General features: G+C 35.9%; 6 protein-coding genes across 12 annotated transcripts; 2 read left to right on the top strand and 4 right to left on the bottom strand.

The window, feature by feature from the left end:
- The first annotated feature begins 7531 nt into the window (after window positions 1-7531).
- On the top strand, window positions 7532-9608 carry LOC123688946. Of its 2 annotated transcripts, XM_045627701.1 has the most exons (3): window positions 7532-7846; window positions 7907-8220; window positions 9244-9608. In XM_045627701.1, exons 1-3 carry the CDS (start codon window positions 7633-7635, stop codon window positions 9343-9345), a joined length of 630 nt encoding a protein of 209 aa, XP_045483657.1. In that variant the 5' UTR covers window positions 7532-7632; the 3' UTR covers window positions 9346-9608. The 2 variants fall into 2 exon arrangements, with proteins under 2 accessions (XP_045483657.1, XP_045483656.1); XM_045627700.1 differs by having other exon boundaries at window positions 7532-8220.
- Window positions 9609-10041: 433 nt separating this feature from the next.
- Window positions 10042-11528, bottom strand: LOC123688945. Of its 2 annotated transcripts, none has more exons than XM_045627698.1 (2): window positions 11370-11528; window positions 10042-11080 (listed from the first exon to the last, which is right to left on the bottom strand). In XM_045627698.1, exons 1-2 carry the CDS (start codon window positions 11406-11408, stop codon window positions 10085-10087), a joined length of 1035 nt encoding a protein of 344 aa, XP_045483654.1. In that variant the 5' UTR covers window positions 11409-11528; the 3' UTR covers window positions 10042-10084. The 2 variants fall into 2 exon arrangements, with proteins under 2 accessions (XP_045483654.1, XP_045483655.1); XM_045627699.1 differs by having other exon boundaries at window positions 10042-11066; window positions 11368-11512.
- A 30747-nt stretch (window positions 11529-42275) lies between these two features.
- LOC123670736 lies at window positions 42276-49632 on the bottom strand. The gene is made up of 2 exons (XM_045604269.1): window positions 48842-49632; window positions 42276-42604 (listed from the first exon to the last, which is right to left on the bottom strand). The coding sequence occupies exons 1-2, from the start codon at window positions 49596-49598 to the stop codon at window positions 42555-42557; spliced, it is 807 nt and encodes a 268-aa protein (XP_045460225.1). The 5' UTR covers window positions 49599-49632; the 3' UTR covers window positions 42276-42554.
- A 104587-nt stretch (window positions 49633-154219) lies between these two features.
- On the top strand, window positions 154220-284160 carry LOC123688003 (transcription factor collier). Of its 5 annotated transcripts, none has more exons than XM_045627080.1 (15): window positions 154220-154500; window positions 156981-157324; window positions 171006-171159; window positions 181490-181553; window positions 196719-196774; window positions 216049-216122; window positions 219802-219870; window positions 265019-265100; window positions 272691-272808; window positions 279195-279349; window positions 279407-279533; window positions 279595-279683; window positions 280076-280268; window positions 281902-282102; window positions 283875-284160. In XM_045627080.1, exons 2-15 carry the CDS (start codon window positions 157185-157187, stop codon window positions 284120-284122), a joined length of 1770 nt encoding a protein of 589 aa, XP_045483036.1. In that variant the 5' UTR covers window positions 154220-154500; window positions 156981-157184; the 3' UTR covers window positions 284123-284160. The 5 variants fall into 5 exon arrangements, with proteins under 5 accessions (XP_045483036.1, XP_045483039.1, XP_045483038.1 ...); XM_045627081.1 differs by having other exon boundaries at window positions 154221-154500; window positions 279183-279349; window positions 280076-280253; XM_045627079.1 differs by having other exon boundaries at window positions 154221-154500; window positions 279183-279349.
- LOC123688075 (CUB domain-containing protein) lies at window positions 212128-213222 on the bottom strand. The gene is made up of 2 exons (XM_045627085.1): window positions 213108-213222; window positions 212128-212743 (listed from the first exon to the last, which is right to left on the bottom strand). The coding sequence occupies exons 1-2, from the start codon at window positions 213171-213173 to the stop codon at window positions 212405-212407; spliced, it is 405 nt and encodes a 134-aa protein (XP_045483041.1). The 5' UTR covers window positions 213174-213222; the 3' UTR covers window positions 212128-212404.
- Window positions 224457-226351, bottom strand: LOC123688059. The gene is made up of 4 exons (XM_045627084.1): window positions 226129-226351; window positions 225517-225692; window positions 224812-224984; window positions 224457-224750 (listed from the first exon to the last, which is right to left on the bottom strand). The coding sequence occupies exons 1-4, from the start codon at window positions 226283-226285 to the stop codon at window positions 224543-224545; spliced, it is 714 nt and encodes a 237-aa protein (XP_045483040.1). The 5' UTR covers window positions 226286-226351; the 3' UTR covers window positions 224457-224542.
- Window positions 284161-288358: the final 4198 nt, after the last annotated feature.

The raw sequence follows: 288358 nt of genomic DNA, 5'->3' as shown, positions 1-288358 counted from the left end.
TGATATATAATGATATGCAGATTGAGACAATAGTGCTCGATTGGTCGATAACTCTTGTATTACTTTTTGATGGTTTGAAAGAGACATTATAGCATGAAAACCGTTCGAAATAAATGTTTTTTTATATAACTCTGAAGCGTTTTTTCGAGTCTTCTGCAGTTTTGTTGATCACTCTGACTCTAAACTTGGTTCAGAACCCCCTGCTATTCGATCGAGATGAAAATTAACATTTAGATGTAAAGTAAGAATACCAAGCCGTGTGCCAAATTTCGTATTGATCATTTAACCAGATCCATATTATAATATTCAAGAAAAAAGTTGACATTTTGCGTATTACTGTGAGATTTGCTTAGTGCAAAATTTCAAGCTGATCATACCATAGAAAAGAGATACTCAGAATTTTGTCCCTACAAATCCGATTGGTTTGGGATTTTCCATGTATATGAAAAATAAGCATATCAATTTTGAGAAAACTTCATGTCAAAAGCTTCATCAAAACCATAGAAACTTCAAGCAGAACAAATCGAAAAACCTGTTATTTCAGTGACAATAGATCCAGGCAAATTGAAATTAACAATAAGAGATTTATTCAAAATTTCGTGTTGATAACCCCAACAGAATAATAATCAATTCAAAAAGGAAATTGAAAAAAAAAATGAGGAGATCACTGAAGTGAATTCAAAAGCTATTGAGTCTTTTGGGAAATTTGGGCAGAATATCGAAACAACTATTGTTTCAGTGACAACTGATCCAACCGAGTAAAAATTAATAATAAGAGCCTTTTCCAGAATTTCGTGTTGAGAGTATCTTCGAAATAATGATAAATTCAAGAAGAAAATCGAAAAAATGAGGAGACTCTGACGGAATCAGAAGCTATTGAGTCTTTTTGGTGCTCAAAATATCCACACTTTTCCTTATTTTGATTCGGCAGTATGTAGCTGAAATTTTTCAATGGAATTATTCAACGAAAAAAATTTTCCTCCACCAAAACTGAAACCGATTAAAATTTCACAACAATCAATTTCAAACCACCGATTTTCACCTCGAGCACAGAAAGAACTCACAACGCCAAAGGGGTGCCACGTCAGCACATAAGCTCACCCCTTCTGACCAGGGTGCAATATGCGATCTTGGACAAATAATTCGAATGATGATTGTCGACGCAGTGTAAGGCCATTATCGGGGACAAGTGTTTGTTTAGGTCCGGAATGGAAAGATTAAAATGAAACGAAGCAGAAGACTTTATAAATAAATATTGGGTAAACATTAATCACTGCGATGCTGCCATCGGTACAAGAATGGGACCAACGATCCAAAGAATAAGGTCGATTTCAAATTTAATGAGTTACGTAGGGTGGTCGATGTGGAGGAACGATTGTTTGAGTTTTAGATCGGGCAAACATTACACCCGGTATTGGGAGTTAGAGGGTGGGAACATCGTGGATTAAGGTTGTAGTAGAAGAGTAATTTTGGTTGACCCTTGGTGTTTTGTGAGGAATGTGTAATAGCATTAACATTGTTTAAGATTGTGGAAGGGTAGTTGGAGTTAATTTACTGGTGTCAGGGTCAATCAACTATACTATTTTTAATCCACTGTGAGCAATTGGCGCCAAATTTGAAACTTGTTCACCTCGTACTTTGAAGATTTAGTGGTGGTCTATACACTATGTCCGTAAAGTATGGAACAAATTCATTTTTAGCTAAGCAGACTATTTTAAGAAATAATCCTGAAACACGTCGATTTTTTATTTTAATTTATCGTATTTTAAAATAATAATCTGATATACAGGGCGAATTACTTTCGAGTAATGACGGCACCGTCATTTTTTTTAAATGGAACACCCCATTTTGTCTCAATTTTATGATTACTCTAGCTCAGCTCATTCCAAAAATGTATCACATGTTGATTCCATTTGGTACAGGGTGGACAAAAATAAAATAGTTTTGTGTGTGCTCATAAAGTAAAGTGTAACATTCTTTATTAGTTAAATAAACAATATTATCAAAAATACTTATTGTCTAGCGGCAATTGGTTTGAATGTTACACCCTGTAGTTTGTTACATTTTTAGATTAATAAAAATGAGCTCTTCTCAAACATGTTTGGTACTAGTGGTCTAGCAGACACAATATGAAAGAAATTATTTCTTTTCAATTTAAAAAAACATAGTCGTCTAGTTAGTGTCATTATTATTATTTGTTTATTGCCGCTTAACAATAAGTATTTTTGATAATATCATTAATTTAACTAATAAAGAATGTTACGCGTTTCTTAACGAGCACACACAAAACTATTGTATTTTTGTCCACCCTGTACCAATTGGAATCAACATGTGATACATTTTTGGAATCAGCTCAGCGAGTGCAATGGGAAAATTGGGACAAAATGGGGGTATTCCATTTGAAAAAAATTATGGTGACGTCATTACTCGAAAGTAATTCACTGTGTATATTAGATTATTATTCCAAAATACGGTAAATCAAAATAAAAAATCGACGTGTTTCAGGATAATTTCTTAAAATGGTCTGTTTAGCTAAAAATGAATTTGTTCCATACTTAACGGACGCAGGGTATAATAATCTTTATGAAAGGTATTTAATGAAACATGAATCTGAACTTATGGTCAGTTTGACGTACAAAATGTTTAGATATCATTTATTAGGACATATTTCATAATGAAAAACTGCGTTTTGGGTTGATATGAAAAAGAACCTTCACTTGAAATCTCACAAGAATAATTCCTTCCAATATTCTGGTGAATGTTTGATTTTCACTCATTACTTTTGAGGTTATAAAAAAATTTTTGGAGAATAAAACGAAAATTTTAATTTCACAGAAATTAATTCTTTCACAGATAACGATTTTATAATTTTTTTGTTGTGAGGTATATTATTTTCATAAACGGATCTTCAAATTCCCTCTTATCTCTGAGAAGAGCATTCAAGGTAGACAAAACTGGAACTAGCATTTTATTATCACATTCAACACTTCAAAGGTTGTCACATTATAGGTGTCAATTTTTACGTCCTCATTTTCAGCCAGCAAATGATCTTTATTATTATCATTGCACTGGTATAACAAAGAAACTTGATCTGAAACCTATTCACCGGTTTCAGCTACAATTTTTGTGTTATTTCTAAAAAATTCTCTCACCTGGATGGAATATTTTTATTGGACGTAAATTATGACGACAACTGAAGGATTTTTTACATATATCTCAACTATTTGAACTATTTATTAGAATAGCTCTGGCTTGTCTATAGACTAAAACAAACTCAGAACAAATGGTTTGTTTCTCAATTAATTTGACAGGCTTACGAAATTATCCAGTCAATGAAACTCAAAATTTCTGCCAACTGCATAGAGCATTTCATTGACCAAAACGGTGGATTCAAAATAAAGAGGTTTTCAATATCAATTTATGACAGAAACAAAAACATGAATTATTCATTGAGACACAATTTTTCATTTGAAAAATTACATTATTGATGGAAATAAGATCATTCATATAACCACTTCGACTTCTCCGTAAGTAGTGAATTTTGTCAACTCAATATTTCATTACTTTTTCTCATAAATAAACTGTATTTTATCAATAGTAAGTACAACATTGATTTTTTTTTATTTGATTTTCAATAAATGGATTGTTGAGATGTGTGGAATAACCTATTGTATAAAATTACATGAGAAATCTCAAAACATATCAAAAAGTGTTTCCTTTATAAGGATTTCAAATTGTCATTCTTACTGAAAATCTCTTTAAGAGTTGCTTGACCCAGACACCAAAAATGTATATAATAATAAAATTTACGTAAAAAAGCTGATATTTCACTGACATATTTGAGTGAGTTGACATATTTCGTGTAGATGTTCTGAATTAACAATTCCAAGCGTTATACATGATCTTGTGTTAATCCTTTCAATAGAACCAAGAAAAAGTCAAAGAGAATAGAAATAGATATCCAATGAATCCGAGGGGGTTGAAATTGAGTCCATAAAAAATATATAAAATAACCATTCGTCTGTCAATACCAAATTTCAAGTGGCTCGTATCATCAGAACTCCTTTTTAAAATAACCCGCAACAATAACTTTCTAAAAAATCTCATCTCATATGTATATACAGTTCTACGGTACCCAAAAGGCTGTAATAGACGTATGAATATGAACGAGCACACGAAAAGTCATTCTATCGCCAAGTCATTGCACTCTGGAATTTTTGTACTCACCTCATCTAAAATGAATAATATCACCGTACGTTATCCCAAAATTCACTTAAATCCACTTTACAGCACGAAACTCCGATGTCACATCATTTATCGTTATTGTCACCGTATAGGAGTTCCTGATATATCTTTCAATTAAGGTCCCATTTAAGTACATTCCCCTGTTTATGGAAATGTGACGGCCAACCCCTTCGGTATCTAGGGCTGGTAGGTAGAAGGGGGGGAAGTGTTAATAGGCCAAACGTCGCTTGGAATTGAAGATAAAGGTTTTTCGCATCGGAATATCAGACAGTTTGAAAATTTAATGGCATTCGACGCCTTTCCTGCCGTATATTCGCAGGATATATATTCAGATTAACTCCATAATTGATTGGGTCTGCACCTACGTGAAAATGGTGAAAAACCCGCTCGCTTTCCTCCATTAATTAGAATGAATTATGCCTTGGCCACAGGACCTCGAGGGTAGGAACCCTAATTTTAATTGGTGTGATTTTCAGGGAAATGAGTTTGGTCTTATATAGGCTTATGGAGTATGGGTTTAATTTCTTCAATGATGAACTTTGGTTTGTTCTTCGAGAAAATTTTATATTTGGAAATGATTCATTTTGAAATTGTGAAATTGAGGAGGAGGAGGATTATTTTCTACCTATTTTTTGCTAGTTTCGGATTATACATAAATAGGCCTTAACTTATATTAAATCAACTTTTTATGCTTGCCCGACCTAGAATGTTGCACAGGTTACAATTTTAGACATTTTTTATAACGTTTCTAGCATATTCAAGTGAAGAGTTGAGGTACTTTTAACATACAAATAATTGAAAGCTGAAAGTCAACTGGTATTGTTGAAGAAGAATATAAGATTAACATTTTCGATCTTCCATACATTGAGCTGACCTAAGCAGACGTAGATTGCGAATATTTTTCAGAAATACAGGATTCTAATTTCATCGGAATTACTCTCAACTTTTTCAAATTGGGTGAAACAACTTGTATTTTATTGATTATTTAGAGGTATTTCTTGATGCATACGTTTATTTGGTGTGCACTTCCTGAATCTTGAGCAGTTCTCAAATTATTTGCTATTTCTCGGATTAACTAACTGACGAAGGTCTATAAGAAGTTGTATATTTCTTGAGGATGATGTATGAAATCAGATCTGTTATATGGAATCGCTTATTTACGTGGTTGAATACTCTATTATACTGACTGACGAAGAAACTGCAACACCCAGAAGGAGCTGTTTGAATTTTAATTTTTTTTCGTTTTTTGTAAAACAGAGATAGTATCACAATGGGTAAATGATTGAAATTTGGAGAGAAAAAAGAAGGGTTTAAAATTTTTTTCAATGAGTTTGTCCACGGTGATTATCTTTAAACACTCCAACACTTCTCGGCATTGATGCAATAGATGGTCTATTTCTTCTTGAGGGATACTATCCCAAGCTACCTGTACTTCATATCTCAGAGCCGCCAAAGTCCGTTGGGGCTGGGGAAAATTTCCAAGCCTTCTACCCATGATGTCCCAAACATGCTCTATGGGCGAAAGATCAGGGGATCTGGGCGGCCATGGCAAAAGATTCACATGGGTCGCTTTGAAAAAGTTTAATCTAACTCTGGCAATATGAGGTCATTATCTTATCGAGTCGGTTAAAGTAAGGGGGAACATATGGCTCCACAATTTCTTGAAGGTGACGCAGTACTGTAATGTTACCTCGAATAAAGACTTAGGGTGACCTACTTGCATGAACAATAGCACCCCATACCATAACGCCAACTGTCCGATGTACATGACACTCAACATCAAACTGAGATTCACGTCTTTCTCCCCGACGTGTCAAACCCTTTTTCGGCCATCATATGCACCCAAGGAGAATCGAGATTCATCAGAAAAGACGACCTGATGCCATTCCACATTCCAATGTTGACGTTCTCTGCACCACTGTAATCGTCGCCGGCGATGCTCAACTGTCAGAGGTAACAAAAGATGGGGTCGATAATGCTGTAGTCCAGAAGACCTTATCCGGCGGTAAACCGCTCAGATAATTACATCCTCGAATAGCTGGTTTGTTGTAAAATTTAAAAAACTTGTAAAATCGATTACAATATTTAAGTAACAAAAATTGTTCATATGAAAAAACTTTCACGTTTTTTTTTTCCAAATTCAATATTTAGGTACTCCTTGCTATACTATGAATTACCAAAAAAAAATTCGATATTTAAACAGCTCCTTCTGGGTGTTGTAGTATGTATGTCAGTGAGTATAATATATCCCATTCCTATATTCGTCTTAAAGCAATTTGCCTCAATTGGAACTTGATGTGGGGTCGAGGTGATCGATATTCGTAATTAAAACTTTTATCTATGTTTTCTACGGCTCTATGCAACATGCTGTGCATTACACCCCAATAATGTAATCAGAAATTGTTTCTGAAAATACTGGCAAACAGTGGCAACTCCACCAGTTACAACATGTACTCTGGAGAGATCCTCTAAACGCCTCGAAACCTTTGAGAAACTCCACAGGTCAGGAATTGATTGGTGCTGATGTCGATTCACAGAGAAATAAATATTGAAAATCAAAATAATTATCAAAATTGCAACTTAGTTCATAGCGATTATTCAGTAAGATAGGATTGATAGGTATGTTGTTTATATTAACAAAGTCAATCATTTGTTTTTTCCTGATTGAATATTTCTGATATACTATAAATTATATTATTGTACAATTATTCGTCGCAAACTCCTCAATATTTTTGGATTATGTAACTCGAAGCAGCAACGGACATATGTAGGAAATTATATTCGATAAATTAATACCATGTAATTATCTTCAAGATTAAAATTATAAAAAATTTATTCCAAGAATATTTCTACCTTTTACTATCATTTGATGTTCTCAAGCTCTTAACAAAACAACCATTACAAATAATATATCCTAATAAATTTGTTCCATGATGACGTTCCCGTTTGTATTCGGTAAATGTTTATAAAACAGCCCACTCGTATTTCACACTTTGTCATTGTTCATTTGGAAATGAGTATTCTAGAACGATTCTTGAAATGATGACAAACTAGGTTTTGAGCATTTACTTGATAGGGAGTGAAGAAACGTTATGCAAATGTTGAATTCAAAGCACGCTTACCCTTCAAAATTTCTAAAATGTGAAGATTAATGACGTCATTCTCAAACACAATTCGAAGAATTCGAAAATTTTTTTTTGGATTTGAACAACAATCATGGAATTCAGCATGAATAAATTATATCAAAGATATAAAAATATGCATTTCATTCTAATTATCTGGTGTCGCATTTGACATAATCAACATCAAAATAAATTTTTTGTCAAATTCATAAGTGTTTTTCTCTACCATTTCGAAAATAGCCAAAATTCCCCGTGTTTTTCAAGAATGTTCGAGAAAGGTTTAGAGTACGAAGTGCGTCCCAAATCAGAGCACAAAATCGAAGATTTCGAACGTGGAATAACAACAAGACTAATGGCTAAGAGACTCAGTGGAAGTAGTGACGAATACAGAAGAAACAGTCTTAATTTTCCACCCGGATCTTTCATACCCAACTCGAACAAACTCCTAAACCGATCCAAACTGAATATCGAAGAAGAAGGTCATCAGAGGCAGAGAACAAGATGCAATTTCAATGTCTTAACGAGTGTCTCATTTTCAGATACTAAGAGTACTTCTGGTTCAGGAATTACAGTCTCCAATCTAGTCGCATATAGGGAAGAACACCCAGAAAAAAGCTCCGTATCAGAGACTCCCCTTCCTAGTGAATCGCCACTACAAAAGATGCGAGAATCTGTGAGAAGACGCTCGCGTAGTAGCAGTAGAAGCTCAGCCATGTCTCAAAAGTTGTCTCAGAACGATTTTGAGAGGTCTTCCAGGAGGAAATCTATGAGGACAGATGAGTTTCCAGTAGCTGAAGTGCGTAAGCCGTCGCCACAATCGCTGAAGCGGTCCATCGACAATTCTGACCAAGAGGTATGCATCAATACTTGAAACATTTTCGAAAAAAATATTTTGATCTGCATCAATCATTACACTTACTAGAGTTGTTGACACTGTTTTTGAACGCTCGTTTTTTTGAAGAGATCCTCTGAAATTTCAAATGGCCTCAAACAATAAGGTTCAACTCGGTAAAGTCTAATCTGTCCTCAAATTCAATTTTATCTAGTTGGCCGTTTTCAAACAACATAACTACATGACAAAAAGAACTGAAATACGACTATAGGTTCCGTGAATATGACTCTTATTTTCCACACGCATATATCTGTACACAGTTCAGTGGTCTCCAAAGGCGCAACTGGTGCATGAATTTCAGCGTTTTGAGAAGAAAGTGATTCTTCAAATCGTCTGATGTTCTAATATTCTGTTTTGAATTAATGAATTATTCTAAAATTGTCAATTCCATTTCTATGTATGAACAAACAAATCAAAAGTATTTGAAACTAAAAGAATAACAAAAAGTATGCATTGTTAATTCAAATTTATTGTACCAATTTTAAGTTGGGAAGGAAAAATATCAGCCAGATCCTTATGACAAAAATAAGGTGTTATAAAATTTATTGAGTTCTTAATCTGAAACTCGTTCATAATGTTGGGTGGTGTGTTTTTGAGATTCCGAGTTCATGGGATTTATTTCTACTACTTTAGTAGAATTACGTTCGTATAGGTGACATTATACCTCTATACAGTTCTGTAGTCTTAAAGGGTGCAATTGATGCACCTATCAACGAGAGCTCAATAGCTCCTGAGTACTCGTTATTATAATGGAGTTTATTTCGGTAAATAAACAAATTACATCACTGAGTTATAAATTATTACCTGTATGTGATATGAAAAACAATATAAATTCTCAAATTAGTTCCATGCAGAAAATATTGGATACTTATACTATCGTTCGAGTATATTCAACAATTCAATTAGAAGTCCAATTAAAACCATAACTTTATTCAATCTGTTTGACCATATTCAATACTTCTGAGAAATGATGATGAATTTCAGGTTGAACTGCTTGACGTTGACGAATTGACAAATATGGAACGTAGAACCCAAAAAAGTAAAAATTCCATTGGAAGAGTTTCTTTCGAGAAGAATAGAGGTTGATAATTTATCAAAAAAAAAACATTGGAGATGAAAAAATATGCACTGACTGAAACTTCAACACTGCATCGACACAACTTCACAATTTCATATTATGCGAAATTGTGTAGTGATTTTTGTCATGGAACATAACTTCAAGAATCGAAAGCTAAATGAAAGGACGAAGGAAAGTCATCTAATGAAGTTAATAAAAAAATGCTTCACCTAATGAATGATATGAATATTCATTTCAGTAAGATCAAATATATTTGAAAATTAAGCTGAAACACTTCTTGCTTTGTTATTTTTTAATTTGAATATTCCAAACGTAGGAAAGATAAGGGCTATTTTCAAGGAAATTGGTTCAAAAATTGGTCATTATACCGCGTTGATTTCAAAGCTCGAGAACATAATCCATACATTTTTAAAAAATCGAGCAATCGATTGAAAAAATAATTTCTCAGAAAGTTTCGAACACATAATGTGCTACCACGATTACATTGATATTTTTCACCAAAAAGTTCTAGCGCACATATATTGTTTCAGACTTATGAATTTTTCAATATTACCTTTTGAATATTAACAGTATGCTACTGTGTGTGACTATCCTCTACAGCCTCATTGGCCCAGCGGTCAACAGTTTGGTTAGATCCTACTGCAATGGCCCACTTGGAGGTTCAAGTAGTTCTGAATGCTTAGAAGGAAATAATAAACCATGGATCAAAATTTGAAGTGCTTTCTATTCAAACTCTGCACAATATAACTAGCATCTAACACAAGGTATCAAATTGATTATACTCATGATTATATTCTCTATAGGACTCAGAATGATTTTTCCTACAATAGGTCTCAAAGTAACAAGTATATAATTCATAAGTCCCTTCATCGCACGGTGCAAAGGTGTGAGAATGAGAGCCAATAAATTCCTAATTGGCTCGATAATAAAACCAAAAATTTTAGTCTGTTTTCCATTTTTTTCATTCTCAGAAACATCCACTGACCTCTTTGAGATTCGATTAGGTGGTAACAATAATCCGTTGACAGATTCTCTGATGACCTCTATCACTTCTATCAGCTTCAGTATTGTCTGATTGATACCACAGGAGAAGATAGATTGAAAGTAATCTTTAGGTAGTACTGGTTTGTAGAGCGAGATGAGTTCGTTGGTAACGTTGAGCAGGGTTTGGTTTATTTTAACCTGAGACGGTTTAAGAAGAATGACAACTAAATCGAGAACTAAATTACTTATTCCATTTTGTGACACTCCTTTCAAACCTTTTGAAGCAGATGGTACTGTGATGTTAACTTGCTCCAAAACTGGTCGGAGTTTGCGAGTGAAGTCAGTCACTATTTTTGGTACAAATCCTTCTGCAAACTTGAGTAGTATTCCATTCAATTTAAAATCATGTTCCAGAAAATAAGAAATCTGACGTTTGAAGATTTCTGTGACATTGATGTAGCTTATCGTTAACCTATTCTTATTGAGTATCAGGACATCTCTACCAAGGAAATTATTGATTTCAAATACGAATTTGGGAGTATCCAAAAATGCATCTGTGATTAATTTGCCAACTGTTGTATTCAGTAGTTTTGAAATTATATTATCTATCGATGAAGTGATATGAGTTTCAACAGAACTTTGTAGTTCATATTTTCCTGTGACTGATGTTAGGGATCTGATGTTTCTGATTGGCTTTGGATTTACATTGAAAGTAAGTTCTTCATCTATGCATGCCACTGTAGATACTTGAATAGCTAGCTGAAAAGAGAATATGAATTATTGTTCGAGTGTTTGGTGACAATTGAAACGAAGCTTCGGAAAACAAAGCCCCATTACATACATAGAACATTGATTTCTAATCTTTTTTTTAATGGAAGATGGTGTTTCTATTTTAGGGTCCAGATAAATAATTACATACTCAATAATAATTATATTTCTCCATTTCAAATAAGGTTCACCAAGATGACTATCTAAAATGAAATACTTACTCAAATGTTAGTGGGGATAAATTACATTAATTTGATTGAAAAAAAACAAAATCACTCACCAAGCCTAGAAGACAAACTATTATTATACGTGTTGTCATATTTCGCGTTTATGAAATGAAGCAGCAAATGAGAATAATTGAAATTTTAATCGAAGTTCATGAAAAGTTAATCTGTATACAAAAGATATGTCTCATACGCATTCAAACTTCTACGTTTCTTTAGAAAACACTATTCGTTCAAATATTTATAAGTGATTACGTGAGATTTCAATGTACGAAAAATAATACTTGGAACTATGCAATTATAAATAGGTATTCAAGCATTAGATATTTGACTCATGTTCATTTAAATTATTGCAAATGGATTCAATTTCTGTGGTAAAGATTTATGTGAAAAATTTAGTTTCAGTATATTTCCTCTCAATTAGATAACTGATATTTAATACAAAAAAAATAACATGCTTGTTCGAGTCATTTAGTCATATTATATGACTAAATCAATTGCATTTGACTTATTTGAGCTGAAAATGTTCCCGACTAATAAAAAATTTTTTATAGCGTGACAAATTTCGTGGGAAATATTTCAGTGTTTTTTTTTTTTCAGTTGTTTGAATGATTTTTTTTTTGACGTTTCGTCTACAACTGTGGTAGGCAGCTCCAGAAATTTCTAGGTCGAATGTCAAAACTAGCCTTCGGATTGGAATCAGAATCCTCAAAAATGTTAAAACAGTTGTATTCATTAGCGAATATAACTGGATTAACTGAAAATATATCTTATTATGAAAAATATAAAACTATCCATAGAAATATACTGCTGGAAGCTGAAAATCTGAATTCAACTGAATATAAAAACGCTACCAACAAGTTTTAGTTTGAGTGTGTGGAATATAATCAAAAACAATACTCTTCTTTACTTTTGGTGAAAACTATTTTATTTTTAGTTACGTATAACTTACTCACAAATTGTGAACATGGTTTCAGAAAAACGAAATCAAATCAATCAGCTATCATGTGTTTTATCTCTGATCTTTATGAGAAAATAGAAGACCGTGAGAGTAAGGCTTTTGTTCATGACTCACATGATCTACTTTTGAATATAATGAATTCATTGGGCTAGAGCGGTCAAATCCATGAACTGATAAGATCATATTTGACAAATCGAATGCAGCTAGTAGAAGTTGATTGTGTGCGTTCAGCTTCACTCAGGATTAAGTGTGGTGTACCACAAGGATCAATATTGGGTCCATTGCTCTTTCTAAAATTCTTCAATGACATCCCTGATGTCATTGGATTCACTAATATTTTCGGATGGTAACACACCTCTATGTTCTGGTAAATCAGTTAATGATGCTTTGACTATAGCACGTGATAGTACGGTGAGAATTTCTGGTTTGCTAATGATGATTTTTATATGAATAGTGATGAGACAGTCTTCATTAAATTTTCGTTGAAAATTACTATCCACCATTGCGATAAGAGTATTTTATTGAGAATTGATTCACAATCCATAAAATACGTTTGACGAAATTTCTTGGTCTTGCAGTTGACTGTAATTTAAATTGTCAACATCATATCAACAACTGATGTAAAAACTTGTCATCAGCCTTCTCCAGACTTAGAGCAACAACTAATGATGAAATATGTATGTCCTATCATTTCAGTCATTTTAGATCTAGAATCACATATTGGGATCCTCTCCACACGTGGATAGAGTTTTTAAACTGCAGAAAAAAGCAGTTAGTAGTAGTGGACGTAGTTTGAAGCCACTCTTTCAGATGATTTGAACCGATCTTTACACTGAAATTTTTGAGAATAACGATCCACGATACAAAATATCTCCGAGACCCTCATCAGACTAATTTCGTCTTAAATTTCATAACTCCACTCCCAACAGTTGCAAGGGAATAAACCTCTAGATCCTTGGAATTCATCCCGCATAATAGTCTTAGTTCTGGTCTAAGAAATTTCACCCCTTGTCGATGGCAAACAGGCAGATTATGTCATGTAGAAATCGCTGTTACCCCTCAATCCATAATTTAGTTACACCCACTCAGCCAGCTAATCGCGATATGATTAATTCAAACTTAATCAGATCACCCGAGCATTCACGGAGCAGTTGGCATGACTGACTGGAGAGACGTCGGAACGGGGCTTAATCAACCGGATTACTAGATTACCTAGGCAACCTGATTGCGAGGAGCGAATCTTAGCATGACGTCAGGTGGGAATGCTAATTAATACGGCCCTAGACCAAGCCAGGTTCCTTAATTCGGTTATGAAATATTTAAGGGCCCGTTCAGACCGACGGGACTTCCTGTCAGCAAGGCGACGTTAAGAGCGTCAACGCTTGCTGCGGTCGAATGAGTTATTGTTGCACTATTAGGTGGAAATATGCAAATAAGATGGATAGCGCTGTGAATTATGGATGGGATGTTAGGGGGAGTTATGGGGGGAACTTCATATGAGTATGACGTGGAATGGAATCCGGATTGTCATCCCAGTACTTTTTTGGTCTGAAAGCTAATTAGACCTTGCAAAAAAAAAGTTTACTTTGAGAATAGCCAGTTCAAAATTTGAGGAATCTGAAGAAGCTGCTGTGTATCGAAACAGTTGTTGAATAATCTAGTTGAAATTAGAATGACTCGTTTTTGATATTCATTGAATGGATTTTAACAAAGTTAATAAAAAATCAGCTTTTACTTCTAATCTTCTTCATCGAGTGCATCTTCCACTCTTCTAGTGAATACAGGCAACAACAATGGCAACTTTGTTGCTCTTCTGGGTTGTGAACTTAGAAAAATTGCTAGTTTAACAAAAGAAGTTTTAAAAAAATAATGACCGACCAGGTTCACCACAGAAAAAATAATTTTAATCGCAACCGCTCACCTCATCAATATTTTCTGAAATCTTGGTCCTTGGTCCTGTAGATGTTGGGTCACAGCACTGGATCGAATTTGATAATTTTGCAGTGATTATTATGGACACTTTTTGATAGCACTAGCGACTAGCGAGTCGACTCAGATGTTCGGCAGTAAGAATAATAACATAACATGTGTCCAAAAAAACAGCAGCTGCCGATATTTCAGACGTGTAGCCTGCAATGCCGTGAAATTTGAATATCAATTTAAGGGAAATAATTTAATTTGGCCAATAAAAACTCAGAGATAATTAAACAAATATTCGAAAATTGAATTATGAATATTGGAAAATTTAGATCTCCAAACAAGGGTGATAGACGTTTGGACATTCATCTCTGTCCTGTCTCTTATGTTAATTCATTCAGAAGTTCTTGTTCTTAACCCTACCTATTCTTACAAATCCCAGGGAGGCCGAATATACGGTTAACGAAACCGACGACATACTTAGGAGAGTTCTACCTCCTTTCCACAGAGCCTGCAGATCTCATTTGCTGACTTATCCATGTGATACAAAAGGTATTTGCCCCGACAGTATTTTATCAGCAGTCCCACCATTACCCGAAACTCAGCTCGTGGTAGCTTCAGGAGCTTTCTGGTATAGGTCGGTGAAAGTACCAAAAATTTATTCGCCTGAGCAAGACCCGGAGTGTTTCTTCAGAGAGTTTTTCTATTGTTCCACTCTCATTTTTGGACCGTTGGACATATTGGTCTTTTCTAAGCTCACAGAAGGGCTCAGGACCAACAGGTGGTAACCTTGCTGCTCCTTCTACTAGTTCATCGACTTTTTCGTTTCCTTCAATATCACAATGCTCTGGTATCCATAGTTGAGTTACTTAATTCCTTCTGGCCAGTTGCTCCATAACAACTGATGGGTGCAATTATAGACAGCTACACAAACGATCTTCTAAAAAGCGAAGTTCTATATTGTGGCGATGGCGGTGTGATCAATCCACGATGACGCAGATTCGAATAGTGGACATCTGTTCTGTAACGTATTTTATTTGTGAGGTACGGAGGACGTTTAGTTTCAATTCACGCCGAAGAATTCCGTAGATGAATCTCAAACAGGACTTCTGGACACGCTGAATTCTACTTTTTTCTATGGAATCCAGGCATTGTCCGTACACAACATCTACATAATTAAAATGAGACAGTACCAAGGAATCAGTTAGTGCCTTCTTTTGTGGTAAAGATAACAACTGTCTGTGCGTATATAAACTTTTCAAATTACCGTGAGCCAATTGAATATACTTGCTGATGTGCTGTTTGAAGCGTAAATCAATCAAAAGTCCCAAATTGCGCGAACACTCCGATATGTTATTTGATTTAGGTGATTTTCCGGCTCCTGAGTCGGACATCCTCTATAGCTGATCTAAAGTATAGGAAGAGCAATATTTTTGATCTGCTGGAGATCAGCAGGACATCAAAGAATTATCATTTTATGTGGATTCAATAAAATAACCAACTTACAGATAATATTCCGAAACTATCCTCATTACTTATTATTATCAAATTCGACCGACCCCCAACCGCCGTTGACATAGGTTCAAAACCCTCAAAACCGACGCTAATCTGGACCAAATAAGACAACTGACCGGCGTCCGACTCACCCCAAGATGACCCCAACTCAGCCATCAAACTATCCTACCCCCCTACGCATCGACGACGCGATTTGACACACAAACGACCCCGCGTACATAAATGATTCACGTTTTGTTTAGCATGTTTGTATATACTCCCAAAATCGGAAAATGAATAAAGGATGAGGTTTGCGTAATGGGGAATACGCAGCTGGCCATCTGGGGACTCTTAAGTTATATGTTATTGGAGTTGAATTATAAGGATTGACCACTATCGCATTTGAAATTGGAATTGAAGCAGTAAAGCCTGTGTGAATTGACTCTGCTTTTTTTTTTAATACAGACATCTCACGTATGTGAAGGTTACCACATCATTTATTAACAAAAAATGACTGAATTTCATATCATTGTTGTATGCATAATAATAATACGATTTTGTTTTTGTTTGTTCATTTGTTTGTAACCATTTGACTCTCAAATCTCTCATCCAATAGCCGTAAAATTTCGTAGACAAATAGTGGTCAACTCAATGAAGAGGATGTTTTTCATTTAACCCCAGAAAATTTTATCAAGAAATGTTTGAGTTGTAATTATACAAAGAATTAGGATAGTTGAAATCGGGTGACTAATTTGGACTGAGCCAACGTTTCATTTACATATTTGGACTAGGGGCTACAAGGCTACAGAGAGAATGAACAAAATAGAAGGGAGCACAAAAATGTATAATTGAAAGGTACAAATTCAAAGTTTGAAATATCTGCTTACCAAATTCATTCAGTCGAATAAAAATTCTTTGTTTAAGTATAGAGAATATTGGAAAGTTATGTTATAGATCGTCTATATTACTAATTTATTGGCACCCAACGTGGGGCGCCAATTGTTATTGGATCGTTATATCAAATTTCAAACTAAATATTCTATTCTGAAATAAAAAAGTTATATAGGCGAAACATAAGAGTAACTAAAAATTTGTTAAATGAATGAAATTTAAAAAGAACGATGTACACATTGAAAGTGCAATTACTGAATTATTGAAAGAACTGTTGAATGAGATATATTTTGATCTTTATACAGATTTCATGTGTCAACATATTTATGGGTTGTGGAATTCCCAATATCTGCCTAGTGAATTATAATAACTAAAATTCGATTGTGTGTAATGGTCCTGTTATTAACAGTCTCATTCAGGTCTATGGAGATAATTCCCTAATTTTTGTGTTGTCGAAGTCGAATATATGATCTTTCGTGTAAATGATCATCCAAGGTGAGGTATTTTATATATCACATTAGATTGCTTGTTCCTAGGTTTTAAGATTAAAAAAATGCCAATTTTGTTGTTACTGATTTCTCTTAGAAGTTCGAGATATATTATGATTCAATCATTACGAAAATTTACATTCAGATGAACAAAGACAATTTGAAACCTTGAACGATATTTTACATAGGCGTACAATGTTGCTTCCGCCGTTTTTTTCCGAAATTCGAGGCGTTGCTTTGAAAAACTTGTTAAACGTTTATGATTTAAAGTATTATCCATCGCTGGCCACCATTTTCTCCCATCTTTCGGGCAGCGTACCAATCTTGCTTTGAAAAAACTAGTCATCTTTTGAAGAGATCCAAGAACCGATACATTTTTTTACTTCTTCATAAGTGCTAGAACCGTGAATATACGGTCTGACTGTCAACGTGGAAGCATGACTGGGATATTGCCATGATTCTCTGCGCTTGGGATCACAATGCGATGCAGAAATCCCTTCCGTCTTTGCAATACAAGCAGCTCTTCACAAGCAAACAAACACCGGTCAACATCTCTCGTCTTCAAACAATTTCCTTATTTCCTAATCATTCCCATGACTTTCAGGCATTTTGAAATGGCTTGTTGCGTCAGTTCCAATGATCCTGCCAATTCTTGTTGCAATTGACACGAATTTGATCATGTTATGCCTCCAATTCTGCATCTTCGAAAACCTTTTCTCTTCCATGTATAGATGGTCTTCGATGTCAAAATCACCGTTTTTGAAGCGTTGAAACTACTCTCGGCATGTTCTTTCACTAAAAAAGGCCTCACCATAGGTATTTGAGAGCATTCGATATGCCTCAGCCGCAGATATTTTCATATTGAGGCAGAAAATTAAAACCTCCAGCAAATAACAAAAATTTGTCTAGTGAGGTGACATGTTTGATCGAGAATAAGTTTCTCGATGGCATAATGTTTACAAATACTAAAGCTTATTGTATGACTTCTACGATCTATTTATTTCTACTATCACCTATCGCTACAGGCATCTATTGAAAAACGGCGGAGGCAAAGTTGTACACCAATATATAATGCCAAAAATAAAGGACATCAGAAATCAATGTTTCTTAATTTCCAAACAACTTGACAAGTCTTTTCAGAGATCGCTAAACGATCGGAGCAACATTGTATAGGGTGTTAGGTCGAACATAAGCAAACAAAATATACTTTTAGCTTGTAAAACGAACTTCCAAATACAGAGTGTTCAGAACATTCTTTGCCCTACCATTAATCTTTATGAGACTTTCATTATCTTTTAAGAATATTACATTACGTTGAAATTTTTTCTACATAATTTCCCTATTTCAAACTATCCGTAGTTTCATGGAAAGTGTTTCCTCTTTGATTTGTTCGATTTCGGTAGTAGATTTGAATACTAGATTCACGTTAACTTTTTTGAAAATGTTCGAATTTCTTCAAGAATCCAGGAAAAGTGGTAGCTCCAAACAGTTTTCCGGGTACGCGATTTTCTCTAAAATGATTTTCCTTATAGTTGATAATAAAACATTCTGTTTAGAGAACGATCGTTCAAAAATGAAAAGGTGAATCGACTTCATAAAACATGTGCCAATGTGCACGACAGTGCAGCATTCGAAAGAGTTCAAGATTTGACACACTGAGCAGTTATTGAGCAGGCTTCTGAATCGAAAGATCCAACTTGTCGCAGCTCCGAAATTTTGAATTCTTGCCAAATGACCCCAAGAAATCAAATCAAATGAAACATCATTCTGGCTAGCTGCTAGCTATAAATCGCCTAATCCACATACAATTCGATTAAACATTCAAAAGTCCACACCCAAACTCTCCACATCTCGTCGATAATGCAGTCCAACCTTGCGACATATCTAACATCGAAAATACAGAACAAGATTAGCAATTAAAGCTGCACCACCTCCAGCTCCTTACCGATTCAGGCGGCAAGTGAAATATGTAACAAATTGACGTGCCCCTCTCACTCGGGGGTGGGTGTACGTATACGTGCCGAACCCCCAGGGGGTTTAGTTTCGACAGGTCCTCGAGCTCATAGGCATATGGTGCTGCAACATACATTAGCAAGTTGCATATAACATGCGCCAGCTTATGTGCCGCTGGTTTTAGGGGAGAAGGGAGACGCAACATGAAACATGAATACCGTAGGAGGGTTGACTCCCCCTTCGCACTGACGTATCGGAAATATAATATATTATACACCAGCTAATCTAAAACTATTTTATCTGGGGATGGCATACACAGAGAGAGATCTGGATTGATTCTGGGTTTTCTTCGAGATGAAGAATATTTGTGGATTTTACATTGGGAGAGTTCGACCTCTTTCAGACTGGACTGTGAAATAAATATAGTCGGTTATTTCAAATACAAAATAACGATAATCAACTGACAAAAACCCAAGACCAGCCAAAAGAAAAATAAAGCATACAAAACAGTACAATTGAAAAAATGGCTGATATATTTATTGAATAACAGAATTAACATAAAGACAGACCTATGTTTCGATATGTTATAATTTTTTTATACATTTTTTTCTCATCAGTTCGAAATACTTACTGAATTCACAAACTTACAACTTGTTCATTCATTTCACTAACTTGTTTCTCAGAACACCTTAGGCTATCTAAAAAAAAATTTTTTTCAAATAAGATTCACAGCAATACCAATCACTCATACATTTTCTATTGAAATAACAATTTTCGAGAACTCAATTTTATCTTTTGGTTAATGTCATTTTTAATCAATATAATGATAATAATAATAATATTCCTTTATTTCCAATAAATTACAGGTATAAAAAAACTTGAAATTTAAATGAAATGACGTCAAAACAAAATTTGAGCTTCAACTAGCCCCAAAATATTCCCTGAGATTATATGGTTCTACCATGATAAGCATATGCTTTATTCTGTTTCTGAAAGCTTTATAGTTTGAAATCTGTTATATCCCTTTGGCAGCTATAAAAGTTGAAGTTAATCTATGAGCTGGATATATTATATCAAATGTTCTTGTACTATGTGTATCTGATATTTCATTGTATAATCTGTGCCTAATTTTATGTATGAATAGCAAACACTCAAACAAGTACAAACCATATACTGTAAAATATTCTTAATTCTAAATTTTCCTCTACAAGATTCCCTGAAACCTAATTTGAAAGCAATACGATTATTCACATTATATTTACATAAATACGAGTACTTCGAATTATAATGGTCAAATGAGTCTACCTGATGAAGGCAATCTAACATAAATATCAAAATTAAGATATCATCAAGCCGAAATCTTCAATATCTGATATATCTTTCTGATATATACTTTTTCCTCTAGAAATAAATTTTCTAAATAACAATATAGCAGAATCAACCGAAATGAATAAATTATCCAAATGTTTCTGACAATTTCGTTTTGGTTAAAATTTTTATATGTGGATTAAATTTTGTACACTGCTGAACGAAATTATAGGTATAGGATCTCATTGAACATGATTTTTGAAGTTCATTATTTGTTCTGTTTCTGATCTACATAAAATTTGCATTCGTCCAAAAATATGAAGGATCGAATGGAAAATGGAATGCTCGAGACATCAACCCATATTTCAAATCTTTTCGACTAGCAACTCACTAATACAGTTTTAAAAAAAAAATTAATTATAGAAAATTATTCATGGAATGATTTCTTTGATTGTGGGGAACGAAGAGCAATTTTTAAGGTACTTTCGATTGGAAAATTTTTTATGGTTTTTTATGGCTTTCAAAATAAAAAGATTTCCGCGTGAGTTCTACGTTTGAATGGAATTTGATCCAAATTTTGCAATATTTCAATTAAGATTTGGAACATATAATTGACAATCTCTACGTTGAAACTGTTCAGGATAGTACCTAATCTTTTCATTTCTTTTTGAATACAGAATACACTACACAGAGAGGGGAACTTTTGTAATATCAAAGTTATCTAAAACTGAAGACCATAATTAGTCAAAGCGAAGCATAACGATCCAATTGTCACCCAATTGTTGAAGTGATACTAAATTTCTTGTTTGGAAAAAATGCAAGCTTTGAATTTTGCATGCTCCAGGAAAAGAAATTAGGCTCTATTGAAGAAGTGATTGCCAAGGTTGCAGCGTTTTTCAAAAAGAAGGTGAATATTTCTAGAGAAAAAAAATATGTTGATACTGGTTAGGCCATGGTGTTTTTGAGCGAACTGTTTTTCATATTCTTTCTCTTCTTTGTTTTAATTGAATTTGTGAACTATGAATCCATGAAGAATACTTCCGTTCATTCATTCAGAATGACTTCGACAAGCCATATCTAATTTTGCACATTACGTTCCACCACACCCTGAAGAATCTAATCCGAAAGATGGGTAAGTGCAAATCCACAATGAGAAATCGAATAATTCAGAGAGCGGCATCATAAACCATCTGTCTTTAACAATTCTTCCGGCTTATATTTATTCAAAACAACCGCTCCCTCCTTTTATTCCCTTTCGATTATCGTTAAGAGTCTGAATGGACCGTAACTAAAAAGAAATGCGAGCAAATTAATATTTAAGTAGATTTAACTCCGAATTTCTCCGTATCGAATATCAAGGAGGGTGGTGGTGTTCATATTTTTTCGTGCGTAGGGAGGGGGAATGTTCACCAAGAGAAAGATATTGAAAAGAAACTTTTAAGGTGTAACAGGGTCTCTATTGCCCATAAAATATTTACTTGAAATTTCTTTTTTATACACATATAAAGGGTAATTCATTTCATGCTACGAGAATAAACTTAAATTGAACACACCAAATAAAAAAAAAATTGAAGGGAATAAATCATTAACTTTTGGTGGCTAATTCACATTGTTTGAACGAAAAATTACACGTCCTGGGAATTTTTTTTGTGCAAGGAATTCAAAACGGGTCGAGTGACTGAACCTTATGAGAATGGAGATGCAAATTCAGATGCTCGAAACTTCCCGCCTAATAATTATTTTCATATTTTTCTGATAATAATACGCGCGTTGCAGATCAGAAGTGGCAATGGGTAGGACATTTGGCTCTTCATTATCCGAATATTCTCATTTAATCTTCTTTTTATCTTCCCTTATCTGTGCCTTCATTTAATCTTTATGATTTGAAGTATTATTTACGGATCAGCGTCAACATCAATCAGAAAATGAAATAATATTATCAAATTATCATTTCAATAGGGAATGTTGAATTGTATACCTATTTCACAGAAGAGTAAGGGAGAAGATTTATGATTAATTTTTTCAGTAAGCCTGAAGTTTCTGAAATGCAAGTTTGTGGAATGAATTAACAAGTTAAAAGTTCATAAATTCAGTGAGTTTTTCGAACCTTGGGAAAATATTATTTGAAAAAAAAAATTCCGAAACTAAGTTGAGTCTTTATGTTAAATAATTTATTCAATTCATAAACCGTTCACCCAATTTGTACAATTTTGGATATTATTTTCCTTTGGTTGGTTCGAATATTTTGTCAATTGAAAAGATTTTCTGGACAAAAAATTATATATGAAACAGGTATATCGAATAGTGAAGGTTTTGGCAAAATGATGTAATTTTTATCTTTATCCTTAATGATGAAAAAATGAGTTGACACACTGGTGGCTTAGACAGATACAAGGATATAAAGGCTCAGGGTTGAAATTGGTGGCATTGGGTGGCATAGATCAGAATGGTGAAATATGAAAGAGGCCATGTCTAGGAGTGGATCAACAATAGCTGAAGAAGAAGAAATGAAAAAAAGAACCAAAATGTATGTTGGCATGTATTACAGGTCGGGTGATTATCTGAATGCTCAGTTCATGGAGCTTCTTGCACTGATAAAATAATTCAGTGATTTGAAAATTTTAGGAGGTGCTCAGTTATCTCCTAGCTTAGAATTTTGAGTATGAGTCATTCTGGTGCAAATTTTCATTTATTGTTAAAATTTGATTTGCTTGATTCAATTATTATTATCGCGATGTAACACAATTGATCGGGGAAAGTAGTTAAAATTAATCAAAAATAGGAAATCCTACAGACATCACATATGGCGATAGTCAATAAATTTTTGTGAGGTTATTTCCTGTACAAATATACAAACAGACTGTCAGAAAGGTCGGGAATATAAGGACTTCACAATGAAGACAATTATTACAGGAGGTATGGTATTACTTTCAATCCGTATACACCGATATTGAATTCAAAAGCCAAGCTTTTTCTTGTTTTTGCTGAGGGGAAACGAATGGGAATGAGGTCAGATCGATTCTTTATTACTGTAAACCATTCTTGTTCATGAATATTTCTGTGTAGTAGAACGAATAGATTGAGCTCCTGGACATACCAACAAGCAGCATAAACTGTCCTGAATATATAAAACGTAGAGATACCTGAATAAATTTTAGGATATGCTCTTGATCTTACCACACGTTGAGCTTCGGGTAATGGTGAAACTGTTGACAGGACACTATCGGAGCAAATACTTTTTGTACCTCATGGGTAAGTCAGCAGATGAAATTTGCAGGCTCTGTGGAAAAGAGGTAGAAACAGCCGAACACATAGTGTGCAAATATCTTGGGTTGACTAGCCTTAGAACCACTCATATGAGAAAGTCAGTCCTAGATCTTCACGAAGTAACAGCCAAGGTTTTTTGAGGATGTGGTAGGCTTCGTTATTATCATCGACGGCCTATTGGGTTTGTTTATAATTATTTTTATTATGAGGTGAAGAGTTGAGACAAAGCCTATAAACATAAACACAAAATTAAACATAGTAGCACTCACTTCCAACGAAACCAGGCGTTACAGTAACCCTTGAAAGCGTTCACAGAAATTGAGTCTACCACCGATGAAGGTAAAGAGTTCCAAACGGAAAACACGCGGTTTGTGATGAAGTACTGCCTTTGCGGTGTTTTAAAACTTTCCTTCTTCAGCTTGTAAGCGTTACCCGGCAGACGATAGTCCAGGTTCAACTTGACGAGACCACTGAGGTCAACTCCAAAAACTTTGTGGAGAGCAAGGAAGGTTATGATGCTATCACCATAACTGGGAGTAAAATGGCGTAGGGTAGACGAGTTGCCCGTCTCTGGACGCTCTCCAACAATACTGAATCTCTGCTCAATAATAGACCCCACATAGGGCCAGTAAACTCCAATATGGGTCTAAAGTGAAGCTTATAAATAGTAGCACACGTGGGGGGATCCCATGAACCAAATGCTTTCTCAACCACGAATAAGGTTATTTGGCCTTTTTGACCGTTTGAAGAGTGTGGTCAGATCAACTTAGGCACTCTGTCCCGATATAAATCGCTAGGATTCAGAACAAAAGATGAATTTAGTCGTAGTTTCCGAAAAGCTAACACAGCTGTAATGACCTCGATTCGGTGACAATAATAAGAGGATATGCTCAGTTTGAATGATATCAATAGAATATATCAAATCATAAAGGTAGAAACTCTTCGAAGGACTTCTGTGGAGCATAATGAAATAAAACTCAATTCATAACAAAGTTATTTCAAACAGATACACCCTCCCGGTCCATCAATATCTCCCCGAACAAGCAGCAATAAACAGCAATAAAAAAACTGAACGGTTTCCCCCCCGCATCCCCCTGCATCCATACAAAACCTCCCGCATATTCACGAGCCGTCAAGTATTTTCCATAAAGCAATCACACTAACGAACCCATGAAATATGCGGATCGGGAAATATTTGTCCCGATTTTCCAAACAATGACCAGTTTTTCAACACGAATCGATGCGAATAATGGAGATAGCTGAACGTCCGTACGCCTCGTCATTTGTGACGGTAGATTTTTCCATGGTTCATGAATATTAAACAGGAAATTTCACATTCGTGAAAAGCTTTTAGTATAAAACATCCTCGTCGTCCAAATGGAAAAATGGAAAAAATCGGGGGAGGACAAGCGGGGGTTTTTCATGGAGCAGTGCTGGACTTGTTGTCGATACAACTAATACAATAAGAATGGAAAAATTGACGTCAAGAAAATGCTCAAAAAAAAAATTGAAAAGCACTGGTACTTTTGAGCGCTCGGCCATTCATGCGCCAATTGCGTCTTCGGCGACCTCATAAACCTGTATACAATTCTGTATTCTTTAAGAGCGCAATTGTCGCAAGGATAAAAAGTTCCCGAATTCACGTCAGTGCCTTAGTATTTTTTGTTTTTTTATTATTTCCTTTATTAAATCAAATCAAATAAAAACGCCGAAAATACAGAAAACAATTTCTCAAAAACATGCCTCACACGTAGGTATACGATTATACAACGCCTTACCTCAGGAGATAAAGCGTGTAAGCGACCTCAGACATTTTGTCAGAAAAATAAAAAACACAATTCTTAATTCTTGAGTTGTACTGTGCTGCATTCATCTCTGTCGATAGGGGGAGGAACAAAAATAGGGGGGAATCAATAAAATGGGGAGAAAATAAAAAAAAAAAAAAAAGGAAATAATAAATAGGAGAATATGTGTGTATAATTATAAGCTAGTGAAATGAAAGTATATATGTATATGTATATTCATGTATATTTATTGATTTTGAAACTGTTTAGATGTAATGATTGTTACTGTCAGGCACAAACCATTGGTTTAATTGACAGTATTTCTTGAAAATTATTGTACTGAATTTGGTAAAATAAATAACATTGATTGATTGATTGATTGATTGATTATACCATATTTATTGTATATATTCAAATTCATATTAATATTATATTTACAAGAAATAATGTTCACTTTCAAAGAATAACTAAGAAGAAATGTATGTGTTTACACAAAAAAGGGTATTTCAATGTGTTAACAGATACAGTGTTTCTGAGAGGTCCTTTATTACATCCATTAGTGGTTTAGTTGGGTACTTTTGTCTGTATTGTCTGCTATCATTTTCGTGTATCGTGTTGCATTGTAGGATTTGTAGGTTGTGGGGGTTGTTTACAAATTTTTTCCCTAATGTTCTGAATCTACTCAATATTGGTTCTATCTTAGTTTTTTCATACAGTTGGGTGGGTTATTGAGTGGGTTTTCTGGATGACGTATCTTGCTAAAAGTTCTCATACTACTGCGTTCTGTCACTTCGATGTTGTTCAGGGTGGGTCTTCTAGCGTTGCTATACAAAAGATGTATATATTCAAGCATTGGTCTACATATAGTCTTATATATTTTAGAGGCTGTTTCGGTGTTTATGCCACGATTTTTGTATGTGAGAGACCTAAAGTGCTTTGGTCTAGCAATTATTTCTTTCTTTTTCTTGTAGGAATGTGTTTTTAAGTTTATTTTATTATCAAGAGTAATTCCTAGGTATTTAGCATGTTGTGTTGGTTTTATATTCTGTTGGGGCATATTCATCCCTGGTTACATGTTTGATAGTTTGTGACCAAATAGTATAAGTTTCGATTTCTCCGGGCTTTCAAAAAGATATTTCAGTTTTCTAATATTGTTGATTTTTGCTTCAATATATTCTGAGCCCACAAATACCTTTATCTTCACATAATATATTGAAATAGTGTGCTATACCTACTTCCTGAAATTATATAGGAAGAATAATTCACATAAATAGGTATGAGGAATCGCAACGCGTTCCTTTCTTGTGGAACTAGTGTTGTCTCACTTGCCTCCAATGTTCAGATGCGATTTTATAGTACTTTAATATTATAGTTCTATTGATCATGTAGTAGAAAGATGATCGTTTTACATAATAATTTCAAATTGTATTATCTAGCCTTGAGAACAGGGCCGTCGCTAGGGGGAGGCAGGGTCGGCGGTCGCCTAGGGCGCCAAAATCTCAAGCTTGTTCAACAAAAATCACATCACACATGCACTCATCAGGCTTGTCGACGTTCGCCTTGCTAAACGTTGCCGAATTTTATTGCCACTTGGGCAGCTTCTGGATTATTTTTCTTTCCAATTCTCCGATCAGAATGTTGGTTCCTCAGAATGGAATGAAAAAAATACGAGAAACTATTCCATTTCACCATTTTCATTTCATCCCACTTAAGGAATATAGGAAGTTTTTTATTTTATACCACATTTCATTATATTACAATATTTTTCATTTTTTATATCGAATCAACTAGTTTTGGGCGTGGGCGCATTCGAATTATAAAAATGGTTCATCCGCATAATCCGATTGTTTCACTAGATAATCCACTTTAGAGGGGCTGCAAATAATGAAGGGCGGCATTATATACTTCTTTCGAAAAACCTGGATTCCTAGAAAAATGTAGATATTGAATAATTTCTTTTTTAATTTCAACTAATTTCACAATTGATTTTTCAAATCGAATTAACTAGTGTTGGGCGTGGGCGCATTCGAATTTAAAATAATGGTTCATTCGCATCATCCGATTGTATTAATCGATAATCTCAAATCTCAAAGATCTCTTTGGCCAATTGTTATCACCTCTTTGAGAAATAACACGGCTAAAAACTTGTGATTGTGGCTCATAGTGCCTACTTTTGGTTAAATCAAACAAATTTTCGACATCAGAATTTTTCGATTCCGGTAATATTTCGGTCAATCAATTATGATTAAACTAATTCCATCAGTTATGATTGAACTAATTCCAAAGATCGATGAGCAATCGATAAACCTGGGTTTTCGTCAACTCACGAGCTACATCAGCAATATTCTCAGTTATTCACATCACTAACTTGTCCCTAAGCTCAAATTTTTCCACCAGTTTCACTATTGCTGGCTGAAAAGGTTGCTTAACGACAACCTAAAATTATTTAAGTTTTGGGAACAAATTTTCGTACTATATTTTAAGAATTTCAATACAATGTTGAAGTGTGCGTCGTTTCATTTTTAGTAGTTATCAGTAATGATCTAGTATTTACTTGTCAAATGTCAAAATATGACATCTTCAGAAGTGAAAGGTTCCCAGATATCGAGTTAGAAAAAATTGAACCGCTTATTGAAAAACCCCTCTGAAACAGAAATGACACGAAATGAATGGAAAACATTTATATTATTCATCCTTCCGTCTGAATCTGCTAGGAACTGTGCCGAGGATCACCGACCTGAAGTTCTGGTTACCGAGGTGGGCATAAATAGTAGTATCGTATTTTTTCTTTTAGTGAGAAAAAATTGGTGATGAAGCCCGCAGATTTGAATTGCTTATTGAAAGGATACTTAAAAAGAATTCCTCACATTCTGCTTAATTTTTTGTCAATGTATGAAGCATCGAAAATGTTTTTAAAATTTTCGTTCGAGTCTTAAGTAATGAATATCTCGCTTTTTCGATTAATGGGTGATATATCTATTGATTGCAAGTATAATAATTCCATTTCCACAAAATCTATTCATCACAACAATTTTTTTGCCACTGCTTATTGAATTCTTCAGGTGAGTATGCTTAGAAATATTCCAATCTCTATCGGCTTACATGTTTTAGAAAAAGGCGAAAAAGATGAAAATTGAGTAACGGCCATCCATTCCCAAACTTTCAAGATGAAACTACTTTTTAGGGCACTAACAACTAAAGCAGGGTTATTTATCATACATTAAAAAAAATTTTTTTCTACATTCATGTAAAAAGCAAAACTTTATTGAACTATATTTAGTGAAAAAAGAAGTTCTTTATTGCACTAGTGCAATAAAGTTTTTATTGCACTCATCTGTCATTCTAGTTCAACGTGCTGTCACCAATTGTTCATTCACTTTCAACATTGAGGGTAAAAATAAAGTTTGAGTTAAATTGTTTGTAACGTATTAGTTTCTGTTTCAATGCAAATCGATATTAATAATAAAGTATTCAAGTTGCGCTTCTCATTTTCCTACACCTAGTGCCGCACCTGAATAAATAATTTTTTGCTTTTTGCATGAACGTAGAAAAAATGTTGTATGCAACTCGTGCAATAAACATTCACTTTTTGCACTTGTTACATAAATAACTATTAACGGTTGGATTTGGCTACTCTCTCCAACTCATCCTTCTTCTTGATAGCATAAGAATTTGATGATCCCTTTGCTGTGTGGATGATTTCGACACGATGTCAGTAATTTTCGAATTTTGTACCGTTAGAATCTCAAACTATAGCTATAAATAAATGAAGACGATTTACAAATTCAGATGTTTGATATACCTACTGAATGTGGTATTTTACATACAGATCTGAATACTTTCTTGATTATTGATGACCTTGAATTCATCAGTGAGTTCAAGCCAATCGTTGTGATCACAACGGCTCAAAATTCGAAACTTACAAACATTTGGACGAAAGCATATTATTCTATTGTTTCCCTGGAACCAGCATGCAAAAATATAAAATTTCTGATTTTAACTTCTTGAAAAAGGTCCTCAGAATTTATCAATAGAAATGATGGAGGTATACCATCAAATATTTGCTTAAAAAACTGTCCTAATCGAAATCTGGAAAAAGCATCGCTTAGTTCTCATTTCAATCAGAAATGCAAGTGAAATATAAAAGTCGGCGTCACGTTATTTCAAAATTCATGATATGACCTAAAAGTCTCATATTTACCGATAATTGGACAATTCCCCTCGAATTCCCTCATCAATTACCTTCAATCCGGTCCTGTCCACAGTGCGACTGAGTCAATGCTCTCGCTATATTGTCAGAAACAAGCCGCATTTCCCTTGAGCTTAGAATTGAATCAATTTATAAAAACCCTAGAGGACCACGTCGTCAGAGGTGTTGGAACTCCAGTTTTCAGTAGTGTGACTCCAGAATTTACATGCCTGTATCTGAGGCGGAAGTGGAACATGCATATATGGACCAGCCTGAGTGACGAAAATTCAATATTCAGCTAGGTAGAAAGGAATTCTTTCAGGAGAATCCATACGCCAGTAACGGATTCTAATGGTAGTTGAGTGTTTGTGAAAGGATAGAGATGTATCTTTACTCTAGTTGTCATTTCAATAGATCTGATGTTTTATTCATAGGTTTGCTTTTGTGTATCATTGAACGGATTTACTATTGTTGGCTCGTGTATAGAGCATCTGGTGAAGGTGTAGGAACGAACCTTTGCTTGAAAGTCACTCTTTCATTGGATCCCAATCTTTCATACATTTTGGACTGCAGGATTTTGTTTTTTGATATATATGTCCCTCCTCATACCAGAAGATATTCACATGGCAAAAATCTAGGAATTTAACTATCTTCATTCTGAGGTGCTGATACAAAATTTTAAAAATATCGTCGTATAATTTATCGAAATGAAAAATGTTTGGATTTTTGATTTGTTACTAAAATTTCGAACCATAAATTTTAAAAATAAATGTGAACGAAAAATCCCAACAGCAGATTGAAACTTTCAGTTGGTTAATGAAGAGTATGTCACCCCTCCAAAGTTCATGACAGCCTAGGAATACTTGAAATTAAGTTCAAGAATTGTTGCTGTAGTAGATTCTGCCATAAGACCTCAAAAGTTCAGCTCTACTATGAAATTGGTTTTGACCATGGGTAATTCTTTATATCCATGTATGTTCAATCGGAGTTATATCAGGTGACTAGTTGGCCATGGCAAAGTCTGTGTCCTTGGTCGTCTGAAAAATTAATTGTTCGGAGTGCATTGTGAAGGCGGGCATTGTCATAAAGAGAAAATCTTCCCCAATTTCCTCAGCATATGGGATAACAACAAATTGAAGAATATGTTGCTCATAAGCTCCTACATTCAGAAATCCTTCCAGCAAAATGATACCTGTTCTTCCAGGACATGTTTCCGGCTCAAACCATACAGTTTTACTGAAATATCTACTCATAAACTTCTCCTACATGATACAACTTTTCAAAATTTCCTAACATTCTCCAAACACGAAGTCTTTTTGACTCTGGAATTAGTTCAAATCTTGTCTCATTATAAAATAAGATATTCGTCCAATTTCCCATAATCCAATCTGAGACTTGTTGAACCCACTATAACCTAGTTTTTCGAATTACTCTTATTAAAGATTGAGCTCTCCAAGGCTTGATAGAGTTTGGATGGACTTCCTGTAATAGATTACCAATGGTTCTAACGTGAAACACTCAAATCATGAACTTGATATAATAGCCTTCTTAGCTCTTCACACGTCACATCGTGCTGTTTGTTGGACAAATGTGTCTTTTGCTGCTGCTGAGATACGTGGACGACCAGGATGATGCTTTCTCATTTCTCATGTTTCCTTATAACTGGCTACTAAAGCTAAGATAACAAACTGACTGGTGTTGAGAGCTTCGGTTACATCTGAGGGTCTCATAGCTTCTTGAATAAAACCTGTAGCTTCATTCATTTAAGCAGAAGTCGAATGGTTTTGAGTCATCATTATAAAAATTATGACGAGACATCCGGGGTAATCAATACATGTAGGACTCCTAAGAATAACTAATGATAAGAAAAAACCATGTGCCTGTCTATGATAATCTGTGATCTCCAGATATAACACCGTTACATTTTTTCAACATTTTCAAATTGCTGATGTGACCGAAGGAAAAACATAAATTCGGAGACCTTGGTGGCCACCGAATATCATAATTATCTGAAATTCACAGATTATCATAGATAGGCACGTGGTTCATTTGCAGTGTGAAAATTAAACTTGTGATATAAAATAATAAATAATTATATTTATTGATCCTGTGAGACATTATATGTATAGAACAAGTCAATAATATATTTTTGAAGAAGGCAACAAGTGATTTTATTTGTTATAGAAATTTTTATGGTTAACATTAAAAAAAACACTAGTTTGTATTATTCCTTCAAAAGTATTTAGAATAAAAAACAAATAATTACACCAATAATTTATTGGTGTAATACACAAAAAAGTGCCAGTAGCATGTTTTGTTTTATGTTTATAGCACAAGTAATAAAGAAGTTTTCTCTTTTAGCTTGAAAACAATTGAATTTATGAGTGCGTTTTTCACCAAATCAATTCTCTCAAAGGTCGAGCCAGAAAATGTGTCATTCATTTTTTTTCTAGTCCAAAGGAATTCTGAGATCCCCTCACTAGACAACGGATACTAGTATCCTTCTTGAAGGTGACTATATCGACAAATAAATTTGAATTTTTAAGAAAAAGGTGATTTTACTTTTTCGGCTCGGAACTTATTGAGTATAACAACTCAAGGAACACCAGTTACGATAAATACAAGAGAAGTTGAAGATGTATGTCAACAGTTGAAAAATGGTAGATCTCCCGGACCTGGTAACATCCCTGCTGAATTGATAAAGTATGGATCGGACAAACTGTATGAGAGGCTGAGAAATCTCTTTCAAAGGTGTATAAACGAGTCAGCGGTGCCCAGTGAATGGAACACATCTTACATCACAACTATTCATAAAAAAGGCGACAAGAGTAGATGTGACAATTACCGTGGTATATCCGTCTCGAATACCTTGAGCAGGACCTACGGAAGAATCCTCAAAAAGCGGATAGAGGAAGAATACGGTCAAATGGAGGCAGAAGAACAGGCCGGTTTTAGAGCGGGCAGATCAACGATTGATCATCTTTTTACAGTCACTCAGTTCATTGAGAAGAAACTGTCCTTCAATCAAGAAGTACATTTGCTCTTTGTCGACCTTAAAAAAGCATACGATAGTGTACCGTTGGCGAAACTTTGGGAGATCTTGCAAGAAAGCAACATCAATGTGGAAGTACTCAAAGCTGTCAAATCGCTGTACGAGAATTATGGAGCGAAAGTTAAATTAGGAAATAAGCTTACTTCGAGATTCAGCGTGTCAAAAGGATTGAAGCAAGGATGCTGTTTGTCACCTTCATTATTCAAAATATACCTGGAACGAGCACTTAAGGTTTGGAAAAGCAAATGCCACAATATGGGTACTCCATTGGATGAGGAAACAACACTCTACACGCTTTCGTTTGCGGACGATCAAATTGTGATAGCCCAGGATGTAGATGACCTGAACTACATGACGCGCAAATTAGTAGAGGAGTATGCCAAATGGGGCCTGGAGGTGAACATCCAAAAGACACAATACTTGTGCATTGGTGGTGGTCGGCAGAGCTCTGATCCGGACCTGACTTTGTCTAGCTCTCAATCAATAAAACAGTGCAAGGCCTACAAATACCTGGGATTAAGAATATCGGAGGATGGAGTTCTCGATGAATCGATACGAGAAAGGAATACCCTCGGCAGGAGGGCGATATCGATGCTCAATGGTGTTTTATGGGATAAAAATATATCCAAAGAAAATAAAAAAAGGATTTACAACACAATTGTTAAGAGCATTGTAACATACAGCTCGGAAGTATGGCCAATAAAGGCTAAAACTGAAAAAATGCTCATGGCTACCGAGATGGACTTCTGGAGAAGATCGGCGGGCAGATCAAGAATAGAAAGAATTCGTAATGAAAGAATAAGAGAGATAATGGGTGTCGAAAGTAACATCGTGAATGACATCCGAACTAAACAGCTCATATGGTTCGGCCATGTACAGAGGATGCCGGACAATAGAATTCCGAAGAAAATCTTTAAATGGACCCCACAAGGACGTAGAAGAAGAGGAAGACCTAGAAAAAGTTGGAGGGAAGGCGTCGACAAAGAGATGAGAGACACCGACCTAGGCGAAGAACTATGGAGAGACCGGGCCGAATGGCGATTAGAAATCGGAAGACGTCGGAGAACGTTTTGACCCGATTCTTATATATATACTTATTGAGTAAATTGTTATATTTGAGTATTGCTTACATGATGCTCCTAATTAAAACATGATTTTAAGTAGTTTATATAAATCTAGTAGAATATGATATTGGAAATAACGAAATATTGAACAAATGATAAAAACCTACCTCATAATTTCAACGCAAACACCTTCTTTACGAAGTGCGATCCCTTATCTATTTCCAATAATCCCCCAGGAGAGGAAATGAGTCCCGTTCCCTTGGCACCCGAGGAAATTCTTAATCCATATTCATTTAACAATTAAACCTTCTTCGCCACGATTAAGACTCCGGATGATCCTAAATTCGATTATGATAAAAACTGCTGCAGACAAATTTAATTGGCACCGGAGGAGAACTTGAAGAAGTTGCGAGAGGGTATTTAAAGTAGTTAAACCGAATTGGTATTTGAGATCCTAATTAGCTAACACCTTCGGTATCCGTTGGGAATACGCCGAATATTTTAATCCTTTCTTCAGGGGATATCATTTTTCGTTTGTTCCTTCCCTGTTGTTCACTTTCCATAAACCTATAGTCTTAGAATTTTGGGGAATGTTGCATTTATGTCGCTATTTTTATTTCGATAATCTTTTCAATTTGATGAAATTGTTTTTAATTTTGTGTTCTTCTCTAGTTTTGTTCAAGTTTCTGTTTCAGTGAGGATCAGTTATCACCAAAAATTATTCTCAGAAAAATTCTTTCGGTTTGTAACATTTCTTTAATTATTTTGAATTGTGCCCTTCTTCAGTTGCTCCCAACATTCTTCGGTGGTACATTTGATCATTCTATCACTTGTGGTCTCTGAGTTCGTACACCACAAGGGTTGGGGTAATGTAAGAACCAGAGTGCTATCGTTTTGTCCATATATATGTAGTCTGTAGTATATCCTAGAATTCTCTTCTACTATACGCGATGATTTCAAATAACAACCTTGCAACGATTTTGCACGATTCAATTCATGTTACACTACTGGAATTTTCAAAGACGAGGTAATTTGTCAATTCATCGTTTGCAGTTGGTCGGGATGTGGATGCGCGTATCTAGAGAAAGAAACAGAGAGAAATTTCTGAAAGATTTTCAATAATTATCGAGATTTCAGTGAAGATACGTACCTTGTTTTAGATTTCAGCCATTACTAGTTTGTATTGAGACTTAGATTTAATTTATCGGTGAGTATTATGTCGGGATTCTCGCACCTTCCGTGTGATTGGAACATCCCATAATATTTTATTTAGGTATAGAATTATGTTATATTTTCTGAAAGTAAATTTCATTTCCTTTCGATAAATCTTATAATATGATATGCAGGTCATTCTATTTTAAAAAACGTATTTTCTTCATTTCACTATGTCTTGTTGAAGCCTGCGATTTCAAACAACCCTGTATAATTAGATTAGGGACGTATTTCATTGAATAAGTGGGTTTTGAGGATTTCAGTTCAGCAATTCAGTTGAGTTTTCAGCTTTACTTGGACATTTTAGAAGAGAAAGCAATTAACTAATTGTAAGTTAATCTGGTCTATTCAGACGCAAACAGATAAGATAAAAATAGAACTATTAGAAAAAAACAAATATTGCTGAGTAAGTCTAGATGAATATGAATATTATAACATAGTTAGAGCTACGGAGGGCAGGACTAAAACCTGAACAAATACTGTTCTGTAAAAAATGTGTAGTTTTCTTCAAGAATATACCATGTGCATTGCGAATAGATAATGTCAGATGAATGAAAAAGCCAGAACTTGAGTTTCAACGTCATTGATTTGCTTAATACAAATTAGATAATATGAATAATTCCTGGAATAAAACTGAAATGTAACTGACCAACTGATACTCTTGTAGGAGCAGCCAACCAGCTAACATTTTCCGTACAAAATCACAAGAACAAACCCAATTTTCCACAGTTTATTCAATGAAAAACCTCTGTCAATACTGCAACCAGGATTCATCCAGGGATTTTTATATTTCAACACTTCCGAGCTTCAAATCCTCTCTTGAGGTTACGTAGGGGAATAAGATCGGTAATTATAATGGATCAGACAAGGCAGATCAAGTCCCTGATCACTTAATTACGCAATTTTCACGTCCAGCAGAACGGGTCTCTATGCGGAAAATGAAGAATCGTCTAACGAATTGTAAATAAAACGATTTTACGCCAAATAAAATGAAGCCTCAACGGCGATATAAGCCGCTGATACGATTTGGCGACTGATTATTCATTATAGTAGGGTGAGTCGGGGGTTTGTTATGGGAGATAGAGCTCAAGTGGACTCTTTTTATTCAGATTTCACGAATGCCTTCGATACGGTAGTTCATTACTGACTTCCAAAAAAAAAAAGTGAACTGGGAATTGCTGCAACATTTTGGGTTTCGGTATCTAATCAAATTCAGGTAGTCAGGTTGAGAAAGTGAAACTTTGATGTAGTCTCCCAAGATTTTTGGCTCGCTCTAGTAGCACAGCTCCAACCAAAAAATTCGAATTTTAATGCCAACAGGTAGTTCTGAACTTTATCAACACATGCCTCATTTTTTGAATTCAACAACTTTTTGTATTGCCTTTTTTCAAAAGAATATATTAAGTAGTTCAGAAGTTAAATTATCAGGTGCGGACGTGAATGTAGGAGAGCCTGGAATTATCATGTCGATAGGATATGACTAGAGGATGTCTGGTAAAAAATGCTAGAGATGGTATACCACGGACACGGCAGCCGTTAGGAAGACCTCCAAAGAAATGGAAAGATTCGTCTTCAATATCTCAGGAGAACTGAGAGTTGGAAAATACAGGCTCAAGGCCTACAATACGTGGAAGAAAAAGGAGCAGAAGATGAACTTGAATTTAATTATCATGGTTAAACACGTCCTATAAAAATAATTCGACCACGAAGTTGCCAACAGATACTGGGATAGCTCGGTCATGAAAAAATATGCAATTATACTACTCGCAAAAGGTGCCGAAGTAATAGGAACATCTCTCTTCAAAAGTACGCAGTACTTAGTCGTTCTTGGCACCACTTTCAAATTTGTCTACAATACGTGGAATAGTGAATATATTTGGTATACAACTTTGATCCCGCCGTTAAGATACCATGTAGCATTAAGTGGTAGTCGAAATAAACAAATCGTAGATGTCATACAATAAGCTTAGGTATTTGTAAACATAACGCCATAGAAATATTAGTCGATTTCTGTCTGCGTCATAAAGTTATTCTCGATTAAACATGTCAGCTTACGAGCCAAATTCTCGTTATTTCCGGGAGTTTTTAATTTTCTGCTTTAATATGAAGAAATCTCTGAGCTGAGGCTCTAGAATGCTCTCACATTCCTATGGTAAGGTTGCTTTTAGTGAAGGAACGTACCGAGAACGGTGATTTTGACGTCAAAGACCAGCAGGGCGGTGAAAGAGAGAAGATTTTCGAAGATGTTGAATTGAAAGCATTACTTGAGAAGGACTCGTGTCGAAAGCAAACTATTCAAAATGGCTTAAAAGTAATGGGAATAATTCAAAAACATGGATTGGGTGCCGTACGAGTTGAAGCGGAAATATGTTGAACGACGTTTTTTGGTTGTGAACAGCTGCTTGCAAGGCAAGGACGAAAGGGATTTCTGCATCGTATTGTGACTAGAGACGAAAAATGGGTTCATTAAAATAATACCAAGCAAAGAGAATCACGGGGATGTGCCGGCTATGCTTCACGTCGACATCGAATATTCACGGTTCCAAGGTCATGCTCAGTATTTGGTGGGACCAGCTCGACGTAGTGTATTATGAGTTGTTAAAATCGACTGAAACAGTCAGAGGTGATCGTTTTCGAACATAATTAATGCGTTAGAGCCGAGCATTGGAAGCCAAACGGCCGCAATACAGCGAGAGTCATGATTAAGTGATTTTACCGCATGACAATGCTCAACCCCATGTCGGAAGTGGTCAAGACATACTTAGAAACGTTGAAATTGGAAGTCCTACCCCACCCGCTGAATTCTCCAGACGTTGTTCCCTCGAATTATCACTTGTTTCGATCAATGGCACACGGCCTGGATGACCAGCACTTCCGGTCTTATGAAGAAGTGAAACAACAAATGACCAGTTTTTTCATCGCGGGATTTGTACGCTGTCAGAAAGATGGGAGGAAGTAGTGGCCTGCTAAGGATAATACTTTGAATCATAAATGTGTAACCAATTTTTCACAAGAAAGCTTCGAATTTCGGAAAAAACGGCGGAAGCAAAGTTTTACACCTATGTATTAACGAGATAAGTAATATCTTTCATGAATTCTTCTAGAAGAGATCAGTATTCAAAAATGGTCATTTATTTTGATTAATGAATTCAACAATATCTTAACGTCTTTGAGGCGTGTAGCTTTTCATGATAAAATTTCATAACTAACTGATCACTGACATGAAAAATATCAAAAAAATAATATACAGTGTTGCTACTTAAACCATTTTTAATTCCATTTTTCCTAAAGAAAATTTGGAAAATATATACCTAGTTATCGCACTCCACGATGTGGAAAAATTTCGTTTGCAAGAACTGAGGTATTTTGGTCTCCTGAACAAAAATTCAAATGAAATGTTTGGCGGTCTCCACTTGTTTCAGAGATATGGCCCCATAAATTCAAAAAAACTGGGGTTTTCACGTATGTATGTTTTTCTCCATTAAATCAATCTCCTTCTCTTCTCTTCCTTCTCTTTATCAGCACAATATACATATCGTAATTCAACAATTTTCAAAAGTTTCAACACATTTTCACAAAAGAATCACCTGTAAATCAACAAAAACTCATCCTTTTTACTAAGTTTATAACTGTTCACAGAGTCCTCTGCCAAAAGGTAAATTTTTATGATATTAGTAAAAACTGAGAAAGGATGATATTTTTCTGCCAATCGGAATATACTCCAAAAATGTCGAGTTTCTGAGTTACCCCGATCCAGAGTTATCGTGTTTACGGCCAGCTGGTTGGATCTCATCTCTGAATCTACCAACCTAATCGTCATCAGTGAGTTGAACCTCCTTGTTTCAAACTATATCCGACTAGAAATCATGACGACACTATATATCGCTCCGTTTGGGAAACGAGCGATCAAAAAAATATAGATATTATCGTGGAGTTCGTCATGGGCGCGTCCGTCATCCGACACCGCCCGCTGAGCAGGACGTCGTGATGCCGCGCCCAAGCGCTAATTAGATAAGGTGCTAGACACGTCGTTTTCGATTCGATATTGGGTGTGGTTAATTTCCTTTCGCGCTCTTCTGAATTTCTCTTTGCCATTGGGAATTGGATCAGATATCGAATCCAGTCAGTTGATTGAACAGGACAACATTCCTATTTTTTTGATCAAGTATCCAATCTTCTTTTTTCGATATTTCTCATTGATTTCACATATACGTCTTATTGGTGTACTACTTTGCTTCCGCCGTTTTGCATTAGATGGCTGGTGCGGTAAGTGGTAGTCGAAATAAATAGATCGTAGACAATAATAATAATAATAAATGAGTCGTACAATAAGCTCAAGTATTTGCAGATATAACGCCATCATGCATCAAAATATTAGTCGATTTGTGTCTGCGTCATAAAGTTATTCTTGATTAAACATGTCAGCTTACGATCCAAATTCTCGTCATTTGCGGGAGGTTTTAATTTTCTGCTTACATATGAAGAAATCTGCGACTGGACTCATCGAATGCTCCCAAATACCTATGTTGAGGCCGCTATTAGTGAAAGAACGTACAGAGAGTGGTTTAACGCTTCAAGAACCGTGATTTTTACCATCATGGCGATGGAAGAGAGAATTGTAAGCATAGAATAGAATAGAATAGAAATTTATTAATTGTAAAAATGCTACAAATATAACAAGTTGATATATACTACAGCAAAGTACAACAAGTCAAGAAGAAAGCATGAGTCTCACAGCTCCGGTTGATAATTTCTACACCATGTATAAAATTCAGCCAAATTATAGGGTTCGCTGTTTATAATGAATCTTTTCAATATTCTCTTGAAACGTTCAAGTTTTCTAGATTTCAGCATATCTGAAGGAAGTGAGTTCAATAGCTTGATACACATGAAATGCACACCCTTTTGTGATAATGTAAGGGAGTGAAGCGGATAATGATAAGGGTAGAGTCGTCGGGTGTTATTTCGATTTTTAAACTCCTCAAAGAATTTGGGATGATCCAGAATGAAACATATGGACTTGTACATATACATTCCAGGCAATGTCATTAGCCCTGCCTCCTTAAAGTGCCCTCTGCAGGATTCTCGAAAACCAAGCCCCAGCAGTACCCGTAGTGCTTGCTTTTGAGCAATGAATATTCTATCGATCAGTGATGAGCCTCCCCAGAAAATTATTCCATACGTGAGAAGCGATTCGATTTGGGAGCAGTATTAATATACTGCTCCCAAATCGAATCGCTCCTCACGTATGGAAATTTCAAATTGATGCCAACATCCTGAGAATAATTCCTCAGGATGTTGGCATCAATTTGAAATTTCAGAACCCTCAAGCTGTAAATAGAGGAGTTCAACTTCTTAATTAAAATGCGACTGTGTTCTTTCCATTTGAGGTTCTCATCAAGATGTATACCCAGAAATCTTGTGGTATTCTCCAACATTACAGTCTGCCCTCTGCACTCAAAGCTGTTTGGGAAAAGTAAATTATTTCTATCTGTACGGAAGGCTACACACTCCGTCTTAGTCATGTTCAGCTGCAAACTATTCTGTTCACACCACTTCTTCGTCTGAGTTAAAGCGTTCTGTGCTCCATAAATGAGGTTAATGATTTTATGTTTCTAATCATTATGTTTGTGTCGTCAGCATACAATACTGATTCCCAAGAGTGCTCCCTGAGGACCTCTGGCAAGTCATTTATGTAAAGGACGAAAAGAAGCGGTCCAAGAATACTTCCCTGAGGTACGCCTCTCGCTATCTTCTTCACAGTGGAGTTGTATTCCCTACCATCCATACATATAGCAACCTGTTGCGTTCTATTCTGCAAATAGTTTAGGATGAGATGAAGTTGTTTGTCTCTGATGCCATATCTTTCGAGTTTGTGTATAAGTATGGAATGATCAACATTATCAAAGGCTTTAGATAAGTCGAGAAACAAACAAAGAGGTACTTCACCAGCTTCTATTGAATTTATGATGGAGGTAATAAATTGAAAAATTGCAGTTTCAGTGCTTCTACCAGAAAGGAAACCATGTTGTGACTTGTCGAACGCATGGAACTTTCCGAAAAACTTGATCAAACGTTGCGCCAATATTTTTTCAAAGATCTTGGAGAAAGAATTCAGAATACTGATCGGGCGGTAGTTACCAAGGTGCTCAGCGTCCCCCTTTTTTGATAGTGGTTTGATAATTGCCATCTTCAATCTATCAGGGAAAACCCCCTCTATGAAAGATTTGTTGATAATTCGGCTAAGAGGTTCAGCTATTATGTGAGCAGAGTCCTTTATAATTCACATAGGAATTCCATCATAGCCAGTTGAATTCTTATTTTTTAGGCTTTTTATGCATGAGAGTACCTCTCCTTCAGTTACAGGAAATACATAGAAAGAATTGTCAATCTTCTTAATTCCAGAAAAAGAATTCTCTTGAACTAAATCGATGTACCCAGCTTCATTGCTTTGGAAAAGGATATTGACTTTTTCAGCAATTTCCTGCAGATTACCATCGGGTAAGATACTTGTTTTGGGCCTTTTTTTACTTGGTTTCAAGTCATTTATGATTTGCCAGGTGGTCTTAGGTCTATTTGCAGAATTTTCTTTCAAGTTACCATAATAGTTCCGCTTATCCCTGCAAATGGCTATGTCGTAGTCTCGCTTTGCTCTTTTATACATTTCAACGAAGTCTGTGTTGATGCAAGATATCACAAAAAGGCTGTCCAGATGTTGCTTTAGTTTGAATAACTCTGGGGATTCTTTGTATCGTTTAGAATTGATTGGAACTTTTTTTGTTAGCAATGGAAAATGGTCATTGAAAGTAGTTATGAAGAAATCGGAAAACTCATTCCATGTTTCATTTACACCCTGGGCTGCAGCATTTCCAATGGGGCCGCAAGTCTTGCCCTTCAAAGATTCCAGAAAAGCATTTAAAGCCTCTGCATTATAGTTTCTATAGCTCACTGTCTTATGTGACTGTTTTTTGATAACTTCAATGTTGCTCCTAAAAAGCTGTGCAGAATGATCAGATAAGTGCGCTTCAATGACAGTGGTCTTACCTTGATCAATATTTGTGAATACGTTATCCAGGCATCTACCACTACTAATCCTTGTTGGCTCCCAAACAGTAATCTCCACATCGAAGGTCTCCAGGAGAGAAACAAGGTCATGTGCAACCTCCAATTCCCTGTCCAACAAATTTATGTTGAAATCGCCTGTGATAACATATGTTGCATTCTCACTATTTAGTATTTCTAGAATTAAAGGTAATTTTTCAAAAAACGTTTCAAAATCATGAGATGAAGAAGGCCTATAAATGCACACTACAACAATTTTTTTACTACCATAAACAGAAACATTACATGCTGAACATTCGATTATAGTGAACACAGGTTTTTGAGATCTAGCCTCTCTTTGATTTCCATATGATTCAGACAGTACACAGCACAGCCACCATGCTTTCCCTTACTTCTGCAGAAGGCACTAACAAGCTTGTAATCAGCAAAGGTATGCTGCTCGAGTTCATCAGGATCTTTCCAGTGTTCTGTCAATGCAAAACAATCAGGTTTCTCTTGTTGTAACAAATTTTCAAATTTCCCTTGCTTCGCCCCACCAACAGATTTGACATTTTGATGGAGGACTGAAAATCCTGAGAAACTTTGACATGTTTTGAACGTTATTTTACTGTTGCTTCTCCTCTCATCACGGAAAAATTTTGTTCTCTATGTATTGATTCCTATCGATTGCGATTGACTTAAGTTATGCCATGCGCATTATCAGCATCCCTCGAACCTGATGCACCACCCAAAAAGCTCACTTCTGAGTCAGTTCCAATCGTAAAACAAGCATTATACACATTTTAACAGCATCACTAATAATTATTCATTTTAAATCTTAAATTATCTATTTACATGTAATATACAATCATATTACTTAAACAGTGTATTATTAGTGTCAACCTAAATCATTACCCCACGAAAGTTAGTTATACAAACCAACCCACCAGTAAATCGAGTGAAAAATCTCACGAGATCGAACATGGCCGCTTCGAGCCCGATGTGAACCAAGCGTAACCAAGCCAAAGTCAATCGACACATCTCAGGTCCTTCGAATCAAGCAAATCAAGCATCATCAACAATTTCCAGTGTTAACTTTCGTTGGAGTTTCAAATCAGCAGCAAAACTATTCAGCATTAGCAGGTACTGTAGCCAACAGGTACGACATTCAACAGGTACGGCATTCAACACGTCAGCAGATGCGGTAGTCAGTGGCGTAGCAACAGTGTGGACAAGCCGATCGACGCAGCTCAAAATCTCAGTTATCAAGTAAGCCTTTCCTTTATTCTTGCTTCATTTTTAATTTTTATTGTATAGATTCTCATTAGTCAAAATGACCGAAGAACAAATCAAAACTTTCCATTACAAACGCGGCAGTATAAAAGCACATATAACACGATTTTCAAAATTCTTACAAACCATAACAGACGATAGCATTTTAGAAGAATTAAAAACACGTTTGGAAAAATTGGAACCGTTATGGAATGAATTAGACAATATTCAATCTGAATTGGAATTAATCGATACAAACACCACAGTTGAAGATCACCTCTCCGAGAGAGAAGATCTTGAAAACTTTTATTTTAAAACTGTTGGCCAAGCAAAACGATTAATAAAACAATTCACATCACCTGTCGATAAAAACTTCCCTTCTGACAGACAAAATATTCTCAATAATTCAACAATAGAAAATTCAAATTCAAAATTGCCAAAATTAAATTTACCGGAGTTTCATGGAGCTTACGAAAAGTGGCTTCAATTTTCTCATACATATAAAGCGATGATACATAACTGCCAATCTATCAATAATATTCAAAAATTTTGGTACCTGAAATCATGTATTAAAGGCGAAGCTGCAAATGTTTTAACAGCTTTGGAAGTATCTGAAGCAAATTACGATAAAGCGTGGGATCTCCTTTGCGAACGTTATGAAAATAAAAGGGTTATAATTCAAACATATTTAAATGCCATAACTGATCTACAGAATGTGCAAAAAGAGTCGCACATTCTACTCAGAAATATAATTGATACTGTCAATCAGCATCTCAGAAGTCTCGAATCATTAGGACTACCTGTAGACAAATGGGACACTATCATTATTCATTTAGTCTCATCGAAATTAGATGTAACCACTAAACGTGAGTGGGAGGAGCACGCATTGAATATCCAATCAGAGCTACCTACATTAAAAGAATTCACTTCATTTTTGAATCAAAGGTGTCAACTCCTAGAAGGATTACATTCCAATAAAAAGGTTTATAATTCTGCAACTCAACATTTCATGAAAAGGAACATTCATAATTCAAGTGTTGCAAATGTTGCCACCACAGACCCAGTGTGCATTTTTTGCAAAAAAGATCATTTTCTTTTCACATGTGTAAATTTTTTGAAGCTCAGTGTACCACAACGTATAATTGAGGTAAGAAAAATTAATGCATGCAATAACTGCCTACGAAAAGGACATACGTCGAGAGATTGTAAAAATCCACATTCTTGCAAAAAATGTTCTCTTCGACATAACACCTTATTACATTTAGACAAGAAACAATATTCAAATGCAACTACCTCCGTAACTTCACAAAAAAATGAGAATGATAATTCAAATGCTATTTCTAATTTTTCAACTCTCACTGCCTGCTCATCGCATACTGACTCATATGTTATGCTTTCTACAGCAAACGTCCTCATTTTCGATAAATATGGCAACACGCACAAATGTCGAGCTATCCTCGATAACTGTTCTCAGTCAAATTTCATCACTGAGAAGTTATTCAAAATCTTAGAACTCCCTACCTCAAAGGTTACCCATTCAGTTGAAGGTTTCGGTTCAAATATAACATCTGTACTCCAAAAAACTTCGGCGACTTTCAAATCAAAAACAAATTCATACATATTGAAAGATGTACCCTTTTTGATATCCAACAAAATAACAAAGGATTTACCAGCTGTTTCTTTCGATATCAATAATCTCAAAATTCCACCGAATGTCATTTTGGCAGATGAAAAATTCAATGAAACCGGTCCTATCGACATGCTTATTGGAGCTTCTATTTTCTGGGACTTAATTTGTGTCGGACGTATAAATCTACTCAGTAATCATACGGTTCTACAAAAAACAAAACTTGGTTGGATATTTTCTGGGCCCTTACCGATGTCCCAAGCAAACTCTTCAAGTTCAATTTGCAACATAACTCTACAAAACAATAACAATATTCACGATTTACTAGAGCGGTTTTGGAAAATAGAAGAATGTCCAGCACAAGTTCAATACTCACCCGAAGAAGTAGAATGCGAGAAACATTTCATAGAAACTACAATTCGTGATGGATCTGGTAGATTTATTGTTAGTTTGCCTTTCAAAGAAAACATGAACCAACTTGGTGATTCGTTCGATGTCGCACTCAAGAGGTTTTATTCTGTTGAGAAAAAACTTTCTAAAAATTCTCAATTTAAAAAACAATATGTCTCCTTCATGAACGAATATGAAGAACTCGGACACATGACACAGATAAACCCTTCGAACGATTCAACTAAAAATTCAATATATTATTTACCTCATCATGGCGTTATTAAAATGTCCAGCACTACAACAAAGCTCCGAGTTGTTTTTGACGGTTCAGCAAAAACCTCGAGTGGAATTTCACTAAACGATGTTTTGAAAGTTGGTCCTACCATTCAGGATGATTTGTTTACAATCGTCACAAGATTTCGAACCTATCAATATGTTGTAACAGCCGATATTGAGAAAATGTATAGAATGGTAAAAATACGAGATGATCACCGTGATTTTCAACGGATATTATGGCGTTTTGACCCATCTGAGGAACTTCGTCATTATCAGCTAAACACAGTCACTTATGGAACTGCCAGTGCATCATTTCTTTCTATTAGATCTTTGTTCCAAGTGGCTAAAGACAATCAATCAAAATTCCCTAGAGCTAGCCAAGTTATCACCACCAGTTTTTATGTGGATGATTTGTTAACAGGTTTCAATTCCATTGAAGATGGCAAGCAAGTTCTATCAGAACTCTTACATATTCTCAATTCAGCTGGTTTCAATCTCAGAAAATTTGTATCAAATAACTGTAAGATTTTAGAAAACATCACTGAAATAAAATCTCAATCATCCCAAACTGTTATCACCGATGACAAAACAACAAAAACATTAGGTTTGACATGGAACTCGGAAGATGATATTTTCAAGTTTATCGTGTCTTATAATCAGACATCGAATGTCACAAAACGAACAATACTCTCTGCAATAGCTCAAATTTTCGACCCCTTGGGTTTAATTGGACCTTGTACTATCAAGGCCAAAATAATCATTCAAAAACTATGGGAACTAGAGCTTCATTGGGACGAAAGCCTTCCAGTAAATCTACATTCTTCATGGTTAGAATTTTCCAGTCAAATACTCCATTTGAACTCTGTTAACATTCCCAGGCATATTATCTGTCCAAATCCTAGATCCATCGAATTGCATTGTTTCGGAGACGCTTCTGAAAGGGCTTACGGAACTTGTTGTTATCTTCGATCCATTGATAAATTCAACAAAATTCATGTGCATTTAGTATGTGCAAAATCCCGTGTCGCGCCTCTTAAAACGATATCATTACCCAAGCTCGAACTTTGCGCGGCTCTATTGAGTATTCAGCTATCGCAAAAGGTTCTTCAAGCCATGACAAATGAAATCGATTGCACTTATTATTGGAGCGATTCCAGTATTGCATTAGCATGGATAAATACAGAACCACATCAACTCAAAACCTTCGTTGCAAATCGGGTAACTGAAATACAGCAGTATTCGAATAAAAATCAGTGGAATCACGTTCCCTCAGAATCAAATCCAGCAGATATAATATCACGAGGTCTTAATCCGAAGGAATTGAAGGAATGCAAAATATGGTGGAACGGTCCTCCTTGGATATCCCAAGAAAAATCATTCTGGCCAGAAACCAACATATTACCCTTATCGGAAATTCCTGAATTCAAGAAAGTTGATATAACCCTGATCACAACTGAAGAAACTCAAGATATTAGCATCATAGATCGTTTTTCTTCCCTTACAAGACTCCATAGAGTTATAGCCTACTGCCTGCGATTTGCAAACAATTCAAAAATCTCAATTCCTGAAGCTCGTTTTTCCGGTCGATTAACAAAATCCGAACTCGACAATTCCCTCATTACCGTTTGCAAATTCATTCAAAAACACGCATTTTCTTCAGAGCTTATATTACTACAAAAATCTAAACAATTATCTCCAAATAGCAAAATCATATCATTGAATCCATTTTTGGATAAAAATGGTTTGATCAGAGTAGGAGGTAGACTCAAACATTCCAACCTCTCTTACAGTCAAAAGCACCCAATTCTGTTATCTCTCCACAGTAATTACACTAAATTAATAATAAAACATGAACATCTAAGGCATCTTCACGCGGGCGCTCAAGCCACTCTTTCAGCCGTCAGAGCTAAATTTTGGCCAATCAACGGACGTAGTGCTGTTCGAGGAGTTCTACGCACATGTGTAATTTGTTTCAGAACAAAACCAATAGAAAGTAAATATCAAATGGGAGATATTCCCTATTCACGTCTCAGACCACAACGCCCATTTGCATCAACAGGCGTTAATTTTGCAGGTCCTTTTCATATCAAAGATGGCAAAACGAAAAATAGAAAAATTATCAAATGCTATTTATGCATTTTTGTTTGCTTTGTCACAAAGGCCGCACATATCGAACTATCTGAAGATCTCTCCACGGAGTCATTTCTCAAATGCTTAACAAGATTTGTGTCAAGAAGAGGTGTCTGCACCGACATTTATAGCGACAACGGTACTAATTTTGTAGGTACCGAACGTGAATTAAAGACTATTTTATCAAACCTCAAGAAAAACAGTCAGTTTAATCAATTTCTCAACTTAAATCAAATAAATTGGCACTTTTCTCCGCCACATGCTCCCAATTTCGGAGGTTTGTGGGAAGCATGTGTAAAGTCAACTAAATTTCACCTTAAGAGAATCGTAGGTAATTCACATTTGACATTTGAGGGTCTATACACAGTAGTGACTCAGGTTGAGGCAGTCCTTAACTCCCGTCCTTTATCCCCAATGTCCAATGATCCTAACGATCTCTCACCTCTAACACCTGGACACTTCCTTATTGGCGAGCCATTGACCACTCTACCTCAGGATGATGTCAGACATGTTGCAAGCAATCGTTTGTCCCACTCCAAGAATATCCAAAAACAAATGCAACATTTTTGGCAAAGATGGTCGCATGAATACTTAAACCATCTCCAAGAAAGGATGAAATGGAGACAATCTACCCCAAATCTGGAAACAGGCACTCTGGTTCTACTCAAGGAAGACAACACAGCCCCTTTATGCTGGAAAATGGGCCGAATCATCAAGGTATTTCCAGGCAAAGACGGAATAGTGCGGGTAGTTAATGTGAAAACCGCTAATGGTGTTTTAAAACGACCAGTGACCAAGGTCTGTGTTCTTCCGATAAACTCTTAGATTAAGAAAGACAATAGACATTTATATCATATCATTTTGAAAGCCGATCCTTTCAAGGGGGGCGGCATGTATTGATTCCTATCGATTGCGATTGACTTAAGTTATGCCATGCGCATTATCAGCATCCCTCGAACCTGATGCACCACCCAAAAAGCTCACTTCTGAGTCAGTTCCAATCGTGAAACAAGCATTATACACATTTTAACAGCATCACTAATAATTATTCATTTTAAATCTTAAATTATCTATTTATATGTAATATACAATCATATTACTTAAACAGTGTATTATTAGTGTCAACCTAAATCATTACCCCACGAAAGTTAGTTATACAAACCAACCCACCAGTAAATCGAGTGAAAAATCTCACGAGATCGAACACTCTATACTTATTGAAGTTGAATCTCTTAATACCGACTCCATTTGGCCAGAACTCTGACTTATACATCTCTTCTTTATGGACTAACGGTGCTGTCACTACAAATCTTTTTAAACCCTCTGGATTCCCAGGTATCTCCCTCACTTCTATTTGGTTGCCCTCAAAACCAGGTTTACTTGCAATGTACTTATGTATATCCTGTATTGTGACATGTTTCATTATGCGATTTATAAAAATCCAAACTTTCTTCTCCATTCCTTGAAAACCAGATCCACTAGGTTCAGCGGTTGGTGCTGTACCAATCTGCGTAGTTCTTCGTTTCTTTTGAGGATTTGTGCTATTGCTTGACTTATTATGATTATTCTCACTGACAAGATGTGTCCTAGCCTTATAAGAAACATTCTTCCATTCGGAATATTTATCAAGGTTTATAATTTCTTGCATTTTTTCTCGTTGTGCCGTTTCTAACGGATGAACGTTTGAATTTGAGTTTGTTTCATCCTTCAGAAGGTCAGCCATAGTGCTTTGTTTTTGTTTCGCTGTTTTTTTCTTGACTACCTGAGTCCAGGATAATTTTTCTGGTTCTTCAATTCGATCAATTGGTTTTTCAGTATGCAAATTCTTAGTTTGATCCAATTTCATACCCTGATCATTTTTATGCAATAACACTGGGTTTGATAAATTGGATATCTTCCTTTTACTGTTTCTGCTTGGAGGATTTCCTGTTGCGGAGCTGCTTGAAGGAATATTCTCAGTTAGCATCATATTTCTGAGATCATCAGTTACAGATGCCGGTGAACAATCTGTCAATTTGTCAATTTTAATGACTGGTATAACAACCTTATGATGGGAATTGTTATCAACAGATTCATGATGTTTATTCGCGTTTTTCTGCGGTACATTTGTTTTCCGTTCGATATCCTGTATTCGTTGAAGGAGTAAGGCATTATTCAATTTTAAAATTTCATTTTTTTCATTCGCCGATTCTAACAGTTGAGTGAGAAATTGATTTTTAGTCTCCAATAATTTAATCTCGAGTAATCCCAGAGTACTCACTGTTTCTTCCTCTGATTTTCGAAGCAATATCCCGGTAGTTTCTTCGGAGTTGCAGCAGTTTATATGAAACCCATCAATAAATTTTATGTGTTCCATCTTTTTAGCACAGGATTTATGCATAATTTTTTCACAGAATGCACAAATGACTACACCGCACTTTCTTGAGCAGCATGAAAAGCCTTTTTCATTTTTATATTCGATATTAACATCGATATTACTTTGTTTTTGAGAGCTCGTCTCAGATACGTCATCACTTTCGTCGCCCATATTGAATATTGAGCATTATTTGATCAAGACTTATGTCATATGCAACAAGAATTGGCATAATCATTGGGAACGACGCAACAAGCCTTTCAAAACATCTGAAAGTGATAGGAATGATTCAGAAACAAGAAAATTGAGTTCCGTACAAGTTGAAGCCGAAATATGAAGAACGACGTTTGTTTTCTTGTGAACAGCAGTTTGCAAGGTAAAGACGGAAGGGATTTCTGCATCGCATTGTGACTGGAGACGAAAAAAATGGGTTCAAAACGATAATTTCAAGCGTAAAAAATCATAGGGATATGCCGGTCATGCTTCCACGTCGACTGCCAAACCGAATATTCACGGTTTCAAGGTCATGCTCAGTATTTGGTAGGACCAGCTCGTTGTAGTGTAATATGAGTTGTTAAAACCGACTGAAACAATCACAGGTGACGGTTATCGAATGAAATAAATGCGTTTGAGCCGAGTATTGAAGGATAAACGGACGCAATACAATGACAGACATAATGAAGTGATTTTGTCTATTTCAGAATCGTAATAAATTCATTACAGTACTAAAAACAGTGATGTAATGAACTCATTACAGCATTGTTTTCAGTTATATTTTCGTTTCGAACTTGTCTACATAGACTTCCAATTATGTCAAAATTCTTCTCTTCAATTGTCAATATGAAATAATTTGGATTAAGTTTGCGACGTTATTCGCAATTTCTTTCAATTCTGTTGGTGTTAAATCGATTTCAGCAGAAATAATAAACGAATTAAATGCGTAATTATAAATTATTTCAAAATTCGAAACGTACGATTCAAATTCATATTCCGTTATCTGTCAATTTTCGTAACAGTCACACCAACTGCCAAGATACAATACAAATGTCACTAGGATGTATAATCTGAATTTTTCATTGAATTTCGACAATATTTTACAAAACTTGACTGAAATATAGAAAATATCGTCTAATACTCGTCGTAGAAAGCACTACCAACACTCATGCGTTCGAATTTCACATTCGAGTTGGAATAGGAGCCCATTCTGCTTGTTTTAAAATACACTATTTCAACATGCTCGACCCCATGTTTCGAAAGTGGTGAACACATTCTTGGAAACGTTGAAATTGGAAGTCCTACCCCACACGTCGTATTCCCCAGACGTTACTCACTCGGACTATCATTTGTTTAGATCAATAGCACACAGCCTGGCTGACCAGCACTTCCAGTGTTATTAAAAAGAAGAGAAATTGATCACGGCCTGGCTGACCAGCACTGGTCTTATTGAGAAGAAAAAAAATTGATCGATTTGTAGATCGCTTCAAGTTTTTTCAACGCGGGATTCGTACGCTGTCCGAAAGATAGGAGAAAGTAGTGGAGAACACTTTGATTCATAAATGTAATACCAGTTTCTTACAATAAAGCCTCGCATTTCGAAAAAAAATGGCGGAAACAAAATTGTAAGCCTGATGATTTGTAATACTAAAGGTAATCTAATATAGGTAATCAAAAGTATTCACAGTATCTATACAGGATGTCTCCTTTTGAAAAGGCCAAAATTTAAGTTCTTCCTTTGAAGTTTGGCCCTTCCAAAAGATACCATGTGGCTATACAGTGCGATTCACAATGAATTACCGTATTTCCGAGACTATCCTAACTTTCGGTAGGAGAGCCATAAAGTGCTCAAACTTATTCCTTATTTCCTCAAGTTTTTTCAGAAATAAGAGATAAGCTCCATATCATGGAAAAAATTCAAATTTTCCATAAGAAGTAATTATTGAGATAGTGTTGTTAATGTTCTTTTCGAGTATACTAAATATTTTAGATGTGAAATACACCTGTAGCCCGTAGTATTCCAGAAATTGAAAGAATGTGTCTCCTACGAATTCTTTGTCGAATGAAATAAATTTCAATAGGTGAAAATCTTCCATTCTGTACAGTATCTCCAAAAACACTTCCAACAATACCACCCAAAACCATCGATAAACATCGAAAACACGACAGACCTCATTATCGCCAAAGCATTGAAAATCACCGAAACGACTAACGCGCACACAAAAGAGCAAAATCCGCGTAACTCATTATGACATAGAGGGGACCACCGCGTCATAAAGACATATCCTAGAATTCAATAAAACAACCCAGTTTTTCATAGACTAACTGTCCCCACCACGCCCCCATCCATAACAACCCCGAGGGGGGTGTGCGAACTGTTAAAAACGCGGAAAAATAATCACTACAATAGCAGCAAATTTGTATACGTAACAGAATCGCAACGAGGCATTCAAACGGTTATTGTGTTATTATGCGCGGCAAGTGTAAGGGGTATCTCTGACAGATGTGCTGAATCGTAATTTTTCGGATTGTTACCGGGCCAAACGCGATTTATGGCACCCTACGCCCTTCGATTGGCGACCACCCTCGTATGTCTGTGTCGAATGGACAGGTTCAAGAGTCCATTCGGTGTAATGGGACTTTGTTTGGCGAACAAGCGCGTCATTTGAATTCGAATTAGTATTAGGAGGTGGGTTCTTCGTTTCTGGGGGGATATTTTGGGCTAAATGATGTTAAATAATTAGTTTGATTTCGGTAAGGAGAAGTTCGTAGCCAAATGTGATACTGTCCATTCGGTAATAAACAAAATAAATCTTAGAAGACATTTTAGTGGGTTTTACGATAATAGGTTTCATTTTGATATTAAAAAACAGATGAGTTTATTTTGAAAGAAATCATAGTAAAGACGAAGGTATCAGCCCAATGGCCACCATAGATACGGTTGCAACACCATATCCTTTTCATAAAATTCTCCATTTCCAATTTGCAATAAGCAAATCGATTGAAGAGCATTAAAATAGACCTAATCTTTAACGTAGCCCCAAAGACAAAAAGGTAGAGGTGTTGCATCACAAGATCTCGGTGGCTACTTGTGGTCACCTCTTCGAGAAATAACACGGACAGCAAATTCTTCTAGCAAAATGGTGAATGTTTCGTCGCTTAATTATTATTAATAAATTCAAGAAAGAAATAAAAAAATGGTTGCTAGAACTGGATCGAAACTCAATAATTAATATAATAAATTCAACTTAAAATATCATTAATCAGTATTAAAATTGAGAAAACTATTACACCTTCCAATTACCGACTTAGACCTATGAATCCCGGCTAAGAGAAATTTCAATAACGAAGATGACACCCTGGCTGGAGAGCTGGGTATCCACCTCGGTATAGACACCGTGAAGAAGAACAGGTTACGACCTAAATAAAAGAGGAAGAAGAAGAAGAAGATGACACCCACCGAAATAAGAAAAACCAAATTGCTACCTGATGTTGACGTTCACTGATGAAGACGAAAATTTCCGAATGTGACCGAATAGAGAATTTTTTAGTTAGTTCATGATTAACTGTAATCGAAATTGTAAAAATATTTTTTGAATTAGTGCCTTACCGTTTAGAATATGATTTTTTATTTTCAAACAGCTGTATACAGTTAGCACCTCTCAGTGTAAATAACTCACAGTTTTTTTTAAGAGTTGTTACATAGTTGTAAAAAACTGACAATAAACTCTCTTTATTATCATTATTATTATGTGGCAGGTAGCACTTCCTTGTTGAAAATAAAAACGTCGACCACAATTCCTGCCATAAAGAAATTATGAGTCAATGTTTTATTTCCAAGATCGACGAGGATTGGACAAACCTGGGATTCTTCACATAACTAATTTATCCCAACAGATCAAATTTTTCAGTTTCACTATTGCCGTCCGAGAAGGTACTTCGCGATAATACAAAAGCTCTTTAGTTTCATGAACTGATGTAACTGCTAAATTACCACCATTTTTGTAGTGAATTTCAACAATTGCAATGCGTTGTTGAAGCGTGTATCGTTCTATTTTCAGTAATTCGTTTCAGAATTCGTTTATTCATTTCCAAGTTGAATTCGTTTATCACTTATGTGGTTGTGGTTGAGTATGGTATAATTGAATTATAATTTGGAAAATGAGTCCATTTGAAATTTTATATCCTTGATATTTTCAGTTACTTGGTGTAAGTATTTTTTGAACATTCGTTGATGTCCTCGATTCCACAGAAATAAATGAGATGTGAATTATTATGATGCCATTGTTGTCAGTTATTTTATCTAGACGAGGAGTTCAGATGAAACTATACTCTTAAAATTGTCTTAAAATTCAAATTGAATTCCAACCCAGTTCTTGTGTGGAGATCAACATAAAATTTTGCATCATATAATGCTCTGTTCGAGGAACGCCCGCTCAAAGATTTTTAAAATGATCGGATTCGTCTATCAAGAAAATAATCATAACATCGTAGTGAAGAAAGAAACAAACCTATTCTGATTGGAATATAAGTCCCTTAAAATACCCATATTAGATTTCACAAAACTTTTGAAGTATGTACTTGAAGGTACTAACTGTCTCAATCGCTCGAATATGATCATTTTCGGCTCCACCCTGGATTCTTAACTTCAATTGAAGAATTAAACAGATAGTCAAATTTTCATGGAACTTAACACGAAATAGACCTACAATAAGACGTCATTCAATAGTACCAGGCCAGGCGCACAGATGACACTGTCAGTGCCATACCACTTTTTATTTGGTTAGCATCAAGCTTCAAAAGATGCGTGTCAATATTCCGTAATAGTCTGGATCGAGGTATGGGAGGTTTGATTAGGTATGATAAGGTATAGAAGGATTAGAAGGTTAATCTTCCGAGGTCAGCACCTTGCCGTGATGCTGTAAATTAGACAATGAAACTAAGACTGACTAGAAAATGTGGCGTGACTAATCCCAGCCTGGTACATTCCTCATACTTCAACAATCCCATGTTCCCCTCCACAATCCTATGTTTCCCTAAACCTCGCCCACCCCTATAAACATCCTCAAATCTCTTCATCTACCTCCAACAAGGTGAATGTAGAAGCTCAGAACCGACCAAACAGAGGAGATAAAGATAGGTGCAAATCATTAACATGTCTAGCAGAACAAGTCACAAGAGGCAAGCAAGAAGATGTCAACATTTAGCTTTGGGGTAGTTTAGGGGCTACTTATGTTTCCGCGGGAGCTAGTTTGAGACCTAGAGTGTAATTCTTGGTATACTATTCGAGGAGGTACTATGACTTCAATGCCCTCGAATCTAGGAGATGACGATAACAAAAAAGTATGTCAGCTCTATGTTCAACGCCACTGCTCAATGTAAAAATCACTAATTTTCTTCAAAAAACTCTCCTCTTATAACTTCCCGGCACAAACTAAGGTGAATCTTGAGCTGTGAGGATTTGCTTAGCAGTTGCTAGTCCGCAAAGGTCGCAAGACCCTTGGGTCGACACCAGGGTCAAGAGGGAACTCCTCGTGGAAGATTAAGTTCGAAGGGAGGAGGCTTGCCGTCCAAGTCCCTTATAAGGGAACTACCTAAGGCATAAGTTCTGTAATCAGAGCTATAGGGGAGACCACGGATTGAGGGAGCTCATAGATGGGTATTGCCTCACGCTTTTTAGGCTACCTATTGAATGGCTCTACAACTGAAAACGAATTGCGGAGATGTAATGGAGGTTTTTAATGAGTGTGCCCCTAAAGTGAGCTTCACACTACCCAATAGGTGCCAACAGGTGTTTCACTCTTGTCGAGATTTGTTGGTAGTCCATAAGGTGGATTTCTCTCCATCAAAAATGAGTTTTGTATTAATGTAATACTGTATTGTGTAAGGAAAGCAACGACTTGAAATATTTTATTGAGATTCTGCTTCATCGACAACTGCGATTAAAAGTTACTCCTGGAAAATAAATTTTGCATAATAAAGAAGAAGCTTATTTCGAAAGCAAAGACGAATCTTTCAATACAAAAGATATTGAAAACTTATACAAGCGATAGACTACAAGTAGCTGAAAGTGACTTCGTTGATCAATAGAGTTGAATTTTTATGAAAAATTTGGTAAGCCCGAGTGGTGAAGTTTAACGAATCGGTCACTAACCCCCAAAATCTCCATTTCGACCCATCAACCAAACTTGTAATTCAACCACGACAGCGTCGTTAATCGACGCCCTCCGCAGGACCCTGACGTCGGCGTCGCGTCACATCCGGTTCCGTCCGAGCGGCAATCTTAATAAGCTTTCCAGATGGCTGAATATCGATGCCGACCGCAACCGGCCACTTGGCCGAGCTTAGACCGGATTAGGTTCCCGCGGGACTCCGGGGACTGCGCGAAATCGAATTTTCGTCCGGATTGCAGCGACCTGGACGGGGATGTATCGTCCCGGCCGTCGTCATCGTCGTCGTCGACGTCCCGGCGTTGGGTAGGTAATAAGTAACTTAATAATATTCCTTCGCCGTACTTTCGGCCTTCGGGTTCAAAGCTCCAGAGGGGTGGTGAGGGGGTTGCCGTGGGTTTTAATCGAGTCTTTGAGGGCTGAGAGGATTCGTGATATTAGAATATTGGGGTTACTAGAGGGATGAAAGGTTGAGTCGGATTTAGGTTATATCAACATTTTTTCTGTGTAAACGTGGAACAGAAGTCTACTACGATGCTGAGTAGTAAGAGAAAGGCACCACCTAAACATTTCTACGATAGTCTAGTCAGACCTTTTTTTTTAATGGAGGGAAAAAATCTCGACAAGTGTGGAACTCATGTCGAGATCTGTTGGGTAGTGTGAGCTTCTCCTCAAGAGCATACTCACTAAAAGCCTACATTACAACCCTGCCGAACCCGTAGAGAAAGGTTCCAAGGACGCCTACCTTCCTCTTACGGGTTCAATCTAAGTGCGTCCGTTTCACCAAGAGTTTGGTACTCTACGGCAAAATGTCCGTCTTTGTGGGACGCTGTTCTGCTTTAGGAGTTTGAGATAGGACAGAAGCAATTCGTTTTTGGTTGTAGAGCCATTCAATAGGAAGCCCAAAAAGCGTGAGGCAACTACCAACCTATGAGCTCCCTCGTTCCGTGGTTTCCTCCATAGCTCTGGAAGTGAAACTTAAGCTTGAGCTAGTTCAACGCAGGGACTTGGTCGGCAAGCCTCCTCCCTTCTAACTTATTTCTCCACAAAGAGACGCCTCTTGACCCTGATTTCGACCCAAGGGTCTTGCGACCTATGCGAACTAGCACGACTAGAGCAAATCCTAAGTCCTCATATCATAATATTCACCCTAATTCATACCGGGACGTTGAAAAAAGGGAGAAATTAGTGATTTTGACCTTGAGCAGAGAGCTTACATACTTTTTTTATCCTAGTTTCCTAAGTTTCCAGAGCATTAAAGTCATAGTTACTCCTCGAATGGTGTACCGAAAATTACACTCTTGGTCCTAAGCGTTCTAAGCACAAGTCATTGGTCATTGCTGGGAATTCATTCTTTCAATGGTTTTCTCTCGATGATTACACTACGATAAATATTGGTTCGGAAAATTGCATAATTCAAAGATAATGTAATTGTTTTATTTGAAATTAATATTGTAGGATATAATAGTGTACTATTCATCGAATAAAGTTGACTTGTTATGTTAAAACAGTCACTTATCGTTTTATACTTATGTAGAAGAAAATTAAGGTAACGTGAGATTTCCATGTATATCAATGTCATTCAATGTATTCGAAGTTTATATAATTATATCATTTGAAATCCACATTTTGGAATGTAATAGTATACTATTCATTAAAGATAGTTGACTTGTTACGTTAAAACGGTCACTTCGTTTTATACGGATTTAGGAGAAAACTAAGGTGTAATGAGATTTCCATGTATGTATCACGGTCAATGCAATATGGCTTTGAAATGTTTCAGTTTGTTTGAAGACATATGTTCTCTGCTTAGCTCAGATTCAGATTTCCCATTTCCACTGAAACTTCTGGTTACCAGGCCACGGAAGGCCATGCTAAAACGTGATAATTGGCGCCCAACGTGGGACGCGGTCATGTGACAGCGTTTTTAGCGCAAGCCATTGATCATTGCTGGTGCTGGGGAATGCATTCTTCCACTGGTTTTTCTCGATGATAACACTACGATTGAAGTTGTTTTGGAAAATTGCAGTATTGAAAGATAATATAATCATTTGAAATCCACATCTTGGAATATAATAGTGTGCTATTCATCGAAGATCCAATTTGTTCTATACCTACACCAGAACTGTAGTTTATCCAAAATTAATCCAATTAATCTCTCTTCTATGAATATGATTTCCTTTTGCAAAGAGACTGTAATTATAACTTGAACTTCTGGCATTCAATATTTTATTTTACTGGTAGTTTTCATTACATTTTATGCATCTTCTTTGTGTAAATGAACCACCCTGACCAGTTTAAAGAGAGATGAAAAGTTACCTGAGGAAACTGACGAGTTAATGATCTATCAACGCGCAATTTTTTTGGACTTAAGGGGCATTTTTTCTACGTTGACTAGCCTACCATTACAAATTCATCATATATAACGACATTTGAGAAATGTCAAAGATTGGCAAATGAAGTTCCCTCTTCAGATTTTTTATATCGAAAAGATACCCCAATTTCAAATACCTACCTCTCATAATAATCACATTTATCTCCTCCACAACTGGTGAAGCTTCTAATGAACGCAACGATCCCCAGAGCATAATCGAGCGATGCTTCAATAACGAAAAAGTCTAAAAACCTCCAGCACAGTTTTCGAACCCCAATACTGGAAAACGTGCCGAGTAAAACTCCAAACCGGAGGGGGTTGAAATATTTACGTCGACGGTTCCGAAAAGAGTTATCAATTATGTTTTCCCGAATTCGACCGCTGATATCTTATTTCCGGAGATATCGGAAGTGTCAGAGAGTGCGCTTCCCCAGAGAATCACACCGGTCGATTCTCGTTTCCGGTTCTAACAATTCCGCAGTTTTACCTTCGACTGTCGTACTGAAGTGTAATAAAATTCAGTTTCGCCTCCATTTCCTACTCATCTCTTCCGGAAGAAATATCGGCAGCAGTGGCGTAGTCAGAAATGGATAAAACATTGTAAGATCTGTGGGGCACAGAAACCGCAAATTTTGTTTGGAATCGAGGTCAATTCTTCTGAATCTGAAGGAAAGTCAACTAATAACCTGAAATCGGTTGAAATAATTATTTCAGCTACTGACACTCTGGATAATTTTGACAAAGGATAGGAAATAGTGGGAATTTTTCTTGACAAAAAATACAATCTCACATAGCGGGTTGTTGGAAAACTTGAGAGCATTGAAATTAGAAGCACTTAGTTGGAACTGTTCAGGGACCATAGATGAAAGATATCAACCAGTTCGGCTGGTGAAGTACTCAGCTCGTTGAAGATCTTTGAAGACATCAGAAGTACCACAAGGTTCTTCCTTGGGCTCCACATTGTTTTTGATTTTCATTAATCCTGTCCCATGCAGATGATACTGTCTTGTTATCTGGAAATCGAACTTGGACTGGAGCTAGGGAGGATTCGCTAGACGTCCCGAATTTCATCAGATACTGGTTTACTGGTTAGATTACAATAACATGTCACTCATGCACAAATTGCAGCCGTAGTGCCATACTCTTTTGTTCTGTTAGTAACAAGCTTCAAAAGATGCGTGTCAAAATTTTGAGACATAACGTAGGTCACTCAATTTGTTGTTAGATAGTTATTTGGGCTGTTTCCATCATCTATGCGGTTGGTTGTTGCCGACGTTTCGGCAACCATTCGCGCCTGCCGTCTTCAGAGTGGTGGTCCTAAGAAGGACCGATTGGTTGATTCTGAGAAGAACCGTTTGCCAAACTGAGTCGGTCTGGACTTGTACGCACCATACCACCGCATAGATGATGGAAACATCCCAAATCACTTTCTAACATATAGTGCATCATCAATATCAAGACAACAATTACTTAATTTGCTGTTGGACCAAAAAGAGATTCGTGTGTTGATAGAATACTGTACAAGCAAAGAAATAGTTTGATATTTGTTATTCGGACTCTAATTCATCGAACACAACAGTTAGAAGGTGCTGCAGAAAAGAAATTTGGCACTTATGAAGAAGTGTTCGTCGATCCAAGAATTACCTAGATCTTAGCAAGAATGAATATACCTCCTCACCGGATTCCTCACAAAGGGCATTGTCGCCTTAGGAAACACCTCATGAGAATGAGTTAAGCTGACTGCAGATTTTGTGGGGGGGAGGAGAAAACTCCGAATCACCTGGTACCTCACCATCACTAGCCAACGCAAAATCTACTTTGGATAAGAATCTTGTAGAAGTGAAGAAGTGGCCTCTTTCAAGCCATCCCAGATACTGGAGTTCATTGAAACTGGAAGGCGAGCTATAGATCACGGTATGACGAGAATAGTTCTGATGGGGCACAAAAGGCCATATAAGGTTACAGTGAAACGGAACCCCCTCAATTGAATCTTAAATCGTGATCTTCAATGATTGTCGGAACCGCCTCAATTGAATATTAAATCGTAATCTTAAATGATTGTCGAGGTAAGAGCCCTTGTTAGAGACTATTCGGAAAGCGAAAACGTATTTTTCCACAGAAAAAGTATTGAAAATTTAGAGGAGCGCTCTTGAAGAGGATTATAATGACGAAAAAGATAGAATTCTAGAGAAAAAGTATATTTTTACTGGAAAAGCCCTTATTGAGTGGAGTGTTAAGACGACCTTATTGAATTCTTTATGTTCAGTATTGGTTGCAAGTTTGGTATTACATTTTTATAGTTTTATATTTTTTCTTATTCTTAGAACGTCTTTCAATCTCACTCCATCGTAAGCTTACTTGAGGTCCACAAAACACATTAAAGCAGGTTTGTTATATTCGATTCTTATTGAAAGATTCAGGAAAGTATATAGTTCGAATATTTATTATGGTTCATTATTCCAAATTATGATCTTTAAAAAAAGTAATATGAAAAGTAATAGTTAAAAGTTGGAATTTTCTGTGAAAACAGTCACATGAGTGTTTCACAAGGTTTCCTAAGGATGTTCATTTAATTATTTTTGAGTCTTTTTTTCTGATTATATCATTCAGTTAGATTTCAATTAACAAACGAATGTTTATTATCTAGATTCTTCCAGGACCCTCAGAATCTCAAAGCTTATGCTATGGCGAAACCTTCATGAAGGTACTGATCTTTCTTGAATTGACTTTAAACAACACTCACAATATCAAAATAATGGAATCTCCTGCACGAATCAACGAATTCAGAGAAAAACACACACAAAAGTGTAACCCTACGCCGCTGTGGAAAAGAACCCTGTCAATACGTACGCACACGCCATTTTAATCTGGATAACCGACGAAAACCAGCGGAGAAATGTTCCATCCGGCTGTTAGGTTATGTTTACAGGAAGAGCAGGAGTAAAATGGGATTGGATGTGTTATCTACGCCGTTGTCAATTAACCTATCTGCGCTTTTTCCGCTTTTCGGCTCCCATTCAGGTGTATTAAATCCACTTTCCACGGATATCTGATCAAGTTGAAGGCAACACCGTGTTTTGGGGCCCCCCTTGGATGGGGTGCTTTTCAGTTTTTGTGTTTCGGGTGGAGGAGATTGGAGAAGGAATTTCTGCATTGTATTACGTTTGTAAAATTGCGTTGTTTGTTTCACTAAGATTATTAGAAAACTTATTGTAACGCAATTTTGAAAATTAATTTTTTTATTTTCTCGTTTTCTCGTTTTTTGATAGATAATGTTGTAGGTCCTTTTGTAACTGATGGCAATTTGAGTGGGGTAAAATATAAATGATAAAAGATGTTACTCCATCAGCTGTACGTAACTAGAATGACGATTTGGAGACAATTAGTTTCAACAAGATGTATGCCCTGCTCATCAAACTCTTGAAGTTTTGAACAGAACTTCTCCTAGAAAGCTCATTTGCACTAGAGTTACTTCATCCTAGCCGACAAGGTTACCAGTTTTAACTCCATTAGACTTTTTTTGGTGTAGTATAGGTATCTAAAAAATTTTAAAAAGTTAACAAATTCAAAAGAGCTGACCATAAAATTATTCGATATAATGAGCTAGGTAACAATAGCGGTGTTGTCAAATGTAAGGGCGAAAGTTTTATTATCGTCTAAGTTTTAGCTAGTCTCAAGCTGAAAATATTTTTGAGCACAGACTTTGGTATGTTGGGTTCAATTCATTAGAAATGTTTTTTCACAAAAAAACTTGTTTGAATCACTGCGGTATTCAACAAAAATATATATAACCTAACCTGTATGTGACGTTAAATTAACATAATTAAGAATTCTGAAAAATCAGGGAAAAAAACAAAAATTGCACACATGAATATTATTCTCGCATCGTTTCGAATTCAGTTATATCAGGGAAAAATCAAGCCACCATTTTAGTTCATATAGGTATAATCCATCTAAAGTGGTGGAGCGAGAAACAATCAGTCTTGTATAATAGTTGGGGTCTCAAATAAAGTATTGTTCATTAATTCACTGATCATCACCTTGTTCTTCAATTTATACAATTTCAATTTTCAGAATATTTTTCATGGTGTGCTTGATTTTTAAAATAACACTATTAATTTGTTTATAAAATATAAGGTGTCTGAAAAGAATATTTATTGTAGTTTGATCGATTGATAACTTACTGAATTAATGCAACGGTTCAGAAAAACGCGGAGGATATGTCAATAGGTAGCCTGGCTCTCGAGAATTTGGTAGCTGTGAAATGTTTCTCGGGAGCGGATCGCACGTTTTGCGTACGCAAATTTTACAAAAATGTTAATTCTGCGACTAAAAATTGAATATTCGAGGTTTTCGTCACTTAGATAGTGCGCCAAGAAATCCTCTCATTCGGAAATAGGTGAAAATATTTGTGGAGACCAGTTCAATACAAGATAAACCAAATCCTTAAGTTGAAAACCTAAGGGAACGTTGAACGGGTTGATTGGTATGTTCGATGTTCGATGGTCCCGACCTCTCCTTTCGGAAGTTCTTGGAATGTGCATGGATCAGAGTTAAAACGCATTTTGCATAAATATGTAAAGTTGCACTCATTTAATAGTATATTCTAAAATAAGTTGCAGAATGGGCTCCTATTCCAAAACGAAATTCGAACGCATGAGTGTTGGAATTACCTTCTGCAATTAGTATATGACAATATTTTCTCTATTGAAGTTATGTTTTGTGAAATATTGTCCTCACCGAGAACATATAGCAAAATAAAAATATCATCATTCTCGTTTCGTAAAAAATGATTATCTTAGAATTCAGATAATCTATATCGTATTATTGTGAACATGCCCAATTGTAACCTTCTTACCTCAAAGCGATGTTGGAAAGGAAATTGTTCAAATCATACTATCTTCATTTAACTAGGTAATAGAATTTCATTTATGTTCCTCCCATCAGATATCTAATCTTTCGAGACGTATCTTTCCTGATATAGTGTATACAGTTATTTTGTGTTTAACGGCGAGATGAATGACGAGCGCCCAAAAGCTCCTGAAGCTTTTGCGAACTTGTATTTTTCTGGTTATTTCGTATTTATTGTATCGCCCTAGAGTTACGTAACCAGGCAACAAACAGTATTTGCGTAATCCTCATATCTTAAAGGCCATTTCAAACCAAGAACACACCCAATAAAGATATGAGAACGGAACACCCTCCATTCGGATGATATCGATTCCATCCAAACGATCTTCCACTCCAGCAGCAAAACGAAGTGTAAAACATCCTCTAACCCTCTCGCAGTCGTTCCAAGAACAAGCTGTTAATTGCCTATTCGGTCGGTATTTTCCCATTACTGGAAAATAGTCAATGTCAGAACCGACCTCGGTATTTCTCCTGAAAAAGGTTGATACCCGATCTCGTGAGGAATACCTTCGTTCTCTTCCGCTTCTCTGGGGTCTCATGATTCTTCCAGAAGGCTTTTCTCCCTCGCTTAGGCATTTGAGGATGCCGATCTTCACGCTTAACTAGCTGTTCCTTTTTTTCCGTCTCTTTGACGGAGGTAAAGTATACGAACGTTAATTTATGTCTTTTTGTACAGTTTTGTAATTGAGTTCAGCTTTGCTGAGTGGGAACGATGGTTCTTTCCACCTTCTTCTGGAAGATATACGGCTTGTTTTTCGCTGATCCCGATTGCGCACACTGAACACTCATCTAGTGCACTAGATGGGTGTAATTTTGAGTTGAAATTGTCGACGAATTATTTTTGTATCAATGAAGTAAAATGATTTAGTAGGCTAGGATGGCTTTATTTATAATAAATTACGAAAGATACTGAATGTGCTTTGTAGGTTGGAGCTTTGAGAATAAGCAAAATTGATCGAATTTATTGAATATAGAAGTTGTTTGACGAATGAACAGATAAATAAAAACTGTGTGTAGAGATCATCGAGCTGAATCCAAAATACCTCCATTTCTAGATAATTTTTTCAATTATTTATGCATTTCACTGAATTTTTCATATCATTACAAGAAATTTAAATGCGGCCATTAATTTAGAATTTGAAATGTGCGCAAAATCTGTGAAGACGAACACTAAAGAGAAAAATAGTATACAGGCGATTTTTTTAGGTTGAACTTCAATGGGACCTGATTTTTTTCCAATTTCATGTTTATATTGAGGCTATAGAATTTAATATTAAAAAAAATTACAGTCGAATCTATCCGAAATTATAGGAGTTATGCTGAAACGAATATTTCAAAAATTTCAGAAAATGATATCGAAAACTCGATTTTTGAAAATCAGGTCAACATACTCTAACCACAGTTTTCAATATGTAGTCCTTTTACTCGTAAACCGCCCTGGATACCAGTGATTTCAAATATTGGAATATGAATAACAATAACGTTCAGAAATATCTGTCTCATACTTTTATTCTTTTATAATTTCTCTTGAAAAGGGTGATTTGGTTCATAAGGATATGATATTCAGTATATCTTGATTGTTGAATCAAGACAGTAAATGCTGTTCGTTTTCTCTTATTTTTAGAAATTTAACCTAGCAAAAAACTATCAGAAATGTGATATGACGATACATTCTGATAGTCAGGCTGCAATCAAAGCACTGACGTCACATATCATCTATTCTGAGATGGTATTGGAGTGCCAAAGAAAACTCAATGAAATACTCAAGAATAACAATTTTTTTTTAGTCTGGATTCCCGGCCACTTCGAGAGGGAATGAAGAAGCCAACACACTTACCAGAAAAGGAGCAAAAACTCCTATCATCGGCCCGAAACTTCTCTGTGGTATAGGCAAATGTTCCTACAAAAAGGAGTTCCAGGAGAAGGTAAAAACCGAAAGAGAAGCATTCTGGCGGAATCTTTCTGGTTTGGATCATTCCAAAAAGTTTCTTCGAAACTTTGGCACTGCGAGATCCGAGTAGTAACTGGATCTTAGCAAGAATTTACTACATCTCCTCACTGGATTCCTCACAGGGCATTGTCGCCTTAGGAAACACCTCATGAGAATGGGTCTATCAGAAAATGACAAGTGCAGGTTCTTGGGGGAGGAGGACGAAACTCCGGATCACCTGGTGACGGAATGCCTCACTATCTCTAGCCAACGCAAAATCTACTTTCAACAAGAAACTTGCAGGAGTGAGGAATTAGCGTCTTTGGTAGTGGAGTTCATTAGAACTCTGGATCTGGAAGGTGAACTGTAGATCACGTTATGGAGAGAGAAAAGCTTTGATGGGGGCACAATAGACCATTAGGTCGCAGTGAAACGGAACCTCCTAAATTGGATCTAAATCTAATCTAGTTTCATTTTCCATTGTGACTACAACTGAAAGATGAAAGTTGTTGATGAAGTGAAGAAATTCATTAAAATCGACGAATCTGAACCAATATAAAATATTAAGATATTTGGTTTGAATTTCTATATTGTTTATAAAAATCTCTGCTATCTAACTATCTATAGAATTTCCATGATAAAATCCTTCTCAGATTCATAGATCTATTTATTGAATTGAAAATAATTCTTTTAGATACAAATTTTGAGATTTTCTGAAAAATCTTCATTAGTATTTCTATAGCTCGAAATTGTTATTCTCTATATTAATTCTAAATTTAATCACTATCTAGTGAGTAGTTTTTATATAATGAAGGAAATAACATTTCGAACGGCCGTATGTCCAAAACCCTAGTCAGATGTTAGATCGCTTTTGTTTCTCTACAGGACTAATTGTAGACCGAATGATCATGATAGGATCATTGTAGTTATCTCTTGTTTACAGTCCCAGCCGAAAAGTATCCCTAAGGGTGAAGTTTAATGTGTTTATCAAAAAAACAAAATTTGGGGGTAACCCAAGCTTTAACCACCATTTTCATCCAAAACCCCACTTATCATAAAATTCCATCTCATATTTACTCATGTCCGAAAAATGGGCCCAATTTTTCGTCCTCCGCTCAACAAAGTACTTCCAGTCACGCCACAGGTGACGTTGAGTTGGCGCAATAAAGCGAGATAAACATGTTTATCACCCCGTCAGTGAAACATTCGGAACCGAAGGCAAACATATGGTCATGTTGGGACATTCCTCAGCGTGTTTCTTGGCTATATTAAATGTCGACAATTACACGACAAAGAACATGGTTTTTACGGAGTGAATTAATTAGTTTTTGGGGTGAAATTTCAGGGGTGGCTGCCGTAGGCACGAGTTGCATTCGCGCTGTTGCAGGTTTTTTCAAGTGAAAATTCATATTACACCGTAAATTCTGAATATATTGAAGTTCTGAAGTGATAACATTTTGATTGATGGAAAAACAATTTTTATGGTTACTTATTCAATTTTTCTTTCAATCAAGGAACAAGGTTTGTCGTTGATAATGAGAATCATTCAATTAGAGGAAGGTTTCAGTGACGTACCCAGACATAAGTCTTTGGGGGGATAAAGAGTTATAAACAGAAAAGGCTTAAAAAATCGAATAAAAATTATAGATGAAGGATGTTTCAAGGATGTGCAGACATACAGACCGACAGACATAGTCACAAAACCGGAATGCATTGAAACGCATTTGGCGAGGGGAAATTTTGAAATCGGATATAGTATATCCAAAGTCACTTGGAGGAACCAGATATTCAGATTGTATAAGGGTTGTCCAAGTTTCCAGAAATTCATTTGGGGACAGTGAATTTATTGCCTAACAATACTTTCAAATCAACCCTGGTATTTAGCGGATCGCGGTATCCACTTCAATGGGACATCTATGGCCAAGCGTTTTTATGGACTAGTTCAAGTGACTTTGGAAATACTATACCAAAAATTGTTTTCATCCCAAAAGTGATCAATGCTTCCACTAGCTTCGGTAGACCCAGAATCAAATTTCTTAAGGTGTTGAATTCCAAGAATATGCTAGCTAATATAAATCTTGCGAGAAATAAATTTTTACGATAATAAATGATGGCCTGTTTGGCACATGTCTCAATTCAACATAAATATATCATTATCTAAGTCAATGTTTATGGATTCTTCAACATTATGTTATGTCATCTAGCTATCTAGAATCCTTATAGACGAACTACCTTATGAGAGATTAAACAGTGTGAGACTTCGCGTTTGAAGAATACGACCTACCACCTACCTCACTAAACCTTTTTTTTCAAGGTTGAGGGCATCTATTTGCCTATTATTAACCTTTTGTTTCTTTTTCGTTTGTACTCCTTTTACAATTTCTGTCGTGTGGTTTTTGAGAATACTTATGTCATTCATAGGAAAATGTCAAAGTTATAAGTCCCATCCTTTTTCACTCTTGTAGCATTTCAGGTTCCGATTCACCAAAACCCATCACCAGACGTAGTCGCTGATCTTATTGAAACAGTGGCGCCCTTTTAGATCTCTCTCTAGATCAAGAGAGATCTAGCGGCTTCTGAGAGTCAGTGGAAAAGGACGATAATAAAGGTTTCTTCTTTTTATTTGATATTGAGTTTTTCTCGATTTCTGTTCCTTCGTAGTTTGGCTCTGGGTCTTTTTTTCGCAAAAGGCTGGTATCCCAATCAAATATTCGATAGGGTTGAAAACAACTAGTCCTCTTAAGCTGTCCTTTGGATGTTAACTTGTATTTTCAAAAATCTTCTGTGCCTTTCTCTTCAGCTGTAGCAACACTAGAGGGGCACCACCCCTGAAATATCGCACGAGCAGAAAACTAAACAAAAATGTAACGTGAACTAGAAGGATCTGGTAATCATTAGTTTCCCTGGAAAATCCTGGTCCCTATTCTGGTCCCACTGCTGGTCTTCAGGAAATCATTGACTGTTTTGCACTCCTTGTAGATTAGTTGTTTTCTTACGAACCACGACATATCCATTGCAGCTCTCAACATTTTATTCTCAGTGACTAGCCCCATTCTGCCGATCCATATCTTAGTTGAAGTCTTGTAATTGACTTGATTATTCTCAGTTTCGCATTTTGTTTAATTTGGCTTTTTCTTTATATAATCTATCAGAACCTGTTATATTGCGTGACTATTTCCAGCAAAGTGTGTTACCAAATGGACATCATTAGAATGGAATTTCCGAAAAATGCAATAATCTTGTATACTTTGAACAATAGCAATATAACAAACTATCAACTTCAAACAACAAAGCATGTGTTAATGTTATATCAGTTATAGCAGAGGAAATGTAAACGGGGCATCATATATTTCAACGTATATTACAAGAGCACAGCCAAAAAACCTCAGCAAAAACTCTGGCTCCCCGTACAGGTGTAGTGACTGGTTTATGTATTTGTTTACAGAATAAGCTGATATAAGTTATATTGAAGGACCTTTTTCTCCAACCAAACAAAATCTTTCCCATCCTTTCTCTTCACTCACATTTCAGGATTTTATGATTAAATCTGAAAACAAAAAAGAAAAGAACGAAAGAGTAATAAATTTCAGTTTCCATTATATTGATTTGGAGTTAACGACCCATTCTAAAAAATAATCTAAAACTGAATGGATAGCTTGGAAACCACCTTGAAATTTGTAAATCGGAAAACTATTCACCAAGTGGTCAATGGTTTCTTCTTCACCACACTCACATAGTAGGCTTTCAATAGAATGCGATTCGAAGGGCATGCTATAACAACGACCATGGCCAGTCGATTTAAAATACTCCAAATTTTCCTAGGATGATCGAAACCTAGAACTTTCTCTGAAGAATCAAAGATTAGACTTTTGTTGAAGACATTACAGGGACTCCATTCCGAACGCTAAACTTCCTTGCCACTTTCATTAGATTGAAGGAAGGTATCAATCCATAAAGGTTTGAGTGACTTCAATCTGGCAGTTCTATCATCTGGAAGGTAAGATGCAATTGAAAATAAGTTGAATAAACTTATAAAGGCGTTGTTGCCGCATCTTTTATTATTTCCCAGCCTGAATTTCACTAAAAGTTTCAAACCAAATCTGCATTCCTGAATAAACAACGACTTCAACAGTATCCCCCCTCAACCCCATCGCACTTTATTAACACGTGGCCACTTCCGGCCCGAAGCCCTAAGCCCATTCCCCACTTCCTATCACCTCTCGAAGTAATAACTTGAAAACAGTTCGGGCTCGTAAAAAGAGTTAGGGGTCCCCGTCGATTTCGACTTCTCATCGATATTTCACGAGATCGCAATCCGACCGTAATTTTTTCGCGTTCCGACGGCCATCCGGCAGTCCTCAGATGCCGTGTTTACGGCCTTTGGACGGCAATATCAATAACACGCCGAATGAATGTATTCTCGGATTTGATTTCGCAGCGCGAGCGAGCTTTACGATGCCCGCAACGGCAACTTTCCCGGGAAATCAATTTGAATACTTTGCCGGTGTCCGGTTTGAGGTTATGTGGATGGGGTGATTGGTGATTTATAGAGAGGGGGGTGTGGTCGTAATTTTTCATATTGGTACTTTGTTTGGGTTGTTGATTTTATTCAACGGAATTTGGAGATATTGATGATGCTAACAATTTTTGTGTGCGAAATTAGAGAATATTGTGAAGGATCCCGCAAAATACGTTGTTTTCTTCAAAAATTAGGGGTTTATTGTAAATATCTAGTTATACATTTATGATTCAAAGGTTGTCCCTCTCTGGCCCCTACTTTCTCCCATCTTTCGAGCAGAGTACGAATCCTGCGTTGAAAAAAGTAGTCATTTCTTGAATCGATCCAATTTTTTACTTCTTCATAAGACTGGAAGTGCTGGTCAGCCAGGCCGTGTGGGGTAGGACTTCTCATTTTAACGTCCAACATCTCTGGGCTTCAACTCGTATGGCACCCAATTTCTTCGTTTCTGAATCATTCTCATGACTTTCAGGCGTTTTGAAATGAGTTGTTCGTCACTCGCAATGATCCTGCCAATTCTTTTTGCGTTTGACACGAGTTTTGATCAAGTGATGCTTCCAATTCTGCATCTTCGAAAACCTTCTCGCTTCAACCGCCCTGATGGTCTTCGACGTCAAAATCACCGTTCTTGAAGCGTTGAAACCACTCTCAGCAAGTTATTTCACTAAAAGCTGACTCATCATATGTATTTGAAGCAGAAAAAAAAATGGCGAGAATTTAGCTAGTAAGCTGACATGTTCGATCAAGAATAACTTTATGATGCAGACACAAATCGACTAAAATTTCGACGGCGTAATGTTTACAAATACCTAAAATCTTATAGTATGACAATAACGATCTATTTATTTCGATTATAACTCACCACTACAGCCATCTGTTGAAAAAGCAATAGCAGCAGTTCTTGTACACCTAATAATTGAAAGAAAGCTCTTGGCTAAATGAGCTGAAAATTTGCAAACAGATAGTTTTTGGTATGAAGATCAGATGTCATAATCAGCCCAATCCTTCATTTTCAACCCCAGATCACCAACAGCCCCCAAAGCCAAAAGAACACTTTTTGGTGTGTTATGGGCAACACTTCCTATTCATCTTCAAAAACGTTTCTTTTCACTGCCCACACCTTTGTCCAATCAAATACTACATTCTATCATCAACACTCCTCATCTCCTTCGCTGAAGAGAAAAGATAAAGACGATTTCTATCATTTTTTTTCTTGACACCTGTTGTCATAAGAAAACTCATAAAAAATATAATCGAAATATGGATCACGACGTAATACTTATACAAAAGGATCTCAAGAAATGTATTCATTGAAATCGAATTATTACATATTTTATTCTAATTCAACAAAAATTTCAATTTTTTCAGTTTTTATAGGAAATTTATCTTATAAAATATAATAAATTACTTCTTCATTGATTTAGGTATTTTTAAATTTTAAATTTTTCGTTCACGGTTGATCTGAATCTTTAGGAGGTCGCGTTTTACTAAAATTGTTAAAGTATTTTTCTGTAACATTTCAGTAAATTTTTAAAATAATTTCAAGATTCATACAATATGTTTAGTTTGGAATAATGTGGTATTATTGTATTTTTCCTGCTTGAATAGCTCAATAGAGCGCAATATTGAAGATATTGAGTTGAAATATAAATATTTTTCAGTATTTATATAAATATTTTTTTCTTCATAATAAAAAATGTTTTCAATGAACTTTATGAATAAAATTTTGATAAAATTCCTATATTTTAAATTACAAGCTTAAAACCTTATATTTCTTAAATTTGAGTGATGGTTGAATGTAGGATTTGATTCCAGAAAGGGGTGGGCAGCTCGGTGGGCGGTGTATGGAAACAATGAAAAGTGTACTTTTGGTTTTGGAGGACTGTAGAGGGTTTGGGGTTGAGAATGAAGAATTGATTAAATTCAATGTACAACTTCAAAAATCACTCTGTAAGACCGATCTTCAGTGTGTTGCCCAATAAAGCGAAAGTTTTCAAAATTAAAGAGCGTCTTTCTTCTAAACTAAATGGAAATAGTGGTCAACCACTATTCCATTTTTCCATATTCCATATTATAGATAGCCTTCAGGGTGAAATATGTTCATTAAATGCCATTCCTTCAACTCTTCAGCAATTCCAAGAAAGAAATAAAAATTGTTTCTTTCTCATTTTTCGAAGTCTGTAGATCTTCGAAAAGAAGTACCTATATATTTGATAATCCTCAGTTTTGACTACCTTCTTAGACTGCTACATATGTAATCCTTTCAATATACAATTCTTATTCATAATCTATTTTTAATTGAATTTTTGATTATTTAAATAACTTAAAATAAATAATTAGAGCCATCACAAAAATATCCTCAATATTTTCAATTGCTTTCACGTAGATAGAGTTCATTAAATTTTTGTAATGAATTCATGAATTTATTTTCACCATATATTTTTCAACTAAGAAATTCTGTTTCGTTGAAAAATGGAATAGCGGTCGAACGTCCACATCTTTCAAAAATCACAACAAAATCAAAAAAGATAATTATAGAAAGCCTTATAGGTGAAATCTGCCCATAAAATGCCATTCCTTCAACACTTGGCAACTTCGTTGGCATGAAGTCATTGAGGAAAAACAACTCTTATCAATCGATCTTCAAATTAATTTAAATGAGATATGATTGCTTCAAACTGCAGCAATTCCAAGAAAGAAATGAAAATTATCACTTTCTCATTTTTCGAAGCATGCAAAGGTTCTTATTTGATAACCCCCTAGACTGCTAAATAAGCGATCCTTTCAATATTCAATTGCCACTCATAATTTTTTCAAATCTATTCTTTCATCATTTAAATTAATTTAAATTAATGATTAGTGCCATTACAAACTAATATCCCCAACATTTCCAGACACCATCATCTACCAACACCCCTAAACCCATCTCTAACCCCCCCGTCTCAATAACCAGTCCATGTACACCGACCTTCCAGCTCATTGTCTTCCGTTATTTCGAACGCGGCCGCAAAAGCTCCGTCTCCGCCCGCGTAGGCAGCGGCAGATAAGCAATTTTCTCGACTCCTGATTGAGGATTTTCCTGTGGGAATAAAAACTCCATCTACAAATGAACGGCCGTGACAAGAGCCATAATTCGTCCCCGGTCCGGGACCAGAGGGGTGGTGGAAGGGGGAGTGGGGAGAAGACGCCGGGCGACGCGACGGACGCGGAGCAACGGTCCAGCGTCCGTTGCAGCGGAATGACCCCACACGGTTGCTCTTCGACGGAGGGGTGGAAGGATCATTATATCTGGGCAGGTCGATATGGAAAGTAATCGAGTCGTCGTGTGTTGGTTTAGAGAGGGGGGAGATTTGAGGTACGTGGGTGAGATGGTTGAAGTAATATGTGGCATTAGATGCATGAAATCTTGAAGATTTAATCTGATAGACTTGAAGAGACAAAATTCTAAAATGTGGGGATTTAAGGATATTGTTTCTTCTTCCTCTTTTAGAAGACACATTTCTTGTTTTTTTTTTTCAGTTGAAGTAAGACGCCACAAAACATATAAATGTTAGCAATTAATAATTTAGTACTAAGCTCATGTAATACTGAGAATCCTAAGCACATCAGGCTGAGGCTATAATTGTCAGAATCAATCACGCGCATGAATCTCTATGATCGAACCCAATCTACAGGGCAAGTACCAAGGGACTGTCGTTCTAACACACACTTTCGATATGGCCCTCACTGGTATCACTTCGACTAAAATCCTGTATAGTGAGTTAGTTCAGCTGTGGTTTGTTATAATAAACTCTGCATCCTGGGTGGTAGGATTATTTCTTGCATTAAAAAATTTAGATAAGTTACCATAATTTTTTTTTAGGATATAGATTACCACCTGACTCGCCATCGTTCTGTTAGGAGATCCAAGGGCCCTTACAATATTAGCCATCCTGTTTGAGACCATTCTGTCAACATGCTAGTCGCAGTACCTCGCCATCGTTTTGTTAGGCGATCTAAAGGCCTTCTTCTGTGAGGTGTGTTGCCTCTTGCAAGCTTAGCCATTCTGTAAGGAACCATTCTGTCAATGTGCTGTTCCCAATACCTTTTTATATTCTTCTTATACATATTACGGTATCTTCTGCTAGACACTTTTCTCTAACTGTTTTCTGTTACTCTGTCTATCGTTCAGTGTATATCCTAATACGAGTATTGTTCTTAGAGTCTTCTTCTCGGTTGTTCTTATACAATATTGTATAAGATTTTCTTTGTCACAGAAGTTTCAACTTTTGCTACTCCGACACCAATGTTGCAGTAGCACATGTGTATGACCAATCATACACATGTCTTATCCTCGCCTTACATTCTGTACTTTGATATTTGTTTGGAGCAGATTGGATATTTGAGATGATCTGATAATGCCGCGGCTTTGTTGGTTTTCATATTGTTTATATTCTTTTTTTCATAATATGTTTATGTCGCGAAATATTGTAGGCTACGCTTCCTTTAGTCGGCTAAATTGTTGATAAAATTTTGCTACCATATAATTATCACTCTGTTGTGTATCCACCAGATATCTCTCGATATTTCCACAATGAATCCTGTAAACTATTTTAATACTCCTCAAATTAAAAGAGATAGGTATTAGGCATGATCCAAGCTGAAGCTCTCAAATCCAGTCAGAACGTTATCTCACGTTTAATAGCCTGATATCTATATGGAAACGATATCACAACTACAGCACAAGATATATTGTCCAACAAACAGCACCACTAAAACCACTGTGAAGGGTAACGAGCTAATAAGACAATGACATCAAGTGCATGATTTCAGTTTTTCAGATAGAACCATCGGTAACAGAGAACAGCAATTCCACCTGTTCTCCAGAAGACCTTGGAGAGCTCAATCGCGCTGTTTGTTCAGAGTGAACTCAACAACACGCATATTGAAATATGTGTAATCGGTCAAATGTCTTATTTTCTGATGAGTCCAAGTTTAGATTGAATCCAACAGTTCTTATGAATTCCATTTCAATAGATCTCATTCAGGTGGAAGGATTTTTGCAGTCAGTAGTCCGAACAACGAATTTTCAAGATGCACACCTGACCATATCCAAATCCGAAAGATAATACATGAAAAATGCTACAGAGAAAAATTTCCAATGGTGAAATTCAATTTCATAGTAGATACCAACTCTTTGCGGCTCAAAAAGTCTGTCAAAATATACCACAGCAATAATTCCATATCTAATTTCTATTCTCCATTAACTTGGTTAAGTCTTTCATCTGCTATTGGGATATTTGAGACTTAACTTGATACTTTTAGCAGTATCAGTACAAATTCTTATTTCGCTGAATACTCGTTCATACTCGTATCCTTTCATATCTTGATATAATTCCAATTGATATGAAGAATGAGTGATTTTATGATGAGTCTTCTCTCTACATTGATTCAAAATATTCTCGCCTCTCCCATCTTCTTGATTTCATATCTTGATTGAAGTGATGAATGTGCCATTACTCAGATTGGGAAGAATAGATGAAAAATTTTAATCAGCCTGAAGTGAATTCCGCTTCTCTCAGCGATGAAAGATTCGAAATGAAGACAAAGAATTGATGGTTTCCATTACAGCTGTATGAATTCCGTCGTATTTCAATAGAAATGAGCGCTTCCAAAGGAACAGAAATGCAGATATACCTCACAAATTTGCATTATCATTCTTTCATTTACAAAACACCCTTATGTTGTTTTTGTGTAGTTAATACTTCAGGAATTGATAGCCCAAGTTTATTTTTCTGAAAGAGTAACTAGAGGATTTCATTTCAGAATGTCATGAATATTTTACGCTGTTAATAAGCAAGGAGGGTTTGCTTCAGAAGTTATCTTTGAGCGTTGCCTTAACATAATTTCGAGCTGTGAATAGTCTCAAATGTTAAGGCTCGACTAACTGCTGATGAATCCGTGGTCAAATCAATTCTGTCCTTTGTCTGTCTTACCGTAAAGATGAACGGGAAAGGATCTAGAAACTTGAAATATTCGGGATAGAGGTATATAAAATAACAATTCGAGTTGATCACATAACCAGAACCATTGAAATATCAAGAAGAATAACGGGAAATAGATACCTACGCAATATTTTCCTAATAACAACAGATACGATCCAGTTGAGAATTTGCGTGTCACTTTTTTTGCGCGTCACATTATTTTATGTCATTCATTTATATTATTTAATCATAGAAAAATGCAGGCTTCAACTACGATTAGAAATTATTGAATTGATTTCCCAAAATCAGAGCCAATGGTGAGAAGGTACTGTGAGAAATTTAAGAAGAATCAATGGACATTATTGAGTTTATTGACTCGGTGTTCTACAATTAGACGAGTTGTGAGCCGATTAACCGAATAAACGTTCCTAAACATTTTTTAGGTATGTTTCCATGATTAATTGGAATAACCTAAGCAACATAAATGTCTAAGGATGTCAAAAAATAATAGATACACACTATTGCCACCATAACCATTTTAAATTGTATCATTGCTTTTTGGAAAACCCCCTATTTTAGTGACAAGACATCCGGCTGGGTAGATATTTTTTGAGTATATGTGATGATGATCTTAATGCAAAATTTAAACTTGTTCGAATCTGTTTTCATAAAATCAAGACTTTTGTTTCAACTTTAGCATTGATTTTTTTAAGTTTTGTCGGATTTAACTTGAAATTATGTGTAATATTGAGATTGCTATTTTATAAATGAATTTAATTTTTATCCCCTCTTCCGAGCATACTGAAAGTTTTAAGTTTATAGATTTTTCCAATAATGAGTTATCATGTTGAAGTACAGACGAAAATAATTGAATTAAACTCCGAAATTCCTCATCACTGAGTCAGACTTTATCGTTAGACAATATTTTCTGCGGAAAAACATAAAAATGAAATAAAACAGAGATTTGATTGAAGAACGAACGATCAAAAACGATAATACCTTAAATATTATAACCTCTACAGTGAATAATGTTCGAACATCCACCAAAATGTCAACATATGCCAGAAAGATTAATCATACGTAGATTTCAGTTTTCCTCCAATTCATCGCACCTAAAATTTTCCCCGCACTATTTCGATAATTATTTATCCCCCCATGGCGGCGTAGCATTGTTGCTTCCGCAGCAGCAGATGATCCCAGAGGATTTCCTCAGGATCTCTCTCATAAATCCCGGTGTTGGAATCATAAAGCTGCCTACTCGTTTTGTTCTACGGCCCGGTCTGTTTCCCTTCCTCCTTTCCGTATATTTTTATAAATGGTCCTTGCTACGTACATAATCTACGACCGTTTCTCACGAATTTCTCATGATTCTTTACGGTCGCTGCTATTACTTCGCTATTTTTCATCTCGGGATTTCCCGATTTTCGGCTGGGTGGATGGGAAAAACGATACAATCACGTCGGGAGAGAAGGATGGTTTTAGGTTGAGTGAAACAGTTTGGGTAGTTCAAAATGAGTATTTACTCGTAGCATTATCCGATTCTATATGGAGGGTTTTTCAGTTCAAACGTTCATGGTGGTGTTCTCAAAAATTTTATTGAGGTGATTGGCATAATCTAAGACCCCTTCGATACCAGACTTTAAAGATACATATCTACAAAAAGACATTGCGAGCTTTTTTCGAATTCAGATTGCTCATTTCAATACGAAGGATTTTTCAATATACGAAATACTTTGCTAGTAAGTCGACGTATACACTATTGAGAACAATAAAAGACTTCATTCACACTAGACTTTTTTAGTCTAAGAATATTAAAAGAAACCTACAAAAAATTTTCTTGAATTCCTATTGCTAATTTTTATATCAAAGGTTTTCCAATAAATGAAATATATTGCTAATAATTCGACGTTGACACTATTAAGATCAGGAGTATACTTCATTTATATTAGAATATTTCGCTCTATATCTTTAGTTGAAAACTTTTTTTGATAAACCTCCTAATTTTTGAGAAAAACTGCATGAAATGGCCCTAATGGCAGTACTTTGTATTGTTCAATATTGTTTCATTCAATATTGGCTTCAACAACTTTTATGAATTGTTTCATCAAAATATCATTTCTGAATACGAAAAATTTAAAAGAGAATTCATGAATTCGGTTAATAATTGGATTTTATATGAATTTGAAAGTTAATTCGATACGATACGAGAACACACAGTTGTGTTTTTTCAAAATCAAAATTAAAATAGTAAAAAATAACCGGGAAAAAGCAAATCAATAAATTTAAAATTCAAAAGTACAACGACATTTTCTACTAGTTTTCAAATTTATCCAAGGCCAAGAATTTTTGTTTACAAACACTTATGATGTACTGCGTTGCCATTCTGAGGAAGAAATAATCTTTTCTCCGTTCTGTGGCATAGATGTTTTGCGAATATTCTGAGGATTTGGCAACACGGTTCTGTTGTTGTTATTGCACGTGTCAACTAGAGGTGCGTTAAGGGTTAACTGTTCATTTTAATTTCACGCTTGTAATCGGCGTTATTTCATACAAGTTTGTGAATTTTAAGTTACATATTATTAATTTTAATCATGGTAAATACTCGAAAAACATGTATAGTGTGTAAACATCGGAAATGAAAACCTAACCTATCATAGGTAAGTTCACGTTTTGAGTCCATAGGCGTAGGATATATCTCGTCTATGGCGTAGTATTTGTGAGATATCGAAAACTTAATTCAATGCTAACATTTGTAGATTTCCTTCAAATAGAAAATTTAGCAAAATATGGTGCCACGTATTAATATTGCAAATGAACAATTTGCCGAAATATGCATATGTTTGTTCCAAACATTTCAGCACCGAAAACTTAATAAGAGGCAGTAAGAGAACCATTGACTACGCCACTGAAATGTTTACCACCCCTCTAGTTGTCAATTTTGCAGGTTTGTTGTTGTCCTATCTCACTTTATCATCATACTGTTGCAATTGATTACAATACAACCCTATTTACTTCTAAGGGCACCTCTATCTTTTCTTTCCTCTGAGGTTGGTTATTAGTTTTGACATTTTAGAATTGTTTTCCATGACAAAAATGAACCAAATATATCCTAAAAATATATTATTGTGAAGGGAATGGACACAAAGTTGTCAATTTTTTGTTATTTTATATTGAATAACCTTCATCAAGTAGACTCAATGAACTTTTATAAGCTGAAAATCAAATTTCGTCAACCACAAAAATAAGTCTGACATAATTGAATTCAAGACGGATGAATCATCAGGGAATTGAACCTTATATATCAAGACCAATGCCAACAAATTTCTCCCAAAATTCAACATATTATCAAGAAATGACGAAATGACATCGCTACCTGTTCGAAAAGAACTGTCATGAAATCATTGGCGTTTATTCAAATTCGCCTTCTTCACAAAAATCTTATGGCAAAACTCTCTGCTTCCAAGTCTGTGACAATAAATACCATCAAATTCTTCTTTGTGCGATACAGCACGCCCTGCCTTTGGATAGACAAGCAGCAACCCTTCGACTTCATCAGTGTTCATCTTCCTCCAATATTACTACGATGCGTTTCAACGTTATTCACTACCAACTCCCAAAGGAGTTGAGTCAGATTCGTCCCCCCTGACTCATGCTGTCATTCCTGACCTAGTGCAACTATCCCTCAACCTGCTGCTGCAAAAACCGATAGGGCCAGATTGCCATTACAGGGGTTACATAATGCATCATCTTGTCTATCTGTGTATGAGATCGTTGATGAACTAGCCAGAAAAATGAGGGGGTGTTACAGACTGATTTTCGGGATTAGCAGTTGTAATGAAATCATATGTCATGGGAATAATAAGGTTTGACTTATTTGTGTGATTTTGGCACTACAACTATGGTATTATGTTGATTTGCGATATAAAACTTAAAAAAGTCTCAATACATTCAAATGAGATAGGTATAGAAAATATTCTGAACAATTTGAAAAGTATTGGTCACCAATACCGAAGAGTTAACATTTTTAATAATAATAAATGTATTACATTCCGAAAATATTGAAAAAGTCTCGCTCAGAGGTGACAACAACGAAACATTTTTCTTATATGTTTCAGTCACTTCTGTGTTACCTCTTTTGAGGATCTCAGCATGATAAACTTAGATTCCCTTCTGTACACGTGCTGTCGAATCATCTCATTCTGCTGTGTTAGGTGTAGGTACCCCATACCCATTCCCCGGTACCTATTATGTTAGTTTCACCAACCATTTTTTCAGATGGAGCTGAACCAAATGAATACGTTTTATTTATGACTTCCATTTTCAACAGCACTAAAGTTGATAGAACCTCCAAATAAAATCTCATGAACTATGTTCGTTCGCTTAAAACTAAATAACCGGCTATCACCTATAAGAGAAGAATTAAAATTAGAATTCATTTATTACTTGAAAAATACCAATTAAAAAAATACATTTCATTACGTTACATCAGTACATATACTTTACTCATGCACCTATAGGAGGACACCTGTGCGTGCAATTTCGACTGGAATTCACTCTATATATAAACAATAAGAAATAATAACCGTTGTCACGGTGTTACATAACAAAATCAAAGACAGAATCCATCACAGTGGAAAACAACCCCCATCAATCAACCGCTTTAACAATTTATGAATTTGAACACTATTTACATGTATGAAACATCTGCATTCATTGACAATACGTTGGTAATTAGTTATTATCTTTATTTCATTTGGTAGGATATTTAAAATCTTTGGTGGAAGAACTGTAACGAATCTTTGATATACATCACACCTTCTAAAGGACACCATCAAAAAGATTTTCGAAGATGCAGAATTGGAGGCATTACTTGATCAAGACTCCTGTCAAACGCAACAAGAATTTGTAGGATCATTGGGAGTGACCCAACAAGTCATTTCAGAATGCCTGGGAATCATGGGAACGATTCAGAAACAAGGAAATTGTGTGCCGTACGAGTTGAAGTCGAAAATTGTTGAACGACGTTTGTTTGCTTGTGAACAGCTGCTTGCTACGCAAAGACGGAAGGGATTTCCGCATTGCATTGTGACTGGAGACAAAAAATGGGTTCATCACGATAATCCCAAGCGCAGAAAATTAATGCGATATCCCGGCCATGCTTCCATGTTGACGGACGAACCGAATATTCACGGTTCCAAGGTCATACTCAGTATTTGGTGGGACCAGCTCGGTGTAGTGTATTATGAATTGTTAAAATCGACTGTAACAATCACCGGCGCTCTTTATGAAACACCATTAATGCATTTGAGCCGAGCATTGAAAAACAAACGACTGCAATACAACAAGAGACATGATAAAGTGATTTTACAGCATGACAATGATCGACCCCATGTTGCGAAAATGGTCAAGACATATGTACTTAGAAACGTTGGGTCCCACTCCACTTGCCGTATTCTTCAGACGTTGCTTCCTCGGACTATCTTTTGTTTCGATCAATGGCATACGGCCTGGCTGAGCAGCACTTCTAGTCTTATGAGGATGAAAAAAATTGGATCGATTCGTGGATCGCTTCAAAAGATGACTAGTTTTTTCAACGCGGGATTCATTCGCTGCCCGAAAGATGGGAGAAAGTAGGATTGACAATACTTCTAATCATTAATGTATAACCGGTTTTTTACAATGAAACCTCGAATTTCGGCGGAAACAAAGTTGTCTACCTATGTAATTGGAAATTGAATCGACAAACAGTGATCGATAACATCAATCATGTGCTGACACTCTATTCTTTTGCCTTAAAATGAAAAATAGTCGCAACAAAGTCCAATTGAAAAAAAAAATAATAAACGTTATCACCTCCACATAACCATAAACAACCAATTTTTACACCCTCACCTCCTTACTAGCACCTCCATCCACTCTACATTTACTTTAAACAAGTGAAAAATGCGAAAGAGCACCCCATCTAACTGAATTTTCAAACCAGAATTGAAGACACCCAACGGACCTATGAAAACCCATCAAATCGACTCCTCGCAGCAGACTTAGACCAAGGCTAGGCGGGCGTGTATATGTCGCGAGACAATAAATATCAGAGTAGGCGACGTACCGCCACCTTGTATCTCATCTGCAGCGACTTCTTCGCGACGTAACAATGAATAGATAATGCCTCCTTACTCGTATGTAAATTGAATCGGAATGGAAATGAGACATTTCCCGAAAGAATACAAGAAGGAAGGATCATTTGATGAGTATCGGAGTGTGTGTGTGTCACTGTAAAAAAAAAAATGTTGGGAAGTTTGAATGAGGTCTGGTTTATCTCTGATTGCGAGCTGAACTCGTGTTTAGGTTTTCCCGAAGGGAGGTGTGCATTAAGGGGATGAAAATGTGGAGTGGATGAGGAGTATTCATACTTTTTCGTGTGAAGAGAATTGTTGGTAGACATGCATCATGAAATTATTATGTTTCCACTGGTTGATTCTAGAACACATAATAAAATTCAACGTATTATGTTGTTTATAATATGAACTACTGGCTACTAAATGCATACTCTACAATACACAAATCCAAACAATCATAAATTATTTTGGGAAATAAAAGATTCTTCATCACTCATGCATGCCAAAACCATGATGATCTAAATTTATTAGTGGCCATTATTTCTACTTGACCTTCTGAAGACAATTCGTACATAAACCTTCAGTTTTTGTATTAAAACAAACATAAGTATGACGTCTACGGATTCCTACTTGGTAATACTGCACAATACATGAGTATTATACAATATATTTCTATGAAACTAAATTCAACAGTGGTGAATGATTTGAATCTAGTTTGTCTTCGGGTTCTTGGTCTAGATTAGATCTTAACCGATATATAAAAGTTATGAGGTAAAGTTTCCTTTGAGCACTTATTATACTCCCTAATTATCTCAATCTAACTTCACCTAAACCTGCCTGAAATGGATGGCAATCAGAGAATTGCCAACATAAAACCCAAATCAGAAGAAAAATATATAGAATCTTCAAAATAAAAACCCATCGCTATAACCTATGAAAGGTGATAAGGATGTTAGAACACAACCAAAATAGTGTTTTAAAGAAAGTCATATCGTTGAAGTTGCTGACACCTTGAAAGAGGATATGACAAATACCAAAATGATGGTCTCGGATTTTCTCTGACAATTTGTAATTAGAAAAACCCGACTTGAGGAGAATAAAAAATTCTACTTCAGACCAATCGAAGCTAGGAGAGAGCTTAGCAAAATCATAGAAGGGTATGAGAGCAATGATACATGAGGTCCTTGAGATTACTTTCAGAGTGGAGGACGAGCTCATTTAAAAAGAAAAATTCCAACGATCATTGGAGCAAGGCCTTACTAAATCTAAACCAAATATCAAGAGAGATTATATGTTGAATAAAAGTACCAATTTTGATATTTGTTGAAAGAGTTTAATTGCAACAATGACTTATTTGATGTGGTGGAGTCCAGTGAAGATAATTATATTATATATGACCAAAGGCTGTAGAGTGAAGTAAACATTACTCATACCTTGTTAAGGTTCCGGATGTATTCCACGAAAATGTAAAAGAACGAATAAGTCAATGACTTTTGTAAGAACTAAGTCAATGTCGTGTTCCTTTTACAAATAAAGATCAATTTAATTCCAGAGATACCATAAACTTCCCAGAAAGAGATTTTTGTGAAATGGAAACTAAAAATTAAATTGCATTCATGATGCAATGATGAAGTTCCATAATAATTAATGGACTGGGAGAAAATACAATCATATCTCGGGATAAACGTCTATATGTATGTATAGGACATCCATAAAGCCTTCTCTCGGTAAGTAGAAGGCATATGGTTGTCATACGTGATTTCATCAAACAATGTGTGAAAGACCGAAGAATAATATCAAAATGGATCGGAACTAAAGAGAACATAGCCGATATTTCAACAAAGTGCTAATCATTAGAAGCGAGATTCAACGTAGAAAAAAAAACAATTACTCTTCGTCTAAGATCGTGTCAGTAGAAAAGCAATAAGTTACACGCATTGCAAGGATGTGAAACAACAGAAAAAAGGTTCGTAAGAAGAGCAAACTTCGCTGGAAGACCTGGAATGGCCGAACGAAAATACAGGGATGTATTTAGGTTTTCGAACTTTATAATTCAAAATTGAATTTTACGTGAAAATGAGGGATGTCAATTGATTATATATTCTGATTTCATCATCATTATTTTATATCAATGGAGGGATCTTCGAACATACTACAAAGGTAATAATAATAACACACAGTAAATCTGATATTCATTATTAATGAAATAAACTCACAATAATAAACAAATTGGTGAATGCACAGGTTCCTAAATTTGAGTCAGCAACACATGACATATTGTTAAAATTTTTGAAAAAAATGTTCTACCCCAAAATTTAATCAAAAAAGAGGTTCTCAGGTGTGAATAAAATATCTATCAGTGCAACTTAATCCAAAAAACTTATACAAACTGAAGAATGCGCTGGTTTCTGAATTTTAAAATGAAACGTCCTCAATTGTGGAAACTTTATATGAAATTTTCTGGACAATTATCGATCAGGTGTTTCAGTTCATTTTTGTTAATGGGAAGATGTATTCGGAACTTCGGCAATACATGTATTCATAGATAAAATATTGCCACTTCTCTGATGATGAATTTGTGGTCAAATTCAATTCTATCCGTCCGTTCGTAAACGCGACGAATTTCGAACATGAGAAAGTTTTGCGTGTATATATATCATATATAAGAGTAAAACCATTCAAAGTTGTTTCAATTATCAGGACCCAGAAAAGTCCAATAATTGAGATTAATCACATATCATTCTTACTTCTTTACAGTTCATCCAACGGAGGCGATCCATAACATACAGTGGAGGTGAGATGATATTGGGTAGGTGAAAAAACTTTCAGTCGAACTCCACCAAATACAAACTTTATTGATAACTTGGGTGAAGTATCAAAAGAGGCATGTTTCGAAGGAACAACCTTCATCTTCGGCCTCAAACTGCATGTCATGTCAAACGTCACTTCCTTGTCATAACCCTTTCAAAGACAACACGTGCATGGTCACAATTATATTAATTGATACTATATGAACAAAAATGTTATTTTCACCCGATCTAACCACAACCCCTAACATTAGGGGACCCGCAAAGTTTTGCGGTTAAATTCCTCTTAGTTTTCTAGTGTTTTAATATTCACATATATTCTTGGTTATTATTTTTTCCACCACATATGGTAGGTTGAAAATTTTACTGTTAATCACAATACTGACATTTCTTTTTTCTGTAGACCTTTTTCTGGCTGTAGATGAAGGGTTGTTCCTTCGAAACATGTCCCTTTCGATACTACACTCACGTTATCAATAAAGTTTGTATTTGGTGGAGTTCGACTGAAAGTTTTTTCACCTACCCAATATCTTTACAATCTGTGATATCCAAGGGTGCAATTGGCATATGAATGAATGAACCTTCAAAAGATCCTTCCTTTATATCAGTGCTTTTCTCTCAACTCATTATATGAATTTACCGATAAGATTTTTCTGCTATGAAAGTTCATTTCCCTTCCAATATATTCCTCATCTCCAATCCAATAAGAAGTCCTGCCCTGTTGATCTTCGGTATACGGGCTCTTCATTGCAGAGGTCCCGAAGGATACAGTGATAGAGTGCAGTCTTGGGGTTAACCACTTACCATCACCTCTGGTGGAGTTTATAACCAGTCTTTTAGTCTGGCTCTCTTTGGCGGAAAAGAGAAGGCCAACCCCCACATGGACCCTGGCAGCGTTAATTATTCAAAGACTGTTTGTTTTCCCATGTTCAGATCATCAACTTTTCGGTTTTGAGGAAGGCCTCATTCGAAGATAATACGTGGGTATGCATAATTGATATTCGGTGTATGGATGGAGTATGAAGTTTTTCACACAGGGGAAATCAAGGTGAATCCATTTGGGTCACTGTGGAAAGGAAGGTAATTTCACGAACTATCGTTCAGTTAGCGGAATTAATGCTGTCGGTTATTGTTTAATCGTGAATTGATGAAGGAATGTCTATCAAAATATGTTTCAGAAATACTAAGATTTTTTCAGTCATAACTCACTTATTATATTTTTTTGTTCATAGGTTTTGTCACAATGGAATCAATTCTTTCTTGTAGTGAAATATCTTTTTATCTCATTGAATTATATCATACGTTATTACACGAGACCTGTGAATTCAATCGATTGCAGCATCAAAATCTTTTTATTCGATCAGAGGTTTATATCTATGAAGAAGAAACAGCTAGAGTACTTTTTGAATGAACGTTATTGTTTCATTGATAAAAAAATAATATTTACCAATATCAAAGCCATACAAGATCTATTTTCATATAATATGACGCCTAATTAGTTATAATTTCGACTGAATTTCCTCTTTTATGCAACCTAGCTATTTTTTAGTATGTTAACCTTTGAAATGATTTGTTATTATGTACCAACTCAAGCCATCTGAAAGATTAAAAAATTCTTCCTAATCTTCTGGCTATTATAGTTATGAGTAAAATAATTCAACGGAATGAGAACCACTCTAAAGGACGAAAAAACAAATCGTGATGAGTCTCACCATTCTCACTTTTTTGAACCAAATTTATTACAGAAATGTTCACCTTAGAATAATTCTCGAATTGAAATGAAATATGCCACATTCAATACCATGAGTGTACAATGAACTCTTCAGAGATGAGATGACTTCAATAACTATGATTGTGCAACGTATATGAAATCCTGGTTCGAATATTTTTTGAGTTGAAATTCCGTGATTCGAAATATTTTCAGGTGTTTCCTCATAATTTCCACAACATATCGTTGTTTTTTTCATAATTTTCACAAAATATCAAAACGTAGGTGATGTGGAATTTTTATTGGAACTGCTTCTTTTATGAAAGATTTCATCTTTTAAGTTTCTCTATTTCTGCTTTTTTTTACAATTTTTTTATTCTTCAATCAATTCTGAATATCGAATATATTATACGTATAAAAAGATTATGTAAAACTGTGGTTTCGAAAAAATTATAAAATTGAAAGAAACTGTGATTTGTAATATGCTGGGTAAACTCAAACTTAAATAGCTAAGACGAATATAGATAAAAGCGAAGAAATAATTGAAATAAAATTGTAAGACATGTAAAAAGTTGATCATCGAAATCCCCACGTTCGTGAATGCAATCGCCCTATCACCCAAATCAGCTTGGCATTCCCTAGAGGTTTGTTCTACTGCTCAACTCTCCCTGCTGGACATTTACCATTTCTTTGTTTTAAGGTCGACCAGGAGTTATCCTTGATACCCTTATCTCAATTCCATATGTTCCTTCCATTTCTATCATTTTTGAATGTTGAAAAATGACAAAGAAGTAATTCAGAACGGTGTTCGAAATATATTCTTTGTTCCAGAAAGAAGTAAAAAACCTATGACATAAGCATAAGCTAGCCACATCATTAAAGAGGCCAGTGAATTGAACAACCATGATGTCCAGGAGCTGTGATTCCAACAAAACGGCGCAACATGTCACACAGCTCGTGCCACAATCGATTTATTGAAAGACACGTTTGGTGACCGCCTAATTATACGTTTTGAACCTGTGAATTGGCCTCCAAGATCTTGTGATTTAACACCGCTAGACTACTTTCTATGGGGCTATGTAAAGTCATTGGTCTATGCGGATAAGCCACAAACCCTTGACCATTTGGAAGACAACATTCGCCGTGTTATTGCTGATATACGGCCACAAATGTTGGAAAAAGTCATCGAAAATTGGACGTCTAGATTGGACTATATCCGAGCTGGTCATATGCCAGAAATCATATTTTAAATGTAATGCCACAAGATTATCTTTCGGATAAATAAAATTCATGTCAATCGAATAATCCATCTTTGTTTTATTCCAATTTAAAGTTCTATAGCTCTAAAAAAAAACACCCTTTATTATGTGTATTCAGTCAACTTTGACTTCAACGAAATATGCTGTTATGGTGATGATTCTATTCTCTTTGACGAAAGTTGTGAAAAGTGTAACTGCCTTATGTGATTACCATTTCCAAAGAAGAGGATCCATAATATCAATTCAGGTAGGTATAAAATAATTCCATTTTTCGAAAGTAGTGATCTAGCAGGTAGGCTGATGTAATGATCAAACCTTGATGTGTTAGTCATATTCAATTCTCAAACTTGAGTTTCGAAATACTTTAGATACAGACCCAGATATGATGCATACTGAATTATAACAGTCCTTCCAGAAATGATAATATGATGTGCTTTTCTCAATTGAGTGGGAAAAAAATTGCTGATATATTTCAGTATCCCTTCCATGAATTTTGATGGATTTGACTACTATCTTCGAATTATAGAAGTGCGTTTGGTGCATTTTGCAAAATAAAGTAGGACATTAGTCAGTTTGTTTCGTAGAGTGGGGAATGTGCATCCCTTGAAGCGACGAAATATTCCAGCAAACAGGAAACAAATCCTGGGAATTTCCACCGAAATCGACGCTTAGAAGCTGAAAGCAATAATCTATTCAATGCATGCTATTCCATAGGCATTTCAACTCCAGTAAAAAAGAATTCCTCAAGTCCTCCATCTTCGAGCAACACCCGAAGGAGCTCCTTTTTCCGTATCAATTTTAGAAATACCGGATTCTTCAGGGATTCGAGATAACAGGAGCCAACGGGCTCGGGCGTGGCGTTGGGCGGTGCGCCGCCCAACGGACGCCTACGCGCCGACGGCGTCACACCTCTGAGGCCCGCTATTCGCCTCCGTCTCGGACATTCCCATCGAGTTCGCGGCGCTATCCTTCGGGAGATCCTTTGGAGATTTCATCTTATATTTTGTTTAATCGAGTCGCTGCTCCGGAAGTACAGCTGTGTTTGAGGAAAGGAAATATGATGGATTTGCTGGATTAATCGATTATGCACGTGGGGATTCGGTGGGAAATTGTAGGACGAAAATATAAGGAGGAAGGATTTACCTGGAAATGTAACTGGCGCATACGCCATTTTGCAATCTGAAGTTGAAATGTCGAAGTTTTGTTCAACTTTTAAGATCGAAATATAGAGACACACCTATATGCTGTATTTATTTAAGTATTCTTTGAAAACAAGATTAAAATATTCCTGTTAAGATCGCAGTTTTCTATTTTGAATTTGTTATATACGTTCTTCGATTCGTACTCTCTAAAACCGAATATTTTCAAACTTCGATGAACATGTAACGAAAGCCTTTACGGTTTACGGAAATGAAAAGTCAATTCAACACAAAAACCCTGAATATTCACTGTAATAGTATACTTTAGAACACGTGAAAAATAAGTACTTGATAATAAAAGTCTATGAAGATTTGGAATAGATTCAGGAGATTGGAAGTATTCTAAAAAATAAAAATTTCGATAATTTTCGAGTGAATAATTCAATACTAGATTTTCTCTATTATACAATCTGAAATGACAGTCCAAATATTTGGACTGCAAAAAAAATGAATCCACATATAGTCAAGAGAGTACAAGGATCCACCAATTATAAAATGTACGTCATAGTTGGTCTCAAATTATTATTAAACTAAAACAGTATTAAATGAACAGTAATTCACGATATTCCTAATATATATATAAGACAAAATCTTTAAGGTCGAAAGGAAATCAAACAATTTCATTTTCTGATAACAAAGAAACCATAATTGAAATTCATAATTCAAATCGTCAATTCCTTTTCTATATCACTTGAAAAATATCATTTCCACTATTTGGTATGTAGCTTAGTCACTTTATCGGTCATGAATTATTGTATCCAAAGACTTTACTTTTACCTTCTCTCACTTCGGTTGTTATCATGAAATATATCTATGGTAATTGGAAGTATTACAAACAGCATAATAATAAGGTTGAGCCAATGCCTAAAGCTCAAATAGTTCTACTCTTTGAAAATCATATTATTTCGCGAAAAAGCATATAACGTGCAATAGCAGAAATCGGAAAATGGAAGACCTAGACTTTTAACTGGACATTTCCAAAATATTACCAGTTAGGCAGAATTCCGAGATGTTACCGTCCTTTAAGGCAATGGCGCAGCCAGAATTTTGTTTTGGAGGGCTTCCACTCCAACCTGAATGTGATTGGTATATTTCGTTGTCAAAAAACGGTTTCGGTAGATTCAAATAATTTCAACAATTTTGATTTTGATTTGGTTTGAGTATTAGATTTAGGTGAAACTTCGACTTTTTTAAGTTTCCAAAAGTAATTTCAGATCGTCTAGTTTTTATTACTAACAACTAACCAAAATTTTCTGTTTATATGCACAAAAACTTATTTAAAATGTTACTTTCTGAATAGGAAATTCTGAAGCAAGATGTTTTATGGTTTCGGAAACTTAGTTACATAAAAGCATATTTTTTATGATACAGTTATGAGTTATATTTATGAAGAATTTAGTTAAGTTAGTGGATAACATTTATATTGTTTTCAATAGCCGAGTGTTGAATAAAGTTTATTTATTTATTTACAGCAATACCAGCATCCCTTGGCAACTTCGTGGCTCTAGGAACGAGCTCAACAAAGAAATAATAATATTTATATAATATACAAAGAAATAATAATATTTCTTTGTATCATAATGTTTAACTATTGAACTACTACCTGATAGGTGATGGCAATAAAATTCGAATTTTATGGTTTTCTTTGACAAGCTACCTCCAAGAAATTCTTTTCAAATTGAAGTTGCTGACAGAAGCAATAAATGATGCTGGATCATGAAAATAAACGAAAATCCATTAGAGACGTCATGGTTTTCCATTGACAAGCTTCTCCTCACAAATAAAGCACGTTTCAATAAGCAAGTTGCAAACTTGGAAATGTAAAACCAGTAATCGGGTAATCGATATTTATGTCAGCGGATAGATTCTGAGTGGATAGAGAAATGAATGTGTATTTCAGCACCAAACAAATAGGTATTGCTAATTATTGCTTATTGTAAGCATCCCTAAGGGAGGGCTGCTGCCCAAAGCTTACAGCATATCTTATATCCTTATGCTGTAAGCATTCCACCAATTTGTGTCGAAAGACGTCAAATTCTCGAATATAATGCAAGCACGGTGAACTGAAGATTTGTAGGCTATTTCGTTTAGAAGTGTGAAAAGTAGGCTGCGAAGCGGAAAACGAGCGATAACTAAGGCGGTAGATTCTACTGAAATTCGGGAAAATAATGTTTGAACGGTCCAAGGTTTGATGTCAGATGTAGGTACCGAAAGACTGCATAATATTGAAAACCAGGTACCATTACATTCAATTTGAAATAAATTTTGTTTATGACTCAATTAAACCTGTTCTGAAACATTGCTGTAAAACTATTGCTTCTTTTCAAATAAGTAGTATGCCTCGAAACTTTAGAGGAATACTGTTATTGTTCTCGATTCTTGGATGAGATTGAGATGAGGAAATAAAAAAAATTATCGCCGCAACATCAAAACAGATCTTGCTAACCAGGAAACTTATCTATTTGAACTCAAATACTTCTCCACGAGCTAGATATTTCTTATTTCTTTCTCAAAACAAACGCTCACAAATGAATTCGACGACAAATCCTCCATCAATAAATTGATAAGCATTTTCAACATTTTCGGAAGGATATTCAATGAATACACAAATTCAGGTGAAATGGACTGAACCGAGTGCGCAAAAAACGCTCACACATAAATATCATTCGAACCACGCTATTCTCAGGATACCCCGACCTGTCACAACAAACTCCAAAATTATGACAAACGACCTAGAAATCAATACCAAAAAATCCCGATTTCTCGTCCTCAAAAACCATCCCATCAAACAAGGTTAAAAACGGCACCCCAAACCAATACTCGCAATCACAATGAAGTATGAAGTATGCACCTCTACGAAACCACCCCCTGGCGGTTATTTATTTCGCTCTCCACCCAGAGCGCGCGCGGTGCACACCGAGAGGTAATTTCGGGGGCCGTAAAACAATAATAAAATAAGGTTTTTGATTTGGCGTGATTAAAAAATGTGGGGTGAGGGTGAGACGCCGAAAAATAATTCTTTACGCTCTCCGCGCTCGACGCGGCGGCGTCCCAGAGGAATTTGGCGGTTCTCCTCCTACCCCTCCCCCCCATCTACTACTATGCCGTACGAACCCCGCAAAAGTTTTTCTATAGACGGTAGGGTTGCATTATTGTGATTGCTGGATGTGTTCTCTTTGTGTATTCTGTTGGAATCTGCGTGTTTTTTTTTAGATTTTCCGGATTGGGATAGAAGGACTGGAGTGCCTTGCTATGAGAGAAGGTTTATTGTTTCTTCGTCAGTGTTATGTCAGTTGAAATCTTGTGTTTATCATAAGAATCGAAGAAGATATTGAAAGAAAACGAGTATATTTTGAGAAAAATCAAATGATGTTCATTTCATTTTAGGAAGTAAGGTATGCCAATAATAATGGAAAACGATATCAGGCAAATAGCTGTCACGGCTACGGTTGAAGCACCATATATTCTTCTTCTTTATCTTTCAATAGGACCAGGTCCTGTCCAATCCTGTATCTACATTTGGCCCTCGTCTGGGAACTGCCTGAGATACTGAACTTCAGCCTTTTACCACTTTTTAGTTGGTCTGCATTAGAGATTCACGGATATACAAGCTAAAGGGTGTTTTTTTTGGAGCTATAGAACTTCAAATTACAATAAAACAACGATGGATTATTCGATTGACATGAATTTTATTTATCCGCAATATAATCTTGGGGCATTACATTTTAAATATGATTTCTGGCATATGAACCACGGCTGGCTCGGATGTAGTCCAATCTGGACGTCCAACTTTCGATGACTTTTTCCAACATTTGTGGCCGTATATCGGCAATAACACGGCGAATGTTGTCTTCCAAATGGTCAAGGGTTGTGGCTTATCCGCATAGACCAATGACTTTACATATCACCACAGAAAGTAGACTAGCGGTGGTAAATCCCAAGATCTTGGAGGCCAATTCACAGGTCCAAAACGTGAAATTAGGCGGTCACCAAACATGTCTTTCAATAAATCGATTATGGCACGGGCTGTGTAACATGTTGCGCCGTCTTGTTGGAACCACAGCTCCTGGACATCATGGCTGTTCAATTCAGGAACGAAAAAGTTAGTAATCATGGCTCTATACCGATCACCATTGACTGTAACGTTCTGGCCATCATCGTTTTTGAAGAAGTACGGACCAATGATTCCACCAGCCCATAAAGCGCACCAAACAGTCAGTTTTTCTGGATGTAACGGTGTTTTGACATACACTTGAGGATTAGCTTCTCTCCAAATGCGGCAGTTTTGTTTGTTGACGTAGCCATTCAACCAGAAGTGCGCTTCATCGCTAAACAAAATTCGCTTATGAAAATCGGCAACAAAGGCAATCTCATTTTGGGCCCATTCGACGAATCTACGCCTTACTTGATGATCGTTTGGCTTCAATTCTTGTAAGCACGCAAACCAAGATTCTCCGCAAAATCTTCCATAATGTGGATGGACACAGATCCAATTCCTGTGCTCGATGGCGGATAGACTCATTCGGGTCTTCCTCAATGCTACACTCTACAGCAGCAATAGCTTCTTCTGTACGCACCGTACGGCGTCTCTGGGGATGCAAGTTATCAATAAGAGTAAACGTGGTGCGAAAACGTTTCATGGTTAATCGAATTAACTTCTCTGATGGACGATTTTGTCGACGATAAAATGGACATAGTGCGCGATACGTATTCTGCACAGAACCATTATTTTCGAAATGAAATTGCACTATTTACAAGCGTTGTTCAAGAGTGAGTCTAATCATGATGAATTGCCAAACTAAACTGAGAATAAATCACTTGACAGCTGTTGAATCGGTCGCCATCTCGAACAGTAATGCCAACTTAAAGTTATATACCTCGAAAAAAAACACCCGTTAGTAGACGTTGTAAGTCTTCGGCATTGTCCTAATAGAACGCGAATGCGCGATGCGAGCGATGCGACCATCGCGTGTTCGCGCGACGTCAAAAACTGGGTGTCCTAATAGAACGCGAATAAGCGATTACGCGAATCTTGCTCGCGCGATTTGACGACGGGAGCGAGCGTGACCGGGCAGTGGCACGGTCGATACCAACAACCATGGACGTCAGACACGCAAAATGTTTGCTGTCGGGAAATATTTGGATGACGTTTTGTGCGGATTTAGATGGAAATGAAAAAAAACAACGTGGGACGCAAAGTGCTTTGTTAAAAATGAGACCAAATCGTGGTGAATTTCACAATCAATATTTTGACTTACGAGAAGATGAGTCTGCATTTTATGATTATATGTCTATGTCACCAGAAGCATTTGACTACCTATGCAATATGATCAGAGACGATTGCAATCACTCGGTACCACTCCGACGTTTTCGCACGAATTTCAATTAGGACACCAATTCAAATTCAATATGTTTGATCGCGCGTTCGTACGAACTAAGTTCGCGCGAATAGGGTTTCAAACATTTGAGTCGCGCGACCGCGTCGTGCGATTGTCAGTTAGGACACCTATTAGAGTTCAATATGTTTGATCGCGCGTTCGTACGAGTAAAATTCGCGCGAACTTACGATGATCGCGCATTCGCGTTCTATTAGGACAACGCCTTCTTCGTTTTATGCTATGGCAAAATCATCATCTGCATAAAACAATAGCTTCAGGGAGCACTCACTGAACTATCTTATATTTACAGAAAATACATAGACGTACAACTTTGCTTCTGCCGATTTTTTTTCCAGAAATTCGAGACTTTATTTTAAAAAACTGGTTATAGATTTATGATTCAAAGTATTGTCCATCGCTGGCCACAACTTTCTCCCATCTTTCGGGCAACGTACGAAAAAAAAAACTGGTCATCTTGTGAAGCGATCCACGATTCGATCCAATTTTAGACTTCTTCAGAAGACCGGAAGTGCTGGACATTATATAGGTATACAGTTATGTGGTGAGTAAGTGTTTTTTCCAACAATTTTTCAGGACACAAACTCGTCGGTAGCGAAGTGACAATATGCTATCAAATGTATTGTTTACCTTTGTTCTTTATTTCATCTAATTTCACGTTCCTCAAGTCGTATTTTTGAATTTAGTTAATTCACAATTTTCCGAACATCTTTCTCGATCAAACAATTCTAAACTCATCCTCCCTAGGTGCAGATAAACAGTAGTTGAAATTGCATAAACAGATTGTTCCAATATCCACACAACATGTTACTGTATTCCATTAGATGAGAACCATTAATTATCCTCTACACGACGCAGAAACTACTGCCTACCTATACGACACGATCTCATCGTACATGTAGTCCATATTAACTACTGCCATCTATGATATGTCACTCGGATCATTGAACAAGAGACGGTGATATAAACTTGAAAATCACGAAACGAATCACAAAGGAGATATTTCGTATTTGTGTCAGAAATAGACTTAGAAGTTATTTCACATTAGAAGTATCATTTAAATTCGAAAATTCTTTTCGACTTTGGCCTATGCGCGTAGGAGAAAAAACCCTACTCGTTGTCGGCTTTCTCACTCCCGCTAAGAACATCCCCTAAATCCCAGATATTTAAAATATCAGGAGAATAGAACTTGATCCTGTCCGATCCTTGTGGTCTCCCTGGTTCTTTTCGAACTTCTGGTCCTCTTCCTCACGATTGCGCTGATCCTTGGTGCTATCTATCGCCTCCTAAGTATTTTCTCACCGTCCTTGCAGTACCTAAAACAACAGCTTTTTGCATTATATCACATATACATATACTCACTAAGTCCAAGTTTCATGATATTTCTCTTGAGATTTCTGGATACTTTTCCAGTTGTTGAGATGATAATTGGATTAGTTGTCGTTGATATTATTTCCCTCTGGCGCTTTATCTGAAATTCGAGGTCCCTATAGTTTGAAATTTTTTCGACCTCCTTTTGGCGCCTCTTATTGTTATTTGGTATTGTTATGTCGATGAGTATTGCTGTCTTCTGATGTTTATATCGATTCTGAAATTGATTTTTCATTTTCATTTCAAAAATTTTAAATCCCGAAAACGTGATTCTGTTTTTTTGATCTATTATGTATGTCTCAAGATTCCACATAATTTTTTTTTCATTTTAGATACTGCTATTTTCTGTTTTGTCATGTGAAAATATTGTTTTTTTTGTACATTGTGTACTAAATTCAATGATCACTGAGAGCATCTCAAGAATTAAAAGACTGTATGTGATACCTTATAAACAAATATTTTTCATTTATCTCCAGATTCAATTCATTTTGTGTCTATTGTATCATTGTAATCAAATGATAAACATGGTGCCCCATTTATAAAACACCAACTTTCCTCCACATCTCAAAAAATCGATAATTAATATCTATAAGATGTTATGAGTACCATATGAACCACAAATATCCTATAATTCTGGAGATGTTTTAAGAGAGCATAAAAAGTGCCAAATACAACCTGAGTATACAAGTACTTTATACTTTATTATTTACAGGGTGTTACGTGAGGTTCAGCTTCAAATTTATGACAAAACCGTAGTCAAATATAATTCTGTCCGTCTGTCAGTGAAAAAATACCTCTCGAACGGTAAAACTTAAAATGTTATCCTTGGTTTTAGTTGAGTTTTTTAATCAGCAAAATTTGATTAATTGATCGGTAAAACTTGAAAATGTTATCTTTAGTTAAGTTTTTTAATCAGCAGAATTTGATCAATTGATCCGTAAATTGGTCGTTCAAATCTACAAGTTCTATATGGATGATAGTTTGCATTTAGACCAAAATTTCATGTTGATCGTGCAACCAGAGCTAGAGAAAATGGAAGCAGAATATCGGAAAACAATAGCTATCCAATATTTCCGGAATTGGAATACAACTAATCAAATTCAAGCATCCTGCACAATTTCGACTGATTTAGGACTTGTTTTATGCTGAGTAGTGAATGAGGTTATATTATTGACATGATTTTATTTTTTATACAAATCGAGTGTCCCAATATTGTATGAGTTGAGATCTTACGAATAAAAAAATATGACCAGTGAATGTTCGAATTTGGTGATTTTTTGTATTAAAAAAAAATACTGTCGGGTATTGATGAACAAGTTTGAGAAATCAATATTTGAAGTCTAAAAACAAAGTATGAAAGTATAGAGAGTTCCGAAATCTAATAGATACTTTTAATAGAACTTCAATTACTTCAGGTATTTTAAGATCTGTCCCAGACTTTTTTCCTGTCAACCACCAATTTTTGAATAACAAAGGTCTCAGATCTACATTTCTATCAATACTATTCACCTTTTACTAAAAATGAAAAGAACCAAGATACAGTAACTGAGATATTTGAAACAGATTACGAATTGGAATACGAGTATATGCATGTATTTCGGGTTCTGGCATTGATATACGAATAAAAGGCACAATTTCACGTGAAACTTTCGTTGAAAAAACTTTTCACATTCAGCATTCGTCATTTATCAATTTCCACGATGTTTTGACCGGAATCTCGGGGGAAACATCAATCAACATCTACGGGAAACAGGCTTGAGCTGTAGGTATCAACTATTCGAGATTCCAGTCGAATGCAAAATCTTGCGAGGAAGTTTTAGCTAAGATCCCTCATTTTATGAATCATTTTGTTGAATAATGGCTTATTTGAAGCTTGAGATTCATTTGAATTATTTAATGGATTGTCATCTCAGTTATATGTGCTTTTGAATTGACCAAACATTATATTAATAAGTACTCATATAATATTTATTGTTAGGTATTTATTCATGCTTAGATTTTTAGTACCCATTGATGACTATTTTTTGTTATTCGGTTCCAAAATAGAGCTGCATGACATAAAATTCCAGTTTATGAAGTTATGAGATTAAATTAAGAAAGTGAAATCTTATAAAATCTATTTCTTGACTAGGCTTGAGTTGCCTATATTCTATTGCCTATTCATCATCATTGTGGCGAAAAATATTATTATATTTTATTCCACATAAAATACATTTGAATACAAACAAAACCTTCAATGTGAAATGATCATCAGTTAGTAACAATCGTCATCTTGTCATGCTGAATATTCTTATCTTTGAAATTGATCGAAAACGGAGTGAAACTTCTCCTTGAAAACTCAATTAATTATAGTTGAGACTGGAATTCGATGTTGTACATGCCCAACAAGTTCAAAATATTGGCGATTGTATTAGAAGAAGAAAATATTGAGTGGAAGATATTTTAGAGCGGTAAAATTTTCAACTATCGTTTGAGCCAGAACGGTTCATCAGACTGAAAGTCTTAATGAGAACCATTCGTAGGAGATTGTAGGTATTTACTATTAATTGTTTTTCTATGGAAAAGTCATTCACGAAAAACTGATATTTTTCGAGTTATAAGCAAGAAACTGCCAAAAAATGAAATTTTCCACCTTTTTGTGCATTTTTTTAAAGATCCTTCAAGGAATTTTGGTGCCAAACCTCAGATTAAGATTCAGCAACTCGAAAAACATGTAAATCAAAGAAATCAAAACTACCCCAAGATTTGGTTTTTGCAGACAGATGAAATACGCCAGTTTTCAACTATCGTTTTAGCCAGAATAGTTTATCGAACTGAAAACTCAATGAAAGAAATTTGTGGGAAGTATTATATAATTTGTTTCTGTATAGGAAGGTCATTAAAAAGAATTTGATATTTCTCGAGTTATATGAAGAAATCCGCCAACAAATGAAACATTTTTTTGCATTTTGTTCAATTTCAAGCACGAAATTTCGGTCGCAAACCTCAGATTCGGATCCAGCACCCCAAAAAAATGTATAATCAAAGAAATTAAAACTAGCCCAAACTTCCCTGTGAAGAACAGAAATTGAATTGACTAATTTATCCGAGAATTTATTTTAATTTTCTTTAAAGGAGCCTCTGTATCCTTCTCAACAATCTTTTCAATTTATGAAATATGTTTTATTATATATATTATATATTTATAGTATTTTTTAACTCAAAATGACGTCCTCAAATGTATCAGAGGGAATTTTGTCGATTTAATAAAAAAAACGTTCTGTATTGTTGTTTAAATGTACGAGGTTCTTTGATTATACCATCTTTCTGAGCAAATCATTAATTTTGCCTTCCCTATTACCGAAATCTCCACCTTCTACTATAGACTATAAGTCTATATTAAAAAAACTAAAGGTAAATGTGAATTGCAGTATAATTATTCCTATTTTCATAACTACACCTAGATCGAAATTGGTTCTGGGCAATTTTATTATTTCACTAGAAAGGGTGGTATTTTCACTTAAAAATCATTTTTGTGTTAAAAAGTTTCATTAACTGACTTTGCGCCCCTACAATTTGACGCCCAGCAAAATGTCCGCTTTGCCGGTCCTGGCAGCGGCCCTGAGCGTATGAGTAAAGAAATCATAGACCAGTTTATCTAATTTCCAGACAATAAAATTAACGACAAAGTGTTTACACAAAAAAACAGATTAAAGGTTAGAGGAATAATAGAAAAAATAATAAGTTGAAAAACAAAATACTGTTCGGTAGAAATCTTTAATCTCTAGAGATTCTTCCTGGCATAACTTCTCCACTCAACTACTAATTCACAAATTTCAGATTCCTCCAGCATAATTTCTATTCTTTAATCGCCATTATAACCTCCAATTCCGTCGCAACTCAAGGGACGTAAGTCATACGACCTGCCAACTTGGGGCGGTTAAAAATTAAAACTTCATTCTTTTCTGTCTCGATTCCGTTTCACGGGTGCTGCGACACTCCTGTTGACTTTAAATTCAGTTCTGTAATTGTCAAAGTTGAGCAGAAAGGATAATCATGTATTCCGTTTTTGCGAGGGGGTGTAGGAAGGTACGAGGGTTGTGCGGTTAAATTAGCAGAGTTGCTCTGGGAATTCTTGGCAACGAAGATGACACACATACGTAGGTTTGAAAATGATGAAATATGTATGTGAGCGTGAGGAGTTGACCAAGGTAGCTATAACAAGCCGGCGTGAAATTATGGTCTTAATGTGAAGGTTCGATGACATCCCTTTAGGGTTGAGAATGTTGTGAATTGGGTTTTCGAGGATCAACATGCAGTCTTAGATGTAGATTCAGTGACTTTATCCGAATATTTCCGCAATGCTGAGAATTTTTTATGACAGGAAAGTGATTTTAGAAAAATTACAGCGGTAATTGTACTGCAGAGCGAAAATTGCATCCTGTTGCTACAAACAATATTGAAAAATGTCTGATAAACTTCAAAGAGTCAAAAAAATACGCGTTTTTGTGAATGGCCAATGCAATTGATCGTAGGGAATATAGTTAAAAATATATAAGTGTACAACTTTGCTTTCCCCGTTTTCCAATAGATGGCTTTAGCGGCAAGTGTTAGTCATAATAAATAGATCGTAAATGTCATACAATAAGCAGAAGTATTTTTAAACATAACTCCATCAAAATATTAGTCGATTTGTGTCTGCATCATAAAATTTTTCTTGAATTAACATGTCAGCTTACGAGCCAAATTCTCGTCATTTGCAGGAAGTTTCAATTTTCAGCTTAAATATCAAGAAAGATGAGACTGAGGCTCATCGAATGCTCTCACATACCAATGGTGAGGCCGCTATTAGTGAAAGAACGTGCCGAGAGTGGTTTCAACGCTTCAAGAACGGTGATTTTGACGTCGAAGACAAGCATGGCGGTGGAAGATAGAAGGTTTTCGAAGATGCAGAATTAGAGGAATTACTTGGTCAAGACTCGTATCAAACGCAACAAAAATTGGCAAGATCATTCGGAGTGACGCAACAAGTCATTTCAGAATGCCTGAAAGTCATGTAAATGATTCAGAAACAAAGAAAATGGGTGCCGCACGAGTTGAAGCCGAGATATGTTGAACGTCGTTTATTTGCTTGTGAACAGCTGCTTGCAAGGCACAGACGGAAGGGATTTCTGCATCGCATTGAGACTGGAGACGAGAAAAGAGTTCTTCAAGATAACCCCAAGTGCAGAAAATAATGGGGATATCACGGCCATGCTTCCACGTCTACAGCCAAATTGCATATTCACGATTTCAAGGTTATGCTCAGTATTTGGTGGGACCTCTCGGCGTAGTGTATCATGAGTTGTTAAAACCGACTGGAACAATCACAGGCTGTCGTTATCGAATGCAATTAATGCATTTGAGCCGAGCATTGAAAGACAAACTACCGCAATACAACGAGAGACATGATAAAGTGATTTCACAGCATGACAATGATCAACCCTATGTTGCGATAGAGGTCAAGACATAGGTGGAAACGTTGAAATGGGAAGTTCTTTCCCACCCGTCGTATTCCCCAGACATTGCTTCCTCGGACTATCACTTGTTTCGATCAATGGCACACGGCTCAGCTGACCAGCCCGGACTTATGAAGAAGTAAAAAATTGGATCCATTCGTGGATCGCTTCAAGAGATGACCAGTTTTTTCAATGCGGGTTTTGTACGCTGAAAGATGGGAGGAAGTAGTGGCCAACGATAGACAATACTTCGAATCAATAATGTTTAACCAGTTTTTCACAATAAAGCCACGAATTTCGGAAGAAAACGGCGAAAGCAAATTTGTATCCTATGTCCTAAAGGATATTTTATAATAATAATAAATACTGTTTATTTGAGATTGGCCTCAAGTTTACCAAATGAAATGATATAGCGCCAAAGAAACAAGTTTATTTTCTAGTTATCTCTTAAATGATCTTGTAGGCAATAGGTTTCCATATTCACCAACATAGAGAATATTCTCTTCTTAAATATTTTGTTGTTTGAGATGTTCTTTGTATCATTTGTTAGATGATTGTATTATAGTAGGTATCTGTATTCTATTAATGTTGAGTTGTTTTTACTCTATATTTTGGATTGTTATAGTTCTGTGTTCTCGTTTCATAACTTTCTTTTAAGTTCTTGAATTGTTCAAATAGATAATTGTTTCTGTGTATAAATAGAATGTATACGTGTATATAAAAGCCATGAAAAGCTGGCATAATATAAGGTTTTCGTTACTTTAGTATTCGGATATTTAGCTGTTACTCTGAATGCAAATAGTGATGATGCCATTTTGTCTTCTTAGTTTTCTATAAGTGTTTTTCTATTTCAGTATCATAATGAGTTTATTACAGTTCTAAAAATAATGCTGTAATGAACTCACTACAGCATTGTTTTCAGTTATATTTTTCGTTTTGTGGTCAACCCAGACCAATTCTATTAATATTCAAGACACGTCAATTGTCAATGTAATATAATTTGGATGTAGTGAAATGATTTGCGACATAATTCGCAACTTCTTTTGATTCTGTTATGTTGAATCGATTTCGTCAGACATTATACACGAATTTAATGCGTAATTATAAATTATTTTAAAATTCGAAACGTACGATTCAAATTCACCAACTGCCAAGATACGATACAAGTATCACAAGGAAGCTTAATCTGAATTTCTCATTGAATTTCGACAATATTTCATGAAAATTGAGTGAAATAGAAAAATATCGTCTAATACTCGTTGCAGAAGGCAATTGCAACACTCATGCGTTCGAATTTCGCATTCGTGTTGGAATAGGAGCCACTTCCACTTTATATCTTCATCAATGTGTACCTACACCTCTTCAACAAAAGGAGAAATATATTTTTTTGTCATCGCCGTTGTAAACCCCCCTAATACAGTCCAATGCCTCTTTCTCTTTCTTCCCACCAACTACTTTGTCCAGTTCCTCCCCTCTTGTCATTTTGCATCCGCCAAAGGCAAACTGCCAAATTAGATAAAATACCGTCCACATCCCAATCCCCAAGACCAAACAACTTCCCGTCTTCGGGTCCACGCTGAATATATACAAGTTGCAAACTACACGCAAACTAAATAAATCCAACGATCCGAAATGATAGAATTCCCGAATGCACACACACACACAGAAAACCCTGAAAGTTCTTCTTCGACTGTCCGCACATCTCCTTACGAAAGAGGTATGTGTTTGCAAACTGGATCCCACGGGGTGTTGACTTCTGGATCCTGTAACCTCTGAAGCAACATAACAAAAAGTCTAATTTCGTAGGTTTGTTCCGGTTGGGTATGTGGAAAAAGATGATTTTGAGGTTATTTTTAAGAATTGTTCAGACAAAGTGTAGGGTAAGTGACAGTTAAACACATAACGAATATAGTCTGCTGCATTTGGAAACCAAATGAACATATGCAATAATATCAAGGAGTAAGAATATAAAAATTAAGTTCTTTCAATGAAGAAACTGTTTAAATAACAGAGATATATAATATGTGACCTGTATGTGATATCAACAATATTAAAAACGGAAATGATTAAAAGAAAGAGAAACAATTACATTATCAGGAAAGAACAAAAATACCATGTAGTTTTTCGGACATGCTGCACCGTTAGAGGAAAATCCCACTGAATAAAAATATCCAAGTTTACAGTATAGCAATATAATGAAAATTATAATTGTTTCTCCCTTTAGTATTAAAGTTTTTCACACAAGATATGTTTCTTGCCAACTTGCCTATTGCTAGTCACCTTCTATGGCAGCTCGTTTCCTCTCAATCTAGATTTCTGCGATTATTATTAACAGTAGAATTCATTTGTGCAGGGTTTTCCAAAAATAAAAATTATTTTGATATTGAAAAAAAAGGATATTTCAAGAGAAATCAATTCATTATAAAGAAGAAGGTAAGCCATGAATTATGGAAAACGATATCAGCCAAACGACCGCCAAGGCTACGTTGCAGCACCACATCTTTTTCATGAAATGACCTATTACCAATTCGTACATTTGCGGCTGTATGTCCTTGCTAACTTCACGAATTCCATCTTTGAGTGGCCCCAAATAAAAAGCTCTAAAGGTATTAAATCACTAAATCTCGATGGCCAATTTTGATCACCAGTTCGATAACAGAGCCACGACACTCTCCTCGCAAAATTGCAATTGTTTTTTGCTCGTGGCATTTCGTAGCGTCGGCTTGTAGAAAATTAACATTTTCCACATCAATATCACACAAATCCGGCTATAAAAAATCATTAATCATAGCTCGGTAGCCCAACCTATTCACGGTAACAAGTTCACCACCCTCATAAGTAAGGTCAAATAACGCCACTTGTTCAAAAACCTCACCAAGCAGAGACACATTGAGGATGAAGAGGCTTTTCAACAATCATTCTTGAATTTTTCGAGCCCAAGATACACCATCTTCGTAGCCTATATAGTAAAAAGGAGTATCGTCACTGAAGATGATTTGTCGATGCAAATCCGATCCATTTGACGCACGTCAAGGACCCAATCAGCGAAGATACGACGTTGCTGGTGATCGACCGGCTTGAGATCTTCTGTCAACTGAACTTTAAAAGACCTAATTCTCTATGCAAAAGATGGTGTGATGTCATTTGTACAATGCTTAATTCCCAAGTTCAATGCTTTGCCTATTCAATATATTCAATACGAAACCTCTTATGCCCGCCACTCACGAAGCGTTTTTTTCGAGCGTTTGGTAGCAGGCGTTCAAAAAATTCCAGTCGGGCAGTCAAGTTCATTCTCTAATTTACAGTCGTGCGGTCGTGTCCCGAGCTGCCCGACTGTAAAATAATCCGAACGCTCGAACATGGGCTCATCGTGAGTGACCGCCTTTCCAGAAAAGCCTTTAGAATCTAACCTTGGAAGGTGGTATAATCAAAGGTTAACACTTTATATGTATATATCGTAATTCAGCAACGATCACTGAGTGTAGCTTATTGCAACATTCAGAATATCAAAAAAATTGCAAATCCGATGTTCATATGCCAAGATTTCGACAAAAACCCTGCAGAATGGACCAAAAGATAAGTACAGAAGGTACCAAATGTTTTAATACATTTTTGTAAAAGATTTCATGAATTTAGTCACATCTAATTCACATCACAACCTCAAATCCTCCAACCAGGGCCGGAGTTAGGGGTTAAACAGTGAAGCGATCGTTTCATGTGCCTTTATTTGAGAGGCGGCAATTCGGCTCAGTTTGCTGGCTGCCTTTTCATATTTCATCCTTGATTCTTGAGAACAACATAAGGTTGTTTCTCTCTACAGAGTTTGTCAACATTCCCTGCAATAAAAATCTCCAAACCGCCTTTACTATAAGACGCCGCCTGTCAAGTAAATAACAAATTGCAGCCCAACCAATATCGACAGAATTCCCTATTTCTCTTATGGAAAGAGGGATAAAATCATTATGTATTTTGCAAAGATGGAAAACAACATTACCCTTACTTTAGAATTATTTGGAAGCTGATGTTTACTCATTCAACATATGGAATTCCTTCTATTTAAATTTAGAAGTAGTTACTGTTGAGTGCCAAATGTTTTTGAGCAGACCACATATTCGTAATCTCCATTAGTTCTGTATTATCGTCGGACCAGGTGTTGTTATGAGATGTTGTTACTGATGTTTTTCAGCAGGGGCGATGAAAAGTTCTCTGCTTCAGGTGCCAAAATTAATCTCACCGGTCCTGCCTTCCACTAGAATTGGACTTCTTCCGTTAACATTTTTCTACTAGATTGAGCTCTTCTAGAATGGGCCGCAGATTCCACCTCTATATTATTATTTCAGTTCGCTACACCCAAAATATCTGTAAATATTGCAGCGACCGCTACGGCATTGTGACACTGATTGAAATAGTAGCCAACATTCAGCTTTTTCACTTTTCCAACGAGACGCCACCGTACGGTCACTAGGGATGCAACCAGGAATGATGTCCTGAATTTCGATCAGGAATTAGGTGCTCCTGCTGGAACAGCTTCCGATTTCAATCTAGCCGATGAGTGTGTGTCTTGGAGAAATTGGAGTGGTACATGTGTTGAGAATACTTCTTGCCTGCTATTCTGTGGAGATTTCCTGCAAATTTAAGAGGATAGATGTAACAAGGAAAGTTTAGCCTCGAGGTATTTTTCACCTTTGAGGTTTATTGAGGATAAATGTATGATGTACAGGAAAGTTTTCAAAATAATTGAACATTGAATAGCCTACGCTATGCTTAGTTGGATTATCTGAAAAAATCATAAAAATTCTAACCCAACTTTAAAAATGATTCCGATACCATAAGAATTCGCATAAAGAAAATTTTGAATTGATATATAAAGAAAAATTACAAGTTCCATAATTGTCTTAGAATCTAGGTCTTGTTTAGTGGTTGTTAGGCCGAAGCTAAAACAATCTATTTACCGACGCGACATCTTCATGATAATTCATTCAATTTCACAAGAACTTAAAGCTGACAAAATAAAGGTTCCATATATTTATCGAAGAAATTACTCAGAAATGAACGTATAATTAATGGAAAATTTTATGGAAATGCCCAGTGTACCAATTGTTGGAATTGATAAGTATTCACTCAAACTACAGTAGCAAAAAATATCACTTTTATAATAGAGGATGGTCCAGATTTTAGTTCAATAACTTAAGCATCAGACAGCTCATCTCTTTCGATGAAAAAAGTTCATATTAACATACATATATCCTAACATGCTTCGTTTTCGAGATGGAGGGTGTTTAAGTTTGAAGAAAGATCAGAATTCAGTCTTTATTTACGCCATTGTCTTTTTTCTTAAAAATTATTCTATTTCTGAAATCAGCAGAGTTTTATTTTAAAAAGGGTGTCTTGAATTTAAAATGTACCGTTTTCAAAATAAGCGAGTACATAGCAAAATTTACTGAATTTTTGCAAAATGAAAACTGTGCCTTCGATTTTCAATAGAAAAGTATCATCGCATCCGTGTATCTACGCCACTTGTTAATTTTAGCAGGAGATTATTACCTTATTCGGAACAATACATGTAATAATACTAGAGTTATTCCTTTACTGATTTCAAAGCTTTATTAAGTATAGAAAATTAATAACCAATCCAAAAAACCCAAGAGGTTCAAACATAACATAATCCTAAAATTTCATTTAACCGCCTTCAAAACACGCTTCATCCTTTTAACCTCCCTTGTGAAAATTAAACAACGCATTGTCATAATATAATTTTCTTTTCACCTTGAATTTCACGGATCGTCTTCTCGGATAGTTAAGCTTTAAGCAGTCAAACTACTGATGTTTGTAGCAAACTTCCATGGCAATAGTTTGCAACGATTTTGCAAGCTTCAGTTCATGTTACGCGGTAATTTGTCGATTCGTCGTGTGAGGTTGGTCGCCGATGAAGAGCCAACGGTTGCTCGTAACTAGAGAAAGAAACAGAAAGAAATTTCTGAAAGATTTTCAATAATTATCGAGACTTCAGTTTTAGATTGTTTTAGATTTCAGCCATTACTAGTTCAATTTGAGATTTAGAATTTAATTTTTCGGCGAGAATTGTGTCGGGATTTTCGCAACTCCTGTGGGATTGGAACAACAGAAACCTCTCTTGGGATGGAAAAATATCAAAAAGTACAACCTCCCTTGGGATTGAACAATAGAAATCTGCATTGGGATTGAAATATTGTAAAGAAGAACTACCTTGAGATATAGAAGTTGGAATAGTATGTCCGTTAAACCACTTTAGTTCCTGAAACTGAAAGAATACCTGCGTAATACCTGGCGTTATTACATAAACTTTGCTGAATGGGAATTGCAGTACTATAGCTTTCTGCTAAGATCTGGTGTTAAGAAGGCTGAAAATAATCTACAGAAGAGGTTCCATCCTAATAGCACAGTAATGCATTAAAAACTGATTTAAGTTTTTATTTCAATATTATTTGTTTAGAGTGAAAAGGTTATTTTAATTTTGATAAATTTTTAAAATCCTGGGTAGGAGTTTTGTTGCCAAATAAGCCAAACCACCCCTTAAAACCAGTCTTAGAGTCCCATGGGCGATTGTAACATTACAAGTTTAATTATTATTGAAAATAGCTGTAGAAGGCAAATGGGAGAACTTTTTTTCATCCAATTCTTGAATGCTGCAGAAAATATTTTTATCCTAGACCAATTGCAAAAGTTATTATTATTAATGAAAAAAATCAACCGCTTCGTCTCACATATGGCTATCTTGAATATCATTCATATTTTGAGAAACCTCTAGAGGATCAACCATAATACAATACTAAAATTCCATTTAACCACCTTCATCCCTCAAATCACCCTTGTCCAACATAAACGACGTATTGTCCTCATCACAAAACGTCGTACCAACATTTTTTCGCGGCTTTTCACAACATTTCAATCCATTATTCATCGTATAGTGGCAGAGAAACTTCGACTATTTATCATCTTTAACTTCCTCGGCGTGCACAGTTGTTGTCTCGTCCAGTTTTGACAGTAGCCCTAATTCAAAACAAATTTCGCATCTCCTTTTGCGGTCAGAATCCCCTTGAGGAGTCGGCAGGATGAACGAGGGCAGAAGAAGAACCATTGCTTATTTTTGAGCCTGGGGAATTCTAAGGCAAAAATTCGTTATATTTCGTTGGTACGATGAAACAGGGTAGGCCCTTCGAATTCCTAAAAGCGGCTAGAGAAATATTGCGACAGATTTTTCACTATCCAAAACTAAGAAACTTCTCTGAATACATATCAAAATAATTTATTCCTTCTTTTTGATTTCATTGATTTTGATGTTGACCAATAACTGATTTCAATTTTTGATAATTTTCAGGAATCGTTCGAAAATGGTTAGGTACTTATGAAACGAATAACAATCGAAAATGTTTCTCCTTGTAGGTTTAAAAAAACTCTTCAGAAAAACGACAAAAATGAGAAACCAAGATTAATGTAATTCTCCACTTTGCATAAACGTGGAAAAAAATTAGAATTTTTCTAATTTTATTACTTCACTTTTTCCAATGATAAGCCATTGGAATCGTTCGAGAAAAAATAATCTGAATAGCCCCGAAATTGTCACCATTTACATTTGGGAATATGAATCCAAGGGCGTAGATGTGAGGGGTAATTACCTCCAAGACTTCCAAATTTGGAATTTCAGAATTTTCACCAAGACATAGAACGGAAATTTTTCCATAAAAATGAAATTTTCTTGATTCGTTTTATTTCTTTGTTCAATTAATACCTTCAGCATTAAAATAAGTTATTTTGTTGGATTCTGAACGAGTAGGTTTTTTTTTTTGATACTATCTTCTACTGAATTTACTTTCAGCAAAAGTACCTTTTTTGTGTGAAATTGATGTTGAATTGGGTTGAAAATTTGGGCCAAAAAATTTGACCTCGCCTAACTAACGTTTTACTAATAGTATCCATGAGATATGATATTCTATATATAGGTATTCACATTCATTTATTTATTCAATTTCATTGCAATGTTAATCATAAAGCATATAAAAATCTATTTTCTGCTCCCTGTATCCATAATACAGATACCGTTACAAAAATTGGCTACTGAATCAACCCAAATTAATTTAGTTTCAATAAGCGTATGATAATTTATTTGAAATGTTGTATTCGTTGTATAATATTCTTTGAAATCAATCAAGTAACTAAGAATTCACATGATGATAAAAATCTATAAGCAAGTTCAATTTCGAATAGTTGTGCCGAAATTCCTCAAAAAAAATTATATAATAAAATTAAATTGAGATTCTCTTTAAGGAATTTGTATTCAAATGAAAGAGACAGCTTCCGAACATAGCATGAGATACTACGTATTATTCGATTTGAAGATCCTACAGTTCTCAGACACAATTCTAGAACTGTGAAAATATAGTTCTCCCGATTTACTAACTACTCATATCTCCTTCCCTCTCTTCATTCTAAAGTTGAACAATAAATAACAAAACTCCGTACAGTGAACACATAATATTTAATGTGTTTCGTAAATTCCCTAATTAAAATACACAAAACAGACATTATGACATTGTGAACTCAAGGGATCAGCTATTAGAGTTCGTGAACTTGCATAATCCTGCTTTCCACAGAGTGGATGTATGTACTCCTTATACAGGGTGTAATATCAAAAATAACTAAGAAAATATCAGTGGTGTACTCTCGAGAAATATCTAAAATGGTGGAATAATAATAATTTTTTTTCACCTGAAATCAAAACGTAATTCGACGAAACAATTGTTGTGAAAACAATAAATACGAGCAGAAATGAAGTGTTTTATTTTTAATCATATAAAGATGAAGTTTCGTCAAATAGAGATCGAAATAATCAAGAATCCAAATAGGAATTTTCCCATTTACGTCATCAATGACGTTTTGCTTGAAAAATATTGACATTGTAATGGAATTATGGAGCGATCGATTCGGAGAACGAGAGCTTGAAAACACCAAATGTTGTGAGTTCAATTACTCACTAAACTTCCCTAGAACTGTAAGTAATAAGTTGAAATATATGTACAGTGAATCCCATTTTGGGTGGGACTGCCAGGTTTCTCGCTTGTTATTTAAGATAGAGCTTTGCGGTTTTCACGTTCCCATCCTACTTTTTCGTGAAACTCAAGTTGGTTTTATCCGATTTTGCATAACTGTTTCCGTTCAAGAGATACAGGGCGATTTTGGAAATTGATACTTTTCGGACACCTCCTTTTATTTCCGAAGTTAGTAGAAATAATGCTGAGGTAAAAACTACATCTGAATCAGAATTCTGCGTAGAATCAAGTGGCGTACTCAATTTTTTTTTCGGGGTATGGTTTTGAAGATTCAACACAAACCTATATTTTTCTTAATGGAACACCCTGTATATTATTACTTCGTTGGATTCGTAATTTTTTTTCCTTCAAAATGATGTATGATACTATGTAGGTAGAATGTTCAGAAATATAAAAAAATACTAAAACATCAAATAATGATGGTTTTTTTGTTATTGGGCAATGGATTTTCCACATAAAAAAAGAATCAATAATCATAATAATAGTTCATTGCGATGACAGCTAGATCAGATTGGTTTTTCATCCCAATGCTTGCTTGATAAAACAATGCTGCCAAATGCATAGTAGCCATAATAACAACAAGAATGTTTGTATCATCAATGACCTACTTTCTTTTAAAAATCACAAGTAATAATCCTCTTATTGAAACTTGGGAAATTCATGACCCATCAAAAAAAAAACCATCATTATTTGATGTTTGAGTGTTTTTTTATATTTTTGAACGTCCTACCTACATAGTATCATACATCATTTTGAAGGAAAAAAAATTACGAATCCAACGAAGTAATAATATACAGGGTGTTCCATTAAAAATAATATAGGTTTGTGTTGAATCTTCAAAACCATACCCCGAAAAAAAATTGAGTACGCCACTGGATTCTACGCAGAATTCTGATTCAGATGTAGTTTTTACCTCAGCAATATTTCTACTAACTTCGGAGATAAAGGAGGGGTCCGAAAAGTATCAATTTCCAAAATCGCCCTGTATCTCTTGAACGGAAACAGTTATGCAAAATCTGATTAGACCAACTTGAGTTTCACGAAAAAGTAGGACAGGAACGTGAAAACCGCAAGGCTATATCTTAAATAACAAGCGAGAAACCTGGCTGTCTCACCCAAAATGGGATGCACTGTACACTCAAGAAATATTTAAAAAATGGTGGAATAATAATAATTTTTTTCACCTGAAATCAAAATGTAATTTGACGAAACAATTGTTGTGAAATCAATAAATATAAGCAGAAACGAAGTGTTTTATTTTTGATCATATAAAGATGAAGTTCCGTCAAATAGAGACCGTAATAATCAAGAACCCAAATAGAATTTTTCCCATTTACGTCATCAATGACGTATTGCTTGAGAAATACTGTCATTGTAACTGAATTATAGAGCGATCGATTCGGAGAACGAGAGTTTGAAAACAGCAAATTTTGTGAGTTCAATTACTCATTAAAATTCTCTAGAACTCAAAGTAATAAGTTAAAATATAAGTACTTATAACATAGCTTTGATGATATCCTCCCATCAGAACAGACTAGAGATAGTCCATTACATATACGAAGTGCATTCAGCTGGGGCAAGTTCTTCGTAAATTATTTATCGCATTGACCAGACCCTCACCTATAACTATCCCATAATTCGATATGTAAAGGATAACTGGGTTATGAACTGAATTATACTGATGTTTGATACTCCATTGCTTTCACAGGTCAACCCTAAAGCCCATAGCGGACGTGGTTGGGGCTTTCGATTAAATTGGATCTGTTAGACAAGTTATAGTCACTAAGATCATAAGCAATATTCCGTTTGGATTGATATTAACTCAATCAAGAAATTCAAGCGGACTTCGGGTTTACTATCAGGATATTATACTGAGGGGCAATTTTTAAAGCTAAATTGGGCAGGTCTTTCATGTCAGTAGTATACTTCGATATGAGAAATAACTTGAGTTTTTGAGAAAGTTGGTAGTTTTTTTTAAAGCCAGTAATAATTCAACTCACAGAAAACCAAAAATTTGCAAACTCATGATGGAAATTCGTCTCCCTCAAAACAGAAGATGATCTGTTTCTGTAAATCTCTGACAATTCTTTGTTTCTGAGTTCTGTGGGGATTCAAATTTTCAATGTGACTTACTTTATGTAGGATACGAGTATAGTTATCAATTCTGATATCATCTAGACTGAAAGTTTGAATTCCAATTTTTGAAACAATTAGAATTAAAATATTCTAATTGTCATTCAATTTGAGAACCATACAATTTTTATAAATTGTCGTTCTGATGTATCTGACTGCTTCTAAACCAACTTAGAGGCTAAACGCGTTAATAAAGAGAACATTATTCTGAGAGGAATAACAACAATTCCAAAGAGTGGGTTGTTATATTTTTTAAGTTTTTATTCTTATAAATGTAAGTATATTTCTTTGAAATCACAAGAAATCTTTCATCTATAAATAAATAAAAGAATGCAATATACTAAAACGCTTACAATTTTCTCGTTTAGCTCAAATGTGTGGAATTATAGAAATAGAAGAAGAAACCATTCGAAAAGAATCAATCAAAAAGTTGTTCGTATGGGGTAAACGTGTTAGAAAAGGGCGCATTCCCCTGGCGAGCGAACTAATAATAATTCATTTCGTGTTTCATATTTTTCAGTTTGCCAACGTGGTTCCCTAGCGTAAGGAGGAGTTAAACTTTCTTATTTCCTGGCTTGGAGAATGACAGGTCATGTCCAGCCCCTTGATTTATGGTAAATATTTCGGACAACTTCTGGGAAAAGATGGCATACACGCACACACTGGATTATGCGCCAGGGTTGTATTGCAGAATTTCTGTAGATGTACTTGACGATAAGAATGGACTTCTGCAACACTTTACTTCTCATTACTCTTGGACTTTTTCTTTTGTTTTTTTCTGAACCTGATGGACTACAATTGAAGTATGCAGGGATTCAGACTTCAGGCCTGTTGGGCTTCAGTTGGACATGAAATTCAAACAAACTTTTTACCTGAAATATCAAACTGTAGGTTGATCAACATAATTTCATCTTTTCATATGACATAATTCAATATTTATTAGATTCAGTCTTTACTTGAAAGAAATTCACTATCTGTTTTATTTTTTGAATAAAACAATGTTACTTCCACCAATATAATTGCCAAACATTTTGTTCTTTTTAATTTGATAATTGAGTGATTTTGAAAAAATTTCTGCAATCCACCAAAATGCCATAACGTCCTAAAGCATGCTCTCATCTACAGAAACAAGTGATAACTTTGTACTGAAAATTTTCATGTGTGGGTTGGAGACAAAGATCTTTCAGCCTAAAATATTTTCAAATCTCCACAACTTCCGGTAATACCTGAAAAGGATTACTACTTCCTCATTTCAAAACTTAACGGTTTATGAGTTAATGGGATTCTTATGAAAAATTTGGTGGCGAGAAGGATTAACATTTTTTGAATAATTCTGCCGAAGATTTCTTAAAAAAAACTTTTTCATTTTTGATTCTGCAAATACGTAGTATTATGAGACTTTTAGCTTTTGGTCTTAAAATACAAGGTGTTTATCACAAGATCATGAACTTGGACAACTCAAATCCATCAAAACTCAGGATTTTCAAATAATACCCTATATTTTTCATTACTTCAGTCAATTCTATGATAAAAGAGGGGTTTCACTCAAACTAAACCTATACCTAAAATAAAACTTCGAAAGTTATCAGAAGAACTTCCAATGAAGAATAACAACAATTTCTAACTTTTTTGAGTAGTCTGTGACTTCCGAATGACATAAAAAAACTAAAATTCGATATGCCGATAACTAAATTCGACATTTTATGAATAATAATTAATTCTTCGTTGAGGCATCCATGAACCAATTAAATTCTTATTTAGGTACGAATAATTGATTACGATCTATAAACATAGATAGAGGAAGCATATATCATTATCTGTAAGCAAATTTTGTCTCCAACATGAACTATTAAATTTGACATGAAGCGCGCGGTGATGAAAACATATATGTGATAGGATATTTCACTCAATTCGCGAGTTTCTCCACAAGGAACGCAATTCTTATGTCCCATAGTGAATCAAAGTTCCATATTAACTCAAAATATTGCGTAATAACTACCTAAATATATCAGAAATTCAGAAAACAAACTTCAAGCGCTCCAAACGACGTGAAACAACCGAAGATACTAGGAGAGCAAAGGTTGCCAAACCTTGGATTTCAGCAGGTAGATTCAGAAAATAATAAATATTCTGTTCATGGGAAATTAAATATATCTCATTCAATATAATATACATTAATAACAATATAGTAAAATTGTGGATTTGAAAATATATCACAATCCGACAACGTAATCTAACCATGTTGGGGACACGTAAAAATTGCGTATACTTCCTCTATCTATCTGTTTATTATTGAATGATTACAATTCTTGAAATGTCAAATTTAGTTATCGAAACATCGAATTTTAGTTTCTTTTTATCTATCTATCAGGTCCCCAACATGGGGATATGGGCTCTATCGAGGTTATGTACCCAGTCTCAAACTTTATAAAAACCATCTTCCACATTTATGACGATTTACTATGTTATATTATCAATTCAACACTTAATCTCATAAACTACAACAATATTTTTAACAGTAACATAAAATTTTCGAGCTCCAAAATGGGACGCAAGTAAATGTAGTCATCTTGCTGTAACAACCATTTTGGAACTCTAGTTTCTTTTTATGTTTTCCAGAAGTCACTGACTACTCCAGACAATTAGAAATTGCGGTTCTTCCCCATTGAAAATGCACAAAACAAAAAATTAACGTAATTCATTGAAAGCTCTTGAGTCATGCTTTCTTCGGTGTAGTTCCTAGTTGCCCCAGTTGTTCTAGGAGTACTTGATATACAGGGTGTTCCCTAAACATGCGGCAAAAATTCAGGGGGTTGTTCCTTGGACTATTCTAAGAATATTTTGTCCTTTGATGATTTTTGAAAAACCTATTTGTTTCGAAGATATAGGGGAAACAAAATTTGAGATAATAACATTTTATTATGAAAAATTACATGAAAATTCAACTCAACCTACAAAAACTGTTGAAAATGACCACCTCTAGCCAGCATACAAGCATCCAATCTTCTCCTCATTGACTGCCGAACCCTTTCAAAAACACCAGGATCATTTCTTATGAAAACCGTGTTTAATCTGTATTCCTTTACCATCTGCACTTATCAATTTTTAGTCAAAAAACTGGCCGTTTTTAGTAATTGGAATGTTGTTAAACAAATTTAAAAATAAATTGTACCTACTTAGTAAACACAGTGCGGTACGCATTTTTATTTAAACTATTATTAATTTCAAAAATATGAAAAATGTTGTTCGCCCTGTATCTTCGAAACAAAGAGGTTTTTCAAAAATCATCCAAGGACAAAACATGCTTAAAATAGTCCAAGGAACAACCCCCTGAATTTTTGCTGCATGTTTAGGAAACACCCTGTATAGTAATGTCGATCCATGACATACTGCTTTATATCTATTCCCCACAACAATATTCCATAGAAGCACTCACTTTCAAGCTACTTACCATGCCTTTCCGTACAAAAAGATGCCTCTCATTATTTTTTCTCTACTCATTGTCGCCAAGCATGATACACCCGTCTAAAAAACGCTGGCAACAAAGGCCCCATATGTCGTCCCATTTGGTCACTGCAATACGCATCACCCCTACAATTCTTCATCCACCATAAACTCATTCTTGTTTTCCATCCCCCATTCTTGTTGCACCACCGACCACCCCAAACAGCCACTTCGGCCTATCTCGTTTACAACCTGCAGTAGTTAGTGTAGTGTCTTTTGTGAAAGAGGCCCACTACCACAAACAGATTTATCAGACTACCCTTGACAGCTCTCGCGTGAGAGGGTTGGTCGTTTGCACCGTTAAAGATTGATCGCTGATGCACTTTAGGCATCGGGTAGGGGTTGAAGTTTTGGACCAGGAAGATATTCAAAATGATGCTGTCGGAGTAACTTAACTATTGAAAAATTCAAATGTGCAGTTTTACTCGGGTTTACTTGTCGTAAACGTGTGAATTTTTGTGACAAGACTGGAAACCTTTACTCCTTAACAGTCTAGTCAAAAACGAACCTAATCCGCTATTTTTTCCACAAACATCATTGCCAACAATAAAATTGAGAGAATATTAAAAAATAGTTATTTATAATACAAGTGCAGAAGGCATTGATATTCTTCCACGAGTTCAAAATTCAAAAACGAGCCAAGAAGTGGCGAGTTTCTGAATGAACGAGTGGTAGAATGAGTCTTCTGTACTAGTATTATACATTATTTTCTCTAATTCATTGTATTTTTATTGAAATTAATGAAATATTTCCATAAATATCATTTAGTGATTTTTGCATTGAAAAATATTGGTTGGCAGAACTGATTTCTTTAAGGCAAATTTCAAATTTGAACGATGAATTGACAGATGAAGCCGTGGCGGAAAGTACGGAGTGCCAACATATAATAATAAAATATAACCGTGAAAACTGTGCGTTTCTGATATATTCTCGCACGAATTTGTTCTACAAGATGTGGAAGAATGAACGGAATAACCACAGAATTAGAGAAAAGTATTGTAGTGTAGCTGAGTGTCTTTTAGGCAGAGATACCTACTTGCAATAGAAAAAAGTGTTGAGAATAACCTAGCAAGAAACTATCAGAAATGTGATATAGCGATACATTCTGATGATCAGGCTGAAATCAAAGCACTGAGCTAACATATCATCGATTCTAAGATGGTATTGGAATTCCGAAAAAACAGTGAAATAGATGAAAATAACAAGGTCTTTTTAGTCTGGGCTCCTCTGGGAATGAAGAGGCCAACACACTTGTGAGAAAAGAAGCGCAAACTCCTTTCATTGGCCCAGAACCTCTCTGTAGACTGTAGTAGAGCAAAAGTACCTACAAGAAAGAGGAGAAGAAGGAAAACCCCACAGAGAAACACTGGCGGAATCTTCCTGGGTTGGATCATTCCAAAAAATTTCTTCGAAACTTTGTCACTGCCAGATCCAAGAAGTATTTGGATCTAAGCAAGAATACACCTCCTCACTATATTCCTCACAGGGCATTGTCGGCTTCAGAAACACCTCATAATAATGGGTCTAGCAAAAAATGGCGAGAGAAGATTCTGTGGGTATCGCCTGCAGACCGAATGCCTCACCATCACTAGCCAACACAAAATCTGCTTTGGACAAGAAACTTGTAGAAGTGAAGAATTAGCCTCCTTGAAGCCATCCCAAATAGATAGATAGATAATTTTGATTTCACATCACCACACCTCAACAAAGATACAAGTGAAAATAAAATACGTCAGATACAGAACTTCAACCTAACCTAAATACACAATATATACCCCATAATATTCATTTTAATCTATAACATGCTGAACAAAATTCTGGAAAATACTGGAGTTTATCAGAACTCTGGAACTGGTCGGCAAGCTGTAGATCACGTTATGGAGATAATTGCTCTGATGAGGGGCACAATAGCCCATCAGGTCTCAGTAAAATGGAACCTCCTTAATTAAATCTAAATAATCTAGCTAGAAAATTTTAGAATTATTTAGAGTAATTCTGTGGTCACTAATTTTTAGTGCAATTATGCAAGGTAATGTCAGAATTCTCTTTGAATCTTTGAATCTGAAGTCTTTTTCAAGTCAATATTCCAGGATGAAATATAATATCGAATGCGAAAAGGTATTAGCGAACACATTAACACATTCGACTAAAATAGTGGCATTTCAACCGAATTCAAATAACTCTGTTGAAAATTAATTGTTGTATCTATCCATGACCTGTGATCATGAATAGATGGATAGATCTCAGGGAGCTGAGATTGACACTTTGTATATTTCAGAATGAATCAGCAGCAGAACTTCCTCCACATCAATGCTTTTCTCGAATTCATAAGTCTTACTGAATTTCACACAGAATTTTGTAGTAGGTATTGACTATTGATATAGATTATAGTTATTATTTTCATTAGTTTTGATTGTTGGCTAGAATTATATCGTATATCCAAATTCACTTGAACTAGTCCATAAAACCGCTTGGCCATAGATGTCCCTTCGAAGTAGATACCGCGATCTGCTAAGTACCGGGGTTCATTTGGAAGTATTGTTAGGCAATAAATTCACTGGTCCCAAAGGAATTTCTAGAAACTTGGACAACCCTTGTATAATCGAAATATTCAGCTTCCTCCAAGTAACTTTGGATATACTAAACTAAAAAATTCACCTACTTCTATGCTGCAAACGTGAATCTCGACTGCGCAATACTTATGGATAAGAAATCAAAGTAGAAAAAATCGTTGTTCTTGAATTATAATACGGAAAGTTGCCACAATCCACAGAGATCTCTCTCAATACAGTCAAAACTAATTATCTTTTTTTTTACATTTTATTAATTTTATTTGCAAAATTTCTTTGTTATTTTCGCAACATTGAATCATCTATTGAATTTTATATGGACATAAAAATCCACAGAAATATTTGAAATTATTTCTTCCAAAAATGTTCCTAATGAGCCCTTCCGGTTTCAGACTCTTCCAGTGCAAACGACTGTACCCAGGCTGAAGCACCCATCGAAGTGATTTGGCGAGTGCACCCCATCGCTTGTTTGCTATGCACTTTTTATCCAACTATTATCATTTTAATTATTCAACGTAACAGGCCGTCGTAGGGGGCCTTGGTATCGTATAACCGACATAACTAAATGGCAGGCTCTTCATTTTGCTCTGCTGCAAGGGCGCAGGGTTGATGGTCACGGTGTCCTGACCATCAATGGGCGATGGGCGCCTTGATTAGGGCGCATTGTTCGATGATGTATCGCAAGACGACAGGTCTTTTCGAAAACCTGCCGCATATGGCTACAATGGGTGATCGATAAAAATTGGAACATGTTTTAAGAGCGACGATGTGATGGGCATATGGGCGGATTTCATAATACTTGAATTGTGAGGTCCAAATCATATGGAATGGACAGTTTACAAATCGTTCGAAACCTGTTTTTTTGCTCAAACATTATTGAATCCTAAGGATCTTGTTTTTTTTTTGTTACAATTATTGACAGAAAGCCAATTAGAAATTGTCATTCAAGTGAAAAATTCAATCCTCAAAAAAATTTCATCGAAAGAGGCTTCAAATTTTATAAGTTTGCTATAATGAGCCAGGTCTGTTGAAGATTTCAGAATTAATATTCTAAGTGATCTTATCATACATGGTTCAAGGTTATCTTGCAGAACAATGGAAATATATAAGAATTCACTCAATAAGTTCCAGGCCTTACTAATAAAAGTAGTTGGAAGCTGAACAATTTGGATATTTACCTAGTCTTGGAATGAGATTAAATTCAAATAGCTATGGTCGGAAATTTTTTCCAGTATAGGATTGTAGCACACTCAATACGTTGCTGGCCTAACCAGTAAAAACACATTTTTCTTGAAAACTCAACTTCAAGGGTGATACATGTATGCCTTCAATCCTATGAATTTTCAATACCTTTTCTGTTGAATGATTCTTCTTTGGTTTTGAAATAGGCTTAAACTCCGCCAATTACTTCCTCATTGGAGTCAAATTCCTTTCCCTGGATCATTCTTTTGAGGTCTGCAAAACACCAGTAATTAATTACTGGAGAATAAGCTGGTTGGTCGAGCAGTTCCTTTCATCGATTTGATCATGCTTTCCATCAATTTGTGACAAGGAACTCTGTTTTGGCGAAAGACAATTTTTTCTTTTGCACTTGTGGGCGTTTTTTCTTCATTTCTGCCTACAATCGATCTATTTACTTTATGAAATATACACTGTTGATGGTCTTACCTTTGTCCATGAACAATTAAGTTAGTGGAAACACTGCCTTCTGACCCCATCTTCTTCAATGCTTACTCTCGCGACTTCAATTTAAGATCGGTCAAAACCATTTCCTGGATTGCTGTTATGTGTTCTAAAACAGTTGCCGTATTAGGATGACCAGAGGAGTCAGCATCGTCAGTGGTTCTTGGAACACATTCAAAATTAATGGGACACTCAAAAAATTCAGCAATATTAATTATTATCAATTTTTAATTAATTATTAAATTAATTGTCAGAATCACCAAAAGCTATCAATCTGCCTACCCACTTGGTGCAATGAAAAAAAATACAACTGGTAGCCAAACTAAGAATGAATCTCAACAGTGAATATTCAATCCGACTTGATCATTTCATAAGGGGTTAGTACTTGTGATTGTTCTCACCGCAATAAATAACAAAATAATTTTTTTCCTGCAATGACCGTTTTGGTTATTGCTATTCGATTAATGATCTTGTTCTTCTTGGATTACTGAATAGTAGACTCAGGAAGTGTGCGCTTCGTTATCAAAAATCAGAGGAGCCCCAAAAACATATTAAAAGTATATGAAAAACCCGTGACCTTGATGATCATGGGGGATTTAGATTAACGAACGCCTAGTTAGATGCCTTAATCCGCCATATTAATTTGTAGAACGAAATGGTTATAACAATTAGTTGTTCTGTTAGAACTTACAACATCATAGGTACTGAATTTCATTTTTGTCTCCTAGAACAGAACATTTAAAGAATTATTAAATCGCAACTTCGAGCATGGCGAATATTTTTTTAGGCTCCTTTGTTGTTTTGGCTAGAGTGTCCAGTGAACAAGGACTGAAATTAACCACACTAGAATAATTTATCTTCTATTTTCACAGAGACGTTGGAAATTTAAAATAAAAATCTTTCAACATTAATTTGATTTCAACCCATTTGTAGTGTTATCTTTATTTTTTCTTCAAACATGCTTTTTCGCTATTCTGTCATCCCAATCAATAAGCAGTCTCGAACTAGAACGATCAATACAGCATTGCAAGTAATTCTGCATATTTTCATTGACAGTTCTTCGTTAACCTACACAAACTGCAAAAATTACAGAGAGGGATGCTATAGTGAAATAGTCACCAGTTGTAGAAACAATAAAACTGACCCTGTGTTTTGGCTTCTTGATCGAGTTAAACAATTCGAACAAGCCACTAAGAAATAATTCAATTGAATAGAATTCCGATTTGCCATTCGTGTTCAGCGAAGCGTCAAAACAACATAAGCTCGACCTTTGTGCTTCGAGGGTAAAGCAAAGACCACATGACATGAAAACGAAGGGGTAGTATAAATAATTTTTAAGATCGAGCACTTCTACAACAGGTCAGTACTCGGACCCATTTACAGCAATACATCAAATTTGGATAGATACAGTTGGCATTTCAATGAAAACCGTTCATTAGAGCAAGGATTCAACTCAGATTGGGTGTTTCAAATTGTCAGAAGCTTCTGGATGCTTGTTCAAAATTAAATCCTTGTTATTTTTCACGAAATTTCGGAGAATTATTAAACTTAATTTAGCCGTAGTCGAGAACAAAATTACTGATATATTCAACACTACGATCTTTATTAAATTTAAGGAACAATTTGTTAAAGGTAACGAAAAACCTCACATAAATGAAAAATTATTGATTCGATTTGCTCCTTTTCATATCACGCCTTTATTGATATCGGTACCAAATCATCAAAGAAGAACATTATGCATTCAAATAAGTCTCTTTCGTCTGGCATCGACTTTTTGAATCTTATGAACTCGACAGCCTACGAAAATTTTGTGAAATTTTCAAAAATATACTTTCAAATTCACAATACAGAATTTTGAATGATATTTGTTTCATGAATTTGCAACTGAATCCTTAATATCAGTTCAATCTGATGGTTATTTTTCTCAATTACCTATTGAAGAAAAAATAATAATGATAAAATCTCAGAAGCGTATAAAGATCATTGAAAAAATATGCCACTGTCACTTTGATTCGAACAGTAATTGAAAATCAAAGATAAATATATAATCTCAAATATCAGCTGTCAAGAATAGAAAAGTTTGAGAAAGAAGTTGGGGTACGGGTATCATCCTTGAAGGTAGTTGTATGGACGAGTAATTAATAATAATAATTAATAAAAACCAAATTTTCGAAAAAAAATGTGTCTTTACTGTTAAGACCGGGACTTACAGAGTAAAGAATTATGTATACCAAATTCCCTAAAAATAAAAATCAATTTGTAGTGCCTGTCTAAAAATTCCGACGAATAAAGAAATAACTGGAATATATTTGGACAATATCAGTCCTGAGATCACATCATGGAAACGTCACCCATGTTTCCAATAATACGGTCCTGCTGAGCGACCTTATGGGCCCTCTAGGAAGTCGACCAGGCGTGACAATGCCAGATGCACCTTGTAATAAACACCCATCCATACTCTTCCATTCATCCTTTGACGCACATTACAATTAATTACAAGCATTTTGACTCTGCAACCTCTGATTTATAGCTAGGTGTCACTCGAATCCTTTGTCCTATGGATGCAGGATAATCGGCGATGGTTTTGCGCACGAGGGCGCGTTAATTGCTTGTTAGTGAACCCGTTCTATTCGATTCTTTGCAATCCTGGAAGGATTGGCTTCACGCTTCATCGATGAAGTCCTGAAGATTCAGATTGATAAACTTATTTGGGGTTTCCCCAACAAATGTTTCGAATTGATATACGTTAGTTTTACTTAATTAACGTTACTGCAAAAGTATCAATACAATCTTCAAAATAATTAGGGAATTCAGTTTAGCATCTACTTGCAGTTGTCAGTTTTTATTTTGATAAATCTTATTCGAGAAGAAAAAACAATCAGTTACTTCTTGACTTCGTTGCAGAATATCATTAAAGATGATATTGATTAAATTTTATTTATTTTCCATAATTTGATTACCTACCTGATAACAACGATGCTCTTTGATAAATTCAAACTGGTGGTTTAAGTTCTGATGTGAAATTTATAAGAAGTAAGTGACATTTATAATTTATTTTTTCGCTGAAATTTGAAATGACTTTCGACATAAAACCTAGAAAATATATCAGACATTGTGTTTCCCTGATTTATGAAAAAGGTTTCTATATTTTATTTTTTTTCAATGCTATCCCTACACAACTGCGTATGTTGTCTAATAAAAAACCATTGAAGAAAACTATCAACGAGTCCGCAGACGTAAATCCCGCACACGTTCATAACTCACACAACGGAACGCATCCCCGGACCACAGAGAGATGCATCACGGTAGAAGTAATAAACGCGATTATATCAAACGCATATAATGCTAAATAATTATCGTCGTTGCGTGTATATCTGCGTCCCAATGGACGAATTAGCGAACGCCTGTCGGACGTGACGTACGTTCGCCAATCGGACCTGTAATTTACGGGCGAGCCTTGGAAAATAAATTATATTAGGCATAGATTGCGTTATGGCAATGTGCATCTATGGCTCAATTGATCATCGACTGTGACTCCTCGGTAGCTGCGGCCGTCAATTTCTCTAATTGTCCCTTGTCGGTTTTGATCGTTTGGAATGGCCTCGGCCAGCGTGCTGGATCGGCCAGTTGCGCGGGATTTATTGTTATTTTTGTGTTGGTTTGCCGAAGGGGTAGATGGGCGGTTAATAATTTTAAAATATGGTTTTAGTGGGACAATTCTATGTTTGGAAAGGTTGACTAAGAGCAGTTCAGTCATACTCCAATGGGTTAAAACCGAATTTTTGGAATATTTTGGAGGATTTAAAAGTGAAAAGTATAAAATGTAATTAGACCTTCATCCGTCTATCTTCTGTGTGTTTGGGTATTTTTCGAATGCATATAAAAATTATATCTCAAACGCCTGCAGTTTCTTCTTCTGGGCAGAAGAAACTGCCAGGCGTTTGAGATGTAACTGTATAGACGCATGTGGGTGCAGAAAATGACCAATATGGAGGTAATGCGTAAACTCCTCATTTCGTCAAGGAAAAAAAAAAGACGAGATAGATACATTGTGAATGTAATGAGGTGTGCCAAATTTATTTGAGCTGCTGAGTTTGATAATTGAGGGTAAGATACAGAATAGAAGATCTGGGGTAAGAAGACAAAATTCTTGGGTGAAGGGTTTGAAAAGATGTTTCAGCTGTACTTCCACCGACATTTTTAGAGCAGGGTCTTCTAGAATTCTGATTGACAGATGGTTCACCAACCTTGGTTAGAAGACGACATAGGTACTAAGAAGAGAAGTAATAAAAATTTTGAGGTGGTTATTTCACAAGAGATAACATCAGAAATCTTTTCACTCTACTTATATTCTGAAGAAATCATTACCAAGTTATTTTTGCAGTTTTTGCTTTTATGAATTATTGTCATATAATATAATTATTTTTGAAAGCTTCTATTCCCGTGATTTTTCTTTTCTAAATCAATAGCTAGCGCCAAAACCTCAATTCTCTATATTATTACTCTATGCTAGACGCAAAACCACAACAAAATCGGATATTGGATCTGCTTTCACTGAAATGTAGTTAGCTCCAATATCCTCTTTGCATTTTCTCTGTTCCTTTTTTCACTATCTCCTTCATTTCTCGGCAGTATAGTCCTCTCAAGGCTGCTTTTCGGATAGTGCTTATTTGCTTTTGTCGTCAGCGTTCTCATTTCGCATTGCAAGTTTTCGATGTCTGTTTTGCTCTATGGAACTATACCGAATGAGTATGTTAGAAATGATCATGCATATTATGTATTGATGGCTCTCGTCATGTTCCTGCTGTTGAGGTTTGTTTTCAAGATTTTTTTGATTCTCCTAATGAACTCAGGCTTTGAGTCTTGCTTCATTCTTTGGTGGTTGATTCATCGGTTCTGTTTCATTCCAAGGTATCTGTAAAGATCTTCCGACTCTATTGCTTCTATTTTCAGATGCAAGAGTAATCAATTCATCTTGAATCCTTCCTCGCACTACACTGAGAGTAGTCCAAACCGCATTCCATACCTACATCTGTCGAAAATATTCCACTAGTTCGACCATAATTTCTAGGTGGTTCTGTTATCAGTTTCAAATCATCCATGTATAGTGGTAGTAATTATTATTGCCTCTAATGTTGTAACCCTCTTCAGTAGCATATAGCTGTTTATTATTATTATTATCAGGCGAACAAATTTTCGTACAATGAAATTTATGGAACTTGTAGTAGGATTCTGAACATAAATGAACTGAAGATTTTGAAAAATGATAACTTCCGAGATAACTTCTCAATATTGTGAGGGACCAATTGTGTTTGAATAGCATAAAATTGTTCAATATGTACCTACCTAACAAAACATTCATTTACTTTTGTGATTTCAATACCCGAGAAAATGTATCAAATTCTCCACGACGCTTCTAGATTGAATACGTGCTTTTTCAGCAACACTTTCCGCAAAAATGACAAAGCGCTATAACAAACGAGCCGTCAAAAATTCCACCCCTACATCCACATACTCCGGTAAAGATCACACCCCTTCATCAAAAATACTTCTCTCTTCGAAAACTCAATCTTCATGGAAATCCGATAGCGATCCTCGGCTACGTTAAAGGTCAGCGATAGCCATCAATCCCGCTGTCACTAAGGCCATAAGTGACGCTATCTCGATGGGGAATCGGATGTTGCACGAACTAAATGCACAACTGTTCGGATGTTCGGTACAGACACATAATAGAATTATACCCCTGTACGTAGCGCGTAGACGCTTCTATTATCCTTGAATTAATGGTGGGGATTGGGGTATCCTTGCTTATTTGGTTGTTTTTGAAGGGGGTAGGGGTTTCGAGCAGGTGATTTGAAGTATCTACCAATATGTTGTTTTGAAAATTTAAGATGGGGTTGTCGCAGGTTCGGCATAAATTTTTTAATGAAGTGCTTGACACTATTAAATCATTTCTCTAATTCTTTGTAGAAGAAAATAATGCAAGAATATCTAAGTTTCACACAGATTTCATGGTTATATTTCCTTATTATATGTTGGTACTCGGAACTCTGATGCACGTTTTCATCTATTATATGTCAAGTATGTGATACAGTTCTGCCAACCAAAATTCTTCAATGCAAAAATCCTTAAACGATATTTTTGATAATATTTCATTCATTTCAATAGAAATTAATTGAATTATAGAGAAAATGAAGTATAATTCTTGTGCAGAAGGATCATTCTAACACACGTTCATTCAGAAATTTGCATTTCGTGGTTCTTTTTTTAATTTTGAACTCGTGGAAGAATATCAATGTGTTCTGCATGTGTATTAGTGATATAAATATCAAATCTTCTCGACTGCTATAGAATATAGCTCCTCTCATTTCGAATTTAATCATAACATGTTAGTATTCCACCATCACTTGATGTCGTAAGCTATGACTGAACTTGATTCCATTACTTCTTATGGAATAAATATTAGCAAATTAATATTTCGATAACATAGAGAATAAAATCTGTGATCCTAAGTGATTGTCATATTATTTGCCTTTTTCAAAAAGTCAAATTCATTTTTGAATTACTTGATACAATATTGAGCATTGAAACAAACAAAAATGGCTGCATTCAGCGAATCAGATTTGGAATTTCAAAATATATCACCTTTACTTGTTGTATTCGCTCATAAAATAACTGAAAGTTTGCTACCTCGGAAGAAGACTGTGTCGGGCATATTTTCATAATTCATATAATGGATAATATAGGTATTCAATACTTTAATCTTCTGTTAACGTGAAGAATGACATTGACATATTCAAATATGAAAAAGTTAAAGCATTCTTGAAACTCATTTCAGATGAATATTTCCCCGTGAAATCTATGATATAAACTACTGAAAATATGGAACAATTATTAAGACAATACCCGGATCACATCTATTCAGTACGAAAGGTAGGATGAAAATATAAGGTACACATCATTTGCAATTCGTTGAACAAAAGTGTTTCAGGTTGCTCTTATCATTGGTATCGTGGATGCTAGTCAAACAAAATGAACAATATAACCTGAAAACTGTAGAAATGCAGGATTTAGGTGCAACATTCTTAATATTTGTTTCTAATAAGAAAATTAAAAAACCGATGGAATTCACATTTACTGGGAACTTTCATATACCTACCATTGTAAAGAAATATACACTTTTGTGGCCGTCTAATATTAGTGTTGATAAATTTTTCATTAATCTTCAAAAAGGAAGATGTGAAAAACAAGTATTCGGGATCAACAAATTGAGAAACATGCCCGAAAAAAAGTAAGTTTTTTGGATCTTGATTATCCCTATATTATACAAATTTATTCAGAAATGCAGAAGCCCATTGATGTTGTAGCTCAAGGGCCCTCAACGGCCTGACCTTCGTCATTTTATAAAAATTGAAAGTTTGTCTGCGCATGTCCCCATCACAGGTAAATAATAAATACGACCAGAGTTTTGGTTGCGGTTACTTTGGCAGGGTATTAAGTGCCTTGATTTCTTTGAAGTAAAAAGCACATTTTTTCAATATTTTCTTTGAGATAACTTGAGAGAATTCGTCATCCATTGCCGGACACTAATGACAGTTGCCAGACACCCCTAAACTTTTATAATTACAATTAAACTTTCGTTGTATTAGGTGTACAACATAGCTTACGCCGTTTTGCAATGGATGGCAGTAGCGGTAAGTGGTAGTCGAAATAAATAGATCGTAGATTTCATACAATAAACTTAGATATTTGTAAACATGACACCTTCGAAATATTACTCGATTTGTGTCTGCACCATGAAGTTATTCTCCTTTAAGCATGTTAGCTTATGAGCCAAATTCTCGTCATTTGCGGAAGGCTTTAATATTGAGAAATCTGTGGCTGAAACTCATCGATTACGCTTAAATACCTATGGTGAGTCCGCTTTTAGTAAAAGAACGTGCCGAGAATGGTTTCAACTTTTCAAGAACGGTTATTTTGACGTCAAAGACCAGCATGGCGGTGAAAGAGAGAATGCTTTCAAAGATGCAGAATTGGAGGCATTACTTGATCAAAAACTGTGTCAAACGTAATAAGAATCAACAGGATCATTAGAAGTGACGCAACAAGCCATTTTAAAACGCCTGAAAGTCATGGCAATGATTCAGAATCAAGGAAATTGGGTGCCGTACAAGTTGAAGCCGCGATATGTTGAACAGCGTTTGTTTGCTTGTGAACAGCAGCTTGCAAAGCATTGTGACTAAAGACAAAAAATGGGTTCATTACGATAATACCAAGCGCAGGATATCATGGGGATACCCGGCCACATCGACGGCCAAACCGAATATTCACGTTTCCAAGATCATGCTCAGTATTTGGTGGGACCATCTCGGAGTGGTGAATTGTTAAAACTGACTGAAACAATCACAGGCGATCGTTATCGAACGCAATTGATGCGTTCAAGCCGAGCATTGTAAGACAAACCGCAATACCACGAGAGACATGATAAAGTGATTTCGTAGCATGACAATGCTTGACCCCATGTTGCGAAAATGGTCAAGACATACTTCGAAACGTTGGAATGAGAGGTCCTACCCTACCCGCCGTATTCTCAGTTGTTTCGACCATTGGTACACAGCCTGTCTGGCCCGCACTCCGGTCTTATGAAGAAGAAAAAAATTGGATCGATACGTGGATGGCCAGCAACGGACAATACTTTGAATCAGAAATGTTCAACCAGTTATTTACAATAAAGCTTCGAATTTCGGAAGAAAAACGGCGGAATCGAATTTTGTACGCCTATGTATGTTTGTTTGCCTATAAGTCAGCTTATACGACTTGGATCTACATCATCTTTCACAGGGAGAAAGAACAGAAGCGAAATATAGTTAAGGCCGTTAAGGGTTGATTTTCCCATGAACAAAGCCCAGGTAATAACCATAAAAACAAGCGATCTTCGATACAGTTACGCGACTCAAGACAAAAGTCCAACTGCCAACTCCTACCTTGCCGGCGCAATCTACCCTTTATCAACCTGACTCTGACACCGTACGACGATTAAAAAGCCGACAATTGCCCATCGGGGCCGCCCAAAGCCGACGCCGAACAGCGTCCCGATGCCGTGCCTCGCCGTTTCGTAATCTGATTGTCCATTAAAAAGTACGAAACGATCGTTACAGCTGATTGTTAGTGATGGTGAAGAGTCGTTGTGATTTCGACGCGACAGATTGAATAGAGAGGCGGAGTGGGGATGGGACAACTCGGCCAGAGCACAAAGGGGATGATTGCAATTCGATTTGTTATCAACAATATGACCGCGATTGTTGTAGGGCACGGTTATTGCGATTATTGTTTCGGGAATAGCGTTATGGTGCATCTATGGAAACGTATCTTCAATGTGAATAATGAGTTCTGATGATTGTTATTAGTTTTAACGGTCTATTTCAGTAGAATGATTCAGAAGACGTTGAAAGTTCAGCTATTAACTTTGCTCAAATCATATTTCGTTATTTTTTAGGGATTATAATGAGATACCACTGTCCACAACCCAATATTACTTCGAAATCAAATAACGTTAATATAAAGTCTGTTATTGATCTTTCGCAATGTCAAAGCAAGACCTATTTTTTCTAGAGTGGATCGATAGCTTCCGATCTAACCGTAGAATGTATGTTCAGGTAGACGAACACTATTCCCAAGAATACGTCACCAACTTAGGAGTGACTCAGGGCTCAGTCTTGTGACCTTTGCTGTTTTAACTGTGTGTTACATGACTCTATTTTGGGTGACATCCTGATACCCTTTACTGATGATACATACCTCGATTATTTCAATCAAGGCTGCCAGTCTACAGGAACTCAAAACTCTTGGCGAATCTATAATTCAGTATTTTATAGGCTGGTGCAGACGTAATACTCTGATTGTGAATTTGGCTTAGATCAAATTCCAATTCATTCGTCATCATAAACTCTAGGGAAAGTCTGTTGTCAATTGACTGTGTTAGATTCCTTAGGATACAATATGTTGATCGAAACTCTAGGTGGGTCCATTATGTGGATTACGTTGTGAACAATTAAATAGCTCATTTTATGATTGATCGAAGCTAAAGAAGTTTTTCCCTATAGATGCCATTGTTGGGATCTATTACAGTAAGGTGTACTATCATTTTTATTATAATGTGGTTCTTCGGTTGATGCTGACCGATCTGAAACCTCTGGATTATTGCTGTCCATTTTACCTCAATCACAGGATCTTAATCTTTCCATCTATATTCATGTTGAACTACTTGTTGTATATTCATTAGAAAAGACATATATTGAAAAAAAATTCAGATTTTCATAGCTATCATGCAAGGTATGGACATTTTTTATGTACCTATTTCCAGACACTACCTAACCAAGTTTGAGTCAATACCAACTTTTATTGGAGTCAATCTTTATAATTATTTGGTCTCCAAAATCAAATCCTTAAGTCAAGTCAATATAAAAATGTCGTTAAAACCTTACTATTTCAGGGTACCTATCATAGAGTCCAAGAGTATGTCTCCGCTCTATTTGTGTGATTTGCGATTTGTTAGATATCTGAGTTCTCTGCTATTATTCAATTTTCTTTTTTTTTTCGGGCTTGTCCTACACATTGTTGAATCTCTTCAAAGATAAATATATTATTATTATTGATCAATTTCCATTAGAACTGTGTCTTCAACAGTATAGGGTTCCTGATTTATTTTATCTTTATTTGGAATCATTGATTAAGTTCAGTTCTTACTTGATGATTTCATCTCCTCTACAATCAACTTACTGATCTTTCCCTCACTTATAACTTTTCATATTGCTTATTGTTGTCTTACCATAAAACTGCATTATTATGGTCTTTTTTGGATCAACCGTTCTTCAGTTTTGGATATAGCAATTCACTCAACGCAACGTCAATAAAGAAGTCTCGGGTATGGTGCGCAGATGGCACTGCAGCAGTGATATAACACTTTTGTTCGGAGAACATAAAAAAGTTTACGAAATGGTTTTAAGCTATCGTGAATTGAAGTTGCATGGGAAGTGAAGTTAAATATATCAGAAGGCAGAGTATTCACTATTTTGCCTTATATTTGCCGACGAGAAAGTTCAGAAGTTTCACGCTTGTTCATCGCTGATCAAAAGCAACGAGGCATCGTCGATGACAAACGCTGTTTGGAGGTGTTCAAGCGGAATAAACATGAATTTTTGTGTCGGTATCTAACAATGTAACGTTCAAAGCGACTAAAATTTCTGTTGGTCGCTTTTGCTTTTTTGCAGACCTTAAAAGAAAATTTTAGGAAATGAAATTTGATTCTAATGAAGAAGTGATTACCTAGATTGTTCGTATTTTGGAAGTAAATACGAATTCTTCTGAAAAGGTATTGAAAAGTTAGATGAGCTTCGGAGTGCATGTACCAGCTACATTGCAGCTTTCAAACAGGAAGAAATAGGTATTCGAGTTTTTCGGAGCTGATGACATTCTAAACAGGATACTATCCTTTAAAGAATGAAATGACTTCTTTAGAATTGGAATTAATTGTATTCTTTTAAAGACACACTTTCACGAAGGGAAATTTAGGGTTACAAATTTGACTGAAAAAGATTCCTAATAAAACGTTTTGAACTTTTTCGATCGCTTATCCGAAAAACACCTTTCACACCAGCATCTCTAAATCCCAGCATCTTTTCGCCTGCGTGTGTACTCAACCGAAGTCAAACGTCCCGATCTGCCTAGCTGTTCGAATGCAATGATCCTTTCATCTCATAACAGTTTCTATTATGCTGAGAAAAAACCCTTTTGTCAACTCCTGAAACCCACTTCTACAGTCTTCCCAGTATGCATCATAATCTACTATTTTTGCAATAACCTTTTCGACAAAACCATATAGGTACATGCCCTTCGACAAAACACAGCTCTGCTGATGCCAAATGTGCCGATGTCACTAGCTGTTCAAATCGTAACGTTCCAGACTCAGTTCTCATATTGCAACGTAACCTCAGGTGTTTCAAGAAAAGCAACTTCATTTAATCTGAAAATAGTTGCTATCACGCCGAAAGAAAACAAGGAACGCTCACACCAACATTCAAAACTCACCCCTATCACATGATCTCCCGAATCTGCAACTTTTTCGATCGCTTATCCGAAAAACCCTCTCACACTGCTCCAGCATCTTTTCGCTTGGAGGTGTACTTAACAGGAGTCAAACGTCCCGATCTGCCTAGCTGTTCGAATCTAACGTTCCCGTAGCAGATCGCATATTACAACGTGGGCCCGTTATAGGGCCTATTACGTCGCCTGTGAAAGGTAAATAGCGGCTACGTTAGGGCCACGTGGCGGCCTAGACACGACCGGCCTGGGAGCAATTCGGTAGATCGCAAACAGGTGCAAACGACATGGCGAAAATCTGATGCACTCTCCTAATATCGCCGGTTTGGCGTTTGTGTTTGCGTGTGCGAGTCAGGGTCCATTCGTTTAGCGTATTGATAGTTCGGTTTGAGGGTTAATGTGGGGGGTATTAATCTTGCGTGGCGGGTTATTGGATTTTGACTGTTTATAGTGTGAGGAAGTTGGGGGGAGTAAGATATTTTGTTAACAACTATTGGGGTAAGGGTAGAGCTATACAGATTTTCATCTGATTCTGTAGTTATAGTGGAGTCGATTACCTAGTTCAAAGAATACAAGTAGCTTGGGATCGAATGATAGAGTCGTTTTTTCTAGGAGGGGACCAGGAGGAGTGAGGCTTTCCCTAAATTTTTGCAGCTTCTCTCTGAAATATCGCATCAGCAAAAAATACAAAATGAATTCAACGTAAACTAGATGGACATCAAAAATCTTGGTGCCCCTTGAAAAATCCTGGCCCAATTTTGGACCACCTATTATTGAAAACTGCCGTCGCCACTGATTTCAAGAATTCTTATGGAGGTCTATAAGCGCATCTAAGACCATCTGCTTCTCGAATGCTGAATCTGGATTCGCCAGGAAAAAGTATCCGGGACCATTGGGCTTCTAACCAGTTCATGTGATCTCGTGCAAAATGAAGACGTGCAATTCGATGCTCTCCGAGAAGTTCTGGGCCTATCGCAGGTCTGTATGGTCGTAAATGCGATTCTGAGAGACATCGTCTGACTTCACTAACGTTTACCTGACGTACCTCCATCAATCGATTTCGAACTTCAACAGCAGTAAGATGGCGATTACGAAGACTTGTGGAAACCATGAATCTGTCATCTCTCAACGATGTGCACCGTCTTCTTCCGGATATAGGTCTTCTGGTCAGCCTGCCTGCTTCCTAGTACCTTATCAATATTCTTTGAACTGTAGATTGGCTAACATTCATTCTCCTAGCAATACATCTCTGGCTCAGCCGATTTTCAATAAGTGTCACTATTCCCACACAATCTTCAATTGGTAAACTCATTTTATGAAATTTTTTCTTTCAGAGAATGGAAAACAAACTTTTCAATGACCAATTTAAATCGCAACTGATAAACGATGAATTTATCGTGAAGAATTATTCGAAGATGGTTTCTTTTATTAAGTTCTTTAACCTATATATTTCTATAGGGTGGATGCATTAGAACATCTTATACAAGCTCCCGGAGCATCATCAATGATGTCTGTGGCTTGGCACTTCATTTTGGTCGATTACTTCAAATATTTTAGTTGAGCTTTTGACCTTAAGGAGCAGCTGATAGTGAAGTTTTCCATGCTAATCCAACCAAACACACAGCATCACCTTCGACTGGTGGTCAATCCTTGTATGATCTCCGTCTAGGCCGCTTCGCTAGCATTCTACCACGTTATCGATCACTTTGCATTGTTTTGAGTGACCCCCTGCAGTCACCATTCGCTTCAGAAATGGTTTGAGTTTCTTTGGATTCTGCAGAGATTGGCAAAGGGAAATTTGGTCCATGAGGTTTTTCTCCATTTAGCTCAGGACCTTCGATATCAGTTATTATATATCAGGTATAAGGCATTGTACTCCAGAAAATAAATATCAGGTATTAGACATTGAACATAAAACATCAGACATTGGATATCAGGCATTAGACATAAGACATCAGATATCAGATATTGAACATTAGATATTAGGCATGCATTCTACATGATATGAAATACATCAGATATCTGAGTTCAGACATTGTACGTCAAACGTTTAACCTTAAAGAAATGTCTAAGGTTCAATGTGTAACGTTCAACTCGACCAAATATTCATTGTGTAATGTCCATGTAAAGTGGGCATTAGATATCAAACATAAGGTATCCAACAATGGATTCATTCCTTCCAAGATTTTCTTCATAAGTGTTCCTAAATATTTACCTTCCAACAATGAATCACAATGAACAAAAACGATATGTTGCTTGAATCTTTGAATTCTGTACACTCCTTTGAATGGCCACCTTATTTTAAAATGACTACTTTACATATCAGGGTTGGCAGTATTCGGGACTGTTCCTTGAAATGAAAGTTTCTGGATGTGTGATCACATTTTACCTCCGTGAAAAATGGAGGAATGTCGGCAGAACGAGTCAGCAATTCCAATTACGTCTACATCTAGCCCCGAATTAGGTCTTGGTGTGCCATCCTACGCGGCAATCGTGCGGTAGAAAAGAGTAGGGTTGGTATTGCCCCCCAGAGTCGTATAGACACCGACACTTTACTCTGGCCCTTTCGCCCTGCTTTCGAATCTCATTTGCTGTATCTTATATCGGCAGTAGAAAAAAACGTCTTACCCCATTTGCGGACATGTGATGGAAACTGCAACTAGATTGGCATTGGAACCTCCTAGAGATAGCATCTCATTTTTCGCTACTTTTCGTGAATTTTTTAGCTATAATATTCAATACTTATTTCTTCAGAAAGGTTTTATAATTTGCCCATATCATGCATTCTTGAGTATTTTTCTTTTTTTTATCGCTTCCGTGAAAGAGTTGAAGGGGCAAGTTTCCTTCGGATTTGAAGATGTTTATTTTTATCACAATATGTAAGAAGAATGATCTAGATAATAGCTAATTACTGTCCTGTGTCTGCACCTATTTAGTACGTTCGCAAAACTTCTCGAGAATTATTTATTGGATAATGATGACATTTCTAGATCGGTACAGTGTCGTTACAGCTTGGTTTTAGAAAAAATAAATCAACCTGATTAGATTCGTGCAGTCTTTTGAAGTTGATAGACAGTTTTCTCGATGAGGGTCCATATGTTTTTTGACCTTTCTCGGGCTTCTGTTTGACTCAATTTCGATTTTCTCGTCAAAAAGTTGGAATGTCTGGGATTTTCTGCCTCGTGCTGTGTTTTCGAAGTGGTTGAGGAACTTACTTTTTGACTGAAAAATGGGGGTAAATATTAAGAATCTCCTATCTAGTAATTTTGAATACACCATTGAAAACTGAGTTTCCTCAGGGGTCCATATTGAGACTCCCCTTGTTTTTCCTTGTTTTCAAAACAAACCGGATAATACTGGCCTGAAAGTACTGGTAATCTTTGCTATGGTACTTGGCTAGTGCTTCAGCGGACACCTGTGTAGATCTCATAAAATCATAGATATGATTTTATTGAAATTTTATTATTGTTTTTGATCACACAGTTTGTTGACTTAACTCATACAATATTTATGTCTGAAGTTTCCATTAATTATTATTATTATTGTTGTTAAAAGGGAAAGATATCATAGAAACAAAATTGCTCTGCCAGCGTTCGTTGATTTTAAAAGTTCTTGACAGAAACCTGTTATAAAAAGTTGAAAACAATTGTAATAAATTGTACTTCCTATTTTGGCATGGTTCACCTTATATTCAACTGAGAGATCACAAAAAAAAATTCAAACATGGGGTATCTTCTGATAAAAAAAAATGTACATGAGGTACCACAGGAAACAACGCTAGGACCGATATTGTTTTCAATTCATTTGAATGATATGAAAAAAACCTTAAAAACTCTAAATCGAGACTAATCGCTAATGATTCTATGTTAGGAATTAAACTCAATGAAAATCTTAATTTCGAGTGATACGGCCATTAGCCTCTAACCTAACCATCACCAGACATGTCTAACATCCATGACCTAGCCAGGTTCTAACCCGGTATTTTAATCTTTGTGCCGATCATTTTACAAAAAAAGTGCTGAAAAATCTAAGACATCTCAAGGATAAGTAACAAAATTGACATAAAAACAAGATATCGTTTTTTAAATCGATTGTTCTACCACATCTAAATTATTGTACGTCTCTCTTATTCAAGTTGAAAGCGAATGTCATCAATAGACTACAAATAATCTTGAATAAAGGCATGAGAATGATTCTTAAATATATTAGAAGAACAGCAATCAGGTCAATGTTAGAAGCACTGAATTTGATGACAGACAAAAAATCTATTTCAAAACCTTGGATCTCATATACAAAATTGAACATAAAATATTACCAGATTATTTATCTGAGAGGATTAGGTATGCTTCTGAAGTTTATCAGTATGATACTAGGAATCAAAATAGTTTTTTTCTGTTGATACATTCAGTACTGAATTGAAAATACGTTCCACTCCAATAAGAGGTTTGATATGTTATAATAAATTGCCTAATATGTTATAGAATATGAAACCTTCAGGAAATTGTCAATATTATATGTTGAGGAATATTTTTGAAATATATTTTATTTTTTTCGAATTGAAACTAGTAATATTTACTAAATAAAGATCTATTATTATTTTCATCACGAATAATTTTTTTTCGAATTGAATACCCATACCCATACAGAAAAAATGTTCGAAAAGATATTTCTAAATATAGAAGTGCAAAACCTACATAATTATCGATTGTCATTTAAGATTTTTGAAGAGGGGTTGCCACCCAAGGGAATGATCGTCCATCCACGAATTTGCATCAGGGATATCACAAAATGTCCCTTCCAAACAAGAATTGACCTGCCATGTAGCTTTTGGAAAAATACTCATACTTCTTAGGTTAGCGCTCTGTAGGCATGCTATTTTGGTTTGCATCAATCCACATTTATTTTGTTGAAAATTAAATTCGAAAGGTATATTCATAGCACGAATTTTTCTAAAAAAATACCGTCTTTTTACTCTTACCCAGAAGCTCATCAGCATCGAGAAATCCATTGTACTTCGTTCTTGCCAATTTGTAGATACTTTTCCTTTTTCTTCCTTCGTATCTATAAATCCGACTATCCAGATAAGGGCGTTGAATGCAGGACTCACACCCGCCAGAGCGAGTGCCATTATCTTCCGAAGTGGCCATAAACAGGAAAAACGGATCACATTATACCAAAAGCCAATACATGTTGTAATAATCAACATGCCTGATAGTGAGGCAATAACACTTTAAGGCCTTTATGGGCCGCTTCTTCATAATTTGAAAAGGCACGGTTGCTTCTTCGTGCAAGGAATTCTCGGTTGTTAGGAGTGGATGGAGAAAAATTTCTCGAAAAACCGGATTATTTACCGTATGATACGTTGTTGAAAATATGTAAAATGAACTGCCACTTTTTTGTTTATATATTTATTCACAATCAACATGAATGTAATGTTTTGTTTCGTGGACTCTAATAACAAAATAATCACATAGGGATTTATATTTGCGGAGAATTAATATTCTTTATTTCCTTTTCTCTAATTTCTCAGATAAATCAGGGATTCAACAAAGACTTACGCATCGAAAATTCTAAATAATTAAATCAGTCATGGTCTAATTGTCTTTCAGGCAGAGATCCGTTTAATTGAAAGATGGGATGAGCGATACTTTCTGACAGTCCGTCTCTAATCGAAGCATTGAACTCACATAACATCTATTCTGAAATGTTATTGAAGTGCTGAAAAAACTCGACGAAAGAGGCAAAAATAACAATGTCTTATTGGTCTGGCTATTTGGTCACTCAGGAATCAAAGGAAATGCAAAGAATTAGACATTTCACGTCCTCGTTGTAGAAACATGTATAAATGAAAAGGCCAACACACTTACCAGAAAAGAAGCACAAAATGCTTTCATTGGACAAGACCTTTTTTTATGGTATACACAATGGTACCAACAAGAAAGAGATTTAGGAGAACGAAAAAACCGAAAGTCAAACACTCAGGCAGATTCTCCCTGGATTTTACGAAATGTTTCTTCGAAGCTTCAACACTGCAAGATCCAAGAAGTATCTGGATCTAAGCAAGAATAGACTACCTAACAGGGTATTGTAGCCTTAGTAGCAACTCATGAGAATGGGTCTACCAGGAAACAACGAGTGTAGAGAGGAAGAATAACTCTAGATCATCTGGTGACAGAATGTCTCTCCATCACTTGTCAATGCAGAATTTGCTTTGAACAAGAAACTTATAGCAGTGAAGAAGTAACTTCCTTGAAGCCATTCAAGATACTGCAGTTCATCAGAGCTCTGGAACTTGAAAGCGAGCTGTATATCACGTAACGTCGAGAATAGCTCCGATGAGGGAAAAGTAGACCATTAAGTCGCTGTATAATGGAACCCCCTTGAATCTAAATCTTAAATCTGATTGAAGTCACCGAAGTAGTAGGTAGAGGTAGAAGAAGAAATAAAGATATATGTATATAGTATGATGAGTTCATTTGAACAATTCCCTTTCCAATATCTCTTTGAGAGAAGGGATGTACAAGTAGGCGTATTCGAAATATTTCAGTCTAGATTATATGAAATTTGAGTTACTTTTTTGGAAATATGTAGTTTTATATACAGGATGGCCATTTGAAAACGAAACAGACGAGATTACAGACGAAATAAAGTTTTTCGATAGAAATGTTCGGACAGGTCGAATTCTGTTTCGAGGGGGACAACTCAAGATGTAGGTTACGGACGCATAGCGCTTCAACCCTTGCTACTACAACCCTCACCCCCAATTTTTGAATAGGGAAGATGGGGTGAGTGATACCTCATTTGAAAGGTATTTTTATACTGATTTCAGCACAGTAATTGTTTTTTCATTTTATGCATTAGTTCTCGAAATATTCTTAACTAAGTATTTGAAAATGAAATGGTGTTTTCATGGCACTTGTAGTGTTTTGTGAAAAATCGACATTTTGAGCTTCAAAACAACCATGACTGTGGCTTCCTTCCTAACTAACTAACGCATGAATATTTCGAGAACTAATGCATAAAATGAAAAAACAATTACTGTGCTGAAATCAGTATAAAAATACCTTTAAATTGAGGTATCACTCACCCCATCTTCCCTATTCAAAAATTGGGGGTGGGGGTTGTAGCAGCAAGGGTTGAAGCGCTATGCGTCCGTAACCTACATCTTAAGTTGTCCCCCTCGAAACAGAAATCGACCTGTCCGAGCATTTCTATCGAAAAACTTTATTTCGTCTGTAATCTCGTCTGTTTCGTTTTCAAATGGCCACCCTGTATATAAAACTACATATTTCCAAAAAAGTAACTCAAATTTCATATAATCTAGACTGAAATATTTTGAATGCGCCTACTTGTACATCCCTTCTCTCAAAGAGATATTGGAAAGAGAATTGTTCAAATGAACTCATCATACTATATACATATATCTTTATTTCTTCTTCTACCTCTTTTAGGGAGCACATTGCCTGATAATTTCAAGTTTTTCTCATATATTTGTTTCCTGAGACTAGATTGCCAGCTGTCTCGCCATCGTTTTGGTGAGCGTCCCAATGGTCTTCTTCCGTGAGGTATGTTGTCTCTTGCAATCTTGGCCATCCTGTCTGGCCTCATTCTGTCTATGTGCTGGTTCCATTCCCTTCTTCTCCCTCTTATCCATCTCACAACATCGTCTGTTTGGCACTTTTCTCTAATGGTTGTATTCCTCTACCTAGCGTTTACTGTATATCCTATGATTATCCTCAGGGTCTTGTTCTCGGTTGTTCTAAAGATTCTCTTTGTCACCGATGTTTCAGCTCTTGTTTCCGCGCCATATGTCATAACTAGTCTTACATAAATGTTTTATATATCCGTGACTTACATTCTTTACTCAGATGTTTGTGCTTCTAGATTGTATATTACAGATGTCCTGAGATGACAGCGGCTTTTTTGGTATGTTTCTTCACTTTATCTTCATTTAACTGATGGAATTTCATCTCTGTTCCTCGAATCAGATATATACACTATGTAGACGTATATCCTTGCCAGTTAGGGATTCAGGGCTTGACTTGATTTTCAAGCTACTCGGCTTGGGCTTGACTTGCTTTCAAATCAAGCTCAAGTCAAGTAGTAGTTTTTCAATCCCAAGTCAAGTATTCATTCATCAAGCTACATGATTTTAAGCAGTTTTATTGAGTTATGTCACATCAATAAAAAAACAATACAATGAGAAGGGACTTTGCGAAAACGCTTTTATTGATTAAACTCAATGTATACAAGAACAGAAAATATAAACTTTCTTGAAATAGAAACATGAATTAAATCACTATAACTCATAACCAAATGAAAAATCAAAGTTTCCTAATATTGAGAAAGCTCCGGGCTTTGTTTGATTCCATAATTTTCCATCAAGGACCTAAGACACATGAGGCATCTTATAGATTTGTCGCCTATTGCGGGTTTTTGTAACTATAACTGTTGTAACTACTGGCGTTTTAAAAATTGTTGGCCATTTTGGCCCAGTTTGAAAAGAGATATCTGAAACTACCAAAATCTACCAATAGATTTCAAGGAAACGTGAGAAAACTACTAATGAAGTCACACTGGCAATGCTTCAGTCTCTCGGCGCTCGGGGAATCCCCTTATTTAGTATAAGCGCGTACGAGATTGCAGAAAAATATGCCGTGCGATGCGTGCATATCAAGCTCAAGTAATATCAAGAAGCTTGATGTCAAGTCAAGCAATAAATATCTAAAATCAAGTCAAGTCAAGCTCAAGCATGTAATTTTTCACGAGCTTGATTTTCAAGTCAAGGAGTTGGCTAAAATGTCAAGCTACTTGGCTTGATGAATCCCTATTGCCGATAATATATACAGTTCTGTGCTCTCGAATGATGCAATTTACGAATAATTCGACGAGCGCTCATTAGCTCTTGATTTTAAGCCAGTGCTTTGCTCATTTTTCTCATAAATGAAACATGATCTACCTTCCAGAACTTCCCTTGCCTTGCGTCGAGTTAGCAAAATACCGGATAGCGTCTAATCCTATACAGCAATATCCAAAATCGGCAACGAAATCGAATACAAAATTCTTCGCCACTGTTTTTTTTACATCTCATTTCATTATTTCTTTGAACAGCTAGCGCCAGCTAACGACGCAATTCCAGGATCGCAATTTTTTTCATTTGACGATCGGCGCGTTATAGTTTCTATCGGCAACGCCGTATAGATGGCAGTACAAACAACAAAGCCGCTGGACCTAATTGCCCCACCGCCTCGCGACAAACACTGGATCTGGCGAAATGAGAACGGATGGCTTCCGTAGATGGACCAAATTGCCGACTTTCGCCCTAAAAGTCCACGCGTCTGCCTTTGTACTCTCGTTTCGAATAGGTGGCTAGGTGTGTGCTGTACGCGACAAATTGTTATATTATGTTTGCACACACGGCCTGGTCGTTTTTGCTCGGAGACGGTAGGCAATCTCGGTCGCCAGGGTTGGATTGGGGGTTTTTGGTGGATCACTTAGGAAAATATTTTGTTTGAAGGGTTTAGTCAGGTGTTTCGAAAAAATCGAGTGTAGTTGCAAATTGTGTTCTTTAATGAGGATCTTTACCGTTTGTGACCATTTCCATTACTACTTAAAATTCTAAAAAATACAGACATTTTGACGATTCTATGATCCACCACCGAAAGAAGAATTTCGATGAATAAATCAATTCACTAGAATTTCATGCCAAATTGAAGTCTAAGAACCAATGTGGAAATCAAATGAAGTACTAAGAATATTCTTGAAATCCAAGAATGTAATCCCGCCAGGTTTATCATGAACATTCTCAAAAGTGAATGAGCCTATCAGTAATCCTAGCCTCTTAGCCCTACTTCTAGGCTATAAATGATTTGTACAATTGAATTAATGATTTTGTTTTTGCCTTGAAATCCATAAAAGTAGTAGTTTCACACCCAGTTGCAGGAATGTTCATTAAAATTTAATGCCGTCATTAATATTTTAATCCTCCTATACGAGGAGTCTATTGGCTCCTGCACCGTTTAATGGAGGATTGAAGGTTGAATTTTGATAATCGTTCCTGCAATTTTGTGAAAGAGAAAATTTTTTTAACATTTTTCTCAAACTAACGCCAACGAACGTAACTTCAATGTATCATTTGCATTCAATTTCCATTCACACAACGCAATTCTTCAATATAATTTGAATGCTAATTAATGAATATTCGACTAATTTGAAGAATAAAAGTATTCCTCGTATTTTCTCGTACAAAGCGTAGTTTTCAAGTGATTTGCAGTTATTAAAAAAAAATTCTGTGAAATTAAAAATATATACCTACATATTGGGTTCTTTGACTGAATACATAACTCTGTTCTCTTGTGAAAAAAAAACAAATGAATGAATATTTGCTATAATATCATGTTTCAAATTTTAGAATTAAAGCACTATCAATTTAGTTTGAAAAAGGGATTATTTGAATAAGCCCACCTTAACTCCTCGATTCGACTACAAATAACTGAGCTTTGGCACGTTTTGGTAATATGAAGATATTTCATTAAAATCAACATTCTGTTTTGAAGACTTCAGATCACTCTCGAAGCCCATGTTTGAAAAAATTTTCACAAAATAGTCTCATTATAAGAACAACAATCAAGAGCTGAAAATCTCACTAAGACAGCTGTCAAACAGCGTTTGAAATTGACATCGAGTTGATGCTTTTGATCAGCGGTGAGCAAGCGCGGATCCGATGTAGCATCGCTCAACCTTCAATTCTCGATCCAGACTTAACTCCAATCCAAGAGAAAAAATTCTACATGGGGTAGACTTAACGGACGCACAAGATGAAATGAATTGTTTATAGTCAGCAACCCAACCCTAACAGTCAATATAAATATTTCACATTCATTCCAGATTCATCTTTAATTGTGGATATTTCTCAGCAATTCATCATTATCTACCTCCGTTATGGAAAAACATAAGGGTATATTGTATCTGGTATCTACTTACAAATTGATTTATTTCTGTCAAAGGGATACTATCGAAAAGTAAACAGAACTGTGAAACGAAAACTTTTCCAAACATTCAAAACAATAACGATATTCTCCGAAATAACCCCAACTCTCACTGTCCACTATCGCATCACACCAATTTGATTTACAACCCTTGGCACCCCGCTAAGCGGACATTTACCGCTCAGTTTCACAGAAAATCCCAATCCCATGTTGTCAATCCGTTCCCATTATCTGCACTTCAGTTTAGACCGCAAGGCTTCCGCAAATTTCGAAAAGCGCAGCAATGACATCTATACGAAACCAGTTATTTATTGGTATTTTGTTCGGTCGACGACAGGCGGTACTTCGACGTGACTTCAATAATCGGTTTTTATTGGTGAACAAACGGCATTGATGGGATTATGGGTTTCCGTGAAGATCATCATGGCTCAAATGATGGGTCAGTTGTTATCCTGTTAGGTAGAAGGGTTGTTTGAAAGTGATACTGTAAGGAGTGACGGATTTATGAATGTTTCGAGGGGTTTTAAATAAACTTTAGGGTAGCGATTACGATGTTATTGTTCAGGAGAGCGTGTTTGTTTTTTTAATACAATCAAAACGTACTTTTTGCTGTATTATTTCTACTAAATTCATATCTACTCATTTCACAACTTACAATAACTCAATGACGTTTTAAAACCATAAAAATGAGTCTTTGACTTGTACATATATTTTAACAGTAGATTATTGAGGTCAATAGAAACACTTTTTTCGTTTAGCATTTTCTCCGATTCAGCCTTGATTAAAAGATATAGTCATTTCAAATTTTCATAATGAGCTATACCACCCCTGAAAACCTGCACACTGCATACAAACAAGCATAAAATTATACCATTTGGGCCTTGAAAATTAGCTACTATTTTAAAAAAACCATCATAAACTAGTAATTACAAAACGATAAATGAGTTATCCCAGTTTCATTGACGATAATAATAAAGTTTATTGGTTCTTTTCGAAATTTGAGAAATGTATAGGATGAGTCATATAAAATAGTATAATCATTCATAGAATAAAGTTTTTCTCTTCATTTTCTACTTCATTATCGATAATAATAACAAATTGATCATATCCATATATCAATATTCACAACCATTCATTCATTATAAATGTTTATTTCATTTTGTACAAGAGTTACCTTACCTTTTGATATTGAATAAATAAATGATATTTTTTTGTGAAAGTTTGAACTTTGAACTTCAAATTTGGGTTCCAAAATGGTCGTCACGGTGAGATGACTACTTTTTCTCACGTCCCATTTTGGAGTTCCATAGTTTGAAAAGTCTTTCTGAAAATAATATTGAAGCGTTTGTGAAGTTGAAATTATAAAAATAGTTTTTGATTGTTGAGGTCTTTTGTGAATTTGGAGTTTGTGTAGCAGATTGTTTCATGTGTCGATGACGACCAGCCAATCACATTTTTAAAAGATTTATCAATCAATAGATCAATCAACTTCAAATTTCACTGTAATGACAAAAATTCCTAAATCTATGTATAAGTATACCTAAGTACCTTAGAATAATCTATGTTTTAACTTAAGAGGGGACTATACCGCTTCAGCGATTAGCTCAAAAATTAGTACGCTTTATTTTACGCTAAAGATCATCGACGTATATAAGGTTTTCACTATTATTCATTTTAAAAAGTTCGTCATTGCGAAAAATTCTTTTCTCTAATTCTGTGGTTATTCCGTTCATTCTTCCACATCTTGTAGAACAAAATCGTGCGAGAATATTATCAGAAACGCACAGTTTTCATGGTTATATTTTATTATTCTATGTTGGCACTCCCAACTTTCCGCCACGGCTTCATCTGTCAATTCATCAATTTGCCTTAAAGAAATCAGTTCTGCCAACCAACATTTTTCAATGCAAAAATCACTAAATGATATTTATGGAAATGTTTCATTAATTTCAATAAAAATGCAATGAATTAGAGAAAATAATGTATAATACTCGTACAGAAGGCTCATTCTACCACTCGTTCATTCCAAAACTCGTGGCTCGTTTTTGAATTTTGAACTCGTGGAAGAATATCAATGCCTTCTGCACTTGTATTATAAATAACTATTTTATAATTTTTTTTGGAATGGAAAAAAAAACCAGATTGAAAAATGAATGTGCATTATATAACTTTCCCAACAAACGCTTTTCCATAGAAATGACTTCTCAAAAGCCCAATTTAATTGGTCTATCAAGCGAGGTGTGAGCAAAGTGCCGTGTGGCATAATATTTCTCACAGTATGAGCAATACATACCTTGTTTTGAAATTGAGTAAGCTATGAAGAATACGCTACTGCTACATAGCAGTTGTAGGAAATAATATATTTTGACACATGTGGGGAAAGTCCAACTTTTCTCACAAGTATGGAAGTTTGTGGCACTAGCCTTAAGGCGAGTTCCACAAACACACGAGTGAGAAAAAGGCTTTTCCCATATGTTGCACAATATACTATTCCCTACAACTGTCTTATTGTTTTCGTATCAACTGATTTGTTGGAGTCAACAAAACAGACAAATATGTGTTTATTGAACTCTATCGACTTTTCTAAGAGCTGACGAACTATGAATATTGCGTTCACCGTTGACTTATTAGACCTGATTCCTTGTGGTTCTTCTGATGTTAGTACCTTTTTCCTCATTCCATTTGCTATGATCGCATTAAAAAGTTCAAGAACTGAACAGAGCAAAGTTATATTTTGAAATTATTCAGATTTCTTTTTTTATGTCCTTGTGTATAGGTAGGGATATACTTGATTCCACATGGTTATTTTCCCTCTTTATATCACATATTTCCATTGCAACTATTTGGAAAAAACGATGCACCAGAGAAATATCCGATCAAATATCAACTCCCAATTCTTTCTGCTCCGAAAATCAAAACTTCCAATCTCCACCCCCACCCTCAAAAAAAAAATCGATTAAACATTCTCCACGTCATCCGCGTCGTAGAGACACCATCCAGATTCTCGACTTCTCGGCTTCGTTATGGCCCGCACAACGAATATGGTGATGGATCGGGCCGAGCAGTCCGGGGAATTTCCGGAGGGCTCGACAGGATCATGCACTTGCCGACGCTGATTATCCGACGCCGTACGCTCGCTCGCTCCTTCGTTCCCGGACGACTTGACGTTCCGCGTCGTTTCTGGCGTCGCTCCTAATGATATTCACCTACTCCCCGGGTCCGGTAACTGCCCGGAGTCCATTAGACCGCGCCGAGGACGGCGATTTTCGCAAATTAATGAATGGGACGGCCCGTCCCTGGGGGGGCCGGTAGGTATAAGTGAGTTTTTCAGGAAGGGGTTTCGATTATCGCCCAGGTGGTGTTGGGGGAGGAGGGCGATGGAAAGGGTTTTCGGGATGTTTGTGGCGCGGTGGGGTGGATTAGGTGTGGGGATGTTTGGGTCGGATTTGGGGGATAATGGAGTTTTGAAATCATTTTGGTTGGAAAAATTCTCGATCTCGCCTTTAGAATTTCTGTGTGTACCTATACTCTGTGGCATGAAAAATGCAACACCAAGGAGGCTTTGAAGTTTTCCGACCATACTTCGCAGGAATTTTTCAGTAATCAAAGGTAATAAAAGATAAAAGAATTTTTTATTGTTAATGTGATTCGCCAACTCTATAAGTCTAACACTTCTTAACCCATCTTGATTGACTTCCAGCAGGTGATCTATTTCCACCTGAGTTACTACATTGCAGGCAATCCGTAATTCATTCAAGGGAGCTTCTAGTGTTTGTAGAGGATAGGCTTATTGCTTCAGTCTTCAAACCATCATGTCTAACATACGTTCGAAAGACGAGAGGTCGAGAGATCTGGGTGGCCACAGCACCCTTAGCCTCTTAGAAGCCCTACAAGTCTTGCAATGTGGAGAGTGATTATCCTGTTGAAAAATCAGGTCGTCTAGCTCCTGACAGGGCCGCTGCCAGTACCGGTAAGAGAACAGTACGAATGTTTACTGGACGTCCTCCCTTTCGAAAGCGTTGATAATTGATCTTATACTCAGGAGTCTTTTAAAGCCATTGATCGAAGATGACGGTCTTGGACCCCATTTGCATGTCTGTATTGTCCGTTCACTTTCCCGTCTATGACGTTCTTAACCTTCCCCAGACTTTGCTATAGATTATGGTAGATGATTCACAATCTCCTCGAGAACCCAGCAAATTGTTATCAATCGACTAAAAAAAGAATTATCTTGAAATTCCATGTCACTCAAGAAATCCTGGTGTGACGCACTGATGGCTCAGCCAGTGCCCCGCTACTTTTTTCTTGTTAGTATTTAGCTTCAAAACATGCGTATTAAAATTTCGGAGCATAGCGTCAAGTCTGATTCGAAATATTATTATTATTTACAAAAGAATAGAGAAGGGGTTTCCACCCATAAACTCAAATTACAAAAATAATATGGAATTCATAAACTACTAGAATACTAAAGAAACCTGCTCATGTTCAAAGCCACTCAACTGAGTAAAGTCAAACTTACAAAATAAATACTTCGGAAAATAATAAAGCAACCCGCACACAAGGAAAGTGCAATGACGCACACATATTGAAGGTCAAGGGGCGCTGCATTTGTTATTATTTGAAATATTGATGAAAACGAGCTTCATGCATTTATAAAACAGGGTATTTTGATCGAAAAAAAAAAGGCAAAAAAAAAGTTTGATAACTGTTATTCAGACTCTGGTCCTTCGAGAACAACGGTCAAAAGGTGGTATGCTGACACGGTGGAAGAACTACTGACGCCCTGATTTTCCGGAATCAGCAGATGTTTCAAAAATATCAAAGCGTGAGTTACTCGCCAAACAATCGATGAAAACTGTCCAAAGTGAGCCAAATCTCAAACAACAGCTGACAAGGTTATGGCATCCGAAGTTTTGAAATATGAATATTAGATAATATCATTGGATGAATTGAATTCAGAATTCAAGAAACAGTGTTGCTAAATACAAAAGAAAAATTCTAGTTCTATATCGATGAAAACCATGGTAAGATTGAACGAACTAAGCTTTCAACTGCTTGACTACCCAGTTCATTATCCAGATATAGCCACCGACGCTTTCTGGATTTTGGATGACCTCAATAGAATGCTCGAGGGAAAGAAATTTGGCTTAATCAAGAATCAATTGCCAATGTTGAAGCTTTTTGGTATCTAAGACTAGTTTTTCTACAGAAAAACTATTGAAAAGTGAGAGGAGCGAGAGTGTATCACTCTTGAAGGTGACCATGATAACGAATAAAGTCGAATTCTCAAAAAGAATAAGTTCTTTCTAGATAGACCTGGGAGTCAAAGTCAAGTGTTAAATAGGTAATTAGAAAGGGTAATTTTTAAAACAGTTTTGAACTGGGATCGCATCTGGATCAGTTACCAGTGGTTATACATATATATATTTTTTTCTTCATATTATGTTAAGCCCGAGGCTTGTAAATTCCTCTTCAATCCTTGGTGAGTGTAGACACCCAGGAGTCTTTCCAGCATTTAGGGGGTCTCAACTGTATTTTATCCCATGAATTTCCAACATTGTCCGCCTCTAGTATGGGTTTGGTTTGTATTTTTTTATTTAATCGATTATGGTAGAGGTCCTTGGTTGTCGGGTCGTTAAGAGATTCTATATTTCTATTTTTTGGGAGGCCTAAGGGGAAGTTTCATTCTTTTTATGTAAATAAATGTTTACAGAGGACCAGGAGATGGTCAGAGCCTATGTTGGCTGAACTTAAACTTCACACATCTTATATCTGTGTTGGATGTATGGCTCTGTTCGATAGAATGTAGTCGATTGTTGAATTCTGTCCTCATGAGTTCTACACGTGAATTTATGATGTGGCTTATGCCTGAAGAATATGTTTTTTATTCTAATATTGTGACGAGTGCAAAGGTCTACCAGAGTGTGTCCGTTCTCGTTGATATGTTTCTCATTGAAATGATTTTTGACTCACTGAGTTATATTGGTTTTACTATACATACATATATTTTAATGCATTTTTAAAGGATTCTAAAAAAGGACAAACTTTCAAGAACGCATAGATACCTAGATGAACAAGCTCGCAAAATCTTCAACGTCACTCCCTCCCTTCAAATTTTCCATTTTCAAAACACCCATCCCCAAAAAACCACCTCCTCGAAATCGCGAAAAACATCGAACCAATTCATTTCCCCCCTCCACGACCGTCGGAAATTGGCAGTAGTTAACATAAAACGGCAATTAGACAAATTTATTCGGCTCGTAAAAATGCTACTTTAATAGCCGGAATCGTAAGAAAACTGAGACGGGGGCGGCGAAGCGTTGAGAAGAGCCCGGAGGAGGGTGGTCGGAATGTAGATTAAGACTAATGAACGAAATTGGACTTAACGCATCTTTAATTCTGCGGCATGTTGTCGGAGCACGCCGGGACTTGAGTGTCGTCTCGAAAAATAAACGGAAGGGTTAGGTTTAGGGGGAGGTTGACGGTTTTATTGGGAGGGGAAGGCGATGGGGAAAGTTGAGAAGTGGACTATTTTTTGAATCGTTAATTGCTTTTTAGTATGTACTTATTGTGGATTTCATTCATGATTATGGATATCTCTTTTCTTTTTTCGATTAAACTTCGATGACATCACACTTGATGGAACTAAAGAAATCACCCGTAACGGATCTTTGATTCCTTCCAAGGTGGGCTAAATCGGAGGAATGCAACCTCCTACCAACAAATGCTCCCTTTGAGAAAAAAAACTGCGTTTATTTAATTTCGTGGTCAAGTGTGCTGCGGAGAAATTGGAGTTGATTTTCTATGATTACGTTTAGCGCTTAGCTTGCACCATATGTAGTTCCCAGATTCTAAGCTTATGAACAAATGTTAATGACAAAAATTCCAGTTCAATTTTCGACTTTCTTGAGCTAATTACCACTCGATTCACAAAAATGGTTTCCTCCATCTTGCAATTTTGCATGAATCTATGAAATATGAGGATTTTGACAAGGAATTTCAAAAACTCAGTTGAAAGTTCTCATTTGGATTGAAGCAAGTCGAGAATTCATGCGAAAAATATAAAGTAAGAAACATAAAACTTTCATTCAAACCTTAACCATACAAAAACATAATTTGAATTAAAGTAGCTTTTTTTGATGGCATCGAAGACATTATCCAATATATGGGGTGAATTGTTAATTTCTTCAACCTTTTCGATAATTTGGTCCTTCAGTTGGACTTGATCAGGTGTAGGTAGTTGGAATATATTATTTTTCGAATGAAACCACAAAAAAAATACAAGGTCGAGGTTGCTAAACCGTGGAGGAAATTCATGCTCAGTGTTCAAACAGATAAGCCGATACTGAAAAACATTCTTCAAAAAGGCTTAAGTTCCTTCAGGCGTTTGTACTCTTGAACCATCTTGTTTTGGAAGAAGCTTTCAGTCAATTCCTCAAAATTCAATTCACCAATAAATCGTACAAGAATTGCTTTCCTATAGCGTTCTGATGTTAATGTTCCATTGAAGACAATTGGGCCAATAACTCGCCTCCGGCTCATAGCGCACCAAACTCCAAGTTTTTGAGAATGAAGGGCGGGTGTTTCAATAAAAAATGTTCTGCTTCTTATGAGTTGACCCAGCCAGAAAGGTGAAACTAGGTTTCATCAGAAAAAAAAGTTCATAAGGTATTACTGAATTCATTCAGGAACCACCGACAAAAAGCCATCCTTTGAGGTTAATCAATCTCTTGAACCTTTTGGTACCAGGTTAATTGGTATGGAAATAAATTGATGTCTTGTTTCAATATCCTGTAACATGCACCAAGAGAGACACTAGTGAGTTTGGATAAAACTCTGACAGTAGTTCTTGAAGCTTCTTCCATGATATCTTCGACTGTATTAATCAAGTCTGATGTCTTTTTGTTTGCCGATCACTTCCACTCTTTTTTTCCACACTGCCGTTTTCACGGAAACACTAATGCACCGTGAAACAGAGCTTTAGAAACATTTATAATCAATGGGAACATCTGGATACTCAATCCTGAATTCCGTTAGACATTCATCTATAAAATATTTCCATTCGCCTTCAATCTTCTGTCCATTTCGATTCGATCATGAATGCCTTCTGTACGTCGGAAAAACCAAGGGAAAAACTCGTTCTTTATCATCTTCTAATACTTCTCTCACAGATTCAAAAATCCAAAATCTAAATATGACAGTTTCAAGTGGAATGGAAAAATTACCAGATAATGATATGGTACAAGCTGAGCGCTATAATTGTAATCACAGAAAATCTATACTTCAATATCTTCACAGCACTTTTGACCACGAATTTAAATGAACGTTCGTTTTATGAAGTTATTGAATTTTTATTTCAATGAGTATAACAAAAGGAAAAATCTAAAATAACATGTCATTATAGCGAAGTTATATTGTAATATATTCCCATAAGGCCATAAAAGTTAACTCTTCGCGCCTTTAGTTCTGCAAACAAATATATGGCCTTGTATTGTGGATCTCATGAGTAATTCGATTTTCTTTTGCTACTTTTGTAGATTTGGTAAACGATTCTGGCACATCGATGATCGAAGGTAATTTTTGATTATCTCGAGTTTGCCGATATAGTGATATACAGCGCACAGTAAATTTGAAGTGCAATTAAAATACTGGGAAACGCATCCTGCAAATCATAAATATAAATTTGTTGGAAGAGATAAAAAGCGTTTACTTTACTCACCAATAAATACAAAGAAATAGAACTGTAGCTTGCACTATTGACGAAATTCGAGTGAATCAGTCAGTGTACTTTCACTGAACTAATGCTTGTATTCTGAACGAATGCGTTTAGAATGACTTCGATTTGTTTGTTTGGTGTTTTTAATCATAGTTACCTACTATGAACATGCTGATTAGTGAATTCATCTGATGAGCTAGAATGTGTCGCCCCTCAATCTGCCGCAGCGGCAACAGCCCCTGCTTGCACTCCACTAGATCCGGCACTAATGCGAACAGATGGTAATTTAAATTTCAGTTATGAGTTCAAAAAACAAAAGACAGCACTGAAGTGAAGTCAGAAACTTCTATATGCATGTATGTGACATTCGTACCTGGTCTGTGACAAAACATGAAAATAAGTATAAATAAATAAATGGTCAAGTAAATGATCTACTCCACTATGAAAAGATGTCAGTTATCACATTTTTGGAATGAATTTCCCGAGGAAGCGGACAAGCTTATAAAAATGGCTTGGAAGATTTGATTTTTTCGCTTTCGATATTTATTTATTTATTTAAAATATATTATATACTATCATATTCCCATAGCAAATCGTAAAAAAACATTTGTGCATTTCACTTCAAATATTTGAAATTATATTGACATTAACAAATTTTTTTGGATTTGCTTCTAGCTAATACTAGATTCGACATTTCAACCCACAATTTTCTTGAAATTTGATTCAAAAAACTTTTGTTATACCACATTGTCCACAATGATTCTCATATGGAGTTGTGGAATTCAATGCATTGATTCTCACAAAATTTGGCATGAATATTTGTTTTGCAGATTGGCAACTACCTACTATTCAAATCACAATTCGATCGAACAGTAGACTTGGACACAAGTCGGCATTTTTGCGATGATTCCGCTGTAACAAGTGTTTTAAGTAAATTATTCATATTCTGTGAAAATTATCTATATTTCCGTGAAATCTCGATTTGTAGTATATAGACATTTGCCACAAATTCTTATATTTTAGATAACTACATCTTAATTTTTTGCCGAAGTACCTTAGTTAATTAAACTTAGATTTGTTTTTGAACGATAAATGATTAAACCTTCAATTGAACCTTTTGACCGATTTCAACACAATTTTCTTCAAAAATTGTAAAATAAGTTGTTCCAAACTTAATAAGTAGGTAACGATGTATAGTTAAAAACTTATTAGTTTGGTAAAAATCAGTTCTCTTCGCAATTTATAGTGCCATAATTTATTAAAAACGCAATAATTTTTGTAAGCTTTTTTCTATGTTTTACCTCTCCTTTTGAAAAAATGGATAAGTACCTAGGTACCTGAATTAGGAATTTAGTAACAAAGAAAAATTTTAGTTTGAAAACTACTTGAAACAACTTGAACTAAATTACAAAATTTGTGTGGGACGATCACTCTCGTAGGTACTCTTCAATATTTCGAATTTTGTAAATTTAAACTTTAAAAGCATTTTTTCAATTACATATATGCTGGATTTAATCATTTCTAGATATGTAACCTCTTATTTACATCATTTTTGCATCAAAAAATTGGAAATTAATATTGTCATTTTAATATTTTTCTTTCAATCTGAACAAATGCTATTTAACAATCGCTGACTTAACCCTACCTTATTCTGCTATTTTTGCCGAAAAGTTCACTATTAATCTCATTTAAATTAAAGAAATTGAAATTTCTACAATTATTATATATTTAATCCTACCAGAAACTAGCGAGGATCGTGTAATCGTTGAATTTTTTATTTTAAATAATTGTCAAAATTCTTTCAATACTTCGATCTAAAAAAATTCAACCTGTCATATTTCTTCAAAATATTTTTTCCAAATCATAAACCGAGAGAAAAATTTCGTTTTTTCGTCGGTTCTCCCCGCAAAAACCCCAACATCCTCCAAAACACGCAAACATCGCAACATCCTTCCGCAACGGCGAACCGTTCCGGACTTCCGTCGCCAGAGAACACCACCGACAGTCTCTGGACCGCAGCATCACGTCAACCCCCTCTCCAATTTCATCTCCCTACAAAACCCGCCCACCGCTGCGCCACTGGCCGACCGCGTTCCCGCTAAAGCCCCCCATTCGCCGGCCACCCGGAGGGCGGGAACAAAAACGACGCCCGGCGCCGCCCAGGCGTCGCTCTCGCGGGCCTCTGGGAGGCAGAGGGCGCAGAACACTTCTACTCCACCCCCGAGATCTCCACGGTGTCAAATTGCCGGCGGTCTCCTCGATGGTTATCTGCTAGTCAGTGTAGTCCCAGCAGTAGGTACGCGAGCGACGTCCGCCGTCGTTACAAGTGGTCTCCAGACGCGCGATATCTCAGCCGCTTTTCCGTCGGGACGCCAGGTTAGTCCTCCAGGACTCCACGTCGACTCCAAGGAGTTTTCCCAAGGTTTCGGTGACGCGACGCTAGAGAACGGTGCGGTTGTGTGTGTTGAACGGTTGATGAGGCGTCTCGACGCTTTTTGAGACGCAACACGAGGGACCTGCAGTTTGACAGTTGTGGAGATAGAAGGTTAGGATCCTTATTTGCATGCTGTTGTGACACGTTATGTTGTATGTTTTTTATTTGAGTCGGTGCGAGAAATAATGTGATTGATAATAAAAAGGATAAGTTGTAAATTAAATTATCGTTACTTCGTGAGAGAAAGTATTGAAATTGAAAAACACTAGTATAATAATAGAGGTACAAGAACGAAAAGTCAAGTTGATTTGGATATGGTAAGCAAACTCAGCAAAGACCTTTTTGAAGTAGATCAATAGAAATAATAAAAAGATACAAATAAACGAAAAGTGCTACATCAAAGGAGCAGATAATAATAGTTATCTTCAACATTTACATTTGCCTTCCAAGATGAATATCTTTTTCGCTATTTCAAAGAATGATTCTATGTATTAAGATTCTAAAATATATTTTTTATTTATCAAAAAAAATTAATTGTTATAATTTATAGTTTTAATATGGATATATTCTTGCCATATATTTCCATTAGGTTCAATACACTGATTTTCAAATAAATAATAAAATTAAGTACTTGAAAAAAAGAATTAATTTTTATAAGAAGTAAGTGAATCTCTGAAGATTTTTATTATCATTATTTATATATTTTTATTATTATAATTAATATTTTATTTGATCTAAAAAAATCATAACAAAGTACTCATTGAGATAAATCTGGCGTTATTCGAATTAAATATTGTTCTTTTATGTTAGAAATTTTCAACAATTCATTTTCTCAGATTTGTTAGAAAAGTAAAATTATATTTTTATCGAAAATACTGTTGAGCAGAATGATCTCTATATTTTGAGGCAATTCAAGAGAAGTATAGATATAATATAAGCTTCGAATACACTGTTACATTACAACCACGTCAAGTGGATTTATGTTGTGAATATTAGATAATAATTTTGATTTTTCGTCCAAGAATTTCTTTTATTTTGTATTGAATACTGACAGGCAGTACAATGAATTATGTAATATTGTTTTTTTAATTGTTAAGGGGATCGATATCTTCTGTTAATTATTTCAAAGCCCTATATAATCAATTAATCTAATAATGGCACAAAAAAAAATTATGATCATCAAGAATTTATGTAAAATTTGATTGATGTAATTAGTAGATAAAAGCATAATTTCCAGAATAATGGGATATTATGATCAAAGAATTTTTATGTCGATAACTTATTTAGCAGATCATAATGAAAACTAATTGAGATAAATCTGGCGCTATTCGAATTAAGTATTGTTCTTCTACATCTAGAAAATTGATAAAAGGCTCATTTTAAGCAATTATTTCATAAAATATTGTGTCATTCAAAAAAACAAAGGAAATTGAATAATTAAATTTATTCAAAATATCGAAATCACTTATTATCGAAACAAATACTTCTAAATCGGTACGAAATAATAGTATGAATGAAAATTGATAATTGACTTTTCCAAAAAATCAATACATGCCTATATATTTCTAAATATTGTGAAAATTACAGAACTAATAAAAATCAAATAGCTATCAAATGTATTCGGTGTGAATTTAATTACTTTCAAATAAATAATTAATAATAGGTAGTATATAAGAAAGTATACCTATAGAGCATGAGTGAAATATTTATAATAGACTCATTTCCACCAATAAATAAAAAATAAAATAAAATGAATTGTTAAAAATTCAAAACTAAGAAAATATCGAATTTTTCAATGTCGAATCAATACACGACTACGAAACAAGATTTGATAGATGTAGAAAAAACGTGTTTTTTCCAATTGAATTTTCATCTCTTCACATACACATGTGTTATATAGGGCGTCCTATGAAAATGTTTCTTATGAATGATTGCTACAATGTGTATTTCAGATTAATTTAATTTCATATTATTTAATTCAATGAAATATTTTGATTTTCAATATTAGGGAACATCGATTCAAATAATTTCTTGTGTTTCAGTTGTCATTCCTCAATGATCATGTTATCAACTTGATATTGAAAACATCTAAAGGGCTTCTGGTATATCGTTCTTAAGCTCGTTTGAGACCGATTGTAAATCAATTGATCTTTGTCGATAAAGAATTTCCAAAGAATAACTTATATTTAAGTACTGATGAATTTTAGAAGACCAATTTGATTTCCATTTAATCGAACACAGTATCCAAAAAGGTTTTAAACGATAATTGACATGCCTGATAGTGCCATTTGCACATGTACTCTATTATTTGAACATGTGACGGCTACAAAATGAATAGTAAATTTTAAATCGACGTGATTCCATCGAAACTCCGTATTGAACGAATTATTCAGATGAAGAATGTTGTATGTAATACTTTGTACCTGTCAAAATAAAACGCGTTCACTTCATAATTGGATACCTATTGTATAATACGATTATTGATTCCTTATATTGAAATTCCGATTAAATATTCATATTTTATTCAAATTGAATTTTACGAGTTGGTGACTTATAGTAGACATAAAAATTGAAAAATTCTTCTTCCCCAGGTTCTCTCAGCCGTCAAAACGCGGTCCGACGAGTCCCTCCCCCCCTCAGAGCGCTCGGGCTCGGGAGGTTACCCCACTGCATCCCCCTGGCCAGCCCTGTCGCTGCCAGCCCCCGAACTGGACCCTGTGGCAGCCGCCTGGGGCAGAAAGCTCTATTCCGGCTCTGCAGGCGCGGGACCTAGGGTCGCGGCCGGTCCTGGACTCATGTTCGGTCTACATCATCATCAAGATCATGCGACCAGCGGTTTGCATCATCACCACCAGCCCAGAGGTCCGAGCCTCAAGGAGGAACCCCTGTCCAGCACCAGGGCATGGATGCAACCTTCGGTGCAAGATCAGACTGGGTAAGTGGATAGCGAATGAAATATTCAGTGGTATCATTCTGCACTTACGGATTGTGGGATTTGGAGGAGAGGGGTAGACACTCTTGAATGTAAACGAGAAGGATGTTTACTTTCTCTTCTGTAAATTATACGGAAGTTCCTTTTGAGTTGTTAGCGTTCAACAGAAATCCTGAAAATATCATTTGCTCGGATTCTGCTCAGGTGAAGGGGTTATCGAAGTTAATTTTTTCTTTGTAGCTTTCACATTATTATACAGATAAGTGTCGAGTTTCATATAACTAGGATATTTATTTATCATTTATATAATATCAAGTTATTTTTTCTGATAGTTTCCGAGTTATACCATCGCCGATCCATAAACCTATACGAAATTAGCACAAAGACAGCAAATGGTCATTATTGAAATCACAATCATTTAAGAACATCAAATGAAGTGTAATCTTCATAGTTTTTCCTCGAAAGCGTCATATTTAAAGTATTCTAAGTTGAATAAAATGAAATCAGTGAAAATTAGTCAAATAACATCTTAATTATGTATGAATGTATTATAGCAAAAAAAATGTTTTGAATACAACTTCGGTTATGTTGAAGCCGGATAATACTTTATGGGAAAAATTCAAAATAATATTTTTTAGAATTTGATCACTAAAAATTAGCTTTTTATTATACCCTGTTTCATTATTTATTTATTAGCGAAAACTATTAACTGTATTCCATTTCATATTTTGATAAAAGAAATACCAACATCAACAATAGATACAATATTATCTCTATCTGAATCGATTCACTGTTTATTTTTCAATACAGGGTGTTCCTAAATTGGAGTTACAAGGGAAATGAGAGATTGCTTGGATAATATTAAAATGGGTTTATACCACGTGACCTTCTCGTGATCTGCCAAAGTTTAACTAGTCCACCCTCCTCAACTTTTTTGAGATTCCATTACTTTACAGGATGAGTGGAGCAATTTCAAACGTTACTTTGATTTACCGTCCTTTTCTACCATAGGCAAAAATTGAAAGTACGTTTTTACGTCTTCATTTTTGATATAAGAAAAACCGTTTTTTCAGCCTTGGACAAGACCGAGGACAATACTTTTTCTATAACATTTTATCTAAAAATTCACAAAAAAATTAATGTTTTCTCGAAAAGTTATATCATGCATATATTTATTCTTCAATGAAAAATTCATCGGATTCTTTTTTTTCCATTCTAAAAAATTAATGAATAATGACGTATGCACCCTTCAAAATGAATAATAGTCAAAACCTCATAGGTATAAAACGATGATCTCTAGCGTATTTTTTCGAGATACGGGGTGTTTCTTGTGGTCCTACTTTTTTTGTGATGTGATGATTATAGCAGTGTATTGAATCTTTTTTAATCTTCGTTATAGATTGAGTTAATAAGTATAAAACCTAATGATTTATTTATTTATCTCAGCTTACTAACTGGATCTATAAAATAATTTCGATTTTCTTTGGGATTATAAGAGAATAGTTTTAATTTGCACTCAAAATTTGAATACCTATTTCATGATGAGAACTTGAAATTGGAATATTTATGCCAAATTTCAGTTGAATATCTTGTGATGGGAAGGTGCTATGAGGAAAAAATCAAACTTTAACACCCTGCATATCTAAAACAAAGCATTTTTGGGCCCATATTTATAGGACTTTTTTTTTCTTGAAACTAACCAAGGAATTCTCGTTTGTAACTCCGATTTAGAAACACCCTGTTCAAGAAAAATGATCAATGTTGAATGCATTGGTTAAATAGCTTCGACTGACGCCACAGGACCACCGAACATTACACTAAAAACTAAAATTTTTTATTTCTCTATGGCTATCATCGAAATTTTGCAATGATTTTCCAAAGATCTCTCGTTTGAAATTAGACGTCTTTCCTTCGTAAACGGTACAATCGGAAGAAATTATAAACAGTCGAGACAGAGCATTGATTAGTTAAACAAAGTTTTTTTTTTGAATGGTGAAACTGGTCATTAATTTAAGGGGGCAAGGGGGCCCGAGCCCCGCAAATGTTTGCTGCCTCTCCTGAAATATTGCATGAGTAATAAATTCAACGTGAATTCAATATTAACTAAATGAACCTGGAGATCTTTCTTAAAAAACCTGTTCCCTTCTTGCCCCCCTCTATTATTGAGAGCTGGCGACGCCACTCCTGGCCATAACCCTTCATCCGGGTCGCCAAAGATCGACCGTTTCATCCTCGACGATCTCTCACCTGTCGCCATACCGCTTCAGAAACGACGCCCATCACAAAGTAGAAAAAAAAATAACGACGTCGGTACGAATAAACGGTTCAATTAACGGCTAACGACGCCCGGCGTCCGGACGCGCGGAGGGCGCCCGTCGCGTGCGATTTATGCGATTCGCAAATCGGATAATGGCCGCCCGAGCCGTCAGTTTTTCGGCCGTTTATCTGGCCGGTCAATTGGCCGCAGTGCGTTTTAACGATGCCGGGGGCCCATAGAGCGGGCGATTATATTGAAATACTGTCGTCCGCAACGACGGCGTATCCGCGCTTCGTGATTTACTGCCGGACGCGGCGACCTAGGCCGCCTCGAAAGCGGGAGAATCATACGGGGTATAATAATGACGTTGTTATGTTAATGAATGTCGCGTCGTTTGGGGGAAGAGCCAGAGGTGGCGTTCGGGTCGTTTTTGTAGGGTTTTTGCACAGCAGTTCACTCTACAAAGGTTTAATGAGTCTACTTGATGAAGGATATGTAATATAAATATCAAAAATACACAACTTTGTGTCTATTCCCCCACAATAATATATCTTCATGATATATTTGGTTTATTTTTGTCTTGGAATATAATTACAATTCTGAAAATGACAAAATTAATAACCAACCAAAAGAAAATTCAAAATAATTAAAACGGTACAAATTGAGTTAGCGGTTAACAAATTGAACAACTGAATTAACATATGACAGACGTACATTTCGGAATTTTGTATTTACTAATACAATTATCCTCATCAGTGCCTTATAGTTCAACAAAATTACTGAATTTGCCAACTCACCACTTGTATATCTACTTCACAAAAATTGCAATTGAGGAACTTCAAACTAACTAGTGAGGATTCCAAGAAAATGCAATTACTTCAGGTAGTCATAGATTTCTTTCTTGTTTTTCTCATGTACCACATATACAAATGAAATAAACAATTTTAGAACCGTTTACTCAATTTGTACAATTTTAGTTATTTTGAATTTTCCTTTGGTTGGTTATTGATTTTTAGAACTGGAATTATATTCCAAGAGAAAAATAAACCAAATATAGCATAAAGATATATTATTGTAGAGAAATAGACACAAAGTTGTTTATTTGTTGATATTTTTATTTCGTTCAATTGCTTGCAAAGAGATATTTCTATTAACATTTACATTTCAATATCAGACTCGAACTGAAACATTCTGTTTACGTTTGAAAAAAAAAAAACAAATACCCTGATATATGCACAACTAGACTCAAACTACCCATATTCACACAAAATTTCATCAGCATCTCGATGATTCACAGAGTTTTCACCTCTTAATTGTCCAATGTAAACCGCGAAACTGAAATAGAAACTACCTTGGAAACTACAGCGTACTTTCAATGAAGACCCTTTTGATTTGAATCAGATGCATTACTTGTATCTATTATTTAAATTTGTGCAGTTGTAGAAAAAGTATGATGTGCAACAGTGGAGAAGTTCTTTTTTCTCACTTTCACCACTTGTTGCACAATATACCTTTTTCATACGTGGTCTAATCCTCGGAGAGGTCTCACAGAATCCTAGAAGAGTCATCGGTAGAAACAACATTGAACAAGGGATGTATTTTCTTTCCTACAGCCTTTTTCAAAACTAAACCATGTTATTATTGCACCATTAAATATGATCGATTCACCGACACATTACGTCTTGAGCGGCGGGATTTCGAAAGTTATAGTGAGTATTCGACTTATAGAGGTAAACATGGGAAATTATTGGGTATTTTTGCGAATTATACAGGTTTTTTCAGTGGGATTGAAAATAATTCGAGTTATCGAGAATTTCGAGTTAACGAGAGGGTTAAAACACAGGACATTTCTGAGAGAATCCCAAGGACTAAACGCAAGAAATCTACAGTATTACAGCCTCAACCCTTGGGCTGCAGAGCACCAGAAAATTACACCGAATCGAAACAGAGCCCGAAGTTCGGCATTCCTGAATAATTAATGCCCCGTCTCCACGAAATCGCCTCGAAAACTCGAGTACGTCGGGACGCCAATTCATTAACTCTATTCGGTGAATTAACAGCTCATTATTACCGCTCCTATTTTTTTTCCACACGTATCGTCGCCGTGCCATCGATGCTACGTACATTTGGAGTAATTGCTACCGACTTATCGCGTCATGTGATCAAGTAATTATCGAATGTTCGAAAGGACGTGCGACTCTTAATGAAAACACGCTCGAATTACGACTTGATGGATCTGATGGTGTTTTGCCCGGGCATTATCAGTGTTCCGACGTTCCGACATCGATCGTCCATATGGGACGATATTAATTTTTTTTTCATCGATATTTTTTCAGTTGGGGTTGTTTAAGGAGAGATAATTAATAGCCGGACAATCATTTTGATGTGTATTATGAAGGTTTTTCCGATGGGAATTATACAATTTGAATTGGTTATAGTGGCAACACTGTGTATTATATTTTGACATTTCTTATGTCAGTGTAATGTAGGTTAGGTCATTCGATCATAAAAAAGATACACGCTTCAACAACGTTTATGAATTGTTAAAATGTTTCATCTAGAAGCTGGTATTTTTGGTGTCGGTTGTACAACCATCGTTTATGGCCGATTTATTTCGGTTGGCACACTGCTCGTTCAATTCTGTTAGTTTTCTAGATTTCCTAATCTGAAAACAAAAAGAAAAATACAAAACTGATGATTCTATATGCAGTGTCTATATTTTCATATTCTCTCTTTGACTCTCGGTTGAACTCAACCGACGGTCAACCATGCTTTATAATAACTGCCTTAAGGGTGTTCAATACCTTGTTCATACCACTGCTATTTCAGTGCTAATTTCAGTGCATTCCAATTCCAAAGTACAGGTCGGATTCATTTCATTTTTTGAGTGAACAATGACGTGATATAGTGAACTTGAAGATCCCGTCTCGATTTCCAAAAAAAAATCGATAGTATTCCGCAAATCGAACTTTGAAATTGAACACTTTCTTTAAATGACTATTCAGCTTCAGAGAGACTTCTCATTTCAAGTAACTCATCCACAAATGTTCAGTGATATTATGTGTTTTGAATTGGTGCAAAAATTTTTTTAAAATTGCTTGATTTGCTCTAATTGTAGATGATTTTCATATGGAATTATGCTTTTTGGAACGCCTCCTAAAGGTTTACGCCTTTTTGCAACATGAACGCCAATAGAATCTTGGACTGTATTTTATGGCTCGAGATGAATGACACTTTTATGATTTACGAGGGTAGGGTTTCTCTGATTGGCTAAAATTGTGTACATTACTAGTTTATGACAATATTGCACTGAAGAATAGGGAAAGGTAGAAAACTTGTTATGAAATCATTGTTAGAATTAGAAACGATACTGTTCCTAAAATATATATGCTAGCTGATTTTATTCGTAATGATGTCTGGAGAAGTACATTTTGAGCGCTTAGTATCATAAAGAAAATTTCAAAAGTCATAAAGAAATTAAGATGAAAAAAAGGTATCTGGATTTTTGCCGAAATATGGAAAATTATTAATATTTCAGAAATCTGACAAAAAATTCTCAAAAAAAAAAATTTCTTTTGAAAAACTCCCTATTCCCGAAACTCTATCTACAATATTTACCATTTAAATTTAACCCTGAAAATAGGCAATTCTTGATTAAGAAAATTTTCTCGTACTTCCTTCATTAATATTAACTTGAAAAAATTTATAGTAAAAATGTTTCGCTGGGGGGTATATATCCCCCTTATCCCCCCCCCTAGGATACGCCACTGTATCTTAACTGAACTGAATTTCTAAAGTTTACAGAAACACAAATTTACTCTTTGCTGGGCTTCATCGAGAGTTGAGATTTTATTAGGGGCAATAAATACCAAACAGGCGGTTCTCAACTTGAATGGGTGTGCCAGGTACAAATCTACCAAAAATTTTCGGGTAGCTCCATCTAGCGGAATTGCAGTTTCAGCGCAAAGTAGTCTACAACCTTAAGAGAAATTCAGAAGGAATTTATGGATGAAATTATTCAGTTAATCTACTCACTTGGTCGTATTGTTAACAAATTTGAAAATGCATTTTCTTCACATAATACACGACGATAACGACAAATAAATGCATGCACACAGAGAATATTGATATGGTTGGTGTAAAAGTACCTAACAGAAAATCACAATTTGTCGGTTCCACGTCGTCCTCAATAGATGAATCTTTCTCCAACAACAACATAACAATGAGAAAATATTTGTGATTATATCCCTATGAAATTTCGTTGAAGTAGACGACGCATAATTATAATTAATTTTGAAAACAGAAAGAAAATGAACAGAAATGAGTAATAAATATTATTTTTTACATTATATCGATAAAAAGTTCTTAAAAAATAATGTGAAACTGAATGGATAGCTTGGAAAGTACCATCAAATCTATAAATTGAGCAACTATTCTCCAAGTGGTCAACGGTTTTTTTACGTCACACTTATATAGCGGACTTTCATTAGAATGCCATTTGAACATTGTATTCAACGACCATGACCATAAGTCGATTTGAATTACACCAAATTTTCCTAGGAAGATAGCACCTGAAACTTTCTCTGAAGGATCAAAGATTAGACTTTGCTTTGTTGAAGATATTACAAGATTTCCATTTCGAACGTCAAATTTCCTTGTCACTTCAATTAGTTTGAAGAAAAGTTCGGGTAGATATGAAATTTATTTCAAAATTTCTTTACTTCAACCTTTCTATACGAATATGAGGTGGAAGTATATGCGATAGCATTGGTAACCAAAATGAAGGAATAGATATAATGATTCTACTGATAATTCTCATTGAAACTTTTAGTTGTGCATAAGCATTAATAAACTGAACCGAACAACAGTATTCAGCAGCAGAAAAAACCATGGCCATAGCTATCAAAGATTGATAGGATCAGCACCCTATGAAGAACCATTTAAATTTTGAAGAATGTTAATCCATTTCAATTTCATACGCAATTTGTGGACCTTGAAATTCAAAGATATTTTATCAAGTTGAACTTCAGAATAGTTAAGAGTATAATTATGATTTGAGACGGAAGTATTGAAAGTTATTTTCTTTTCCCTACATATTTTCTTCAGTTTTCTTGATTATTTAAATTATATGTAGCATGTAGGAAATGAAAATAAACACCTTGAACGTCTTATATGTACTTAACTTTGTTGTTTGCTCCTAGTAAAAGCTTCTTTTATTTGTTTTCGCTTAATCAAAACAAAACTATTGTGTATTCGTATTGAATCTCAATAATTCAGCACCATACAAGTATCTAATTGAATTAGCGTTGCAAAAATAATCAACACTTCTATACATATATGAGTCAGCAGGTACATCCACTTCTTCAAATATACCCCTTTTGTACTCCAACCCCACTGTAATTGTACATCTTTCTTGTCGCCAGTGTATATAATTCACTAATACCAGAAATAAACCCAAATAGGACCCTGAATTGAGTCGAGATCTATTATTCGAAGTGTCACAACGTAACACCATATGCGCGGGGGCGTATATACGCGTCCGACGACGTTAGAAGGGTTCATCGAGAGAAGTGTTGTGTATCGGCCGATAAGGTCGGTCCCTGTCGTTTCAACACCGAGTGGCACTTATATTAGCGGCCCTCTAGATATCTCGAGAGGCGTACAGGCCACGGCTTCGAATTACATTTAAGTACGCTTAAACGTTTGCTCTTAATAGCGTTAAGGCCATATGGGATCGATTGTACGGGCGATGGTGTGGAAAATTGAGTTTTATTGGGACGATGCGCCTCTATATTATGGGAAGTATGGTCCAATTTGTTTCTTGGATGTGGACGGATTTGTACATCTGCTAAAGCGTGAATGGACAATTGAAATTTTGAATTATATTAGAATAATTTCAAATCATTTTTTTTTTTAATTCTGTGGCAAATTCGTTCTTACTGTTATACCTTGTAGAACAAAATCGTGCGGAATATCTCAGTTTCACACATATTTCATTGTTATGCTTCAATATTATATGTTACTACACTTGGTGACCAACATTTTTCAATGCAGAAGTCACTAAACGATATGATGGGAATATTCCATCAATTTCAATAAAAATTCAGTGAATTAGAGAATATGATGTATACTACAGAAGGCTCATTCTTACACTCGTTCATTCAAAAAAACGTCAATTCGTGGTTCGTTTTTCAATTTTGAAGTCGTTGAAGAACATCAATGCCTTCTACACTTATATTATAAATGACTATTTCGAAACTATTATTATCTGAATATACCATGAAAATTTATATCAGGTACATATCAATCTGAAGGCTTCAAGATTAAATTTCGCAACAGTTTTTTCGCACCCCAATATTTTAAATATTGAGGCAACATTTCGAAAACCCAATGTTTTTACTGAAAAACATACTCTCTTAAATAGACCCACTGTCATTTGATACAGAACAAACTGCTTGTTCTGGACGGTGATTGCAATTTTATTATAGACTTTTTAGTGTTTATGTGTCGGTTGTAAAACCAACGTTTGTGGACGAATTTATTTCGGTTGAAAACACTGCTTGTACAATTCTGGCAGTCTTTTTTTAGATTTCGTAGTCCAAACACCGAAAGAAAAAGAAAAAAAATTGATAATTCTATATTTATGTAATATTTATTGGTTATTTCGTTTACGCTGGTTGAACTCAACCGACGGTCAACCATCCTCAACCTCTAGTGGAATAAAGATCATGAATCTGAGTACAGAAAATATGAGAAATGAACAGTTATACTTGTATATAACATAATGTATAAAAACTAAGATAGAATGAACTCAATAAGTATCTATATAGATCGCCTGATTTCATTGGTGCTAACCCTGTAAAGTGAACTTCAACATTTCAACTCAAGGACGTGAAAACACCGAATCTAAGCATTTTTAGCGTTGGCGAGCGATGGCGAGGCATTCCGTCACCAGGTGATCCAGAGTTTCTTCCTCCTCCCCACAGAATCTGCAATAGTCATATTCTGCTAAACCCTTTCTTATGAGGGCTTCCTGAGGTGACAATGCCTTGAAAGCAATTTAGTGAGGAAATGTAGAATATTCTTGTTAAGATTCGAAAACATCTTAGACCTAGCAGAATCAAAGTTTCCAAGAAACTTTTTGGAGTGATCCAACTCTGTAAGATTCCGTTAGAGTGTTTCTCTTTCGGTTTTTTGCTTCTCCTCAGGCACTTTCTGGTATATACCTATACCACAGAAAGGTTTTGAGCAATGAAAGAGTCTGTGCTACTTTTCTGGCAAGTGTATTGGTTTTCAAGAATATTTTGATATGTTCTAATCAAATTTTTCGTATCATCATTCGCATCAATTCTGTACAGTAATTGATTTTTGCATCAAATTCCATGCAAAAATCTGTTAATGTTGCTGAGAAAAGCTCTTATCATTCAACCCCAACCCCTATTTGACGATGTCCCTGTTTTCCCTAAAAACGATCACCAAATAATAGTCTCTAATCGAACTATATATAGTCCAGCCTGTATATCAGCTTTGCAGATTATATCTGCCCCGCAAATTAACGAACCTGGGACATAAATTAACCTGTCCCTCTGTACCCCATTCATCCGTATAGGATGCTGCGCTGGCTCTGGGGTATATTTTAGGCCTATCTCGCGAGTCTGGTCCTGCGGCCAGCAGGACGACCGCAAACGGCCATGATCGGCAGACAGAACCTGCCTGCTGGACATTCTGCCCGTCCCCGGACCTGAAAAGGAGAGAGGGGGTGGTTTCTGATCGGATGGCGGTTCAGACTTCGCCTGGAGGGTGAAGGGGATGAATAACTCTCACAGAGATTATAGAATCCCGTTGTGTTTTTTTTTGTATCTTCTTACCGAGAAAATGAGGAAAATTCCCTAATTTTTGTAATTTTTGCTTAGCCAAATTCGGACTTCAAACTTTCAGTGAAATATTTCTTGAGTTATCGGGAAACTATTTCAATTCACTGCCCAAATGGGGTTTTGAATTTTAAATCGCTTCGTTTCAGCTGCCCAAATTAGCTACAGCCCTAAGATAGCAATTCTATTTGTAAATATAACCTAACCCTCTTCACAACCTGACTTTTAATAAAATAAAATTATCAACCATTTGACTCCTTTTGTTTGTAACTCTATCACAATATCTGCTGTGAGGTTTTGTTGTTAATCTATGTCTTTTATAGAAGAGGATCTTCTTTTTAAAATATTGAGATCTGATCTCTGTGTCTTACGTGATTGGTATTTTAATCACATCTTCAACAGGATTGTTGTCAACTAGTCTTTTCAGCTAGTCATTTGGATGTAGGCTTGCTTTTTCAAAAACCTTCTCTGCCTTTCTCTTCAGGAAAACTGTTACAGTTAGCTATTCTAAGTCCCTATATTATATGTTGATGTGGATTTTGGCTGCATAGGCCCATGCTGCCAATAAATCCATATGGATTTATTGGCAGGAATTAATAGTATATGTAGATATATATCTACATATACTATTAATTCCTCCTGTAAGTGGGTAAAGTCTGCTCAATACTGACTTGGTTTTACTCACTCCGTATTTTATTTGGTTTTCCCATGTCAGTCTAGTATAACACCTAGATACTTGATTCATTTGCCTATTTTATCTCTTCTCCTTGTATGTAGGAGAATAGCCTAGCTCTTTTAATCATTTATTTGAATATTTCATTTAATAAATATATTCTAGTGATGTTTGCAATCTTTTGTATAAGACGTCTGTAAGTCTGACTGCTATCTCCTTATCATCTGCATTTAGGGTTAATAGATTTCTTGGGTTTTTGTAATGTCGTATGCTTACATATTATAGAGTAGCGGTCCTAGAAATGACCCTTGGGGAGAACTCCTGCTTCTACTTGTCTATTGGTATTGGGGCATCTAGGTAGATGTAGAAATGTTTGTCTGCCAGGTGTATGACTTTGCCATTGATGGTCGACTATATATTATCTTGATCTCCGTTATACTACCGAGTATTGCTCAGCATTTAGCACTATCCTACGGACATATATATATATATTATATGGACATCAAAATATAGAAACCAAAAGTCTGATTGAAACCTAAATTATATGTTAGACCAATTTAGAACCATTCGATTGGGCAACACCCCACTTCAAACCGAACTAAAAAACGAAAACGACCCCGGAAGAACTTCCTAAAACCGCCTCCCATACCATACCAAATAAAAACGCCAATACCGCCAATAAGGGTGCTCACACACCATCCGACATCTCTCCGACCGACATCATCGTCGCAATAATCCAAAATAACTCGGGAGTTATCTCGTTGCACTTGTAACTACTTCTCAGCCGATCGAATTGGAGCGGTGGACGAACCGCCCGGGCGTGTGAGCGATATTTTATTAAGCAGTAAAACCAGCCCGAAGGTTATGCGGGAATTGCAGGGTACGGCAACCGGTATATATGTAAGAGTCGGAGCGATTGTATATTCCCGATGTGTATCCCGTCGATTGGATATGGGGTGGCAAGTAATGGGGGGGGCGGCGGCGGGGGCGGCGGACTGGTTCAATCTACGGTATTTTTCCGGGGCCGCATTACGGCTCTGTATTATGAATAAGACGGGGAGTTTGCTGTACCTGTATGTATAGTCGCTATTGATGCGTCTGTGTATCGTTTTATTACTTGTTTTGGATGTTTGTTTTTATTGTATGGGGGGTTGGAGTCGATAAAGAATTCAGATATGCGGAAATTTCCGAGCAAACTGCAGGATGTTGTTTTGTGAACTTATATTGTAATGATACAAATTCAAACAGAAAAGTTCAAGTGCACTATTTCCACCGTTAGCGAGGATAAGTTGAATCATAGTAGGTATCATAGCTTCATTAAAGGATCTACAGAAAAGTTGTTCATTTGTTTGATTGAACTCAAAGAAATTTCAATCCTTATTATTATTATTTCGTGATAATCTTCCTAATCTGGAAGTTAATATTATCTACAAACAGAATGAACTCGAATCTTAAAAGTATTCTGCCAGAAGGAGATACTCCGCTTCGTTGTTCTTTTCTCCTAAAAAATCAGCCTCCACACGGTACGTTGTTGTACATTTATATCTCAAGACGTTCTAATTTACAACGTGTAGAGAACTGAACATCATATGAAACTGTTGATGTTTCGAATCATCATACCAGATTTCATCAAAATCGGACGATTACAAAGCAAAAACTGAGATCAGGGGGATTTCATCTTTGCAAATGCGCAATGCTTATCATATACCCGAAAGGACTGAATTCTTGCAAAATGAGTTGAAACCTATTTTTAATATCCGTAAGAAATTTTATAAATACTGGACTAGTTCAACTGAAGATGTGAGCATGCCATTGAATTTCCGTGAGGAATTTCATCAATATGGGTGTAGTTAAACTTTAGGTATAAAGATTCCTGGCATTTCTATAAGAAATTTAATCAATATCGGATTAGCCAACTTTGATATGTGAGGTTCACTGGAATTTTCGTTGAAAATTTCATCAATATCGTACTGATATATGAGGTTCAATGAAATTTCCGGTAGAAATCATCATCTGACTAGTCAAACTTGATATTGTGAGGTTTACTGGAATATCCATTAGAAATTTCATCAATATCGGACAAGTCGAACTTGATATTTTGGGGTTCACTGGAATTTCCATTTGAAATTTCAATCTCGGACTAGTGAAACTTGATATTGTGGGGTTCACTGGAATTTCCATAAGAAATTTCATAAAAATCGGAATAGTTAAACTTGAGATGTAAGGAACCCTGGAATTTCCGTAAGAAATTTCATCAATATCTGACTAGTTGAAATTGGGATGTGAGAATACATAGAATTTCCGAAAGGAATTTCATCAATATCGGACTAGTTGAAATTGGGATGTGAGGATCACAGTAATTTCACGTTAGAGGATGAGCAATGACCTGTATGAACTGAAATTCATATCTAACAATTTATATTCCAATCTGACTAACCATAATTAATTTCAACAAAATTAGGTAACTAGAACTCAAAATATTGATATCTTTGGAATTTTAAGAACGCAATCCGTATCGTACATTCAGAATGACTGAAATTGATGTTTGGAATATATAAAATTTCATAAATATCATAATGTAGTAACACTCGAGAAAGTAAGATTCCGAGAGTTTCACATTTGCTCACCATACAGTTTCAATTTTCCGCTTTTATTGATATACTATTTGAATAGGCTCTTTAAGAATATAATATAGGTAGCTTTACTAAACCTTGGTGCAGAACACCGTAATATTGGTAGGCAGAATTGCATATAGTATTTTTTGTAACAATAATAATAAATGCTAAATGTCCATTTCCCATTAATTTGTCATTCATTATTTTCGGACAATTGCACAATAAATCATGAGTTTTCAACAAAATTTCATAAATTAATTTTTTGCAGGATCGGTGTTGGCAGGGCACATTTCGAGAAGCAACCTCCTTCTAATCTCAGAAAATCAAACTTCTTCCACTTCGTCATAGCCCTCTATGACAGATCAGGACAGCCAGTTGAAATCGAGAGGACAGCCTTCATCGGTTTCATCGAAAAAGATCAGGTAAAAAACAATTTCAATAAAAAAAATCCAATTTCGAATTTCTATTAAATCATCTCAACTCAAACACCAACACTTTAGTCTCAGTGGATTTTATGACAATTCGTTTTGAATTTGTTGAAACGACAGTAAGAAATCAACTCAATAGTGTTAGCTACATCAGTATCTACCATACCTAAATCTGACACTCCTTCAATCATCTAGGTACAACTTTTCGCAAGGGCATTGTTGGGGTATTGAGCAAGCAACAATACTTTATTTAATTACTAGACAAGACCGATGTTATCCTGGTTTTCGGTTTCATGTTCCACCCTGTAATTAATTGCCTCAACTGGCGCAACAATTGAAAAATGTGAGGGGTATGGTCCGTCTCAAAACTATTGCAACTTCTCTTGTTTCGCATTAGCGAGATTAGTCTGACCGGCAGGCAGAACATGCAAAAACATGCATGCACGCGTCCGTGGGATTAGCTGTCATTCAGGATATTGTTCCAGGATCGGCCTCCTGAAATAGCATCAGGTTTCAGAATGACATAAAAATTCCCTAGAATGCTTTTCCTCGTGCTTTTCTACCCAAGTGTTGAGCTTATGAATCCTGAATTCCGAAACGTTGCCGACTGAAATAAATGCAAATTTAAAGGTTGTTCGAACAGTTTCTTGTACATCCTGACACTTTTTTATGATTCTGGAAAGGAAATTAGCAGCGGGTTAGATTCAATATATTTTGATAATAATCGTCCCAAATCTTTTTGTGTATGATGTTTTGTGAATTCCCATCAGAAATAATGAAATTCTAAGTGGTATCCAATGAAACCCTTGCTACTTTTGTTTGAAAATTCCTCTATACCTACTGTTGCGTCAAGTGAATTTCACACAAACTTTACGGACAGTTGAATATTCACAAAGTCGCATTTAGGTCGAAAAGCCAACCCCTGCAGGTATCAGCGAGGGCTAAAAATAGAACTGGAACTTCCTTGGCGCCAGGGGCCACATATGGTCATCCTGAAGTCACATCGTAGGAACAAAGGAATGAGGACGTGGACCAATCAGGGACCTGGATGGCCCTTTGGTATGCAGAATCCAAGGCGACGATTAACATCACCAGAAAATTGGGGCATATAGAAGCCAGTACGCTAGTAGCTGTTAACTTGCAAACATATAACTTGTACAGCCAAATTCATTATATTAGTTAAGAAATCCGGTGTTTCATTATCCCAATTTAATAGAATTACAGTTGATCGATTCAACCAATAAACATTAAGTGAATTTCACACAAACTTTACGGACAGTTGAATATTCACAAAGTCGCATTTAGGTCGAAAAGCCAACCCCTGCAGGTATCAGCGAGGGCTAAAAATAGAACTGGAACTTCCTTGGCGCCAGGGGCCACATATGGTCATCCTGAAGTCACATCGTAGGAACAAAGGAATGAGGACGTGGACCAATCAGGGACCTGGATGGCCCTTTGGTATGCAGAATCCAAGGCGACGATTAACATCACCAGAAAATTGGGGCATATAGAAGCCAGTACGCTTGTAGCTGTTAACTTGCAAACATATAACTTGTACAGCCAAAGTCATTATATTAGATAAGAAATCCGGTGTTTCATTATCCCAATTTAATAGAATTACAGTTGATCGATTCAACCATCAAACATATGGTCCTTCGAGCCGGATAGTGATCATTGCGAAAGATTTCGACGGGTAGTGTTGTAAAATCGGGAAACGACGCTAAGGTGTACAAGTGCAAACGGTAGCAGAGTTCAGCGTATTCAAGGCATTTTGGTTTTCCACTTGGGGAGAACACAGCAACACAATCAAGCATAATCAAGGAAGTTTTTCGGAGTTCCATTTGGGGGACGACATAGCAACAAAAAACTTACAATAAGAGCAACAGCGATTTCAAGGCAATTGTAGGAGTTCCACCTGGGGGACAATACAAACGGACACATAGGATTACTGGTCACCCAGCAGCAGATTGGTAGCTAGCTATAATCATTCACGGTACAGAAAAAGAACGGATTGTGAGTACATTTTCCTTTCCTTCCTCATTTACTTCGGTACGATTTATCAGTGCATTGACTGTTGAAATTATTAGATAAATTAGACTCTCATTATTTCTCACATAATGTCGGAATTGAATGTTTTAATTAAACGCAGAGGTGTAGTTAAAGCTCAATTAACTCGATTTGAATCCTTTTTGAAGACTATCGAGTCAGAAAAGGCAGGCCAAATCCCGGCACGGTTAGAAAAATGCAAAGAGTTATGGAACGAGTTCGAAAATTTGCAAATACAAATTGAAGAACTCGACATCAATCATCCTGACTTGCAGGAACAAGAAAGAATCGAGTTTCAGGATGCGTATTTTGAATCAATTGCTCTCGCGGATACAAAGATCTCGCAATTCATGAAGGGTTCACTTTGCTCAAGTGATAATTCAATTGCGGAAAGAAATGTCAAATTGCCCACAATGCAAATTCCAGAGTTTCAAGGTTCTTACAAAAACTGGTTAGAGTTCTATGATAGTTTTAATGCGTTAATTCATTCAAACAAGGGTTTAACAGATATCCAAAAATTCTATTATCTAAAGAATGCTCTTAAAGGCGATGCGGCGGAAGTCATTCGGTCGTTAGAAGTTTCGTCTGAAAACTATAATGCGGCCTGGTCATTGCTTAAGACCAGATTTGAGAATAAAAAGATGATAGCGTTAAATCACATAGAATCTCTCCATAAATTTCCGCCCATAATGAAGGAATCATATGGTCAAATCAGGAAATTTTTAGACGAAATCAGAAGGGATTTGAGGGCTCTTAGGTCATTGGGTCAACCGGTAGAGCATTGGGATACTTTACTGATTTTTACTCTAGAGGCAAAACTAGATCCTGTCACAAGAAGGGAATGGCAAAAATCGGGTAAAGTAAATAAATTCGCGAGCATGGAAGAGTTTTTACAATTTTTAGAGGAAAGGTGCGTTCTTCTTGAAACAATAGAGTCAAAAAGAACAGGGGTACAAAGCGATAAACCAGGGTTTGAAAGAACTTCGAAGGCCTTCATGCCATCCGTCAAGTCATGTACAATATGTAAGGAAAACCATTCTTTATTCATTTGCAAAAAATTCTTGGGACTATCAATCAGTGATAGGAGAAATGAAGTAAGACGGTCAAATTCTTGTTGGAACTGTCTTCAACAGGGACATAGGGCGCAAGACTGCAAACGCGGCGGTTGCAGGCACTGCGGAAATAAGCACAACACATTGTTGCATGCAATTACTCAACCACAAGAATCACAACAAAGTGAAGATATTCCGGCAATGGAAACTTCAGGGGGTACCTCTCACAATTATTCATGTGTGACGGTAAGGCATCCCTCAATTCGGGGTCTTAAAAATACAAATGGTCAAAGAGTTCCGAAGGTCGTTAAGGAAGAGTCGGTACTCAATTTCACGGTCAGACAAGGATCAGACGTTCTATTGTCAACGGCAATTATTTACTTTGCGGGTTCGGACGGAAATCTACATCGGGGTAGGATACTTTTAGATTCGGGAAGTCAGTCGAATTTTGTAACGAGAGAATTCGCTGAAAAACTAAACCTGTCACGGAATCGGGTGAATATACCAGTTGTTGGTATTGGAAACGCAACGTCTCAGATTAGATATTCGATTAACACGTTGATTCATTCAAGGTTCAAGAATTTTAAATTTAATTCTACATTTCTAGTTATAGAAGAAATTTCTGACAGTATGCCATCAAGAAAAATCGATACAAGTCGATTTACTATTCCAAAAAATATCAACTTGGCAGATGAGTCGTTTGCAGAACCCGATAAAATCGATGGGATATTGGGTGGCTCTGTATTTTGGAATTTAATCTGTGCGGGTCAGATCAATTTTGGCAAGGGAAAACCAACATTACAAAAAACGAAGTTGGGATGGATAATAGCAGGGCAAATAAAAGTAAAAAATGGGGACTCACCGTCGAATAAAGTTGTTTGCAATTTTTCAACTAATGTTGTTTTAGAAAAGCGAATTCAACAAATTTGTGAACCTGAGGAATTCGGTCATTCGGTTAAGCATTTAACAAAACTTAACTTCAAGAATGAGCATAGCGGGAATATGCATCTGGGAGCGCAATTTCTTCTTTCATCGATACGAATAAAATATAGGGTGTTATCAGGACACGCTACGGTCAGAAAGAGACAGAGACATAAATCTCTAACTTGTTTTTGCATCAAACCTTCAAGATCGAATTACATAATCGGCAATCTATCAAGGAAAAAATACATTAATTCATATTTGTACTCATTTGGTTACAATTCGACAATGACAGTTCATTTGGAACTAGCTTCGGACTTGAGCAGAGATCCATTTATGAAGGTTTTCAGGCGATTCATTGCAAGCAGAGGTTTGATTAAAAACATACATTCGGATAACGGGATAAATCTTATTGAAGCAAAGCGGGGACTCCTGAAATTAGATGATTTTTTGAAATCGTACAAAAATCAGGCTGAATTTTCGGAGTATTTTTCAAGTCATATGGCACAATGGCATTTTATAATACCACGAGCACCGCACATTGGCGGTCTGTGGGAAGCGGCAGTAAACTCAACCAAATGTTATATCAAGGAAATTTTAGGCAATGAGAGGATAACTTATGATGAGTTTCAGACAGTCAGTGTACAGGTAGAGGAGTGCTTAAACTCTCGACCTTTAAAAACCTCTATCCTATGATCCTTTGGTCCTGAATGTCCTCACATCAGGTCATTTTCGTGTATCAACACCGCAAGAAGATCTACGATTCGAGACTACAAATCGAATCAAGAAGTCTCTTCAGGTGACGATCGAGTTTGAGAACCAGCAACCAGGGACAATGGTATCATTGAAGGAGGACAACACACCTCCTCAAAATTGGGAATTAGCCGGAATCACCGAAACGCACCATTGTAAGGACAGTATAGTGCGTGTAGTGACAGTGAGAACCGCTGAAGGATTATTCAAACGACCGGTATCGGGACTTAGTGTTTTACCGGTCGAAAATTGACATTTTTTTTTGTGTTAGGGTACTCTGCCTACAGTTTCGGACGTTGTTGAAAGGCAGAGCTTTCAAGGGGGGCGGTATGTTGCGTCAAGTGAATTTCACACAAACTTTACGGACAGTTGAATATTCACAAAGTCGCATTTAGGTCGAAAAGCCAACCCCTGCAGGTATCAGCGAGGGCTAAAAATAGAACTGGAACTTCCTTGGCGCCAGGGGCCACATATGGTCATCCTGAAGTCACATCGTAGGAACAAAGGAATGAGGACGTGGACCAATCAGGGACCTGGATGGCCCTTTGGTATGCAGAATCCAAGGCGACGATTAACATCACCAGAAAATTGGGGCATATAGAAGCCAGTACGCTTGTAGCTGTTAACTTGCAAACATATAACTTGTACAGCCAAAGTCATTATATTAGATAAGAAATCCGGTGTTTCATTATCCCAATTTAATAGAATTACAGTTGATCGATTCAACCATCAAACACCTACAAAGGAAACCAAAGGAGTTTGTTGGATGTGTTTCTACTTTAACGCTTCTGTATAATGCTTCAACTATAATCTTTGTAGTACCCTACTGAATTATATAAATTTTTATAATTATATTGTTCGAATTTCGTTTCTTATGTATGGAACTTCATTCAAGTTACATATTCTTTCAATATCAATTTTTGAATACAAATAATTTCTTCATTATTTCCTGAAAAATTTGTTCTAAAGCTGATTCGAAGTTTAACTTGGTGCGGTTCTGCATGTCATGTCACATATTCATATCTTCATTAATCTGTATGCACTTGCATAATACGTCCATAATATCACACCCGTTGTTTATACGTTTTAATTTTTTAACGCTGTTACATCAAATCTAGCGCTTTTGAAGGCTATAATTCAAGTCGTCCTAATTTTTTTTTTGCGCTCCGACTTAATTGAATTAGCTGCATGATGGATATTACTCTTCTGAATCATCTGGGACTGTTCAGTTGATTAAGTGAGCTGTTGTGAAAAACATGAAGTACGGATTGCAGAAACGAACTTTTTGTCGTAGTTAATTTGTAATAGGTTAGTTTTTGTCCCGTATACTATAACCAGATGACAACTCTTCTTTCTATTGGTTTATCTTCCAGTTGTTGACACTTCTTCAGTTGATTGAAGGGTAAAATATTACATAAAATGCATAACAGCATCACCAGTTCCTTTTTCGAAAGATTAGCGTTGAAGCCTTAATCACATCGATCTAGTTTAGTACAGCGTCGTTATGAATAATCATATTATCCAAGTTGGCTTTGGATTTTTGTTTTTTTTTTCCATTACAATTGAAAATTCAAGATCATTCAGTTTTTCTCATATAAACCTAGAAAATGAGGTTCTGTTTGTCTGCGTGGGGGTGCATTCTGTGGATCAGCATTGGCATATGCGTAATGGTAAAATTCCAGAGCTAACTGAGTTGTGGTTACTCACTAGTCACCTTAGGTAACTGAAAATATCTGAATTGTATCTGTAAGATATAGAATTTTATTAACCTATTGGTATAAAGTAAAATTTGTTATTGTGTCCTTCACAGTTGAACCAAAAAAGGGGTCTTTGGTCCTGTTGGTGTAGCTAACAGTGCTACGGAACTGGAAGAAATGTTAATTAAATGATTCTGCCAACAAACAGTGTGGGACTTGTAATGAACTTGAAGAAGACATAGCTTTTGATCTGGAAAACAATAATGTATGCATCCAAAATAACGTAATTGAATGTGCTAGCCCATATGTTCATCTTGGTCATACCAAGAATCTTGGAAAGGACAATCAACATGTGGAAATATCAAGACCAATAAGGTTGTAATAGGCAATTTTTGGTAGATTGAGACAGATACTCAAAAACAACAAAACTCCAATAAATTTAAATAGGAAAGTACATTCATACCTACTACCTACCTGTGCAAACGTATGATCCGGAAACAATAAGATTGAACAAAACTTTTGCAAAACGACACAAAGAGCCATGGAACGCCACAAGTTGGGTATCTCTAAGATTAAGAACAACAATATAAGGAATCAGACCAAAGTTAAAAACGTAATTCGAAAATTGGCTGAGGCAAAGTCGAATACGGCTGGTAATGTAGTTAGAATGACTGGAAGCATATGGGCTTGTATGGAGACCCAAACAAACAAAATGAATCGTTGGGCGTCCACAGAAACGATGGGTTGACAATATGGAGAACATGACTGTTTTGTGATCAAGGCACATGATAAGGAGGCGCGCAAATAATTGAGCGCGGCCTATATCTATGAGTAATAAAACGGGTTGACGAAGAAAAAGGAGAAGATTAGTAGAAAATCCAAATTGAAGTAGGAAAACAAGCTTCTAATCTACAAAACAATCATCAACCTATTCCGGAACTAAACTCTGTTTATGTATTTGAAGGTCTCAGCATTTGAGAGAAGAAAATCTAAATTAAAACAGAACATAATAATAGAAGCTTATAAAATGAAAAATAAAAGGAAAGCGATGCAGATTCGAGCCGAGGTTTTCTGAGCCAAACATCAGCTTCTTCATCCAAAAGAATTGATAACAATTATAGTGATTGATATGAATAATAATATCCATATGTTACAAGCATTAAAATCCAGCTGTAAACATTGAAAGAAGAGTTCAAAAAAGATTCCTAAAGTTCATTATTGGAGCAATAAACCAACAATAACCCCAATGAAGAAGAGTTGACCCAAACACCAACCCGAAACAACAACGCCAATTCTCCTGCGCGCTCAAGAAACAAACACCGAACATCGCGTTCCCCCAGCGGTGCCGCAACACGTCGGGGTCCTTTGACGAACGTCGGCGGCGTCTGCGGAACGAGGTGGCGGCGTCGTAGCCATGGCAACGGGAGGAAAAGGGCCCACGGTGAAATGTACAACAATAACGGACCGGCATCGGGGGAAAGTAGTATGAATAAATACAACACGCTGTTTTGGATCCATTGTTGCCAACAGCGAGGGATCGGGAGGTGATAGAGGGGTTGGAGGGGAAATTATGTGCTGGAATGGCATTCGGCTCCGGCATAATTGGGACGTAAACATAAAACTTGGAAGTGTGTTTGTTCACTGTGGACTTTCACTTTTCGGTTGTTGTGGAAATGGTCCATTGAGCTGAGGGGGTTATCTCTAGCTGGTTTTTGCGGTTGGGACGTCGGTAAATTTTGGACCGGGTCCAGAGTCGGATACGTTTTTTTTTTGCTCCTTCTTTTTGGGTTGTAGTTTGATAAGTTACATAAGCGTACAACTTTGCTTCTGCCGTTTTTTCCGAAATTCGATGCTTAATTGTAAAAATCTGGATATACATTTATGACTCGGAAGTATTGTCCATCGCTGGCGACTACTTTCGTACGAATTCCGCGTTGAAAAGACTGGTCATCTTTTGAAGCGATCCACGAATCGATCCAATTTTTTTACTTCTTCATAAGACCGGAAGTGCTGGTCAGCCAGGTCGTGTGACATTGATCGAAACAAGTGACAGTCCGAGGGAGCAACGTCTGGAGAATTCAGCGGGTGGAGTAGGACTTTCCATTACAACGTTTCCAAGCTCAGAGGAAAGAAAAGATAGAGGTGCCCTTAGAAGTAAATAGCGTTGTATTGTAATCAATTGCAACAGCATGATGATAAAGTGAGATAGGACAACAACAAACCTCCAAAATTGACAACTAGAGGGGCGGTAAACATTTCAGTGGCGTAGTCAATGGTTCTCTTACTAAGTTTTCGGTGCTGAAATGTTTGGAACAAACATATGCATATTTCGGCAAATTGTTCATTTGCAATATTAATACGTGGTACCATATTTTGCTGAATTCTCTATTTGAAGGAAACCTACAAATGTTAGCATTGAATTAAGTTTTCGATATCTCACAAATACTACGCCCTAGACGAGCTATATTCTACGCCTATGGACTCAAAACGTGAACTTAACTATGATAGGTTAGGTTTTCATTTCCGATGTTTTACACACTATACATGTTTTTCGAGTATTCACCATGATTAAAATGAACAATATGTAACTTAAAATTCACAAACTTGTATGAAACAACGCCGATTACAAACGTGAAATTAAAATGAACAGTTAACCCTTGACGCACCTCTAGTTGACACGTGCAATAACAACAACAGAACCGTGTTGCCAAATCCTCAGAATATTCGCAAAACATCTATGCCACAGAACGGAGAAAAGATTACTTCTTCCTCAGAATGGCAACGCAGTACATTATAAGTGTTTGTAAACAAAAATGTTATAGCGATGTCAACAGATGCTATAAGGCACCTCTATCTTTTCTTTCCTCTGAGTTTCCAAGTATGTCTTGACCACTTTCACAACATGAGGTCAAGCATTGTCATGCTGTAAAGTCACTCTCGTTGTATTGCGGCCGTTTGTCTATCAATGCTCGGCTTGAACGCATTAATTGCGTTCGATAACGATCGCCTGTAATTGATTTAGTTGGTTTTAACAACTCATAATACATTACACCGATTGCAAAACGGCGGAAGCAAAGTTGTACAACTTAATAATATGCCCAGTCTAAGTAGTCACTTTACCAATGTATATCAGAACGCTTATACTTTATGTGAGTATGTGAGTAGACAGCTCAAGATGCTTACTTTGACTCATATATTTCTGATTTCGTTCTGAATGAAGAGAGTTAATCGATGAAATCAACTTGGAGATGAAAAAAAAAATTAAGGCTTAGTTAATTGCAGAATCTAAAAATTGACCTATCGACCTACAGATTCCAATTATTTCTATGCAATTAGAGAATGTACGTCTTACAATTTCGATCTCTATTCTCTGCTCGATCTAAATTTTTACGACAGTATATTTATTATACTTGTAGTTCCCAATGATTTGAAACAAATCAATCACTCGAACTATAAGGAATAAATGGTTAGTATATGTGATATAACAAATGAGAAAATTCCATAGTCTAGATTTACTCCATAATGGGTAATTATTGAATCAGAATACCAAATAAAAACCTATCTAGTTCCTAAACTATCTCCTAAGTTGATAATGCAATGGTCAATTAGACTTTCTACTGTTACATATTTTAGGAGATCAAAAAGTCCATAATTCATGCTCCGGTTTTTCCAAATAATTGCTGAAAAGCTTAGTAGTTTAATGATGAACATAATTTCATTGAAAGAAGAATTTTTTAATAATTCATTCAGTGTTGCTTAACTCTTGGAATCCAGTTTTTTCTTAGAATATCTAAATAATTCACAGTTCAATTGTCATGAAGCATTTTAATTGATCTCCCTTATTTATCTTTACAGGAATCTGATGGACAGAAAACTAACAATGGAATTCAGTACAGGCTGCAGCTCTTATATTCAAATGGTAAGTTCAAATTTTGATACATCATCAAAGCTTTTCCCCGAAATATTTAATTTCAACTTCATACAGACAGAAAAATCATTCTAACATTAATCATCATAACATTAATTTCATGGAAAGCAGTTCCAAGGAATCTTATTCAATATAACAGTCTTTAAATGGAAATTCAAATCTTTTGTAGTAAATGTTTACTGTTTCGAAACCTTTGCGGAGAAATAATCCATCATATCCACAAGTTTCATGATGATCGGATGAATAGAGCAGCAGTAGATAAAGGACGAACATACATTAAGTATTTGTTTTTATATGAGATTGCACAACTGCGGTTTTTGTTTTCTTTAACACTCTTCTTCTCCTTCTACTGATATTCCCTAAACTACGTATTACACTATGCTGTTTTCGTGTTTCTTTTGACACCTTTGTCATATGGCTTTTCCTGACACTCTTGCACCATCATACTGCTTTTTAGACGCCTGTTTCAGTTATAGAGCTGGAAACCTCTATTAAGCTTTTGAGTTTATGTTTTTTCATAAATTTCAATTTCACGTATCAAAACAATTACAAAACACAACATACACTAGGTATGGACTTATAACATATAAACACCGCACATCTTAATTTGTGTCCGTTGGGAGGGAACATCACCACGTAACATTCACGTGACCTGTCAAGATTTGCCCAATGGAAAATGGACAAAAATAATGTGCGGTTTTACCAGAACTATTGAATGATCAGTGGTAGAATGATCAGAATATAAAGATCACGAGAATGCCACGTTCTACAAACCCCTCTTAGACGCATATATATTTCAAACACCGTCACTCATGAAATAGGTTTATTACAGGGTTAACGATTTTAAGCATCTTTTCTGTAAGGGAAGCAGGTTCTTCAAAAAAAAAACTATAATGAAGGGCGAACTCCAAAAAAATCAACGAAAGTGCGAAAAGGTGTTAATCACCCTGTCCCCTCCCTTACGATCAAACACCACGTCGACCCTCAAAATCCTCACGAAGTATCCTCGACGCTCCTCTCGCGATTGAATCATTAACGAAAGCCCCGATCACACGCCCGACTTATCTTGCGCGATAACTTCAGCCGCGGGCCGCGGAATTATTAACGAAGTTTGATAAATACGGGACCCGGGGGGGCCGACCCGACCGGGCCCCCCCAACTGAAACTTCGACGCAGACTTGCGGTCGTCGGAAACTAAAGATCATTACTCGGTAGAGCGGGTCGGGGAGCCGTCTGAGAAATTTGCGGGCTCAAGGCCCGCGTCTTGCGGCTTTCCAAGTTGGAAACTCGGGGGAGTACACGGACTATGGTCATCCGCAGGTTTACGACGCGGATGGGCAGAGGCTAATATGCGAAGTTGGGGGTGTTGCTTCATTGCGGTTGATGTCTCGGAGGTCTTGAGGAGGAGGTTGATTTTCTTACCGGGGGACAGAAGGTGATGGGGTTGGTTTTTGTAAAAGAAAAGAGGAGAGGAATGACGAATGAGAACAAATACCGAGTCTTCATGGGTGGTGCAATTGGTACCCAAAAACTCTTGATTTGATGTCAGTTATGTCCTAATTTTTTATAATTACGATAACAGTCAAAGAGGCTTGAAATTGTTATTCTTTGTACTCTGGAAGTCTCAACTCGGTCTGATGTGTTGTCTCTGAACCATCAGGTAACTATTTTTGATATTCTGTGTCAATGCTCTATGGTTAGAACTCAAATGACATTACATCTATGTCAAAAAATAATATATAGCGTTGCCATTATAACCATCAAAAATTTCAACTCGATCGGAGCTGTAGTCAGTTTTTTTCGGTATTCTACTTCAATTTTTCATGATTCAGATGATTCTTCGAGCACGAGTTCTGTTGTAACGTAACTAATCCAATATTCTCCTTGAATTCCCTATGTTTCAGATTATTTTTAAGTTTCAAATTTTGCAGACAGTATCAAATTGTTATTTCATATCAACATCCAAAATCTTTTGTACGTCGGTTTTGTGGTCACGGAAATACTAGGTGAAATTTTTCTGGTGTTGTTGGGCGGACAAAACAAATTTTACCATGAAATTAGAAATTGTTATTTGGCATCCAATTGCAAATTTTCATTACGGTCGAATCTGAATTTTTAAAACAAAGCGGAAAACTGAATTTTGAAAGCCATTTTATAGAACCCCTATTTGGATTATGCCCAATAACGAACTTCACTGTGGCACTCGAGATCCGAAGCTATCCTGCAAATTTCAATTATCTGGGTAGATCTTTTCGTTCGGGCATTATGTTTGTTTGTGTTAATAATCAAAATCTGAAAAATATAGGCTATCGAAATTTTATTTTCCTGATTCGAACAGAATCAGAAACAATAAAGTTTTGCATGTTGAGGTGAAATACTAGTTTTAAGCATCAATCAAAATTTCATAAGATCATGCCACCTACATTAGAAAATATTCTTTCGAGTAGAAATTTTGACATAATACTATACTTTGAAGTTTCAAGCAATATTGTGTGTGGATTCCCTCATATAACCCTAGATAATAGAAATCGAAAAAAACAATGTTCCAATGAGAACAGATTCAACTAATTTCAAGTTTTATGCAAAATATCGCTTCAGCAAAATATGATTCTCTCTGAATATCGAAGAAAACTGGCCAAAATTTCAGTAATAAAAGATCGGCCGAAGTTTCAGGAGAATCGTATCGTCAGAACTCATCATTTAGATAAAATAATAAACGATAATTATAATAAATCATATAATATATACAATTTCCAATAGGTAAACGAAATATGAATTAAAGCAATCTCAAAAGCTCCCAAACACGAGTTAGTTCTTTTCTACAATTTTATTCTAATCTAGTGAATCCCCTGAAATTTCGAGTCAAAAGTGAGTATATCTCTCAAGTCATTGAAAGGATTATGTTCTTTTATGAATTTAACCATTCTTTTTAAACTTAACTCAAATATCGATTAAATTTGAACCATCTGAGATATTTGCTGCGAAAGTTAATATGCCTACAAATTAAAAAACAACCAAAACAAACCAAATCGAATCCAATAACTAATTCAACGAAATCATTTGAGCCAAAGAGGTGAAAAATTAAAGAAAAGTGGTAAAGATATTCAACTTCTAAATAATCATAAAGAAGAAGCTAGAATACTATTACACTATTCTCTAGCACAAGCATGCAAACACTGAAATCTATACAATTCGAATCTATTTTCTTAGGCACAGTCAGATACACTCAAATGCATTGACACGGTGATAAATGTTAATAATCCCTAACTCCTAACTTTTTGCAGTCTATTATCGCCACTTATAACCCAACATTCTCCCAGACCCTATCCAGTAGCCTGTTTCGATTGTGGAAACCACCGAAACCAATGGGATGTCACAAAATCTTTGATTTATTGCGGCAATTAGGGACGCTTGTATATCTGTCAACATTTACCAACACCTCCACTGGAACCGTTTCAACACGACAAAACTTCCGGTAGCAATAATCTGTCGAAGTATGGACAATTCTGTCAGAAATTACGAGGAGCATGTGAAAATTGGGTTCTTGATAGGGGGGTGTGAATTGATGAAGATTAAGGAAGGACCACCTTGTTTTGGAATTAGTGACGAATATTGAAGGGCGAATATCGCTCGTTCACATTTCACAGTTGAAAACTTATTTAATATCAATATTGTTCGAAAGAAATAGACAAATACTAAGTGCAATGAAAAAATATATAAATTAATAAAAAAATGGGAATATTGTAGGATAATGAATTCATTTGAATTTGTCTCCTTATCTGATAGGTTGAAATATGTTTGCCACATATTAGTATTTTTGAAGAAATCATCGAATATTGCTGCTTTGTTTTAGGTTGATAAAAGTAGTATTTCTTCTTCCTTGAAATATAAAAAAGACAGGCAATCCCGACGAAGTTTTCACAACACTTTGCCAATCTACCAAACGAATATAGTTATATTCGTTTGGTTTGATGTCGAGTAGGTCATCAATAATTCTACCGCGTTTGTTTTTGTCAAATTCAGTGTTATTGCATTTATTTGATTTTAAATACAGTTCCTTCTCAATTTGAATTGGTAGTTTTTGAGCGGTCGTTCCACGATTATTCTGATTGGTTTCAAACGATAAGGTGAACACGATAATTCTCGAATGAAAAAACCTTAGAGTTCCTAGAATTCCGCAGTTGAGTTCATTCATGGGCAAAATTTCAAGTTTTGTTTTATTCAGTTGTAACATAGTTTTGAGATCAACAACTAACAAGTTCAAGCTTTATGCAAAATTTCATTTTGATCTCGTACAGAACCAGTAGAAGAAAAATATCGAAGATATAATATTTCTATTAGGTACAACTGTTTTCATTGAGTAAAGATTTTAGCCTGCAGATATTTAATAACAAGTACGCAGCTTGATGCGAAATTCCGTAAAACCAGAATTTCGAAATAAGAACTTATATTTCCATGTCAATACATCCTATCGACTTAAAATCTTTGTTATGAGTCTATTACTGACATTTTTAGATCGGAGAAATTTGATTTACAACACTTTTTTTGAATTTCCTCTCCCTCAACGTCAGTTTATCAACTTTGATACATTTTCTCACCAAACTATCAAGTTGTCCATTGGTATTCAAAGCAGCAGTTGCCTCTGTTTCCCGAAACTACATCTGCATCTCATGCAATATATCTCCGTAGCTCCGAAATTCAATAATCTGTTGTGGAAGTTCCAACTGACAGATATACAGGCCACACTAATAGAAGCCATAAATCAATTGGAATACTATCCATACCTGAGCATAGCACATCAGCATCCGTTAAAATAAAGCTTTATCTTTACTATTAACGCCTTTTAAAACCTATTCAAGAGGACTTTAAAATTAAAAAGAGTTTCATGCGCTCTTGAAATTTAATTTGTTATGGACTGGAATAATAATTACAAGTGGATTTGGAGTGTAAAACTTTGATTCTGATCTTTTTTCGTTTTAAATTCCATTTTTTCATATTAATTAATTCAGAGGAACGTAGAACTTTTCGCTGTTCCTGTCAGTTAAAATAAGACGTATTTGTACGTGTGAAAAAATTGCTTTACCATAAATGAAGGGTTTTCCAATAGCAACGGTACAATTTGAAATGGTGATATGTAATAGCAACAGTGTATTATTTTTTGACATTTCTTATGTCATTTAGGTTAAGTAGGATATGCCATTTAATGATGGAAATATACACGCTTCAACAACGTTTGAAAATTATTAAAAAGGTTTTATCAAAAATCAGTGCTTATTTGAGAATACTGAGAGAAATTTAAGAAGAAATAATTCATGCAGGACATTTTTCAGTTTATCGACTCACTATCTGTCATATTGTAGACAATTTTGGAAGTTCGATTCAGTAAGGTTTTTATAATAAATGGTTGGATGATTTAAAAGGGCTCATTATGTTTGATCCCCATTTTCCACAATTTTATCTTCATCAGAAAATAAATAGCTAAATATTTCTCAATAATTAATTAAGTCAAACGAAATTGAAGATGAAATAATCCAGAGGCTTTGCATGAAACAAAAATTAGAAAAGCACTGACGTATTAGTAGTTTTTTCATTCGTGTCATTTGTTGGAGGCCAACAAAACGAGCGATTGGCGCATGAATGACGAACGTTTAAATCAACTGAATTGTTTCATCTTTAATTTCGTTTCATCATATGGATGTTAATTTTTTATATAGATATAGCCCTTCCGCTAAGCATCCAGGTATGTAGGTATACAAAATAACAGCCTAAACGGGAACATCTAGAGCAAAAATGTCTAGGATAAGACCCTCCTCGAAATCGTCTCGGATCCCCAGGAAAACTTCCAAACCTTCGATTTTCCTCGCGGTTTTCGAGTATACGGGGTGTTGCAGATTATTTTGACATTTGAGTTTCATTCCTCTGTGGGCAATTTGAAAGTACCACGAGGAAAAATCTACTAAGGGTCACAATCTCATATTTGATTAGTTATTATCTCGATATTTGTGATTTGATGTTTTCTTTAATGATAGATATTTTGATACTCTTTCTTCCAACCATTTTTGTCATAATGAAAAATTATTTGCATCAAATATTTTCATGTAGGCAGGGGCCAAACATAAGGTCCTAGGAAAAAAGTCATATGGAGTCTAAAATCAGCTCGCGATCCTGGGTGTCCAAAAAAAAATTGTTTTTCTGGACGGATACCCTGTGAGGGATCTACCGGCATAGTGACTGGGTCCAAGGGGACAAAGAGAGTATTCGAATATGTTTGCTTGGACATTCGAATCGCAGAGTTATTGAATGCTACGTTTGGTCTGTCCTTCTATATGGAGTTGAAGCGTGGATACTAAAATTGAACACCATTAGACGCCTAGAAGCCTTTGAAATGTGTCTCTATCGTACAGAATGCTCAGAATATGGTGGAAACAACACATAACAAGCTGTATTGAGATCCATAAACAGAAAACTAGAGCTAATAACAACGATTAAGAAAAGAGAAACCTCGTATCTAGGCCAGAGAGGAGTAGACAGAAGAGAAATGTCAAGGCTGTGACATCAGAGCTTGGACAGGCATGAATAGGGAAGATTTTGATGTAGTGATCTCAAACCTCCAATAATGGAGTGCACCAAAAGAACAAGATTTGCTTATTTATATTTCAAAGAAGTTAAAATTGTTGAAAATCCGACTCAAACTCAATACGGCTTTTAAGTCACGAAACAATCAATAAAAAAAAAACCATAAAGTACAAACGCTAGGTTATTCCGCTCACAAACAATCCAACCCAAAAGCGAAGAAGATATCCTACGCCGATGAGCAAAACCTTCCCGGGATGTGCTGCAGCGCAACAACTACCAATCAATTCTGCTCCGAACTCGGCGCATCTTGAAAGTTTTTCAACGAGCCGAGAGAATTCGAGAAATTCCCAATCAATCAGTCCCGCTCTTATGGAGTAAAACATCGGGAACATTGTCGATACCAAACGGCCTCACGTTTACCGTCCTCCGATGGTGCCATCCCTCCTAGGTACTGCAGCGACGCGATCAATTAATTAATTAGCCTTAAGTACGCCGCTTATCAATCGGTAATTACTACTGTATTGTACAAACGCCGCTTGAGGTACAGACCGTTGGACTGCCGTCTTTTCTTATTCGCCGTGGTAAAAACGCCCATTTGCACTTGTATGAGGAGGCTGATGGCAAGGCGAGATGTTGGGCTTGCAGGGACGGCTTTGTTGAGAGATAGCGAAGAGTGATTTTTTTCGTAGTCTGAAGTGTGCATAACTGGTATAATCAGTAGTGGTACTGTTTGTAATTGAAAATAATCAAGTTATACATCGATAAGTTGTTGCATGATTACAAAGAGTGTCTATAACCGAAAAGCAGCATTTGAAAACATTTAATGACATTTCACTGGGCTTCACTCTTATTTATTTTATTATTTATTATTATTAGAATTCTTACGCAAACCCTAAGTCCCCAAAGCATAGGAAGTTATAAGGATGGGGATTTTTAAAGGAAGTTTAGTAATTTTGACTGTGAGCAGTGGGGTTGAGCAGGGTAACAGACTTTTTCGTTATCCTCGTTTCCTAAGATTCGAGGTCATTAAAGTCATAGTAACTCCTCGAATAGAACCTAATTAGGTTAGGTTAGGTTAGGTTAGTGTACCGAGAATTACACTTGAGGTCCTAAACTGGCGCCCGCGAGAACATAAGTAACACCTATTCTGCCACGTACTCACAGCCAAATCTTGGCATCTTCTTACTTCCTTCTCGGCCTCTTGTATATCCTTCTGCTAGACCTGTCAATGATTTCCACCTACCTTTATGGCCTCTATCTGGTCGGTTCAGCGCCTCTCTGGTGGACGCTGCTGCTTTCCAGATTACAAACCTAACCTTACCTAACCTAACCTCATGTTACAAAATTATAGTCACATTTTGTGGAAATAATAACATTGAATTGACAAAATATTCAATATTCCACAATGATATGGATAGGGAACGTCATCCAGGATCCTTCGACATTGTACATGTTATACATGTTATACCTTCGCCACCAGGTTGAACAATGTTTTCATCATTGGTAAAGGAAGCAAGGCCTTCGTCTCCCTCCCAAGAGAAAAGGGTATTAAATTGTCCATTGCTGAAGAAAGAGACAAGAAGTTAGCCTCCAAAACCCATTAATTATGGATTTATAATTAAAGCTAAGATATAAAAACTTTCTTTAATCAAGTGTACTCTTCTATACCTCTCATAATAGGGGCTACAATGTAGCTTAGATTGAAAATTACCATTTTTCCAACTTCATCCTTAGGCGGTTTATCCCCTCGAAATCCCGCCGCCTACCTCCGCCCCTGCCGAGGCCGTCATATAAGGAAGCGATGCAGCCGGGCGACCACCGTGGGGCTTGAGGCCGTGGCACGCATCCAGCATGGTAAATTGCGACATGCGCTGCTTTTAATTAGCCGATAATTATTCCCGAGCCGGTCAATCAGATCTGCCCGTTTTGGCTGCCGCGTAGATTCCGAGTCGCGATTCTTATTGGTGCCATGTGCGTCGAATACGGCGACCGGGGAATTATGCGGGAATGCCTGAAATTATGCCTGTCGGGCGGATCGTATGGGCCGTGAATGCTTATTGAGCGATCTTCGATCGAACGGAGACGCGGAGAGGTTTGCTAGGATGAGAGATTAGGAGATTTGCGAGGGTTGTTGGTATAAGTGTCACTTGTGTGATTTTGGTTTCGACGTATGACGAATTGTTTCTTTGTGAATGGAAAGGTGGGATTTTTCGAATTGGAGCATTTTCAAAAGATTCTCTCTGAAATTTCAGACGAGAAAATTTACTCGCTCTACCTTTTTCTACAATTTTTCGAATTGGTGCATTCTCAAAAGATTATCTCTGAAGGTTTTAGTAGAGAAAATCTACTGTTCTACCTCATTTCAGACAGAAGATTTGATAAATGACGTGATTGCTTATTGAGCGATCTTCCATCGAACGTGGAGAGGTCTGCCAAGATGAGGAGATGAGATTTGCAGGGGTTGTTGGTATTAGTGTCACATATGTGATTTTGGTTTCGACGGATGTCGTTAATTGTTTCTTTGTGAATGGAAAGGAGGGATTTTTCAAATTTGAGCATTCTCAAAAGATTCTCTCTGAAGATTTCAGTAGAGAAAATTTACTCGTTCTACCTTTTTTCTTATTTCAGACAGAAGATTTAATAAATGACGTGAATGCTTTCTGAGCGATCTTCCATCGAACGGAGATGCGGAGAGGTCTGCCAGGGTGTGAGATTAGGAGGTTTGCAAGGGTTGGTATTAGTGTCACTTATGTGATTTTGGTTCGGACGAAAATTGTTGTTTAATTGTTTCTTTGAGAATGCAAAGAAGGGATTTTTCGAATTGGGACATTCTCAAAAGATTCGCTCTGATGGTTTTAGTAGAGAAAATTTACTCGTTTTACCTTGTTTCCCATTTCAAACAGAAGATCTGACTAATGACGGCGTTATGTTTTTAGTTTCAACTGAAGACATGAGATCGAAGGGTGTTCTTAACACCTACAAGTAGGAATTCATCAAGCCAAGTAGCTTTGACATTTCAACCAACTACTACTTGACTTGAAAATCAAGCTCGTGAAAAATTATATACTTCAGCTTGACTTGACTTGATATCAAGCTACTTTATATCACTTGAGCTTGATATGCAGGCATCGCACGGTATGTATTTCTGGAATATCGTGTGCGCTTAGACTGAATAAAGGGATTCCTTGAGCACCAACAGACTGAAGCATTCGCCAGTGTTACTTTTTTAGGATTTTTTCTCACATTTCTATGAAATTATTTTTTTGCAATATTTTGTTATGATTTATAGTGATTTAATTTATTTTTCTTTTTCGAAAAAAGTTGATTTTTTCGGTTCTTTTATACAATGAGTTTAATAAATAAAAGTGTTTTTTAAGAGGTTCCTTCTCTTTTCATGTTTTTTTTTATTGATGTGACACTACACAATAAAACTGCTGAAAATGAAGTAGCTTGATAGGATTCAAGTACTTGATAAATAAATACTTGTCTTGAGATTGAAAAACTACTACTTGACTCGAGCTTGACTTGAAATCAACAGTGAATCCCTAACCGACAACCAAATTCCAATTATATATTGCCAATGTTGATGTTAATTGCTACAAACCTGAATTCTTTTGAAGAATTCCTCATCTTCATAGAAAAAACATGAGCTGTTTCAATAACTTTAATATGTCATGAATTCATGTTATCAACAATGAACAAAATTCGATAATAAATCCACAAATCTACTCAAGTCCCTCGAATTCCAAATCATGACCTCAACCCCGAGATAAGAAATCATGTGACATTGAAAATATCTGATTTATGTAATCTGTATAATATGAAGATTTAATTGGAAAAGAAAATTCTCACAAAAAAAAGTTTTTAAACAAATAAGCAAGCAAAATTCTTGAAAGAGATTATCCCAAAAATGAATACTTTCCAATGGATATGGAAACAAACGTTAAGGCTTATTGAATTATTCAGATAAAAAAAATAATAAACCATCAGACAACCATAAGTGTCACTTATGCGAGCGAAGATTCAGTTCAATATGATATATAGGAAAAAACAATGTCGGAAAATCGAAAACGGGTCAAACCCAGCAGAATCTCCAATCGATCCCTCCTACGCCAATGGGCCCAGACGATGCCGGCGGTTTTTGCCCTGAACCCCGAAGTGTCCATACCGTCCGAATATGTCTCGAAAAGCGGAATCACTGCCAGAAAGGCCCGTCGCAAGCGGAATTTGAAATGCACGGAGAAAAACGATCACGGCATGTGTCCGGCAATCAAACGGGCGCATCGATGGTTTACCGGCCACGCATCAAGCGGCCGGCGCAAAAAAGGGTGAGTGCGGCAAAGCGGCAAAAAAACGGGCCTGGATTTGTTCAGCCGGGCCAATTTGCACATTGCCTTTCGGGAAAGTTGGTTGACTCCGCGTCTCCTCATCTCGGATTGCTTCTGGTCTGTTTGGACTCAGAGAGATGTAAATGAGGCGATTCATGGGTCTTTTTGTAGGTATGGGGTCTTCGAACGGATGGGTCTTTGTGGAAAGTCTTAAAATGTTTATAAAAAGTGGTGGTGAGGAACTCTTTTTACACCTATCTGGTTTTTGTATTTTGCGTGTGGAGTAATTCAATTTTAATTTATTCATCAAAAATTGTTTTCAGAACTTGCGCAATAACTATAAATAATTGGGCGGAAATATCGCTCAAATTGAAAGAAAGGAAATTTACATGTGTCCCGAAAAACTACTTCAAACCTATACCAATTCACTACAATGTATGATTTTAGATTATTTATATGTATCTTACTTCTCTGAATATCTTCTTCGTTTAACTAGTTTATGTTAAAGTTAAATTTTGGAACTATAATGACCTAGAGACTTGAAATATTCAGGGTAGGTCTGAGCTCTAAAAGTGCCGAATGAGTTTTTTAATGGCAAGAATCCGTCAAATGGTTTCTGATCTACATATTGCTCTAGACTGATTAGATGAATGAATGTATCTTCTGCTCTGTTCCAAATATCTAGGGTTTTCAAGTAACCTGCTTAATATTAATAATTTCAGAGTAGATTTAAATACAAATCGGTAGATATTCAAACTATATCTTCTGACTTTTCGATTAATGCAGAATTTATTGGTTTGTCAAACCGCTTTTTCATATTCCTATTTATCCTTTAATTTCTTTCCCACTGTCTCATCTCTTTTACGTGATGTCATTTATTCTGAATTTTCATATTAGTTTTTCGTATTCCTTTATATTACCGTCTAAGATTTTCAGAAGGCGACAGGCTATCTGATCCACTCAAAATAGTTTCACTAAAATCTGGTTTTCTTGAGCTATTCTTCCAAAATGTATTTTTTTTTTTCATGATTTCGTTGATTCGCAACCATTAGTAAAATACGGAAAGTTGAAACTTTCGGTATTAAATGTTTCCAATGTTCAATGTTTAATCTCTCGATTCCCTGTGTGAACTCTTAGTAGCTTAAAGTATGTGTGAGATAGCAGAACCTATCTTAAGATTGTATTCATAGTTGTGAATGATTTATTGTTGAAACAATATAAATTGCTTTTTTCGAAGTTTTGCCTGAATTTTTTTTTAGTTCTGAAGAATTTCAAATGAAAAATAGCACAGAGCTTGAAACTGCCACTCTTCATCTTCTTTTTATCTGTATCGGATCTGTTATCACTGAAACAACGAGTAGTTTTTTGATATTCTTCTTGAATTGAAACATGCAACTCTGCATGAATCTTGAAATTAATATTTTACATCTAATTGCTATATTTCATCGCGATGGAATGCGTACTTCTGAAATTAACAGGAAAACAACATTTCGAACGGCCAATTTACGGAACCCTTTTTGCCCATTACCAGACTTTGCTCTAGCAGTCGAGTTCTGAACCTTCTAGGTTGTTACATCTGCAAATTATTAGCATATCTCAAGGTCGGCACCTCTGAATTCTAACTAGAGACTATTTATTTTAGCACTGACAAAATGTCAGCGATCAAAGATAACTATCATGACCAGACTGTCAAAACAATGCTATTACAGCTTAGAAAACGAATCTCCTAGATTCTATTCCGAACGTTACATTTCATACCTACTAAAAATCAATTATGATAAATTCAATGAAATCCATATTTCATATAAATGCTGATAAACAAACCAACTTCAATTCGTAATATTTATTATAAATACACACAATCAGAATGAGTACATCGGCAACATAGGAAAATGTTGACCAATAGAACTTTAAATATTTCCTGTTTTTCTGTGCGTTTCAAAGATATATACAGTTTACATCTGAGATTATCTCCCCGAGACATTATGCCATTGCTGAAAGTAATATACCATATCATCATAACGAAATGATATGAGCAATCTGTTCAAAGAACGACAGCTTCAAAAAGCAACAAAATCCTTAAATTTCACTATTCCACCAAACAACGTGTTCCATAATAACTCGAACCCCTTCCACTCCACCCCCTTTTCGAGGCGCTTTTTATATAGCGCCTAAACGCGGCGCTATATTTATACCGCCAGTGAAATATCGCCACGCGCACAAATCTGCGAACATGTCCGACATAAGAACTCCCGAATAGCTCCCGGCCTGCACATACGGGATCCCCATCGTATCTCATCGACTAGAAAAGACACACCTCACTCAGCCCCATCCCTCAGGAGCACTCTTCCTCTCCTTATTTGTAATAAAATAACTCCACAAACGGTCCCGTGAGGGTCGCCCGAGAAAGATGGCTGCCCGGGGCTCCTTTTTCGATGCCGCGTATCGCGGCAGGCCTTTGTCTCGACTCGCACACATTAAAGCGACTCCCCTGCCGCCCCCCCAAGTCGTTCCGGCCCTTATGACTTTCTTATCGCCCCTTCTGGAGAGAGTCCTGGGTGGAAGGTTGTGTGCGTCTACTATCTTTCGGGGTAGTTTGATGTAAGTCTGCTTATGGCGTTATCGAGTTGTCGCGATGTGTATGGGAGGGACGTTTTGGGGGGGAGGGGTTTGGGATGGCGTATCGATTGTCCGTCGATGTTTGGAGACCGGTCGGATTTTGCTCTTAGGAGGTTTGGGGAGTTTTTGAGGGTTTGTTGGTGATTTAAACACATACATGGCACTTATGAGTTCATTTTAAAGTAGTTGGTCTGGAAATTTCAAATATTTTACGAACAGAAGTCCAATTACACGATCTATCAACCCCCAATGAGGGTTCTGATTATATCAAACAGGTGGTGATTTGGGATATAATGACACAATCAACTATTTGCACTTCCAATGAGTAAACTCGTTTGTATAGCACACAAAACATTGTTCAGCCTAAGTGGTTAATCAATAATACAACTTTTCATGATCAAAACCGTGATTCTGAAATAAATTACTGTCTGGATAAGTTAATACTGTGAATTAATAAATTCACAAGGCAGAAATATTCACTACAAATACCTTACAAAAGGAATGTAGAGCAACAAACAGGTTAGAAGCTGAGAGCGAATAGTCGATGAGAGTTTGTGTTTGGTGTCGTAGAGGAAGGTACATTTCAGATTCTTTGACTACTCATTGAAAATTTGTTCTTATTCCAAAAATTACCTCATGTAAGGGTGTACAACTTCTAGTAATAGCTGAAAAAGAGGTTTTTTTCCTGATCCAAACTTTCATGCCTAACGGTGTCTTTAATGTGGGATCTGATGTAAACTTGATGATGAAATAAGCTCCTTTTTGTATCTTGTATAGAACCTAAGAAGTTGATCCTTGAATTCTACCAAGATTTGCTCATCTGGCCTGTGGTTTATCTAAAAATTCTTGCCTTGAGTATTTTCGCTCTAGAATACAATTAAGAAGAGCTAATAGCAATTATATGAAGTTGGTAGGCTATACAAATACAAAAGATTCTTTATCTTATTGTTTTGACTTCTTGTTGCCCTAATATTTGTATTTTGTTGACACTTTACAAAAGTTTTGTGAATTTTGATTTCAGTATGAATTAATCTTGAAATTTTCTTGGCTTACCAATTTCTCATCGGGATTGAGAGGTTGAGAATTCAATATTTACTTCCTTATCTCCACTAATTCTGTCGAATATAACTAACTATCAAAGAATAAAAAAAAATCTGGAAGGATTACCCATGTTTTAAACATTGAAATGTATAGTTGCCCTTTTGATGTAGTGTACTCCATAACAATACACTCAAGCTAATGAAAAATATGAAATTTTCAATTCATTTTCCATAACAGACTTCGATACTCGCATCATTATTTTTACTTCTCTTTGGATTAAAAACGGTTGCTTTGAAGAGGTTTTACATGTCTTGGGAGGAGAAGAAGATCTGTAGAAAAATTAAGGACATATCCTTATAAGGACAGCATCATTAACTCTTAAAAATCACAGAGCGCACTCGAGATGATATATAACACTATAAACAAATAAATTAATATAAAGAATAGATGTGCCAAATTAGCGACAAAAAGAATTTGAGTTGACATTTTATTTTAAATTCTTGGTCAACTTTGAAAAGATCGCCAAATCAATTACTTTTGAATTACCAAATCACATAATATACAAAAATGCTCATATCATTTTCCTTTTCAGGAGTAAGGCAAGAACAGGACATATTCGTCAGGCTCATAGACTCCGTCACAAAACAGGTAAGTTATTTTAACTTTTCATTTTCATGAGGCTGGCCCAAATTCCCCTCAACTTGAATTATACAATTTCTCAAAACCCATAATATAACATGAATTTATCAGGAAAATTCAATATGGAACATACAAGATTGCTTGAATATCAGGTAGCTTCAGTTGTTTCAAAGCCAAATTATTGATTCTCCTCTACTATATCCTTCTGTTCACATGGCCCAACTCTTCAATAAGTAACTGTAGTTCATTCCATTCGATTTCTTTTGATACTAATGAAACTGGCTGGAGATTTCACTGTTTCTCTAATGGGATATTAAAATCAGTGAGGACGATACGTCTATCAAGTCTGTCAATACAGGAGTCACATATTGAGTCACTAAGTTGAAAGACTAATATTCCGAAGATTCTATCTTCCCGATTAAGTATATTAAGATACTCCTAGATTCGGCCCAATCTGGATAGATTACTCGCGACCCCCCTATACGCTCATGATGACTTCTTTTCATCCCCATTCTTATCCACTTATTCTCATTCTTGAAACGATAATATTTCAGGATTTACCCAGGCGTAATCCAGACAGGAGTCATACGTGTTTACCGATCGGCTAAGGGACTTTTCGATAAGGAAAAATGGGAAGGTCCTTTGTGTCATCGCGCCCATGTACGTTCGCAAGACACGTGACTCGCACGTGGTGGAAAACGGAACTGTTTGCTTATTAGGGATGGTAGATGATTATCTACAAACTGGATAGATTATTCACTTCGTTTGAGCTTTGGATTACGCAATCTGGGCGGTAGTTTGAATTAATGCGGGAGATGATTGTCGGTAGTTGAATTTAATGGTAGTTTTGGAGTCTCGGTGGGAACATAGATGGATGTGTGAAATATTTCAGGATAGTCTGTGTTCATAATATTTCTTCGAATTCCATGAATTTCAGTAAGAAATTGTTATGAATCTTCCTTGAGAAAAACTGCACACTAGTGGTGGCTGGTGTTCAAAAGAAGAAGAGCACCAGTTTTGCAATTGAGAGAAACTACAGAACATTGTAACTTCAACATTCTACTTATTTCATCTAATATTTGTTCGTCTGTACATGATACGCTTTTGTATAAACCTAATACGTCAGCAATTTTGAACAGCCCTGTCTTTTTGAAGAGCTGACCTTGATCCGACTTATGACAATTGAGACTGAAAAATTAGATCGTTTCCCGAATTTACTTCGAATTGCATTTGTCTGTTCTTGTTCTTCGGTGAATATTGATTGACTTAATTGCAAAAATGAAAGCTTTTCAAGATAGACAAAAATTTGAAATGTTACTGATTTGATGATGGAATTCAACTAGACTTTTATGATTGGGTACTGTGAATACCTCCTAACAATATAATGATGCTAATGGATTGAATTATTCTTATTGTCAAGTTAGCACAAATCTTTTTTTCTCTTGGTCTGATCGAGCATCATTTTCAGTATAGTTTGTTCACGAGGTTTTATTTTGTTATTTCATTTAATCATTTTTAGATTTTCAATCCACGAGAACGAATTTCTCAATTTTATCGAACGACCATCATATTCTCCTGATGAGGCTTCGGTCAACTTTTTTCCCTTTTTGAGGTTGATTAACACACATCAGTCACGTCATCGTTAAGATAATAAGGGGTCTAAATCATCAAACATCCACTAAAATAGTGATGAACAGCGGCTTAACAGAAGAAATAACAACACCGATATTAATAAGGCAGGAGGATTCCTTGAGTTCTCATTCGTTCAATTTAATAATGGACGATATAATAGAAAAACTGAAGAAGACAACAAGAGGTTACAGGCTGACAACTGGTGAGATCAAGATAATTTGTTATGCCGATGATGCAGTAATTGAAGCTGAGAGCGAGGACGATTTACAACGGCTCCTGTTCAAATTTTACACAAAGGCCAAAACATTAAACATCGTGGCTTCAAAAGAACCAATAAGATGTTAACTTGTGTTGGAGGATCGACCAGTTGAACAGGTGATGTCGGTTGCTTACTTGGGCGTGCAAATAACAGCTAATCAGGACAGAACCAGAGAAATTAAAGACCAAACAAACAAGGCGGCAAGGATATCGGGTGCTCTCAGAGACATTGTATGGAACAACAAACACATGCGGAAAGATTCTGAATCCAGATTATATAAAACAATTGTGGGACCAATGATGACGTACGCAATAGAAACGAGAGCCGACACCAAGGTATGAAGAATGCACTGCGAACTACCGAAATGAAAGTACTCAGAAACATCCTATAGTTTGATGGGGCGCCGCAATAGAAGAAGATTTTGGAATGCCCATGTGGAAAGGATGGATGAAGAAACAATTGACAGAATAGTAAGGGATGGAAATCCAGGAACACGTCTACCGCTGGGAAGACCGCCTAAACGGTGGAAGGATTCGTGGACGTCAATCTTCCAAGAGGCATAAATAATTGGGAAATACAAGCAACCGGCTTACAACATGTAGAAGAAGAAGAAGAAGTCACGTCAAGTTGTTTTGCATATAAATTGAATAGAAAAATAGCTTCTGTGATTTTAGTGATACCTTGAAGAATATTTTATAAAATATCAGTGAAGAAAAAAGAAAAAGAGGAAAAAAAGAAAAAACGAAAAACTGAAAACAAAAAAGAACGAGACGAAGAAAAATAAGCAGAAAGATACAGCCGAATAACCCAATTTTTCGCTCGACAAATATATAAATAACCCTCGTTACGTACGTCGCAAAGATTAGTTTTCCGAAATGAGAGACTGCGGATCTCCCCCCTCCTCTCCCGTATTTAAAATTCACCCCGGACCACGCGAAGTCGTCCGGGCAATCTTCCGGGGATCCTGCGGAAAAACTGGCACGCAAGTTCGCGCGAGGCCTGCCGGAAGAAACTCCAAAATAACCGTTACACTGAACGAATTTAATTTGAGTCAGTCAGTTCGGGGATGGTTTGAGGTTGAATTTAATTTAGGAGCCCCACCGACGTGTAGGCGCGAACTGAATGAGGAAATTGGCGACGAGAGGAGAGGGGGTTGCGGGGATTTCTTGTTGCGGAGATTATGTCGAGATGGGATGGCGGGGAGGGGGGAGAATGTTTTGTTTCCGGTTTATTGTTTCCGATGGTGAACATTATGCAATTTGGATTTTTTTGATTTATTGGGATGTTTGGGAATTGACACACTCTTTCAGAAAGTTGTCGGATACAAAATTAAAATTAATTCGAGAAATATTAAATCAATTTCTAAATAAAATTGGGAGTGAGAAAATATCAACAAATTACCTGAACATTAATCGAAATATTTTTCATACGAAATATTGCACCATACAGAATGAGTCTTTGAATTGGCACTAGATTTTTGAGTTTCAAAGAAACACTATTTTCCCATACCATTTTTTCTGATTCGGCTTAGATAAAAAGATATAGCTTTTTTAAATTTTCCTTATGAGCCATGCCACCCCTGGAACCTCCACACTAAAGTTTTTCTAACCATAAGAGAAATTTGCTTTAGAATTATAAACTAACTCTATATGTTACTTATATATATTTCTAAATTCAAAATTATTGATAGAAATCATCAATTGGAGCCCCACGTTGGGCGCCAATTGATAGGATTTCTGTTAATTTCTTGAACATTTTTAGATTTGGGCTAGGTTCATAGTCATGAATTCTTTATTTCAAAATTTAGAATTATATTTCTTTATCAGAACATCAAACCTAACTGACCTAGCTAAATATTAATTAACAAACGAACTATATAACAACAAAACAATAAACTCACTCATCTCAAAATTCTGGATCTTCTTTTCTATTTCGTCGAATTTTTTCTTATGAATTTCCATATATTTTGATGTATCAATCAATTTATCATATCCTACAATATGAATCGCTAGAGTTGTATTTTCTGTAACTGCTGCTTGAGTAAGACAATACAGAACACTGATGGAATGTTCTGAAGTTTTTCATTTCTCTTTCAATTTGCAAAATTCAATACCAGTATCACTGTAATTGTCAATTATTGTCCAATACTTAAGCTTGTTTCAGCCAAATATCAATTTGGTTTATGATTTTTAATCTCTGAATTTCGATAAAATTGTGAATTATTTTCTTTTTCCCCTTTGACGTCTCTGTTCAAATGTTTCCCTGCAATCCTTAATCGTAATCTTCTTTCCAGCCTAGTTTTTCTACCTCTGTGTCGTGTCTATGGTGCTACTGTCTTTCAATTCAGAACTTACATCAATCGAATCTTCTTCTTTTTTATGTCACTTAATTGAATTTCAACTTTACAAAACAATTGTGAATTACATCACAGCATCTAATTCTAATTTTGAATATATTGGCATAAATAATTAGAATCATTAGAAGAGATTATCTATGGATCTTGTTTTATATTTTAATTTTGGAATTATCAAGTAATCAATGGGTTTTTTCCTATTCATATTTTATTATAATTTCGATTCTGAAAAAACCATTTCAAAACCTTAGAATAATCTGTGCTGAGATATTTACACCGTTAAGTTTTAAGGTTCATGTTATACATGAACTTGTTTACTAAATGAACTTCATCAAATTTTGGAAACTGAACAAAATATTGAGTTTCCTTAGTTAATTTCAAGAAATTCAATATAATTAAATATTACTACCCAAAAATTTGTGTGTACGCAAAATGAAATAACTGACATAAAAACTAAGCAACTATGACGCTATTCCTTGAACGAGTGTCCAATAAAATATTTATACCACCTTCTTACTCCATTCTGCACTTGACATTCTGGAACTCAAAGTTTCAAAACTAATATAACATTCATTTAAGAAATTTAATCCCAAATCCCTCGACCAAACAAAATCATCAATGAAAAACAGCCCTACCGACCCTACACAATCAACCCCCCCTCCTAACCCCCTCAATTAGGCCATAAACAATGCACGTAAATACGTAACGGCGCTCTAATGCCCTTAATACGCCGTTCCGGTCGAGTTTATCTGCACCGTCTCGAATTTTAATATTCATAAAAATTTCCATGCATAGATACGAGACGGCAAACGGGACGCCCAGATAAGCCCCTAATGAAAACGGGGCTAAGCGGCGCGACGCTGGCGGAGAAGCGCCAGAAATGAATGCATGTGTAATTAGTTTCATTAGAACCGGCTCGTAATTCAATGATAAGATTCCGCGGCCGCCGCAACAGCGCCGTCCTTCTATTATTCCGGATTTAATTGCGTTAGATTAAATAATTGGTCGATACGGTACGCGCCGGGCGGTTCACGGTTCCGTCTATTATATCTATCTACAGGGCCGTTGATGTTGAGATGTTCGAGGTTTATCTCTTGTTCTGTAGAGTTTGGCTTCGTTGGAGGTGTTCATGGGTGGTGTTGGATTGTTTAGATGTCTTTTCTTTGCGGAATACTTATACGGTGCTGGCAAGTCGGTATCATAGGAAGTGAATGTTTTCATTACTAAAAAGACACATATCCTCCATTTGAAAAAATATTGAAGGGTATGTCCAGAACAAGCAATTTTCCCAGAAGATTGTATCAGGCGAATGCAATTTTGTTAGATTATGAGTAGGGATTGACGGCTTGGCTTGATTTTCAAGCTATTTGGTTTGAGCTTGACTTGAAATCAAGCAAAGTAGTAATAATAATAATATTTCTCTATTTCCTTAAGACAGAATACACTGTATAGAAAACGTCAAAAAAAATATGCATACAATAATAATAATACGAAAAAAAGGAACAAATCAGTAACTGAAACCGAAAATTTGATCGACAAAAGATTCAAATTCCTCAAACAATAGAGGAAAGTATTTGCTGATACTATAAGAACAATTTGTAGTTTTTCAATCTCAACTCAAGTCAGGTATTTATTTATCAAGTACTTGAATCATATCAAGCTATTTTTAGCAGTTTCATTGTGTAGTGCCTCATCAATAAAAAAATTATGAAATGAGGAGGAACCTTGCACAAAACACTTTTATTCATTGAATTTATTGTATAAAAGAACCGTACATATCAACTTCTTTGAAATAGGAACATAATTTGAATCACTATAAATCATAACCAATGAAAAATAATACAAAAATAAAGTTTCTCAATATCGAGGAACCTCCAGGCTTTGTTTTATTTCATAATTTTTCATCCGGGGTCTAAGATACATGAGGCATCTTATAGATTTGTCGCCTAACCTATTGCGCGTTTTTGTAACTGTAAGAGCAGCTCTGGAAAATTGTCTTTCAACAGGAGCTGAAAATACTGGTGTTGATAAAAAATCCATTGGAAAGATATTTCTGAAACTACCAAAATCAACCAAAAGATTTCAAAGAAATGTGAGAAAATAACTAATAAAGTAACACTGGCGAATGCTTCAGTCTCTCGGCGCTCGAGGAATCTCCTTATTTAATCTAAGCGCGCACGAGTATGCAGAAATATATGCCGTGCGACGCGTGTATATCAAGTAGCTTGGTATCAAATTAATCAATGAATATCTAAAATCAAGTTAAGTCAAGCTTAAGTAAGTAATTTTTCACGAGCTTGATTTTCAAGTCAAGTAGTTGGTTGTAATGTCAAGCTACTTGGCTTGATGAATACCTAATTATCAGAGAGAATATTCTATGATTATGATAATTATGTTGATTATTTGAAAAAACATTTTGCATTCAATATCAATTCGCCATTGCATCGTATCCTGGAATACAACAACTATTCATCAAACAAATTGAGAGTTGAATTGTTGTGTCATTTCAAAATGAATGCTTTCTGAAGACACCAAATTGGTAAATTCCATCCAGGTTGTGGTTTAATCGTACATACAGAATGGAAATATCAAAGGAAGTTCATTACTAAATCACTAACTGTACATTATTAACTGAACATACGTTATCGATATCTTGTGAATCAATACTTAGTTCTACTGAACTTTAACACTGAATGATCTAGGAATGTATACCTTCGTTTAGCAGTTGATCAAATATGCTTTATAAATAAACATTGAAGATATCCAACAAGTATTAGTTTATGAACAATGAATTAAATATTCAATTTGCGGTGTTTCTTCACAGATCACAAGATAAACAGGTCAACGATAACTGAGAATCACATCCAGGCTACATATACTCATATTCATCCATATAATCAGTAATTACCATATAATTCAAAGATATTATAGCATCATCAAGGAATATAGTGGAGTGGAGTGAAGTAAATGTATTGACATAAAGACTAACAACCTACGTTTCGGAATCTTTGTATTTTCTTATACTCTTTATCCGTCTCAGAGCTACAGACAGACACATCAAATTTAACATTCCACGATGCTTGATAACACTCTATATGCTAGTGCAAGTGCAAACATGTAAACCCTATCCTCACTAGCTTCCATTCTTCCAGAACGACACCATATACAAACTTGCCCTCTCACAAAGTCTTAAACGAACATTACGAACACAACGCCGAAAGAAACAAATCGCCTTCTTCCCAATTCAATCCACGATTGGCAACTCTATTAAGTAGATAACCCCCAGCTTCTTCTCCGATCTAATCGTCCTGAGTACCCTCCCCCCATTCCGAGGCACGGGGGCCCTCGGAAGTCTGCAAATGCAGATTGCATGCTCATCAGTATTCGTGAGGGTACAAAATGGTACGTCTGACGTCCGTCCAGGCGATGGGATAGAGATCTCTACCGTTCTCATTAGCTGATTGCGTTAACACGGAAGACACGATAGCCTCGTCCTGATAATAAAACCGGGATCCGTGACTGTCATGTGAAAACACTGCGAATTTTACACTACGGTTTATTATATCCTCGTAGAATGTATCGAAGCGTTAGAAGAGAGATTAACGAAATGAAATATGAGGATGGCACTGACGGGAAGTCAGGAGATTTAGATTGCTTGTTTATTGATATTCGAATACGCGATGTTTAGCGAGCCAATATCAGATCAAACATTAAATGAATTAGGGTGTCTCTTGATAGACGATATCTTCTTGAAATTCTGTTTAAACCAATTTGTCTCCTTATCCAGAATCTTTGCGTCTTCAAAATCAGTCTTTCTTACAATCTGATTGTTATTGTTTCAGTCTAGTCAGAAATATTGTTTTGTCTGTCCTATGCACGAAAACCCACAATAATTTTGGGGACTAAACCTGATTGTCTCCTTCAATTGAGAGCATATTGAACTGAGAGTATTCTTATAATAGGAACAACAGTAGAAGATATGACCAGCATAACTTTCATCAATCTCTGTCTTAACTTCGTTATATAAATCAATTTGAAAAAATAATTGTTTTTCTTGTCAAAATCAAGAGAATCACGTGGTTACAGAGTTAAACAAAAAGTCCTTGATATGTCACATGGCTCATTCGATTAAAGGAATTTTAGAGAGGATACTACCAATGATTATTCGATTCGGTGTTGTCAATAGAATTTTTTATTCTCCCAATGCTGAAACACTGTTACAATAATAATCCTGGTTTGGATCATTCCAATACAAGATCTAAGAAGTTATCTGGATCTTAGAAGGAATATGCTCCTCACTTGATTCCTTACAGTGCATTGTAGACTCAGGAAACACCTCATGAGAATGGGTCTAGCAGAAAATGGAGATTCTGTGGTAACAGGAAGAAACTCCAAATCACCTGGTGATAGAATGCTTCATAATCACTAGCCATCGCATAAATTGCTTTGGACAAGAAACTTTTAGAAGTGAAGAAGTAGCCTTCTTGAAGCCATTAGAGATTCCGGAATTCATTAAAACTCTGTAACTGGAAGGCGAGCTGTACATTAGGTCCTAGTGCAATGGAACTCCATTAAATCTAATCTAATTTACAAGAATATGAGGAACCAGACCCTTAGATATACATTAAATTAGAGTTATTCAAAGTAGTCTGAAATGTATGTCGGTGAAGGAAATTTTGAATTCGTTCACCGAAAGTCATCACAAAACTTTCAGTACAAGACTTCAGTAGACTGGACGGCAAACACCGGATATGTGAACATTTGACCGAGAATTGGAAATCTACGTCTCCTAAGCCGTGGTCTAATCGGTTTTTCACCTGACTGTTCTTTTACGCCTGCGGTAACCATTTTCAGAGGTATCCAGGTCGTAGATAGTAGAAAATAGCAATATGCGAAACGTCAGGTGAAAGATCAAGGCAAAAGTTAGGAGTTGTTGAGCAACCCAAACCTCCACCGTTATAATAAACCAAGAAGTTGAGAATCATTAAAAGCAAATAAAATCTTTAGGTTTTAGAGGATCCTGCTGAAACTAGTGTTATAATTTCAGTGATACATTATGATTATAAATCATAAGTCCATCTCGCCGACGATATGACGAACCTCGGAAACGCGCGAACAACACAGAAACGGATAACTTCATCTGTTAATCGCGGCATAATCCAGGTCCTCAATCCGAGAAAGCACTCTATCAGCCTCGACAAACTTTCCAAACTGTGTGTTTATTCCTCATCTCGCATTGCAGCAACCGCTTCCAGAGGAAGGGGGTGAACCGACGTCCATTGTGTTGAATCTAATTCTGTTAGGTGCTCAAGCAAAATGACGTTTAACGTTGTTGATCGGAACTTTTTGGACTGTGTCAATTTTAGGAGCTGTTATTGTATTAGTTATTTGATATTTATAGCGTTCATATTATAGGCACCTTTAGCTAATTTTTATTATAATTCATTTATTTGTGCAATTAATGCACATGACAACATAGCACTGAAGGTCATACACTACATATATTGTGCAATACTAATACATAAATCTCAAAAATTTTGTAGTTGAGTCTTTGGTCAATCCTGTATTAAAATAATTTGTATTTGAAATTGTAATCCCACCCCGTTCCATAATCGGTAGCCACTCTAATGTTTGTCAAACTGACATCAACCTCACATAAGTTTTGAAAGATGACTTATCCTGATTACTGACTTCAACATATAACCGGATACGGGTTGGCTATGTTTGTTATGGTTTCAAATTGTAAGAATTTAAATAACTTCAACTCCTCCTTTTGTTGGAAAATTTCTTATTAATTATGAAAATACAGCATGTGGGAATTAATTTTTTATAAATAATATCATCCAAATGTCTACCCTCGTGATCACGACATTCATTCAATCCAACACTAAAATTTCTGATGACAGCTTGGCAAGTATGCTCCGAGATGGTTCCCATTTGATGGGAATATTCGAGAAAACCCAACAGGTAAAAATCCATAGGCGCAATGAATTCCATCTCTCCTAGAGACTTATTTGCATCTGAATGGCATATTGGGGTTTCATTTCTTGCATCAATTGAGTTTTATAGGGGTGCAGCTTTAGAATATTGATCAAAATTCGATGTAGTGATGATGAATGCTATGCAAATTCAGAGCAATTGTACGCTTTCAAAAGGATAGGTCGGGAACATCACGAACAGAAAACAAAGTAGTAGATGGATTCTTTCGGCTATGTTCATAGCAGAACGTAGCGAGGTTAGGAATTCAAAGCAGTCAATATACTCTGCTGCCGTCAATCAATGAGTTTTTTCAAGAGATAAAATGAATTTTAGAAACTCATTTTCATGAGGTTTTCTCTGAAAAATAGCAAAATGCATCTTGTAATCCATTCTGAGAAGATTTTCCTACAATAATAAATTTTATTTCGTCCGATCATGATCATACCAACTCTCTGCTCGCTGTCTGACCTATCCCTCCAGATTCCCATGAATCACACCCCTCCCGAAAGATCCCTCAACCTCCTTGGAACATCTCCGTGATAAATAATTTCCGATAAGTCCCTAAACCCGGTCTACTGACAAAATAAATAATAACGAAATACGGTACGGTATAGAGAGGCTGCAAAGGAATTACCCTCCTTAGTAAAGTGCGAAATTAGTCCTTCCCCACCTGACTCCACCTCCAACGCCCTCTGGATCCCCGTCCTGAATTAGTTCTGCTGCGATAAATCTGCGATAATTGGGTATGGGGCCACTGCATTAAACCATAAAACTCGAATTTCCCAAGGAAAATTATTATTTCAGCCGCAACGGCTTCGCGAGGGGTATAGTGGAGGGGGTATACCAACCCGACGCCGGCCCTTATATTTTGGGGTGATCTGGCCTGATTCCTCTGTTCCTTAAATTCGGGTTTGGGATAAAGGATGTCTTCGGGATTGGGGATGAGAGACCTTTTGATTCGTTGAGGATTAATTTGATTTCGTTTTGTTAAGATGAATTTTGTGTCTGTGAAGGAAATATGCAGACTTTCAAAAAATATGGAAATTGTTTAGGAAATGGAATATAAGAACACTTTTTTTCTTAAAAGTTCTCCTACTGAAATATATTGAAAAAAAATAGAAGAATCTAGATCATGTACGTCGTTTTCTGATTGAAAATCATCAATTCATGTGAAAAACCCTTTATTCATGAAAAAAAAATTGTTTTGTCTGATTGATAGCAAATATTAATTTAGCAGATACATATTAAACAGCAAAGTATTATTTTTCCTGCCTAGGCAGCAAAATGAAGACTTTGCTGTCTAGGTAGCAAAGTAACGACATTCCTCTTTAGTCAGTAAAATTATTATTCTCTATGTATAATCATTCGACATTATCTGACAATCAATATTTTTTGCCAAAAGATATTTCATAAGTTGTCAAACTAAAATTATTATGGACATAAGCATAGCAACCAACAATTCCAAAAATTCCGATTTCTATCAAATTTCGTTTCAATTTATCACTACAAGAAAAATAAAAATATTGTGGGAATTGTAATGATTTGCAAATAAAATATCCTACATGAATCATTATAAACAATCGAACAAAAAACCTGTTTTCCGAAAATAATTTATATTTCATTTCTTCAAAGATAAATGGCTCCACTTAAATTTCAGTCTCACTACAAAAAACATTTCTACTCCTAATAATTATGAATTTTTCATTATTCATAAATGAACATTGACTGGAATAACACAATTTAATAATTTTTGAATGTTCCTGAATCTTAATCTTTCCATGATCTAATGGCATTAACTATTGAACACAAATGGACATAAAAATGTCAAAAATTGATATAAGTATTGCCATTTTGGCGGGACGTCCTCGAGCAAAGATCCCTCAGGATTATGTTTCGTCCCGAGATTGCTCTTCAATCCAATCGACCTCTGCCTTAGACACCCTCTAACACCATCGTGGAGAGGTGACTCTGCTGAAACGCGGCGATCCCTATAAATCCGCCGGGGCAAAAGTAGAGTATGGCGCAACACCCATAACGCCGTCTCCCGAGTCACAACACCATTATAATAATTTCAAACTGTATCATTGCTATTGGAAAACCTTTAATTTGTGGGTAATAACGAACTAAACCAGATTTTAATATATACCACAAAAATACCGTACCTATAGATTTTTAAACTTACCTTGACAACTTGAATTTCTCAGGGTATGTATTTTTCAATTATAAATTACAGAAAAAATTCATTTTTCGGATTGCAAATTTTCAATTAAAAAAATTGTTAAGAGCCTTTCCTCCACCCAAATTCTCGATAAAAAATCATAGGAACTTGAAGTAGGCAGAATTTCCTCCTTTGTCGATCGTTTTCCGATGTTCCCCCTCCAAAACGAAAATAATCACGTTAAACGCCGCTTTTACCTAAAAAGGTTCAACGGCACAGGCAAGAAGGTAAATAAAATTAGTGTTCAACGTGTTGTTCCACCACTTAAGTGACTCCGGGAAGATGTACCTACCGATAAACGTAGTCTCGCCAGTTATCCGAATTTTCCGACTTGTTTTTTCCTCCCAATCTGAGCGGAATTTTCGACGCCTCATAATTAAATTGAATTATGCATGGAGCCAGGTAGAGGATTTTCCTGGGTTACTGCAAGGTGAAATCTCGAACAGACCAATTCCAAGGGCGAGAAAATTTCCATCGTGCTTTATTTATATGCCTATATCTACGTATATTATGTACTTTATCATTTAGTGCACTAAATTAAGTTTTAAATGCTTGCATTTTTTAATCTAGTTTTTTCATATTGTTTGTCGACAAAGTATTCATTCGATGCAACAATAATTCTTGAAAGTTATCGCAAATTTGGCAAGGAAGGCCAATTTTAGTTTGTCAATTTGTATGAAATTAGATCTTTGTGAAGTTAGTTTAGAGCTGTTTCTGAAGGTGGCAACATTGATGTAGAAACGTCGTAACTTATGTTAAAAGTTAAACTTAATTTTCACGAAATTATATAACTTTGGGGTATAGCGTTTTCAAACACTTATGACGAAAACTTTATTGTGGTACAGCTCTTGGAAAGACTCTACTACTCAACTGGTCATCACCTCGTTACCTCTCAACTGAACTCTCCTTTTCTGTGAACTGTGACATATACAAACATCAAATCATATTGTACACCGTGAATTTCTTCTTCCTTTTCTTATTCTCTGAGTTTTATGCCTGCGCAATAGTATCATGGTACCTGCACAATAATTAGGGTAGGGGAAATATATTCTCTATTGTATCTCTCTTAGAACCTTATGAATGAGAAAGTTGTATGCACAAGTACCACGAAAGACCATTGTTACACTAATGCAGGTACATTTATATTTACTATTGTGACGAAAATTTCGGCTAGACACAGACATTATGTCTTATTGCTTTTTGTCGTCACATTACTTTGTGAAAATTGAGATGGATTTCGTTATTAGAATATATAAAAAATGCCTAAATACCTGAAGATGATATATTAAACAAATTTTGAATCTGAACTTAACTGAGGGGTTATTTTTTGGGAAATTGAAAGATATTTAGAAGAAATTTTTATACAAAATAAAACGATAAGAACTAGGTTAAAGCGGAAGTGTAATTAAACTTGTAAATAATTGATTTAACAAAATAACAATTCGTTGTTAGTACCTGTACGAATATGATGTATTATCACATAAAGAGATTTATTCAACATAATACCATTAATAATTATGATACAAGAACACAAAATTAATTTTTTTTTAGATTATAAGACATTCTAAAACGATGTGAAATCTTTGATTATTAGTAGAGCCTTATAACTGAGTAATTCCTTCAATGACAGGTTAGAAAGTTTACCACCATATTGTATTTAGCCACTATTCAAATTCAGGTGAGCACCTTTTTTATAAACCTCATTTGAAATGAAGAAGTGTTATTTTTATTATCATTATCACCGAATGGACTATTTATAAACCGAATACGAACAAGTTTAAATACCGTCCACCAAATAATCAACCTCCTACTCTCTGATATCTCTGGATTATGACCAGGCTATAACCGGAAACAAAATTCGCCAACGCTGCCCCATTCGAAACAGATCAAATTTGCTCTGCCTGCAGCTAGATGATGTAATCTGGTGATAACTAATGTAAAATTCAAAAGTTCATGAATCGTCACAGCATATTCGAACCTCCATCAACGACACGCTTATTTTTGGAGCTATATATCCATGTAAATAGGGAAATGCATGTGAATATAGTATTGCTTGCGCCAGCTGTATCTGACGCTACAGCCAACTGGTCTCAATACTACATTTATGCCCTACTTCCTTTGAACTCAATGAATTCTCAGTTGAGTAACTATTTCCACCATAGACCCGATCACAATTGGGTCTTGAAGATTGATATCAGTGAAGCCTTCGAGGACGTCGTTTCTGCTACTTTGAGAACAATAAAATTCCCATGGGAACGTTCTAACAAGTCTTCTGGGTATCCGTTCCACTGTCCCGTGAGGAAATCTGGTATCCACCCAGCTCCACGTGTAGGAGGATTTATTCTCCAAGGTGGGGTGATAATACGATCTCAACTATAACCCCTTGAGGTCTCTGATGCAGGGATCTGTCTTTGGGGACGGTTGATCAGGCAACATACTTCTAATGGAAGGCTATGACTGTACTCCTGAGACGTGTTCATTCTTAAACCAGAGAGATAACATCACTGGTAGATGAATAACTGCTTCGTGCACTTGATTCAATTCCAAAAACGGTCAACATAGATCATTTTGTCAATGTTCAGGTTTTCGAATCTCCGAAATCCTTCTTTTATGTTGAACATGACAATTAATGCCTGAAGGAAATTCATTCCAACGAAGATGATCCCATATGTTCAACTAAATGTCACCCTCGTCACATTAATATCCTCTGGGCATTTTCTAGGAGGAGTGCAGATTTCCGATTTTAATAAGGCAGATAACTCCCCCACAATAGCCCTCGCATAAGTGGATTATGTTGGTTATTTTATCTCTTGTTAGCCTCTAACTCCTGCTTGGGTATGTTAGACCAGCTTGTCGAAGCTATTTGGTCCCCACACTGGAAACAGAAGTTGGTTGTTTGAGGGAATTTTAAAATTGCAGAATATCTTTCTTTAACGGTTTTATTGAACTTTAACATTATCAGATGTGAAATGATATTAAATGTTCAAGCTTGATTGTAACAGAATATTGAAAAAAAACAAGGGAATGCAGCGAACAAAGGAAAAGTATGGAAGTGACTGAAATTATTTCGAATAGTACAGCTAGTAATAATTAATAAACGAAGCATTGATGCCTCATCAAACATGCCGTACTCACAAAAAATTTAATACATCTACATTCACATGATATTAAATGTTTCATGCTAGAATATTATTTTAGCTAAGCAGTAGTACTAGCCTCAGTAGCAGGTGCAGTTGTACTACCCTCAGTAGCACTACCAGCAGTGGTACTACCCTCGGCAGAAGTAGTAGCAGTGATACTAGCCTCAGTAGCAGTAGCGGCAGTAGTACTAGCCTCAGTAGCAGTAGCGGCAGTAGTACTAGCCCCAGTAGTAGAAGCAGCAGTCGTACCACCCTCAGTAGTAGTAGCAGCAGTCGTTGAGGCTTCAGTTGTGATTGTTGTTTCTTCAACGTCACAGCAAAACCAGTCGCACATTGTTTGTGTAAACCAGTCTAAACCATCTTCGTCCGAACAGTAATCTTCGCAATCACTATCACTCTGGAAAGAAAAAATGAGTTGCAATGAATTCAATTTTCAACAATTCATTCACCTGTGTGAAGATGAAATTATCAAGTATAATAGTCGAAAGAATAGTTCGATTTCAACCTGAGATATTAAGAATAGGCAACAACGCTATTTTTACATTAAGGTAATACTTTTTAACATTTGAGTTGAAACATTCTTTTTCAATTGTCGGATAATTTGAGCCCAATAGAGAATATAATTATTTTATTCCAGAAAGCTATTTGAAGTTTGTGGAAATTCAAATTATTGATGAATAAGGATTACTGAGAACCATTGTATTATGTTGTATGATATACTACGAAGAATATAAGAATTGGTAGCAATAAGTTCAACTCACCCATAGAAAACCCGAAGTCATCGAGGATGAATTCAACAATAACAAAGTTAGGGCTAGATAAATCATCTTTTAATTCAATCGTGAAAATTCCTATATGAAATAGAGTATGGTTTACGAAGATTGTTGTTTATATATCTGGAGCTCAGTGACAGATCGTGCTTTTGTATAATGAACCATTTGTTTCATTCATATGAAGGAACAATCAATTGTAATACCTAATACATAACTACATATTAGAGGAAAACGTTAACAAACAAAATTCTACGAATGTTTCTGTTGTTTGGCTTCATTTTATTATGACTTAGCCTTGCCTTTGATTCGTCAGGAAATATTATATTTGAAAATGCGCATCAAATTGCGAGTGTTACTTCTGGAAGGTCGATACTTTGACTAAGTAAAAAAGTACTGCGAATCATATCCAAGGTTAATTATTTTTTGACTCGAAAGAATCAAATGACACGTCACTCAATTAGTTTTAGGCTTCGTATATAGATGTCACCGCTAGTGCTATACCACTTCTTTTCTCCATTTGATGAGAAAAAACTTTGCAAGCAAAGCGGTTCTATAAGTTTCATTCAGATTTCGGAAGCGAAAACGAATCTTTCTATCTTTGTTTGTTTGCTAGTAAACCGCTACTTGCGAGGCAAAGACTGAAGGGATTTCTGAATCTTATTGAGACTGGATACGAAAAATGAGAAGAATTACGATAATCCCAAGCGCAGAAAATCATGGGGATATCCCGACCATGCTTCCACGTCGACGGCTAAACCCAATATTCCTGGTTCCAAGGTCATGCTCAGTATTTAGTGGGAGCAGCTTGGCGTAGTGTATTATGAGTTTTTAAAACCGACTGAAACAATAACAGGAAATCATGACAATGCTGGACCCCATGTTGCGAAAGTGGTCAAGACATACTTGGAAACGTTGAAATGTGAAGTCCTACCTCATCCTCTGAGGATTCTCCAGACGTTGCTCCCTCGGACAATCACCTGTTTCGATCAATGAAAAACGGCCTAGCTGACCATTACTTCTGGTCTTATGAAGAAGTACAAAATTGAATCGATTCTTGGATCTCTTCAAAAGATTCGTACGCTGCCCGAAAGATGGGAGAAAGTAGTGGCCAGCGATAGACAATACTTTGGATCATACATGTATAATCAGTTTTTCACAATAAAGACTCGAATTCCGGAAAAAACGGCGGAAGCATAGTTGTAAGCCTACGTTAAATTGGGGATTTTGAAATATATCTCAATCTGACAACGTCATCTAACATCTTACTTTCTTGGGGATACGTGAAAATTGCGTATACTCTCTCTACCTATGTTTATTACTATATGGTCGGATCTGTTGCCACTAAAATATTATTATAATTTTTTTTAATATTCTGCTTGAATTTTTTAGGGTTCTGATGAAGAGATCAACACGAAATTTCGTAGAAAGCTTGGAGTTATTATTTCAGTTATAAATACGCAGTTCGAAACACATATCTGCAAAACACTGGTTCTGATAATGCAATGAACACAAAATGCAGTTTTGTCTTTCAAAAGGAGTTTCCAGAAAAGAAGACATTATTTTTATGAATATAATTCGAAATATTCCTTTGTGTAGCTATCCATCATCGATCCAAATTCGATCAAAACGCACCTAAACCACGCCTTTCAATAAATATGTCATCAGGTGGATTTTTTCCTCTGACTGGAAATTAAATGAGAAAAATCACCCTGATCCCCTAAGTCTTGCCGATTCACCCCTGCCCAGCCGGTCGAAAGCCAGGGATGTGTCGTTGCACCGACCGAGCCATCCATTTGAGAGGGATTTGGGCTACCCACCGGAGTCACTAGTCCCTGGATTAGGTGGACTTAGGTTTAGAACAGTTGATAGATTTTTGTTTAATTGAATATATAAAGGGAGGACCCCAAGTTTGTTTTGTTGGGGGCTCAAGGGGGGATTAGGGAGATACCGTGCAACATGTGTTCTTATGTAAAGACACCATTAATTCTTCGTCCGTACCGGTTACAGCAGTATGGGTAATGCGGAGGCAATCTATGGCCTTAGGAGTAATGCTAGGGTCGAACAGGTTGGTCATTTCTATGTTGATGACGTGGAGATTCGGTCGTTGCGATTATCTGAAATTGACGAGGAAGTGAAGAGATGTCAATGATACATTTGTATTGATCAAGAACACTAAACAACTGAATTACATTTGAAATGTGTCTAATAATCATACCGAAATTTTCCATAGATTTTATGAATACAGTCAAGCAATAGAATCACTACTGAAACATGACTTACACACAGTTGCAAGAACGTTCATAAAAATTTAATGTCTCATTAAAATTCTAAACCTTCATTAAACGGTGCAGGTAGCCAATAGGCTCCTCATACTGAAGGATTCAAATTTTAATGTCGACATTAAATTCTAATGAACGTTCCTCCAACTGGGTGCAAATAACTCGACATTATGTCAGAAATACATGTTGAACATAACTTTTAAATTTTTAGTCATCCTTCAAATAAAGAGGTATAGATGAAGGAAGACAACAAATTGCCAGAATAACATTAAGCCTAGATGGAAACTCAAGAGACTTACATGTAGTAACCTATAAATTCTATTGATATTTCGTCACTAACATATAAGACCCAACAATAAATGGTAGTTTAACGTTCTGATTCTCTCCCTGGCAGACAGTATCAATTATGCCAGAAGGTTCTTATTGCAATGAGCTTTATCAAAAATTGCTGTCATTTCAACACTGCGCTGTACATCCACCATCAATAAATAGAAGAAGCTATTTACTGCAGTCTGCAGCTATTATTGATTAATTCATAGATAGTTTATAGTTGAATATGAACATCCCTTTCACTTTCTGATTGAGAAATTGTATATTATAGAACAAAAAGAATTAATTCAGAAATGATCATATAATTTTTTTCTTTGCAGGCAATCATCTATGAAGGACAAGACAAAAACCCAGAGATGTGTCGAGTATTGTTGACCCATGAAATAATGTGCAGGTATGTCCAATAAAAGCTTTTCGCATAATACTCATGAGAAAAATTAGTTATAACTGAAAATTTTTTTTCATATGAATTTCTAATACTCATTAAATAGATGAATGACTACCAACCCTAGAGTTTGAGAAATTTAAAGAGAAATACCTAATTGTTTTCAGTTCAAAACGTTAACGTTTCGTTTCTATACGCTGTTTGTACTTACACTTCCACACACAACTCAAAGGATCGTTTTGACTGAGCATGTTAGGCAATATTTGATCTATTCTACTTCATAGAGATGATTTCATAATTATATATTTGAAATATTGAATTCATTTATTTATTTTTTCGAAATTTTTCAAGTTGAAAATGATTGTGAGTCTATAACAAGATATTTCTCACATTCTGTTATTCAACCGTTAAAAATCAGTAGGTACTTCTAAATCAATTTGAAATGATAAAAACATGTGAAAAACATTAAACGCCTCCATTGTACAAATTCAGTGGAACATCTTGAGTCATCTTGGGTCATTTATATCCCTATTTAATTCAATTAATCCACCGTATTATAACAAATTAGAACTGACTCTTTTGGCTACCACATTTTATTCCTAATCACAATTCAAAAGCGAAATAAAATAACAAAAAATCGTAAAAATGAGATCGTAAGATTTTGTTCTATGTTGTATCTAGTTCAAAGCACTTTTGTCACAACAACGGCAGAATCAGAAATTGGCCATTCTCTGCATCAATGATGTCCAAATTCGAGGTCTTTATAAATGATCTCAACAACACAGTTGGCTCCGAAATTTACTCACTTTATCGCTTCGTATTATGCATACTGTTCACATTCTCTCAGCCAGCGAATTTACTTCCCCCTCGCATAACCTCACCAGCGGCGCATCTACACAGGTGTAAATGGGTGCAGTGCAAACAGATCCCAAATTAAGGGGGCAGCAAACGCTGACCAGCAAACTCCGTTTGAACTAACTGAAAGCAACACCATACTACATATTTTGAATGTTTTTTGGGTAAACTTTTATAAGGGAGAACAGTACCTATTCGAATTCCAGGATACCTACTAAAAAAAAATCGACTAGAGAAACATTTCTCATCACAACATTTTAAGTTTGCTACCGCCTTTTTTCGTGAAAAATGTTTAATATCGATGTGAAATCGGTGGAATGTTTTTCTATCTATCAGGGTGCTCAACAAGGTCTTGTTGTGTTGAATCCAAGACTGAAATGAGAGCATATCTGGGAATCTGCATTACAGTAATTCAGATTATAATAATTGAACTTTTCTCATCAATTTCTCAAAATCTAAAAACTTTTTCTACCACAATCAAATGAGGCATGGCTAAGCATGAATATTGTTCAAAAATAATGCCGAAATACAAAATGGTGCAACCTAACAGAAATATTTACGTTGTTACTGTTTCATACAATTCCTGACATCTCTGTAGAATCTGAAAGATCATTCAGTAATTCCAAAATGATAAAAAATTATTTAAGGAATACTGTGAGCCAGTCTTCGATTGCATTATTTATTGCTAATATCAGTAATATCCATAAAAGAGAAAGCTGTGTAAAATCTCATGCAAGAAACTCTCGAACGTACTTTAAGTAAGTAGCTTTGCTGTTCCCTGCTTTGCAAGATGATAAAGTTATGATGAAGTGACTTTTCATCTTTGAAATATTTATATTTCGACTTGAAAAAAACTCTACGTTTATTGAGGAGCTCCATCTATTTTTGAACCAGGGACTACGTCTCTGAATCTCACATTTTTTCTACACATAAAGAATTATGAACGATACTAAATAGTAAATTCGTAATGAGCTTCAAACAATAATTCAAATCCAATTTTGATGATTCATAGAGTGAATTATAGGTTGAATCAATGTTACAAAGCACAGTTCAAAAATCCTCATATTCTTATTCGTTGAAAAATTCTCCGATTTCGATTGATACAAACGTTCCCCAACGTCCTTCAGCGTAGGAATAAAATCCATACACGGAAAAACGGAGGAAAAGCTTCCGGTGATGGAAATGTACAATGATGAGGGGTAGAGATTGGCGAATGAGAGCGATGCTCACTATGTTAAGGCAAGGGAGAATGGGAAAGATGGCGTCCCCTTGGGATGCCTAAGACCCTGGCTATGCCGATGCAGGTCCGGGCATGTTGACGTCATCGTGGACTATTTCCATTCATCACGGGGGAAAACTTCGTGCAGGTTTCGAGTTACCGGGTAACCGTGTAGTTACACCGCTACTTTGTTCGGTTTGGTTTATTAATCTTATTCTTGGTTTTTTTTTCGTGGATGTTGTTGAATTTTGGTTTGCTGTAAGAGGGGGGTAGGATGAAGGGAATTTTGAGGAAAGTGGAGAAAAATTGTCTTAGAGAGAGAGAGAGAGAGAAAATATGTCTTTATTGACTCAAAGCCAAGAACCATCGACCTTAGGTCCTTTAGCTCAGTACAATTAACATATACCATATTCTATTCATAAAAAAAAACATATATATAACAACAACAATAATAATAGTATTCAAATGATCATATTATAAACTCTTTTGATACTTTGGATAAGTGTTGCTGCGGGGAATTTCCTTTTCTTTCTGACGTGCTCCTCATCATGATAAAGACGCAATGTATCTACCATGTTTTGTAGTCTGCTGTAGAATCTCTTGTTTAATTTTTGCAATCTGCTTGATATAGGTTCGATGTTCGTTAAAGTGTACAGCAAATGGTTGGGTGGGTTATATAGTCTATTCCTGGGGTGTCTCAAACGACTGATACTTCTGAGAGCTGTCCTCTCTGCTACTTCCAAGTTTTTAATAGCTGGGTTTCTACAGTTGATCAGAATTGGATGTGCATATTCAAGTTATGGTCTGCAAATAGACGTGTAGATTTTCTTTGCATTTTTCAGTGTTAGACCATTGTTTTAGATTAGTTTCAATGAAACATACAGGATGGTATATCAATAAGAATTCAAAATAAAGACTGTAATTTTTTTAATAAATACAGGGTGATTCACCGCGATGGCCTATTAGACATTTACGGATAACTAATCATAATGGTCTTTCTCCCTAAAGTATTTTCAGATCTCTATTACATCCGGTTAAACCGGAAACAGACTACAAGTGCCTTATTTCAAATGGCACAACAGTACACATATTATTGCATTAGTTGCACACATTGGGTAAAAACTCAACGGTTCATGAATTAATGGGATTCTTATGAAAAAATGGTAGCGAAGAGGACTCACATTCTTTCCAATATTTCTGCAGAAAAAGTTTCTTTCGAAAAATCCAAAATTTTCAATATAAAAATATTGGCGAACAAAGTTTTTCATTCAAACTATCGAAGTCCCTTGTTCATCTCTGGACTGAGACAGTTTTAATGCACTGCTTATTGAGAACCAAGCAAATCAATCTTTGTTCATACGAACTAGTTCTTCTGAAATCACTTTTGGGTATTTTTCTTTAAGTTTCTAACTGGAGAAAAAATTGTACATAATCGAAAGATTCTGGGTGAATAAAAAATTGGCTTTTAATATTTTCATTTAAAATGCCGAGTTCAATATTCGTTTTTATCTCTGGACTATGACATTCTTATTGCACTGCTCATTGAAAACCAAGCAAATGACCATTTGAGTTTATTTTAAATTTTAAGATAATAACAATAATTTTTTATTTCAGTCGGTGCTGTGACAAGAAAAGTTGTGGAAATAGAAACGAAACTCCCTCAGACCCTGTGATAATAGACAGGTAAGTTTTATATGATACTTTTTTGTTAATTCATGAAACTATATGAATATATATGAATGCAATAACTATTATTCAGTATTATTATCATGATACCTGTTTATAAACCTCAAGAACAATAGTTACTCTATGCTATACCAAAGTATAATTGGTGGATTCAAGGACAATGAATTATTTCATTCGAAACAATTTTCCAAATCTTACTTTATATTATCATTCATTTAACTCCTACGAATGTTTTATGTCATCATCGAAGAAGAACAGGAGTAATTTATAATTAATCTCAAACCTAAAAGTTGAAAATCTCATTAAGTAGATTGAAGACGAAGTTGTTGATACCATAAATCAAATAACAAGAACTTCGTCGACATTCCACCATATCCGAAAATGATGTAACGAGAATTAATGCAACAAGAGAATATTTTGAGTGCCAATTATCCTTCACGGGTCAGACATATATAATTCCAAAATTTGTCGGTATGTCATATGCAATATTTCAGCATCTTCGAAATAGAAAACGGTATCCAACTTGAAAGAAGTATTAAGAAAGTTTTATATTTGAGTGACATTTGAAACAGATGATCGACAATATTTATTTGTTTTACTAGGCAGAAAAAAAGTTATCTCAACTTCAGCAAAGTAGTAGATTGGTTGTCGCGGCTGATAGTTCATAGCCGAGCGTAGCGAGGCTAGGAATTCAGCCAAGGCTGAATCTACTTTGCTGCCGAGTTGAACAATTTGATTTTTTCTTCGATTATTCATAATGATATATGTATTATAGAATATTGTATTTGAAAATTATTATAATTCTCATGATGTTTTTATTTCTTCTGTAGTGATAAATTAAAACGAAATTTGATAGAAATCGCAATTGTTGGAATGATTGGTTGCTATGGGAATGTATATGTCATAATAATTTTAGTTTGACAACTTTTGAAATATCTGATAATTATACACTGTGATAGCGACTTAGAAATACTTACTCCTCCATAATAAGGAAAGTGTCAAAAAATATAGATTGTCAGAAAATGTCGAATGTTTCATTCGCATTGAAAATAGTCACTTTGCTGTCTAGGTAGGAAAAGTAATACTTTGCTGATTGATATGTGTCTACAAAATCAATCGGAGAAGAAATAAGTTTCATAACAACTGTTATGAATTTCTGAATTGGATGCATTTACGGATAACTGTCAATATTAACTGTCAGAGAATTTATCTTGTCGGCATATTCGGTTTTCTGACCAATTACAGAATAAACAGTTATGTCAATAATAAAGCTCAAAAGTAATAAAAAAATACACTGATCAACAGAATTATATTTCCAGAGACCAGAATCTTTTACAAATTATTTAGAGTAGTATTTCTATAAACTGCTCTTTGTTCTATGGTTTGTACCATCGACACATTCACATATGGAAATGTCAAATACCTTACGAAAATATTTTCTACCGTGTTACACGTGTAGTCAAAATTGTTTCGTGATATTCAATAGTGTAGTTTTATTAAAAGAAACCATCGGGTGACTCCACACACACAACACACGGGATCGCGTCACCCCCTCCCTTTGCCGGGGGCGGCGTACTTCCACCCCATCTCAGGGGAGCAGGAAATAGACAGGGGGAAGGAAGACATCTTGTAGAAAGACCGATGTAGTAAACGTTGGCGGCGGACCGGGGTCCTCGCTTACAAATGGACGATTTCTAGTGAACGAACAGGGGGCGGTGGACGGCAGGAATGAGTTATGGGGGCAGGAGAATTTTCATTTTCTTGAGGGGCCGGAAACTGCTTCGTTCTCATGTTTCATTTTAGTGTCGGAGGGGTTTTGTCTATCTGGAAGTGTTCGATGGCTAGCAACAAGAATAGAGTTTTATGTGTTTGCCAGAGTGATTTCTGTTCTCCTGCTGAAAATTTAGATGAATATTGCTAGAATCACTCTTTTTCGGCAACAGAAATCTTGTTAAGTTTATTAGATCTGGAATTCTACATCTTCGATTGAATCATTTCCATGTTTCATATGATGGCCTATTCATGGAGAATCATTTTTAACATGTTCATTTTATTTGAGTTAATTCTAATGTCTAAATGCCAAAGTGGCATTTTGATAACTTTTTCCAAATTTCTCTTAGTGCCTTTCTGAAACAATTCCATTTTTAGTCATTCATGGATTTCTACTTTCTATTTGAAAAACTATCTAGTCTACTGGATGTTCAGTTAAGCTTAGATGAAAGACTATGATATTAGCCGGAATTCTAAGAAAATATCATTACATACGATTTTTTGATGACAAATATTATCAAAAAAACAATATATATTTTAATTTCCATGAGATTTCCCACTATAGATGCATTCTGCCGTTCTCAGGATGAAGCCAAATAATCCAAAATTGAGTAATTGGTGCAAAAAGCTTTTGTGAAATTTGAATAAGATATCTGAATCTTGAATTAGGTATCAGCTCAGAATCTAAACAAAAATTAATCTGCAATTTTCCCTGTGTCTCATAGAAAATTAGTTATTCATGTATTCCCTTGTATCTATTGCAGTCATCTTCATTACATCTTCATTACATATATCCAAAATTGTTATTATTGTCCAAAATTCATATTATTCGAAGTACCCAATGAAACAGAAAAAGCGGCAAAAGATATAAAAATTTTTGTCTCTGTTAATTGAAATTTGTCGTTAAATATTTGAACCTTTTGACCACTTGAAATAATCTAAAAAGAATCCTTATAGAACTCATAATTACCGAAAAATAGTAATTAACCTAAACCTAATGGTTTAAATTGAATCATGTATTTCTTCGTTTCAAAGTAATCTTCTAAGAAATTATAATATCCAAGATTTTTTTATAAAGAAAATCACTTTAATTAGAAGAAGCCAAAGAAAAAAGTAAAACCAGCAAAAAATATCGAAATTGTTGTCTCCATATAACAAAAGTTGATTTGACTTCATATCATTCGAACTAAAATAACTAAATTTTTACGGTATGTCTTGATAGCAACAGCCTAAAATTAGGAATTAAAATGCTTTTATACAAGTGGGTGGTCTTCCTCTACAATATTATCAAACTTATTCTGAAATTGAAAAAATCAGTTGGTTATTAGGTCGAGACAGATCGAGAAGATCATATAATTACATATTAACTACCACAATTCGCAGATCTACCTAGCCCTAAGATCTTCTACCATGCCCCCTAAGGTATATGTGATATGATTCGAATAGAAGCATTACTGGAAATGCTAATGCATTTGGAATTCATCACTTGCAGTTGATCTTATCGGTCGTAAGACAACCACGTAATAAAATAGTGTATCTCTAAAATGCTTCCAGCGAAATCAGGCAACTACCTAATATATAGAAAAGTTTATTCAGAACCGAACAAATTAGTCGAGAAATGACGTCTAACCTCAACCAGACAATCCCAGTAATCCACGTCAACTGACAAAAAAACAATCGAGTTGAAATATAGCTACCAAGAAGGAAGTGAAGATGATACTCCTCTCATCTCATCTACGGCTATCGTGACGAAAATCGGATAGAAAAGTAACAAATTGCCCAGCATCATCCCAATCCCATATGGATAATGGCTTTTCGGAGAAGTAAACGCAGTCATAATGACTGCCAGATCATTTGAAGACGCCGAAAGCGAAATATCAATCGGCCAAGTTTGGAGAAGTGTTATTTTACGTGAATAATAACCCTACCTACTGCTACGTGTCATATATGGAAGCTTTATCGACACGAGAAGAAATTCAGTTTTTTACGATGCAAACAATTTCACTCGAACTCTTCTTCGTTCCATCTTCAGATTAACTAGTAAAACGTGTTCAACAAATATCGTACATACGAATCGATAGTGCAGAAGAGAACTGGCAGTACTGGCACCCCTGTCATTACCAACAACCCCTTTGTTTTACAACAGACCAGCGGGGGTGTGGTTTTTCTATTAGCCATCAAGAGGCTTAACTGGCTAATCTGGGGTAGTTGACAAAACAACCTTTGCGGTTTTTCGTGGCTCCTGCTGTGACAATTGGGGGACAGTGACGTGCAGAGTAGTCACGTGTACTGACAGCGACAAGTCGAGTGGAAAAGTCGTTCCGAAGGCCAAAAAGTTTGGGTGTTTATTTGCTTTAATTATTCATGAAAAAAGTAGGTGAAGGTTGCGGTCAGAATAGTTCATGATTTGTCCTAATTTCAAGAGAAATATAGATACTTATGTATGCTTACTGCTTACATTACCTTAGAGTATTTCAAAATCTCTCATCTATAAGTTACAGCACAGTTGAAATAGTTTTCCAACAAAATTTTTCTCCTTTTCTTATTCCTATTGAATCAACTTCGACAAAATTCCGCTCAACAAAAACTGTATAGTGACGAAAACTTTGACCAAATGAATTTTATTGCAGTTTCTTTCATTTTATTATCTCTTTGGTGGTATATCCTTTAATCCACTTCATTCAAAGAAGCTTATTATATTAGCTAATATCTACATTCTGTTTTTATATTCAGTAATGATTCAACTGAGAAATATTGAAATAAGCTCATTATTAATTTGGTTAGCAATAAGATAAGAGAAATAACAATGAATTAAATTTTGTCGGGTAGGTTTAAAGACAATAATCAAATCCATTTCTCTAACACAAGATTATTTTTAGGTCCTCAAAATGGAGAAAAATTATTCGTATAAAATATACATATGTCTGACACGTTTCGCGTATTTATTGATGTCCGGAAATATGGAAGACGGCTTCATCTTCTGCAAATCGTCGTAAGTTAAAGAAACAAGATCCTTGTAACCTGCCTTTTCAGCCAAACGTTGAGACTCTGGCGCCGTAAAAGTTGTCACAGAAACCTTCAGTCCCATTTTCTCACAAAGCATTTTCCTGGAAAATTGAAAAAATTAACTTTCATGATAATGCTGCTTGATAAACGAAAACCACTAACCTTGCAGACAGAACCTGAAGTCCTATATTCAACCCTCTGTATTCTGGAATAACAATCAAACCTATAGATGTCAAATACTCTGCCACCTCCAGTTCCTTTGGAATCTCTTTCTGCGTGATGATGTACTTCAGGATTTCGAAAATATTATTCATTCCTTCAGGAATATCCCTAAACTAAATACAACAGTAATTGAGCGTTTGATATGAACCAATTATACATATACGCTGCGCGTCAATTGAAATCAATTTTCAAATTTACAATAAGCATTTTCGCACCTGTGCACATAATCCCGAAAATGATAAACAGTTGCCAAATAAGAGCTAAATGAATATGGGGTGTACCTATACTACACACTATAGAAGGTAATAGTATATAGAGAATAGATGAAATGCAATAATAAGCTCATTGGATAGTGTCTAACCAAGAGCTGGACTAACGCCTAACCAACGAATAAGGACTTACTCTTTGACCCTTCTACAAGAGATATGTATATAACTTAAAATTTGGTGGGACGGTAGGCGATAAGAAAAATCCACTAAATAAGTAAAGAAACACGCCTACAACTGTTTGAGACAAAAGTTCTAATGGATAATTAAAATGAATTGACATGCGCCCAATTGTACCCTTTGCTATACCTATACCTAGATAGCTATGTGCTTTCCAAAGGCTCTAAGGATGAATTAAGCGCTATGTATCAGAACCTACCCCAGGCATTTCCATGATTTCTTTATAGGCGGTATTTCGGTAACAAACATTAACTGCTACCATTTCTTCTTGTCCATCATCCAGTTCGATAAAGCAAGCCAAAGAGGAATTCTGATTGATTGCGCACCACAAAAACTTCATATAATAATCCAAGGACTCCTTATCATCAATAAGATCTGTAAATTGCCAGAAATTTTATTTGGAAGCCAATTGAGATTTCACACTATATTCTATTATTTCTACTTTCATCACAGAATATTTATATCACGTGACAAAACACCGAGCAAAATACTGCAAATTTCACAATATGGTTAAGTATTGCTTCTTTCAACGCGATATGTTTCAACGATATGTATATAGAAAAAGAGTTATATGAATATAAAAATTTCGAAATCCGCAGAAAAAATCAGAAACTCATCACCAAAATCTTTGGATTTGTAATCTTTTTTCAGTTAAAACTACCTACATAGTAATGCATTGTATTGTATTATTTGCAGTGTTTATTATATTTGACTTTAAAACTTCAATTCAAATATTTTCAACTTCATTAATTGAAACGTATAAATTTCATATACCTATCTTTTCTGGATATTTTTTTTGGGATAAACTCACTTATGGATTTACACATTGGTTCATCTCGTACGAAATATTTTCGGAATATTTCAACGGCTTTCTTTTTTTGATCTTCAGGTAAAATTTGCACCCAAAATTTCTTAACTGCTCCTTTTACTTCTCTGTGGAATGTTAAATTAGAGTCCTTTTTTTCCATATTTATATTTTTTAGTTCTGGTTCTCAAGTATTATTTCAACCAATATAATCTAAAGTTAACTGAATCATTCAGATAACAAATGAGAACCTCTTAGTATCACGATTATTCATCGTATTTACTTTCCTTTTTTTAAAATAAATATCGCTATTATAATAATTGTGTCTAGATAAAGATGCAATTTTTTCGAAAATAGTGTGATTAAAACGTAATAGATACCACGATTATTTACCGTATTTACTACTACTATTCGCGCTTCAGAGCTCTATTCTATGTAAATGTAGGTGGATATATCGAATTTTAGCACAAGAAGAGTCATGATTATGCAGAATATTCACTTTAGATAAAGATAATAATGCTGAAACAACAAAATATATAAATGAGCGCGAAGGTATTGAAATCTTATATAGATATAGCCCTTCCGCTGGAAATCCAGGTATGTAGGTATACAAAATCACTGCTTAAACAGGATCATCTAGAGCAAAAATGACAAGAATAAGACCCCCTTAGAAATTGTATATTGTCTTATCTCTAATAGAAAATGTGGCGTAATTTTACGCATTACCTTCAAAATAGCTGATATAGCAAAAATACAACGTACGTGAACAAAAGATTGAAATTCCGTGTTACAATTATAATGAGTCATTGCGTAAAAATGATATTTAGTTGACAATATGACTATACATATACTGAAATATACAGATTTGGAAAATTCACTCGGAAATATCGGATTTAGCGTACAAATCTGTAATTTCGTCTGGCTCCAATGGAACAGTGGAAGAAACATGAGTGCGATGCCATATCAAATAAAAATCTGTTCTTCGCGAACGGCCGCTGACAGGCGTAGTGAGGATGTGTTGTTCTGGAGTTTTGACGGTCCGCGAACCGCGATCAGAAAACATTTGGAGCCAGAGCGACTTGCTGATTTGTACGCTAAATCCTATGTTTCCAAGTGAATTTTCCAAATCTGTTTAATGACAAATGGAGATTCGAGAAGACGTCGTAAGATTAGGATGGGGCCATGTTATGTTATTATTTACCAATCGTAAGTGGCTAATAACTTCAGCAGTCGATGCCGAAATTCATTAAAAAAAGAAATACCGACGTTTAGTGATTCAGCTTCGAACTTCGACTCATTGCTTATCCTTTTTCGCTGAACGACAAAGGTGGAAAATTAATCGTCGATGATTTCAAACAAACTTCCTTCTCTCTCGGACGTGCGAACCGAATTCGAGTAGGCGCTCCGAAGATTACGCAATACAGCAGAATCGCGTGGCCGAGACGGGAGAGAGAATAGAGAGAGAGAGAGAGAGAGACGCGACAAGGACGGAGGGCGTCCTTCTCGCAGGACGACGCCAACTGGGAGAAGTCGGGATACTTCCGGAAAGGAGAGACTCGGTGACTACACAAACATTAATTTTCAGGGATGAACGCGTGCACAGCAACTGACAACTATCTTATCCAGAGCAATTTGTTAGGTTCTTTTATTTCTACCTTCCGCCTCTACGGGAAGAAGGGTCGGCTGTTTTGTACGGGGGATGGTAGAAATTGAATTGGATGATGAGGGGATGATTTTGAAACTATTTCCTGACTATCTCGTTTTTGTTTCAGTTCAGTTTCACGCACCTTCAAAAATATCATTACTACCCAAAAATATCCCATTTTGAATTTAAAATTGAATTCAGAATTGTTTTTTCTTTGAAATATTCAAGTCCTTGGCTATAATTTCCTCTTTTGAAACAATATGATATCTATTTATGCACAAAACAGAATACAATAAAGAAAAATTTCATTCTTATATCAGATCAGTTTTTGGTTTTGATTTGAACTCTATATTCGTATAATAAATTCTCTTATTATTGATGAGTAGCGTTTTACCTTTGAAGTTTTTTTGACTCTTTTCGAGCGCTCGTTCCCCGAACAGATCGTTTAATCATTCCGGCACAATGCCTGTAATTTTAGAATTTTGTCCCTGAATGGAAATGAACTACAAGTGTACATGGTGATTGTTTATACTTTACTCAATAGCAATCTCAGTTAATATTGGTCCTTCACAAACGTTCAAATGGGCAAATATGAAGTATCTTTTATGGAAATATAAAATGATGATTCAAATCCTCAAGAAATCCTCAGAAACCTCAGATATTACAAGAAGAATATTGAAAAAATATCTTCCAATATTTATGTAAGTAACTACAAAACTGACTGTTTGAGATTCTGGGTATTGAATATGAAATAACAATTTCAGGCTCAATGCAAAATGTCAGCAAACGATAATAATATGGACTCTTCTCCAAAATAAATCACACCATTATTTTCGTTTGCTGAGTTTATTCCTTCTGAGGGATCTCTTATCTCTGAGTTCCTATTGCTGAACTGGTTCTTTTCCAAGACCCCAGGAGGATTCATTTATTGTTCATCAGCTTTCATTGCCTTAAAATTCACCATATCCTGTCACATATATCTTTGGACAAATGTCAGGAAAGAGCTTTAGCTATGTGAGTTTATTTTTGTAATTGGAGATACGAGACAACATATACATTACCTGAACATAAATTGAATTGTCATCGAATTCTCAACAAAAACTTTACTAAACTAAGTAATACTCCAATAAAAACACAAACGAATGAAATATTTGTGAAACCGAATTCTATTGTGTTGGAAGGAAGTCGAGATATTCTCCTCGATTTTTCAACAAACCCTCCCTGATCTGACTCAAGAACGGCATGCATCGAATCCGACTATTTCCTTCCCTTTCTTCGATTCTCTGATACCGAACACCCCAGGCCCAATATCCAATTGAGAATAGGGATGGAGGTTTCTTTACATATAGTCTTCAACTATACGGAATAATTTCAATCGGAGAGTGCAAAGGAGATCCGGAGGATAGCTTGGAATTTGAATGTTACAATAGGTCGAAGAGAATGATAAAATTGTTTGCCTCATTTTTAAATTCATCTAACTCAATTTGGTTACGAGATCTAATTCTTCACTTCATCTCTATCATTTACTGAACAAATTTGAGACAGAAAAATCTATTGAGCTCGAAGAAATAGGCCGGCACATTATGAAATCCTCTAAAGTTTGTTGACTGGGATCTCCAGAACTCTAGATGATTTCAAACGAACTCTTTATTTGAATAGTAGATAATTGAGAGCACCACGAAAATGAAAAAGTTTCATGTGAATCTTTCTTTCAATATTGAATTATTTAAGTATCTAATCAGCAGATTTTGCTGAAATTCTGTTTTATCCATAAGGTATCTATAAAATAAGTGAGTTCAATATGACTGCGAGTCAATTGTGCAATCAGTTCTATTCAAATAAACTAGGCCAATAAGGCAGTTTATTATTATGCTTGTAGCCTAACCATACCTATCATGTTAGTCTTGTACGGCTGATCAAACCCTCAAGAAGACCTTCAAGGGTGCCTCCCCGAAATTTTCTTACCGTCCTTGCAGTACCTAAAAAAACAGCTTTTTGCATTATTTTACATTTATACTCATTGAGTCCTAGTTGCTTGAAATTTCTCTTGAGATTTTTGGGTACTATTCCAGTTATTGAGATGATAATTGGAATAGTTCTCGTTGATATCATTCCCCACTGCCTCTTTATCTGAAATTCCAGGTCCCTATATTTTCAAATATTTTCGCCCTCCTTTTGACGCATGTTGTTACTTGGTATTGCTACGTCCATGAGTATTGCTGTCTTTTGATATTTATTGACTAGTAGTATATCTGGTCTGTTGTGGGGGACTGTTTTATCAATCAAAACCAGTACAGTTTAAAGCGTTCGTTTTTCCAGGATGGTCTCCGGTTGGTACTTGTAATATGCTAATTTTTCAGAATAAATTAGTTTTAATATGGTTGCCAATTATTGGTGTAGTATCTTTCCTACTGCATCGTGTCTCTCTTTATATTAATTTCCTGCAAACATTTGACATCCTCCCGGGATATGTTGGATTGTCCCATTCGCTGGAACCCCATATCGGCATCGATCGTCAGTAACAGCTCGATCCTTTATGATATGCTTGCAGTAATTTTTCTCCTATTTTTATTCTGCTCATCATATGTCCAGGAAGCGTTTTCAACATGAATCACTTCGGAAGGCTAGTAATTACAAAAGGTTTCTCGAACGTTACAAAATAAAATATTTATTGAAGTCACATGCCATTTTTCAGTATTTCGGACCTCCTAGAAAGCCAATGGCATTACCTGGTTGGGCGTCTCTCTCAGAAAATAAGTTGAAGAATCAATGTTGTTAGGATCCATCAAAAGTGTTGGATATATGCGTCAAACTTTATAGGATCACTCCTACTTTCTGAATTTTCAAGAAAAAATTTTAGAGCCATCAATAGTAAAAACATCGATGTTGTCCCACCCCACGTGGAAGAGCACCCCCCATCAATCGATATCCATCCTTCTGTGATGATGTCGAATATCATCCGTTACCCTTAATCCTGCGTATTCGGCGCCGCGACGGCAGGAACCGTCGTCCCAGGGAAATTTTGAAGGTCTCTTCGTTGGCCATAAGCCGGATCGTAGATTTCCAGCACATTACTCAACGCCAATGGCCTCCGGTCCCTTCTGCCCTTCCGCCTTCAAGACGTAAGGGGAGACCGATAGCCCGAAAAATCGAACTCCTGGAGAAGGACCCTCACACACGCGAGAGGGGTGGGGGTAGAGGCGGGAGGATTACAATGGCGAAAAAGTTTCCAAGGCGAAATTTCGAGGCTTGGGAAGAGAATCTGTTCGGTCTCTGATGTTTCACAGGTTGATTCTCTTCAGGGAAACTGAGATTTTGAAGCGATAACTATATTGGGATATTCAAAAACAGCATAATTAGAATAGTACATATCAATACCAATCCTGAAAGTGAGTTTTTCCCATGCGCGATCATCTTACTCAAGCAAGATTTAAATCTCACAAAAATGACTGATAATACATTGATAATTGATCCAACAAGGAAACTCAATAACAATCAATTATGCAATTCATTTTCCAATGTTGATTATTCTAAATGAACAATTGGTATTGTTATAGATGTTTACACTTTCCAATAATTCATCTGCATAATTGGTTGAATCGGAGCAACTACTCTTCAGCGAAACTCGTAAATCGATAGATATTCCTGGATGGTTTTCGATAATTGATGAAGCTAATAGCTTATTTTCCTATTAATTGATTAAGTGGAATATTCCTATCTTCCATGTCCCTTAGTGAACAAATCTTCTCCAACATTATTGCTGATGATGACCGTAAACTATGTCCAGCATAATCTTTGTGGCTTTCAGGTTCAAATATTTTTTTCGTTATGCCACTTATATGTTGGGTCATTTATTTTCAATTGCGAAACTCAACAGAAACGGCTTTCTACTGTTTTGATTTTTAGGTCTTAGAGCTATGCTTTGCTTGTCATAACCTTACTCTGTTACAGTAAAAGTCCTTGGTCTGTGATTTTTTCCATCACGCAGAAAAAATTAACAGAAACCAGCCTTAGTGTTTTACATCATCGATGTTTAGACGAATCAAATTATCTCCTCTGCAAACACCAAAATTTACAAAAATTGCAGCCAACCTCATGATGTCAATGCTCTACTGGCACATCCAAAATCTTTTGGCATACTTTCCATTGGTCATTAAAATTGTTCAGAATTTGGAAAAATCCTATGCCTAAGCTTAAGCCCCTCATCAATTTGGTGAAAAAGTGATGAGCAAAAATTGGTGGAAAATAATAAACAAACGGAGTCAACAATAACAGAAACCAGCTACTCATTTGTGGTTTCGGTAGGCAACAGGGCAACAACCAACTCCACCAAGTAGGCAGCTATAGCTACCTGCGTGACATCCGAGATCTGGAATATATTGAAATTGAAAGATAAGTTTGAGGAAAAGGTTCTCAAGAAGAAGCGCTAACCGTAGACACATGTTTGACTTGAGCTCAAGTAGCTTGAGCTTGACTTGAAATCAACTCAAGTACAAGTCAAGTAGTAGTTTTTTAATGTTGAGTCAATTACTTAATAATAATAATAATAATAAATACCTGACTTGACATTGAAAAACTACAACTTGACTTGAATTTGGGTTGATTTCAAGTCAAGCTAAAGCTACTTGAGCTTGAGCTAAGTAGCTTGAATATCAAGCCAAGCCATGAATCCCTAAGTTGCACTACAAACCAAAGTTTAACGGCGATAAATAAGACATAAGAATGTTTCACGGATAATATGGATATTGACGCTGTTTTACTGCAAAAACTCATTATTGAAAATGATATCTTCAACCTTCCCTACTGATCGTTACTGTATTACTCGGCTTGTCCTTGAAGAAAAACTTTTCAAATACGAAATTATCATTTACCTGTTAACGAAATGAAATGGCCTACTTTACTGATGAAAATAGCTTTGATAATATCAAGTACCCAACTTATAGCCTGCATTCAATTTCTCATTTGAAAATTGAGGAGATGATCACAAATGGCTTCAATAAAGACTCTTCTTTAAGTATGGCTCTACCAATTTATAATTCTTGAACCAAATAAAAATGATCCTCTTTTCTCCAACCTCCATGGTTGCTTTCTATACCCCAATCTGTTAATTTATGTATTGCGGTATCTGCATCTCTAATCACCATCTCATCGATTTGTCTATGTTCTCATCCCCCCCGTTTTCGCACACCGTCAGGAAAAGGAAATTTTCTCCAGTTTCTCGGCAATTTCCGGTTTCCGTCTTAACTGTGTTCTACGTGGATAGCGAAAGGCAACTCTGGATCTTCTCCTGGTAATGGAGATTTCATCAATTATTCAGACGTCTTGATATGGGTTTTATTAATTGATGACAGTTGCCGTTGAAGGTAAATTGATGTGTATAATGCAGTAGGAAATACCTGAAAACGGAAGTTAGAGGATGAGTCTTATAGTTTCTTGAGAACAGGGGTGCAAATCTCAGAAAACATCAAACATACCTATGAGATTCGATAATCTCATAGGTATGTTTTTTGATTTCGATAAATCAAAGTTTTTTTTCTGATTTTGTATGTACTTTTGTATCTTCCTCAATCGACTCGAAAGTGTTTTCAAAAAAGAATATGAGAGCAAATTAAACAATTCATTTGGCTTCAATGTCTTTCTCAAATTTTTTCTGTGCTGTTATCCTGAAATGTATGTATTTATCCTTTCCGGATCCTTCGATTGTAATACATCGTGATCTAGGGATATTTCGCTCGGAGCCCTACATTAACAGGGAGTAACTGGTGTAAAGTAACATCACGTCGAATAATCTGGTTACAAGAAATGGACACGACCGGTGGAGAACTAAAGGAGGGTCCTTATATCGTGTTAGTCCTTTTGCCCGAGGCTACTACAAAGCTATTTATCTTCGCACATAATTCCTCCCAGTTTTGAAACCCCGAAACCAGGGTAGTCATAACTTGGATGTCAGGACCGGACCACGTGGGATTTCATCTTTTTACTTGTTCATAAGTGTTGCTCGATTCAGGAAAAGTGAAGATTAAACAAATGTAGTTTTTTCATTTCAGCAATGGCATGACCTTGACGATCGAGGGAAAATGTTGTTATCATACTGTCGAAACAATTTTTGCCCTACCTACTTACGAAAAAATTGTTTAATAAAAATAATACACTTCATTTAGCACTCGGCTATTGAAAACAATACAAATGTAATCCACTAACTTAATTTATATTATACACTTCTTTTTATTTTAGGTACTTTCATTATAACATCAATGCGGGAAATGTATTCAAGGTCATGGCGATGTTCCTTTCAATTATCGGTTTCAAGCTTACCTATCGAAGGATTCGGAATTTCAAAATAGTTACGAATTATAAAGAACTGTCTTCCAAAATATTAGTGATAAAAAGGCTATAAAGATGCTGACTAAAAATTTATTACTAGATTTTAATAATGGTAGCGTTTCAGAAAAGGATAATACAGAAATTTTTCAGGTCCTATTGAATAATTCACTGGTTTTGTTGAGTATATTAAAAGCGGCAATTTTCAATCAGCATAAAAATTTCTCAAAAAAAATTGCTATCAAAAAGATAAAATTGAAAATTCAATTTTACCCAACATACATCATTGCCTTCACTTGGATATGTGAACAATCGAGTTCATTGTTCCATATACGAAAGTGTTTTGTTTTCTTTGATTTCTTCTCCTTTTAATTTGGGCAATAAACTTATTCTTATTTAACAGTATATTATTGTAAAGATTACTTTTATCCATATTATTTTTACAACAGCAATCTGTTTGAGATTAGAATTCAATGTTGTCTCCTTTTTATAAGAAAAATGAATATGTCCAAACTACCAAAATATTTAGCAATATTTGCAGCAAAAGCTATAAACATAGAAATAAAATTCCAAATAAAACAGAAATTGTCATGAAAAAAGTTCGCCCACTTCAATTCCTTTCTCATCGAATGGTAATGAGTATTAATTTTTCTCTATTTCAGTATCGTAATGAGCACATCACAGTTCTAAAAACAGTGCTGTAATGAACTCATTATAGCATTGTTTTCAGTAATATTTTTCGTTTTGTGATTATCTACATTGACTTCCGATCCTATCAAATTTCAACTCAATTCATAATTGTCGATATAATATAATTTTACCACCCGCCAACAGGAAATGATGAACTATTTTTTGAAAAGCTATATAAACTTCTAAGTATACTAACACTTGAGGGAAAAAATTATATTTTAGCTGGAGATTATAATTTGGATATAGTGAAATGATTTGCAACTTTATTCACAATTTCTTTTGATAATGGTGGTGTTAAATCGATTTCATCAGGCATAATTCACGAATTGATTGCGTAATTGTAAATTATTTCGAAATTCGAAACGTACGATTCAAATTCCGTAATCTGTCAATTTTTGTAACATTCACACCAACTGCCAAGATACAATACAAAAGTCACTAGGATGTATAATCTGAATTTTTCATTGAATTCCGACAATATTTCACAAAACGACTGAAATAGAGAAACTGTCGTCTAATACTTGTTGCAGAAAGCAATTCCAACACTCATGCGTTCGAAAACCCTCTCCTTCTTTCGCACTCGTGTTGGAATAGGAGCCCATTTTGCAACTTGTTTCAGAATATACTATTATAGTTAGTTTTTTATATTTAATAACATATTTTTGTATATTGTATATTTTAAATGTCTAAAGTGTAACGATATCAATGAATTCAGTGATATTTTTCATATTGTCCAATAACTAATTTCCTTCAAAATTCAAATAATCTACTACCCTCAACAACTATTCAGAAATATTTCCTGCATTCAAGCTTGCTTAGAGTCCGATCCTGAGGAATACATTAGCCAGCCGAAACGTACTCCGCATCGTAACACGGTCGACATAAGGCGCTCACTTTGCAACTAGTCCTGCGGCCATATGGGCAGGGTAATAAGATAATGCTCACGGTCCACCCCGAAATCACCCCTATAGCCACGTTCCTGCTACCGACTATGCCAATACTCTCACCCCCCCATGCCACCCTGCTGCGAATGTTGCTCCCAATTATGTAACTCCATATCGAGTATACAAATTGCATTACAATCGTCGCGATGCCTATTTTTATTAACTATTAGCGTATGATTCTACGGATGGGGTGGTTTTTCAGGGGGTTGTGTGTGACACTTGATACGCGACCTATGCGTCACGGTTGGCAATTATCGGAGGCACCGTGTAGTTTTTTCGAGTAGTAATAGTGGTAATTTGATAGCCGGGGTGAAAGGACGCATTTGGTGTCGAGCCATTCTTGTGGAACAATGAGTTTGGCTTGAAATCGCTTCTGTTGTTGTTTTTTGCACGAGAAGAGAGCCAGCTAATCGCTTCCTCTGAGGCTAACTTAAAGTAATCTCAGATATCGGCAACTTTATTTTATTAAATTTGTCCCACGTGCGAGACTACTTTCAACTTTTCATTTTGGATCTCAACATCATTAGCATTAATTTTTCATATTTTCTATAATACGATTTGCTGGAATTTTCAGGTATCAATTTTGGTTCAGTCTCTTTGTTCAACCCTAAAATTTTGGATAAGAATTTTCCTTAATTTGCTACTAAAAACAGTGCTGTAATGAACTCATTACAGCATTGTTTTTTTTCGTTTTATGGTTGCCGACACAGACTTCCGATCCTATCAAATTTCAACATACCTCAATTGTCAGAGTAATATCATTTGGATGTAGTGAATTGATTTGCAACTTTATTCGCAATTTCTCTTAATTCTGGTGGTGTTAAATCGATTTCGTGAGACATAATTCACGAATTTAATGTGTTATCATAAATTATTTCAGAATTCGAAACGTACGATTTAAATTCAAATTCTGTAATCTGTCAATTTTACGTAACAGTCACACCAACTGCCAAGATACAATACGAAAGTCACGAATGTTGATACTCTGAATTTTTCATTGAATTTCGACAATATTCCACAAAACTCGACTGAAATAGAGAAATAATCGTCTAATACTTGTTGCAGAAGCCACTTCTAAACGAATGAATAAGAGCCCATTCTGCAACTTGTTTTAGAATAGTATATTCTAAAACAAGTTGCAGAATGGGCTCTCATTCCAACACGAATGCATGAGTGTTGGAATTGCCTTCTGCAAAGAGTATTAGATGATATTTTCTCTATTTCAGTCAAGTTTTGTGAAATCTTGTCGAAAGTCAATGGAAAATTCAGATTATGCTGTCTTACTTTTGTATGATTCCTTGGTAGTTGGTGTGACTGTTACAAAAATTGACAGATTACCGAATTTGAATTTGAATCAAACGTTTCGAATTTTGCAACAATTTATAATTACGCTTCAAATTCGTGAATTATGTCTGACAAAATAGATTTAACACCACCAGAATTAAGAGAAATTGCCAAATAATGTTGCAAATCATTTCACTATATCCAAATGATTATATTGACAATTGACGTATGCTGAAATTTGAAAGGATATGAAGTCAGTGCAGACAACCACAAAACGAATAATATAACTGAAAACAATGCTATAATGAGTTCATTACAGCACTGTTTTTGGTACTGTAATGAACTCATTACGATACTGAAATAGAAAAAGGTTCTTTATATAGTTGTTTCGAAAGATTTACTATTATTTCATACTCACCTTATGTTCGTTATTTCGAAGAGCATATTAGTCCCTTCTTCTCTGTTCATATTAAATTATAGTTTATACTTTCTCTGAATTGCATTCATACTGCATATTCCACAAAAGTAGAAACCAAAAATAAACTGGAATCGGGGACAATAACCAGATAAAATGTTTCTCGATCCAATTAAAAGATGAACTTAATATAATCTAACCTAACGGTTAGGTTAGGTTTCGTCGTTACCCAACCTAACCTAACCACATACATAATGTTGATACTACTGACAGATGATTTACCCGAAGAAGTTGAGATTCGTAGATATCGCCCTCAAAACGTATCAAAAACATGTCAAACTCACATGACCACCATCAACGATGCAGATAAAACGATCAATCTATCGCCAAATCGTTACCAGAGATGTCGCTGATTATGTTGGCAAATCAATCAGCTCAAACCGTGAAAATTTTCCGCTGCATCGCCCGATGCAACCAGCGACAGCCGAAACGTCACACATCCCCCCACTCCTCTCCACCCTTCGCCTGTCCGTCATACCTCGAAATGACAAATTACGAACGTCGGACCGGACATGGCGAGCGCGTTCAATGTAAATGAGTTATACGAGCCTTGATTGCAAGCAAATTTACACGACCGACCTCGTAGATTGGCCTGAGTTATGACGCCGAATTGTCATCGCCGATATGACATAGTCGCTTGTCACACGACAACGTGACATTTCGTTGTCGATTTAACCCCCGTTGCCCGGTTGATTTACGTCCCCGGGTTTTTTTCCGGTGTTGTTGCAATCTGTCCCAATTTATTCGTCTGACCGTCGATTGTTAATTTTGTCGATTATCATAAATTTATGTTTGTCGGATCGCGTTTCCGCGGATGCGTTTTGATTCAGTTCAGTTTGGTGGACTTTTCGAGTGATATAGGTTGAATTATTATGTTTTTCTCCACTTCAATTTATCCTTTTGTAGAAAGTATATAATGACAATAATAATTAGATGATAATGAGCTTTATTTTTGCACCAGGTTGAAAAATCTCAATTACAAAAATATTATCATCAGGTATAACAATTTAGGTTCGATTGTGATTGATCTATCATAGAAAATATCACATGGCTCACAAAAATTATAGAAAAAATGTTATATAATGTACTGCATAGGTTCCTACGTGGAACCAAATTATAATGGCAATGTTGCTCGAATGGCAACACTGTGTCCTATTATTTGCCATTCTTTATGTCCTTTGTGTTCAGTAGGTTAGGTTAGGTTAAATAAGGTTAGGATTTAATCATAGAAAGTACACTGATGGACGATAGACGAGAACTTCATTGTGTTACAGCACTTTGAAACCTCCTTGAACACTCTACTAACTCAACTGGCCATCACCTCTTAACTAACTTCACTTTTTCTCTCCTTTTTCCTTCCCTGTTCCATACCTGGGTTACAAACACATATTCATATTATACACCGTGAATTTCTTCTTCCTTTCCTTATTCTCTAAGCTGTATACTAATGTACCTGCACACTTATTAGGGAAGGAGAAATATAATCTATATTGTATCTTTCTGAGAACCTTATGAATGAGAAAAATGTATGCACAAGTACCACGAAAGACCATTATTACACTAATGCAATTATATTAAGAATTGTGAAAACAAATTCGGCTAGACAGTATGTCTAATTGCTTTTTGTCGCCTCAAATGAAAAGATATAACCATTCAAAATTTTCAAAATATGCTTCGCCATCCCTGGAATCCTGCCTAATGTAGGTTCTCCAAAATAATATATACCACTTTAACCTTGGCTATAAGATACTATAGTTGTAAAAAAACCAGCATAAACACACTTTTTCATTCCATTTAGTGAACGAAATAGTATTTATGATACTGAATTACCTCAATTTCTTTGTCAAGAAATATTGAATTTCTTCTCTTGATTTCTATTTTATTTTAGATAATAATGGAGAGTTCAGCTGGCAACCACACAATTAAGCTCTGATAATCATCGCCAATCATTTATTAACATTGTTCATTCAATGCCGTACAGTTACCCATTTAATTTTTATTTTCTTTTGAAAATATAAATGATATTCATCTGTGAACGTTCAAACTTTGAACGTTGCCAACTTGACAAACCCTACACATCATACCTATCAATCCAAACAAAAAATTCTGTGCTTCATTTCTTAATTTTTATTCGTAACAACGCAGCAAATAACAATGTGGGTTTTCAACAAAGTAAAAAAAAATTTGATATATATTCCACACATTGTTGAATTCAATAAAATAATAAGATATAATTTAACTGACAATTATTTTTTTATGTATTTTAAACAGCCTGTATCTTTCAAACAGAGCTGAATCGGAATAAATATTAAAGGAAAAAAGTGATTCTCTTCACTCCATGAATCTTCTCTCGAAATATATGTCAAAACTCAACCTGTTTTTTTTTTTACAACATACAAATTTATTACAGGGTTTTGAAACTTTCAGCTGTTGAATCTGATAGTAACCCAAAAATACCTTCCGCTTCAAGAACACGAACATCAGTTTTACTTTATCCCCCACCACCATTGTTCGCAATTTTACATCCAATCAATCCGATCTCAATTCGCAAATGATTCCTCTTTTAACCCCCTCGATCACCCCTTAGCAAACCACCCCCGCGCGCAGCTTCATTCATTTCAATTCGTCACTCCCGCTTATCGTAGTGGAGCAGTTCAGTTATGTCTCATTTGGTACGAATGGTCTTTTCAATCCCCGGGATTGTCCGGGATTGTATCCGTTATTTAATAGATTTCTTTATGTTGGGGTGTCATGCAGGATCTGCAGTCTTGTCACGGGCCATTTGGACAGTTGGTGTTCAAATGGTCGGACATGATTCTTTAAAGAGTGCTACGATCAATCTCAATCAATGGCTAAAAGATTGTCTCCTGTGATTCATAAATTAATTTGACAAAAATAGGGTGGATGACTAAGGAATCTGAGAATTAATGATCTTAGAGTATAAAATATTCTTGAATCTGCAAAATGCGTTTTTGTAAATATTAAAATTAATACGATTTTCGTTAAAATACAAGTATGAAAAATGTCCTGACAGAAAGCAATTAGACATAGTGTCTGTGTCTAGCCGAAATTGTAGTCACAATACCTGATATAAATGTTAATTAGTGTAACAATGGTTTTTCGTGGTACTTGTGCATGCAACATTCTCATTCATAGGATTCTCAGAAAGATATAATGAAGAATATCTTTTCCCTACCCTGTGCAGGCACCGTGATACTATTGCGCAGGCATACAACTTAGAGAATAAGAAAAGGAAGAAGAAATTCACGGTGTAAAATGAGAAAGGAGAGTTCAGTTAAGAAGTTACGAGGTAATGACTAGTTGAGTAGTAGAATGTTCAAGGATGTTTCCAAGTGCTGTACCAAATTAGAGTTCTGATCTGTCGACCATCAGTGTTTTAATAATCCCCTCGAAAACGCGATACCCCAAAAATACAAAAATCGGCCATGTTAATTAAAACCAAATTCACAAAATAATGTCACTTTCGAGTATAACCTATAGATATAAGTTGTACAACATCCTATTATATGTCTTTGATATAATCTTTTGTTTGCTCCGCCTTAAGAGTTTGTCAAAAAATTATTCTCATTTTCGTATTTCTTTTACATCAACTTCGACAATTCCTCTTAATTGAAACTGCATTCATATTTAGTGAGGAAGAATTTGTTGTTGTTTTGTGGTATTCAGATACATCCTGTATAAATAATAATAATTGTTTCTCTACACAGTAGTTTTTTTTGTTTCCACATTTTGAAGAAGTGATTTTTTGAATTATTCGAAATGTGAAATCGAAAGAAGCTGTTGGATGGCGAAACAAATTTTATTTATTTTATTAGATAGTGGAAAAAGAAAAAATTTCCACTTTCTAATAATATGAATAACTGTCATTTAATCCCAAATCTGTACACATTTGTTTTAGGTTGCTAACATCACAATGTCTTTTTTTATTTCAAACAGAATAAAATGCTCGTTCATTTCCTTTCTGTGATATTTTTTTAGTGTTCAGTTAAAGTTTAATTGAAAATCTCGTAATTCAAGACAGGCAATATGATTGAAATATTGTATATTGAAGAGTTTTGTAACATATCTATCTCTCCTAAAATGGTAGTTTCATTATCAATATGAATCCAAGTACATACTTTAATATACGACCATTACATAAAAACAATTGTGATAACTATACGTTTTTATTTAATGGGGCTGAGTCATTTTATTGATAAATATATCTAAATTTTCCTCTTTTCTGTTCTTATTTTTTTTTTAAATGAATGTATTTGTAATTATATAGATGATAAGGAATTGAGGTGTAATTTATCAATGTCTAGGACCTAGCAACCAGTAAATGAGTACTATATATATAATATACTCAATAGATAGTGTGGATCTTGTTAAAAAAAGTTTTTCAAAAGATGTTTTGAGAATTATGATGCCTCAAATTCCAGGAAATATGATATATATTATTTTTATTCAATATGTCTTAAGTGGGTCCATGAGTTCAGTATATATCTACCGGAACTATTGATCTGCCTGCTATGTGGTCCAGGTAGGAGCTAGGTGCTCATTTGAATCCTTTCCTCAACTCATAAATATTGATACACTATTTTGAAGTTTCACATATTGTTTATTTCAATTACATTCTTGAATTTTAGTCCCACATTTTCTTTCAAACATTGCACCTTCACTGTAAACGTTGTTGAATCAAGTAACAGTGCCAAAAAGTTATGATGCGAGTTGCATAAACTTTATATGCTCCTCTCACCTTCCTCCATCACCTCATAATATTCTATAAGTAAAATAGCGAAATGAAGACGTAAAACAGCTATAAAGCTGTTGTATATCAAGATCCTGAACACTAGAACCCTGAGTGCGCATTAAAGCCACACTGTTGTACAGAGATTCGGCTCTGAGGTTATTTCTAAGCGGGATTCGATGCGATAAAATGAGTTGCTCCATTTTTGTAACACAGGAAAATAGAAAGAAGATAGAAAGTTAACTATACGTATGCTTGTTGATCGACATCTTCTTGGACTTAGAAACTATCCAGATCATATTTCAGTCTCATAATTGAAAGCAAAAAAAAATTAATAAAGTAAAGACGTCATACGAAATTAGTAGAAATGCTCAAAACAAAATCTAAACTCTTCATCTGAACCCTTTGACGTCAAAAATAAGATTGCCTCACGTCCTAGAATTCCTAGAACATGAACTGACTCATTGACATTTGTTTGTGACATATTCAGCGTACCTACTCTATATAACTCCGCTACGTAAACATGCTGACGTAGAAGAACAGTTTATAATACAGTTCAAAATCAAATGTAACGTTGATGTTGAGAGTCGTAGTAGGAACTTCAACAGGAGAACGTTTAGCCAGGAACGACAAACGGTGGAACTTCTATTATGCATAAAAAAATTATTTACTGCAACAGCTGCAGCATGAGGTAGCAGGTAACTACGTTAACGCTATTGAAGCAGTATATCACCTGACTACGTTGTCGTTCTTCGGGACCTAAAGCGTCCACACAGCTCGAGATTTTATCGCGGAAGAGATCATTCACCAGTTTTCTTTGGGGATTATTCCCGTATTCACTTTAAAAAAATGCATAATAATAAATATTATTTCCGAGGAATAACGTAAACGCTTAGAGAGTAACATTTCGAGGAAATTATTGCTCAGATTATTTTCTTACTTCATCTACCACTATCATTAATTCGTGATTAGTGAACAATTATTTGTTAATGATTTGTTCAAAAGTACAATTAATAAACTGTTGTGAAGAAGTTTTTGAAAGGCTGCTTTTTCGTTTCACCCCTAAGGCCACTTGCTTGTTGTGTTGAAGATTATCTACGTCGTTTTATCATAAAAAGATATACAGGGTGAGTCAAAAATGTGTACTGAGCTTACTGGGGGTGATGGTACATTGAAAAATAAGTATAGTTTGATGAATAAATGGCACAAAATGCACATTAAGGGAGATATATCCTTCCAAAGTTGATAAAATTGAAAAAATTTCACCGCATACCTTCTGAACGGTGAATACCAACAGATGGAAATTTCGTGCATGAATATATGTTATTAAAATACGTTTTTTTATTACATTTCCACATTTTTAATTTCGTTATAGAGAGTATTTTTAGAGAGTGAGTCATAATAATTATTTTGGAACAACTTCTATGGATATCGATGAATCTCGCGATGAATGAATTGGCTGACATCATGTGACAAAAACTCAATTATCTTAAAAACGGTTCAATTTTTTGTATTTGGATAAGAGTACCTTTCCCATGTTATTTTTTCCGCTCCATCGAATGCTTCTATGTAGGCATTCACCAAAACGAATACGACAAAAAATGTCCCAAAAAATACCACTCACACTCTTAAAACACCCTTTATAACAATATCAGGAATGTAGTGTAATAAAAAAATATATTTTAACAACATACATTCATCCAAGAAATATTAATCTGGTGGCATTCACGGTTTAGAAGTTATGCGGAGAATGTATTTTAAAAACATATATTCATGCACGAAATTTCAATCTGTTGGTCTTCACCGGTATGCGGAGAAATTTTTTTAATTTAATCAACTTTGGAAGGATATATCTTTCTTAATATGCATTTTGGGCCATAAGTTTAATTATCAAACTATACTTATTTTTCAATGAACTATCACCCCTCAGAAAGCTCGGTTCAAATATTTGACTTACCCTGTATGTATTTTTGATAGCAGAAACACCGAACACCTACCTTGGTGTTTTATTTACTAAGTGTGTAATTTCTGGAGGCTCAAGAGAACCCATATTTCAATAGTTCAGTTTGATTCTATAGTAATAATGATAAAAATATGTTGTCATTGAAAAAAAGGAGATAATTACTAGAAATCACACTTTACACACATTAAACATTGAGAAAATTTTATTATATGATTTTTTTATCACTTTTTCGGCAGAAAGTTCTTATAGTTTTCTGAAGAATATTCAACATTTTGCAGTGTCAACTGTGAACATTTAAGGAATTGTGATTCCTGTTATTTAATTGTGAGCTATGGTCTTATTTCCGGAATGTATTCGAATCTCGAATACTCCGTTTCTTTCATACAGCTAATCCGAATGGAAAGATTGTTTTTTTTCAATTACGAATCTGCATATCTGATCGGGATTAAAATTAGTATTTGAGTGTAAAATATCTGTTACGAGCTCCGTGCGAAATTTCATTTCAATCGCTCGATCAGAACCATAGAAAATTCAAGAAGAATGTTCAAATAGAACACGTCACCTCCAAATCAACGGAGTTGAGACATAAGATGACAAATTAACCTAGAAAAACTTGTATCAACAGCGTAACATCGAAGTTTACAGGACGTCATACAAGTCTGACCGTGTGTGTCGCCTTTAGCGCGGCCGCCTAAGTCCACGATTCCCGCCGCCGCCGCCGCTCCCTCGGGAACCTGCCCATTCCCTCGGGCCGGTATTGACTCTTCTCTCTCTCCCCAGTGAGCCGGTCGTCAATACCGCTGGGAGCGTGAGGCCGGAATTGCCCGAAATTCGCCGGGATTGCCCGGAATTTTCCTCCGTTTCCCCCCCCACTCGGTTCTTCGCGAAATTTCCGCGATGGATCTATGGCTTGTTGATCCGGAAAATTAGCAGATTCAATTTGGAGGGATGATTGTTCATTTGTTCGTCATCCTAATCGACTTTGGGATTGACTGACGCCGGGAAAATCGGGACAGATGTCGGGGAAAGCTTCTGATGATGTTTTCGATTTTGATTTATCGTCTCTGGTGGTCGAACTTTAGTTTATGGTTTTTGTTACGTGACGTGTTGAGTAGGAAGATGATTTAAGAACGAATTCAGCTGTATATGAAATCGCCTTTACGAGAAAATGTAAACACTGCAAGTCCGAAAATTGGAATATTCAAAATCGCAATTCAATCAATTGAATTTTCGTTGGAAATTTTATATCCGTCATAATTTCAAACACTTAGATTCCATGGAGACGAGATCTTTTTTCAATTCAATTGATTATTGGATTCAACACATTCACAAATTGAGAATTAGAATATATTAAGCAGTAGTTATTTGTTTTACTAGGCAGCAAAATAGTCGATTGACTGTCGCGGCTGATAGTTCACACTTTGCTGCTATTGCTACTGCTATTTTGCTGTCGAGTTGAACATTTAATTTTTTCTTCGATTGTTTATAATGATACATGTAGGATATTGTATTCGCAAATTATTACAATTCCCACAATCTTTTTATTTTTTCTGTAGTGATAAATTAAAACGAAATTTGATAGAAATCGCAATTGTTGGAATGGTTGGTGGCTATGGAAATGTATATGTCCATGATAATTATAATTTCACCACTTATGAAATATCTGACAGTTTTTTGGAAAAACATCGTGTATTTATTTATATTATGGATAGTGATAGCGACTTAGAAGTACTTACTCCTACAGAATTAAGGAAGGTGGGAAAAAATATTGATTGTCAGAGAATGTTTTACTCCCATTGAGCATAATCACTTAGCTGCCTAACCAGGAAAGTAGTTACTTTGCTGCCTAAGCAGAAAAAGTAATAATTCGATGATTGATATGTTTCTGCAAAATCAATATTTGCTGCAATCCGAGAAAATAGTTATTTGTTTTACTGGGCAGCAAAGTAGTTGAATGAGTGGTTTCATCATATGCCTAATTTCTGTTGAATATCTTGTGATTTTTAGTTGCTATGAGGAGAAAATCAAACTTCAACACCCTGTATATTAAAAAAATAGCCATGTCTATCAGACTTTTTTTTCTTAAAATTATCCAAAGAATTTCTTATTTTTGTTTGTACCTCTGATTTGGGAATACCCTGTATATCAACGCACAGTAACATGACCTCAACAACTTAAATCATTGAATCATCAAAAAATGTTAAATAATTATCAAAAATGGAAGGGTATATATCGTTTTTCAGGTTTACAACGTTTCATTTTGACGGTTAATTTCTCATATGTTGCAGATAAAGAATCTGCCGGGAATTTTACAAAAGGATTTTTATAAGCAACAGCGAAACAAAAATTCATAATCCGCCCAGAAAAACCAATATTTTCAACAAAATCTCATGGATTCTGCACTACGATTAAGTTAGAAAACGACTATTTGGACAAAAACAACCTCCTCTTTTCCCTGATATGAAGCCGATGATTTTTTCCCTTTCGAAAAGTTATAATAACACAAAAACAGTTTTATGATGGAAACACCCTCTTCCAACATTATTCAAAAATAGAAATGAAATGTTCCATAAAAAGAACATACAAGACGTAATATTGCAGTTCTAGAACGGGGTGAAAAATTTTAGGACTCGAATACCTCCAGTATTTATGATAATAGATTAATGCATCCATATCCTTAAATATCTCGCAGACCATTCACCCGAATAAGAAACCCGGATCAAGCCTACCTGACGACTCACTCGGAAATAACCTCAATCATAATACTCTATGGTCCGGACGTAATACGTCCAACACCGGCCTCCTGACATCTCCCGGATAGCTCGAATATTTGTCACGAATCGTCATTTCATCGGGCGTGCCGCCGCGTCCCGTAGGGCCATTAAAACCGCAGCATTTCTCGCATCGAGCAGACGTGCCGACCACAGAACACGACGACAAGTCGATCGGAGATCGCCGTGCGGAAAAAATGGGAATGGAACGCACCGCCGACAAATTATCGCATGCCGGCCGTCTCGACGGCCTGATCTACGACCGGTGGTCCGCGGCGAAAAAACGCTGGATCGATTGTCGCGGTGAAAAAAAACCGGATATGATTGGGAATACGTCAAATAAATCACGGCTGTAATAACGGCTTACAAGACAGTGCTCTACTTCGGGACATGTCGGCTTTACGTGCTTTGCGGATTGGAGGATTCTATACGGCGCTGCGTCGCTTGAGATATGTTTGGTTTGAAGTGAAGGGTGCCGTGGTTTTTTCTTTTGAAATTTTTCCACAGGACATCCAGAAATGACATACTAAAATATAACTTCATTATGTATTAATCTAGCAGAAACTGCAAATAGGAATAACACCAGAATAGTTATTCATAATACAAGTGCAGAAGGCATTGATATTCTTCCACGAGTTCAAAATTCAAAAACGAGCCACGAAGTGGCGAGTTTTGGAATGAACGAATGGTAGAATGAGCCTTCTGTACGAGTATTATACATTATTTTCTCTAATTCATTGCATTTTCATTGAAATTAATGAAATATTTTCATGAATATATTTTAGTGATTTTTGCATTGAAAAATGTTGGTTGGCAGAACTGATTTCTTCAAAGCAAATTGATGAATTGACAGATAAAGCCGTGGCGGAAAGTTCGGAGTACCAACATAGAATAATAAAATATAACCATGAAAACTGTGCGTTTCTGATATATTCTCGCACGATTTTGTTCTACAAGATGTGGAAGAATGAACGGAATAACCACAGAATTAGAGAAAACACAAAACTCTGCCTATAGATGTGGCATATTGCTTCCTCATAGTTGTACAACGGTTGAGTTCATATCGCAAGAAGTGGTGTTCTGCCGAGAATTGGGCAGCGTGCAGCTCCATCTCTGGATCAAGCGATGGGTCACCACAGACCGAAATAAAGGTTTTGCGAAACTCATCATTAGTATGAAATTGAAGTCAAGGAATAATATGCTTCAAAAATTTGTTGGTTCTTCATGGGGTGGTGATGCCAGCGCTCATCGTAGGGCTGCGTTGACCTTGGTTTATTCTGCTGCTGAAAACTGTCGTTCTGTTTGGTTTAATAGTGCTCATGTTCATGAAATTGATGCACAGCTTAACGTTTCTATGAGAATTATCAGTGGAACTATTAAATCGACACCTTTAAACTGATAACAAGTGCTACTTCCGCCTCATATTCGTAGACAGGTTGCAATCAAGAAATCTTGGGATAAATTTCTACCCGGAATTTCCGATTGAATCTTATCTTCTAGATACTAAAGCTGCCAGATTAAAAGTCACGTTCATATCTATGCTATCTATTTGGATAGCTGGTAGAGCGATCGAAAACGTAGATCTATCTAGCATCATAAATGTCATAAAATCGATTTTCCAGGAAGCACCATTGCCGATTGAATAATTTTCTATCGAAAGGAATAACGGAGCGTTGAAACATCAAAATAACCTGAATTGGCGGAAACAGACCCGATGGTGCGTTGAAACAAACGGATGCGAACCTATGAAACAAAAAAAAATCGAAACCAAAACCTATTAGTGATTTTTCCGGACTATACGGAACCTATAGACCGCGAAGGGATGTACGCTATTGATTGGGACGCATTCGGAAAATTCCATTTCAGCTTTATGTTTTGTTTTCCCGCTTGTTTTCGGTATCGTTCATATTGCACGAGAGAACTATTGTCAACGATCTGTTAGATAATAGGTAGAACACAAGGGCTGGGCCTCAACATTATGATAATAAAGTATGGTTTCTTTCTGGTCTCGTGATTTTCAAATTTCGGGTCCATGGTGAATATAAAAAAAATCATAGACCTACCAAGAAACATCGTCAAAATTTATTTTGCCGTTTAGACTTCACCCACGGAGCTACGTACATAAAATATAATATTATAAAAATAAACTCCATAGCTTTTGCTATTGATCATATAGACCCAGATGAAAAAAGTCTAGAGTATAAACTTTATAACTGAAAACTTTCCATCTTCCTTACTTGAATCCTCGAAATAAAAACCAGATAATGAAGACAATAATGACAAAAAATTTTATTTCCTATGAACAAGTCAACGTTTTAATCATATACACTGTGTCCGTAAAGTATGGAACAAATTCTAGCTAAACAGACCATTTAGAAATAATCCTGAAACACATCGATTTTTTATTTTAGTTCACAGTATTTTAAAATAATAATCTAATATATAGGGTGAATTACTTTCGAGTAATGACGTCACCGTCATTTTTTTTCATTTCATTTTAAATGAAACACCCCCATTTTGTCTCAATTTTCCGTTTAATCTATCTGAGCTGATTCCAAAAATGTATCACATGTTGATTCCAATTGGTACAGGATGGACAAAAATACAATAGTTTTGTGTGTGCTCGAAAAATAACGCGTAACATTCTTTATCAGTTAAATAAACAATATTATCAAAAATACTTATTGTCTAGCGGCAATAAACAAATAATGACATTTCACAAAAACTAGACGACTATGTTTTTTTTTTTAAATTGATAAGAGATAATTTTTTTCAGCAACCGTCCGGGAAGTGCTCACTTCCCGGACGCTTTTTCTCTGAGAAAGTAGGATTTCCCAGCCTAGTCCGGAAAGTACGTACTTCCCGGACTAGGCCGGAAAAGAATCATAGAATCCATAGCAACCGAGATAACGGCTGACAGTTCATATGAAATTAGTTGTCAAAAATTTGCATGTTTTTTGATCGCAATCTCAATAAAATATAGAAAGCAGCAGCGATAGAGTTATTTTACATGGTTGCCGAAAAAATATTGTACGCAACACGCCCGAAAATGGTTTTTTTGGACTCACAGACTTCCAGGACTCGCTTACGCTCGTCCTGGAATTTTGTCTATTCGTCCAAAAAAACCCTATTTTCCGGACTTGTTACGTAAATTACTATTTTCATACTCTGTCTGCTAGACCACAAGTACCAAACATGTTTGGAAACAGCTCATTTTTATTAATCTAAAAATGTAACAAACTGCAAGGTGTTACATTCAAACCATTTGCCGCTAGACAATAAGTATTTTTGATAATATTGTTAATTTAACTAATAAAGAATGTTACGTGTTACTTTATGAGCACACACAAAACTATTGTATTTTTGTCCAGCCTGTATCAATTGGAATAAACATGTGATACATTTTTGGAATCAGCTCAGCTAGAGTAATCGGAAAATTGAGACAAAATGGAGGTGTTCCATTTTAAAGAAAAATGACGGTGACGTCATTACTCGAAAGTAATCCACCCTGTATATTAGATTATTATTTTAAAATACAGTAAATTAAAATCAAACATCGACGTGTTTCAGGATTATTTCTTCAAATGGTCTGTTTAGCTTAAAATGAATTTGTTCCATACTTTACGGACACAGTGTATAATTAAGTAATAATTATAATCGTAATAAAGCAATCTAGTTTATTGGAAGTTCCAACCAATATCATATTCATAGACATTAAAAACTGTGACCGACATGTCGAAACCCATCATCGGCGACAACTACTTCCGGTAGTACGCACGACAGAAATGACATGTTATCCAAAACCGCCTATAACGCCATATGGCGGTCGCGAGTACGTCATTTTCCGTCCATAAATCACTCTTGATCCGAAGCGTCGCAGATCAGCGCCTACGATACGCTCGTATTAATTAATTAAGCGAAGAAAAACGCGCAACTGGAAATTAAGTTGAAATATTAATCTACATATCGTGCGTCCAATTTCCATTAACTTTTTTATAGGTCCCCGAATTCCGTTTACTGGGGCGTTAATTTATGCGCAGACGACACGAACGGACGGACATACGAGATTTACGACGACGTGACGTGTAGATGTACCGGCCGGGAAGATAGAATCTTCTAGCCGTTGGCCGATTTCCACTCCTAAGTTGAACGACTCAAGGTGCACTAAGGTGTGTGATGACCTTTAGAAATGATCAGTTTGTCACTGACGTTTTTTTTTTTTGAAGAGAATTATTGGTGAAAAATTTCAAAGAATGTTTGGGTGCTGAAAAATTACGGTGCGAAGTCAACATTCCGTCATTCTAACAACATTAAATTTCGTACATAGCTTTGAATTTCTATTTTTAATATTCGTCTTAAATCTCATTGCGATCAGGTATGTTGTGAAGGAAATATCAGATATTTATTATCGAATATTCTCCTTGACTTTTCTATGGCAGTGATTTTCATTTTATATCAACTCCCAAATTTTTGACTCGATCGATTGTGTGTACGGTCACAGATATATTCGATAATTTTTTTAGATATTTTCCTCTAACTTTTCAGTTCGGGTAATGTGGACAATTCGAAATTGGACACACTCCTTGAAATTTCCATATTACATCTAAATGTAGATTTATATCTCGATCGATTCTGCAGTTTTGAAATTAACAGAAAAACAATATTTCGAACGAAACTCCTAGTCGGATTATGCTCATCAATGAACTCTCAACTCAATTCGTCAACAGTGATTCGAAGCTTATCATTCGAGACCATTCTCATCTGCAAATTCCAAAATTACCAGAGATTTTGATGAAATGATAGAGCATTCTTGTAGCAATTAACTTGTACAACACTATGTTATTTGAAAATGCCCGAACCCACTTGGTTTAACTAACGCGAGTCTGAACTAACAATTACACAAAATGGAATGTCACCTATTAAAAAAAAAACCCTCGTTTTGATAATGATAAGAAATTTTCCTACAAATTCATACACATACTTTCAGGCGAAATATAAAATTCACAAGACAGTGAATTAGCAAAAAATATTTAAACAGGTAGGTAATAATTGCGATTATACAGGATGGATATTATACAGGATGGAATTCAACAATATTTCGTGCCTAGTGGTTTTGGGGTGCGGACTGATAATCTTCCAATCCAAACAGATGATGTGGTTTGATGAGTTATGTCAAACAGGCATACAAGTTATGGTTCTTTGAAATCAGCGTCAATGTACTTGTACAACCAAATTAAAAAAAGGTTTCAAACTCCAGCAACAATTATCAGAAAACAAATGGATCTAATCCAGGCAAAACTAATGAATAATATACTTTTCAAGAACAATAACTTTCGTTTGACTGAATCAGGAACGGAAAAGAAGGGATAAATCTCTTCCGACATATATTTTTGGGGTATCGCATTTTCGTGGAAATTATTAAAATACTGATGGACGACAGATGAGAACTTTATTTTGGTACAGCACTTGAACCCTGTACTAACTCAAATCTCCTTTTCCCTGTTTTAAACCTGGGTTACAAACAAAAAGCCATATTGTACACCGTGAATTTCCTTTTCCTTTTCTTATTCTCTAAGTTGTATGCCTGCGCAATGGTATCATGGTACCTGCACACTAATTAGGGTAGGGGAAAGATATTCTCTATGGTATCTTTCTGAGGACTTCATGAATGAAACACAAGTACCACAAAAGACCATTAATACACTAATACAGGTATATTTATATCAAGTATTGTGAGGATAAATTCGGCTGGACACAGACATTATGTCTAATTGCATTTTGGCGCCACATATCTACTTACGCACACATGAAAACACATTGACTACATACTTCGACAAATTTCTTCACTCACTAGTCTTCTCCATGCATTGAGATACCTGTAAATGAATTCGCCATGTAGAATGCTACAATCTGTTTGGGAACTGTGGCCCAAAAATACCAGCAGAGAATCAAATCTTGAGTGGTAAACATATATCAATGACGAAAATACAACATGGACAGCATCTGTTGAAAATTTAACAGATTAAAGAGCGTTGAATTAGTAGATGACATAATGTCAACGTACAAGACAAATTTCCCGTATTCAATTCCTCCGCTACATCATAACACGTTTCTCCCGAAGAAACTCACCCCAATCCAGAGCGCCACGGCGAACCATCGGCTATCTCGAACATCCACAAACGTCTCCAAGGCAACGGAAGGGCATCAGACCATACGGGTCCGCATTTCCAGGGAGGGTGGGAAACTCTCCCGTTCTCGGAGTAGAAGAAAACGAAAAGAAAGGGGGGAACTTTCGATATATCCACCTTCAAACTACCTATGAAATTGGCGCCGCCAGTGCCAGGAATAAGGCGACTACGACGGCAGACATGATCGAGTGGTGCATCGTAAAAATGGAAAATTCAGATCGCGCGGGGGGGGGTTCCCGGGAAATAGACTGTTCCACGTCGTGAAAAAAGACCGGGCCTGTCTGGGTAAATGGATTGATAACTGAGGGGGGCGGGTATGCGATCGCGGGAACTCACGTATATTTGGCAACGCGAGGATGGCGTTCGTTTTTTTTTTTGTACTGACATCCGTCGATATAATTGGGTGTAAAATAGATCACAAGTCTGAAGTTACATAGGTATATTGAAACCTTTAAAATATAGATAGAAGGAACGGAAAGTAAACATTTGTTCTCGATCCCAAATACAAGAGAGATGGAAGTTTAGTGTCACCAATCACAATCGAGCTAGTCGATTGTGTGTGCGAGCCATAGGCATGGAGAATCCTGATTTTATCGTTAAATGCTTTATCAGGAATCGTTTTTTCATAGCTTCACAATAGCAAAATCATTAAACTGAGAAAAACATTGACCCTTCTAAAACACGAAAGAATTTTTATGAATGAATAACTTTGTAAACTATTTTTTAGCATGAATTGATAATTTCGAAATTAATCAAATTATGTTACGCTACTGCTATAGTATCCTGTCAGACAAGGAGTGGAGAATGTTGGCATCAAAACAAATGCATCAATTACCAGGCGATTTCCATTCCTCTGATTAATGTTCTAAGATTGAACCTGTGTGTTGGGTTTTTGTTGGCTATTTTCATAAACATACCACTTACCTACTTCTTGGGGCATATATAATCATATACGGAAAATTATCCATGCAACATTGGATTTACACACATACAGGCGTACAACTTTGCTTCCACCATTTTCTTCCGAAATTCAAGGTTTTATTGTAAAAAACTGGTTATACATTTATTATTCAAAGTATTGTCCATCGCTGGCCACTATTTTCTCCCATCTTTCGGGCACCATAAGAATCCTGGGTCATATTTTGAAGTGATTCAATTTTGTACTTCTTCATAAGACCGGAAGTGCTGGTCAGCCACGCCGTGTGCCATTGAGCGAAACAAGCAATAGTCCGAGGGAGCAACGTCTGGAGAATACGGCGGTTGGGGTAGAACTTCCTAATTCAACTTTTCCAAGTATGTCTTGACCACTTTTGCAACACGGGGTCGAGAATTGTCATGCTGTAAAATTCATTTATTATATCTCTCGTTGTATTGCGACCGTTTGTCTTTCGATGCTCGGCTCAAACGCATTAATTGGGTTCAATAATGATTGCATGTGATTGTCTCAGTCGGTTTTAACAAATAATTATACACTACGCCGATCTGGTTCCAACAAATACTTTAGCATGACCTTGGAACCGTGAATATTCTGTTTAGCGACTTGGGAGCATGGCTAGGATAACCCCATGATCTTCTGCGATCGGGATTATCGTAATGAAACCATCTTAAATATTCAGTCACAATGCTATGAAGAAATCCCTTCCGTCTTTGCTTTGCAAGCAGTTGTTCACAAACGAACAAACGCCATTCAACATCTCTCGGTTTCAACTCTTACGGCACCGAATTTCCTTGTTTCTGAATCATTTCCATGGCTTTCAGGCGTTTCTGAATGGCTTGTTGAGTCACTCCAAATGATCATGCCAATTCACAGAAAACCTTTCCTCTTCTACCACCATGCTGGTCTTCGAATTAAAAAATCACCGTTCTTGAAGCGTTGAAACCACTCTCAGCACGTTTTCCACTAATAGCAGCCCCACTATAGGTATTCAAGAGCATTCGATGATCCTCAGCCGCAGATTTCTTCAAATTAAAGCGAATATTTCAAAAAAATCACACATTCTTGGTGAACAATTAAATGTATACCTTTTTTATTTAGATAATTCCATCATCAAATTTTGTTTTTAACGAATCGATTGAAAGGGTGGGTGTCTGGCAGGTAACACAGTCTTGTTGCTGTTGTTTGAGAAAGATGAAATTATTTTTGACGACTCTGAACCGATACATTTTCATTTTATCTGAGACTACCAAATTAATATTCTCTTGTATGCGTGTATTTTTTGGCGTAATGGTACTTTCTTATCGTGTAGACAATTTAATTTCGAATAAATCAGCACTTCAACTAATAGTGTCGTACGGAATAATATCGTTCATCAATTCTGTTTGAATTCTGCAATTGCACTTAAGTGCATTGCTCATCTTCTTTGCAAGTCACAAAATGTTGTCGTGTACCATCCTATGTTAACCTAACCTAGAAAAACCCACGTGGTTCAATTAGTTAACCATATCATCTCCACGAAGTCACCAACCGATCGTTGAATATGTAAGCCAGCAAGCCACCACAAACTTATCGGCCTGTACCATTCTCATCTTCTTCCTCCTAAACCGGAGATCCGAAAAAAAAAACGGGGAATCGATCAATTAAACTAGGATGAAATCAGCGCGCTTTCACGATGTCTGCCCCCTCTTTCCCCCTCTGCGCCACGCCAATTACGGTGGTCAATCTTGTCGTCCAACCGATTCAATTAATTCTACTTGTCTGCACATATTCGCGAATTCCTGTTAGTCGTTTTTATCCCGGTCCTTCTCTGTGTCTTCGACCGATCGATTGTAGGCATCATTTGTGTGCGTGCTGGCTGACTTCGGACGGCCAGAGACGTATTTGGTTGAGAAAGGACTGTGTTTTGATGGAATCGATCAACTGTAATTCTATTAAATTGGTATAATGAAACACCGGATTTCTTAACTAAAATATTGAATTTGGCTGTACAAGTTATGTGTTTACAAGGTAACAGCTACGAGCGTACTGAGTATGGTACCCCAATTTCCTGGGGATGTTAATCGTCGCCTTGGATTCTGCATACCAAAGCGCTATCCAGGTCCCTGATTGGTCCATGTCTTCGTTCCTTGCCCTTCGATGTGACTTCAGGATGACCATATGTAGCGCCAATGTGACGCCAAGGATGTTCCTGTTCTATTTTTAGCCCTCGCTGTACCTGCAGGGGTTGGTTTTCCGACCTAAATGCGTCTCTCTGAATATTCAACTGCCCGTTAAGTTTGCGTGAAATTCACTTGACGCAACAGACTGAATGTTGCTGATGACAGGTTATCCTGTCAGAAAATTTATATTGTGCGAAATAGCTTGATATGTTTTTCGGACATGATTAGCAACAGTAGACTTACCAAGATCGTTATATGACCCATAAACTCCTTGTATCTAATGCTAATGCTGCCTTGCATTATACATGAGACACTTGAGATAATCTCTACATGCATGGAACATATGGGCCATTTAAGGAATACTAACATAGATAACGCTGCTGTTGCTAATTATGTCTGAAAAATGTTCATAACATTTCTTCTTTATTCTGGGATATTGTGATGAATCTCATTCAATCAACTAAAAACCTTACGAAAGCCCAATATTTGCTAGATAACAAAAAGAAGTCTTCTTCCTCATTTTGAGTCTATGTCTTCAGGATACATAGCATTAAATGATTTATATTCACTATGATACAAGATCTTGGATAATAATGGATATAATGGAATAATATTGACAACAATAATCAGATTGTAGGAGAGATTAACAAACACTTTGACCTTAAGATCTATTGTGAAAGCACGCACTGTTGACTTGTTCTTGTACTTGTTCCACCAGCCAAGATATTATAGCCTTTTCCTATGAACAACTTCACTTACGCAAAGCGTTAAACTTTCTCAGTAGATTCTTGACAGGAGCGACAAATATCTTGTAAGTAATAACATCAATTTTCTCGGCTCTAGCTTAAGGAGTGAGAGAACCTTTTTGGACCTGTTCGTCAAGTTTTAGAGGAATATCTTAGCCTGCCTTTGTCCCTTAACTATTCGCCAAAATTCAAGCTTCTTTTTTATTTCTGTTCCTCAATATTCTGCAAGATTTTACCACAACTTAACCAATATAAGAATCAACTTTGCTCGCCGAAGGGGCTCTGCTGCTTGGACTCCGTCACTATGCCAGTAGATACCTCACCTGATATCCGAGAAAAAAAATTTTCTCGGACAATCAGTATCGTGAGCTTATTTTGGAAGATCCACCCGGTATACTCGTTGGATCCTAGGAGGGGTACTCCATATTACTTTTTTCCTAGGACCTACCGTTTGACCCCTGCCAAATAAAAATTTTTGATCCAAATTGCTTTTTATTATGACAAAAATGGTTGAAAGAAAAAGTATCAAAATTTCTATCATTAAAAAAGACATCAAACCTCAAATATCGAGATAATAACTAATTAAAGATGAAATTGTGACCCTCAGTAGATTTTTCGTTGAGGTACTTTCAAATTGCCCACAGAGAAATGGGACTTGAATGTCAAAATATTCAGCAACACCCCGTATACCCCAAAACCGCGAGAAAAATCGAAGGTTTGGAAGATTTCCTGGGGCTTCGAGAGGATTTTGAGGGGGTCTTATTCTTGTCATTTTTTCTCTAGATAGTCCCGTTCAGATTGTGATTTTGTGTACATACATACCTGGATTATTAGCGGAAGGTCTATATTTATAAAAGACTCGCTTCGCTCGCCGAAGTTTTCTTAGATTGCGTCACTATGCCAGTAGATCCTTCACTGGGTATTCGTCAAGAAAATAAAATTTCTTTGATACACTCTGTATCGTGAGCTGATTTCAGACGATTCACCTGGTATACTCGATTGATTCTAGGAGGGTACTCCATACGACTTTTTTCCTAGGACGTACCGTTTGGCCACTGCCAACATGAAAATATTTGATGCAAATAATTTTTCATTACGATAAATTCTTGAAAAAACAAGTTTCAAAATTTCATTAAAAAAAAATATCAGACCCCGAATATCGAGATAATAACTTATCAAATATGAGAGAGTGACCCTTGGTAGACTTTTCTTCGTCGTACTTTCAATTTGAAAGTCATTTTTGCTCTAGATGGTCCCATTTGGACTTTGATTTTGTATGGCTACATACCAGGATTTTTATCTATATAATCTATATAAGATTCGATTCATTTTTTAATTAACATGTTAGTAGTCTCAGTGCTAAAGCTGCAAAAGTTTTCTGCAATGAGCCACGAGTTCATATACTAAACCTAACTTTAAAGCAATTCAATCCTCCATAAGATAAAGAATACTCTATGTCAGTCCTCACGTTATATCCTGAAACATATTCAAACTGCAAGTCCGAGTTCTCGAGACTTCGAATGATAAAGAAAAAGGAAATTTTTTTGTATTTAAATCGGCGATCTTGCCGCATGGAAACTTCCCTGAGGTGTTGTAGACTGTTAGCGAACTTGTTCCGTTGTAAACAAGGTGGAACAAGTTTAATAAAGAGTTGCTAAAGTGGCGGAAAGTGGGGAGATTGAGTAGGGAAATATTTCACGATATGGAGAGCTCTGAAATTTGGCTGTAGGGGTATGCGAAAGGTGGAAGAACTTATAAGAATTAATGTTGGGAGGGCGATGTAGATCGATAAAGTAAATAAATCTTGTATTTATTTTTGATAGGAGAAGAATGAACTGGGTCGATATAGGAGGTTATGTCGATGGTGGGACGAGGGAAGGAATTAAAGTTAGTTACAATGGCACATATCATCTATCTGACTTCGGAATATCAATGTAAAACTCCCTTCTAGGTCAGCGGTCTCACCTCAGCTTGGAGATGATTCTTCTGATTTTAAAAATATCAGAAATATAAAGTTCGGATGAGTTCTGCCCACATGGCTTCTTTAATACTTGTGGTCGTGCTGTATTCCTCCTGAAACATCTGTATATATCATTATATTGCACAGATATTCTCCAAATCCTACTTATTTCAAGTAGATTTTCAATCTCTCAGATATTATTCCATTATGTCTGATTTTTATGACGACCTTAAGATCTATTGTAACCTCCAACAAAGCTGCTGCTCTCTTCACTTCACAATCTACATCTAACTAGTCCGGAGATCTACTCAAACAAACCTAAAAGCCACTGCACACTATACAACCTGGAGCAGAAACAAGTGGGAATGTGAAGAAAAACATTTAGAACATGTGAAGACCAGATTTTCTTCAGCACTAACAGGTTCTCTCACTAAACTCAATAATTTATTTAGACAATCATAATCCATTCTTGAATATATACGGATATTTATTTCTTTGAGCTTCTTTTGTTTCGTGTTTTTCTTTGAGTTTTGAGGATGGGATTTTGCATGCACCAACTTGGAAATGATCGGCAAGTGAGTGAATTTGTCATGGATCGCATTATTGGAATATATGTATGTTGCTTTCGTTCAGAGAAATTGTTAATCGTATTATTATTATTATTCACTGAATCGGGGTTGTTCCAGCTGTGTTAGCCTTCCGGAAACGACGACTTATTTAATCTTTTGTTCTTAACCCTACCTAATCATACAAACCCAGGGAGGACGTCGATACTGTTAACGAAATCGACGACTTCCTTAGGAGGCTTCGCTATTACTTCGTGAATATCCAGAACTGACTTTCCCATGTGAGTGATTCTTAGTCAGGCCCGGAAATTTGCACCAAATGTGTTCGATTGTTTCTACTTCTTTTCCACAGAGCCTGCAGATCTCATCTGCTGACTTATCCATGCGTTACAAAAGGTATTTGCACCTACAGTGTCGTGTCAGCAGTTCCACCATCACCCGAAACTCAGCTCGTGGTAGCTTCAGGAGCTTTCTGGTTTAGGTCGGTGAAAACACCACAAATTTTTTTGCCAGAGCAAGACCCAAAGTGTTTTTCCAGAGGGTTTTTCTATTGTCTTATATTGGTCTTTTCCAAGCCGACAGAAGGGCTCATGACCAACAGGTGTTAACCTTGATGCTCCTTTGGCAAGTTCATCGGCTATTTCGTTTCCTTCGATACCACAATACCCCAGTACCCACAATGGAGTTACTTTATTCCCATTTAACTGACCTACGGCTGGTTTCTGAAAGGCCAATCAAAGATGTCAATTCTATGGTCAAGCGTCATTTGCGCTGCTGAAAGTAGGGTTAACACCTTTTACTTCGAACATTCTGCCACTTAACACAGTGGTCAAGTATTATACGTAAATTTTAAGTCAAGCGTCATTTTGGGTTTCTGAAACACACTTTAATTTTATTTTCACTTTCATTTTTCTTTTCAAGTTGAAAGCTCCAGATAACATAAATTAGTCACACTTAGTTACACTGTCCAACATTCCAGGAGCCCAAATGAATTTGACATCGCTGTTAAGTTGAATGTTGTATCAGTTGAACAAAGATTTGATCAGCCTGCGATAGCGCCGAGTGTAGGTAACATGCGACTTGTTCGGGCATTCAGTTGGCCCGACCAGCTCACTTAGTGTGTAGAGGGCTTAATACAGACGCGTTCCAACAGTTCCCTCGCGTGATCCCCAACAACCAATCAACTTTACCGAATTTTTGTCGTAAAATAACCGTTACATCCACGACATCGTCAAAACGGCCCATTTTATCGTCGATTCATCCCTGAAACGCCGCCGATATAACGCAACCACTTTCTCCAACGGAAACCAATCAGGTCGATTGATTGCGGGGTATCGCATATCCGGCCGCAATTTGCGGAAGGCGGGCGCCGCCGCCGGCATCGCGACGGCACGTGCACCCCCTAATTCGGTCGCGTGTTCCTGTTTTGTTACATGTGTAGCTGTCCCGTCGGTCTGGAGAGCGATGCGCCGCCGTCCGTATGTCGTCGTTTTTAGAGGACGCCGCACGCGAGAGTGAGAGGGGGGGACGCGTATCAAGTGGAATAACTAATTTCGGACCATCTACTTAATGGCGTCCTTTATTTTAGTGGGGGGATGAGACGGCGATTATTGATAATTGAGACGGTGGGGTCGATCTGGAGGTCGGTTGTTCTTGGGAAGGTTCGGAGTGAGTTGCAATATCAGGTATCGGCAGAGTAATCGGTGAAACAATCGAAAAACTAATCGATTATGAATAAAGTAATCTATTTTATAATGAATAGAATAAAACTGGGTTGGACATATGAGGATATTGAATCAACTAGATTCAAACCTCTTGGCAAAACCATCGGATGTTATGCCAACAATCTTCGATTTTGAAACGCCTTTTTAAAGGGTCATAACCGACAGTCCTTGTGCAATAAGTTTCGTAAAACATTTGGACAAAAAGTCATCCATATGGTTCAGCGATGGATCAAAATTAGAGAGAGGAACTGGCATTGGGGTATATGGACCTAAACTGAGGATCTCTAAAGCCCTGGGAAGTGAGCCCTCTATTTTACAGACCGAGATACTGCCTGCTTGAGTATGCACTCAGGAGTGTCTTAAAATGAACCTCAAGGGGGCGCATTACTATATCACCACGGACAGCCAGACTACGCTGAGATCCCTGGAATTGTACTGCCATAGTTCTCTGCTCACTTGGGAGTGCCGTTACACCTTGAAGAAACTGGCCAGAGGCAATAAAGTGACTTTACTATGGTAACCAGGGCACTGTATGTTGAAGGAAACGAAAAAGACGACAAACTTGCAAAAAGTGCATCAAGGTTAACTCCTGCTGGACCTGAGCCTTTGTGTGGGCTAGGAAAATACCAATATATGGCAGCGGTCTAGCAAAAGGAGTTGAATGACAGGTTAACTCACTCGACAAACACTCCTGGACTTACTCAGACCAAGAAATTTGCGATGATTTCACCTACCTATGCCAAAAAGCTCTTGAAGCTGTCACGAGCTGAGCTTCGGGTGATGGTGGGACTACTGACGGGGCACTGTCGGTACAAACATCATTTGTACCGTATGGGAAAGTCAGCAGATGAGATTTGTAGACTCTATGGATCAGGAGCTGAAACAGCTGAACACATGGTAAGAAAGTGTCCAAAGCTGGATGGCCAAGGTCCATAAGATCTACATGGTTGCAGTTCCCGGATATTTGAAATAAAACAGGGTTCTCCGATAAAAGGTTTCTTCGTGAATAACATGCTAACTGGGTGGGCAGTTGTCATTTTAGTGTCATAGTTCGCATAACTAAAGCACTTTTGGATCGTCCTGAAGTATAACATCTCGGTCAGCAACAGTGAAACTGATGGAAGAATTTGAGCTCTTGGGATAAGTTAGAGTAATGTGAAAATTCAAAACCGTGTGCCTCGCTCAAGAGAAACTGAGAATTTTGCTGCTGTAGACCATAGTACTGACGAAAACTCATGTTTGTAGAATTCTCGTCGATCTTGGAAATTAATCATACCTCAAACAACATTAGGCCTATTTTGCTAAAGCTGGGTATGATGTCTATGAAATGTCTGGGAGTTTTAGCAGACAACTGAGATGGAACAAACATATAGACAATTTAGTGGGGAAACTGAGACATCTCCTTGCAGACAACACAGAGATTATTTGGATGAACTAGATATGATGATCATATATGTTGCCCTTTATAAATGTTATACAAAGAATATAATACTGGCCTGTGGTGGAGGATATGAATACACTTATTCACAGAAAACTACACTTGTTTCCGTCAGATGATGTGTATGCTATCTCTAACTAAAGCAATGAATCGTCACCAATCAACCCCAAAAATTCTAACTGCTACTGAAAACATAATTACAGAACGAGAAAAAAGATTATTCATTACTGGGTTCCAAGAGCAACAAAACGAATTAACCAGAGATGTTTTACTCACCTTGCACCACGTGTTAAAAACAAGATTCCAATAGAAATAAAAGAAAACAAATAAATAAATATACAATAAACCTTGGTGAAGTAAAAGGAAGGACGATATTTTCATTTGCTTATCAATCTTTAATGTGTTATGATGACGTCAGTTCCTTAGACGAAAATATAATGGTATTATTCAATTCACTGAAGACTTTTATGTGTTTCTTTGTCTCTTCGCCTTGAGTATAAAAAAAGAAAACCTAATTCGTCTTTTGTAGATTCTAGGCTATTGCTTATGCCTAGTAAACTGTTATTATTCGTGCTAGACTTTGAAATTTATAAGAGTTCTTATCGACGATTCCAATACTGGGGGATGTTAAAAGTCATAAAATTCTTCATAGGATATTCGGAGAGTAATCCTTCGTTAATACGAGGTTCTTCATTTCTGAGCACAATTTCATTCTCGTAGAATTCTGTCAGTTCCTTATCTTTTCATTCTGCCCTCCTCAACCCACAGAAACCCTCAAATAAACTCGGAAAAACGTCTCTGACATCTCTATTGCGCCTTCGACCAACGACGTCGGTCCTTCGAAATAACCGTCCATCTCTTGTGGTAATTGCGGAACGTCCAAGGTCGTCTCATATCCGGTATCGTGCGGTTGGGCAATATCCGGTGGCTGAGCCGGCAACGACCTGTCGCTCCTCTCATCGGCCTCAATTAGTTTTTATTTGCCGCAGAGATGGTCACTTTAATTTCCACGGACAAATTGGCGGAGATGTCTTCATTTGGAACGTGCCGGGATGGGAGCTTTAGGCAGTCAACAACGTCTCACCCTTTCTGTCGAATGAATTATAAATGTACTTGGACTGGCTTGGAAGGGTGTCTTTTTCTTCCCTTCGAATATCGCTGTAGTTCGTTTGTGTTTATCCAGAATTGTTTGAGTGGTTTTCAGAATTTTTCTATACGCTGCTATATCGCTTTCATATGTTTTCTTCGCTCCGAATTTGAGTATTTCGGTAGATTTAAAGTACTTTTTTCTACATACACTTCACAAACGTCGCGTAATTCATATTTCAACAAGTAACAGGAAACATATAAGGAATAAACTTATTGATAAATCCGCATTAGCAATTCATGTTTTGAAAACTGGTCATGTGGTTCTTATTGTAAGATTTGAGTATACTAAAACCTGGTTTACATTGGTATATTTAGAACTAGAGTTTGGTGGTAGAATGCTTATTATTCCCCCATTAGAATAAGGTGAACAGGTTGTTCTATTGACAGTAGAGTATTACACTTCCATAATCTTACTTTACTCTGGTGGTTTGTTGACTATATCAATGTAAACAAACCACAATTTGAGTTGAGCAGACTATAGTGTCTTACTAGATAACGTCTACTGGCAAACAGGAATGTAGTTACTCTACCAAAATGAGCATAGAAAAAAGTATGCTAGTGAACTCTACTAGTGATTTTACCAATGTAAATTACGCTTAAATGGTCAATCTGAATTTGGATATTTTGAAAACAGGACATGCGATTCGCAGTGTATATGTTGAGTATGCTACTCGTCATTTGAGGCCTATTGAGTAGCTCATATTGATAAAGTAATGTGAAGGATGTTGAGTTTACGCTATAATGGGTTAAGTGAGAAGTAGTTTCAAGCACCCGGTCCTTGTTTTCGCAAATTTAGTTAGTAACTGCTAGTTACTGAAGATGATAATATCGTTGTTGAAACGTTCGTGGAACATTTGTTAAAATTTTGTAGATAAGACTTTCTCACTTGATTAAGTTTGGAAATTAAAATAGCCATGTGATGGTGTATCTTGCTGCTCTTAGAGGTTTACTGGAGTTGTAGCAAAACGACCCTTCAGGTTTTACAGCCTGGTTATTCTCCTTCTTCTATTTCAATTTCATCATCAACATTCAAATAAGTATTTTAATTTGTAGGAAATCATGATATGTATGTACAACTTACTAACATCACTTCCTCATTCACTTATGAGACTATTAAAAGACATTGCATTCACCTTGGATTCTCATCAAGAGTTTTATAATTAATTCTCTTTCTTTTTTGTTTCAGATTTTTTTTGAAGTTCTTCCTCAAGTGCAATCAAAACTGCCTCAAAAACGCTGGAAACCCAAGAGACATGCGACGATTTCAGGTCAGTACTCTTTCAATTTATACTCAACAGAAATTATATTTGTGATCTATAGACCATAAAACATTTTCTCGTGTATGTGCAATTCGCTAACACTACTACATTCGAAAAACCTGCAAAATAGTAACTCATAGGTAAGGAAAATTCCTTGTAACGAAGCAATTTCTAGTATAGACTGAGGAAAACTCCATAAATTCAATATTTAAGTCAACTCCGAATTTTCGCTATGAATGGCCTCGTGGATGGGTAGTTTGCAGCCAGCTCAGAAATTGGATATAGAAATGTGCTTCGCCGAAAGATGCAGAGGCGTATTCGCACAATTTCACGACGAAACCTCAGAAGATTTTTAAACACTCGAAAAAGAAAATTATTCTTTTTGATATTGTTGTTATGACACGAGTTACTTTGGAGAGAAGTATGACTGGATTTTTAACAATAATTGTTATATCAAATTGAATGATAACAGGTTTTAAATTCCTAGCTTTCTCATGAATTCCTAAGCACTAATTCGCGGTAAAAATGTTGTTATAAGCGAATTCGCCATGAAGTTCTCATTGTTCAAGGACCCAATTGATAATGCTCTTCTACTAAATACCACACTATGATCAGTAACTTTTATCTGTCATCTGTCATATCGATCTGTCATTTGTCATATGGATCTGTCATCTGTCATAATCAGGATCAAACTGGCGCGTAATTTGAATCTTGCGTCATTTCACTCAAATAATTCTTTGAGAATTAAAAAAAATCACGGAAAGAAATCCTCTCATGATTTTTACTCTGCGACTTTTCCGATTCTTCTCTGCTTTCTCAGATTCCAAGCGCTGGTATAGTCTCGCAATCCCCCCTTAGCCCCGTTCAACCCCCAGAAATGAAAAAGTTCCCCCTTTTAATGCGGAAAATCGCGAGAAGCGGGGGAGCAACATAAGATCCCTGTTTGTTCCGGCCTCGGAAAAGGTCGAGGAAATGGAATAAACGACGTCGTTTCGACGTTTCCTAATTTTTCCGATTCCGTTGTAGCGCTTTGCAACGTACCCGGGTTTATGAGGGTAGTTGTATCATTTCCATTTACTCCTGTACCTACGGGTCCCATCGTTGCTCTTTCCGTGCAATTACAAATCTGTGTTATCAAGAAGTTTTCTGCCTTTTTTTTACTTTTGCGTGGAAAGAGCTATCTGAAAATGTAATCTTTGTTTTTGTGACAACGTTTGTATTTTCGAATTTTGAGACAGGCACCGTGGCAGATTCAACAGCTGGCTGAGTAGGCTGAAGCCTAAGACGGCAGATTGAGCTTATCAATTTTTATTTCGATAAAATATATAATTCACATAAAAAGTACGAATTCTCAAAAAATTGGAGAAGAATTAAAATATTCAACAGAAATCGAAGAATAGGGCCAAATACTCAAGAACAATAGCTATACGCTTTGTCAAATATACTCATGAATAAGATTTTGTACTCTGACATAATTTTTTGTGTCTCGCAAAAAGATGTTTCAATTCAAATTTATTCATCATAATAAAAAATATACAATATTCTCCAATCAGAAATGTATGACCTAAGCAAAGATTGTATTTCATATACTTCAATCAACAAGATGAATACACAAATATTTGCTACATTGAAAAACAATTTAATCCAAAACAACTGCCCTATAACATAAGTACATAACTTAGAAATAAGGGAAATAAACTCTCTAGATGCTTTAATAATTCAATCGAAACTGTAATACTGACAGATAATTAAGAAAGGAAATTTATTATATTGTTTTCAAACTCTTAGTGTAATAAAAAATATACATATTATCAATTCTTCTAGGAAAAACGTGAAGTTACTAACATTTTTTTTATTCGTAAATTCAGAACACTGGCATATCAATATGTAGATTATTGTTCAAAGAAATTAAGTGAAAACCTAATAAAAATCGTTGGTTATAAAAAGAAAAATCGTTGATTTCTCATTCATTCATGTGCCAAATACATCCTTGGAGAACACAACTCTATTTATGTGGTCTCCTAGGGTGTGATTGGCACATGTAAGATCAAGCTTTAACTCAACATGCTTTCCCCATTTTTTCTCTGGACTGAAGATTGTCGCTTTGAAGTTGTCATTTAAGTTTTAGAAAATATTCAACCGGAGCCATATTAGGAGAACACGGTGGCTATTCACAATGTAAATTCTCGACCATTATTCGAACATTCTCTACGAAACGAACCAACCTAATAAAACATCAAAATCGAAGAAAATTTCATTCGTCAACCTCGACCCTTCAAGAAAACAGCCGAGCTATCCTCTCTCACGGCAAGGAACACCTAGCTTCCATCACCGGAGCATCGTTAACGACTTCTTCGTAGTCGGCAAGAGGTACAAAGTCGCCCGCGTTCCCAAGGGGGTGCCACACTTAATCGTTGCGTTTAAAATGCGTGGAAAAACGAGAAAACGTGCAGCCGGCTGCCGAACAGCGCAAAAGAGACCGTTTCAGCGCGCTACACGAAGGAGGCAGAGAGAGGAACGGTTGAAATGGGGTTGGGGAGGGGGTGGAGGGAGGTAACGTAATCAAATTAATGGCCGACTATTAAGTTCGCGCGCCACAACATCGTTGTTCCGCTGTTTCCGCTGTTTCGTCGCTTATTTCTAATCAGAAGGATGTTCCGACATGGCTGCTGTTACTGTGCGGAGGGAGCTATTGTTGGTGAGAGGTGTTATTGTTGATGTTTGGTGTGATGATGTCGTTCGGTTTGGTTACAAACTTGAGCAAATCTTTGCTTATATTAGTAATTGACCTTTCGCAGGTTTTTAGGTCCGGTTTTTCTTGAAAAATTTACCAATAACTTTCAACTTTCGAACTTAAACTTTTAAAGTCTTTATTAGGGCTCTGAAATGAAAAAACGAGAACTATAATACAATCTTCATGTTCGAAACTACACTATTAAATTTTATGCTCAAACAAAAACAGATGAATTAATAAGTGAGGAAATAGGTTCAGCTTTATGATTTCCCAGAACGAATCGATATCTCCACTAGGGATTCACGACTTGATATTCAAGCTACTTGGCTTGAGCTTGAGCTTGACTTGAAATCTAGTCAAGTTCAAGTCAAGTAGTACTTTTTCAATGTCAAGTTGAGTATTTATTCATTAAGTACTTGACTTGAACTAGAGGTGAGAGTTACTATTACTTGCAAGTCAAGCTCGAGTAGATTCAATATCAAGCCAAGCCGTAAATTCCTAATCTCAACTCACATTTCCTCTTTGTTTGTTTTCGTTGGCAGGAATTTAATTGTTGGAAATGATAACTACTGATTGGAGGATATATTCTGTATATTACCGCTATAGTAATGGTCGCAAAACTTACAGGCCGTATTCATAAACTCTATTTACTCTGACTATATTCTCACATCGAATGCATTTCGTCAGTTGAGAATGCATTTCATGCTCTATAAATTGAAACTTTTGATATTATCTTTCGATTCTTAATCCAAATAGATATGCCAACAATACATTTTCGGAGATCTTCTTGAGATAAATTTTGAAGAAAATGTTGTTGGGGAACAGATGATTTGTTCAAGATGAGTTCACTATTGTTATCATTGTTGCTTCATGGTTGTTCTTTCTGTTGTTTTGTTGGTATTTTCCTCACTTTAATTATTTGGGTCTTAAGTGTAGTAGCTTAAAAATAAATGCACTTATTCAAATAGATTTCGCAGGAATTTGGTTATCTAAATTTTCTTAGAGAATGTCGAACTTTTCTCGCGTTATGTAACTTCATATTTTTATTTTTCATGGTTGTACAAAAAATGCTGAATTGCTCAAGAATATAAAATGGAACCGTGTTTTATCGATTTTTCATCGCTTAATTTGCTATATTATAAACCTAAACGCAGTTTGAACTGCATATTTCATTTTGTCTGTTCATTTCTGGTGGGTTTTGCGATTTAGGATAGATAAGATTATCGAGCAAAATTTTGAATTTCTAAGAGAATTTTGTGAGTGTTGGAAACTCACTCACACTCAAACAAATCGGGTATTAGCGTTATTCCGCGTTTCGAAAGCAAATTCTCCAAGAAAGACTATTTTGTTGTATGAGGATATCATTTGATAATGAAAAAGAGACTAGTTAAGGTGAATAAGTCAGGCGAAAAAGAAAAATTCGACACAATTTTTTTTTTGCAAAAAGGTATTCGATGCGACTTCAATGGGTTATTGTTTGAGGAGCAGTGGCAACTGGTATCTAAAAGCTGCAGAACTCAAGTCCAGATCTTGGGAATGAGAGAATCTGAATAATTATTCAACATAGATAAAAATGAAAATGACCAATTTCAATGTGAATCTATGAAACTACTTATTCGGCAATGTGACAACTCTATCTTCCTCAAGTTTCAGGCAGATGAAATTTGAGAATTACCACCAGAAACAACAGGGCTAAATTATTTCAACGTGGTTGCGACGTGAGAATGTAGTGCTGCATCCAAATTCGAACCTTTCAAGAGTTACTGGTCATTAAAAAAAGTAGACGCCTAACTTTCAGTACTCAAAGCGCATTTTGAATAGGTAGTTTCAAATTTTTATTGCTTTGCCCCATGCACCTAAATATTATATGAACCTTCACCGAACCAGAGGTAATTCCTTACAAAAGAACAAACGCTTTTCATCAGACAAATAAGTGGTTCTTATGTTTTACCAACAAGCTAATACTCGACGATAAATAGCAAGAGATATCTAAGCTCACTTTTATCAATCAATTCAGCCATCCTGATGTCCTGAAATTCTACCAATTGAGCAAGTCTTTATAGGCCTTACTTAACAGATTGTGGTCATGAGGCACAAACAGCTTTGAAAACCTGATCTGATTAGAAAAAAAATACCCAAACTTGTTAATCAGTACCGAATTCAACAAGCAGGAGATCCAAGGCACCATGAATTTTTACTGACCAACTACAATCATCAACTTATTCAAAATCAGAAACTATAGGGTGTCCTCATTTCAATGACACTCAGCATACACTCCCACCTCTTGAAAAAATACCCATAACCGAGTATCTCGAAACTTTCCTCCAAGACAACGGCCTCTTATCGAAACCTTACCCGACGCCGCCGCAACCATCGCCGCCCCCCTCCACTTCCCTCCAGCGCCCCCGTTTTTAATCTCGCTGTCCGACGATGGCCGTCGTATATTTTCTTCCGTTTATCGACGCCGCCCACCGGCCGCCGCCGTCATCATGTCAGTCTTGCCGTTCCCATGGGAACACCGCGTGTGTATCGCGGCGGCATGGTCCCCGGGGACGGACCGGTGTCCCGTGGGAGGAGCTCTCGACGGTTCAGCGGCCGCCGCCAGGGTGGGCGAAAAGAAGGCCCTTTGTGTGTGTGTGTGTGTGGCGGGCGGCGAAATGGCCGACGGAGACGGACGCCCATGGCGGATGCGGAAGGCCGGGTGTCGGCGCCGGCTATGGTCGGTTGGGAAGGCAGTGACGGCGGAGGGTTTCTTTTTTTTTTTTTGAGAATTGATGAATTTCGGTAGTTCGAATTTTTGTGGATTTCGGGAAAGAGAGAATGGAATGATATTTCGGAAGGTGATAAAAATTCTTTTCTACAATTCAGTGGAAAATCTGTTGATTCTGCCAAACCTTGTGGATAAAAATTGTTCGGAAATATTCAGACAGATTCAAACGTTATATTTAATTACTATAACTATTAGGTGTACAACTTTACTTCCGCTGTTTTTCATGGTAGCAATGGTAAGTGATAGTCGAAATAAATAGATCGTTGATGTCATACAATAAGTTTATGTATTTGCAAACATAACGCCATCGAGATACTAGTCGATTTGTGTCCGCATCATAAAGTTATTCTCTATTAAACTTTCAGCTTACGAGCCAAATTCTCGTCATTTGCGGGAGGTTCTGATTTTCTGCTTCAATATAAAGAAATATGCGGCTGAGGCTCATCGAATGCTTTCAAAAACCTATGGTGAGGCCACCATTAGTGGAAGAACGTGCCGAGAGTAGTTTCAACGCTTCAAGAACGGTGATTTTGACGTCAAAGAGCTGTATGGCGGTAGAAGAGAGAAGGTTTTCGAAGATGCAGAATTGGATGCATTACTTGATCAAGATTCGTGGTAAAGGCAACAATAAGTGGCAGGATCATTGGGAGTGATGCAACAAGCCATTTCAAAACATCTGAAAGTCATGAAAATGATTCAGAAACAAGGAAACTGTGTGCCGTACGAGTTGAAGCCAAGATTTGTTGAACAGCGTTTGATTGCTTGTGAACAGCTGCTTGCAAGACAAAAACAGAAGGGATTTCTGCATCGCTTTGTAACTGGAGACGAAAAATGGGTTCATTACTATAATCTCAAGCTCAAAACATAATGAGGATATCCCTGTCACGCTTTCATGTCGACGGCCTAACCAAATATTCACGATTCCGAGGTCATGCTCAGTATTTGGTGGGACCAGCTCGGTGTAGTGTATTATGAGTTGTTAAAAACGACTGAAATAATGACAGGCGATCGTTATCGAATTCAATTAATGCATTCGAGCCGAGCATTGAAAGACAAACGGCCGCAATTCATCGAGAAACATGATTAAGTGATTTTCTCTAATTCTGTGGTTATTCCGTTCATTCTTCCACATCTTGTAGAACAAAATCGTGCGAGAATATATCAGAAACGCACAGTTTTCATGGTTATATTTTATTATTATATGTTGGTACTCCGAATTTTCCGCCACGGCTTTATCTGTAAATTCATCAATTTGCCTTAAAGAAATCAGTTCTGCCAACCAACATTTTTCATTGCAAAAATCACTAAATGATATTTATGGAAATATTTCATTAATCTCAACAAAAATGCAATCAGTTAGAGAAAATAATGTATAATACTCGTTCAGAAGGCTCATTCTACCACTCGTTCATTCAAAAACTCGCCACTTCGTGGCTCGTTTTTGAATTTTGAACTCGTGGAAGAATATCAATGCCTTCTGCACTTGTATTATAAATAACTATTACAGTATTACAGTACGACAATGCTCGACCCCATGTTGCGAAAGTGGTCAACGTTGAAATGGGAATTCATACCCCACCCGACTCATTCTCCAGAAATTTTTAGGATTTCCGTTTTTTACCTATATTGAAATTCTGAATGGTCATTCAAGAGTCCAAACATTGGGGAATATATGTCAAAGAATTCAAAGAGTATAAATATTATATTTCTGAGATGAGTCCTACTTGAGTAGTCTGGGTCCGCCTATGATTTACAAGTAGTCAGTTCTGGTTAAGAACTTTATGTCACGAAATATGACGGAACGTGAGTAATCACCATCCATAGTTATGGTACTAATCTTCCTCATCTGTCTCTCCTAAACAGACAGCCCTCTACAGTATTATTTTAGTTCATGTAACACTATTATCTTCCGAAAAAATGAAAGATCTAATTGACATTAGCTAAACGTACAACATCAATCATAATAATAATAATGTATAAATAAACATTGGAAAATATTAATGTAAAAATTAACTATTTTCCAATGAGAAACACCTTGAGTATAAAATTGTTACCGAAATTTTATGATTTTTCAAATATTTAATATTATTTTCAGGTTGTAATTGCCACTCAGGTATCAGTAGATGGACCACTTCTCGCAATTTCTGACAATATGTTCGTGCACAACAATTCCAAACATGGACGAAGAGCGAAAAGGATGGATCCAACAGAAGGTGAGGATTATCATGTTTAGATGATCTATAATATAACGAAATTTCACAAACTGCCGCATATCTACCTAACCTGTGGATGTACCGGGTTTTTCACCATAATTTGACCCCCCCTTTAACTTTGTTACTAGAAGAGGTACAAAAAAATGTTTGTCACAAAAGTTTCACGAAATCGACTAGTGTTTTTTGAAATGATTTCACAAAACGAAATATATACAGAGTGGGCAACATATTGATAGCAACTTTATTTTTTCAAATGGAACACCCTGTATATTTTTCTATATTTGACTAGCTTTTTTTTCTCCTGATTTCGAATATATGACATATGTTTGGCATATTTTTTTTTATTCTGAGTACCACAGAGTTTCAAATTTTAAGAACCACCTGGCAAACTAAGTAATCTGTTTTCAATTGGAAGACTGCGATAATTCAGAATCCTCTTTTTTGAGTTATCTCGTTGGCAACGATATATAACATACGTTTGTCATTGAATAAAATTATTCATCGAATATGCACTACACAGAAGCAGAAAAATTTGAAATATTTTTGCTTTATGTGGAGAACAATAAGAATAAGAAAGCTACAAAGAGAGAATATATGGAGTTGCATCCAAATGATTCAATTCCAATTTATAGTGAAAAACGTATGTCATATCGTTGCCAACGAGATAACTCAAAAAAGGGTATTTTGAGTTATCCCAGCCTTCCAGTTGAAAACTGATTACTTAGCTTGCCAGGTGGTCCTCAAAATTTGAAACTCTGTGGTACTCAGAATAAGAGAGATATGCCAAACATATATTATATATTCGAAATCAGGGAAAAAAAACTAGTCAAATATAGAAAAATATACAGGGTGTTCCATTTGAAAAAATGAAGTTGCTATCAATATGTTGCCCACCCTATATATATTTCGTTTTGTGAAATCATTTTAAAAAACACTAGTTGATTTCGTGAAATTTTTGTGAGAAACATTTTTTTGTACCTCTTTTATTAACAAAGTTAAAGGGGGGGTCAAATTATAGTGAAAAACCCGGTACATGTACTGTTTGATACATTTAGCCCGTAGATCAATAGAGATGGCGCTTTTATCGAACTATCACATTTCGAGGCCGACTAATTTTCCAAATCGTTTGATAACCTCACTTTTCTTCCTGTAATCCAAACTCTATGTCAATTAATAAATCTGGACTAACCAAGATAAACATCCCGTAAGTTCTGCTGACAAGGCCACTTTCTCATCTTCCCGTCATCTCTCCCGGCCGCTCGTGGCGCCCTCCCAGCATCCCGAAGAGCAATAGGATATTATCCGTTGTGCGCGTCGCGAAGCAACCAGGGTTTCGCTCCGTGAGCACCTAGCTTTGTTCCACTTTATTTTCTCGATTTTAATCTTCTCCTTCCTCCCGCTATTAAAAGTTGAAAGTGAATTCGTTCCGCACTAGCGCCATCGCGTGGCGCGAGGGTGTAGCTCGAAGGTGAGTGCGCTCTGCTTTACGAAATGAATTTATTGAGTTGTTAAACTACTTTGAGGCGGTTGTTCCGCTCCGAGTTGCTTTTATTGACTTAATCGGTGAGAATTGTGGTTAATTTTTGATTCGGATGATTCGGGGATTGCTTTCATTCAACCACCTCGTCAATTTGGGAAATAATAGTATACAAGGTGATTTAGATAGATTAACTTATTGATACAATAAGATCAAAAATTGAATATTTTGTTTTTCATTTCAATTTATCATATACAATCTAGTGAATCCAACAAATGTTGATGGCCTGTCAGAAATTCGGCTGTCGTTCTGTTAACAGAAATAGTTTCGAAAATATGGACTTTTTGAATTGATCACATTTGCACTTCTCAACAAATCAACATAATTCAATTCTTCAGTTTTCTCTTGAGTTTTATGGAATTCTGACACATATAAGATAATATGTTATTCGGGTAGGCCATGTTGATGATAAATTTTTTGGTTCAGGAAATGTCGGTAATCCCGGAAAAACTCGAATCTCCTGTGTTATTTTGATGTTTTTATGCTTTTACCGCTCTTTGGGATAGATCCATTAAACATTGGTTCAGACAATTTTGAATTATAATATTGACTTCGTTGTAAACAGAGTATCCGGGATTATGTTACTCTTTCTCAAGTGTGAATATCGTTTATTAAGATAAGTCAGATAACTTCTAAGATGCTGTCCTGATGTGATATTTTTTTTTGATTAACTTCCGAATGACTCTACCAGTTGTGGTAATTGTTTGAATTTGAGTGAATACAAATAGGTATCATTGATGATTTATTTTTGATCCATTCGTCGTTAGTCTTCAAGACCGCCCGGGATGGACTGATTCCAGCACTTAATGGTAAAAAAAACTCATCTTCGAAATTTCTCCACTTATGTAATTTATCTTCTCAGGGGGAAATAATAGAAGAAAAATATAAACCATTTCTGACTCGCCTTCATATACTTTTTTTCTACTTGAGAAAGAGTAACGTAGTGACGGAAACCTTCTATATAGAGGTTTCGTCATATTTGAACAGCATTTCTTTCAAAATATACTGAAGATTTGATTTCAGATTTTGGATCTTAGTTGATCTCACAAGACAATTAATTACAAAATATATTGTGCCTACAATATGTTTTTGATAGTGGCAACATTTTATGGTTAATTTTGTAGGGTAATAAGCGATTCAAAATCTGGAAACATTTAACAAATCAAACTATGAAGAAAATAATTCTAATATGTAGTGTGTTTGAATATTTTATTTTGATATTTTTCAAGATAAGGGTGTACATTCGTCTTAAAAACTACAACTTGAGAACATCAGTTATGTGAATATTGAATTATGATCATCGATATTAATAGAAATCAACATTAGGCGTTCAAAAACAATATACTAATATATTCAGATAATTTTTCTTTGTAAAAATCACAATGGAATTAGAATTTTGTCTAAAATGAAGGGAAAACAATCATAAAAAGAATTTCTAGAATTTATTACAAATTTCAGTGGATCCTTCACAAAACCGTTTTCTTGGATTACAACAAATCGACGCATTATCGTCCTAGACAATTTCGTAATAATTATCTCCTGCTAAGGGTCACCACACACCGACGGACTTAACCTCCGACAAGTCCGTACGGTAAATCCGAAGTCGCGTGCGGACCTTTACGCCGTCTGCGTTTCAACCCCGAAACGAGTTAAAATGGAGTCGGTGAATGGTGAAAGAACAGGCTAGTCGTCGGGTTACGTTACTCTTCCCCTCCCCTACTCCTCTTCTTCCGGGCGCCCCCGACCCCGCGCCGTCTTCCTCCTTACTCCAGTGAACTGAATCGGGAACCAATTTCGCGAAGTTTCGGATACGCCGCGCGCCCCCGCATACAAACGAGACCTTTTTTACGACGCGAAACCGACTTTGGACGTCGCGGCGGCGGAACGGCGTCGCCGGTGCGAGAAGTCGACGTAGAGAAGGGACCCGCGGCGCATAACAACTAGGCCGGAAATGATTTGTGAGAGGGGGGCTGGGGGCGCCCCAGACGTTCCTTCCGGGGACGCGCGCTCTACGTTGCGGGATTGTTGGAAATCTTCGAGGAGAGGATTTTTGTTGATTTTCCGGGATTTCCGTTGTTTTTGCGATCTGCAGATTTTCAGAAAAATTTTTCGTCGTTATATATTTCACGTATTTTCTTTGAAAAAATGAACCGGAGTCTTTCAAATAATTTTTATTTTAGGCCCCCCTTCCGCCCTTCTAATAACTAACTTCTGAAATGGGGGAAATTGCTTGTCAAAATATTTTTAAACTTCGAATTCTTTAATAATATAATTTCACACAAAAATTTGAAATGATATATATAAAAAATTTCGTTGTTTGTCGTTAAATATTTCACATATTTTCTTTGAAGAAATGAAACGGAGTCCCTCAAACAATGTTTATTACAGGCTCCCCTTTCGAACTTAAAATAACAAACCTCTGAAAAGGGGAAAATTGTTTGTCAAAATATTCTTACACTTCGAATTCTTTAATGATATAATTCTTCACAAAAATATGGATATAATATACAGGGTGTTCCTAAATTGAACGTACAAACGAAAATGGGAGATTACTTCAGTGAGTTTAAGAAAAAAAAGTCCCATAAACATGGGGTCGCAAACGTTTCGTTTTCGAGATAAAGAGTGTTGAAGTTTGAATTTTTTTCAAGTTTTTTTCTCATAGTATCTACACTTCACAAGATATTCAACTGAAATTTGGCATAGATATTACATTTGAGAGTTCTCACCACGTGACATGGCAATTTCGATAGAAGATCTACAGGTTGATATTTTTTCTGGAACACTGCCACCTGTTCTTCTGCTGAACTTTTTTTTGGTGAGCAACTGTTAATTTGAAAAAATGTAAAAAAAAGCTTTGTTCTTATACTAAACTTTTCGATCTCTTGTAGTTTTGTCGTATCTACAAACGATTTCGAAAAAAAAAATTTTGAACTATTCAAACTTCAACACTCTGTATCTCGAAAACGAAACGTTTGCGACCCCATGTTTATGGGACTTTTTTTTCTTAAACTCACTTGAGGAATCTCCCCTTTTCGTTTGTACGTTCAATTTAGGAACACCCTGTATATAGAAATGACGTCATTTTATACCTGAAATTAATCAACTGCAACACTAATTTAATTTTATTTTACTAATAATTAATGTAAGTATTTCTTAACGAAATATTTTTACAAATGATTGAAAAAATTAACTCCCGAAGTAATCATTCTTCAGATCAAAAAATTTATTCGGGAATGGAAATTCATAACGCAAATTTTTCTCTATCGAAGTTCCCGGTTGAATTACAAACATATAAAATATTACAGAAAAATCATTACACATAAGTTGAAGATATTATAATTAGAAAAAAAAATAGAACAGCCTTATGTTAAATAACAACTGATATTGATTAATTTAATGTGAAATGAGGCCCTAATAGCCATTATTTTCATTGTCCAAATTTTTATGATATCTTTAGGATTTTCGAATAAAATAAGTTAAGTAACTTAACAAAGAATATCATACCGATATAAATAATATAATGAAAGAGAACATTTTGGTGCGAAATTTTCGATTTCTATGAAAGTTTGTTGCTTAGCTATTTGACGAATGACATTGATTGAAAAAAACTATCATGACAATTTTCACTGAAATAGTAATTTACGTAAAAAGTCCGGAAAATATGGTTTTTTTGGACGAATAGACAAAATTCCAGGACGAGCGTAAGCGAGTCCTGGAAGTCTGTGAGTCCAAAAAAACCATTTTCGGGCGTGTTGCGTACAATATTTTTTCGGCAACCATGTAAAATAACACTATCGCTGCTGCTTTCCATATTTTATTGCGATTGCGATCAAAAAACATGCAAATTTTTGACAACTAATTTCATATAAACTGTCAGCCGTTATCTCGGTTGCTATGGATTCTATGATTCTTTTCCGGCCTAGTCCGGGAAGTACGTACTTTCCGGACTAGGCCGGGAAATGCTACTTTCTCAGAGAAGAAGCGTCCGGGAAGTGAGCACTTCCCGGACGGTTACCGACAAAAATAATTATGTTATTTTGTTGAAGAGTAAGGGGTATTAATCTCAATAAAAAATGCATTTTGATGAATATTAATTTCAAATATTCCATTTTAAAGCTTCAATTGTCAATTATTCATTAATCAATGAATTATTGGTTCATTGCAATATGATTTGTTATAAATGTTACGATCGTTATAGTAATATTTCATCAAAATAATGACATTCAATACAGTATTGATCACAGTGTTCACTGAGGGGTTTTTCTCGGATATCAATATCTATAACTTTTGATCTATTTTCAATCACCAAAAAACTTTTTCAATTCGCAAATAATTGTGGTTTCTATAGGAAAGCGGAATGATTGAGATAAAAAGTGGTTCCAACATCTAATTATAGCCTACAATTCTTCAATAATCACAGTGATTTTACACTTGTTAGCATGCACCCATAACTTCAGATGAACCTAGAGTGCAGTGAAGTCAATAAGTGTCAATTGCCAAGAGTAAATGAGCAACAAACAATCCACACAATTCAATTTCAATTCTGAATTAATACACTTTTTATTCAACATTACGTCATTCCAATTCAGAGTTGAAAGCTGATACAACAAATTTATTAGCCCTTTGATCCGGATAGACTGTTGATTAAATCTTGAACAAAGACACTTTATTTATAACCTGCAATAAGAATTCCAGTTGTGACTTTCTCATAATTATTGTTCCAACCTTCTCTAATAACTTCTCATCAAAATCATATTAAAATACACATTTTACACTGAATGTATCTATCGATTTCTCCAATCCTCGAATGCATAAGCGAGATACATCATATGTCAAGGTCAATTTCCAGGACTCTACCCTCCCCTCCCAGTAGCTACGCCCTGTATAAAGGCCATAAGTCCGAGCGAGGGTTGGACAGCCGGAGGTTCAACGGTTATCATAGTGGGCGACAACTTCTTCGACGGGCTCCAGGTGGTCTTCGGAACGATGTTGGTGTGGAGTGAGGCAAGTTCGAATTTATTTCTTTCCGAAAGTACTTTACTGACTGTAAAAATTTTACAGCTGATAACGCCACATGCGATTAGGGTCCAGACGCCTCCCAGACACATACCAGGGGTTGTAGAGGTCACGTTGTCGTACAAATCGAAGCAGTTCTGTAAGGGTGCGCCGGGACGTTTTGTATACGTATGTAAGTAGTGATGGGATGATGCAAAAAAAGTGCATGATTTTAATATTCGAATTTTTTATAGCTTTAAATGAACCTACGATAGATTATGGATTCCAGAGGTTACAGAAGCTCATACCAAGACATCCAGGTGATCCCGATAAGCTTCCAAAGGTAGGTGAAATATGCTGAACAATAGTAATTGTAATCATCAAGTTCATTGAAATATAATGTAATGACAGAAATGGAAAGATTTAGCTTTTACATCTGATTATTATTTACTGAATTAAATGCACAAATTAAAATACAATACACGCAAGGATATCTACCTTCTGATATTGTAGATATCTAATATCTAATACAAGAAACAAAGTCAAATATAAATGGTCAGATATATAATTGACATAATTATTTCAGTAAAAGGAAATGTTTCTAAAGTATTCGTGACCCTATTTTCTTTACATTAAGCTAGACTGATTTGAAAAACATTATTTATATTAATTCCATCGAAAAATGATGCAAACAAATTATCAATTCATCCTACAATATTCGTCCATATTTTTCAGGAAATCATTTTGAAACGAGCTGCTGATCTAGCGGAAGCCTTATACTCAATGCCAAGAAACAACCAGCTAACCCTAGGTGGACCAAGATCACCTTCTATGGCCAACAACGGTATGGCATCAGCAACGTTCAATGCCTATGCAGGACAGTTAGCTGTTAGTGTACAGGAGAGTGGAAACGGTCAGTGGACTGAAGGTGCTTATCCTTCTTCCTAATTAATGTCGTTTGCATGTTGAACTTGAGTTATTGCGGAATAGTTGAATTTCATTGAAGTTTTCGCAAATGAATATCAAGAACAACAAAATTACCGCTCAGATTGGACACACATTTCCTATTGATAATGTTGCAAAATGGCGAATGCAACAATTGCGCCTTCGCCATTTTGCAACATTTTCAATACATTTTTATGTGCGCATTCTGAGCGGTAATTTTTTGAATAAATTGGAAATTTTAATTCCTTATCATTTGATCAAGGAAAATCGTTATAAGGGCAGAAAATTCTCTGGAAAATTTGGGACATTTCATTAATATTTGACTCTTAACAATTTTGTGTTTCTTAAAAATTCAAAATTTTTTTAGTTTCTTTATTTTGAAATTTTCTAGTCAATGATAAAAATTGAAAACATTTCTCGAATGAATATCCGAAAGAATCTTACTTCAAAAGGACCTCTGGCTGCTCGAATTTTTAATGTTGTAGAACTCATAATGCTGATAAAATGTATATGTATAATAAGAAATATATAAATATTAGATATGTCAGTTTAATTCCGAAGATGTTAACATCATCAATCGCAAGTGATAATAATATCCCACAAAATATCTGAAAATGAATGAAATTCCACCCCTCAATTTTTTGGAAATCACTGACGATCATGAAATATTTGAAATCACCCTGGATATCTCTTGTGCGTACAGGAATCATTTTTCTCTATAGTGGATTTTAATCAGCTGTATTAAGAATCGATGCATACTCAATTTGGTTTATACAGGTTTATACAGATTCACCGCGATGGCCTGTTAGATGTTTATGGAAAGCTTATCATAATTTTGTGCCGAAAATTTGCATTTTGGGGTTTGAGACAATGAATAGATAGTTTTTTGATTAATATTTCAGAAATATGCCATACTTCGGATAAAAATTCAACGGTTCTTGAGTTAATGGGATTCTTATGAAAAAATGTTGGCGACGAGGACTCTGCAAAAAAAGTTTTTTTCGAAAAAACCTTTTTCATTTTCGATTCTGGAAATACATAGTATCATAAAACTGTTCGCGGTTTTGATGAGAAATGTACAGGGTGTTTATCAGAAGATCATGAACTTGGACAACTCAATTCTTCGTTTAAAAAAAGAAGGTTATTTGAGCGAACGCTTTACCTAAATTGAATACTTCAAGAGTTATCGAGGAAGAACTTCAAATGAGGAAAATCGCAATTTCTAACTGTGTGGAGAAGTTTATGACTTCCGAAAAACATAGAAAAAAACTAAAATTATTCGATGTTTCGATAATTAAATTTGATATATCATGAATTGTATGCAATTTGATCAGCATTACGAGTTCTACAACAAATGAAAAATTCGAGCAAATTTCCTTTAATTCGAGTCGTGGTCCTTTCATATGTCTATTCTCTTGAAAAGAATCGCTAAAATTAACATTGTAACAACTCCAGATTGCCCAAAAAAAATGAATTTTTATTAGGCCGTCATATAAAGCTTCTGAAATGAATAGATGCATGCGCTCGATGTTCAGCTTAGTGAATTCTGTCGATGCATTTCAATTTTCGATGTGTACTGATTGGTGGTTTTCTGATCGGTAGGGTTTTTCTTTTAGACGAGTACGGACGAGCACAGAGTAGCAGCGTGTCGCCGAGGGGGGGAGGGTATTGCTCTAGTGCCTCGACCCCACACTCGTCCAACGGTGGCTCTTTCGTGAACGGCGCCTATGGAGGATCAACGCCGACCAGCACGCCACTGAACTCCTCCAGCATGCTTCCTGGCTCGCCCTCCACCGGAATATTCAACTCCGTACCCAGTAAGTAGACGCCATTTTTGATCTTATACAATCCTGTTAAACTGTAACTCTAGACAAAGTTTGACATTTTTGTAATTCGATGTTTTTTCTATCCATCAAATTGTTGGTGGATATACGAGTATCATTACATTCATAAGACAAACAACTAGCACTATCTTGTGAATTATTCAATCGAAAAACGACCCAATTTGGTAATTCCTATAGCATCAAAATGAATTTACAAATATCTCTGTTTATATTCCTTATGTGGATTTCGGAACTATTCCTTCAAATTAATGAACTCACCTAAGACGTACTGTGCACTTTAGGTTCAAATTGAGTGAATGAAGGGAAGAGTCTAAACGTATTTTTTCGACTATAATTGCTCTAGTTCGCAAAAATTATTATCTATGATTTTTTATTCATGCTTCCTGATGTTGATGTTGTGAAGATCAGATTTATACCTAATTTTCCTATGAAGAGATGTTAGAAATCCTGTTAATGAGATGCGGTGGTAAAAAACTTACGCTGAAAGTCTGAACCTGTTCCCAATATTGAGACATCTAGTATCTTGTTTTCTATGGTTCATTCTGTCCAACTTCCTATTCCATAAATGAATCTCAAAAAATTTTTTTTATTTTTCGAACCCCATCTATCTGGTCCAAGCAAAACAAAAAAATGGTGAACAATATGCGAAATTTGAAAAACCAATGAATCGGAAAGAGTAACCTTAAGTTTTCTGAAAAGAGATCTTCTGTGGGGATGCAATAGTCGAAAACTTGTACGATTTTTGTACACAAGGGCCAATATGTGTTCTAAACCGAAAGCTATTATCCCTAAATAGCCCCAGCTCTTTCAAACTACTCTGTATCAGAATCATCTCGTCTCCAAGTTTGAATTGAGCACTTACGCTCAACAAAGTGCAGACAACTTCTTCCAAAAAAAATTTGCTTGAGATTTAGATCGGCATCAGCTGATGCGCCATAATAGCTCTACCTGTTGTTTTCAGATCTTAATTTACTCTATCAATACTTTCTTCAGCCTCATCGCCTCGAAAAAATATATGTCCCATTATAGATCTCTGTGGTACACCAACCAAGACCAATAATGGGTCGGCATTAGGTGTACTTATTAAGAGGGAACACCACCACGTGACCTTCTCGTGAACTGTCAATATTTTCCCAGAAGAGGAGGGACAAAATAATGTGCGGTGATGACAGGACGATTGAATCAGTAGAAGCTAGGAATATTACAATATGTCCAACTTTCGTCGAAAGGAAGTACATTAGGACTCTTTTGATAAATTAAAAAAAAAATACAGTTTTGCTCCTTTCGTAATGGTTTTTTGTATGATTTTTTCTCAATAATATTTTTAAAAAACATCAGTGCTTTGTAGGAATACCATAGCATCAATTTTTTTCTGCAAAAACCGAAAGGTTACCAATATTATATCTTTTCTCGTCCGTAAATTGAAAATATTGAAATCCTACAATATAGAATATTATTTGATGAAATTATATGGAATCTCCATAAAAATTGGTGATTTGTAAAAAGAATTATCCCTAATTTTGTTTGTAACTGAGCAGTCACGTAGTGGTGTTCCGCTTAAATTATGGAGTTACTTTTTACATCTTGTTTTTAGTAGCTTCCCAAGTCGCTGATTTATTTTTACCCTACCCCATATAAATCCCGCATTAAATCCAATAATATTCATTATTTTTGGCACCTTGACATATTCAATCAATTCGTTCGAAATCAGTCTAATTTACCCCTTTCGAATTTTGTTATTTCAGTTACAACTGAGGCGGGTCACTACCATTTCGGCCTCCACTACTCCACCAACAACAACAATAACAATGAGACCAGCCCAACCACCGTCAAAGCGGAAGCGACGGACAAGGAGAAGAGCGCTTTCGCCCCAGTCATCAGAGCCGGCTGTGACGTGTCGCCCTCCACTTCTGCCAACAGAACTCCGGCGCCCGCGCTTTTTCACCACCAGCCCATAACCGGTTGGCACCACTTGGCCGCCGTACAATGTTAGTATATTATTTTATTATCTCTGCGCCCGTTCCGCTTATAATTTTCCATTATCCGGAGCAGTTTCTCTTTTGCCCGGCTCTAATTGCGTTACATTCGCTTTCATAAACGTTGTACTACACTCGGGACTAAGTTGATTCCGTTACGTTTTGAACGGGTTTTTTTTTCCGCGCTGTCCTTTTCATTTCCGCTTTGATAAGTTCGGCGAGTTACGCTGATCGAATGTAGCGGCTGAAATTCGGATTGTTTCTGGCGCGATGCAATTTTTATGAGGTTAGTCTGGAGTTTGGATTGGGGTATTTTTGATAAGAGTCGTTTTGGAAATCGATGGAATTGTTGTTGTGATACTGTCGGATCTGAAGATGTGGAGGCTATTACTCCCCCCTCAGAATAAGTCGATGCAACAAACGGAGTCTGGATATGAAACCAAGTAAACTGTAAAAACAAAGACACGTGGATAATTTTAGAAGTACTGATAATACAATCAAATGACAAACAAGAAGAATAACGAAAATACAATTGTTGTCAAGTCATCAAATATCGCATTAGACTCATAGTTATTATTAGTCAGCAAGGATGACTGCCAATTCCCATATTCAAGTTGTTTACGCTCTAATTCATAAATTTGATCGACCATCTCTTCAATGGATGTTACCGACTGTGTTTTAATTTTTGGAGCGACTTCTCTGATAATTCAGATATGATATTTATTATTAGTTTAGATTTTCCGATATGATGAGTTCCGTTCAGAACCTACTATGGTACAGACTTATTTTCTTGAAATTGTAAGTGTAGATATTATATAATGATTCTATGTCGATCCATAGAATAATACAGATAGATAAAGGGAGTATACGCAATTTTCGCATGCCCCAACATAGATTACATTGTCGGATTGTGATATATTTTCAAATCCACAATTTTACTATAACGTTATGAATATATATTATATTGAATGGAATATATTTATTTGAGTGATTTCCGATTAAATATGCAAATTTGAATATTTGGAATCCGATATTTTTTCTAATTGTCGAACTTAAAATAAGCAGAATATTCATTATTTTCTGTACCTACCTGCTGATATCCAAGGTTTGGCAACATTTGCTCTTCTAGTGTCATCGGTTGTTTCACGTCGTTATTTCACGCTTGAAGTTTGTTTTCTGAATTTCTGGTATATATAGGTACTTATATACTTAAATATTTCAATATATTTTGTGTTTATTTGAGTCTCAGTGGAGAAACTCTCAAATTGAGTGAATTATTATTACTGTATTACTGATGTCTGATATGTTTTCATTTCCGTGCGCTTCATGTCAAATTTGATAGTTCATGTTGGGGACAAAATTTGCTTCCTCTATCTATATTCATAGCTATGTGCAAACTTAAGCTTTGATAACGTCATCAGATTGAAATTCAAGTGAACTCAAGCTTTGTCATCAGAAAAATTGAAATTCAAGCGGAATATCGAAAAAATCCTAATATGTACGAGTATATATTTCATCAGAACCATATTAAATTCATGAAAATGAAAAGGAAAAAATTAAAAAGCATCGACTTGAAGTCATGCCCTTGAAGAACACAAAACTGTATATAGCCATTGGCGCATTGATGAATGACCGCTTGAAGGCATGAGTCAGTCCACGTCAGGGCTTTTCTCATTTTTATTTATCATCTGATTCAATACCTTTTTTTTCCAGAAGAAGCAGCATGAATATCAACATCGACATGACATCGCTAGGCTATTTTGTGCTTCAAATACCACATCAGTCTTTGACATCGTTGGACCTGGCCTCTGTGTTATGCCAAAATTATACCTAACAGTGCAATTTGTGTATAGTTAAACCCGTACCAAAGACTCGAATGTACATAAACAAAGACGTCATAGTGCAAAGTTAAGATAGTTACCTGAATTCAGCACTAGATCCTAGAAAAAGACAGTTAATTCATTTCGATGACAAGTCGAAATTATGGTTTGAAATGGTTTGGAAAGCTATGGAAACCCATGTGAATAGCATTTCAAACCACAAGTATTGCCGCGTTCTTATATCATGCCACATTTGTAAATATGGATGTAGTGAACCAACCCAATGATCTGTGATCTCCATAATTATGATTATACGAGAATTATGAACAGAAAGGGGAAACACCACTTTCGGATTTTCTTTGTCTGACACTGTTGACATATCTTTATGAAGATTATATACATATCGCTTCAAGCTAGGATTCGTCCTGTGAATTGTTAATATCATAAAGTTTAAGGTGTACATAAAAAAGGAGGACTATTTGCAGAGAAAGTTTCATGAAGAATATTATCAATTTTTGGGACATCTGTAAATCGTCATCCTCGAATCTTGTACAAATTTGTAATTAAGTGAAAAGTAGGTTACACACAACGATTTGTATAGTTGGTATTTATTTTTCATATTCATCATGATGTCAAACTATAGCTGAAAATACTTCAGGATAAAAATAATGGTGGTTTTCTAAACTTCTACCAGCAAAAAAAATTAAGTTTCGAATATTGAATTCGAACTAAGCACAATGTGAGATCAAAAAGTATACGACATAAAGATACCACTTTTCTACCTGCTAAAGCGCAAAATCCACTATTTATTCGGTAACTTTCGAATAGTTTTCATATATTGTTGCACTAGAAACACTAGAGAATACATATCAAAGTCTATTTTCATTTCACTCGCGAAATTTGTCATTTGAATCTCGACCACGCGTAATCTTCTAGTTTGGCAATTTATTGTTCACCTGCAGTTCCTACTCTTTTTGTTTTCTTGTTAACTGTTCGTTTTTATCTTTCTGATGTGCTTTTTCAAAGTGTCATCTTTTTGTATTGTATCTTGTTCTTTTTTTCTATTTATATGTACTGTTATTTTTCAGAAGATTTTTATTTTGTAAATATGTAATTACTGTCGATTTGTAAATCAAGTGATACACATTTTGTGTCTACACTTAACTAATGTTTTTCCTTGATTTTTTCAAGATGTTTAATAAGAAATAAAATTTTAAATCTGTACTGCTGTTTTTTTTTTTAATAATAACCAGAAATAAAGTTGTTGCCAGAGAGCTAATTGTTTGTTGTTCATTTTATTGGAGTTAACAAAGTCTAATTTTTGTCATTATTTCCATTCTCGAACAAAAAGTCATGACTATAATAAGTTCTCTCATGATAAAATGAAACTCTCCATCATTTCCATGTCATCTTAATTTTTTGGGTCATAGGTTTGAAATGATAACAACGATAAAAACAATATTTATTTATTGATATATAATTAATTACATTTCATAATTCAAGGGTTAAAAGAGAAGTTTAACCCTTTTTTATTACTACTCTCTTAGAACACTGACAGACCTCACATTGAAATGGAAATTTGCTATACGATTGAATCAAACACGAACAATAATTCATGAACATGAGTTCCATAAAAAATGGTGTATCTGAGAGCTTTGAATCAATAGCAATCTTGTTTTAAACAATATATCAGATAATCCAAAGCCTCTGAATAATTATAACTCTGAATATTTTGTGACGATCCGTAGTTTCGAAGATAAAAATCACCCTGATGTGCGCCAACAATCATAGTTCTTGAATTATGAACACAAATCCAAGTTGATTGAGGTCAAAATTCACGCAAAACCTAATAACACAAACTTATGTCTTTGTGATGTCAATTTTTGTTTTATTCATGAGGCAATCAGCATGTTCCTGTATTGAAATCATTGCTTTACACGGTAATAGTAACTATCGAGTAGTTTAACATGGGACAGTTGCTGCGATAGTTACTATCACGATAGTGCTATCGAGATAGTAACTATCGAGTTAGTGCAAGGAGTTTTAGACCACTTGTTTCACTTTTTCATGCGCGAAGTGCGAATATAGGAATATAGTGTTTTTTAAAAACTGATAAAAGTTTCGTGTATTGATAAAACGCTGTTTTTCGATGGGAAGAAACTCTGTTCAAGAAAACAATCTCTGATAAATGGAAATCATACTCTGATCCATCGACAACAACGGATAAAATAAGCCACTGACGATGAAGAACGCTCTGGTCGCCCGAAGTCAATAGAATAACAGATGTTTCAGAAAATATGGAAAAAGGCCACGAAATTTTTCTGCGCGATCTGAAATTGAAGTTGCGTGAGCTAGCTATGGAGTTGAAGATATCAGAAGGCAGTGCCTTATGTGTATTCCGAGGTGTATTCACTGTTCTGAGTAAACATTATC

This window comes from Harmonia axyridis, chromosome 1 (genome assembly GCF_914767665.1).
Source record: "Harmonia axyridis chromosome 1, icHarAxyr1.1, whole genome shotgun sequence".
NCBI classification, from domain to species: domain Eukaryota; kingdom Metazoa; phylum Arthropoda; class Insecta; order Coleoptera; family Coccinellidae; genus Harmonia; species Harmonia axyridis.
The sequence above is the reverse complement of the archived record's forward strand: the minus strand, read 5'-3'. Positions and strand labels throughout refer to the sequence as shown.

Bases quoted from the DNA above. Each gene is read 5' to 3' on its own strand.
- LOC123688945 (XM_045627698.1), bottom strand. From the start codon at position 11,408: ATGACAACACGTATAATAATAGTTTGTCTTCTAGGCTTG. The intron at 11,081-11,369 runs GTGAGTGATTTT...TTCTCTTTTCAG, and splicing joins TAGTTTGTCTTCTAGGCTTG to CTAGCTATTCAAGTATCTAC.
- LOC123688075 (XM_045627085.1), bottom strand. From the start codon at position 213,173: ATGATTTATCTAGCCCTAACTTTGTTATTGTTGAATTCATCCTCGATG. The intron at 212,744-213,107 runs GTGAGTTGAACT...TTTTCTTTCCAG, and splicing joins TGACTTCGGGTTTTCTATGG to AGTGATAGTGATTGCGAAGA.
- LOC123688059 (XM_045627084.1), bottom strand. From the start codon at position 226,285: ATGGAAAAAAAGGACTCTAATTTAACATTCCACAGAGAAGTAAAAGGA. The intron at 225,693-226,128 runs GTGAGTTTATCC...GGCAATTTACAG, and splicing joins ACCAATGTGTAAATCCATAA to ATCTTATTGATGATAAGGAG. The intron at 224,751-224,811 runs GTTAGTGGTTTT...TCAATTTTCCAG, and splicing joins CTTCAGGTTCTGTCTGCAAG to GAAAATGCTTTGTGAGAAAA.
- LOC123688003 (XM_045627079.1), top strand. From the start codon at position 157,185: ATGTTCGGTCTACATCATCATCAAGATCATGCGACCAGCGGTTTGCAT. The intron at 196,775-216,048 runs GTAAGTTATTTT...TTTTCTTTGCAG, and splicing joins TAGACTCCGTCACAAAACAG to GCAATCATCTATGAAGGACA. The intron at 265,101-272,690 runs GTCAGTACTCTT...TATTATTTTCAG, and splicing joins GAGACATGCGACGATTTCAG to GTTGTAATTGCCACTCAGGT.
- LOC123688946 (XM_045627700.1), top strand. From the start codon at position 7,633: ATGTTCGAGAAAGGTTTAGAGTACGAAGTGCGTCCCAAATCAGAGCAC. The intron at 8,221-9,243 runs GTATGCATCAAT...GATGAATTTCAG, and splicing joins TCGACAATTCTGACCAAGAG to GTTGAACTGCTTGACGTTGA.
- LOC123670736 (XM_045604269.1), bottom strand. From the start codon at position 49,598: ATGATGCTAACTGAGAATATTCCTTCAAGCAGCTCCGCAACAGGAAAT. The intron at 42,605-48,841 runs ATAGAGTGTTCG...AGGAATCAATAC, and splicing joins GAGATTCAACTTCAATAAGT to ATAGAGAACAAAATTTTTCC.